Raw genomic sequence first — 288358 nt, forward strand, 5'->3', positions numbered from 1 at the left:
CAATCCCTTCCTGCTGCCCACGCTGGGCTCAGCCCGGGCTCGGGGGGCTCTGGGCTGGGCAGGTCCAGCTCTCACCCCAGCACCCCCAAATCCTCTCCCAGGGCTGCTCCAGCTGCTCATCCCAGCCTGGAGTGACCCCAGGATCCCAACATCCTGCCAGGCTGCTCTTCCCATTCCCTTGGGGATTGTCACTGATGGTCTTTTGCAACTTCCCCTCATTTTCTCAACCCCTTCCAAGGGGTTGATAATGTCCTTTCCAAGGATTAATGATGTCACTTTCTAAGTTTTAAAATGCCCCTTCCATGGGGTCAATAATGTCACCTCCAAGGGTTAATAATGTCCCTTCCAGGGGTAAAAATGTCCCTTCCAAGGGTCAATTGTGCCTCTTCCAAGGGGTTAAAAATGTCCCTTCCAAGGGGGTAAAAATGTCCCTTCCAAGTGGTTGATAACATCCCTTCCAAGGGTTAAAAAGGTCCCTTCCAAGGGTCAATAATGGCCCCTTTGAGGGGGTAAAAAGGTCCCTTCCAGGGGTCAATAATGTCCTTTCCAAGGGGACAATAATGCCCTGAGCCTTCTTTCTCCTCAGAGAAATTGCAGAATGAGACAAACTCAATTTTTTTTTTTTTTTGCTACAATGGAGAAAATATTCCAAAACTTGCTCCTAAATCATCTTCCTTGCTAATGGGTGGTGATTGCAGGCACAGAGAGAGCCCAGCTGGGGCTTAAACAGCCTCTAAAGCTCTTCCTAATTGGAATTATGGGTCCTGCTGCTCACCCAGCACGAGTTTTCTCCCTGCTGATCCCATTCCCTGCTGGCTTGGAACACACAGGAATACTGATATGGGGATTGACCACTCCAGAGATAAGAAAATCTCTGATTTGATTGAAAAAGAAATCAAGAGCCGGCTTTAATTAAAAAGATTTATTTATCAGGACACCTGATGGAAAGAGCAGGCTGGCATTTCCCGTTGGATTCAGTCTGGGAAACATCTGGGACAGCATCGTGTGGGAAACATGGATCCTGGGGAGCTGGCTCAGTGTTGGGAATAATGAGGCTGCCTGAGGGGAGCTCAGGATGCAAATTTGGGAACAACAGTGCTGTGAGAACGATGGCAGAGCTCGGTGGGACACGGGGCTGCCAGCGGGGAGGCAGCAGCTCCCAGCAGGATCTTCCACTCTGGGTGATAAAATCTTCTAGAAAATACCGGGAAATGGGAGGATTCTGGGATTTTTATCTTTCTTGTCCAAAGTGGGGTTGTCTCTGTGGGCTGCAGGACTCCAGGTGTCCCAAAGCCAGGTGGGAAAGCTGCCAGGGACTGCTTGTGGAAGCAGCATTCCCAGCAAAAAGGGCTTAGGATGCTCAAGGAGCTCTTGTTCCTGCAGGTGTTGGCCTTGAAAGGGTTTGAGTGGCGCCATGGCTGCATCCCAGAGCTTAAAATTCCAATTTGGAGCCAATGCAGAGGCACTGGGATGATCTGAGGGATGGAGCAGCTCTGCTGGGAGAGCTGGGAATGTTCAGCCTGGAGAGGAGAAGCTTTGGGGTGACCTCAGTGGGGCCTGGAGGGGCTCCAGGAGAGCTGAAAAGGGATTTGGGACAAGGGATGGAGGGACAGGAGCCAGGGAATGGCTGCCAGTGCCAGAGGGCAGGGATGGGTGGGAGATTGGGAACTGGGAATTCCTGGCTGGGCTGGAATTGCCAGAGCAGTTGTGGCTGCCCCTGGATCCCTGGCAGTGCCCAAGGCCAGGCTGGACACTGGGACACCCTGGGGCAGTGGGAGGTGTCCCTGCCATGGACACTGGGACACCCTGGGACAGTGGGAGGTGTCCCTGCCATGGACACTGGGACACCCTGGGGCAGTGGGAGGTGTCCCTGCCATGGACACTGGGACACCCTGGGACAGTGGGAGGTGTCCCTGCCATGGACACTGGGACACCCTGGGACAGTGTGAGGTGTCCCTGCCGTGGCACTGGATGGGATTCAAGGTCCTTTCAATCCAAACCATTCCATGATTCTATTCCACTCCACTCCTTTCCATATTTTATACAGGAAGGTGTCTGCCTGTGGGATTTTCTAGGACACAGGTCAGGAAAAGCAGCCAGGCACTGCAGAGGGCCGTGGGTTGTGCTGTCCTTTGAGGCAAACTTGGGAACAAAAGTTATTCTATAGCTGAGGGATTCCTTCTGGATGGTGGGAAACATGGACAATCATTCCCACCCCCATTCCAAACCCTCCCAGATTTCCCAGACCCCTCTCAATTCCTCTTCTTCAGCCCTGATTTTGTCCCTCCCTGTGCAAAATTTCTGTGAACCTTTCCCACGTCCCTTCCCCCTCTCCGTGCTGATGCCAAAGGCGGAAAATCTCTGGAGCAGGAGCCCTACCAGGATTCTGGAGCATGGGGTGGTGCTGGAGTCATTAGGGTGCCTGATTAGCACCTCATTAGCAGTGTAATTAGCAGTGCCTGATCCTCAGCTCCTGATGGATGCTGGGCGCTGATTCCAGTAGGCCGGGCAGCAAAAAAAATAAAAGGGGGAAAAAGATAATAAAATTCCAAGGGATTCTCACATTTCCATGGCCACTGTTGCTTAATATCCCTGAATTCAGGTATGGCAGGATTGGAGCTTTTGGCATTTTCAGGGCATTCCATAGAATTCTGGACTGGCTTGGGTTCAAAGGGACCTTAAATCCCATCCCATCCCATCCCATCCCATCCCATCCCATCCCATCCCATCCCATCCCATCCCATCCCATCCCATCCCATCCCATGGATCCCATCCCAATCCCATCCCCATCCCATCCCAATCCCATCCCCATCCCCATCCCCATCCCATCCCATCCCATCCCATCCCATCCCATCCCATCCCATCCCATCCCATCCCATCCCATCTCTCCACTGTCCCAAGCCCTGTCCAGCCTGGCCTGGGACACTTCTGGAGATCCAGGGGCCAATCCTTAACCATGAACCCCTTCTCCAAGCATTTTTCCTGGCTGGATTTTTTGGTGACCACTAAAAATCCTCCTCCCTCAGGAAATATTCCCTACAAACTCACATTCCCTAGGAAGCAGGGGAAAAAAAAATCCCTTATCTATGCCTCATTCCCAAAAAAAAACCACCCCAGCTCCAAATTGTTCTTTTGATGCCAGCTGCCCTTCAAGCCCCTTGGAAATGGGACACACATCCCAAGATTTGTTAAAATGAAAGGCCTGAGATCCTGCAAAAATCAATTCCCAGGAGGTTTTGTAATCCTTGTTCCCCGAGGAATTAGGCTGGAAATGTCAAGGATTACTGAACACAGCAAAAGTACAAATTTTTGCTGCATCCCAAAGAAACTGGGATTTAGATTCCTCCTCAAAATGTCATTTTTCAGCTATTTTTTATTAATTTTCACCGCATAATTAAGCAATGTAAGAGAAGCATTGTGTTGTGGTGGGATTAGAGGGAATAATGGGGATTAGGAAAGGCCTGGAGCCACTCCAGTAATACTTTAATCCTTGCAAATACACCCCTGGCCTCCTGGCAGAAAAAAAAAATTAAAAATTAAGCAATGTGCCAAGAAAACCTCCAACAGGAATAAAAAATATTCCCTAAGGAGACAAATCTGACAGTTCTGGCAGTGCTACATCCAGAGAGCAGGAGTGTTTTAACTCCACAAAAATAACCAATGGATTAGGAGCAGGAATTGATTTATCCAAGCATTTTTCAGGCCAGGCTCAATCCCAGCTCATTTTATCCCAAATTGGTCCTGGTTCTGCGCATAAAGTTTCCAAAAATCTGTTAAAATCTATCCCAAAGACAGATTGGATAATTCTGGTTTGGCTTGGAAATTTTTTAGGAAAGCAAGGCCAAAATCAAACATTTTTGCTGAGATGTTTGTGCGACCCATGTTCCACAAATCTTTATGGAACTGGGTGGGGTGGGAACAGAGAGGTTCAAGTCTTGGGGGGTAAATCCAATTTATTTAACTCCAAGGGACAGAAAAAAAATTTATTTGTTATAATTGGATGGGGCTTGGAGCAACCTGGGAGAGTGGGAGGGGTCCCTGCCCATGGGCAAGCTGAGCTTTAAGGTCTTTTCCCCCCAAAACCCTCAGGGATTCTGTGATTCCAGCAGAAATATGGATAATACAGGCTGTGCTCATATCCATGGGGTGTGCCCTGGGGTCTCTTTCAGGTCCAATGTGGAGTCAAAATCTTATTTCTGTGAGGGAAAGGGGAACAGATCAATGGGATGAAAAAAGTTCTCCACCCCTGAATATCCCAGGGATAATGGGATAATGGCCTGTGGAATGACTTCAGGCTGCGATCCAATGGGATAATGGGATATTTTAGGCTGAAAAATAGGAGATGGGAAAGCTCCTCTTTTTTAAGGTTTAAATTCCAGCGTGTTGCTGTTTGTGACCACCTGTGGAGAGCAAGACTCATCTGGGAACTCTGAGTTTTCCCTCAGGAATCCATTTGGATATGTGGTCACACTGAAAGGTGTTATCCCATGTTTCCTTGTTTCCCGTTTTCCCTGCCCTTTTCCATCACAGAAAAGGCCTCCATGATTTTCCGGAGGATGTCACCAATCCAATCAGCAAAATGATGGAGGCATTCTTCATGGTGGAAAATGATGGAGGCCATTTCCATGGTGGGAAATGATGGAGGCCATTTCCATGGTGGAAAATGATGGAGTCTATTTCCATGGTGGAAAATGGTGGAGACATTTTCCATGGTGGAAAATGATGGAGACATTTTCCATGGTGGGAAATGATGGAGGCATTTTCCATGGTGGGAAATGATGGAGATATTTTCCATGGTAGGAAATCATGGAGGCCATTTCCATGGTGGGAAATCATGGAGACATTTTCCATGGTGGGAAATGATGGAGACATTTTCCATGGTGGGAAATGATGGAGATATTTTCCATGGCGGGAAATGATTGAGGCCATTTCCATGGTGGGAAATCATGGAGGCCATTTCCATGGTGGGAAATCATGGAGATATTTTCCATGGTGGGAAATGATGGAGACATTTTTCATGGTGGGAAATGATGGAGGCATTTTCCATGGTGGGAAATGATGGAGATATTTTCCATGGTGGGAAATGATGGAGGCATTTTCCATGGTGGGAAATCATGGAGGCCATTTCCATGGTGGGAAGTGATGGAGGCCATTTCCATGGTGGGAAATGATGGAGATATTTTCCATGGTGGGAAATCATGGAGGCCATTTCCATGGTGGGAAATCATGGAGGCCATTTCCATACTGGGAAGTGATGGAGGCCATTTCCATGGTGGAAAATGATGGAGGCATTCTTCATGGTGGAAAATGATGGAGGCCACTTCCATGGTGGAAAATGATGGAGGCCATTTCCATGGTGGGAAATGATGGAGGCCATTTCCATGGTGGGAAATGATGGAGGGCATTTCCATGGTGGGAAATGATGGAGACATTTTCCATGGTGGGAAATGATGGAGGCCATTTCCATGGTGGGAAATCATGGAGGCATTTTCCATGGTGGCAAGGGGCAGGGAAAACAGGAAACAAGGAAACGCAGGAAAACAGCACCAGGACCAAAGTGTGTTTTCATTTCCATGGTCTCGTTTCACCCACAGGAAAAGTCCTGAAGGGTTCTGGGTGGTTTTGTCCCTCCACAGACCAACAGGGACAGTGGCACCTGGGCTGTGCCAGTGCTGGGGTGGCAGCAGGGCTGGTGATTGTCCCCTGAGCTGGCACTGCTGGGGCACTTCCAGTGCTGGGGGCAGATTTGGGATGCCCAGGTACAGGACACAGAGGGGCTGGAGCTTGTCCAGGGAGGGGAACAGAGCTGGGAAGGGGCTGGATAGTTCCTGAGGGAGCTGGGCAGGGGCTCAGCCTGGAGCAAAGGAGGCTCAGGGGGGCCTTGTGGCTCTGCACAGCTCCTGGCAGGAGGGGACAGCCGGGGAGTCGGGCTGTGCTCCAGGGAACAGGGACAGGAGCAGAGGGAACGGCCCCAGGCTGGGCCAGGGGAGGTTTCATTTGGCTGTTATGGAAAATTTCTTCATGGAAAGGGTGATAACCCAAGGCAGGGGTGGAGTCCCCATCCCTGCAGGGATTTAAAGCCATGTGGAGGTGGCACTTGGAGACATGGGGCAGGGGTGGCCTTGGCAGTGCTGGGGAAGGGTTGGACTCCATGATCCAGAGGGCTTTTCCAACATAAACGATTCCATGATTCCAAGGTTTAGTCCCAGGAGAAGAGCCGGGCAAGACCAGGAATACCCAGGCCATGCCTGCAGCAGAGAGTGGATGTCAACCCTAAAAGTCCTGATGGGCACCCTCCACCCTGGATGGAGCACATATCCACCAACCAGAAGAAATTTGGGATCACCATGCAGCGATCCATGCTGTGAGAGCTCCGTGTGCCCATCCCTCTACTCCCACATGGCACAGGAGGAGTTCTGGGGATCATCCTGCTCTGGCAGGGCACATACACCTTCATTTTTGGTCACTTCCCAGGGATTAAATGGGAATTATGGAAAGCCAAAGAAAAGGATTTTGACCCTCAACTGCCCATGAAGCTGGAAAAACTCTGTGGGACCAGTCAAGGGAAGGACTGGTCCCAGTAGGGAAGAGGGAGGCCCAGCCTCTTCCTGCTCTAATTAAGACCTTTTCGTACTTAAAAAGAAATGGATAGGGAAAAGGGATAAGGAAACAGATTCCCACATTTTCACACCTCCCAGGAAGGCAGGGACACATGGAATGAGGAATATTCCCCACCAAACCCATCCCTCCCCTTCATCCCTGTGGATCTGGGAGCAGAAAAAACTGGAAAAGACAGAAAATACTGCTGGCAATGGAAAAGGTACCCAAAAATCCAGAGTGGTTTCTTTTTTCTTTATAAAATGTACATAAAGAACATGAAACCCTTGAGGTAAAAGTGAGAGCAGTTTGGAACTCAACCAGATACAGACCCAACAATGACCCAAAACCAATCTACAGTGGGGGTGTAGGAAAATAAGAGAGCAAGTTCGGGTTCTGTACAACAGTGGAGATCGTTAAAATGTCCTCGTTGTCCTATTTACATTAAATACATCCAGTTACAGCTATTTATAGGGTATTTACAGACACAAATACCACGTTTGTCCCCCTTTGCAGTTGGAGTGTGCAGCAGATCTGAGCGTTCCTGAGAAGGTGCTGAGGCTCTTCATCCTTGCTCTCAAGAATTTGTGTTTCTCCAATTCCTTTTGTGGTCGTGTCCATCCAAACATTCCTCAGGCGTGGTTGTTGCACTGATCCTGTTTTCCCTCCCGTCTGTGGAAGGAGAAAGTTGCCTGCTCAAACCCTGGATCCCAAGGGATCGCTAGGAATGTTTCTCCAGTTGTAGCCATGACCTTGGCGATGAGCAAAGCTCGATTCACTTGTCCAAGCACTCAACATTCCAGTCTCCTTCTCAATGGGAAAAAAAAATCGTACAGAGACTGGAAAAGGAAGGAAATCAGTTGTAAATCACCTGTCACAGGTCCCCTAAGGTGACATCCAACCTGAGTGTGTCACAGAGGAACCAGGCAGGAGAGGCACAGATCCATCCCTCCCATCCATCCAGACCCATCTGGAGGGAGCACAAATGCTCCTGTTTAGGTTTCAGTTTCTTATCAGGAATCTGAGATGGATTTTGTCATTGTCAGGTGCTGCTCAGGGCAGCAGGGAATTCCCATTCCTGGAGGGATTTCAGAGCCCTGTGGATGTGGCACTTGGGGACAAGGATGAGTGGTGGCCTTGGCTGTGCTGGGGCATGGTTGGACTCGATGTTCTTGGAGCCAATGCCCAACCTAAATGATTCCATGATTCCATTATGGTGCTCCCAGCGGGAAATGACTGGTGGATCATGGCTGAGCTGGGATGTTTTAGGGAATTTGAGGAGGGGTGCTCAGGGAAGAGGGAATTTCTCCTCACACCTACAGAGTCCATCGAGTTCTCTGGTGCCTCCCTCGGTCTGTTCTCACTTGAGTTTTAATGTCACACAAAATATCCAAGGCCAGGCTGGACGGGCTTGGAGAAACTGGAATAATGGAAAGGTCTCTGCCCATGGAAGGGTGGGACTGGATGGGATTTAAGGTCCCTTCCAACCCAGACCATTCTGGGATTCTGGGATGTGTCGAGTACAAGCTCCCCAGTCTGACAGATCCAAAGGAAAACGAAATAATATTTTAACAGGGAAGAGCAGAATGTACAATCCCAATTTCCCCGTGTTTGGGTTAATGATCACTCCTCTCTTTTATCATACAGAGCACAATTCCCTGCCTACACCAACATTCCCAAGGGATCCGGGGGTGACACAGTCAGGGGTTTAGGGAGACACGACAGAAAACTTCTGCACACTGTAAATCCCAAGAAAGTTGGATTGCAGGAGCTGCAGGTCCCTAAATTCCTTTGGACAAGGGATAATCCAATGGTTTCATTCCTTCTGTGCTGACTGACACTGGAATTGTAATGGAGCACCTAAAAAGGGGAGAAGATTCCTGCAGTGTTGCTTATTTTCCATAAAAACGTAAAAAAGAATATGAAATGTAAAAATAACCTTTTTTATAGCTTTTGATAGTTTTATGGGAAAATCCAAGAATTATTCCAGATGGCTCCCAATCTCTTTATTAGCATGGGAGAGGCAGGGAGTACTTGTAACTCCAAACTGGAGCCTTTTTTTTTAATGGAAATGCTCCAAAGAGCCATTTTCCTGATGGATCACACACTACTGGGGGAGGAAGAGAGTTTCAATTACCCTTCAATAAATGAAAAAAAAACCCATTCCCAGCAGGTAAACTCTCCCAGAATGAAACCAGGAGACCCTCTTCCAAACAGCATGGAAAAAAATCAGATCCTTCTGCCTGAATGGCCCCCTACAAAGGGAATTCACTGCCCTGTCTAGGCAGGAAAAGAGACAATGAACAAGAAACTGAAGATTGATTTTGTTTTAAAGTTTGGGGATTCAAATCACCCCAAAACTGATTATTCCATCTCCATGGTGGATGCAGTAGGAATTTCAGTGCTGGATGTCAAGGAAAGCTCTGGGATCAGTGGAGGTTGGGGCTTGCAGAGGCTGGAAGATGCAGTTCCATCGCTTTAGGAGGAACCAGCAGTTCCTGTCCCAAATTAAAAGGAAATTTCACATTCCCAGGCATTTCTGGCCTTCAAATCCTAATTGTGTATCCATGGTGTCATTGGAATGGGCTTACTCCCTTCTAATCCATGTTTTTATCCCTCCTTGTGTCCCATCCAGGGTCCAGGCCAGGCTGGAGAAGAGGTGGGTTGGTAGCACAGTGAGATCCATGTGTTTCATGATTTCAGGTAGGATTCAGGTTGTCCAGAGAATCTGCCCCTGGATCCCTGGCAGTGCCCAAGGCCAGGTTGGACACTGGGGCTTGGAGCAGCCTGGGACAGTGGGAGGTGTCCCTGCCCATCCAGGGGTGGCTCTGGGTGGGATTTAAGGTCCCTTTCACCCAAACTACTCCATAATTCTACGATTTCATGATTTCACATTTGCTGTGCGTTGTGAAAGAAAAAGTAAAGTTCTCCAGGGCCATCCTTATGCTCCCAGATCAGCCTGAGAAAGAACCGGAAAAAAATGGAAAATTTATCCTGTGCTCCACCCTCCTCTGCTTTGGGAACAGCCAGAAAATTCCTGCAGAGAGCCCATCCAACCCAGACACTTTTCCCAACATCCCAGGACTTCATTGCTGCACAATTCAGCATTTGATGTCCATTTTAAAAATCCATCAAGGACATTTCAAGGTTGGATACCCCAGAACTGAATCAGAGGGGTTTCAAATTCCAGGGAACTGCCAGTTCCAACTGCCTTTGATGGCTGATCCAACATTTTCACATCCATTTTCAGTCCAAAATGTAACATAAAATAAAAACCAAGAGTAGGAAATTCATATCTCAATTTGTTCTTCTCATTCATGGCCTGGAATAAAATCCCATTTCCTTTTCAGTGCTTTTTTTTGGGAATGTAAAAGAAGATAAAACTACTCCTACAATCAACATTTGGTAGAGAAATTCTGCTTTTCTTAGCACCTCCTGCACCTCAGAGTGAAATGGGAACAGGCATGGGAATACATTTCCTTTCCCACAAAAACCTGTGATTTTCAGGACACACAGAATATTCTGCCCTGAAGAAAGACATCTGTGGTCTTTGTCAATCAAAATTCTTTATCAAATATTCCATGGGAGCGAGAGAAAGGAAAATCCAAACGGAAAGAGGAAAGATGGATTTCAGCCTGCAGTTTTAGCTTGGCATCTAAACAATGGAGCAGGATCTCCCGTTCCTTATCACCCAACTCCTTTATCAAAGAGGAATCACAGGGCACTTCTCAAATCCTAACTTCCCACAGAGTTCCCATCACATCACCACCACCAGCCCTGCAGCCAGAGCTCTGCCCGGGAAGTTCATCTCCAATGGGCACCTAAAGTTCAGTTTGGATTTTCGAGGGAAATTCGAGGGAAATTTGAGGGAAAAACAGGGAAGTATTTTAAAGGCAATGAAATGCTTCCTGTTTTCCTTTCCTTCCTGGTCTGCAGAAAGTGTCCCTGCCTGTGGGGTTGGAATAGGATGAGATTTAAGGTCCCTTCCAACCAAACCCTTCTGGGATTCTGTGGAAATGACTGACAGAATGTCACTCTGGCTCCCAGCAGATCCAGGCCTTCCAAAGAGAGTCCTGCCCAAATCACCCATGGAGAAGCCTCTTGGATCACCCCTCATTTCCATGGCTCTCAGGAGACATCCATGGGAAGATGCATGGCAAGGTTTGGATCCTGAGTTCCAAGACACACCAGCCTCCAAAAAAGTCTGCCTCAGGGTCTCACCATGCCTGACCTGCTCCTCCATCCGTCCATCCATCCATCCACAGTTAAAATCCAGAGCTTCCAATGGGAAATTTGGGGATTTGTGTTAAGGGTGTCAAACACCTCAGTCCATCCAGATTCAAGAGTTCCAAATCCCCCAGGCCACCAGACTCAGAATTCCCAAACCCCACAGTCCATCCAGACACAGAGCTCCCACTTTCTTCCAAATCTCATGGTCCATCCAGATTTGGAGCTTCCACTTTCTTCCAAATTCATCCAGACTCTGAGTTCCTGCCACTTTCCAGACCCCACAGTTCATCAGACTCTGCATTCCCATTGTCATCTAAACCCCACAGACCATCCAGACTTGGAGTTCCCACAGTCTTCCAAACACTACAGTCCATCCAGACTCAGAGTTCTCACTTTCTTCCAAATCCCCCAGTCCATCAGACTCAGAATTCCCACTGACCTCCAAGCCACATAGTCCATTCAAATTTGGAGCTTCCACCATCTTCCAAACCCAACAGGCCACCAGACTCAGAGTTCCCACCGTATTCCAAATCCCATGGTCCATCAGACTCAGAGCCACTGTTTTCCAAACCCCATCGTCCATCCGGATTTGGAGCTTCCCACTTTCTTTCAAACCCCGTGGTCCGTCCACACTCAGAATTCCCATTTTTCTCCAAACCCCACGGTCCATCCAGACTTGGAGCTCCCACCGTCTTCCAAACCCCACGGTCCATCCAGACTTGGAACTCCCACCATCTTCCAAACCCCACGGTCCATCCAGGCTTGGCCTTCCCACTTTCTTCCAAACAGAGCAAGGTGCTGATAGCCCCGAGGTTGTGGGTTCGATCCCCACAGGGACCATTCAGTTCAGATTTGGACTCGATGATCCTTGCAGGTCCCTTCCAGCCCAGAATATTCCGTGATTCCAGGGATGAGCTTAAAGGTCCCTTCTGACTTAAACCATCCTGGGATTCTCTGAAAATGTCCTGACTTGGAGCTCCCACGGTTTTCCAAGCACAGGAACTTAAAGACACCGAAAATGCCGAAAAACCAGGGAGCCAAGAGCATCCTGGGAACGCTCCAGCCCCCAGGCACCACCAGTATGGACCAGTACAACTCCAGCTGACACCAGCTGACCAAGGAGAGCCCTGCCAGCATCTCAACAAACACACGCACCACGGGGCTGCCTTACCTGGAAAGAGGCTTTATTGAACAGAGCTGGAAAATTATCTCTTCAGTGGAATTACTGAATTTGCACAAACATTTCTCTACAGAATAAAAAAAATCAAGCCTTGTCATTGTTTTACTGCATCTCGTTGTGCTTTTTATACTCATATTTGCAATTATAATACTCATCTTTTGTTTGTTTTCACATTTGTACTCCAATTATTTGCATATCAGGTTTTGCTTTTAATCCTAGGGTGTCGAGAGAACACAGAATAATAATAATAATTATTATAATTATAATAATAATATTCTTCTTTAGACAAAAGTCTTTTTTTTTTTTTTAATGAAGTTAAAAGCTGAGCTAATTTAAGGAAAAAGGTCTTCAAATTTCATAACCAACTGGAAGGGAACTTTACAATGCAGTGGAAAACCGGCACGTGTTCGGGTAGCTCGAACCCATTTTGTACAGCTTTTATTTTTTTTTTTCCTTGTAAAAGTGGATTATTTTTAATTTTTTTAAACTTTTTTTTTTGTTTGTTTTTTGAATTTCGCTACAATAACAAAATAATCTTTCGCCCTCTGCACCGAGTCTGGCTCCGGGGCAGAGGCAGAGCCCCCTGGGAGCGTCCGGAGCTCCAGATGTCGGGAGCCATCCCAACGGAGGGGGTGAGTAAGAAAATCATCCTGCGTTTCACCACCTTCTGCACCAAGTGTGTGTCTGAACCACCTTTGTTCCTCTGGTTGACCCACTGGAGAACCTGAAACGACGACGACGACGACAACAAGGAGTGCTGCTCCCACGGGCAGCGCCACAGGGAGCTGTTTCGAATGGATAAGAAGCTGAAAGGCCATGGCTGTCTGGAAGGTCACACAGCGCGGATCTCATCCCAAAGGCTTTCCGCAGCAGCTTGGGTCCATCCATCCTTCTCCAGAAGCGGCTCCGTCTCCTTGCCTGCACACCCAGGCTCCAGAGTTTGTTTAGAAAAGGCTTTGCACAGCCCACGTTTTCGGCGGTGCAAAGCTTCCGCGTTGAAATCGTCGTTATTACATTTATTATAATTTTTTTTTTCATTTTTTATATATATATATTTATATATATATATATATATTTATATATTTTGTTCGGTTTTTTTGTTTTTTTGTTTTTTTTGAAATCAGGCTTGTTTCATTGAAGGCACTTGGTTTCCATGGCAATTTATAAAAGACGGTGGTTTGGTTTCTTCACTTCCGTAGAGCTGATGACTCCGGTGGGGAGGGGAGAGGGGTCTTCCAGCGGCCGCGAGCAAACTCCCAGTGAAGCCTGTGACAAATGTAAGCCCAGGTGGCACACCCTGGGTGGGAATGCATGCAAAAGGAGACAGCACACAGTCACCAAGCAGAGCCGTGAGGAATGAAACGGGAATGTCTGCAAAAAGCTCCAATTCCGGGTTATCCTCAGGGGGAGGTGACAGCCGAAGTAGAAAGGGCTGACATTTGTTTAACTCTACGCTAAAAACCTTCGGGAAGGGAAAATGAACGCCAGCTCTTCACGTACCCTGTTTACAGTGAGGTGTTTCTCTCTCTCTCTCTGTGTTTGTATTTCCTCTCTCTCTCTCTCCTTCCTCTTTTTTTTTGGCAGGCCATTCGGTTTCCATGGTAACAAGCAAACGATTCATTTGAAACAAAACCAGCCATGACTTTGTGCTTTGACAAGGGTTTCTAGAGCTCTTTGCCGAGAGTTCAACCAGATGATGCTGAATTCATCAGTGACCACAAAAGCACCTGAAGGTCTCTTCCTTACTTAGGCCAGATTTCGGTCTCAAGCTTGGTTCTTAGTGAGTTCCACTCCCGTGATGCCTTTTCAAGTCCCCAGTGCTTTCTTAATCTGCTTTTTTTTTAAATTTTTAAATTATTTATTTACGTATTTATTTAACTTTCGAGTCAGTCAGTGGAGGAATCTTTGGTAGTTTGTTTGGAAATGTCCATTTTACAAAGACTCTTTCTTCATGCCAGTGCCTGGTGAATCTCTTGTAGCCTTGGCCAGGATAAGGTCACCTCTGATGACTTAAGACAGACATGAGGATGAGGAGTGGGAGAAGTCGTATATGTGCTAATGGCCCAACAGCACCTGATCGTAGATCTACAAAAAGGGGAGAAAAATAGAATTAAAGAGGTGGCCGCACCCCCTCAGCATTGTTACAGCATTCCAAAATCACCTCCCAGCACGAGGGGACAAGGACAACCCTCGCCAATGGGATAGGGCAGGAACTGGGATGAAAATCCACCTGGCTGGGTAGTTACCTCTGTTTTAATGCACACAGAGGGTGGAGGGGTGAGACAGAGCCCTCAGGGAATCACAGCAGTGATGCCCATGGATTTTTGGGTTTTTTGGGTCCCCTGGGCATTGTTTTGATGTTGTTTTATCTGCCTGAGCATCTCAACCCAGCCCAACCTCACCCACCACTCTCACCTCTGCCTCACACCCATCCAGCATCTGAGCAAAGCATTCCCAAGGGCAACACTCCACTTTAAACCTTCCAGCTGAACCAAAGCAGGGATTGTTCTGCTGGAAAGGAATCCATTTGGGAAGTGGAAAGACAGGAAGGAATTGAGGGGAGGAGGCACTTACTGTTGGCCGGTTGGTCTGATTTCATACACTCTCCTTCCACAATGGACACGTCGTCAATAGCAATGTCCCCTTCGATTCCAGGGCCACGGATCCCTTCAAAGATGAGCTGGGAAGAAGAAGACCAGAGGGTGGTAAATTAAAAACATCCAGTGGAGCAGAGGGGGATAAATAAAATATGTCCAGAAAACCAGATTTTAAAATCGAAAGCAGCACAAAAAGAAAGGACTTTTCTTCAAATTAAGACATGCAAGTATCTAATTTCAGATTGTGGAAGTAAATTCCATGCTAGGACCTATTTTTCTCAACTCGTTAGGTTTAGAAACTTTGATTCCATCTAGGAATGTTTTTTCAGAGGAACTGGGATGAGTTTTATCACAGTGAGAGATTTTATTCCAATTTAAGATGAACTTCAACCTCTGCTGAGTGGATGACTGGGATTTTAGAGTCCTGTTGGTACTTTTCTCTCCAATATTCCATGTCTGAAACCAAACTGCTGGAAGAGGAAATCGTGCCTGGATCTCGAGAGGAAAACCTCTCCTCCCCCAAAATCCAGCCCCTGCTCCTTGGCAGCAGCAACAACACCAATCAGTGGAGTTGAAAGTCCAATTTTTCCTGACAATGGAAAACAATTTCCAGCCTAAAGGGCTCTGTCCAAACACAACAGGCAGCATTTAATTAAAAGCTGCATTTGGCAGTGATTTTGGTGGCCCTCAGAGAGGGGTTGCTCCACACTCAGAACAAATCACAGCACAGGAGTTGGCAGGGCACGGAGCAGAACCCAGCCTGCAGCTCCCAGGGATGGGCAGGAGGTGCCAATTGAGCAGAATTCCCTATCAGTGTCCCCAAAAAAAAAAAAAACTTTATGCTTTTGGACAGCTGTTGTTAAAAATACTGCACCAAACTGGAGAAGAGGGGGTTCAGGAAAGGTCACTCTGCTCTTAATGGAATGGAATTATCATCCTAAAAGGCCAATCCTGAGTCTTTTGAGAGGATTCAGCTTCTGCCTCATCCCTGGAAGTGTCCAAGGCCAGGCTGGACAGGGCTGGGATGTGCCTGGGTTATGGAAGGTGTCCGTGCCCATGGCAGGGGTGGAATGAGTTGATTTTTAATCCCTTCCATCCCAAACCAGTCTGGGATTCTCTGAATTTTCCACAGATTTTCAGGCAGGTTTTCACCCTCCCCTGTGTGCCCCCCTCCCCCTGCTCCCTGTCCCTGCCAGGCATTTGGGGTGTCCCAGGACAATCCCACCAGGTGGGTGCTGCAGGGGTCATTAACACCCCCAAAACTGGCGAGCTGAGAGGTTCAGTTTGGTGCACATCGACCTGAAAAAGGGGTCAAAATGCTGCTGAAGACTGGGCAAACTGGGACAAACTGGGACAAACTGGTCTCCAGATATCGCCCCTGTCAGGGACACCTCCAGCCTGAAAATTGGGAATATTCCCTTTTGGATGGGGGAGTGAAAGCATTGAGATCCTTCAAACATGGAGATAAATCCCAAAGTAGCTCCACAAGAGTTTTGTGATTTGGGATTGGGAATCCTGCAGGGCCAAGGGCTGCAGACCTGGCTGTTCCCAGCCCATCCTGCTGATGTTGGAATTCTTTGGACAAAGAGTGACCAAATCTGGGTGGGCTGAGCCTCACAGCGAGGGGGTGGCACTGACCCAAACAGGAAAGAACTTCTGATATCGATCCTTGGTGATAAATCCTGGAATTTTTATTTGGATACTGCAATATTTAGATCCTAAATTAGCAATAAATCCAATCCCAATCATTCATGCCATCACCATGTCCTGCTGCTCAAACCTGAACTAAAATTGACATTTTCTGGATGACAGAACCAATGTGTTCCTCTCTTTTTGGGGTTCTCTATTTTTGGGGTGTTCATTCTTTAAAAATATAGAATATCTGAGCTAGATTTATGCACTTTTGGAGATTTAAAGCACTGCAGTTCTCCCAGATCCTCACAACAAAACCTTTGTTCTATATCACAGGGACTGACAAGGTATAAAATCTTTTACCTCTATAAATTACCCTATAAAAAGTTTTAATTTCCATGTCCTGCAGTGTTTTACTGCAAAGATTCACTTCAATTCCCTCTCCTTAAATTTAACTTGGAGCTTAATATTCCTTCCTACTTACACTCCTAAATGGAAAATAAAATTTGCTGTGATGCAAAAGATGCTAAAAAAAGATAATTTAAGGCTCCAAGAGTTCTGACATTTATTTGTTATATTTGGTCAGAGCTTTACATTTATTTTATGCTGGAAACCTTTAAACATAACAATGTAAAAGGTGAGAGACAAGGAGAGGAGCTTCCCTTTGGAATCTCCCTCCTCCACTCCCCTGGATTGCTGCTGCCAAATCTTTTGTATTTTCCTGCCCAAGGGTTTGATTCTTCACTGATTTTCTAGAGCCTTTCCCAGGTCTCCAAAACCCCCTCAAATCCATCTCTTCCTTCTCTTTCCCAAGACATTTGTTATCCTCAGATATTAAATCACTTCTCTCCTTCACTCTTCAGAATTCTTGCATTTATCCTGACTTCACCAATGAAAAACTCAACCACTCTGAATTTCTGCGCCTGGCCTGGGCTCTGAGTGTTCCTGAGCTCTGCATTTCCTCTTCTCATTCCTGACATCGTGTTCCCATCAAACCTCCCAGACTCCCAACCTGGAGCATCTCCCACTGTCCCAGGGTGTCCCAGTGTCCATGGCAGGGACACCTCCCACTGTCCCAGGGTGTCCCAGTGTCCATGGCAGGGACACCTCCCACTGTCCCAGGGTGCCCCAGTGTCCATGGCAGGGACACCTCCCACTGTCCCAGGGTGTCCCAGTGTCCATGGCAGGGACACCTCCCACTGTCCCAGGGTGTCCCAGTGTCCAGCCTGGCCTTGGGCACTGCCAGGGATCCAGGGGCAGCCACAGCTGCTCTGGCAATCCCAGCCCAGCCAGGAATTCCCAGTTCCCAATCTCCCACCCATCCCTGCCCTCTGGCACTGGCAGCCATTCCCTGGTCCTGTCCCTCTGTCCTTGTCCCCAGTCCCTCTGCAGCTCTCCTGGAGCCCCTCCAGGCCCTGCCAGGGGCTCTGAGCTCTGCCTGGAGCCTTCTCCTCTCCAGGGGAACATTCCCAGCTCTCTCATGTCCCACTGTATTTCACATCTCCCTCTGCCTCAATTTTCCTCTAATTCCCATCCTTGGAATTGCTCTGCAATCCCACAGACCAAACCTTTTCTCTCCTGCTAATGCCTCTCATGCATGGAAATAAACACAAAGGGCCAGGATCAGGAGTTCCCTGAAAATGAAGGAAGTGAAGCCTGATGCAAATTTTTAGGAGAGCAGTTTGGAATTGCACTGAAGGAATCTTCCAAGGCCATGTTGTACACTGGGGCCTGGAGCACCCTGGGATAGTGGGAGGTGTGGAATAGGATAGGGGTGGAATGGGATGGGATTGGATGGGATGGGATTGGATGGGATGGGATGGGATTGGATGGGATGGGATTCGATGGGATGGGATTGGATGGGATGGGATTGAATGGGATGGGATTGAATGGGATGGGATTGAATGAATGAGATTTAATGGGATGGGATTGAATGAGATGGTATTTTATGGGATGGGATTGGATGGGATGGGATTTAATGGGATGGGACTGAATGGGATGGGATTGGATGGGATGGGACTGAATGGGATGGGATTGAATGAGATGGCATTTTATGGGATGGGATTCAAGGTCACTTCAAACCCAAACCAGCTTGTGACTTTTTCCCAAAATTACATTTTCTCCCCTAGGAGAGCTGGAAGTGACAGAGGGCTCAGAGGAGAGCCCTGCACTCAGGGCAGAGCTCGTGACTCCCACATTCCCTGAGGACATTCCCAACCTCACCCACAGCAGGCCCTGCTGGCAGCAGCTGCTTTTTTGGGAGTGTTCCAGTTCCAAACAACTCCCAGTGCGCCTGGGAACTGCCCCTAAAGGTCCATCAGCACCTCCCTGTCAACCCCAGCAGGGAATGTGTGAAAAACCTGTCACAACTCCCTGTGTCTCATGCTCCCAGATCATTCATTTCCCACAGAAAACCCAGGCATTTCCAAAAGCCTCTAACACAGGGGCCCTAAGTAATTTCTCCCAGCCAATAATTTAAATTCCACTAGTTAATCTGAAATCAAAACCTGCTGGAATCACTCCCAGCATCTTTGGGAAGCTGGGAGGTGTTTTGAGTTCAAGCATTATTAAGCTCCGTGGTGCTCAAGGAAAGCAATTATCCGTCCATGAGCAGCCTCCAGAGCTGGGAAATCCCAAAGAAAAGGGTCAATATTCCCAGCCTCCCTCCCAGCCCTGAATTCCCAGTTCCTGGAGGTGCCAGCCTTACCTGGAATGAGGTGGGGGGGTTGATGTTCACCCGGGCTTGGTTCCAGTGCTGTCCCTTATTCCCACTCGAGGACCACAAGGGGTTTTCTATGGCAGTCTGGCCTTTGAGCCTCAGGTAAACATTCAAACTTCCTGGAAAACAGCAGCAGAACTGGAGTTGGGAAGGCTCTGCCTGGATGCTGCAGCACCCTCCTCACCTGCTTTCCATGGATTTGAGGTGTGGAAGTTGCTTGGCATAAATTCAAAACCTTTTAAATTCAGGAAAGCTGGGAAGTGGTGATGGGAGCTCCCAGCAGAGGGGAACTGAGCACCCATCCTGCAGCTCAGGCAAGGCATGAAATTTCCAGGGAAAACAGGCAAGAAGGAATTTTCTGTGGTTTAGAGCAAGAAATTGGCATTAGACCTCCTTATCCAAAATCAGCAATTTGGTTGTTTTGTGCTGAGTTCTTGCTTCTTAAGCCTGCCCAGCTTTCCTCTGCTGGAAACTCCTAGAGTTCTCCAGAACCTGGCAGATCCATCTCAGGGAGAGACCTGATGCCCTTGGGAATATTTCTGGAGAACAACAACATTCTCTGAGCTCAAAAAACCTCAAAAATCCATCCCTGTGCAGGAAAACCCCCCAGAGCTTCACCTTTGCCTACAGACATTTTTGCCACCTTTGTCAGCAGGGACATTTTTGACACCAGGGTCACCTGCAGGCATGAACAGAACCAGAATCTCTTGGTGCACCAAAAAATAAGAAATTTCATTTCTCTGGGTTCATTAATTCACAGGATTTGGGGGTTTTGCTCCTCTTTGCCACCGTGGTTGCCTGCAGGTGCGTGGGGCAGTGAGGTCTCTTTGTGCTCTGTAAATTCAGTGTATTTCTTTTAATCTGAGATTTTTAGACAGCCAAATTCCCACAGGAGCAGTTTTTTGGGATGCCTGGCACAGCAGATCCCAAAAATTCTAAGGAAGGCTCTTGGATCTGCACCTGCTCAGGAACAGTTCTTATTCCCAGCTAAAGCCAAACTTGGAACCTTGGAAAACATCAGACTGGAGATTTAATGGAGGAAATATTCCCCTGATGTCCTTTTCACCAGGGAGAGAAAATGGGAGGGGAATGGGAGTGGAATGGGATTGGAATGGGACTGGAATGGGATTGGAATGGAAGTGGAATGGGATTGGAATGGGACCGGAATGGGATTGGAATGGGATTGGAATGGGACTGGAATGGGATTGGAATGGGACTGGAATGGGAGTGGAATGGGATTGGAATGGGACTGGAATGGGACTGGAATGGGATTGGAATGGGACTGGAATGGGACTGGAAGGGGACTGGAATGGGACTGGAATGGGACTGGAATGGGATTGGAATGGGATTGGAATGGAAGTGGAATGGGATTGGAATGGGACTGGAATGGGACTGGAATGGGACTGGAATGGGATTGGAATGGGACTGGAATGGGACTGGAATGGGATCATCCTTCTCCTCTGAAGGAGCTGGGAAGGGAGAATCAGGAGCAGCTCTGTGATCCCCCCTGGAATGCAGGGAATGGGCACAAAGGAAATGGGATCTGGAGAGGAAAGTCTGGCTCTGCCTCCACACAAAGCAGGGAAAAGCCTAAACCAGAAAGGGATTGCAAAGGGATTCCTTCACCCAGCCCAGGTGTTTGGAGCAGGGCTGGGAATGCTGCTCAGCCTCATCCCTCCTCCAAATATTAATATTTATTTATAATTATAGTTATATTTATTTATATTTTTATATTCATTTCTATATTCATACATGTTGTGGTTTTGGTTTGTTAATTTGAGATTTTTTGGTTAATGTATTAATGAGTGTGGGGGTTTAGTGTTGGTTAATTACTAATTGTTTTACTTTTGCTGTGATGTAGGATTAGGAGAAAGGTAAAGTAGGTTTAAAACTTTAAAAGGGTATAAAGAAAAATTTATTAATAGTAATTAAAAGGAAGAATAATAAGAAGTAGAATAAAACTTCCAGAATACTTTCGAACTTTTAGAATACAGAAACACTCTTTGACCCTTGATGTTTGTAATTTTTTCTTCATAACACACCATAAATAAACGACCACAATATGACCAGATATTGCAATTTCTATATTTTCTCCCAGCATGGGGTGGCTGAATCCCTTCCCTCCAATAAAAAACCCAGCACAGAGCCAGGAGAATTCCAACCTGGAGCTGCACCCACCTTCCTGCAGCACAGAGACAAAAAAAAACCCAACCTGAGTGCTCTTGTCTGCTCTGCTTAAAATCTGAGCTCTGCCTGGGGGCAGGGGGAGCTCGGACAAAGCAAGCACCAGAACTCTCTGGGAGGATGAGTTTGCCCTTGAAATAGAGATAAAAATACATCAAACCAGGTCACTCTGACATTGGAAAAACTCTTGGCACATTGGGAGCACCAAGAAACCCGCAAAGGACTTCCAAAAATTGGATTTTTGTTGTTTGGGCTTTTATATTTTCCCACTTTTTTTTCTTTTTTCTTTTTTTTTTTTTTTTTTTTGGTACTGCAAAAAGAAATTAAATGTGGGTGTTAAAAGAGGGAGGACTAAAAAAAGACTGGCAGGTACCCTTTGAAAATCCAAATTCCTGCAGTGTGTGAGGAAATTTGTCATGACTTTTCCACAGGAAACACATGAGGAATGCAGATGCTCCCTGCCTGATCCCAAATCCATCAGGAATGCTTAAAACACTCACTCCTTGAAAATCCAAATTCCTTTAGGATTTGGCTTTAGAGCAGATTCTCCATGACTTTTCCATGGGAAATACATGAGGAGTGCTGCTTCTCCCTGCCTGATCCCAAATCCATCAGGAATGCTTAAAACACTCACTCCTTGAAAATCCAAATTCCTTTAGGATTTGGCTTTAGAGCAGATTCTCCATGACTTTTCCATGGGAAATACATGAGGAGTGCTGCTTCTCCCTGCCTGATCCTGAATCCAGTCAGAAATGCTGAAAAAACTGAGATACACCTTGAAAATCCAAATACCTGTGGCTTTACAGCAGTTTTTTCATGTCTTTTCCATGGGAAATGCATGAGGAATGAAGCTGCTCCCTGCCTGATCCCAAATCCACCAGGAATGCTTAAAACACTCACAGATACCCCTTGAAAATCCACATTCCTGCAGTTTTGGAGCAAATTTTCCATGACTTTTCCACAGGAAACACCAAAGGGATGCAGATGCTCCCTGCCTGATCCCGAATCCAGTCAGGAATGCCAAAAACACTCAAACTAACTCCTTGAAAATCTGTATTCCTGCAGAATTCTCCATGGCTTTTCCATGGGAAATACGTGAGGAATGCTGCTGCTCCCTGCCTGATACTGAATCCAGTCAGAAATGCTGAAGAAACTCAGAGATACGCCTTGAAAATCAAAATACCTGTGGCTTTACAGCAACTTTTCCGCATCTTTTCCATGGGAAATGCATGAGGAATGAAGCTGCTCCCTGCCTGATCCCAAATCCACCAGGAATGCTTAAAACACTCACAGATACCCCTTGAAAATCCACATTCCTGCAGTTTTGGAGCAAATTCTCCATGACTTTTCCACAGGAAACACCAAAGGGATGCAGATGCTCCCTGCCTGATCCCGAATCCAGTCAGGAATGCCAAAAACACTCAAACTAACTCCTTGAAAATCTGTATTCCTGCAGAATTCTCCATGGCTTTTCCATGGGAAATACGTGAGGAATGCTGCTGCTCCCTGCCTGATACTGAATCCAGTCAGAAATGCTGAAGAAACTCAGAGATACGCCTTGAAAATCAAAATACCTGTGGCTTTACAGCAAATTTTTCCGTAACTTTTCCACAAGAAACACCTGAGGAACACTGCTGCTTCCTGCCTGATCCTGATTCTACCCAGGAATGCCTAAAAAATCCCATTAGAACCAGGACAAATCCTTGTTAAAATCAACTTTTCCCTTGCCAGGCCCTAAAATTCCCATTCAGATCAATGGGATTCCCACGCAATTCCCTGCCCAACACCTCACTGATGCAGGAAACACTTCCCAGCTGCAAGAGGGAACATCCTCCTTCCAACATTAATGGAAAACAGAATGTTGCCACGATCTGGATGCCCTCAAGCACCTCCCTGAGTGATGCCAGGGCTCTCAGAGGATCTGGCACTCTTCCCACGCTTTTTCCTTCAAACAAGAGGAATTTTTCCCAGCTATTTTTCCCAGAGGAATTGGCTTTCTCTCACCTATGTGCTGTCCATACATGTGATAGTAGAAGCTGAAGCAGTAGGCGGTGTTGGTGGCTCCGTAGGGATTTTTGGGAGCGACGCTGAAAACGGGGCTGACGAGTCGAGCCTTCTCCCCCTCCAGCCTGGGCCGGGACGTCTCGATGTACATGTAAAAACCTGGGAAAATCCAAAGGGAAATCAGTGGGATGAGGCCCTCAACATCTCTGTACATGTGAAAAATCCAAAGGGAAATCAGTGGGATGAGGCCCTCATCATCTGTGTACGCGTGAAAAGCTGGAAAAATCCAAAGGGAAATCAGTGGGATGAGGTCCTCAACATCTGTGGACGTGTGAAAACCTGGAAAAATCCAACAGGAAATCCTTAGGATGAGGCCTTCAACACCTGAGATGTCTCGATGTACATGTAAAAACCTGGGAAAATCCAACAGGAAATGAGTGGGATGAGGCCCTCATCATCTGTGTACATGTGAAAAGTTGGGAAAAATCCAAAGGGAAATCAGTGGGATGAGGCCCTCAACATCTGTGGACGTGAAAAATCCAACAGGAAATCAGTGGGATGAGGCCTTCAACACCTGTGTACCTGTGAAAAATGGGAAAAATCCAAAGGGAAATCTTTGGGATGAGGCCCTCAACATCTGTGTACATGTGAAAAATGGGAAAAATCCAACTGGAAGTCTTTGGGATGAGGCTTTCAACACCTGAGATGTCTCGATGTACATGTAAAAACCTGGAAAAATCCAACAGGAAATGAGTGGGATGAGGCCCTCATCATCTGTGTACATGTGAAAAGTTGGGAAAAATCCAAAGGGAAATCAGTGGGATGAGGCCTTCAACATCCGTGTACGTGTGAAAACCTGGAAAAATCCAAAGGGAAATCAGTGGGATGAGGCCTTCAACACCTGAGATGTCTCGATGTACATGTGAAAACCTGGGAAAATCCAACAGGAAATCCTTAGGATGAGGTCTTCAGCACCTGGGACATCTCAACGTACATGTAAAAACCTGGGAAAATCCAAAGGGAAATCAGTGGGATGAGGCCCACAACACCTGTGTACATGTGAAAAACAAGAAAAATCCAAAAGGAAGTCAATGGGATGAGGCCCCCAACACCTGAGATGTCTCGATGTACATGTAAAAACCTGGGAAAATCCAACACGAAACCATTGGGATGAGGCCCTCATCATCTCTGTATGTGTGAAAACCTGGAAAATCCAAAGGGAAATCAGTGGGATGAGGCCTTCAACACCTGTGTACATTTGAAAACCTGGAAAAATCCAAAGGGAAACCATTGGGATGAGGTCCTCAACACACAGGAGTCTTGATGTACATGTAAAAACCTGGAAAATCCAAAGGGAAATCTTTGGGTTGAGGCCCTCAAACCCCAACACAGATAGAAATCCTTAGCATGAGGCCCTCAACAGCCAGGACATCTTGATGTACAGGGAAAACCCTGGAAAAATCCAAAGGGAAGTCCTTTGGATGTGACCTTCAACACCTGGGACATCTCAATGTACATGCAAAAACCTGGAAAAATCCAAAGGGAAATCCTTGGGATGAGACCTTCTACATCCAACACAGATAAATGCAGGAACACCTTGGAATTATCAAGCATCCTGATAAAGTTCTCACTTCCATCTCCCACCATGTCATTTCTGGGACTCATTTTTTTCCTTCATGAAGCACCTGTGTTTCCAAGAGCGGCTCCAAAGCTGTGTTTTCCATGAAAATTAAAATCCAGGAAGCAGACCAGAGCTGGAAAACATCTCCAAACTGATGAATCTTTGCACAAAATCTGAAGGGGTGAAGGGGTTCAGCCTTCAGTCCTGAGAGGGGATTTTTCCCTGGAAACATGACTTGTAAAATAAAGGGAAAATATCATGATGGAAACTTTTCAAGGAATATTTTCAACTTGCCCCGTCAATCCCAGAGAAGACAATATCCATTTATTTCATTGCTGGAAGTGCCAACCAAAGAGATATTATTGAATTAATCCAACCAAATGAATGTGGTGCAGGGTGAATTTTTCCCCTTTGGAAGTGCACACAATAAAATAGCAGGAATTACTGCAGGTCTGGGTAAATTCAGCTCGATGTGTTGGACTTTTCAAATGCAAATCCCCACTGCAGTCAGGAGCACACGTTAACAGGGGCAGCAGATTGAAAACTGCACATTTGAACAGTAGCTAGAGCAAAAATGGGGCAAAAACCACCTCGTTGTGACGGGCTGAGAGAGCCCAAGGGAGAATTCAAATGATGGAAAGCAGGAGAATATTTTAAGATGAACCAGATTGCCCCACTAGAGTTTATTATGAAGGGAATCACTTTGAAAATGGAACAATAAAAATGAGGCAAGGTGGGAATGGCACCATCAGGGGTTGTGCTTTGGGACCTGTCACTCCTCAGCACCGGTAATTCCTTCTGGAAGCCCTTGAAGGATCTTGGTCTGAACTTAGAGAACCTGGCAGGGCCTGAAGGGCTCCAGGAGAGCTGGAGAGGGACTGGGGACAAGGGATGGAGGGACAGGAGCCAGGGAATGGCTCCCAGTGCCAGAGGGCAGGGATGGGTGGGAGATTGGGAACTGGGAATTCCTGGCTGGGCTGGGATTGCCAGAGCAGCTGTGGCTGCCCCTGGATCCCTGGCAGTGCCCAAGGCCAGGCTGGACACTGGGGCTGGAGCAGCCTGGGACAGTGGAAGAAGTTTTTCACTGAAAGAGTGATAAAGTTCTGGAATGTTCTGCCCAGGGAGGTGGTGGAGTCCCCATCCCTGGGTGTGTTTAACAAAGCCTGGATGTGGCACTGGGGGCCAGGGTTGAGTTGGGCTGTTGGGGCTGGGCTGGACTCGATGATCCTGAAGGTCTCTCCCAACCCAGTGATTCTGTGATTCTGTGTCCCTGCCCTGGCAGGGGTGGGACAAAATGAACTTGAATCCTTTCCTATCCCAATCCATCGGGGATTCCATGACCAGGAAGTGGCTGAAGTGCCTGTCCTGGACAGTTCCCTTTTCCCACATTCCCACATTCCCACATACCCTCCTTGGAGCCGGTGCGGTCGGCGTTGGGCCCCGTGTTGGGGGTGTATTTCGTGTCCCTCGTGGCAGTGCTTTGTTTTGTCCAGTCAAAGTTGTCGGTGTCATCTTGAGTGAAAAGGCAAATGTTCCCATCCTCAAAGCCACAGTGGAACTCTCCTGCCAAAACAAATAACAGGAATTCACTGGCCGAGGTTTGCCATCCGATCCTTATTTTTCAAACTCCTTGTCAATTATCCACAGTTTTCTTTAGCAGCAAGCTCAACAAAAAAAAAAAAAAAAAGAAATAAATCAGGGTCATTGATTTGTGCTGGTGAAATTGAAATTATATTTATATCTTTGTGTAGAGCTCCTCCACCTCATATATTCAGATTTATACAGTGGTTTTTAGAGGTGTTGTCTCTTTTTACATTTCTAACAAGCCAGGGAGAACAGCGTCATTCCCATAAGACATTAAATATGGGGGGAAAAAATGTGGGAAGTGGGTTAATGTGGTTTAGGAATTAGAGACAGCAGCTTTTCAAATTGCAAACATTTTCTCCAAGTGGCATCTCCTCAATTATCCTGCATTTCAATAGGGATGGAAAAGGAAGAAGTGGCTAAAATGAGACAAAGGAGCTTTGGGATAGACATGAAGGAAATGTCTAAAAATCAGGACATTGCAGCACATGAAGGGATACCAGGAGAACTGAGTCCCCATCACCAGATTATCATAACAATTTCCTGGGAGGAATATCTGAATCCATATGGGAAGGAGAGGTGAGTGTATCATGTCCTGGACACAGCTCCTGGATTTTCACTGAGATTTCTGTGATGCATTTGAACAAAGTGGTAAATACGTCGGTCTAAAGAATAAAAATTGCCAAGAACCCTGAGGAGGATTCCTGGGATCCTCTCCTGCATGGAATTGTGAGAGCCCAGTGATCCCAGTGATCTGCCCTGCTGGGTGATGACGGGATGAGAAATTCCTCCTGTAATTTAAGATCCAAAACAAAGCCCAGCTTGGAGGTTCAGTTCTCACTCAGAGCATAACAAGGCCCCGTGGAGTAGAACATGCAAAACCTGAATTTCACTGCATGAACAATTCCTGCTGAGTTTACTCTTTCTGCAAAGTCCATTGATTTATCTGAGAAAAGAAGGAAATCTCTCTTCTCCAGGGAGAAGGCAGCTGCCTGCATGGTGTCAGCTTGGAGGGGTGCAATTTATATTCATTGGTAGGAGAAACTCAAACCCCCGGTGTCGGGGGATTGTTCATCCCTGTTAAACTGAGAAGGTGGATAAATGTTTGCAGGTTTGGGCTTTTGGGGAGCTCTAAATCCACTTAAGCCACTGGAGCTTCCCTGTTAATCAGTGAGGAGAGAGGGACCTGCAGCTTAGTGCTGCAACACTCAGGTGATGCTGCAGGCTCAGAAATAAGCTTGGAAATTTCACTTTAAACCACAGGATGCACTCGGAGTGATTTCCAAATATTCCTGGTTCTCCTCCTGCCTTTTCAAAGAACAACATGTGACCAAAGGAGTCCAGGGGGGATCAGGGAGGAGGTCAGGGGGGATCCTGCCCTTCTGCTCAGCCCTGGGCACATCTGGAGTGCTGTGTCCAGCTCTGGGATCAGCAGGACAGGAGGATCTGGAGCTCCTGGCTCTGGTCCAGAGGAGGGATGTGAGGATGAGGAAGGGCTGGAGCATCTCTGTGCCCAGGAAAGGCTGAGGGAGCTGGGGCTGCTGAGCCTGGAGAGGAGCCCCAGCTGAGAGAGACCCTCATCCCTGTGTCTGTCCCTGTCTGTCTGTCCCTGTGTGCAGAGGTCAGAGCAGGCCCAGGCTCTGCTCCAGACCCAGCAATGGCCCCAGAGCCACGGGCAGGGGCTGATCCCAGGAATTCCCTGGCACAGGAGCAGAACTCCTGCCCTGAGCAGAGCCCAGAGAGGGGCTGGAGTCTCCTCCCTGGGATATCCCAGAGCCACAGGGACACAATCCTGTGCCCTGGGCAGGCAGTGGCACCAGTGACCCTCTGTGGCCCCTTCCAGCCTGATCCATCCTGGGATTCTGTGCCCCTCCAGGACCATCAGTATAAAACACAATCCTATAAACCCAGCTCATCACTGGAATGCAGTTCCCAGGAACCTCCTCAGCTCTCAGCACCTCGTGCAGACTGATTTGGCTTCCCAGGAAATCCACCAACATCCCCAGATCCCCAGGAGAATTCATTCCCCAAAGCACAGCTCCTTCCCTGCTGACCTGAGCAGGGTGGGGGATTCTGGTTATCCCTGGAACTCAGCACGGTGGGAGCTGCTCTGGGCAACAGTGAGGGAATTCCTGCCTGGGAGGGGCTGGGATGGAATTCCAGAGCAGCTGGGGCTGCCCCTGGATCCCTGTGAGTGCCCAAGGCCAGGCTGGACCCTGGGGCTGGAGCAGCCTGGGGCAGTGGGAGGTGTGGGAAGGGATGGGATGGGATTCAGGTCCCACCAACCCAAAACAGCCCCTGATCCTTTGATGGTTCCATGATTGTACCCAAATCCTTCAGGAGAGACGTCGACCGATCGACATCTCCTCTTTATCCCAGGAATATCCAAGGGAATTCCAAGACCCCACCAAGGCTCTTGGAATGTTCCAAAACTCAAACAAAGCTCTCTGAACAAAGTGCCAGCTGTGCCTCTCCAGGAATTCTTTTTACACCACCTGAGCTCCAAATTCTCTTGGTTTGCCCAACATTTTGTGGATCTTGCTTCCACCTCCACTTTTGCATCTTCCTGCAACAGAAGATGCTGCTTCTACACAAAGGGATGAAACTAAAAGGCAAAATTTGAGTGGAGGAGAAAAGTTTTGATTCCCAGATCCAGTCCTGGAGCAAAGTGAACAAAAGCAGGAATTTTCAGCCATTCAGCACTTTCTGCACTGCCCCTCCAGTGCCTTAAAAGCTGCATAAATGTCTTCTGCCCTCAGAGCTTCATTAAGAAATTCCACATCAGCAGAACAAACGATTTTTTCCTGAGGTGAAGAAAAAAAATAAAATAAATATTCAGGCCAGATGAGGAAAAAAAAAAAGAGTAAAAGTTTGCCATTTATTTAATAGTCAAACATTGATTTCATGTGGAATACCTTGGAAAAGGTTAGTGCTAAATGTTCTTGGCAATGAACACTCCTTAAAAAGTGACAGAAGAAGAAAAATGGAAAAAAGCTCCTCGGGCTTTGCTTCGTACTTTTGTAGGAGCATTTAAATAGATCTGGGTGGTCTGGAGCTGTTAATTGCTGAGCAGGAGGGCAGGAGGAACAAGCAGCTCTTCCACAGGTGCTCCAGCCATGGCCCTAACGATGCTGCTAATTAACATTAATGAGAGTGGTGGTTTTTGTCAGGGCACATGGCAGCTCTGGAAGTGGATTCAGGTCATTAATAATTTCCTTGCCAATTAGAGCAAAAGCTGAAGCTGTTCTGGAGGTGAAACCCTTCATTGTAGCAGGGATTTGTGTCATCCATTCCCATAAAATCCAAGTTGGATGTGAGTCCCGAACATCTCCTGTCTTCTATTATTCAGGGGTGACCTCTAATTGTGCAAATTGATCTAAAACCCTTCTGGTTTACATTAAATGGTTTCTGTTAGATGGTAAAAAATGAAGTGGAGAAGTGAAGCTCCACCTCAGAGCAGAAGTCTTTTGATGCTTTTTGCTTGGGCATTGCAGAGATTGCATCAAAAGGCAGGATTTAGGGAAAGGGATTATTCCAGAAGTGAAGCAGGAAGAGCACAACTTCAGTTTCCAGTTGGGAATCTCATCCTGGTTGGATACAGCTCTTCCTCTTTGTTCACACAGATAAATAAAACCAGAGATTGGCCCAACAGGTTTAGGAACAACAAAGGAACTGGGGATGGGCTTGGAGACCCAGGAGGGGCTGAGGGAGCTGGGAAGGGGCTGGAGAATCCCTGAGGAGCTGGGAAGGGGCTGGAGAATCCCTGAGGAGCTGGGCAGGGGCTCAGGCTGGAGCAAAGGAGGCTCAGGGGGCCGTTGTGGCTCTGCACAGCTCCTGGCAGGAGGGGACAGCCGGGGGGTCGGGCTGTGCTCCAGGGAACAGGGACAGGAGCAGAGGGAACGGCCCCAGGCTGGGCCAGGGCAGCTCAGGGTGGGCACAGCAGGAATTTCCCCATGGAAAGGGGGCTCAGGCACTGGCACTGCCCAGGGAGGGTTGCAGTGCCCAGCCCTGGGGCATTTCAAGGCAGCACTTGGGGCTGTGGGGCAGTGGTGGCCTTGGGGAATGGAGATGGGATACAGACTGGGATTTCTTGCCTACCAAGGGATTCCACTCAAAAAATCTTCAGGGAAAGCAAGCAAAGCAGAATTCTACCACGGCTTTGGCCACCTGAAAGGAGTGGCCCTGGGGACACTGCAGCTTTGGTGGAAAAACTTTCCCATCCCTCCCTTGAGCTGACACATTCCTTATTCCCATTTGGATGCCACCCACATTCCATCGTGATCCTACAAGACTTTTGGAAAATTAGTTTGAGATCTTAAAATCCTAGAGGAATGTGAAGCACTTGGGATTGTATTTTTTCTTCCCATCAGAGCCTAGATTTAATATATTAATTAGCAAGAGTCTCATTCCCTGCTCCTTAAGACTCCATGGGAGAGGTTCCTGCAGCTCCTGGCAGCTTTGAGCTAAGCCCTGCTTAATTATTAACATGTTGGACAAGATCTTCTGCAAATAAGTTTGAAATTTACCCAGAGGCTTAAAGTTGAGTCTGAGGGATGGAGCAGAGCCTGCTCCTGCCCTGCAGCAGGAAAAATGGGAGACTGGACCTTATTCTTTAGGCGGGAATAATTTCGGGACGGGTTATTAAAAACGAGAATATGGTGTGACAGAAAAAATTGATTTGTTGGTGTTTGGGAGAACTTGATGGAGTAGGGAGATGTGGGACTGTGGGAACAGGGTGGTTTTGCTGGGATGTGCCAGAGCTCCATCCCAGTTTCCTGCCTGGATATTTGCAGGGATTTGGTGCCCATGGAAAAGTACAAGAACAAAGTGTGACTTTGACATTTCCAGCCTGAGACATCCCCGTGCCTGCTCGTGTCAGAGTTTGCATTTCCAGCCATGCCTGAGGAGCTGTGTCCTGAGAATTTGGGGAGCAGCAGGATCCACTTGGGGACTCCCCATTTCTCTGTGCAATGAATCTGTGATTCCTGGGTCTCTGTGGGGAAGAACTTCCTTTTTATTCTTGGCTTCAATCTGCCCTAAAAAGCATGGAAATAACTCAAGAATCACAAGGAAGGCTCTGGGGAGAACTTAGAGAACCTTCCAGAGCCTGAAGGGTCACCAGGAGAGCTGGAGAGGGACTGGAGGTGAGGCATGGGGGGACAGGACACAGGGAATGGTTTGAAGATGAAGGAGGGTGGATTTAGGTGGGAGATTGGGAATTGGGAATTCCTGGCTGGGCTGGGATTGCCAGAGCAGCTGTGGCTGCCCCTGGATCCCTGGCAGTGCCCAAGGCCAGGCTGGACACTGGGACACCCTGGGACAGTGAAAGGTGTCCCTGCCTTTCCATGATTTCCCATGGCATCCCCAGCACCTCCTGAGCTGCTCCACCACAGCTGGATCTGAACTTTAGCCCATGAATATTTTCCTTTGGATGAACTCTCTGGGGCAATGAGAAAGATGAGCTGGAGTGTGATTTTCCTTCCTTTACCCTTGCTGGAAGAAGAGGAATCCCAAATGCCACCTTCAGGTGGTTCCTGCTACCCATGGCCTGCAACTGGAAGTAAAATACTTCAAATTTAATTTTCAAATGGAAGTAAAACACTTCAAATTTACTTTTCAGCTGTGAGGGACAGCCAATGCAAGGACTGTTCTTCGTGGCATGGAAGATAAAATAATAAATAATTTAAATACTTACGGAGATGTGGATTCACCGGAGCTGGAAAACAGAGGGAAAATAAAATTAATGCAAAGAAAAAATTATAATTCATCACTATTCAGATTATCCTAAATTTCCCCTTGCTGAATATTAAAATTCATCTGCTTTGCACCTTAAGAGGCTGGAAGAGAATGAAATCCAAACCTGCACAACGTCCCCAATATCCTAAGCATGGGAATGGCTTCCCAGGTTAGTCCAGGGGGATCTGTGCAATGCTAAAACCCGGGAATGGGATTGAAGGAGGGATTATTCTGTGGCTCTGTTTGCAGAAGGAGAAATCTGAGGATGGCTGATTTAGGAAAAGGCCTCTCTGCCATAGCCCCACACACGTGGGAGGCAGAAGGGGGTTGAGCTCAGGGCTGGAATTGAATTTTATTCAGAGCAAATCCAAAATTAAATTTTATCTCCAATTAATGGGGACGTCTGACAATGTCAGAGCATCACTCCAGGTTTTTTTGCTGCCCTTCCTTGCTTTAATCCCAGCCTAAGATTCAGCAAAATCCTAAATTCAATCTGGAGTTTCCACACCAGCTCTAAATTAGCGCCACTTTACCTGAAACACGAGCAGTGATTTGCTCCAGTGTCATCTCCCCGAGAAACCCAATCTTTACATCTTTTACCTACAAATTGCCTCTGACTCTCCAAAAAACCTCAATTTTACAGGATCCCTGAGTGATTGAACCTGGAATTAGCTGCACTTGCTGGCAGCTGCATTGACTGAGGCCTGATTTGTAACTAAATGCAGGGGTTTGGATGGAAAATCTCATCAGGTGTCACCTCGAGTCACACGGTTTGGATTGTCCCCAGCGGAGCAAAACCAAGGCTCTGTGTCACACCCAGGCACAAAGCAGGCAAGGAAATGAAGGTGGTTAAGCTGAATTTATTCAGCATCATAAACCTGGGGGAAAAAACCCTCCAAAACAACCAGAAAAAAAAACCCACAAAAATCCCACTTTTGGAGCAGCACAGTTGCAGGACAACGCATAAAGGAGGTTGGAGGATCCTGGAGCGGTTTGGGATGGGTTTAGGGGAAGATTTTATCATTTTGGTGGGAATTTCATGTCAGGAAAATGGTGGTAAACAAGGAATTATGGAAGTGTCACATTTAGGGATCCTTCAACCTCTTCTTTAAGGTCCTTCTTGCTCATTCGCTGCAATTTTTACGGCATAAAAACAAACAAACAAAAAGAAATTCAGTTATTTGTGAAATAAACACCCCAAAATAGGTATTTGGATGGATTTAACAGAGGATTGAATTTCTGGGAATATGGGAAACAGGATGTATGGATATTGTGGTTTTCTTTTTAAATGTAAGTGGATTAATCTTTGTCAGAGTGACCTTTTAGAGGGAGATTTATAAAGCCCTTCCATTATTCCTTATATAAATTTATAGATTATATAATCTTGCCAAGGACTACAAACAGTCGCTGTTTTTTTAAAGACAAAAATTCACAATAAAATAAAAACTGCTCATTCTAGGGGAAAAAATCCAACATTGTTTGCAGATTTTTCTTTAAAACTTGTCCTTCAAAACAAGAATCAACTCTAAATATGCTGTTTGATGAAGCTGGCATTCATTTATTCCAATTTTTCCTTATTTTGCTCAAAAAAATTAGATGCAATTTTGGGGTTTGGCTGTCCAGAATTGTTTTGTTTGGGTGATTTTGTTGTTATGAGAGGTGAAGATTTTCTCCTGTCCCCATTTCTCCCCTTCCTTTTGGGATGACCACACATGACGTGGGAAATTTATAAAGCCCTTCCATTATTTCTTGTATAAATGTATAGATTTTATAATCTTGCATAGGAGAGCAAACAGCCACTGTATTTTTTTTAAAGACAATAATTCACATTAAAATAAAAATTGACTCATTCTGGGGAAAAAAAACTTAGTAGATTTTCCTTCTGAACTGATCAAGAATCAACTTGAAATCTCCAATTTTATGAAGGTGGCATTAATTTATTCCAACTTTTCCTCATTTCCCACAAAAAAATTGGATGGGATTTTGGGGTTTGGCTGTTCAGAATTATTTTGGTTGGGCATTTTTGTTGTTATGAATCATCCAAGAGGTGAAGATTTTCCTCTCTCCCCATTTCTCCCCTTCCTTTTGGGATGACGACGCTCATGACGTGGGAAATTTATAAACCCCTTCCATTATTTTTTATATAAATGTACAGATTTTATAATCTTGCAGAGGAGCACAAACAGTCACTGAATTTTTTAAAAGACAATAGTTCACATTAAAATAAAACCTGCTCATCCTGGGGGAACAACAACCTTTGTGGATTTTCATTCAAAACTCATGAAGGAGCAACTTGAAATGTCCAATTTCATGAAGTTGGCATTAAGTTATTCCAACTTTTCCTCGTTTCCTGTTGCCTCGTTCTTCTAAGTTCCTCTAAGCCTCCTGATGTTTACATTCTTGTAAAGAACTTTCTCACGCACTTTTATATAAATAATTATTGGTTTACATTCTTTTCTGGAGGAGGAGAAATTCGAAGGACTGTTGGTTTGTCCAGTGTCATTGGAGAGGTGGCCCTGTCCCCCTCCAATCCACTGTCACTTTTGGAAATCTATAAATGTTGGAGTCAGAAATTAAACTTCCCTTCTTTTTATCTTAGACGTTCCAGTGCGCGTGTCATTTTATTTCACGTCCTGTAGCGACATCTTCCCACAAAAAATTGGATGTGATTTTGGGGTTTGGCAGTTCAGAATTTTATTGGTTGGGCATTTTTGGTGTTATGAGAGGTTATGATTTTCCTCTCTCTCCATTCCTCCCCCTCCTTTTGATGACCCCGCTCACGACCATGCTCACAACATTATCCCAGGAGCTGGAACAGCCACGCCATTCCGGGTGACCCAGACATTCCCAGCCCCCTTTCCCTTGGATTTGGGCTCCTCACCGCTGTATTTGATGACCCGGATGGTGGAGTCCCCCTCCCCGAAGCGGGTGATGGGCGTCAGGCGGACCTCGTAGGCCTCGGGCTTGATGAGCTCCGTCAGGTTGTAGGTGATCAATTCCCCCTTCTGGATGTTCCCGTTCACCGTGATCTCCTGCTCCCACCAGCGCTGCTGGCCGGCCTGCAATCCAAACAAAATCCAAAAGTCAGACGTTTTGGGATGTGGATTCACCTTAGAAAGAAGAGCAGACCTGGGAAACCTTCAAAATTCCAGGAGAATCAATGAGGAATACAACAAGGGATTCAACAAGGGATGAACTTCTTGAACAGTCCCACCATGGAATGTTTCTGTAACAAACCACACCAAAAATTGGGAGCGTTTCTTCCAGAGGCCACTCCGCTCCTTCCCTGCCAGCTGCCCATCCTCACCCCACAGAAATCAAATGGCACTTGGATGGATTTTGGGGCAGGAAAAATGTGTGGGAGCAGACACTGGAAAACCTTCAAAATTCCAGAAGAATTAAAGAATGAAAAAGGAATGAAATTCCTGAGGTATCCCACTGTGGAGAACTTCTGTAACAAACCACACGAAAAGCTGGGAATATTTTTTCCAGAGGTCCGATGGCCCTTGGATTTGTTTGGGGCCAGGAGTCCCCCTAATTCAAAAGGATTTGGGATACTCAGCAGTTAGGGATTACAGCCAAGGAGCAAGGGCCAGGTTGTGGTGACTCACAAACACACAGTGGGTCTGGTAGCACTTTTAAAATTTAAAATCCTCAATTTTTAAAAATAATCTGTGTTTTACAGTTAAAACTAGCTTGTCAAAATACAAAAGATCTTTCCTTTTGAAAGGAAAAACAATTTTTCCTTTCCAAATGGTTGTCCTGCCTGGAATCCAAAGGATTCAAAGGTCAGAGATTTTGGGATTTGTCTTCACCTTAGAAAGCAGAGCTGACCTGGGCAACCTTCAAAATTCCAAAACAATTAGAGAATGAACAAGGAATGAACTTCCTGAGTGATCCCACTGTGGAGAATTTCTGTAACAAACCACACCAAAAATCAAGAATATTTCTTCCAGAGGTCCAATGGCCCTTGGATGTGTTTTGGGACAGGAAAAGTGGGGCATTACCCCAGTTCCTGAGGATTTGGGGTACTCAGCAGGCAGGGATTACAGCCAAGGAGCAAGGGCCAGTTTGTGGTGATGAAGGTTTAAAAATAAATAAATTAAGCTTCTCAAGCCACGTTTTATGTCATTATGTCAATGATATCTGTGAACACTGTAGGACAAAATTTAAAAATATTCCCTATTCCACCTCATCTTTGGATAAGGAACCACAAAAACAGAGATTTCCCAAAGAATTTCAATAATTAACAAGGAAAATTTGCAATTACCCAAACCAGACATGAATTTCTATCAAATTCAATCTCTGCTTTGAATTCTTGCCCTTCTTTCCAGAAGCAATAAAATCTCCATTATTTTTTCATTTTGGAAAAGAAAGCAATTGGATTTTTCCTTTCAGGATTATCCCTCCAAAACCAGGGTTGGATATTGATATTTCTCCATAGGAAACAACAGAGATTTTGACTTTTTTTTTTCCCCTCACAATCAACACCAGCTCTGGTCTAATCCTTATTTTTCACCATGGAAACCAGAGGAAAAAAATCCAAAACAACAGAAAATTGTTGCTGTGTTGGATGGAAAATAACCCTGATTTTCCAACTCTGCTGTTGAATAAATAAATATATAAAATTAAATATATAAAGATATGAATAAATAAATAAATATATAAAGCTACAATTATATAAATAAAGATGCAAATAAAATTATATAAATATACAATAAATGTATCATTATACAAATATTTAAATAGTAAATATATAAATAATAAAGATATAAATATATTGATCTAAAGAAAGAAATTCAGGATCTGCCACACCAGCTTTGGTTTTCCCACTTGGAAAACCAACTCAGCATTGGAAGTAGAGCCATAATCCCAGAAGCTGCTTCCCAAACTCTGGAAACACCAACAACCTGGGCTGAAAAATATGAAAATAATTGAAAATAAATGGAGCCCAGGACACGCTGAAAGTAGGATTTAATTCCTACAACACCTTGGGGTGCTGGAAACTCCCAGCACCGAGCTGGAGATGCTCTGATTCCAAGCTGGAAGCATCCAAGACAGTTTCCTTTGGAGATCTGGGAATCACCTTGGCTCCCCGGGATGGGAAAGAACCAAATCCTCATCACCACTTCCCAAAATTCCCTGTACAGCCCATCCCTAACACTGAGTCTGTGCCTTTTTCCATGAAAAAGCCAAGACTGAGGCTTCCAAGAGAAAATCCACAAGAAACAACCATGGAATACAACCCTGTACCTCAATCCCTGCATCGAGAGCTGGAATAGCCACAAGAACCAGGATTTGGTTGGAAAAGGAATTTTTGAAAGGAATTAAGCTTCCTAATCAAAGCCCTTTTCCTCACAAAGACAAGGATGAAACTCAGGTGGGGAATAACCTTTGGCCCAGCTGGAATTTTGGTTTTCCAGCAGTGAGGAATTGACTTTGGCCAAGCTGGAATAACAATTTTCCAGCGGTTTGGGAATATTTATGTAGCCCTGAGGAAAAATGGGAGCAGTTCCTGGAGCGTGTATTTGCATTGTCCTGTAATTCATTAAGCAGAGAAAATCCCCACTCTGGCAACCTGGAGCACTGAAAGTTTGTCTGGGACAGGACTCATTTTTTCCTTGGAATATTTAGGAATCTTTGTTCCCAAAGGAGACAGAAAAAGGGGGCTGTAAATGGGGCAGATTTTTATTCCAGAAGGTTGGAACCACCCTGGTGCTTTTTATTTTATTTATGTGGTGCTTTTTTATTTTATGGGGTACTTCTTTCTTTTATTTATGCCAATAAAAGGAAGCTTATTCCATGTCTTTTGTTGGAAAACTCTATTTTCTTAAAGCCTTGGAATTCTGGATTTCCTGAGAGTTGATCCTCTGGGGTGATTAAAGATTGATTCCTCGTGTGCTCAGATATGTTCATAAAAAATAAACATCTCCTCACTCTGTTGTTCATGGCCTCTTGATTCCCAGCAGAAATTCCTTCACTGACTCCACTAGCTGGACAAGAATCTCTTTAATTAATCACAACGTTAATTGATGACAAAAAAATTAATAACAAAGTCAATTAATCCAGTGGATACTCCATAAAAAACTGTGGCAGTGTTTAAAGTAATTTCTTTGCCATTTATAACCACACAGATTGATTTTCCTTAAAATATAAAAGATTTCTTTGGAGGTTTAATATCTAAAATTGGGCTGTTCAGTTCATGGACAAATATTCCATTTGTACATCAGAGAGGGAAAATTCCTAGGGAGTGTTTGTGTTATTCCTGCTTTCTGTTCATGATTCTGACTGGAATATGATCAGAGTTACCCAGGTGAGAATATAAAATTGAGGAGTGGCTCCTGTGTCACCTGCATTCCCAAGGATGGATTTGGAATGACTCGGTGACAAATATCTGGGATTCAGGCGAGCTGTAAAGGATGGTCTGTTCTTGATGGCAGAGAATCAGGGAATCATGGAATATCCTGAGTGGGAAGGGATCCCGAGGATCAGCCAGTGCAGCCCCATCCCTGCCCAGACCCCCAGCAATCCCACCCTGGCCATCCCTGAGGGTGTTGTGCTCCCTCCTGGAGCTCTGGCAGCCTCAGGGCCGTGCCCATTCCCTGGGGAGCTGTTCCAGTGCTGATTCCACCCTCTGTGGGAAGAACCTTTCCTGAAATCCACCCTAAACATTCCCTGGCCATTCCCTGGGTCCTGTCCCTGTCCCAGGGAACTGAAATTGGAGCTGCCCTCAGGAGGATGTTAAAGACCACAGTGAGGTCTCCCCTCAGTCTCCTCCTCTCCAGCTGCTTCTCCTCACACAATTCCCCTCATTTTCCCTTATTTCTCTCTTTAATTAATATTCTCACAACCAGCAGAACCCCAAACCCTGATGTGTCTTTCCATGTGGAGCTGGCCCTGCCTCCCTGCTCTCCTGCAGAAGAGGATCCCGGCTCCTGTGGATCCAACTGGGACCAACAGCTCAAACCCAGCCCAGACTGGGCAGGTGAGGCTTGGTTTGAGCCAGGGACAAAGTGATCCCAAAGTGTCCTGAGTGGGAGCTGGCTCTGCTCCCAGGGAGCAGCAGCAGGACAGGAGGAAATTCAGCTGTGCCAAGGGAGGTTTAGAATGGATTCCAGGGAAAGGTTCTTCCCCCAGAGAGGGGAATCAGCACAGGAACAGCTCCCCAGGGAATGGGCACGGCCCAGAGGCTGCCAGAGCTCCAGGAGGGAGCACAACACCCTCAGGGATGGCCAGGGTGGGATTGTTGGGGGTCTGGGCAGGGATGGGATTGGGCTGGATGATCCTTGGGATGCCTCCAGTTCAGGAATTCCATGATGATATTCCAGTTGCAGGATAAACCTCTTTCCCTGCCTTTTGTGCTCTAAAGCCATTCAACTGTGGGCGCAGTCTTTCCCAATTAAACCATTCCTAATCCAGGAGAACAATCCTGGGCATGTAATCGACTTTCTTCTTGCAGGATTATATCAACAATCCTCCTGGACTTGCTCCTCCCATTCATTTTTATTATTTCATTGTTTTATAACATTTATCATGTAGTATATTTGGCTTTGTGTGATACATGCATTTAAAAAAATCTCTTTTCCCCCCTTTTTTAGAAACTAAAATTCCAATGGCTTTAGGAGTAAAGAATGTGGAATCCAAGGATGCAGAATGTTTTAGATGCAGATTTCATGGGCTACAAATTGACAGCTGAGAAATCCAGGTGGCAGAAACAGCTGGTCCTGAGCCAGATTCATTGTCTGAGATCTGAGGATGAAAGGGATGGGAACACTTCAGGGAAAGTTGAAAAGTGGAGGAAGCCACAGAGCCAACAATGAAATCCTCTTGAAATGTGGAAAGCAGCTCTGGGATTGAAGGCAGGGTGGGAAATGGGATCCTTTTATCAGAGTGACATCAAACTCCAGCACCAAGATCTGCTAAAATCTGGAGCATTGGGACAGAAACCACTCTGGCTCCTGGATTTCCATCCCAAGGGATGATAATAAATGACCTTGGAAGTTCTGCATTTGGATATTTCAGTCCATTTGGTGAATAAATGGGAATTTGGGGGATTGCAGAGCTGGGAGGGGGAAGTTGTTTCCTTGGTTTGAACAACTTCAAACCCATGGATAGAGAGGAGGACTCTGGATAAAGGCCTGGAGTGCCAGGACAAGGGGAATGGCTTCAGACTGTGAGAAAGTAGGGATAGATGGGATATTGGGATGGAATTCCTGGTTGAGAGAGTGGAATGGGGTTGGGATGGAATTCCCAGAGAAGTTGTGGCTGCTCCTGGATCCCTGGAAATATCCCAGGCCAGCCTGGACATTGGAGCTTGGAACAGCCTGGGACAGTGGGAGGTGTCCCTGTCATGGCAGGGGTGGCACTGGATGGGATTTGGACTTCCAAGCCACAACATTTTGGGATTCTGGGATTCTTTAATCAGAAAGGCAATAAATGGACCCTCACTCCCTTTATCCATCGCCATTTATCCAGGGCTGTGGGATCTCTGCTGTGGCACTGACAGAAAATTCCTCTCTCCATTTTCAGCCAGTGACTGCTCAGCCTTCCCAGGAACCCTTTCCCAGGATATTTGAATCCACCTGCCCCTGCTCAGCGCTGAGTGACAGCAGAAGTCAAAAATCCACTCGAATCCAAAGAGTGAGCGGGAGGAAGCTCCAGAGCTGTGCCCTGCTCAGGGCTGTTTGAAGAGATCCTCGTTCCCAACCCACAGACACCGCAGGCTCCCGGGGCTGGGAATAAAGGAAAGGTGGGAGCTTGAATCTTTTATGTAACAAGCTGGAACAAGCTGCTCTCTGGTTTACAGGGACCAGCTGAATTTTTATGACTCCTTCACAGCAGAATTGCTCCTTTTCTAGGTCACGGCGGCTGCGGGGACGCGGCTGTCACCCGCTGTCACCTGCTGAGAGCAGCCACCGCGGAGATCAGAGCTGCACACCCTTCCTGGCTGCTCTGGAAAAGTCTCCCTGGTTCCATTTGCTTTCATCCTGCTGACAGGAAATATCAGAGAGCCGGAGGCGCCTGCTCGGATGCTGGGAGTCGCTAAATGTTGGAAGAAATAGGAATGTGGCTTTGGGGACGGGCAAAGCGTGGCAAGGAGACATCTCCGTGTGGTGCCAGGGGGAGCCAGAGGTGGTTGGAGCAGCTGCAGGAGTGGAGCTGCTCCAGGATCTCCAGGTGAAGCTCCTGGAAAAGCACAAGGATATATCTCCCTGGTTCCATTTGGTTTAATGCAGCTGACAGGAAATATCAGAGAGCTGGAGGCGCCCGCCTGGCGCTGCTCGGATGCTGGGAGTCACTAAATGTTGTCATTTATTGGGAAGAAATGGGAATCTGGCTTTGGGGACAGGCAAAACATGGAAAGAAATCATCTCCACGTGGCGCCAGAGGTGGTTGGAACAGCTGCAGGAATGGAGCTGCTCTGGGATCTCCAGGTGAAGCTCCTGGAATAACACAAGGATACTCACATCTGCTCCAAACTGAGCTATGTGAGGCAGGAGCTGGAAGGGGAGATCCAAAAGTGGTTTTGTCTGGGTGGATAAACTTCCAGGTGTAGAAAAACTCTCTGAGGGGAATTTGGGACCTTTTTTTACCAGCTTGGAAAACATCTTCTTGGAACAAGCCTGGCGCTGCTTGGATTCTGGGAGTCGCTAAATGTCCTTTATTGGGGAGAAATGGGAATCTGGCTTTGGGGACAGACAAAACATGGAAAGAAAACATCTCCACATAACACCAGAGGTGGTTGGAACAGCTTCAGGAATGGAGCTGCTCTGGGATCTCCAGGTGAAGCTCCTGGAATAACACAAGGATACTCACATCTGCTCCAAACTGAGCTACGTGATTCAGGAGCTGGAAGGGGAGATCCAAAAGTGGTTTTGTCTGGGTGGATAAACTTCCAGGAGTAGAGAAACCCTCTGAGGGGCATTTAGGACCATTTTTTACAAGCTTGGAAAATATTTTCTTGGAACTTCAACCCAGGGAAGTGCTGGAGTTGCCATCTTGGAAGTGAGGATGTGGCACATGGATTGGATTTGCCCGTCTAAGAGGGTTTTTCCAACCTAAATATTCCATGATTGGAGATTTAATAAAGTCAGCTCCTGGAGTGTTGGTGTCCCCAAAGGGTGGCCAGGGAATACACACAGGGATGCTTGGAAAAGGAAAAAAAACCTGGAAGAATCTGGGTCACTGATTCTGAAGTCATATCAAAAAATGCATCATTGAAATGCAAAAATGCATCCATGAAATGCATTGCTGTTGGAATATTCTTCAGAGGGCTCTTAAGGAGATGGAAAAATGCCCCTTCTGTGCAGGAAAGTCTTGGCAGACCTTGGCACATTCCCAGGGAAGCTGAGAGTGACCCAATCCAGGCAGTTCCCCCGATGGGACACCAGGGTTGTCCCCATCCTTCAGCTCCAGATGAAGGGCTGTGCTCAGCAGTGCCGCGAGGAATGGAAATTCCCTGAGCTCCACACTCCCTTTTCCATTAATGCTCCACTCAGGAGAATTTGGAATCCTGATTCTAGGATCTGGACCAGGTGTCCTGACAGTGCCATATGTCCCAGCTATATTTTTTTTATTCCTTTGGCCACCAAATAAATCCCAAAACAAATTCCAGTGTGCCAGAAGAGGTGAGGTCCCACCAGGAAACTCACGGAGCCCAAAGGCTCTCAAAGTCCAGGACTTGGACTTGATGATCCTGGAGGATCCCTTTCAGCTCCTTTTCCATTATTGTTCCATGCAGGAGGATTTAGAACCTCCTGAGCTGCTCTAGGATCCAGACCTGGGGTTCTGATGATGTCAAATGTGAATTTTAAGGCATATTCCCTATGGATACTTGAGGAGACCTTAAATCCCATCCTGGATGGGCAGGGACACCTCCCACTGTCCCAGGGTGTCCCAGTGTCCATGGCAGGGACACCTCCCACTGTCCCAGGGTGTCCCAGTGTCCAGCCTGGCCTTGGGCACTGCCAGGGATCCAGGGGCAGCCACAGCTGCTCTGGCAATCCCAGCCCAGCCAGGAATTCCCAGTTCCCAATCTCCCACCCATCCCTGCCCTCTGGCACTGGCAGCCATTCCCTGGCTCCTGTCCCTCTGTCCTTGTCCCCAGTCCCTCTCCAGCTCTCCTGGAGCCCCTCCAGGCCCTGCCAGGGGCTCTGAGCTCTGCCTGGAGCCTTCTCCTCTCCAGGGGAACATTCCCAGCTCTCCCAGCCTGGCTCCACAGGAGTTCCAACTCCCAGCTCTGAACTCCTTAAGTCAAAATCAGCAAAAATTTAATTTTCAGCATGATCCATAAATATTTTCCTGATCCATCTGAAACTTAGAACCTGTTTTAAGTTGGCAGGAGCAGACCTGGTCCAAACCTCACCTTGCTGTTTGCAAGTGCAGCCTCAGAGCTGTGAAGAAGCAGCACAGGAGGAATCAGCCCTGAAAAGTGGAAATTGGGAATCACAACCATTCCTGCTCTAATTTAATTTCCCAATGCCAGGAACATCAATGAAAAACGTGTCCCTGCATGTCACAGTCTCTTTGTTTTTTGGCCAAACTTTTCCTCCCTCATTCCACAAAACAAAAAACCAAAAACCCAAAGCCTCTTTAGATTTCCAAAATCAATGCGTGCAGGGAAATCTTTGGGACAGAAAATATTCCCTTGGAGGAGGAAGATTAAAATCCTTTATAGGAACGACAGGAGGAATATTCCAATAAAAATGTGGAGTTCCAACTCTCTCTTTGTTCCCTCAATGAATTATTTGCTACAAATGTAATTTTTGTGACTGGTTCTGAAGAAACCTTTCCATATTTTTCACGTCCCAGAGCAATTCCCATGGATTTTCTGGAAATTCCCAGCTTGCCAACATCTTCTCCTTTGGAGCAGATGTGATCCCCATGATCCTGAGAGAAGGAATCTGCAGAATTCCTGCTCTTCGGGTGTGGTCTGAAATGTGCTCAAATAAATCCATTTCTCTTGGAGGACCTCAGTTCCCATTTTCCTGTCATTCCATTCTCACTCCACAGGTAGAAAAGTGACAATTCCGTATTTTTGTGACTCCTCTTCCCTCTCCTCCTGGCTTCCCTGATTTGTAATTAAGCCAAGCTTAATTATTTTATCAAATAATATTTATAACATTATCTGTGATGGGGTTTTTTTAATTCTTCCTAACCAATGTTTGGAATGCCAGAGGTTTTCCCTGTGTCCTGCTTTCCCAGCACTGAATCCCTCTCGGGGACAGGAATTTCTCTCAATTCCAGTGACAGCAGAGAAGCAGGATGTGACAGGAATGTGTCCCATGGTTCTGTGACTCAGCCAGGCTTCGTGGGATATGGGGGAGGAACTCCTGGCTGGGAGGGTGAGGAGAGGGATAAAATTCCCAAAGAAATGGGGCTTTGGGGAGGAAAAATGGGAATATTTGGCTTAGGCTGACACAGAGTAACTCCGTTAATTACATAAACAGATAATTAAGATGAAATTAAAATTGAATGGGAAAACCAGCTAAAATTCCTAATGCAATTAATTCCATCAGAAATTCCTTTCCTTCAGCAAGCTCCTTCCAGAATTTCCTGATTCCTCCTGCGACCCCCAGAGCCAATTCATGCCCAGCAGTGCCCAGAGTTGCACAAACGGATTAAACATTCCCTGACGAGGTCTCTGGTGTAGCGATGAACCCGAGGTGTCAGAGAGTCTCTTTTTCCCAGCCCCAAGACCGAAGAAGGCAGAATTCCTTGGCTCTTGTTCTCAAGGTTGTTTATTTTTGCTTATCTCTATCATTCTTCCTCTGACCTGCCGAGGTCTGTCCTGCAGGTCAGTGTCCCAGGCTGCCAGGCAGGATGGATTCTATCACCATCTCTGTGGCAGCTGTCTTTTGTCAAGTGGGCAGTTTTCCTTATCTCTCAGGGGACACTGCTGATAAGAGGCCATTGAATGTCCCTGCAGGGCTGATAAGAGCTGCAGCATCCCATGGGAGATGTGAGCCCAGAGGGAGGAGCCAAGCATTCCTGCCTGGATAGAATCTGGAGATTCTGGAACACCAGCACGGCTTCTCCACTGCATTCCCAGAGGAGCAGCAGCTGCCTCTGCCCCTGGATCTCCAGAGGATTCTGCCCCCTTCTCCAGGATCCCTGCTCCAGCAGAACCACCCCTGGCCCTGCAGGAGGGCTGAGCCACAATTCCAATGGCCCTGCTGCAGCACCCTGACCCACAGGGTGTCAGGCTGTGCTCTGGCTCTGGCAGGGTTGGTTTGGTTCCCTGCATTGTTTATTTTATCCTTTTATTTTCTTCCCTAATACAGAACTGTTATTCCTGCTCCCAAAGTTGTTGTTGCCTGAGAGCCCCTTAATTTAAAATTTATAGTAATTGTGGGGGGTGGGGGTTCACATTCTCCATTTCAGGGGAGGCTCCTACCTTCCTTAGCAGACGCCTGGCTTTCCAAACCAAAACAGTCAGGTTGAGGCACACTGATGGCCCTCGGAGCAGTGTTATGATTTTATACTGAGAACTACCTGTACTTTATTTACAATAATTTTCCAATGCCTACCTATGATAGACAGTCTGTCTCTACTCTAAACCAATCCAAAAGTGCCACCATGAGAGCAGAAGATGAAGGCTAAGAAGAAGAAGGACAGGACACGCCCAGATTCCTCCATCTTGCTCTTGAACCCCCGTTCTAAACCCCAAAATTCTACATTCTCACCCTGTGGCAAATTCACTTTCATTCTACTCAAACCCTTGTGGCTTGTAACTCCTCACACAAAGGTGGGAATTGTTTCCATGGGCTAAAATCAAAGGCACAGGTGTCTGTGACTCTGCACCAAGGTCTCTGAGCCCCTGCCAGGGTCTCAAGTCCTGGACAGCCAGAGGAATTTCCTGGGTTCTGACAATCCCCGATTTCATCTCCAGTTCCTTGGATTCAGGAAGATCCCAACTCCAGCCCCAGCAGGCACCAGAGGCCTTCCCTGGGTGTGTCCCAGGAACGCCACAACTTCCAGGAAAGTCACCAAGATCAAATCCCAATAAATAAACCGCTAAAATTGAGGATTTGTTTTCCAAAGCTCATCCCAGTGGGAAATCTGTGTGTTGACAAATTATTTTCTTCCTTATATTTTTCCAAAATATCCCTCTGTAAAATCCATTTGAATCCTTCCACTTGATGTCCCACCCAAATTATTATTCCAGGTGCTGAATATCCAAGGAAAGATTTTTGGGATCAATCTGTTGGGGGATTATTAGAAGGGAAAACTCAATGGGAGGCTGTCAAAATTCCATAAAATTATCAGCTGCATGCTCCCAAGGAAGGAGGCAAATGGAGAAGGATGACTTGGAGGAGGTTTTGGAGGCCAAGGATGACTTGGAGGTGGATGGATTGTGGGAATGGACTGGGAAAATAAATGAAATGAAATGAAATGAAATGAAATGAAATGAAATGAAATGAAATGAAATGAAATGAAATGAAATAAAATAAAACAAAAAATTAAAATAAAATAAGAAATAATGACATAAAATAAAATAAAATAGAATAAAATAAAATATTATAAAATATTATAAAAAATAAAATAAAATAAAATAAAATAAAATAAAATATTAAAATTAAAAATTAAAATTAAAAAAAAAAAAATAAACCAAAACAAAGCAGAGTTCCCTCCCGGCCCTGCAGCTCTCCTGGAGCCCAGGAGCTGCAGAGCAAACCCCCCAGCTCCCAGCTCACCTGGCGGATGCCCAGGCGATAGGCCAGGATCCGATCCACGGCGCTGGGGTTCATCTGCGTCCACTGCAGGCTGTAGGAATAGACCCGCGGCCGGTTCTGCCACAGCGGGTTGTACGTGTCGTAGTAGAACTCCGGGGCGTAGGCTTTTCCTGGGGAAAAGATGGAATTAGGGAAAGCACTGGTGCCTCAGGTTTGGCTTTTCTATTTTTCACATTCTGTGCTGCTTTAGTGTGTGGGTCTGGGTTCATATTATGGGATGGTGAGCTCTGTGCACAGAGCAGGGAGACAAAACAATTCCTGCTCCAGCTGGGCACCAAGGACAAATGAGCCAAATCTCAGGCCAGGAGCACAAACCCCGTGGGCTGGAGAGAGAAAAACAAGCAGGGTGGGACTGCAGGGGCTGAAGCTGGGATGGGACAATGAACTGCAAGGTGCAAATGGAGCAGAGCTGATCCCAGGGAGAGACCCCGTGCCCGGCCGGGCATTTTGGGGCCATTTTGGTTCATCTTGGGTGCAGCCCTGGCTGGGCTCTGGTGCTGCCCAAGGTGGATCCATGGAGGATCCTTTGGATAAATCCCTGCTTTATTCTGGAACTCCATCCAGCTTCTGTTCTAGCTCAGCATCACCGGAAATCATGGAATGGCCAGGCAGCCAGGGAGTAACTCAGCCAGCCAAGAATTCACCCATCCATCAGGCAAAGGAGGGAAAACACACGGAAATCATCAGGAAATAACTTCAGGTGGGCATTCCCAGATCCAAGGGTTCCAGCTGGAGCCACCCCTCATTCCCAGGATCCAAGGGCTGAGATCCAGCTGCAGCCACACCTCATTCCCAAAATCCAGTGGTTGAGTCCAACCCCTCATTCCCAGGATCCAGGGGTTGAGATTCAACTGGATCCAGCCCCTCCTTCCTGGGATCCAAGGGCTGAGATCCAACTGCAGCCAGCCCCTCATTCCCAGGATCCAAGGGTTGAGATCCAGCCCCTCATCCCCAGGATCCAAGGGTTGAGATCCAGCCCCTCATTCCCAGGATCCAAGGCCTTGAGAGCTTTCTACTTCCATCCGTACGTCTGCAGGGATTTGGCAGTGGGAATAATTGGGAAAAGGCTGGAAAAACCTGGGAAAACATGGCCTGCCTGCCTGTCACATGGAATATGGGAAGGTAAGGATTCATGATTCCCTTCCCTTGACTGGGATTTCAGGAGTTTGTGTCAAAACAAACACTGAACTTACGGATTTTCTCCTCAAAACTATCCCTATCCCAGGTGGAAATAGAGAGGGATGAGAGGCATTTCAAATTCCAAATGGGACAATTTCCATCAGCAGAAAAGCCATGAGAAGAGGAGGAAAAAATGCCTTAAAAGCCCCCCAAAGCAAAGGAACAAAGGCAAAATCCTGGGAATAAACAGCAACACGACACCTATTGATCCAGCTTTTCTCTCCAACCATGCTTTTCTTTTCCAAGCATAAAAAGCCCTTTTAGCCAAGATATTTTTCCCAATTGCCCAGGGAAGGAGGACCTTGAATTAGCCCGGAGTGGAGGAGCAAACAACAATATTCCAAGGAGAGGGAGCAAAGCAAAAGCACTGCTGGAAAAAAGGGACTGCAGCGGGAATAAAAAGGGAGCAGCGGTCGAGACGATTTGTTTTCCTTGTTCCTGAGAAGTGGGAATAATGGGAAAAGCTCATGCTGGATGCAAATTATCCTCTTCCCACTCCCACTGCTGTTGGATATAATGGGATCTCTCGGGGGGGACTGAGAGGAGCCATAATGAGCCACTTGTCACAGGAGGGGCACTTGAACAACACCGGCACCTTTGGGGCAATAATGAGGCACCTGAAGAGCTGCATTATCCCAAATCCCTGTGAAAACAACACTGGGAATGGAGAGGCTGGAAATTCAACAGCACAACACTGAGAGCTTCCCTTGTAAACTTTGGGAAGAGAGGATGTGGTTTGGAGTTCAGGGAAAGCAGAGGTGGCTCCTGGAAGTGGGGGAGTTACGGGGAATCTGGAAATGTCCCTTGTCCCCAAATCCCTTGACTCTGGGTCTTGGGAGAGGAGGGACCTGGAGCTCCTGGATGTCATCCAGGGGAGGGATGTGAGGATGTTGGTTTGTTGGTTTTGTCTGAGGTTCCCAGAGCTTTGAATGGGAGCAGGAGTTTGGTTGTGTCACACAGGAAGTTCAGCTCGTGGTCGGGGGTTGGAGGTTGGCAAGATGTGGATTTTGGGGTGGGAAGATCCTTTTTAGCTGGGATGACAGGAATGGGGGAGGTTTCTGGGATGTCAGTTCTCACCACCTCAAAGCCCAGGTGGTCCAGAGTCTGTGGAGTTTCATCCTTGGGGATCCTGTGTCCACATCTGGTATCAGGACAGGAGGGACCTGGAGCTCCTGGCTCTGGTCCAGAGGACGGATGTGAGGATGAGGAAGGGCTGGAGCATCTCTGTGCCCAGGAAAGGCTGAGGGAGCTGGGGCTGCTGAGCCTGGAGAGGAGCCCCAGCTGAGAGGGGCCTCAGCCCCAAGTGTCCCTGGCTGTCCCTGAGTGTCCCTGAGTGTCCCTGGCTGTCCCTGAGTGTCCCTGAGTGTCCCTGGCTGTCCCTGGGTGTCCCTGGGTGTCCCTGGCTGTCCCTGGGTGCAGGGCCTTGGGCACTTTCAGGGATCCAGAGGCAGCCCCAGTTGCTCTGGGAATTCCATCCCAGCCCCTCCCCACCCTCTCAAACAGGAATTCCTTCCCAATATCCCATCTAAATCTCTCCTTTTCCATCCTAAAGCCATTCCCTGGCTCCTGTCCCTCCATCCCTTGTCCCCAGTCCCTCTCCAGCTCTCCTGGAGCCCCTTCAGGCCCTGCCAGGGGCTCTGAGCTCTGCCTGGAGCCATTTCTTCTCCAGCTGAACATTTTCAGTCATGAGCATTTGTTGTGCAGCATTCAATCCCTGCAGGCAGTGCATCCAAACATCCAAACATTTTCCACCAGCCCTGTGCCAGCGTAAGGTCAGAAACGGGATGAAATCTCTGTGGCACTGAATTAGAAAAACCAAGCAAAGGGGAAAAGTCACTTCAGCTGCTCCATCCCAAGCTCCATGGGGATCTAAAAGCTGGAGAATTGTCCTGAACAGAAGTGGACTGAGCCATTCCCCTTGTCCTGGCACTCCAGACCTTTATCCAAAGTCCCCCTCTCTATCCATGGGTTTGAAGTTGTTCAAAGTAAAGAAACAACTTCTCCCTCCCAGCTCTGCAATCCCCCAAATTCCCATTTATTCACCAAATGGACTGAAATATCCAAATGCAGAACTTCCAAGGTCATTTATTATCATCCCTTGGGATGGAAATCCAGGAGCCAGAGTGGTTTCTGTCCCAATGCTCCAGATTTTAGCAGATCTTGGTGCTGGAGTTTGATGTCACTCTGATAAAAGGATCCCATTTCCCACCCTGCCTTCAATCCCAGAGCTGCTTTCCACATTTCAAGAGGATTTCATTGTTGGCTCTGTGGCTTCCTCCACTTTTCAACTTTCCCTGAAGTGTTCCCATCCCTTTCATCCTCAGATCTCAGACAATGAATCTGGCTCAGGACCAGCTGTTTCTGCCACCTGGATTTCTCAGCTGTCAATTTGTAGCCCATGAAATCTGCATCTAAAACATTCTGCATCCTTGGATTCCACATTCCTTTTTTTTTTAAGACTGGGGGATTTTTAGTTTTTAAAATAAAAGGAAGGAGCTTCAGCTGGTTCCTTTTAGAGAAAATGATCAGCCAGGGTTCCTCCTCCTGTGGTCCACTGGGATCACTCTGCCATTTATCCTTGGGGAACAGAATCCCTTAAAGCAATTGTTGCTGGACTGGGCACTGCAAATTCCAGCTGGGATGAGAGCAGAGCAGCACAGGGATCTCAGCAATGCCACGTGTGCCCCAAACCTGTGTCCCTAAATGTCCCAGATCCCAGAGGGTGGGATTGGTGTGGGCTCCCTTTCTGCAGGAATGAACAGTGGGAATTGTGTGGACATGGAGCATTCAAGGAATCATTTCCTTATCTGTTTCCTCCTTATTTTCCCATCCAGTTCTGCCAATTCCTTGGAATTTCCTTGGGAAACTCCCAATTTTCCCATCCAGTTCTGCCAATTCCTGGGAGTTTGGGGAACTGCAGCAGCTCTGTCCCATGTTTGTGACACTGCTGGTGGCAGGAGCTGGCTGTGAGCTCTGAGCAGAGCAGCTCCCACTCTGTCACATTCAGGGAAAGGAAATAAAATCAGAGATTTATAAATGCTTCCCCTTGTGACAACCTCAGCTCCAGCCCTTTCCATCTTTAACATGCTGGGAGAGCATAAATCCTAAATAAACCCCTGCTTTTAACTGTGTGAAATAGTGGGAGACACTGAATTTATGGAAAATGCTGCCCCTTCCTGTGCTCTGCTTTATTCCAGGATGTCTGTTTTATGGAAGGGTTGCAGGAAGAAAGAGAAAATGCTTTGTTCTTTATTTGCATTTGAGAAAGGCAACATCTGTCTCCTCCTGAATCTGCTCTTCATCCCAATCCTGCAGCTGGATCATCCCAGTCACCTCCTGCCTCTCCATAACCATGGAAGCTGAAAATCAGGGAATTCTGTGGCTTGGAAGGGACCTTAAAGATGTTTTTTCATTTGTGGCTTTCCCTTAATTCCTCCAGGAATGGGTTCCAGGGCCTTCCCTGACCTCCAGGAATGAATTCCAGAGCCTTCCCTGTCCTCCAGGAATGGGTTCCAGGGCCTTCCCTGTCCACCAGGAGTGACTGGAAAAATGGGATCAGAGCACAGGGAAATGCAGCCAGGACAGGGGGCAGCTCTGTGGGGTCTTTGGAGCAACACAAGAACAGGAGCAGCCCCTGGATGGACTCCAGCCCTGGCCAGGCTGCTCCCTGTCTGAAAGCAGTAAACTGACTACAATTTAAAGTTTTGTTTCTTTGCATTGTCAATAAGAAAGGAAAAGTTATGGAGAGAAAAGAAATGTTCTAAAAGTTTTGTTCTGATTCTTAGTACTCTTTCTTTTAGTTAATAAATTAATAAATATAATTAAATAATTTAATGAAGAAATAATAATTAACATTTCTTTCATTTCCCAGTTAAATTTAAATTTATTTAATAAATTATTATTAAATAGTTAATTAAAATAATTGAATTAATAACTTTTTCTTTATACTCTTTTTAAGTTTTGAACCTTCCTTACCTTTCTCCTAATCCCACCTCACAGCAAGAAGTGAGTACTTTAGTGATTAGCCAACACTAATCCCACCACACTCATTTGGTACATCAGCCAAAACCCCAAAAAATTAGTGAAATCTCAAATTAACAAACCAGAAGCACTCCACTCCCCCAGCCCATGGGAATCCCAGCATTCCTGAGCATTCCCACAGCTCTGCCTCCACACCTGGAGTGATCCATGCCCACCCAGGCTCCATCCATGGATCCAGCTCCAGCCAGGCCCCCCCAAGGCTTCCCAAATTTCTCAGGGTTTCCTGGGAAGCTGCGGCTCTCCCCTCTTGGCATTCTCCTCCCTATCCCTGTCCCTTCCCAGCTGTGGGATCCCAACTTCCTGAAAAACCCACCAGGCTGCTCAGCCACTCCTGAACCAGCCACAGTTCCCTCACATCCCACAGAGAATCATTTTAGAGCGAGAAACCAAACTGCATTGCAGCCAGGAGCAGACTCAAATGCAGATTTCCAAGGAATGCCCCATCCCTGTGGCCGCCCCTGGATCCCTGGCAGTGTCCAAAGCCAGGCTGGATGGGGCTTGGGGAACCCTGGGACGGTGGGAGGTGTCCCTGCCCATGGAAAGGGCTGGAACAAAATGGGATTTCAGGTCTCTTCCAACCCACACCAGTCTGGCATTCCGGTTCACAGCCAGCAATGACTTTTTGGGGTGAAATCCCTTTATTTTCCTCCCCCCCTGAGGGCAGACTAGCAGGAAGGATTCGTTAATCTGGAGCAGAGGGAGAACCTCAGCCACCCTCTCCCTTCATCCTGGAATTCAATCCTCCAGCCTTGGGATAGAAGGAATTCATTTCCTTTTCTCTCTTCACTGCTGACAGGAAAAGCTGGGTTGAGATCCAGCAATCCCACCTTGTCCCCTTCCCTAAAATTTGGCATTGCCTGCTCCTCTGATGAAGTAAATATCCCAAATTTCCAGACTCTGGAATAACTGCCAAGCAGGGGTTTGCTGGCTCAGGGTCCATTGCCTTTGCTGGGTGTTGGACCAGGGGATCCATGAAAAATTCCCAGTGGGAATTGTTGTTCCCACTTTCCCACCTGTGGATTAAGTTGCCCTGGTCAAGTTTTTAGGGCAGGACAGGATTTGCTGTCCTCATCCCAAAGCTTCTCCTCATCCCAATCCTCCAAAACCAGGTGGGAATCAGCAGGAAACAAAACAACACCCACGCTCTGGGTGCCTTGGAAAGGATCTTTCCTGCTGGACATTTTTAGGAGAGGCTCTGTTGGAATCTCTGAGGTTTTTAATTAAAATGATAAACCCCTTTTCCTGGCAGATGAATGGAAAAGGATTTTTGCTGCTGCTCCAGTTGGAATTTTAAAGTTCACACAAGTGGTAGCCACAGCTTCTCTGGGATTCCTGTTCCAGTGGGAGTTTGGAAATGATTCCAGCTCCATGCTGAGGACCACGGTGCTACCAGGGATGGTGGCAGGGGCACAGAACAAACACTGAGGCAGAAATTCCTGAACTAAGCACCTGGAGAAGTGCCTGATCTTGAAAAGGGAATCTCCCAGGGAATTGGGAAAAATGAGAGGAACACATCCGAGCCTTTATCCTTCATAAATGTGGGAAGAACGAAGGATGGTTTCCCAAAGAGAGGACAAAACATTCCTAAATCCTCTAAATCTGAGTCCATTTTCACTTAAATCCATGGAGAGTGTTTGCCAAGGGATGGGGTGGATGTTCCATCCCTGGAATTGTCCAAGGCCAGCTTGGATGTGGCTTGGAGCAACCAGATTTTGTTCAAAATGTCCCTTCCCGTGGCCTTTTCCAAGCCAAACCGTTCCATAATTCCAAGATCTTTCATGGAACAGGTCCATCCTTGCCCCATCCAGAAGGAAAATGATGGAGTCAAACAAAATCCAGGGATCCAAGGTTTGCTGTGCTCCATTTTGCCACTTAAAATATCCAAAAATCAGGGAAAACCTGGAAAACCAAAATATTTCCATGTGTTCTTCTCTTGGAAAAGTCCAAAAGATGCTTTTCATTAGAGAAAAGACGAGTTTCCAAAGAGTTCTTTCTGGAGGAGGGTTCTGGGATCATCAGAAGGGATGATCCAGTGTCCATCTCCTCAAATCCCAGTTTTCTGGGAGAAGGGAAGGCAGGAGATGTGAGGTACCTGAGTGTCCCATGGATTAGTGGTGGAAGCTTGGGCTGGACCATCTCTGAGGTCTTTTCCAACCTGAGTTATTCCTGGCACCACCAGAATACTGCCCTAGATGGGGATGATCCCTTCTGGAGGCGTTGGCAAGGAAGGAATGTTTGGATTGTCAGGTTTGTCAGCTCTCAATTCAGCAGCACCAGCTCCAAAGAGCTTCCAAGAGCTCCAAGGAAAGGGAAAGCTCTCATCACAAGCTAACAATTAAACCCTCCCCAATTAGCCCTTGATTGGCTTGATGTTGCACTTGGCTGGAAGCGCTGACGGGGTGATGTAAGACAGAGTAAATAATTAAAGATGAGCTCGTTAATTAACGCAATATCCCACGGCAAAAAAATTCCACAGGCCAGAACAACACGGAATAAATATTCCAAACTGTCTTCCCTTGCTGGTGGGATCAGGAGTTGGTTGATAAAAGGAATTAAGTCCATGGAATGACATCAGAGCTTTGTTTAGTCCTACCCAGGGCTGTGATGAATAATTGAAATTTTGAATTTTAATATTAAATCTGCAGCCCTGCCAAGCCAGCTCCATCCACTATGGACAGAGATTCCTGGTAGAAATTCAGGAAGGAATCCCCCACGGATGTGTATCCAGTCCTGATTAAAGAATTTAATGGAGAGGGAAAAAAATATTGTCTAAAAAATCTGAAAATCCCTCTTTGGACACAACTCTGGGGACAAATTCAGCCCCAGCAGAACAAATTTCAGCTCAGGGGGGTGAAACTTCCCAAACTGAGAGAAATTTTAAACCAGGACTTGTCAGGTAAACTCAGTTCTAGGTAATCCTAATCCTAAATGGCTCTTCAAGGGTGCAGAGAATCATGGAATTGTTCAGGTTGGAAAAGACCTTTAGGACCATCAAGTGTGGCTGTCAGTCCTCCCCCCTACAGTCACCACTGTCCCACGGCCTCAAGAGCCACATCCACGGGTTTTGGACAATTCCAGGGATTGTGACTCCACTGCTGCCCCTGGCAGTGTTTGACAGCCCTTTCCAGGAGGAATTTCCCCCTCATAGCCAATTTTAACCTTCCCTGGGGCAGCCTGAGGCCATTCCCTCATTCCCTCTTGTGCTGACACTTGTTAATGATGCAGAAAAATAACAGTGAGGAAGATGAAGAGGAAAGAAAAGAAGGAAGAGGAGGAGGAGAAGCAGGAGGAGGAGGAAGAGGAAAAAGAGGAAGATGGGGAAGAAGATGGAAAAAGGGAGGAGAAGGAGAAGGAGGAGGAGAAAGAGAAGGAGAAGGAGAAGGAGAAGGAGAAGGAGAAGGAGAAGGAGAAGGAGAAGGAGAAGGAGAAGGAGAAGGAGAAGGAGAAGGAGAAGGAGAAGGAGAAGGAGAAGGAGAAGGAGAAAAAGAAGACGAGGAAGGAGAAGGAGAAGAAGAAGGAGAAGAAGAAGAAAAAGAAGAAGAAAAAGAAAAAAGAGAAGAAGAAGAAGAAGAAAGAGAAACAAGCAGAAGAAGCAGAAGAAGAAAAAGAAAGAAAGAAAGAAGAAGAAGAAGAAGAAGAAGAAGAAGAAGAAGAAGAAGAAGAAGAAGAAGAAGAGGAGGAGGAGGAGGAAGAATTCTTCATCCCTCCTTTGCAAACTGGGAGCCTCCAAACACAGAGACCCCCCTGCCTGGAGCAGCCCACACCACAGTGACAAAGCTGCCCCTGGGGTGTCCCCAGCTGGCCAGGACAGGCCAGGCCACGACCCAGCAGGGCTCAGGTGTATCCTGGAGGAACCTCTGGCCCCTCAGCGGCCTCTCCAGAGAGGGAGAAGCTCCCTGTGCTCATCCCCCTCCTTCTCCAGCACCAAACCCTCCCTCAGGGATGCTCCTCAGCCTCTGCCATTCACAGATCTGGTTTGATTGATTTCCTCCCAGCCCTGGCAGGGTTTTCCAAAGCCACAGCCTGGAATGGACTTCTTGTTGCTCTCTGGATATGATCTGGCCCCGAATAAAATCTCGAGGTGGTGAAGCTGTGAGGAGCATGAACTCAGCTCTGCTTCCCCACAAACACAATTTGCCTTGTCACTTCTTATTTATTTTGAAGAGACTGGCAGGTTACATCTGCCTCGTGCTGGCCCAGATGCTATAAATTAACCCCTTTTCCTTGTGTGATTTATTTGGCTTTCATCTCCTCCAATCTGGCTCAAAATATACAGGAAAAAAAGAGAGGAGATTCTGCAGGCTCGGGGGTCAGAATAAATCTTTAAAGCCAGGCTGCATGAAATGCTGTACTGAGAAGATTTCTCTGAGCATACCAATGGTTTTCTACAGCCCCAGTCCAGCACATTGCTATTTTCCTGCATGAAAACCCAGAAATAAACCAGCTAAAAATGGGTTACAACAACCCATTATTCCCCCCAAAACAAAAGCTCCACACAACTGCCACATTCCTGCCTTGCAGTTATTTATTGGGCTTTTTTTTCCAATCATGCCTAAGCAATGCCCAAATTCTTGTCTCTATTCACATTCCCAGCGAAATCCAAGCCTCCTTTTTAACCATTTCATCATTTTTTTCAGTGTTTTCAGTTCCCCAGGGCTTTGACTCCATCTGTGCTGCTGAGATTCGGGAGCACAACAGAGCCACTGCTCTGAGAGCGGTGGAAAAGAATTTATTTGCTAAATAAAGTCAGTTTTAACTTTAAAAGGCTAAGAAAAGTCAAAGTGTTACTTCCAGCATCCTTAATCCACCATAAATTAGCAGGATGGGATGAACCCTAAATGAGCACAGGGAGTGGTGGGAAATGAAAAACATCATCAAATCATTTTAGCACTCATTTTCAGTTTTGTGGTTTGCTAAAACCACTCCAGCTGCCCCAATCCTGGCAAAATAATTGCTTTGGAATAAATTTCCACAGTCTGGGATCCAAATCCTGATGAATAGTTCAAACCAAATTTACTCATTTGAGGCCAAACAATTTTTCTGGTTCCCTTCAGAGCCACCTTTGGGATTAAAATCCCAAAATCTGGAGAAGTTGGTGGCTGTGCAAACCCCTCCAGCAGGCTCTGAATGGTGTCAGCCAAAGTTTGGATCCCATTTGGAAGGAGCAGAAGAATCCAGAACTGTGGGATTTGCTGCGTTCCCACCACATTTGAGCTGTGAGAAGTTCCTGCCAAGGGGATGTCATTCCCATCACGTTCATTTATCTCCTGGCTGCTCCCAACACACACATTCCTGTCGCCCTGATCTTTTAGGATTTTCTAAGCCTGATGTTTACATTCACAGAATCCCAGAATGATGAGGTTGGAAGAGACCTCTGAGATCATCGAGTCCAACCCATGCCCTGACACCTCACCCAGACCATAGCACCCAGTGCCATGGCCAGGCTTTTTTAAACACACCCAGAGATGGTGATTCCACCACCTCCCTGGGAAGAGCATTCCAGTGCTTTATTATTCTTTTGGTGAAAATTTCCTCCTGATATCCAACTGTACCTTCCCTGCTGTAGCTGGAGACTGTGTCCTCATGCCACAAACTTTCTCACACACTTTCTGTAAATAACTGATTGATTTGCATTCTTTATAGAAGAAGAAAAATTTGATGCACTGTTGGTTTGTCCAGTGTCACTAAAGAGGTGGCACTGTCGCCCTCCAATCCACTGTCACTTTTGGAAATCTATAAATGTTGGAGTCAGAAAATAAACTTCCCTTTTTTACCTCAAAAACAGCGGCGTGTGCACGTTGTGTTATCTTGTGTCCTGTAGTAACAGATAGTGACAGATTCCAAACTCAAAATTCCTAGAGTGACAGATTCCAGATTCCTATAGTGACAGATTCCAAACTCAAAATCTCGGAATTTTCCTTTTGTCGCTTGAGCTCTATCAAGCCTCACCCAACAAAACCCAAACACTCCATGAACACACTTTTGAGAAAAACCTTCAGATTCCAAACTCAAAATTCTTATAGTGACAGATTCCAGATTCCTATAGTGACAGATTCCAGACTCAAAATTCCTATAGTGACAGATTCCAGATTCCTATAGGGACAGATTCCAAACTCAAAATTCCTATAAGTGACAGATTCCAGATTCCTATAGTGACAGATTCCAGATTCCTATAGTGACAGATTCCAAACTCAAAATCATGGAATCTCCCTTTTGTTGCTTGAGCTCTACCACGCCTCACCCCACAAAACCCAAACACTCCATGAACACAGTTTTGAGAAAAACCTTCAGATTCCAAACTCAAAATTCCTATAGTGACAGATTCTGAATTTGAAATTCCTACAGTGACAGATCCCAGATTCCTATAGTGACAGATTCCAAACTTAAAATTCCTATAGTGACAGCTTCCAGACTCAAAATTCCTATAAGTGACAGATTCCAAACTCAAAATCTTTTCCTTTTGTCGCTTGAGCCTTACCAAGCCTCGCCCCACAAAACCCAAACACTCCATGAACACAGTTTTGAGAAAAACCTTCAGATTCCAAACTCAAAATTCCTATAGTGACAGATTCCAGATTCCTATAGTGACAGATTCCAGACTCAAAATTCCTACAGTGACAGATCCCAGATTCCTATAGTGACAGATTCCAAACTCAAAATTCCTACAAGTGACAGATTCCAGATTCCTACAGTGACAGATTCCAAACTCAAAATCTCAGAATCTCCCTTTTGTTGCCTGAGGTCTACGAAGCCTCACCCCACAAAACCCAAACACTCCATGAACACACTTTTGAGAAAAACCTTCAGATTCCAAACTCAAAATTCCTATAGTGACAGATTCCAGATTCCTATAGTGACAGATTCCAGACTCAAAATTCCTAGAGTGACAGATTCCAGATTCCTATAGTGACAGATTCCAGACTCAAAATTCCTATAAGTGACAGATTCCAGATTCCTATAGTGACAGATTTCAGATTCCTATAGTGACATTTCAGATTCCTATAGTGACAGATTCCGGACTCAAAATTCCTATAGTGACAGATTCCAGATTCCTATAGGGACAGATTTCAATCTCAAAATTCCTCCAAGTGACAGATTCCAGATTCCTATAGTGACAGATTTCAATCTCAAAATTCCTATAATGACAGATTCCAGATTCCTATAGTGACAGATTCCAAACTCAAAATTCCTAGAGTGACAGATTCCAGATTCCTATAGTGACAGATTCCAAACTCAAAATTCCTGTAGTGACAGATTCCAGATTCCTATAGTGACAGATTCCAGATTCCTATAGTGACAGATTCCAAACTCAAAATTCCTGTAGTGACAGATTCCAGATTCCTATAGTGACAGATTCCAAACTCTAAATCTCGGAACCTCCCTTTTGTTGCTTGAGCCCTACCAAGCCTCACCCAACAAAACCCAAACACTCCACCAACACAATTTTAGAGAAAACCTCCAACCCCCTGGGAAAACCCAACAAACTGCCTAAAACACCTTCAAAAGCCATGAAAAACCCAAGCCATGAAGCAGTTTGATTCCCAGCTCCGCGCCTCCTACCTGTGACGAGGAAGCTGCAGCGGCCGGCGCCCGCCTCGTTGATGATGTTGCAGTTGTAGAGGCCGTAGGAGTCGCGGGAGAGGCTGCTGACGGTGAACTCGGTGGAGTCCTGCAGGTCGAAGTGCCCCGAGCGCAGCAGGCGCCCGCCCAGGCGCCACTCGTAGCTCAGCACCCGCGTGGGGTACGCGCGCAGCACGCGGCAGCTCATGGTGACCGAGCGACCCTGGCCCTGCCGCAGCTCCAGGAACGCCGGCTCCACCGCCGGGGGGTCTGCGGAGACACACACGGGGGTTAGAGGGGAGAGCCAGGCCTGGGGACAGGGTAAAGTGAGGTTTGTGTGTGGGATCTGCCCAAAGACAGGGTTAACTGAGGTTTGTGAGTGGGATCTGCCCAAAGACAGGCTTAACTGAGGTTTGTGTGTGGGATCTGCCCAAAGACAGGCTTAACTGAGGTTTGTGCGTGGGATCTGCCCAAAGACAGGGTCAACTGAGGTTTGTGTGTGGGATCTGCCCAAAGACAGGGTAAACTGAGGTTTGTGTGTGGGATCTGCCCAAAGACAGGGTAAACTGAGGTTTGTGTGTGGGATCTGCCCAAAGACAGGGTCAACTGAGGTTTGTGCATGGGGTCTGCCCAAAGACAGGGTCAACTGAGGTTTGTGCATAGGATCTGCCCAAAGACAGGGTTAACTGAGGTTTGTGCATGGGGTCTGCCCAAAGACAGGGTTAACTGAGGTTTGTGAGTGGGACCTGCCCAAAGACAGGGTTAACTGAGGTTTGTGCGTGGGACCTGCCCTAGAGACAGGGTTAACTGAGGTTTGTGTGTGGGATCTGCCCAAAGACAGGGTCAAGTGAGGTTTGTGCATGGGGTCTGCCCAAAGACAGGGTTAACTGAGGTTTGTGCATGGGATCTGCCCAAAGACAGGCTTAACTGAGGTTTGTGTTTAGGAGTTGTCCTAGAGACAGGATTAGCCAAGGTTCCTATGTGGGACCTGTCCTAGAGACAGGGTTAACCCAGGTTCTTATGTGGGATCTGTCCTAGAGACAGGATTAACTGAGGTTTGTGTTTAGGACTTGTCCTAGAGACAGGATTAACCCAGGTTCCTATGTGGGACCTGTCCTAGAGACAGGGTTAACCCAGGTTCTTATGTGTGACCTGTCCTAGGGACAGGATTAACCCAGGTTCTTGTTTAGGACCTGTCATAGGAGTCAAAACTAACCCAAGTTCTTGTTTGAGACCTGTCCTAGAGAAAGGATTAACTGAGGTTTGTGTTTAGGAGTTGTCCTAGAGACAGGATTAACCAAGGTTCCTATGTGGGACCTGTCCTAGAGACAGGGTTAACCCAGGTTCTTATGTGGGATCTGACCTAGAGACAGGGTTAACTGAGGTTCATGTTTAGGAGCTGTCGTAGAGAGAGGATTGATCCAGGTTCTTGTTTACAACCTCTCCTAGAAACAGGACTAACCCAGGTTAGGATCCATCCTAGGCATATAAACTAAGCCAGGTTCTTGTGTGGGACCTCCCCTAGAGACGGGATTGATCCAGGTTCTTGCTTAGGACCTCTCCTAGAGACAGGATTAACCAAGGCTCTTGTTTAGGAGCTGTCCTAGAGACAGGATTAACCATGGTTCTTGTGTGGGACCTGTCCTAGAGACAGGATTGATCCAGGTTCTTGTTTAGGACCTGTCCTACAGGCAGAATTAACTGAGGTTTGTGTTTAGGACCCGTCATAAGAATCAAGACTAACCCAGGTTCTTGTTTGAAACCTGTCCTAGGAAACAAGACAAACCCAGATACTTGTTTAGGACCCGTCCTAGGAATAAAGAGCAATCCAGGTTCTTGTTTGAGGCCCATCATAGGAGACAGAACTAACACAGGTTCTTCTTTAGGACCAGATTTGTTCTCAGAGGGCTTTTCCAGTCTAAAGCATTCCAAGATTTCACGAACTCTCCATATTTTTATGGATCATGATCATAACAAGGCACCTGCTGCTGTTCCTGGTATGATTTGATCTTTATAACAAAGCCAATTTTATCTGAAATAAATATTTGATTTTTATTTGGAAATTCTGTATTTTTTTTCCCCATTCCAGCCAGGATAATTCCATACCCATCACCTCTCCAGCCCTTCCAGCCACACCAAATTACACCTTAAAATCCTGGGAAAATTCTCCCTAAACTTGGAGCCAGGCACAGAAGAATCTCTAAAATAACAACAAAAAGATGCTCAAGCAGCATCAGCTGAGGACCCTCCTGATCCTAAATCCCTGAGGGAGAGCACAGGAATTTTGGGACAGCAATATCAGGGAAGCTCCGTGTTTGAGGTGTTAAAAATCCTTTAATGGATGATTTTTCTGTCATTTTCTGCCCTTGCTCATAAATCCTTGGAATGTTTGAACATCCAAAACTCATCTCTGGTTTGGAATATTGTTCCTTCCTTTGTTTTCCTTGCTGCTTCCACGGAATGCTCCAGGGAATGATTTCAGGGAATGATTTGGACCCACCTGATCCAACATCCTGATCCTAAATCCCTGCGGATGAGCACAGGAATTTTGGGACAGGAATATCAGGGCAGCTCCGTGTTTGAGGTGCTAAAAAGCCTTTGATGGATCATTTTCCCATCATTTTCTGCCCTCACTCATAAATCCTTGGAATGTTTGAACATCCAAAACTCATCTCTGCTGTGGAATAACGTTCCCTCCTTTGTTTTCCTTGCTGCTTCCACGGAAAGCTCCAAACCCAGGGAATGATTTCCCCTCCCCGTGGCTCCTCAGTTTAATGATTTTAAGGGGAATTTGTATTCAGGCCCTTCTCTCCTCTCCCCCTGCTTTATTTACTTATCAAGCTACTTTAGCCTTATAAACAGCTTTTAAATGAAACTTTCCCCTGCCTTTAAGGTCAAAAAAGTCTTTAAACCCCACAATTCCCATTTATCCAGGGGCTGATGATCCCCAGTGACAGGAAGAGAAAATTAACTCGGGCTGCTCATTCCCCAATCCCACTTTTGCAGGTAATAACTTTAATGGGAAAGGGAAGGGCTGATAAAAGCCCCAGCCAGAGTTAACAGCTCGTTTTCCCATCGTTTTTTTCCATTGTTTTTATAAGATTGTGACTTCCCAGATGCACAGGAGAAAAACTGGAGTTGTTTGTGACTTCTCTGCGTCGAACTCATTTGCATCAGCTCTTCCCCAAGGCTTTGGCAATTTGATTTAATTTACTTTTTCCCTCCTTATTCCTTTCATAATTCCACTATTAGTTTTGGAAAAATCTCCAGCAAAGCTGCCAAGGGAGCACGGTTCATTCTCTTCCACAATTATCTTTGGGAAGCAAGCGGGGCTGGAGTTAAATCGGGCTCTCTATTAATGTTTAATGAAGTTTTTTAGCCTAAGCACATTCATGTTTTAAGGATTAGGAAACAGAAAAAGGAAAGTTCTGGAGCTGTCCTGAGAAATGACTGCGAGGTCCTTTTTTGGATTGAGCCACTCAGCTGCTCCTCACGGTGAGGGTCAAATCCTGGTTTTTATAGTGGGATTTGTTATGGAGAAAATTCCTGGAATTTATTTCCACCCTGATGCCCCGAGCAGAGGCTTCACCCGCTGGTTTGGCCTCTCCAATTTGCATTTTAAGCTAAACAAATAACGAGGTTTTCTCTCCGAGCTCCAGCAAGGGGAATAATAAATAAATAACAATAAAAAGTGGTGCCTCTGCTCGCTTTCCACTGGGTTTGTGGCCACTCTTGGATTCACACCACAGGAATGTTATCCAGCACTTCCAAATCCATCTATTCCAGACTCTCCACTGCAGCCACATTTCCAGGTTTTTTAGCTCCTGAGGTGAGTTTGGAGGTGCCTGAATGGACACATGGAGAAGCCCAGAGAAGATGGGATTTAGGAGCTTTGGGAAGCTCCAGTGCACAGGGATTGTGATCCCTGGGAAATGACAACAACCATTTTCCATCCAAAGCTTGGAACAGGGGTATCACACCTTGGATAATGAATTTATTCCAGTGAAATGAAACCACCATGGCCAGAAATAGAAAAAAGCCATTTGCACATTTAGGAATAAATGAAAGTAAGTGTGCAAATCCATCCTGGAATTGTGCATTCCAAACCCTGCCCTGCACAGATATATCCATGGTAGAGTGAGGAAAATCTCTGTTTCATGGAATCCAGGAATGGTTTGGGTTGGAAAAGACCTTAAACCCCCCAGAGCCACCCCTGCCATGGCAGGGACACCTCCCACTGTCCCAGGGTGTCCCAGTGTCCATGGCAGGGACACCTCCCACTGTCCCAGGGTGTCCCAGTGTCCAGCCTGGCCTTGGGCACTGCCAGGGATCCAGGGGCAGCCACAGCTGCTCTGGCAATCCCAGCCCAGCCAGGAATTCCCAGTTCCCAATCTCCCACCCATCCCCGCCCTCTGGCACTGGGAGCCATTCCCTGGCTCCTGTCCCTCCATCCCTTGTCAGAACTCCAAAAATTCTCATCATGGACTCTTAAGGTTTTAATCTTATATCTGGCAAGGTCCTAATTTTTAGTTAGAGGGATTTTGATGGAAACTTTCAGTGTAAAATTATTATTAATTTGATTTTCTTTTGTGTTCTGTGTCCTTGCCTGCTTTGCAGAAGGATTTACAACGGAAAATCCCAGTCCCCACTCTCAGGAATTTGCTAACTTTCATTTTGTGCTTCAAGTTGTTTCCCCTGTCTGCAGAATTTGCTGGGATTTTCCAGGCTGGTGCCTCTGTCCTGGTTTGGCTCCTTGACAGGGCATTAAATTCTCTGGAAATCCAGATCCAGCCTCACCCAGCAACTCCCAGATTCCTGAGCTTCAACATTTGTGCTGGAGCACATGCAACATTTGCAAGTGATAAATATTCAGACAAGTAAAAACAAACAGACAAATAAAAACTTTGGGGCAAAGCTGCACCATTCATGTCCCTCCATATCTGCAAATCTTGGTTTGCTTGATTTGTCCAGTCAGGGCCAGAAGGGGATGGGTGAATAATGAGGAGCTTCCTTAAAAAAAACATGAAATGGGAATAATGCATGGGTTTTTAAAAGTGTCTGCTCTTCTGAGCGTCCTTTATGGGCTCTGCTGCTGCTGTTCCTTGGATTTTATGGAATTCAAATTGTTCTGGCTAGAATATAAATCAATGAACAGCAGTGAAAAAACATTTTAATCCCACAGAGCTCACGAGGGGAGCCGTGCCTGAGCTCTGGGTTCAGGGTCCTTCTCTATGGACAGGTCCTGGATCCTAAATTTTTCTCTTCCATATCCAGGATTAAGGAATGTCTCTGGAGGAGCAGGGAGCCACTGGTGACCGGGGAATAAAACCCTCTGCACTCATTCTAAAGCATTTTCCAGCTAAAAAATCATGGAGCCAATTTAGGAATGTTGGGGGTGCTCACCTGGAGAAGGGAAGAATCCAGGGAGATCCTCCCAGGGCCTGAAGGGGCTCCAGGAGAGCTGGAGAGGGACTGGGGACAAGGACAGAGGGACAGGAGCCAAGGAATGGCTCCCAGTGCCAGAGGGCAGGGATGGGTGGGAGATTGGGAACTGGGAATTCCTGGCTGGGCTGGGATTGCCAGAGCAGCTGTGGCTGCCCCTGGATCCCTGGCAGTGCCCAAGGCCAGGCTGGACACTGGGACACCCTGGGACAGTGGGAGGTGTCCCTGCCATGGACACTGGGACACCCTGGGGCAGTGGGAGCTGTCCCTGCCATGGCAGGGAGTTGGAATGGGATGAGCTTTAAGGTCCTTTCCAACCCAATCCATTCCTGGATTCCATTTGGGATTTGAACCAACTCTCCTCCCTCAGGGATCCAGCCAGGGGTGCAACATCCTGGCTCATTCCTGGAGCGATTCACACCAAGATTCCTTTGGAATATTTAGCAGGAAAAAAATTTTTTTTACTCATTCCTACAGCAATCATTCCATTATTTGTGGGGCTGAACTTCACTGGACATAAACAGGGCAGGGAAGAGGATGGAGGCTGGGTTGGGAAGGAAGGGATATTAGTGATGATCCCATCCAGCCCTGCCATGGCAGGGACACCTCTCACTGTCACAGGGTGTCCCAGTGTCCATGGCAGGGACACCTCCCACTGTCCCAGGGTGTCCCAGTGTCCATGGCAGGGACACCTCCCACTGTCCCAGGGTGTCCCAGTGTCCATGGCAGGGACACCTCCCACTGTCCCAGGGTGTCCCAGTGTCCAACCTGGCCTTGGGCACTGCCAGGGATCCAGGGACAGCCACAGCTTCTCTGGCAATTCCAGCCCAGTCCCATCCCCACCCTCCCAGGATCCTTCAAGGACACTCAGATACCCAGGAAGAGAGGATGAAACAGGGAAGAAAGGTGAGAAAATCACAGGGGAAATTGGAGGTAAGGCTCCTATCAGCACAGGGGAAGTGCTGGATTCTGTTCCTGCTTCCCCTCAGGCTGTCACTGACAGGTGACACTGAGCCAGGTGGTGACACTGAGCCAGGTGGTGACACTGAGCCAGCTGGTGACACCTGCTCTGATCTGCACACCACGATGATTAATGGAGCATTTGAAACTCTCTGCCCACTCCTGAAACCTCTCCCAGAGCTCCCTGCTCTGAGATTTTGACTTTCCCAGAGTAAAACAAGGGAGCTGCAGCCCCTGGAGCAGCCTCATTATTCCAGAGAGAATCCCAGAGTAGTTTAGAGTGGAAAAAACCCTCAAAGATCATCAAGGCCAACCATCCCCACCACTGCCCCATGTCCCCAGGTGCCACCTCCACACGGATTTCAATCCCTCCAGGGATGGGGATTCCACCACTTCCCAAGGCTGGACAAGCTTTCCATGGAGAAATTCTCCCTAATATCCCACCTGAACTTCTCCTGGTGCAACTTGAGGCTGTTCCCACTCATCCTGTCCCTGGTGTCCTGGGATGGGAGCCTGATCCCACCTGGCTGCACCCTCCTGGAGATGCCACCAGTGCCACCCTCCTCCAGCAGAGCTCAGCCAGCCCAGGTGACCTTCACCCCCAGAGCTGGGGTCACCACATCCCAACCCAAAAAGTGATGGGAAAGGGTGTTCCAGCCTCAAGTGCCAGATAAACCCGGGATAAACACGGGAAAACCAGGCAGGGAGAGGAGCAGAGAAACTGGAAACACCTGGGGGAGATCTCAGCATGATGGCTTGAAATAAAAAGCGTTTTTTACTCAGACAGGGGAGGCAAAGAGATGTTGTGAGGAGAGCAGAAAACACTGAAATGTGCACATAAAACAAATGTATGGACTTCAAACAGCACCAAAATCCCATTTTTACTGCTCTTCTGGACAGTGCTTGCAACAAATTTTATTTACCTTGAAACAGAGATCAGTCCTCACCTCTGTATTTTATTTCTCCTGTGGACAAGGCCACTTTAGACCCAAATGGGGTTTGCTTTTGTTGATCAGAGCAGAGAATTACCAATAAACCCCCCCAAATTTCTTTCTTTCTCTGTCCTTGGGAGATTTGGGGCCTGTTTTATGTGCAAAAGTCGTGGCTTTAGGTTAAATTATGCATTTACCTTTGGGCAGGGTGAGGCTTTCATCTCCTTTAGAACGTGGGGCTTAGAGCGAACCTCAGAAACTGGAATTCATTGAACTGCCCCTATTTTTAAGCAGCCAAGGTCAGGGCTTGAAAATTTGGGGTCAGGGATTGAAACCCTGGGGATGGCTCAGCCTGGAATCCGTGGAAAATGAGAGGGACTCTGCTCAGAGCCAGAGGGCAAACTGTCCTCAGGTTCCAAAATAAAAAAAACTTAGGGAAGGTTTAAAGAAAATAGAAAAAAAAAAAAAATAGGGCCAGAAGAGAACAGCTCAGAGCAGCAGGACAGGGGCAAAAGGGGAATTTAGTGGAGCAAATTCTCAGCCCAAAGTTTCTCCCTGATCATTCCTGGTGTCTCCTGAGAAGGACAAGCAGGACAAGGAGTACCCAGCTGAGGCAGAATGACCAGTTTGGGAATACAAACCCTGCTTCCTCCCCTTCCTCACTGCCAGCATTCAAAAGGGATCAAATTATTTTAAAGGAAAGAACATTGAAACTGAGCATTGGTGGGGGCACCAAATGACACTGAAACAGTGATGGGATAAAACCTTTCCTGTGGAGCCAGGCTGGAGAGCTGGGAATGTTCCCCTGGAGAGGAGAAGGCTCCAGGCAGAGCTCAGAGCCCCTGGCAGGGCCTGAAGGGGCTCCAGGAGAGCTGGAGAGGGACTGGGGACAAGGACAGAGGGACAGGAGCCAGGGAATGGCTCCCAGTGCCAGAGGGCAGGGATGGGTGGGAGATTGGGAACTGGGAATTCCTGGCTGGGCTGGGATTGCCAGAGCAGCTGTGGCTGCCCCTGGATCCCTGGCAGTGCCCAAGGCCAGGCTGGACACTGGGACACCCTGGGACAGTGGGAGGTGTCCCTGCCATGGAGACTGGGACACCCTGGGACAGTGGGAGGTGTCCCTGCCATGGACACTGGGACACCCTGGGACAGTGGGAGGTGTCCCTGCCATGGACACTGGGACACCCTGGGACAGTGGGAGGTGTCCCTGCCATGGACACTGGGACACCCTGGGACAGTGGGAGGTGTCCCTGCCATGGCAGGGGTGGCTCTGGGGGGGATTTAAGGTCCCTCCAACCAACCCCAAATTGCTCCAAAGTTGAGTCCTGTGCGTGGCCACAGGGAAAGAAGGAATTACAACTCCTAAAATAAAACCAGCCCATGATAGTCCCCATTTCAGATGAGTCCTAATGTCCAGCATCAAAGCAGAGCCTTGCTCTGGAATTAAATTGCCCTGAGTAGATCTGATAGTGGAACCCTGGAAAATGTTCAAGATAGAATCTGAAAATGTTAGGCTTTGTGTTTTCCCAGATCAGCTGCACCTGTGTAAGCAGTGTGATAAATGATATAATTGTTAGATGTGATGATTGTTTAGTAATTAAATATAATTATTATATAACCATAAGAAGAATCATGAGAAACTATGCTGGAAATTTAAGGGGGGCTTTGCTTAGCTGAAATCTATGTATACAATAGGACAGTATAAGTTTAATAATTAACATGAAAGTTATATAAGGATAGAATATAAAACACGTTCATCTTGACTGTATGGTTGGAGTCAGATTTGGGTTTGTACCCCTGACACCCAGAGCCCTTCAATAAAAGCACCTGCAAATAATCATTCTGTGATTGTGTGTTCCTAACAGATCTGATGTACAAAACTTCAGAGAAACAGGGTTTGAGTCCATTTGGATTTTCCTGGTCCTGAATGCTGGGAGTAGCTGAACCCCATTTGGAAGATTCCAAGGAATCAGGCCTTGCTCCTCATCTTTGAGCCTGGATTTGCATTTAGGTTCCATTCCAACTAAATAAAAAACCTCACAACTAAACAAATAAAAGCCTAAATAAGGGGTATCACCCCTGTCTGTGGGACTGCTCTCAGGGCAGATGGATTTGTCTTCTGTGTCCAACAATTTCAGGCTGAATGGAATAAATTCCAACATTTCCTTGTTCTCCTCCTCCCACAGGAGTCTCTAAAATTTTGTATTATTGCTTCAAAGTCCTCTTTTCGCCTCGATGTTTCACACAGAATTGCCTTTTTGTTTCCACTAAGTGCAGATATTGCTCCTCTCCTCCTTCCAGCTGCTTCCTCTCGTGTTGGAGTTCATCTTCCCCCTCAACCAATTTTATCAAGCCCTGTTTTATCTCCAAAATTGAATTTCCAAGGTTATTGAAGGAATATCTTTTTCTCTCTTTTCATTTCCTCCCCAAACTCCACCAGGGCTCACCTCGGATATTTTTGGGAGCTCTGCATCGTCAGTGGGGTTGCCATGAAAAACATCCTGGAATACCCTGAGTTCCCTGTTTTCCTTGTTTTCCCACCATTCTCAATCCTCTGGGACACTGGGAGGTGTCCCTGCCCTGACAGGGCTGGAACTGGTTCAAGGTCCCTTCCCACCAAACCATTCTGGGATTCTGGGATTCTGGGGTTCTGGGATTCTGGGATTCTGGGATTCTGGGATTCTGGGATTCTTTTCCACATCAGCCAAAGCCCAAGCCCACGGGACAGAAACTATGATCCATGATTTATTCCTGGAACAGGGATCTGGGTGGCCCAAGCCTCATCCAGCCTGGCCCTGAAGTGGATCCATGAAGTTTGGAGAGCCCTGAAGGTCGACAACAACCGTGCCCACGGGAGGGATGGAACTCGAGGAGCTTTAAGGTCCCTTCTGACCCAAACAATCCTGGGATTTTAGGATTTTCCAATTCCAACAGAGATGTGGAAGCCTTGGCCGTGCTGGATATCCCGCTGGGCTCGATGACCTTTCCAACCTCAGCCATTCCATGGGTTTATTTTTGGTCTTCCAGGTTCCAAGTCAGGGATTTCAGCTTGCAAAGGGCAACAAAACCCAGCAGGAACAGGATCCTCAGGGAATGGGCACATTCCCGAGGCTGCCAGGGCTCCAGGAGCTCTGAGGGACAGGGTGGGATTGTTGGGGTGTCTGGGCAGCACCAGGGGCTGCACTGGAGGATCCCTGGGATCCCTTCCAGCTCAGGACATTCCAAGATTCCAAGATTATTTCAATGGAGGTGATGTAGAGATGTCGCTGCTTCTCCTTCGTGGCTCCCAATGTCCTGAGGGTACCAAACCCAACATCCAATGGATCATTCCAGAAACCACCAGGCTCCATGGAACTTCTTGGAATGATTTTACATTGCCCAGACACATCATAATTATCCTGATGAAACAAATTACAGCACAGTGTGAACCTGCAGCCTCTCCACTGCAAGCCAGGACCTTCCTAAAAAGAAAAATTTTCCTTTGTTGGAAATATCAGTCCCAAGTCTGGGAATAACCAGGAACGGGAATTCCCATCCAGGAACGGGATTTCTTTGTGTCTCTGTCCCTCTCTGTTAGCCAGCCCTGCCACAGATTAGAAAATGAGGATAGGACCAGTCTGTTCCTTGATAGAGAATAAAATGTGCCAATAATCCATCGGAATGATCAAATAAATCCAAATAAACTGCCCCATCTGGAGGGAAACAGTCAATGAGAGCAGGGAGAAAAGTGGCTTTATGATAAAAATATCTATTAATGGGCACTGGAACTGCAATGGAGCCTGGAAAATGAGGGATTTGTATCGGTTGTGAGGGATATGGATCAATTGTGAGGACTGGGGATCAATTGTGAGGGATATGTATCAATTTTAGATGGTTTGAATTTATCATCAAGGCTCAGAACTACCTGGAGATAACAATTCCTCTAAAAAGAATCAGAACGTCCCTGCTTTTGTTTGCCAAACCAATGACAAATGGAAGGTGTGAATCTTCCCTTTATCCTGTGGAGAGCTTCTGAATGCAAGGAAAGTGTGAGAAATCCTGGAACAAGGAATTTCCTACCAGGAATCTCCAGCAGGGATGCTGCTCATGGAGCCACCAGCCCGTGGAGCCCCTCCCTGGGAGATGAGTGTGGTCTCCATGGAGAGGAGTTGTGGTGACACCAGCAACTCCATGGATGATGGATAAGGACTGGAGTGATTCCCAAGGGAATGATGCTCCATGGAAGCTCCTCCAGGCAGGTGGAGGAGCTGGACAACACCCAGGGGGAGATCCATGTGCTACCAAACCAGGGACACGAAATCAGAACCTTCATCTGCTTCATCCCCCTGAGCTGGGGCATCTCCAGTCCTGGGGGGAATTGTGGGAAGACCTGGAGGGGCTGGAGAGTGTCCAGGGAAGGGAATGGAGCTGGGCAGGGGCTGGAGAATCCCTGAGGAGCTGGGAAGGGGCTGGAGAATCCCTGAGGAGCTGGGAAGGGGCTGGAGAATCCCTGAGGAGCTGGGAAAGGGATGGAGAATTCCTGAGGAGCTGGGCAGGGGCTGGAGAATCCCTGAGGAGCTGGGCAGGGGCTCAGGCTGGAGCAGAGGAGGCTCAGGGGGCCCTTGTGGCTCTGCACAGCTCCTGGCAGGAGGGGACAGCCGGGGGGTCGGGCTGTGCTCCAGGGAACAGGGACAGGAGCAGAGGGAACGGCCCCAAGCTGGGCCAGGGCAGCTCAGGGTGGGCACAGCAGGAATTTCCCCATGGAAAGGGGGCTCAGGCACTGGCACTGCCCAGGGAGGTTTGGAGGGATTTCTGAGTCCTGTGGCACTGGGGGACAGAGGTCAGTGGTGGCCTTGGAAGTGCTGGGAGCAGTCGGATTTGATGATCCTAAAGGGATTTTCCAACCTTAAAGATTCCACTCAAGACTCTTCTTGCCCTCAGTGATTCCACTCCTGATGTGGTTCCTCATAGCCTGGTGGAAGCCAAAGTAAATCTCTCCAAAAAATCATCATTCCCACCGACCCTGCCAGCATTCCCTGCATCCAGGACCTCCTGAATACTGAACACTGAATCCAACATCCCCTGGCCCATCTCTGCTGGAAAACCTGATTTTGTGGGGCACAAAGAGCTCTAATTTCATTCCTGCTGGAAGGAATCTTCCTGCTGCTACTGTTCCCAGCTCCACAGGAAAAATGATTTACAAACCTCCCTATTAACAGCTGCAGACAGGCCTGAATAATAACGCTGGAATTGGGAATAAAATCCAAAGGATCTGGGAGGGAGCACGGGGAAAGCAGCAGCTTGCCTTTAAATCCGTGGACTGCCTTCCAAACTCTGTTTTATGAGGCAATTACAGGTACAAAGTTGAATATTGGAAAGTGAGACAGGAGGAGAGGGATTTATGGAGCTAAAAAATCAGCTGGGAGGAATTCCAGCAGCATCCATGGACAGCGTTATTTGTGTCCTGTGTCAATCCAAATAATCTTAATTTTTAATGCTGCACTTTGCAACCAGAGTTCTGTTGAAATCCATATTTTGTGTAATTATGGGAATTAATCTCCTGAGCATTACGGGACAACAAAGGAATGATATTTACTCCGCATCTTCTGCTGTTAAAAATTAACTACATGGACAAGTTAATTATTCCAATTTACCTTTCCCTGGCTGCTGTTGAGCTGTCCTTGGTTTTTGTGACTCCTTTGTATTCCAGCCACAACATTCCCTCTCATCCTGCTGCTCACCTTCTTCCCATGATCACTGTGGGGATGGATATCCCTGAATTCCACAAGGTTTACAGAATAATCTCATGGGTTTTCCTCAGCCCTTTGGGGCTGGAATTCCCATTTTCCCTTCAAATCCAACCTCTTAACCTGTTATTAATTGGGAATAGAAGAAGAAGCTGTGGCTGCTCCATCCCTGGAAGTGTTCAAGGTTGGGTGGGGTTTGGAGCAACCAAAGCTCTGATCCTTCCTGTTTTAAATATGGATATGGAATATTTACATCCCTTCCCACTCGTTTTTTCTTCTTCCAAAACCATTTTTGTTTGGAAGACTCTTTGCTCCTGCCCCCAGACAGTGCAGGATTATCCTCTCCAAGACCAATTCCCAAAAAAAACCCCAATATAAATAATTCCATTGTTCCTCCCTCAATAACATCTCTGTTTATCCAGGTTCTGTAGTGCTCTTTTTTTTTTTCCCTTGGAATTTCTGACAGGAAGGCCTGTCTGTGATAATAATTTTAATTTAAAAAATAGGAAAAAAATTCAAATTATCTGGTTCTCATCTAAATTTTCCATGGCACCAGGGTTTGCATATTCATCACCTCCCTGGGTCACCAAACTCACACTGCCCTTGACCTTGCTAAATGTCAAAAAGCTCCTGGGATTTCTCTGTCCTGCTCAAGCCATCCGTGATTTCCCTGGTTTTTTCCCCGTTTTGCTCCATGTGGATAAATTACACCCAAAGCCATCCTTGCCTCTGGGTTATTTTGAAATCAGCCTCCATCAGAGGAGGATCTTAGAGAATAGATTTTGCTGTTTTACAATTTCCTGGGAAGTTTCTGGACTAGGAATTAAGGAGCAGGGAATGATCCATAGGTCAAAAACCACAACATGGGAATTATCCATCTGGAGTGCCTCAATCTCTCTGTATTTATAAATAAAATAAATGTAGCAATAAATATCTCCACAGGAAGGTCCAAGCTTTAAGCTCAGCTTAGCAGCATCAACCTCTGCCATATCCTGGGAAAATCTTTTTGGTCAGGAATGCGGAATTCCTTGGATACAACCACCAGGGTGGAAAAAAACACTTTGGAAAACAAATCAAAATTATCAAAGCAATGGGAGCACCATTATTTCGATATTTTCAAATTGTTAAGGTCATTCCATCATTGGGAGAGAAGGGGAAAATGGCTCAGAAATAAAAAAATTGATCCTGTTCTAAATTTGTCTTTGGGCTGTCCTTTCTCCCACCACAAACAGCCCAAATTAAACCCAACTTTTATCTCCAGAGAAAGAATTCATTCAGAAAGTGATAAATGCACCAGCCTGGGAATGGATTGGGTTATGTAATATTTGTCCTGAATATTAATCAGCTTTTCCCACTCAAATCTTCAATCAGAAGAGAAAAAAAAAAAAGATGTAAATAATATTAATATTAAATGCAAATTCTGCTTTCCTTCATCATTCCAGCCTGCCTAAGCATAGATTTATAAGAGATCTGTTTAAAAACCCAGATATTTGCCCCACTTGATTTCTCAGATTCCTTGGTTATCCCTTTTTAATGAGTTTTCATAATTAAAATTTTATAATCTAGAAGATTTCACTCTTTGGGAGTTTTACCACACTCCTGATCTGCATTCACAAGACAATTCCGTGAAGCTGGTAAACTCCCACAGGGATTGGCCACCCTACCTGTTCAAACATCTTCTCCTAACGACTTTCCTAAAATTCCAAGAGTTTTTAGCTCATTAATCCCAGTCCCATTTGGGATGGGGAACGCTTCCTTCTCTCACAACAATTTTTATTTCATTATTAATGCAATATTTGCATATAAATATTTCATCAGGCAGATATTTTGAGAGTAGACCCAGCACTTTCCTGCCAAGTTGCCTTTCCAAGGCAGAAAAATTCCTTTCCCATTCCCAGCTGCAAAGAAATCAAAACTCAAGGAAAGAGGATTCAGGGCTGGATTCTCCAGCTGAAAATGGGAAAATGGGAATAAGGCATTTCTGCTGCTCCCCTCAGCACCTGAGATCATCCCTCAGCCTCCTCTTTCTCCTTAATTAGCTCTGTTCCATTCCCAATCTAATCCCTGCAGGATGAGCCCCTTTTCCAGAGTTATTTGGAACTTATTTCCAAGGAAGAACGACACAAATAAAGCTGAGCTTCAACAGAGCAGGAAATTCTGGAGCATCCCAGTGTGGCCACCAAAGCTCTGCCAGACAGGCTTCCATGAAGTATCTTGGATGTTTTAAGAGGCTTTCCAAGGGTTTGGAGAGGGATGAGTTTGGGAAGGGGCTTGTGCTGTAAATAGGATTTTATGGAGAGCAGAAGGAAAAGGGAGCTGGGGAAAATGATCCCGTCCTCACTGCTCCGATCACTTGGGAAGGGACATGATGGAAATGCTGCCTAAGGTGGAACCTGGTGGCATTTTTATGTTCCCACCCTCTCCTGCAGCTGGAAAAGTGGGGCTGGCAAATTGTCCTGGGATTGGGCCCTGTCTGCCACCAGCAGGGCTTGATTTATTCCTCAAAAATTCACTCATCCACAATTGCAGCTGGAAGAGCATTAAATAGAATCCCAGGGTGGTTTGGGCTGGAAGGGACCTTGGAGATCATCCAGAGCCACCCCTGCCATGGCAGGGACACCTCCCACTGTCCCAGGGTGTCCCAGTGTCCATGGCAGGGACACCTCCCACTGTCCCAGGGTGTCCCAGTGTCCATGGCAGGGACACCTCCCACTGTCCCAGGGTGTCCCAGTGTCCAGCCTGGCCTTGGGCACTGCCAGGGATCCAGGGGCAGCCACAGCTGCTCTGGCAATCCCAGCCCAGCCAGGAATTCCCAGTTCCCAATCTCCCACTTAACCCATGATGGGAAATCTCATCTTAGAGAAACCTGGGACGGTGGGAGGTGTCCTGGCCCATGGAGGGGGTTGGAGTGGGATAGGTTTGAAATTCCCTTCCAACCCAAACCATTCTGTGACTCCAGGATTTTTATTTTCCTAGAGAAGTTTTAGGATTTAAGGTAGATACACAGAAAAAAAATCTTAAACCACAGTTCAAGTACAAGCTGTGAGAAGACCAAAAATCCATAATTTTCCTGGAGAACTCCCAGGCTGGGATCCTGACATCACTGAGATGGGATAAAGGGATGGCAGCAGAAAAGAGAGGTGAGGAAAACAAAACACTCATTAGATAAGGGGTCAAATAAAAAAAATCTTTTATATTTGAATTTACTTTTCATTTTTCTTTGGCTTGACCCAACAGATGTGACCTGGAACAGGAATTCCACAGAAGGATTTGTCCTGTGGAACAGATTCCCAGGGAATGAGCACATTCCCAAGGCTGCAGAGGGTGGGATTGTGGGGGTGTCTGTGCAGGGCCAGGGATTGGATTTGTGATCCTTTTGGGTCCCTTCCCACTCAGGATATTCCATAATTCCTTGAAAATAGATGAATTAACTTTAGTGAGAAAAGGTCTTGCTGTCACAAGGAAAATCTTCCCAAGAATGGGAATATTCTCACTCAGCACATCCACAGTGAAATCCACGAGTTATTCTCTAAATAAAAGTGTCCCATTAAAAATCTTTCCCTGTTCATCACTGCTGGAAGCATCTAGGATAAATATTCCCAAATTCTGAAAAGAACCGGTTTTTATGACAATTGGTTAAATGCCACCGTCGGTACAGAAACGCTGCTCAAGTCGCTGGGAACAAAAACTTTCCTCCCACAGGAAAAATAATCAAAGCTTTCCATAATTTTTCTCCATTCATCTCCAATTTGTCACTTGCCAGGATGTGAACAAAGGGAGCAGAATTCTAAACATGGAGAGATGAAAGGAAAAGCGCCTGGAAATACCTGTTGAACTCCTACTTCTTGGAAGCATTTTCAGGTTGTGTCTCTTCTCTCAGAATTAGGAAAATTCTGCATCTCAAGCAGAATAAAAATGCATCAAAAGAGGGGGTTTGGCAGCAGGAAAAGGTGGGAAAATGACAGCGACCCAAGGAGTGCATCCCCAGAATCTGAGGGTCAGCAGAGTCATCCCATGGGATCCACCAGGAACTGCCCCAGCTCCTGAGGAAGTGGGAAGCTGTTGGAATTCCTCAGCCACAAAATATTTTCTACTTTTCACAGCAAATTCATGCCAGAAAAAGGGGAAAGAAGCTACTTCCCCCCTCCTTATTTAGAAGGATCAACATTCCACTGCTTCTGTGGTGGTTCTCATTCCCAGCTTCAGAGAATCCCAGGATCCCTGAGGTTGGAAAAGAGCTCCAAGGTCAGAGTCCCAGCTGTGCCCAGTGCCCACCTTGTCCCCAGCCCAGAGCTCTGGGTGCCACCTCCAGGGGACACCTGCAGGGCTGGGCACTGCAACCCTCCCTGGGCAGTGCCAGTGCCTGAGCCCCCTTTCCATGGGGAAATTCCTGCTGTGCCCACCCTGAGCTCCCCTGGCCCAGCCTGGGGCCGTTCCCTCTGCTCCTGTCCCTGTTCCCTGGAGCACAGCCCGACCCCCCGGCTGTCCCCTCCTGCCAGGAGCTGTGCAGAGCCACAAGGGCCCCCTGAGCCTCCTCTGCTCCAGGAAAAAAGGATTGAGCCAAGGACAGGAGGTACAGAGCCCTCACTCTCAAGGGATGAACCTGCTGACCCCACAATTAAGGGAAACCCACAGGGGAGAGGATTCCATCCTCCCTTCAGCCCCGACTTTGGGATTTGAAGCTGGAGAAGCAGGAAAAAGCTGAGGTGGAATCCTGCAGTTCCCAGCCATGCAATCAATGCATCCATGATCTGTTACAAAGCAGAGCCAGGAAAAACAAATCAGTTCCTTATCAGCACTGAGGACATGTGAGGAGCAGCTCTTCCCTGGAGGCCCCAAAAGAGGTCACTTGTGCTGAGCACAGAGCGCCGCTAAAAAGCCAAGTGACAGAAGATTGGGGCGTCTGAAAGCGGAATAAATGAGGGCTGCACTTCATAAAACACCCAAATTAAGTCCTGACAGAGCAGCAGAGGCAGGGAAGTCACTCAGCCCAAAGAATGGCTCATTATCCCCCCGTTAGTCCCCAGATGCCACCTCAGACCAGGCTTTCCGTGCTCTGACAACAAACGCCGCGCGTTTCCAAAATAAAAAATAACTGATTCCCCCCCTGTTCCCTCCCCATTCCCGAGGCTGGCTGGCAGAGCAGAGCAGGCTGGATCTGGATGCGGATCAGCTCCCAGGGAACAGCTCTTGCCCTCCTTTTTCCCTCCTTGTTTTACACAGCAGCAACAAATGAGCTCAGGATCAGCTCAGCATTTAGAGAAATATGTCCTCCCATCTCATCTGCTTGTTCGTGTGTCAAGGAATTCAAAGCTGTGGGGAAAATAATGATTGCCTCGCACTTGGTTGGGTTTTTTGGGGTTTTTTTTGGTTGTTTTTTTACCAGAAATGAGACTCCTATGTCATTTTTACTTCCCCATTTACATGGAATTCATGGATTCAGGAAACTACAGAGACAAACAACCCCACATCAAATATGTAACAGCCGTAAGACTCTCGCCGCTGTTTGTTTAGGTGAGGAATAAATCAGCTTTTTCTCAGCACAACAAAGAGAAAACCGAGGGGCACCGAGGCTTTACTCACACTGCACGATGAGCTGCACCAAGGCCTCTCTGGGTTTGACGTTGAACCCGTTGTACTGGCTGGTCTGGCACCGGTAGGTCCCGCTCATTTCCCGGGAAACGTTGACGATGCGCAGGATCCCGTCGTAGCTCTCGGTCTGCAGCGCCCCGTCGGGCATGGCCACCTCCTTGTCAGCCCGTGACCACAGGATGATGGGCTTGGGCTTCCCTGTCACCTGGCACTGCAGCTCGATGGTGTCCCCTTCCCGCGTCACCAGCGGGGACTTCTCCTGAGGGACCGTCAGGTTGGGGGGCACTGGGAAGGGGGAGAGGAGAGGGGTCAGCAATCGGGCACCAAGCACGGATTCCCTGCTCAGGATCATCCGTGGGTGCCACCCTGGTTTTTTGAGACTCTCTGAGCCTTCTGATGTTGACATTCTTGTGGGGAACTTTCTCACACACTTTCTGTAAACAACTCATTGTTTTTGCATTCCTCTATGGAGGAGGAGAGAGTTGATGGACTGTTGGTTAAACCAGTGTCAGTGGAGAGGTGGCACTGTCACCCTCCAATCCACTGTCACCTTTGTAAAACTATAAATGTTGGAGTCAGAAAATAAACTGCCTCTTTTCTTCTTCACCCTGAGAGTGCTGTGTGTGTGTTCTTTCGTGTCCTACAGCGACACGTGGGAAGGGGATTCATCCTCAGCAGCACCGGGTTGTGCTCTTTGGAAGCTCCCACATTGATTTCTGGAGAGCCTCAGAGGAGATTTCCCAGCCCTGCTGTGACACTCCCAGTGCTCCCCAGTGCCCTCCCACCATCGCTCACTTCCCCACTGCCAGTTCTGCTTTCCTTTAAAGGATCATTTGGCACTAAATCCCGTTTTTTTAGAACAGCCTGGCTGCTGGTTTTTTATCCAGCCCGGGCATAAATGGCTGTGGATGAGGAAGGATTGTGGCAACTGAGAAATCACCTCAGAATTGGAGGCCTGACCCCAAAATGCAGCTGGGGGCTGTCACGGGGGGTTTATCTGAGTGGTGTTTATTCCATGGGGATTAACAATTCCAAAAGGGACACTGGAATTATTTCCAGCAGGAGTTGGGCAGCCCCATGGGGCAGGAGCAGCTCACAGTGAGCAGGTGATGGCCAAGGACACGGGATAAGGAAGTGGATGTGAGGGAGCAAATCCAGAGGAACCCACAGAGCTGGAGCTGCTCTGGAGCCAGGCTGGAGAGCTGGGAATGTTCCCCTGGAGAGGAAAAGGCTCCAGGGAGAGCTCAGAGCCCCTGGCAGGGCCTGGAGGGGCTCCAGGAGAGCTGGAGAGGGACTGGGGACAAGGACAGAGGGACAGGAGCCAGGGAATGGCTGCCAGTGCCAGAGGGCAGGGATGGGTGGGAGATTGGGAACTGGGAATTCCTGGCTGGGCTGGGATTGCCAGAGCAGCTGTGGCTGCCCCTGGATCCCTGGCAGTGCCCAAGGCCAGGCTGGACACTGGGACACCCTGGGGCAGTGGGAGGTGTCCCTGCCATGGACACTGGGACACCCTGGGACAGTGGGAGGTGTCCCTGCCATGGACACTGGGACACCCTGGGACAGTGGGAGGTGTTCAGCCTTGCTTGGAAAACTCTTGGAATGTTGTGGTGTGGGTGGAGAGATGGAAAATCCTGATTTAAACACTGCCTCCCCTCCTTTTCCTTTGGTGCCTCCTGAAAACTCATCTTTCCTCATGGATCTCCTGTCCTGAAGCAAGGACAGACATTCCCTGTGGGAACAGAGCCCCTCCAGGAGCTTTTCCTCTCCTCCCTGTCCTTCCCTCAGCTCCTTTCCTGGAATGCCAGGGCTGACAAAACCCAGCCTGCACCTCCCTCCTGTCTGCAGGAAAAATATTCCAAAGCAATTTTCAACTCCCAAGGGACAGAAACAACAAACTCGTCCCGGTGAGAAGCAATTCCAGCTTTCCCCTGGGATCCGCTCCCTGTCTCCGGCTGTGACAAGCCTGGTAGGAATCAGAGTTGAAATCTGGGGCTTTCACAGGAACCAAAGTGCTGCTTTCAGCTGTTTTGAAGGCTTTAATAGCTCCTGTCAGGTGGGACAGGCAGACATGGAAAGAGCTTTTTCCATAGGGAAAGGAAGGAAAAATTATTTTATACTTAAAAAAAAAAAATTAAAAACAGGAAAAATTAAAAAGAAATACACAACTGCTTAATAAAACATTCCCAATATGAATAAAATATTATCAATTCTCAGTTATGTGGTTTTGTGCCACAGCAGGTTCTGAGCACAGGAAAATTCCCAGAGGAGCTGGAGCACTGTGAAATCATGGACCAAAGAGGGAGACAGGTGTTGTTCCGAGAAGGAAAATACAGTGTACAGGGAAAGGTGCCTGCCCACAGCCAGGAGCCTCCTCCTGGATTCTCCAGCTCACCTGGCTTGTGGCTTCTCAGCTGAGGGCAAATGTGGCAGAACCCTTTGTGGGTCAGGAAAAATCCTGGATTTGTCCTTTCCCAGCCTGTGCATGGATCTGCTCCTGGCTGGGACTGTTGGGATCCAGGACCTTCCCACCTGGATGGATGCTGCAGGCTCCTCAGCTTCCCTGGGAATCACAGCCTGCTCTGGCTCAGGGATTCACTGCCCTGCAGGGCTGGGGGGTCACTGGGGTGAGATCCCTGATATTCTGAGATCCCAGTGATCCCAGTATCCCGAGGGAAAAGCCCTGTGCCAGCCCAGCCAGCTCTGCTGCAGCCCCAGCTGGGGCCAGGATGGGAATTCTCCCGCTGGGAACTGTCCCTGTGGAGCTGTCCCAGGACAGGTGGGGCTGGCAACCTCTTCCAGATCCCAGCATTGCCAGGCAGTGTGAGAGCAAAGGCTGAGCAAAAAATTATACAATCCCAGCCTGGGAATGCAATCCCAGTCTGAGCTATCCAATCCCAGTCTGAGCTATCCAATCCCAGTTTGGGAATGCAATCCCAGTCTGAACTATCCAATCCCAGTTTGGGAATGCAATCCCAGTCTGCCCTATCCAATCCCAGCCTGGGAATGTCATCCAGTTTGGGTTATCCAATCCCAACCTGGGAATGCAATCCCAGCCTAGGAATGCAATCCTAGTCTGAACTATCCAATCCCAGTCTGAGTTATCCAATCCCAGCCTGGGAATGCAATCCCAGCCTGGGAATGCAATCCCAGTTTGGGCTATCCAATCCCAGTTTGGGAATGCAATCCCAGTCTGAGCTATCCAATCCCAGTCTGAGCTATCAAATCCCAGCCTGGGAATGCAATCCAGTTTGGGCTATCCAATCCCAGTTTGGGAATGCAATCCCAGTCTGACCTATCCAATCCCAGTCTGAGCTCTCCAATCCCAACCTGGGAATCAGCCATTCCAGCTGGGACAAGGCAGGAAACTTGATAAAAAGCAAGAAGCACGTCCATGTTTGGAGGAGGGGAAAAAAGCAGATCCACAACAAAAATCATTCCCCCCCTTTTCCCACCAGTTTTTCCTGGAAAAGCCGAGATAGCAGCACAGCAAAAAGAAAGCTGCACCTTGCTGAGATAAGGAGCACCAGCACGAGGGTGGTGACAGCTGATAAGAAAGGCTCTGTCAGCGTCCCAGATGGAAAGATCCCCTCAAATCCCTGACTCCTCGTCTCCTGGGGCATTTTGCAGTGCCTGTCACTGCGAGGCAGCTGATAGCTCGTTATGGCTCCCAGGATTTATTCCTGCTGTTCCTGGAAGCAGCAGAGGGGACAGGAGAGACAAGGCCATCCATTAAGATGAAGAATTCCAGGGGCAGTGCCATCAATCCAAAGCCTGGCTGCACCTCGGGGTCACTTTTGAGCAACAGTGAGGTCCTACCAAGGATTTCTCCGTCCCCCACCTCATTTATGGCCCCAGATCCCCCAAATCTAGACCCTCTAATTAGGGGGATTCCCCACTCTCTAATTAGGAGGAGAAAAAGCCCCAAATCTTTCCTCAGAGATGAAGAATTCCAGGGGGAATGCCATCAATCCAAAGCCTGGCTGCACCTCTGGGGCACATTTGAGCAACGGTGAGGTCCCACCAAGAATTTCTCTATTCCCACCCCATTTATGGCCCCAGCCCCCCCAGATTTAGACTCTCTAATTTATCTAAATAGGAAGATTCTCCACTCTCTAATTAGGGGGAGAAAAAGCCCCACACCTTTGCACAGGAGGGTTTTTGGCAGGGTTTCCCCTTTCCAGCCCAGCTATTTGTTGTCACAACCTCACAGGTATTTAATTATCTCTGAGCTGTCTGTTCCACTGGCAAATGTAGCTGGAATTAGCAACAGGCTGAAAAAATAAAAGCCTGTTTTTGGGGAAGGGTGACACAGCAGGCACTGGCAGCCTGGGCACGTGGGATTTGTCTCCATGAGCAATCCACCTCAGAAGGACTGAGGAGAAAATAAAAATTGGGTTTTTTTTTTTTCTTTTCCCCAAAGATTTCAGGAGACCAAAGAGCAGGGAATGGTGAGCAAGGTTAGAAACAGGAAATCATGGAATTGTTCAGGTTGGAAAAGCCTCTGAGATCATTGAGTCCAACTGTTCCACAGCCACCTCTGCCCCAATGCCACATCCAGAGGGATCTTAAATCCCTCCAGGGATGGGGACTCCACCCCTGCCTAGAGCTGGAGAACCCTTTCCAGGCAGGAATTCTCCCTGATATCCAACTAAACCCTTTCCAGGAAGGAATTCTCCCTGATATCCAACCAAACCCTTTCCAGGCAGGAATGTTCCCTGATATCCAACTAAACCCTTTCCAGGCAGGAATTCTCCCTGATATCCAACCAAACCCTTTCCAAGCAGGAATTCTCCCTGATATCCAACCAAACCCTTTCCAGGCAGGAATTCTCCCTGATGCCACCTAAACCCTTTCCAGGCAGGAGTTCTCCCTGATATCCAATTAAACCCTTTCCAGGAAGGAATTCTCCCTGATACCACCTAAACCCTTTCCAGGCAGGAATTCTCCCTGATATCCAACTAAACCCTTTCCAGGAAGGAATTCTCCCTGATACCACCTAAACCCTTTCCAGGCAGGAATGCTCCCTGATATCCAACTAAACCCTTTCCAGGCAGGAATTCTCTCCAATATCCAACCAAACCTTTTCCAGGCAGGAATGCTCCCTGATATCCAACTAAACCCTTTCCAGGCAGGAATTCTCTCCAATATCCAACCAAACCTTTTCCAGGCAGGAATGCTCCCTGATATCCAACTAAACCCTTTCCAGGCAGGAATTCTCTCCAATATCCAACCAAACCTTTTCCAGGCAGGAATGCTCCCTGATATCCAACTAAACCCTTTCCAGGCAGGAATTCTCTCCAATATCCAACCAAACCTTTTCCAGGCAGGAATGCTCCCTGATATCCAACCAAACCCTTTCCAGGCAGGAATTCTCCCTAATATCCAACCAAACCCTTTCCAGGCAGGAATGCTCCCTGATATCCAACCAAACCCTTTCCAGGCAGGAATTCTCCCTGATATCCAACCAAACCCTTTCCAGGCAGGAACTCTCCCTGATATCCAGCCAAACCCTTCCAAGCAGGAATTCTCCCTGATATCCAGCTAAGCCCATCCTGGCTCAACTTGAGGCTGTTTCCTCTCTTTCCACCCCTTGTGCAAGGATGAGCAGGCAAAGGTGGCTCCAGGGGCTCAAATCCACGGGGAAAGGAGCAGGGATGAACCAAGGGTGTGCCAGCCAAGGTGCTGCCCGTGGGGTGGGCAGGGAGGGGTGCCAGGCAGGTGTCCCCAGGCAGGTGTCCCCAGGCTGTCACCAGCTGTGCCAGCTGCTGTCTCCCAGCAGGTGCTGCTGTGGCACAAGGAGAGCCCTGGAGGGCTCAGCCTCTTCCTCCTGCAGCTCCAGAGGCCGCTCCGAGGAAAGGGCAGCTCTGCCCCTGCTTTGCAGAATGAAAAGGTGCCCAAATCCTAGATGGAAACAAGAAATGTTCCCTCATTCCTGCAGTCCACTGCCCGGGCTGGAAAAGGACAAATCCATGTTTTTTCCTGATCCTAATTAGAATCAACAAATATTCCTTTATTCCTGCACCAAGGGGCTTTAAAATAAATTCACACTCTCAGCAGTTTCCTGAAGTGGAGGGTGACACTGGGAGAACAAAAAGCTTTGGTGACACCTGGAGAACAAAAGACTTTGGTGACACTCAGAAAAGTGACACCTGGAGAACAAAAAGCTTTGGTGACAGAGGACAAAAAGCTTTGGTGACACCTGGAGAACAAACAGCCTTGGTGACACTCAGAGGAAAAAAAGCTTTGGTGACGCTTGGAGATCAAAACTTGGAGAACAAAAAGCTTTGGTGACGCTCAGAGGACAAAAATCTTTGTTGACACCTGGAGAACAAACAGCCTTGGTGACACCCCAGTAGCACCAATTTAAAGCCACATTGTCACCCTGTGAGTGGGCAGTGGCCCGTGGTGAGCAGGTTCTGCTGGTCTCTGTCCAACCCTGGTTTTAAATAAAATATCTGAGACAACTCAGCCTCCCAGGGCTGCTGATCCAGCACCAGGTGAGGTGGCAGGAGGTCACTGCTGTCCTGTCCTCTGATGCTTTGTGCTGCTCCCTAGACAGACATTCCTGCTGCTGGAGAGAGTAAAACAGGGCAGGAACTCCTCCAGCTGCTCTCCTGTGGCAGTTCCCCTGTAATTCCAGAGGATCCATGATCCAGCACTAGAGGAGAACGGGGACAGGACAAGACAGCCACTTCTGAGGGGAAAAACCCCCAAATTCCTGAGCCTAATATGTTTATTCCTTGTGTATTCTGGGTGCTGTTAGTTCTATTCCAGCTCTCTGAAGTCCTGATGGATCAAATTCCAGCTTAATTAACGGATCAGACAGATTAATTAAATGCCAGAGAGCCGCTGGCAGAGGGAAGAAGCTGCAGACAGAGAAATCCTTCAGAGGCGCTCTGATCCCATTAAAGGCTCCCTGCCCGTGGAGCCTGGACAGGCTCTGACATCCCTTCCCAAAACATTCTGTGATTCCAGGACAATCAGAGGTGGACAAGGAGCTCCTCACAACTGCTGAGCTCTTCCCTGGGGGTTTGGGGGGGCTGCTGTCATTTCTGTGTCCTTGGGAGGCTTCAGGAAAACATTTCCTCGGAGTGATCCCTGTCAGCAAGAGGGAAAAATCCTGGGATAATGTGGCCAGGCTGCTCCACACGGATTCATCCTGATAATGAGGACCAAGCACAGCAAAGGAGTGTTTGAGCAGCACATCATGAGATCATCCAAACTGGAGATCACCCAGAGAGAACCTCCCCAAGGAGCTGTTGGAATTCACATTATCCAAAGATTCCAAACCCAGCCTGGCTCAGGAATATTGAGGAATCCACGCTGTGCCGGCTGGAAGGGAGAACAAACTTATTTGTGTGTCCTACTTGTGCAATATTTATGAATTTGAAGGGCTGAGTGGCCAGGATTAATCATCCTCTGCCTGAGAGCTGCAGTTTGGGCCCAGCTCATGATTCATGCCCTGACGTGATGCTGGAGTTAAGACAGGGCTGAGCCGGGGCACAAAATAGATTTGAGCAAGATCATTCCGCCCAGGAAGGGCAGCAAGGGATAATTATTCCTGAGGGATAATTATGCTGCTTCTGTCTGTAAACAGAGGCTGGAACTGCTCAGCTGCTCTGGTTTTTTTGGGAGAAATGTTGGGGAACACTGAGGAGCTGCTGCTGGAAGGGGCCCAGAGGTGAGAGAAGAGTCCGGGGGGAGATTTGCTGATCCAGGAAAATGATTGGAAAAGCAGCTGAAGCCAAGAAAACTTAGGAGGATTTCTTTTACCCTTTCATCCCCGTGGAAGAGGGTCCATCAAGGCCCTGGTGTGGAAGGGAAATGGAGCAGCCTGTCAGGAATTCCTGGCTGGATTTCACAGGTGTTTTCCCATCATTCCGGTACCTGTGTCCCCCCAGGCAAGGTCCCAATTCCAAAGGGGAAATTCCATGTTTTCTGGGACACAAACCACTCCTAGCTGCACATGAGGACACAATATCCACCGTGGATTTTGTGGAATCAAAGAATCCTTTAAATTGGAAAAGCCCTCCAAGATCACCAAGTCCAACCATCAGCCAGCACCATGGTCGCCACCAATCCCAAGTGCCACATCCACGCAGGTTTTTTAACATTTCCAGGGAAGGGAACTTCCCTGGACAGCCTTTTCCATTCTTTCTGAGAGGGAATTTTCCCTAAGATCCAATTCAATCCACCCCTGAGGCTGTTTCCTCTCACCCTGTAGCCATGGTGAGGCCTTGGACAAAGGGTCCAGTCTGGAGGGTTGGGATGATCCTGATTTTTGGACAAAAATTCTGCTCAGGCAGGGAAATAATTCCAAGATCAGTGCTGGGAACGCAGCACTAAAGCCCTAAACCCCCACCTTGCTCTGCAGCCGGAGGAAAGAGGAACATTTAAAACCCAGAACATGCAGAGCCAGCAGGAAATTAGGGAAATTAATTCCAGTGCTTTTGCAGGAGCCGTGCTGAGGAGCATCCACGGATGAGGAGAACCACAGGATGAGGAATCCATCCACAGCCCTCTGGAGAAGAACAAAGAGACTCTGCCACACAGGGGGCATCAGCTCCCAGAAATCCTGCTGGAACCAATCCATGGAGGGTGGATTTATCCCAGAGAAATCAGATTCCCCAAGGGACTGTGCTGTGGAGCAGGATGGGAAGGGGCTCCCAAAGATGGAATCAACAAGAAAAGCTCTGCACATTAAGCACAAAACCAGAACTATAAAAGACAGAGATTTGTAAAAAAATACAGCATTTTTCTGTCCCTTCTGCTCCCTGCTCCTTCCCAAGATAAATTCCAAGGATAACAGCTCACCAAACCCATCCATTTGCTGCAATAACCAAAGGCCACTGACATCAACCACCGCTCTGGACGGTGCTTAAGGTTTACAAATATCTTAATTAGCCACTAATTACCTCCCAAACCCCACATCCTCGTTATGCAACGCCTGTGATTCCAATAAACATTTGGAGCTGGAATCAAGGTCTCTTTTATGTCTCATCAAAGCAGGAGCAGGATGACCAGAGGACTCCTGTGGCACCACCAGATCAAGGCTGCAGGTCCTGGAACGGCAGCCTGGAGCCTTAATTAACTCATTATTTAATGGAGAGCTGATTAGCTTGACAGGGAAGCCCTTTTCACATTGCAGAGCCTCACAGGGAGCAGTTCTCCAGGAATTTCCTCTGCCTGGATGCAGCAGAACTTCTGGAAAGCCATATTTATCCCTGAAAGACCTGGGATAGTGGAAGGTGGCCCTTTCCAACCCAAAGATCCCTTCTAGCCCTAACAGCTCCGTGATTCCATAACTCCATGATTCCATGACTCCATGATTCCATAATTCCATGATTCCATGATTCCATGACTCCATGATTCCATAATTCCATGATTCCATGACTCCATGATTCCATAATTCCATGATTCCATGATTCCATGATTCCATGATTCCATAATTCCATGATTCCATGATTCCATGATTCCATAATTCCTTGATTCCATAATTCCATGGTTCCATGATTCCATGATTCCACGATTCCGTGATTCCATAATTCCATAATTCCGTGATTCCATGAGATCTGGAGGCCTCCAGACCACCCTGTGCTCATCCAAAATCTGTGTCCTGCTCCGGGATGTCCCCATCCTGAGGTGGCACAAGCTCAGCACATCCTCAGGCTCATCCCAAGGGTAGGAATTTGCCTGATGTTTTTTCCATGTGGGACATCTGGCTGTGCCCACAGGGGGTGGGAATGAGCCACAGGAAGGACTGCTGTAGGAAAAGAGGGATCAGCACTTCCTTCGGATCTTTCCGTGGCAATTCAGACCAGCAAAACCAGAAAACAAAGGGAAATACCCCAAAATAACAAATCTCTTCCCTGCTCAATGATGTCTCCAGGGAAAAGGTGAAAAGGGAATGAGCCAGAAGGGATAAATGCTGATTCTTGGGAATAAAAACAATGTCCTGAATAGAGCAAGCCATCCCAATCCCAAAGCTGATTCTTCCTGCTTAAATCCAATATTTAAGGCAGAGGAAAAAATCCCTTGCACAGGCAGACACCCTCCAATCCACGTCTTTTTATTTCTCTTACCACAAACCCACTTTATTGAGGTTTTCATTGCTTTTTTAACATCTTGTTGCTTTTCTAGCATCTTCTGCCTCCAGGTTTCCATGGCATGATCCCACATATCCCGAAGAGCCCAGGCTGGCTCTCAGTAACATTTGCCCAGGGTGGGTTTTATGGATGACAGGGCTTTTCTAGGGCAGATATTCCACGTTTGAGTCTCGATTCCCACTCTTTGCTGACCTATTTTATTGAGATATGGGGGGAGCAGCGAGGGGATTACTTCAGGTCCATTTATGTAAGATACTCAGGACATAAATCCGTGTTTTTCCTGCTGAAAATGTCAAGGGAAAAAAAAATATTCCTGCTAAACAAGGGCAATTCCAGAGCCACACGTCCCTTCCCAGCCTCCTGGAGAATTCATGGATTTCCTCCTTCCTTAGGATTTGATCCTGCCCCACTCCAGGAGGAGCTGCACACACATCAGGAAGATGAAACTCCAGACATCCAGAGGGATGTTAATAAAGCCCTGCAAGTCGTGGCATTTGGGAAATGTGTTTGTGCCTGGGCCGTCTGTTCCTAATTAGCAGAGCAGTAATGAATCTTGATGAATCAGTAATGACCTTCAAAGCACTGCAACTATTTCAGCTTCCACTTGGCTGGGTAATGAAGTCATTCCAAGAGCAGAATTCCTTTTAGGATGCTGCAAAAGGCTGAGCCCAAATTCCACATTATTTTCTTCTTCCCCCTTTCCTGATTTTCTGGAGTGTTCCAGGACAGGAAGCTTAAGGGATGACAGAATTCATCATTTCCTGCAGGGATTGTGAGGAGCTGATAGGAATGGCCAACTAATGGATGTGTCCAGGAAACCCCATCAGGTTTCCCAAGGATTCCCAAGGAGGGCAGGGAATTCAGTAGTCACTGGATGCATGACACAGCACTGTTTGCCCCACCTGGGCAGGCAGGTGACAAAGTCTGCATGGAATTCCCATCCATCATTCCAAAGTTGGCTCTTCTCCTCTAAGAAGCCTCTCAGTTGTTCTCCTGATATCAAGTCATGGGATCATGGAATGGTTCGGGATGTAAGAAACCTTAAATCCCACCCAGTGCCAGCCCTGCCAGGGCAGGGACACCTCCCACTGTCCCAGGGTGTCCCAGTGTCCAGCCTGGCCTTGGGCACTGCCAGGGATTCCCACTCAGCCAGGAATTCCCAGTTCCCAATCTCCCACCCATCCCTGCCCTCTGGCACTGGCAGCCATTCCCTGGTTCCTGTCCCTCTGTCCTTGTCCCCAGTCCCTCTCCAGCTCTCCTGGAGCCCCTTCAGGCCCTGCCAGGGGCTCTGAGCTCTGCCTGGATCCTTCTCCTCTCCAGGGGAACATTCCCAGCTCTCCCAGCCTGGCTCCAGAGGGGCTCCAGCCCTGCAGCAGCTCCATGGCCAAAAATGATCCAACAGGGAACTTCCTCAGGTTTCTGTTGTTTGACCAAAACAACTCAGCCCCTGATCACATTTGAGGAAGAGTGACCAAAGCAATGAGGTCCCACCAAGAATTTCTCTCTCCCCACCCCATTTATGGCTCCAGCCCCCCCAAATTTAGACTCTCTCATTTATCTAAATAGGAAGATTCTCCACTCTCTAATTAGGGGGAGAAAAAGCCCCACACCTTTGCACAGGAGGGTTTTCTGGCAGGGTTTCCCCTTTCCAGCCCAGCTATTTGTTGTCACAACCTCACAGGTATTTAATTATCTCTGAGCTGTCTGTTCCACTGGCAAATGTAGCTGGAATTAGCAACAGGCTGAAAAAATAAAAGCCTGTTTTTGGGGAAGGGTGACACAGCAGGCACTGGCAGCCTGGGCACGTGGGATTTGTCTCCATGAGCAATCCACCTCAGAAGGACTGAGGAGAAAATAAAAACTGGATGAAAATAAAACCAAGAATTTCTCTGATTCCCTGATCAAGGGTCAGGGAATCCCAGAGTGGTTTGGGATTAGCACTGATCTCAATTCAACCCCTGCCATGGCAGAAACACCTCCCACTGTCCCAGGCTGCTCCAAACCCCAGTGTCCAGCCTGGCCTTGGGCACTTCCAGGGATCCAGGGGCAGCCACAGCTGCTCTGGCAATTCCTTCCCAGGACCTGCCCACCCTCCCAGCCAGGAATTCCCAATTCCCAACACCCCACCCAAATTTCCCCTCTTTCCGTTTGAACCCATTCCCCATTTCCTCCCACACGTTCAGCTCCTGATGAACATTCCCTCTCCAGTTCCCTGCATCCCCTGGAATGTGCAGGGATCCCTCCCCACCCTGGGGTGCCTTCACCCCCCGGGAGCTCCCCTCACCCGTGCTGCTGGAGATGTTGACGTCGATGCTGATGTCCGAGATGCCGCCTCCCTTGAGGGACGCCACGCAGGTGTAGGTCCCAAAATCCGTGAACTTGAGGTCGATGATGTCCAGGTTGGTGGTGCCTGGGGACACGTCGGGGTCGGTCTGGGTGATCACCATCCTCTCCGAGCTGCGCAGGGGCCGCCCGTTCTTGAACCAGCTGAAGGTGAGCTCCTCCGAGGGGATGGCTTCCACCTGGCACGAGATCTTCACCTCCCGCCCGATCTGGATGTTGTCGTCCTTGTGGTACGGGTCGGGGGTGATCCAAAAGCGTCCCTTTTTTAAGGCTGGAGCACAGAAAAAAAGAGAAATTTTATGTAAAAGAGTGGAAATTTGGCTTCACTGGTGTTGTTGTAGGACACGAAATAAAGTGACGCGGACACGCAGCTCTCCAAGGTAAAAAAGAGGGCAAGTTTAATTCTGACTCCAACATTTATAGATTTCCAAAAGTGGCAGTGGATTGGGAGGGTGACAGTGCCACCTCTCCAATGACACTGGACAATCCAACAGCCCATCAGATTTCTCCTCCTCCATAAAAGAATGCAAAACAATGAGTTATTTACAGAAAGTGCGTGAAAAAGTTCATTACAAGAATGTAAATATCAGAAGGTTTGGAAAAACTTAAAAAATCAGGGACACACACACTGGAGGCCTACATATCATTTTTAAAGGGGCAGCAGCCACAGGATTTGATTTTACTCCCAGGAATCTGCACAGCACCAACTTGGAATCACGAGGATGAACCAGCTGGAAACAGGCATGGAATTAAGGGGTTTTTTATGTGGAAATAAAGGAGATATCAGGCAGAAATTTATTATATGATTTTTATATATGAAATATATCTTTCATACACTATTTTTTATGTATGAAATAGGATTTTATGATTTTTAGGATGAAACGCTGGCACAGGTCCCCTAGAGAGCCAATGGATGCTCCAATCCTGGAAAAACTCAAGGCCAGGTTTGTGTTTTTTTGAGCAGCCTGGGATAGTGGGAGTTGTCCTTGCTCGTGGGATGGAATAAGATGAACTTGAGGGTTTCTTCCCACCCCAATAATTCTGGGATTTTTTGGTGGAACTCCTAACCCTTGGACCTTCCAAAGCACATGTTAAACACATGGATAGTTTTCCTAGGATCCAAAATCCTGATTAAATTCCATCATGGATAAGGCAGCTATGAGGTGCTGTCACCTCCACAATGAAAAAGAGGAAGTCCCAGCACATAAATCAGGGTGAGCTGCTGCCAACCAAAATAATTCCTGAGATTTCAGGGGTTGTTTTCCACCTCTGGAGAGATTTCCAAGCTTTTCCTCATCCCTGTCCTGTCAGAGCACCAGAAAAGGGGGAATATAATCCTAAAATCAGTGATACAACCAGTGGGGTCACCTCCAATCCATGTGGAATCTCTCCTGCATCCAAGACTATCCAAGCCCCCAGTACAAATCCAATTAATTCTCCACCTCCCATCAGAGATAAGGAAATCGCAGGAAATTTTTGAGGGATAACCTCCAGAGCAGGGACACAGCAGCTCTGGAAAATCTCATTTCCCACCATCTTCCTCATAAAGGAGCCTTTTATCCTGGCATTCCATCCTCAATCTCCAGGAGTGAAATATTCCTGCATCTCACTCATCTCAATTTTCTGTAAATGAACCTAAAACTCTCCAAAACTCCAGCCCCATTGACATCAACTGAGGGTCGGGATGATCTTGATTTTTTGGGAGGGAAAATGCTTCAGGATCAGGAATTTAACCTTTCAAGGACAGAGATTTTTTGATGAACTGAATATAAAATGCTCCTGACACAATCCCAAAATCCATTTTTTTTCCCTATGGAGATGTGCCAAAGGAAGTTTGTGGGTTTCTCCAAGTGTTTTTTCCATCTGGATGGACCCAAACCAAAAATATTGGTTAGAAATCGTAAAAATCCCCAGGCTGGGTAGAAGTACTAAAGATAAATATTGATATCCACCATTTATGAGATTTCTACTGAGAGGTTTCACAATTCTCTGTGTTCCTCTCCCCATTCCCTCTATCCTGGATCCATTTCAGAGTCCCAAAATGGTTTGGGTTGGGAGAGACCTTAAATCTCATCTCATCTCATCCCACCCCTGCCATGGCAGGGACACCTCCCACTGCCCCAGGGTGTCCCAGTGTCCATGGCAGGGACACCTCCCACTGTCCCAGGGTGTCCCAGTGTCCAGCCTGGCCTTGGGCACTGCCAGGGATCCAGGGGCAGCCACAGCTGCTCTGGCAATCCCAGCCCAGCCAGGAATTCCCAGTTCCCAATCTCCCACCCATCCCTGCCCTCTGGCACTGGGAGCCATTCCCTGGCTCCTGTCCCTCCATCCCTTGTCCCCAGTCCCTCTCCAGCTCTCTTGGAGCCCCTTCAGGCCCTGGAAGGTTCTAGAGATTTGGACATACTAAAAACTTTGGACACACTAAAAAAATCTATCTGTTCCATCCACGAGTGGTGAAAATGTGAGTTCAGACCCAATTTTGCTAATTCCAGCACAGTTTTGCTAATTCTGGCTCAATTTTGTTAATTCTGACCCAATTTTGTAGATTCCAACTCAGTTTTTCCTAATTCCAACTCAATTTTGTTAATTCCAACTCAATTTTGGTAATTCAGAAGCTCCTTAAACAAGGACTTGCCAATTCCATGCTGAACGAGCATTCCCGCAACCTGGAAAAGAATGAACGCTTCCAGAGCTCAGAAAAGAATCCACATTTATTTATTTGTTTATTTATTTATTTATTTGTCTGTCTTTTCAAACTTGGGAGAAAAAGCCTAAATTGGAGCTATTTACCCTCAGTCCCACAGGGTAGGAGAGGATTTTTCCATTGAGGAAGGCAACATTTTTAAGGAGAGAATGGAAAATTTAGGATTTTTCTAGGAAAAGCGTCATTTTGGATGCTGCTCCTCAGTTCCAACCACATCTTAAAAGCATCCAACTGGTTGATTTTATTTATTCATTAATTATTTAATTTATTTACATTATTCATTTACTTTTATTTATTTAAGGGAGTCCCGTGGCTTTAATCAAGAATGGAATTTTTTTGCACTTCTCCTTGCCGAGCAGCTCTCCTTCCCTTGGGAAATTCTCAGCCAATTCCCAGGAATCAGCACTACCAGGCTGGAATCACGAGGATGAACCAGTTGGAAACTGCCACAGAATTCAACTCTGAGGCACGAGCTGAGCTTTTTTGTGTGTGTGGAAATAACGGCACAAACAATGCTTACACGCACAAAAACCCCTCGATATTTTATGCAGATCCTTTTCAGGCAGGGGGAAAACCAAAAAAGAACTCGATGGGCACGACCAGCGCGACGTTTCAGCCCAAATTAGTTGCTCATAACCTCAATAAACTATTTTTATTTCTGAATTTTCAGCAGTTTCTCCCGCCTAGTACTGAACAAAGTCTAGCAGGGGAGTCAGGGTAACTTTCCTTTGTGGAAAAGCACAAATTCCAAGGTAAAAAAAGCAGGCAAAACCTCAAAGTTTGGGTCAAAGCTGTTTCTTGCAAGCAGAAGGGGCTTGGAAGTGGATGGTCCTCAAAGTTCTTCCAACCCAAACCATTCCACCACTCTGGATGAGGTCTCCAAAATCCATTCAGACCTTCCTGATTTCCACCACGTTGGGAACACCTGAGCTCAGCTTGATACAAACCCACCAGGTAAAGGAAAAAGGGGGTTTTGTATCATTTTGTATCATTTCCTCCCTCCAGCAACCCCATAAAACACTGGTGGCTTGGGTTTTCCTCAGCTGTAGATTCCTGGACCTCTGTTTCCAGGAGGAAATTTCCAGGAGGGCATTCCAAAATGCCAAGAAAATTGAGCCAGGCCATGGATTTTGTCCCTGTGGTATCAGGGATGTGCTGAGAAGTTTTCGTGGGGTGCGACACAGAAATAAAAGAGAAATTAAAGGTTATGGGATTTTTACACAGGCAGAGACAAGGGGGAATGGTTACAACTCAAAGAGATTTAATGGGATAATGGGAAGGAATTCCTGGCTGGGAGGTTGGGATGGGGCTGAGATGGAATTCCCAAAGCAGCTGGGGCTGCCCTGGATCCCTGGCAGTGCCCAAGGCCAGGCTGGACACTTGGAGCAGCCTGGGACAGTGGGAGGTGTCCCTGCCATGGCAGGGGTGGATGGAATCATCTCTAAAGTCACTCTCCACCCAAACCATTCCAGGATTCTCTGATTAACCAGCAAAATATGGGAGATGCTGCTGCAGACCCCTCCCAGCGGATTTTTGGGAATGTCACCAGCCCACAGAGCTGCAAAGGAGCAGCAAACGTGCAAATAAATCTGAAACTGTTCTTTGAGACTCAGCAAAGTGCCAGCCTCGCTCCAAAGAGGCCCCAAAGAACGAGGATGTGATCAAACAACCCGAGATGAAACAACTTTTGTCCTCAAACTCCTCACAAACAGTCCCTGCCCTCCCTCATTAATTATATTTTCAAAGTAATAAAATGCAGTTCAGGATCTCAAGCAAGGCCTATTTGCATTCATCAGGTTCAGCTGGTTTTTTCCCACCCCCTCCCTGATCAACCCCAAATTTTCCTTTAATGCCTCAGAATGTTCCTGCCTCACCAATTTCCAATGGCTCAAAGAGCACCACTAAATGCATCAAGTTCTGCACCATTTTCTGCACAAATTTTAGGCTTTGGAATGAGAATTACGGACCCCTGGCTGCTTCCCAAGTGGATGCAGGACTTGGGGAATGCTCAGATTTGTGATTGCTATTGGTTCTATCCGTGTTTAATGTGTGGCAACAGGGCCATGGAGCAGCAAAACTCCAAATTTCTGGCTTTAACCATCTTGGAGCAGCCAGAGGCCCCTTGAGGCACCTTCTGTGCCCTCCCCAGAGGAGGTTTGGAGTCATTTTGGTTGTTTGCCTTCACTTTTTGTCACACAGTGAACAGGAGGAGAATTTCACCCAAGCAGATGTGGAGCCCTGCATGGTCTTGGAGCAGATGTGGGAGGTTTGGAGAGATCAGAATCCAGCCTGGCTCTTTTCCTGAGCACCCAGACTGGGAAATTTCCCGTATTCCAATAATTTCATGCCCAGCCACACCTCACTTCCAGGATCCTCCAAAATCACTAGGAATTCTGTGGTCTCCTGGATCTCACTGTGGGCTGAGTCAGAGAAGCCAGGAAACCTTTCCAGGTGCTCCTGATCTCTTCCTGTTTCCTTCTCACATGTGGGAAAAAGAGTTTGTGATCCTGGGAAAGATTCCTCACTTATTTTTAAAGGACAACGGACTACAGAGACACAGCAGGGAAATGGCCAAAGATCCCAGAATTCCAGGATGGATTGGGTTGGAAATGAATTTAGGGATTGTCCAGTCCCAACCCCATGAACAGGGACATCTTCCACTATCCCAGGTTGCTCCAAGCACCCCATCCAGCCTGGCCAAACCATCCTGGAATGATGTGATAATGGATGGAAGAACAAAATCTCCTCCAGTACCCCACATGGGAAGAGCTCTGAAGTCCATATTTATTTTTATGTGGAATTCCAGCCTAAATGGATCCATTTGCTGCCCAAAACCCTCATTGCCACTGAATAAAAACCCACAGAAATCCTTCCCTGCTGTCTTGGCAGTAATTTGTCCACTGCTATCAAATCAAGAGAAGGAAAATCCAAGTTTTTATCCCAAGCTCTGAAGAGACACCAAATTTTTGTTTATTTTGGCTGTGGGCAATAAAGTTGGGTCTGTCTTTAACATTCTCCAGGATTCCCTTAAATTCCCTTATCCAAACACTTTAACAACTGTCCAAAAGATGTTTTTCGCTGGTGATTATCCCAGTGCGGTCATTAAACTTCATTCTTTACATGAAAATACATTTTGGCATTGTTCTCTGGATAAAAAATGGGAAAAACTCAGATTTGTGGTTGCCAAAAATTCACATTTGCTGTCATGGACCAGGAAAATATTGGAGAGGAAAATAATGGAGAGGAAATGACAGATTTCTGGTTTAATTGTAAAACTTAATTATGACTAGAAGAGCAAATCCACACCCCAAATAATGGAGTTTGTGGGTATCAGCTCAGCATAATCAAACTGTGGCACAGAATTCCAGAATGATTTGGGTTGGAAGTGTCCATAAATCCCATCCAATCCCATCTCTGCCATGGCAGGGACACCTCCCACTGCCCCAGGGTGTCCCAGTGTCCATGGCAGGGACACCTCCCACTGTCCCAGGGTGCCCCAGTGTCCATGGCAGGGACACCTCCCACTGCCCCAGGGTGTCCCAGTGTCCATGGCAGGGACACCTCCCACTGTCCCAGGGTGTCCCAGTGTCCAGCCTGGCCTTGGGCACTGCCAGGGATCCAGGGGCAGCCACAGCTGCTCTGGCAATCCCAGCCCAGCCAGGAATTCCCAGTTCCCAATCTCCCACCCATCCCTGCCCTCTGGCACTGGGAGCCATTCCCTGGCTCCTGTCCCTCCATCCCTTGTCCCCAGTCCCTCTCCAGCTCTCCTGGAGCCCCTCCAGGCCCTGCCAGGGGCTCTGAGCTCTGCCTGGAGCCTTCTCCTCTCCAGGGGAACATTCCCAGCCTGTGGAGCAGCTCTGTGGCCTCCTCCAACACATCCACACCTTCCTTGTCCTGAGAAGCCCAGACCTGGATGGAATTCTGGTCATAAGGACCAGTCTGGGTTGGAAGGAAATAAAAAATTAAAAAAATATTTAAAGAAAAAAGAGTAATGAAATAGACAGTCTGAATTCTTAGGGACGACACTCCAAGTTGGACCACTGACAAAATTCAAATTCCTTAAATTGGGCGTTTAGAATCATGGAGTTGGTCAGGCTGGAGAAGTCCTCTGAGATCACTGAGCCCAACAACCAACCAGCACCACCCCTGTGGTCACCACTAACGCTTGTCCTCATCCACACATTCTGGGCACAATTCCAGGGATTGTGACCCCATCCCACCCCGGGCAGCCTCTTCCAACACTTCCCAGTCCATGAGGAAAAGACTCTGAGATAACTGAGAAAATGCTGCTTCCCCAGTGTTCCCTTTGCATCCCAAGACAGCCTTGAAGCAAATTCCTGCTAAAAAAAGCTCCACATTCCCAACATTTCAGCACCAGCTCGTTCTGCTCCTGTCAACACGGTTTGAGCTGGAAGATTTTAAAAATCCTGAACTTCCAGCAGCTCACCGAACAATTAAGATGTCAAATGTCTTCTCCTAAAGCATCTCCAAACTTTTTAATATCAAGTAATTATTTGGCACTTCCAAGGCCAGATGCATTCCCACTTCCAATTTAAATGCAAATCCCACAGAGAGACTTCAGGTTTTGTCTCTGCTTTTAGAAACTGCTGCTAATTTTGCAAAGAAAAGGGGTTTTTATTCCTGTTTTTCCGTGTGCTCGGCTTAATTAGCTGCCGGCTCCTTCGGAGCCTCTCTTTTGAAGGAGGGGGAGGTTTGGATTCCTTTGAATGATGAAAATTTCAGTTTACAACTTGCTCCAAATCTGATCCGTTAAAGAGATGAAGGAGAGATCAAAGGGGGAGAAACTCAGCGTGGTTCCTCTTTTAACGGCATTTAGAAGGAAAGATTCTACGGAAATCGGCGGCACCGGGAGGAAAGACGTTGGGGGCTGGGAATAGATGATCTCTAAGATCTCTTCCAGCCCAAACCACTCCGTAATTCCAAGAAATATCCAGGTGGGATTGAGCTCAGGAGGCTCCTTCTCCGATCTCCAGCTCACACCGGGTTTTCCAAGGAGTGAAGACATCCAGGAATGGAAATTTCACAAACTCCCACCCTCAGCTCACAGGAAAAGCCAGGAGCTGTGCCAGTGGTGTCACTGGGTTTGGAGGCAGAAATCGCTTCCATTTTTCCTGATGGAAAGATATTTCCTCCCTGATTTAAAGTGGATATAGATGATGGATCATGGATGAGATCCCAACACATTCAAGTGAGGGTGAAATTCCAAAAAACTGCAGGAATTTGACCAAGAATAAACAGGGACAACTTAGCAGCTGGAATTTTGTCACTTGTAAAAACCCAAGCAAAAGAAAAAGGGGAAAAAAGCCAAAATATTTCCTAAGCTCCAAAATCCCAGCTTGCCAAGGCACGGCTGCATGGCTGGAGCAGTGGATTGGGGCTGCCCCATTTCACAAAAAAAAGGGAATTCAGGAGTCTAGTCACAATCCAGACAAGGACTGGGAAATAAATGAAACCCTTCAGAGAAGGTGCCACAACACCCAGTGGGCTCTGCACTTGCCAAACAAATTTTAAATCCTTGGAATGTTGCAGCTGGGTGTTTTCCAGGGTCTTTAAAGAGTTTAATTCCTGTGCCAGAGCTCTCCTCAAAAACAAACAAAAAAAAAGCCTTGCCCAGTTTTCCTGCCCCAAAGTGTTCCATTGGAAATTTTCCCTCTTTGTACATGAAACTCAGCCCTTCTCCCAGTCCCAGACAAACTCCCCATTCCCAAGGTTTCCATGCTGGACCATCCCTGTTCCTGCTTTTGGGGTGGCTCAGAAGCTTTGTTGGAGCTCAGGATTTCCCTAGAGCCTGGATTTCTTCCAATATGGGATGCATTTCCTTCCAACACTTTTCCTCCCACTCTTAAATACCTCAAAACTACATCAGGATCCTATAAAAATTCCCAAAATTATTTATCAGACTGGGCAAAGATCTAAAAATCCCCATCCCTGTTGCTTGATGCAGCAGGAAAAGTGTCTTAAACCACATTTCAAGGGCAGCAAGCACCTTGGGAACATCAGAAGAAACCACTGTGAGCTCATCCTTCTCCTCCTGGTTTCCTCCCCTGCCAAGGGCAGAAAAAAATTGGAAAAATTCAACTTTTCCTCTGCCAAAAAGAAAATGTTAGTGAAAGTCCCCTGATCTTGTCATGTGTTGTCAGCCAGGATCTAAAACAATATTTAAAGTACAGCACAAACTCTGCCAAAACAATTATCAGCTTTAGTAATTGATAACTTCTGCCAATCAAGAATAAGAATAACCTTTATCCTTGTCTCCAGTGGAATCCCAGGATCATCGAGGATGGAAAAGAGGTCCAAGATCAGAGTCCCAGCTGTGCCCCATGCCCACCTTGTCCCCAGCCCAGAGCCCTGAGTGCCACCTCCAGGAATTCCTTGGACACATCCAGGGATGGGGATTCCAGAGGACAGATATTCATGGAATCATGGAACCATGAAGGTTGGAAAACACCTCAAGGTTCATCCAGCCATTCCCCAGCCCTGCCAAGGCCACCACTGCCCCATGTCCCCAGGTGCCACATCCACAGGGATTTCAATCCCTCCAGGCATGGGGACTCCACCCTGTACCTGTGCCAGGGCTGGGGAACCCTTTCAGGGAAGAAATGTTCCCAAATATCCAATCTAAACCTCACAGAATCCCTGAGGCTGGAAAAGAGCTCCAAGGTCAGAGTCCCAGCTGTGCCCCGTGCCCACCTTGTCCCCAGCCCAGAGCTCTGAGTGCCACCTCCAGGGGACACCTGCAGGGCTGGGCACTGCAACCCTCCCTGGGCAGTGCCAGTGCCTGAGCCCCCTTTCCATGGGGAAATTCCTGCTGTGCCCACCCTGAGCTGCCCTGGCCCAGCCTGGGGCCGTTCCCTCTGCTCCTGTCCCTGTTCCCTGGAGCACAGCCCGACCCCCCGGCTGTCCCCTCCTGCCAGGAGCTGTGCAGAGCCACAAGGGCCCCCTGAGCCTCCTTTGCTCCAGCCTGAGCCCCTGCCCAGCTCCTCAGGAATTCTCCAGCCCCTTCCCATCTCCTCAGGAATTCTCCAGCCCCTTCCCAGCTCTGTTCCCTGCTCTGGACACTCTCCAGCCCCTCCAGGTCCTTCCAGAGCAGAGGGGTCCAGAACTGGACCCAGCCCTTGAGGTGCCCCAGCAGTTCCAGCACAGGGGACAATCAGGACATTCCTTCTCTGCTCCTGCTCCCATACAATTCCTGATCCAATTCAGGTGCCTTTGGCCTCTTTCCCACCTGGCCACACCTGGGCTCATGTCCAGCCACTGTCCCCAGCACCCCCAGGACAAAATGGGGAAAAATGTGTCCACCCAAACACAAGGAGAGGGATGAGATGAATCCCATCTCCTGAAATCCCTTCTGATAAATCCTTCCAGACACGAGGTGCCCAACAGGCTCCTCATGATGTGCTCCAGAGCAGCAAACTCCCTTCAAAATCAAATTCCTGCTCACAAAAATTCCAGGAAGTCCGAATGAAAGGGCAGAAGAATCAATAAACCATCTCTGTTTTTATTGGAGAGCTTTTTATGAACTCATCCACGACCCTCCAGCCTGGGAAGAGCTCACAGGCCTGAGCCTGTGGCAGATAATAAAAATAAATGGATTTATTCCACTCCAAAGCTCCACTTTTTCCCATATTCATTCCCAGAGCTGTAAACTTTTAAGGAGCACACTGGGAATTTATGGCTGTAGGAAGACCCTGGATGAGGAGATCAGGTTTGCTTGGTTCAAACCTTTTGAAATCCCATCCCAGAGGGCATCTCTCCATGGAGGAGATGCCTGAGGATATTCTCCAAGGCCTTCAGAATTCTCCAGCCAGGAAAAAAGATGGAAAATCAGAATTATTGCGGCTGGAAAAGCCCTTGGAGACCATCGAGCCAAGGTGTTATCCCAGCACTGCCAAGGCCACCATGGACCCACATCCCAAAATTTATTCCATTCTCCCATATGCTGGGAGCTTTTCCCAGGATACAGAAAGGAAAAAAAAGACAGGAAAAAAAACCCTTCTTCTCCAATATAGTGGAAGACCCAACATTTTAGGATTTTAGCATTCCTAACCAGCCCCAGATGATTCCAGGCAGTGACCACATGTGCCAGACCCACATCCCAAAATTTATTCCATTCTGCTTCCTGGGAGCTTTTCCCAGGATACAGAGAGGGAAAAAAAAGGATGTGAAAAAGCTCCTTGTGCCAGTTTCATGGAAAATCCAACATTTTAGGATTTTAGCATTCCCAACCAGCCCTAGATGATTCCATGCAATGACCACATGTGTCAGACCCCCATCCCTAAATTTATTCCATTCTCCCACTTGCTGGGAGCTTTTCCCAGAATACAAAGTAAAAAAAAAAAAGGGATGGGGAAAAAAAAGCCCCTTCTGCCAATTCCATGGAAAAAAGGAACATTTTAGGATTTTAGCATTCCCAACCAGCCCCAGATGATTCCAGGCAGTGACCATATGTACCAGACCCACATTCCAAAATTTATTCAATTCTGTTTCTTGGGAGCCCTTCCCAGGATAGAGAGGAAGGAAAGAATGAAAAAAGCTCCTTGTGCCAGTTTCATGGAAAATCCAACATTTTAGGATATCAGAATTCCCAACGAATTCCAGAAGATTCCAGGCAGTGACCACCAGTCCAGGTGTGCCATGGCTCACCCTCCTGCCAGGAGCGACCTGCTGGGTGACCAAACCCCAATTCCACCTCTGGGATCAAATTCCAGAGCCTCTCCCAGGCTCTGGTGCCCAGCAGCTCATGGGGGCCCTGCTGACATTTCAGTTGATGCAATCTGGGGACATTCCAGAGGTGCTGATGTCCAACCAGCCTTAATTTTATCCTTTACTCCTCTAAACCCCAAGGGAAATTCCTAAAAAGAGCTTTGGGATAAAGAACAGGAAAGCAGAAGGAAGGCAGGTGTAGAGAACAAAATCCCAGGATTTTTATTTAATTAATAAAGCAACAAAAGTTCATTAATTTCCCAATCTGAGCTTCCTCCTTCTTTTATTCCTTAATTTTTTTTTTTTTAGCAGTCACGCCTACAGTTCACACACAGTTTTTAAAGGGATAATCCAGAGGTACTTCCAGCAATCCTGGCCTTAAAAAGAGATTTCCCTGGAGTGCTTTTTGTCCAGAAAGAGCTTTTGTGCTGCTGTTGAGCACAGTCATTATTTTCTATTTCAACTGACAGGGAATCCCACCCCTCGGAAAAATTAACTCCAAGAATGAGGTTTCCTCTTCCCAGAAGGTGAAAGTCACCCAGGCAGAGACAAATGGAATTAAAAACGTGCTGCTGTTACAATGGCAGAGAAGGAAGGATCTGATCAAAATGGGAATGGGATTCCCTCAGGAGGGAATCAGTGGAACAGGATGTCCAGGAACGGGATGGAGTCCCCACTCCTGCAGGGATTTAAAGACCAGTGGATGTGGCACTTGGGGACGTGGTGGCCTTGGCAGTGCTGGGGGAGGGTTGGACTCGATGGTTTTGGAGGATTTTTCCAACCTCAGCAGTTCTGTGGTTCCATGATTTTCACACATCCTGCCACCCTTCCCAGCCCTGCCAGTCCTCTGGACTTTAAGGGCTGGAAAACATTTCTGTGGCTCTCCCTGTGTCCCAGACTGATGTGCAGGTGTCCTTCAAGGATGTTGTCCAGAATTTTCCTCCTTTACTGGACGGAGGAGCCACCTTGGAATCAGAGAATTCTGGAATGGTTGGAGTGGAAGGGACTTTAAATCCCATCCTATTTCCATCCTTACTATGGCCAGGGACACCTCCCACTATCCCAGGCTGCTCCAAGCCCCAGTGTCCAACCTGTCTGTTGGACACTTGCAGGGCTCCAGGGGTAGCTGGATCCCAGGTTCTCTGGGAATTCCATCCCAGCCCCTCCCCACCTTCCCAGCCAGGAGTTCCTTCCCAATATCCCATTCCATCTACCTCCTTACAGTTTAAAGCCATTCCCTCTTGTCCTGTTCACTCCAGCCAGGAATTCCCAGTTCCCAATCTCCCACCCATCCCTGCCCTCTGGCACTGGGAGCCATTCCCTGGCTCCTGTCCCTCTGTCCTTGTCCCCAGTCCCTCTCCAGCTCTCCTGGAGCCCCTCCAGGCCCTGCCAGGGGCTCTGAGCTCTGCCTGGAGCCTTCTCCTCTCCAGGTGAACATTCCCAGCTCTCCCAGCCTGGCTGCAGAGGAACTCCAACCCTGGGAGCAGCTCTGTGGTCTCCTCCAACACATCCACACCTTCTTTGTCCCAAGTCCCTCTCCACCTTTGAAGTCAGGTGTGGGTGGCCAGCAGCCACAAAAATAGGAAAACATCCAGAAAAAAATCATGGAGATGCTTCATTCATGGAATGAAGCACAGACAACAAATGCACACTCAGGTAAAGACACTGAAATTTAGAGAGATTTCAAGGGAAAAAATTTCCTTGGAGCCCTGCTGGTGCTTTGAGGGAAGATTTATTTCTGGGTCAGACTGGGGGATTATTGTTGAATCCTGGGATTCGGGGTGCACCTGGCACAAGATGGGAACTCCATTTACCAAATGCTTCTCCTGCCTGGCATGGAAGTTTCTATTTCCAGCAAATTCTCTTCTCTCCTCAGCTGCTGTGTGAAAATCCTGACCCACAACAGCAAAATGAGCTGAAGTGAGAGAGAAATGAGGCAAAATGCTGAGAAATAAACACACAAAGTCAACCCAAACTCTGCCTTTCTCTCATATTTCACTCCTCAACTCAGCATCACTTGCAACAAAGATAAACCCAAGGCTGGAACTGAGATTTTTTTCCTTCTAAAGGAGTTTTTCCCATTTAACAGGAATAATAAGGGGAGAAATATTAAAACAGGGGCTGGGAAGGAGCTGAGCTTCATTTATTTAATGTGTTCTTCTCATTGTGGTCCCTTCTCAGCATTAACAGGGCCACAGAAAAGAGAGGAAAAAGAAAAAAAAAAACACCTGGCGTGTTTTAATGAGACTTTATTCAATATCTAGCAGCTCCCAGGCATCATCTTCTATAAATAAAAATGGGAGGAAATATTATTATTATTTTTATTATGATGCCATGACTCATGGAATTTGTGTCTACAGGGATTTAGGGATATGGCTTTTCCTCAGAGCTGGCTGGTGCTGTCTGCTGGGTCAATTAAAACATTGAGGTTTCTTTTCACACCAAGGTCTTCCTCTCCTTTTCCTTATTCTGAGCTGTCTTCCACTCTCAATTCCCCTTCCTCACCTCCTCCCTATGTAAATCCCAGCAAATTAATATTCCTGAGCTGAGGAATGACAACAAAACCTCAGAGCCAAATGTCAGAAACTCATATTCAAAAAGAACATTCCAAATAAATCCACGCCCATCTCCTGATCGAATCCAGGCTGATCCAATGCTCCCTCCCTGACCCCCAGGACAGAAATAGCTCCTAATTCCTCATTCCACTGGAGACCAGGAGATGTTGGGCAGTAAGAAGTGAGCAGGGGTTGTGGCTCCCATGAAATATTCCCACATTGGCTCTTTATCCATCAGTTCTTCCTGAGTCTGATTAATCCCAGGTTACTCTTTCAAGTTCCTATAGCTTGGAGTTTATGTTTCACTGCCATTCCCAGATTAAATAGTGGAAAATGAGGTTCAGATGTAATGTTTGGTTCAGGGAGGTGAATCCTCTCTGATGATGCCAATCCAGCTCTGTATCCAAACCAACTCTCTGCATCCCAGGGGTTTTCCAGAGGGAATAAATGAGCAGGGAAAGATTCCCTCCAGCTGTTGTGCATGCCCCCCTCTTTCATTTTCACCTCAGACACTTTTCCTGATATTTCCTGGAATGAAAGCACAGGGATCAATCTAAAGCTCCCCACCAGGGAGGACATTCCCAGCCTTAATTTCAGGAACAGTTTCAGATAAGGAGGAAGGAAGAGATGAAGGAGGCAATGAGAACTCCAGGAGCTTGGGATGCATCCAAGGCCTTTGGTGATCATTTCATGGAACCATGGAATTGGAAGGATCCCACAAAGATCATGGAGCCCAAATCCTTCCCTGCACAGACCCCCCCAGCAATCCCACCCTGTCCATCCCTGGCAGCGCTGCCCAAACCCCCCTGGAGCTCTGGCAGCCTCGGGGCCGTGCCCATTCCCTGGGCAGCCTGGGCAGTGCCAGCACCCTCTGGGGGAAGAGCCTTTCCCTGAGCTCCAGCCTGAGCTGCCCTGGCCCAGCTCCAGCTGTGCCCTGGCTCGTGTCCCTGTCACAGGGACGAGCTGCTCCTCAGGAGGATGTTGAAGACCACATTAAAGTCTCCTCTCAGTCCCCTCCAAGCTGAACAAACCAATTTCTCTCCACTTTGCATGGAAAAGCTGCTGCATCACCCAAACACAAAAAGGCACCAAACCACCTCAGGGCTTTGATCCCAGCACAAGAACTCTGGAAGTCTTGGAAACCAACACTAATTCATCCCATAACTGATTAGAAATGATCAGAAATCCCGGAATGAGAGAATCATCAAGGTTGAAAGAGACCTTCAAGGTTTAGTTCAACCAGGACCATTTGGAAACAGAGGAAACCGCCACTGTTGAACATTGAATGTTGAATGTTGAACACTGAATTTTGAATATTGAACATTGAACATTAGATATTTAATGTTGAGCATTGAATGTTGAACATTAAACCTTGAATGTTGAACATTGAATGTTGAACGTTAAACTTTGAATGTTGAACAATGAACATTGGAATTTTGAATGTTGAACATTGAATGTTGAATGTTGAACATTGAACATTAGATATTTAATGTTGAGCATTGAATGTTGAATGTTAAACCTTGAATGTTGAACATTGAATGTTGAACGTTAAACTTTGAATGTTGAACATTGATTGTTGAACATTGAACATTAGATACTTAATGTTGAGAATTGAATGTCGAATGTTGAATGTGAAACCTTGAATGTTGAACAATGAACTTTGGAATTTTGAATGTTGAACATTGAATGTTGAACGTTAAACTCCGAATGTTGAACATTGAACATTAGATATTTAATGTTGGGCATTGAGTGTTGAATGTTAAACGTTAAACCTTGAATGTTTAACAATGGACATTGGAATTTTGAATGTTGAACATGGAACATTAGATATTTAATATTGAGCATTGAGTGTTGAATGTTGAACGTTAAGCCTTGAATGTTGAACAAAGAAAATTGGAATTTTGAATGTTGAACATTGAACGTTAAACTTTGAATGTTGAACATTGAACATTAGATATTTAATATTGAGCATTGAATGTCGAATGTTAAACCTTGAATGTTGAATAATGAACACGGAATTTTGAATGTTGAACGTTAAACCTTGAATGTTGAACAATGAACATGGAATTTTGAATGTTGAACACTGAACGTTGAACGCTGAACATTGAATGTTAGATATTTAATGCTGAGCATTGAACATCGAATGTTGAACAATGAATGTTGAATGTTGAATAGTGAATATTGAACACTGAATCTTGAACAACAAATGTTGAATGTTAAATAGTGAACATTGAACATTGAGTGTTGAACACTGAACATTGACTGTTGAACATTGAACATTGAATTTTGAATGTTGAACGTTGAATGTTGAATGGTGAACAATGAACATTGAATATTGAATAGTGAATATTGAATGTTGAACATTAAATGCTGGACATTGAACATTGAACATAGAACACCAAACATTGAACCTTGAATGTTGCTGTCCCACTGGACTGGAATAATCTTCCAGGAGAAAAGTCCATGGTTTTCCAACTGAACTCACCTCTCACGATGATGTTGGTGGACTTCTTTGCGGGATTGCCGACATTGTTGTTGGCGATGCAGCTGTAGGTGCCGGAATCCTCGGAGGTGATGGCAGGAATGGTCAGGGTGCCCCCATTCAGGACAGTCTTATTGGGCAGGACCCCCACAGACCTCACCCAGGTCAGGCTGGGCGCCGGCTCCCCCCCGGTGGTCACACACACCAAGGTGATGGCTTCTCCAGGGTTCACCACGATGGGGTCGTCCACGAGGAGCTTGATGGAAGGGGATGCTGCAGAACAACAGGGATCACAGAATCAGGGAGTGGTTGGGATGGAAGGGATCTTAAAGATCATCCCATTCCACCTCCTGCCATGGCAGGGACACCTCCCACTGTCCCAGGCTGCTACAAGCCCTGTCCAGCCTGGCCTTGGACACTGCCAGGGATCCAGGGGCAGCCTGTGCCAGGGCCTGCCCACCCTCCCAGCCAGGAATGCCCAATATCCCGTCTATCAGTGCCCTCTGGCAGCAGGAAGCCATTCCCTGTGTCCTGGCACTCACTGGTTTCTTGTTCCAGCTCTGACTGGTTGTTCCAGTAAGGAAAGGAGGAGATACAGAAAAGCAGGGAGAGTTAAAGCCATGGAATCACAAAATCATGGAATGGTTTGGGTGGATAGGGACATTAAATCCCATCCCACCCCTGCCATGGCAGGGACACCTCCCACTGTCCCAGGCTGCTCCAAGCCCCAGTGTCCAACCTGACCTTGGCACTGCCAGGGATCCAGGGGCAGCCACATTCCCTGGGCATGCAGAGGCAGGTAGGGATGGATGGATGGATGGATGGATGGATGGATGGATGGATGGATGGATGGATGGATGGATGGATGGACGAACAGCCCTGCAGCCACATTTGGGATGGAACATGCCTGTGTGTGGGACAGGTGCCAGCACACTGGTTTGGAAACCTTGGAAAGAGGAATTAGTCAAGAACATGTTTGGCATGGGAAGCCTGTTCTCCTCAAGTCAGATCCTGCCACTCATCCATCCCTCCTCATCTACCTTCTCCACAGTGAACTCCTGGGAACTTGGCTGCCAAGTGGGACAAATCCCTGGAGTTGGAATGCAGAGAGGTATCTCCCTTGGGACATCATCTCTTTGTACATGGAGAGACTGAACTGTTCCAGACAGAGGCGGTTTTCCCTTTTTGGGATGTACAGCCTTCAGCTCACACCTAATTCCCATAATTCCCATAAAATTCCCATAAACGCTGCACCTGTGACCAGGTGTAGTGGGAGCAGTCAGCACAGGTTGATGGGGAGATGCTGCTGACCTCAGAGAGAAGTGACTAAATTTAATTCTCTTTTCTTGTCTCTCCTTTTCCATGAAATATTTCCATGTGATAGAAGAGGAGAAAATGTTATAAGGGACAATATATGCAAATAATGCATATGCAATATAATAATGCAATAATGCAATATAAGCAAATGCTATAAGGGGCAATAAAAAGGGACAGGGCAGCAATTAATTGGAGAATATAGATTAAAATAAAATATGAAGAATATATAAATATAAATATAAATATAAATATGAATAATACAAAATCACACTCTGAGCTATGACATCCTATGTCCCCTGTGGAGAGGGATCCACCCTTGCTGGATCCAGGCTTTGCTCCAAGGCATCCTTTAAGCTGCATAAACGATGAACCAATGTATAAATATCCATTGCTAGGCCAGGAAAAGCAGCAATTCCAAAAAAAACCCCAGGAACGAAGGTGAAGGATTGACAATCTGGGCCAAGAATGCCAGCAAATGTGGTAATAAAAAGGGAAAGGCAATAAAAATGTTACATTCCAAAATCACATCCCCATCCTTGTTATTACAGGGAGATATTCCCGGGTGTTCTGCCTTAGATGGGAATCTTATTTCAATATTAAAGGAATACAAACCAAGCACTAGAGGCAAATACAAGAATCAGCCATAAAATCAGAGTTTGCTTCATTTGGGCTTCACCCAGGAGGAATTTGCTTTGTCTGCATTTGGAAATGGGAACACAAAAAAAAATGAGGAGAGCTTCCTTTGTATCTGTCCCGGCACTGGGAGAAGAGGGAATAGGATATTCATGGAATATCCTGAGTGGGGGAGGACCCACAAGGATTATGGATCCAGCTCCTGGCCCTGCCCAGACCCCCCCAGCAATGCCACCCTGTCCATCCCTGGCAGTGCTGTCCAAAGGCTCCTGGAGCTCTGGCAGCCTCGGGGCCGTGCCCATTCCCTGGGGAGCCTGGGCAGTGCCAGAACCTTCTGGAATAGTGGAACCTTTCCCTGCTGTCCATCCTATCCCTCCTGGACACAGCTCCAGCCACTCTCTCAGCCCAGTCCTTGGTCACCAGAAAGAATCTCCTTAGGAGAACAGAGATTCACAATCCAAGCCCTCTCTTCCAGTTCCTCCCATCTTTGGACTCCTCAAATCCTTCCCAGCATGAATCCCTGGTTCAGGTAATTTAAAACCAAAGGAATTGGGCTCATGGCTAAAAATCCAGACCCCAAACCAGTCAGCTCTGCCATCTGTGCCAGGGTCTCTTTGCTCACAACCTCTGAGCTCTTCTTCCATCAGCTGATGCCTCCAGCAGATGATGGATCCCTGGTTTGGAATTCCAGCTGGGAAACTGGGAATTATGCCATGTTTTCTGCATAAGGAGGTTTATTTTTGGAAGAAGGTGTCAAAAACAGGGATCTAGGTACAACCAGAACCTGTGGGGTCATCACCAACACCCAGCTGTCGTCTATTTCCCTCTCCCTTCCTCCCTCCTGGGTTTCATCATTTCTCTAAACAATTCCAGCAAGGAGCTGCTCTTTGCTCCCACTTCCCATCAAATCTCGAGACAGGGAACAAGGGAACCACGGATAATCCTTCACAACTTGAAGCAAAAGATAAAAGCACCAACGTCAACCCAAGCTGGTGGGGCCATTTCCATAATCCTGCAGATGAAAGGGAGCCCTTTGCCATCCTTCAGGAACAAAGTGGGATGGGATAAAAAAAGCTGGGACACATCCCTTTCATCCCAGCACTCCAGACAGAAAGTACATGGAAATGAGGGTTGGATACGGCAGTTTCCCTTTATTTACACCACCAGTTTCACTTTCAGCTCCAATCCCAAAAAAGCAAACAGAAATCCCTGGATTTCTGCAGCCACAGACACGGCAAGCTGGATTTAATCTGAATAATATTAAGAAATTTAGGAAGGTTGTTGAGGTTTTCAGCCAATAGGACTCAGTGGAGGAGATAAAGGGTCAAACTCCTCTTATGAAGGGAATATTCCCAATATTCCAAATATTCACGAATGAGCCTTAAAATTGATATTTCTCTGCTTAAGGAGAAAAGAATAAGGAGTTGCAGTCAGGGAATCATAGAATCCTGGAATGGTTTGGATTGGAAGGACCTTAAATCCCGCCCAGTGCTACCCCTGCCATGGCCAGGGACACCTCCCACTGTCCCAGGGTGCCCCAATGTCCAACTTGGCCTTGGGCACTGCCAGGGATCCAGGGGCGGCCATGGGAACATGGGAGAGGTTCATGCATGAAAGCCCATAAATTCCAAGAATTCCAAATGCAACAAAACCATCCCTGCCAGAAGGAGTCAGGACTAAATGGGGTCTGTTATCACTCTCAAAGCCTCTTCCCAAGCTGAGGTCTGTCCTAAGTGACTTCCAGGATTGAGGAGGGGAACACTGGGCCATGGAGCATTGGCCAGCAAAGCTTCTCCCAGCCACAACCTCCAACCCAGCAGAGCCTCAGTCAGTCAACATTCCCAGTCAAAACCTCCCTTGGACTCCGTTAGAAATAATAAAAATCATCATCAAACAATAGCAAGCTCTGGGAAACACTCCCAAAACTTTCTGAAGCACAGTTTCCAAACATCCCATTTGCACACCACAGGGATGCCTCCCTGTCCTGAGGGCTCTGCCTCACCCCTGCCCTTTGGAAGTCGGGGTTTACCAGCGCCAATCCCACATTTTGGAGTCAGGCTTGGCTTGGCAGGGGACTGTCAGAACCCAGGAAATTTCTCTGGCTGCCCTGGAGGACTTGAGACCCTGACAGGGGGCTTGGAGACCTTGGCATGACGTCAAAAACACCTGTGCCTTGGATTTGAGCCCTTGGAAACAATTCCCAATTCTATATGAAGAATTACAAGTCAAGACAGTTTAAGTAGAATAATAACTAGTTTGTCACAGGGTGAAAATGTAAAATTTTGGGGTTTTTAGAATGGGTGTTCAGGAGGCAAGATGGAGGAATCTGGGCATGTCCTGTCCTTCTCCTTCTTCTTCTTGCCTTCCATCTTCTTCTGTGATGGTGGCACTTCTGGATTGGTTTAAGGTAGAAGCTCACTGTCTGACACAGGTGATGGGTATTGGGAAGTTACGGTAAATAATGTACACGTAGTTTTTAGTATAAAAAGCTATCACCACCCCAAAGTGGTCAGCGTGCCTCAAGTCGACCTGCCAGACAGACCTGTGGTGGGTCAGAGAAGGAATGCCAGAGAAAAGAAACAATAAACAACCTTGAGAACGAGAACTAAAGAATCCTGACTCCTCCTTCGACAGCCCGGCTGGGAAGAGAGGCTCGTACTCATCTCAGAGCCACTGTGAGCAGCAGAGATCCCGAGAGGGGACAAAGAGAGCGGCAGAGCCCCTGGGAGCTCCTCCCCTGGCAGAACAAGGCCCTACTGATGCGAGGGAATCCACCCCGCTCCCATTCACGCCGCAGCTGCAGCCTTGGGAAAGGGGCTCCCATTCAGAGCTTCCGTGCGGGAGCGACGGACGGCGGGTAGGACGGTCGGGACGGATGGACACCAGAGATCTCGGAAGCCGGGTCTTGGAAGTTGTAGTTTATCGCACAGGGCCTGGGTGGTTTATTGCAAAGAGCTGCCAGCCACAGCTCAGAGCAGGCCCGAGAGAGGGAGGGAGAGGTAAAGAGAGAGAAGGCAAGAGCGTGTGTCCAACCCAGGAAATTCCTCTGGCTGCCCTGGAGGATTCGAGACCCTGCCCAGGAGGCTCAGAGACCTTGGCACAGAGCCCAAGACCCCTGTGCCTTTGATTTAGCCCTTGGAAAAAATTACCAACCTTTATATGAAGAATTACAAGTCAAGAGAGTCTAAGTAGAATAATGGTTAGTTGTTCACGGGGTGAAAAATAGATTTTTGGGGATTTTTAGAATTGGGATTCAGGAGGCAAGATGGAGGAAACTGTGTGTGTCCTGTCCTTCTTCTGCTTCCTCTTCTTCTTGGCCTCCATCTTCTGGGTGATGCTAGCATTTTTGGATTGGTTTAGAGTAGAAGCTCACACAGGTGTCTAACATAGGTGATAAGTACTGGGAAGTTATTGTAAATGATGTACACGTAGTTTTTAGTATAAAAATACAGCACCGCCTCTGAGGCGGCCAGAATGGCTCAACCCAATCTGCTGGACAGATCTACAGCAGGTCAGAGAAAGAATGATAGAGATAAGAAATAATAAACAACCTTGAGAACTAAAGGATCCTGACTCCTTCTTTGATGGCCAGGCTGCAAAAGAGACTTGTACCCATCTCAGAGTCACTGTGACCAGCAGAGATTCTGAGAAGCGTGGTAAAGAGGATGAGAGAATAAGGAAGAGTAAAAAGAGACTGAAGTTCCTGTTACAATACCATGAATCATCTTCTGTGCTGAGTATTCTGATTCTCACTAACCAATCTGGTACAATACACAAATCCTACAGCATTTACACACAGCCTATAGGAATCATTACATTCCCATGCTGTGTTCCATTTTAAACCCTAAAAACTCCTCTGTGGGCCCCTTCTGCCAAGCTGGCAGGGTCTGCTCTGCCCCTTGGAGCTGTCTGCAAGCAGAGGGTGTTGTTCCATCCAAAGGGGATCACCTTCAGCTGGCCACACCATTTTTTTCCAGCTGTTCAGTAACTGAGGTATCTCAAAGCTGCTTTCATTTCAATCTCACTTAGAGTTTCCATATCCTCAAAATCTTTTGCCAGGCAATCATATTTATAAGGCTTTCCTGTTTTATCTTCCCCAGCATCACATCCCGGGATTTCAGAGCTGCCTGGGGAGCCAACGGCACCGGTGACAAAGTGCTCTTGGAATTATGGTGGGTCACAAGGCCCAGCCCTGCTGCTCCAGGCACTACCAGGAGTTTAAATGGGAATTACATCCATTTTTGTGGCCTCGTGTTAAAGGCAAGCCAAGCACCGGTGGCAGATGGATGGAGATTGATTAGGAAATTAATAATTAATGGCTCCAACATAGCCCAGTCCTCACAAGGTGCTAAACCAGCAGGAAACACCCTGGGCTTGATAAATGACTGGGGCAAGGCTTTCTCAGACTGAGCACAAACCAAGCACTCCTCAAGTCATCGTTAACACGCTTAATTAGAACAGCCTGCCAAGCACTTGGACCAGAGAAGCTGTGGCTGCTCCATCCTCGGAATGTTCCAGGCTGGATGGGGTTTGGAGCAGCCTGATCCAGTTAGCAAGGTGTCCCTGCCCTGACAGGAGTGTAATGGGATGATCCCAAACCAGCAGGAAACACACCCTGGGCTTGATAAATGACTGGGGCAAGACTTTCTCAGACAGAGCACAAACCAAGCTCTCATTTAGTCATTGTTAACACTCTTAATTAACCAGACTAATTAAGGCCAAGCACTTTGGACCAGAGAAGATGTGGTTGCTCCATCCTTGGAATGTTCCAGGTTGGATGAGCAACCTGGGAGAGTGGAAGGTTTCCCTGCCCTGCAGGAATGGAATGGGATAATCCTGAAGGTCCCAATCAACCCAAACCATTTTGGGATTTATTCAAGGATCAGATGAAGATGTTGAGGGAATTTGAAGGGGTGGAGTCTCTGCTGCTGCCTGGGATGAGGGGGAGGAAAATCCATCTGTCATTCTCGGAGCAGCCTGAAAAAATCCACTGCCAACGTGTCATAATTACAGTGAGACAAATAGAGGTATTTAGGCTGGATGTATGGAATTGAGGAAATGTCACAATTGGCTTTAGGGATTACTGGAAATGCAGAAGAAACCCAATAATTTAATAGCAATATCAAAGTACAGGCAGCAAGTCATGTCCTTGACAAGGCTCTCAGCTGTGATGAATGGAAATGAAAGGACATTATTTCCTCCAGTTTGGGGCATTATTTGAAAGGCAGAACCGAAGTAATAGAACATAATTGAATTATATTTTTATATCCATTGCTGTGTGTGCATCCATTTCATTTACAGCCAGCATTTCTTGCAGGAACACAAAGCCAATATTCCTAACAAGACACGCAGGGCTCAGAGAGGAAGGGTTTGAGCTCCCTGCCAGGCTGGAAGCAGCATTCCTGTAACTATTTACTCCAGAAAGTTCAAACAAGAGTGGGGTGGAATGCCCAGATTTTGAGTTAGCATCAGAAAAACACAGAATTGGGATTGGGAGGGAGCTTAAAACTCATCTGGTTCCACCCTATGGCAGGGACACCTCCCACTGTCCCAGGGTGTCCCAGTGTCCAGCCTGGCCTTGGGCACTGCCAGGGATCCAGGGGCAGCCACAGCTGCTCTGGGAATTCCATCCCAGCCCCTCCTCACCCTCCCAGCCAGGAATTCCTTCCATGAATCCAACTTAAATCTCCCCTTCTTCAGTTTTTCACTGTTATTTTACAGGGCAAAAATAAACTATTTGTTGCCCACCCTGCAATAGGGCAGGTGCTTACTTTTCATCATCAGGCTTTCAAAAAACTCAAATTACCCCCCAAAAAATATAAACCCGGGGGAAATAAAAGAAAAAAATCCTAAAACTGAACAAGTGATGAAAACCTTTTTTACATTTTTTCTGTGTTTATTCCTCTGCTGCTACAGAGATCCCAGTGGAAGTTGCACACCACGTGAAGAGAGGAGAAAATTCTTCAGCTAAACAGTTCTGAAGTTCTAGAACAGTTCTAGTTCTAAAAATCTGTGTTTAGGCAAATAAAACATATTTATCTTACATCTCATAATTTTTTTTTTTTTTTACTTTCTCTTTTTTCCTATTTCCTTTTCACTGCCTTTAAATTTCCAGCACTTCCAGGTCAAGAAGAAATAAAGAGAAGCCTCTCAAATTCCAGATCTTTCAGATTTGTGTCCTTTTTTTGACTTGATACATGGAATAACTGAGGTAAAATATTCCCAAAGCAGCTTTAAGCATTGCAAGTGCTTTAGGATCATCATGGAATGGTTCCTCATGGAATGGTTTGGGTCGGAAGAGACCTCAGAGATGATCTAATCCCAACCCCTCATGTCATGGCAGGATTTAGGGTTTTCCCTGGCACACAGGAGAGATTTCCAGCTGGTAAAATACCTGGATCTGTTCTGGGGAAAAGGGGTGGCTCCCCCCACCCAGGGCAGGTGTCCCTTGATGGCCAGAGCCACCCTTGTCTGTGTCCCTGAACCTCCCTCTGGGGTCCCTGAGCAGTCACTGCTCCTGTCAGGGATTAAAAAGGAAAAAAAAAAAAAAATCCTATTTTTCAGTCTGCCCTGAGCCTGTCCCTGAAATAAAGAGGCTTAAAGTTGAGGCAAGAGCAAGATCGTTTTGTCCGGGCACCCTGTCAAAAATGGAAAATTCTGAGGTTCAGGGAGCAGAGAGGGGACTTACAGGATAGAAATAAAGAATGGAATGATCAGAGAATTGTAAATTGGAATATCCTGAGTGGGAAAGATCCACAAGGATGACAGAGCCCTGTCCCTGCCCAGACCCCCCAGCAATCCCACCCTGGGCATCCCTGGCAGCTCCTGGAGCTCTGGCAGCCTCGGGGCTGTGCCCATTCCCTGGGGAGCCTGGGCAGTGCCAGCACCCTCTGGGGGAAGAGCCTTCCCTTAAAATCAAAAACTGCAAACAAATACAACTACAAATCACATTTATGAAGGTTTTTCAGCTGAGCTCAGTGTTTATATGTTGCCATACATCCACACATGTCAATCCAGGTATCCCTATCCCATTCCTCACTGGAATTTCCCTTTTCCCCCTTCCTCTAACTTTTCCAGAATCCCTCTGCTTTTCCAGCCGGGGGGCTGCAGCTCTGCTGACTCACATCTTTGTGCTCCTTTTTCTCAGGATTTCAGCTGCTCAGAGTGACCCCAGATGTGTGCAGGTCTCTTTTCCCAGCCCTGCTGTCAAAGAGGGAGTCAGGATTCTTCTGTTCTTATTCTCAAGGTTGTTTATTGCTTCTTATTTGTAAAATTCTTTCCCTGGCCTGCTGGGGTCTGTCCAGCAGGTCAGACAGGGGCACACTGGTGTAATCCTTTTATACTAAAACTACATGTACAATATTTACCAAAACTTCCCAATGCCCATCACCTGTGTCAGACAGTGAGCTTCTACCTTAAACCAATCCAGAAGTGCCACCATCACAGCAGAGGATGGAGGCCAGGAAGAAGAAGGAAGAAGGACAGGACATGCCCAAATTCCTCCATCTTTCCTCCTGAACCCCCATTCTAAAACCCCAAAATTCTACATTCTCACCCTGTGACAAACTCACTGTCATTCTACTCAAACTTTCATGCCTTGCAGATCCTCATATAAGGTTGGTGATTTTTCCCATGGGTCAAGATCAAAGGCACAGGGGTCCTGGGCTCTGTGCCAGGGTCTCTGAGCCCCTTGCAGGGACTCAAGTCCGAGGAATCTCCTGGGTTCTGACACCTTTTCTCCTGGGTGCTCTTCCTCTCCCTTTCCCAGCCCTTTGCTGCCTCGTGGGTGGGCTGGTGCTGCCCCTCAGACCCAGCAGTGGCGTTGAGGATTCCAGCAGGAGGAAGGGAGGAGGATCTCAGCTTCCCAAGTGCTTCCTTGCTGCTTCCACTTGGGACAGGCTGCAAAATCTCCCAGCTCTCACCCTGGAGGGATTCATTCCGTGGGGTGTAAGAGCCTGAATGAGGGATGTGGGGCTCCAGGGGCTCTTCCCAATGCAGTTTATTCCATCCAAGGTGTCCCAGCAGCCCAGGGCCGTGGGTGACAGAGCTGTGCCCACAGCTGTCAGCTCCAGCTGCAGGCAGCCCTGCAGACCCTTAGTTTAGGTTCCAGTGCATGATTGACTTTTCTTTGCTGAGCACCTTCCCACAGCAGAGCCAATCCATCCCTTCACTGTTACCTCCAGCCCATCCCAGCTCCTGTCAGTGCCACATTCATGGGGCTGCTCTCCAGTCACTCACAGTCAGCACATTGCAGCTTCAGCCACAAGTTGTTTTTCAGTTTTCTTGCACTGGGAAATTCTGAGACCTTTTTTCTGCTTGCCACATTTGCTGCCTTGTTTGCCTGTGCTCTCTTCCTGCTTGGTAAAAACATCTTCTTGTTTGGGCTGGGTTTATCCTTTGCTCTGAGCCATAAAACCCCTTCTAACTCACACAGCCTTTGCCTCCTTGGTTAGCCAGCAAGGCTGGCTCAGCAATTCTTTTCTTCTGTACCAAAACTTGCTTCCATCTCTATTCCTTCTTCAGACTCCACATTCAAAAATCTTTCTGCCAGGCACACACATCTGTGAGACTTTCTTGTCAAACTTTCATCCTTCCCAACAGTGGGGATTTGATCCAAAGGTGCTGAGGGAAGTGGGCTCCTCCCTTTGGCAGCTTAAACCCATCGTGGCATTGCCCCTTCCCTGCTGAATTCCCTGCTGAATTTAAATCCACGCAGGATTAAATCCATGCAGGATTAAATCCATCCCAGCCACACCAAAGTCAGGCCTGCAAGCTGAGGTCGTGGATCTAAGAGCCCCTAGAGCACAATTCCTGCTTTCCAAAAATAGAAGGGATGAGTTGTTCCTCAATTCCCCGAGTTCAGCTCTGCCTGAACAGCTCCAGACACCTCAGCCCAGCCCTGCTGCAACAGCAACGTCCTAATTAGTGGATTAGGGATGGCTGGCTAATGAGGAGCTGCCAAGGAGGCACCCTCAGGCTTCTGGAGGACACAGGAACAAACATCAGCAAGGGAACTGGGGTCCAGGGATGTAGGAAAAGGGAATTTGTTGGGAATGCAGGGAAGCAGCTCTGGTGGGACCTGCTGTTTGTGGGGCTGGGAATGTGGAGAGCTCTGCATTCCCACAGGGCTCAGCTTCTCCAAGGAGATCAGCAGGACCTGGGGACACTGGCATGGTGTGACCCCCAGGGAATAAAGGAAATGTTCTTTCTACCGCCATGGAATTGTTAGGGTTGGAAAACGCCTCTAAGACATCAAACCAGCCTGGGCAAGGCCACCACTGACCCTGTCTCCAAGTGCCACATCCACAGGGATTTAAATCCCTCCAGGGATGGGCACTCCAAACCTCCCTGGGCAGCTGTGCCAGGGCCAGGGAACCTTTCCCATGAAGGAATTTTCCCAATATCCAACCTGAGCCTCTCTGGGTGACACTTGAGGTCATTTCCTCTGATCCTGGAGCTTTTTACAGGGAAAATGGGAGCCCGACCCCCCGGCTGTCCCCTCCTGCCAGGAGCTGTGCAGAGCCACAAGGGCCCCCTGAGCCTCCTTTGCTCCAGCCTGAGCCCCTGCCCAGCTCCTCAGGGATTCTCCAGCCCCTTCCCAGCTCCTCAGGGATTCTCCAGCCCCTTCCCAGCTCCTCAGGGATTCTCCAGCCCCTTCCCAGCTCCTCAGGGATTCTCCAGCCCCTTCCCAGCTCCTCAGGAATTCTCCAGCCCCTTCCCAGCTCCTCAGGGATTCTCCAGCCCCTTCCCAGCTCCCTCAACCCTTCCTGAGACAAGACACCCACATTCCAACTGCCAAGGGAAAAAGGACAATTCCTCATTCCATGCCAGGACCAGATTCCCTGTCAGCCCTGCAGGGAGCCAAAACCAGCCAGGATAATGGGGTTGGTGGGGCCAGGTTTAGACCTGATAAAAAACAGGACTGGGGGAATCCCTTGGGATCCTTTCCAGCTTTATTTCCTACTATTCCTTTTTGCTAAGGAATTGTCCTGGAAAAGCTGTGGCTGCCCCTGGGTCCCTGGCAGTGCCCAAGGCCAGGTTGGATGGGGTTTGGAGCAGCCTGGGACAGTGGAAGATGTCCCTGCCCATAGAGGGGTGGCACTGGGTGGGATTTAATCTCCTTCCACCCCCAACCATTCCAGGACTCCATAAAATCATCCACCTGCAGTGCTCAGCTTGGAGCACCCTCAGGATTTCCAGCCCCTTTCATGCAGATCCCACTCACCTCCCCCCAACAATGCCAGGAAATGTGAAGAGAAATATTTTTTCCACCTTCCATAATTCCCTTTGCGCTGCATTGTCTGACTGACGGGAAACAAAGCGAGTTTATCGTGACAGGCTTCAGCCTAATCGAGGGATTAAAAGTGAATTAAGCCCTTTTTAATTTGTCTCCCACCACATGCCCCAGACAGAGCAGCAGCTTCAGCTGTGATTTCAATGAGCTGTGGCAGGCAGCTGAAAAATCACGGATTGAAAGACTCATCTTGCTCGGGAAAAGTTCCTGGGCTGGTTTATTTTCTCCTGGAAGCTGCCAAAACTCAGCCTTAATTTATGGATTAATGATCACCTGCATGAAGCTGGCTGCTAATAGACAAAGTAATATCATTTCCAAATGAATCAGTGCCACCCAAGCTGCTTTGTGGAGCGAGATAAAAGCCTGATTTGCTTTTCCTCAATCATATTACAGGAGCTATTCTGAGGAGCCCAGAATTCCCGTGGTTTTCTGGGTAAATATCCTGCTTTTTCTCTGGCATTTTGAAACAATGAACGCTCTTGAAAAGCTCCATTCAGGTTATTCTTAGCTCGGAGCGCTCCACGTGCCATTCAGCAGGAGCTGGGGCTAAAATTCCCTTTTTTTAGTGCCTCCCATGAAAACTGGTGACACCATCAGCTGTCAGTAATCCCTCTTTGACACTCAGCTGAGCTGGGCTTGGAGCAGCAGATGCAGGGAATTCTGCACCAGGAGGAATTTGCTGCTGCTCACAGAAACCTGAGCAAAGCATGGTCCAGGTGAAGGCAGAGAGAATCCCAAACTCATGGAATAGTTTGGGATGGATGGGCCTTAAACCCCATCCCACCCCTGCCATGGGAGTGCTTCCCTTCAAATTTCTAATCTACTGAGAAAAGAAATTTGCAGATTAATTGCTGCCTTTAGACACAAAATCAGTCTCAACAAGCCCCTCTACCTTCTGCTTCCATTTGTTGTTTTAAATTGTCACCTTGGGCTTTGGCCTGTGCACGGTGACACCGCTGGGGTGGCCTCAGCTGCTCCACTCCCAGCAGCCACTTTTGGTTTTGGGGTTGGTTTTGTGTTTTAAACTGGTCTGTGCTGGAAAAAAGAAATATTTTTGCCTGCAAAGTGAGGTCACAGCATCGGAGGAGGGGGCTGAGGATCCAGGGTCTCGTGGAACAGCTGGAGGGAGGGGATTGTCCCCCTGTCCTGTCCTTGGACTCCACCTGGGAAATTCCAGCTCTGGAATTCCCAGCACAAGAAAGCTGGGGATTTCCTGGAGTGATCCAGAGGAGGCAACAGAGCTGCTCCAAGGGCTGGAGCCCCTCTGGAGCCAGGCTGGGAGAGCTGGGAATGTTCCCCTGGAGAGGAGAAGGTTCCAGGCAGAGCTCAGAGCCCCTGGCAGGGCCTGGAGGGGCTCCAGGAGAGCTGGAGAGGGACTGGGGACAAGGACAGAGGGACAGGAGCCAGGGAATGGCTGCCAGTGCCAGAGGGAGGGATGGGTGGGAGATTGGGAACTGGGAATTCCTGGCTGGGCTGGGATTGCCAGAGCAGCTGTGGCTGCCCCTGGATCCCTGGCAGTGCCCAAGGCCAGGCTGGACACTGGGACACCCTGGGGCAGTGGGAGGTGTCCCTGCCATGGACACTGGGACACCCTGGGACAGTGGGAGGTGTCCCTGCCATGGACACTGGGACACCCTGGGACAGTGGGAGGTGTCCCTGCCATGGACACTGGGACACCCTGGGACAGTGGGAGGTGTCCCTGCCCATGGAAAAGGGCTGGAACTTGATGGGATTTAAGATCCAATTCAAACCATTCCATGATTCCATCAAATGCAGAACAGCCAAATCCCCCCATTCTGACCCCACCAAGTGCAGCTGAATTAAAGACACTCAGAGCCACAGCAGTGGCAACTGGGACATCTTTGCACCTCTCAGGTGTTCCTGGCTCTCCATCCCATCCCTCCAGCTTCCAATTAAAGCCTATGGACAGGACAGGACTGAAACAGCTTCAGCTTCTCTGATTTTCATTACTTTGGATTTATCCTGGATTCCTCCGGATTTACAATTTCTCTAATTTCTCCCGAGTTACACCAGGTGAAGTTCAACTGAAGAACTTCTGTGAGGTGAAGTTTTATTAAATAAGCAAAGTTTTGGTTTCGAGTCACCCCCACCTCAGGCCCTGTCCTTAACGAGCTCCTGCATTCATCACTTTTCACATCTAATCCTGCCCTTGGTGATTGTGACCAAATTCCTCATGGAAAAGAGGGAATCCTTGTTATTTTCCAGGCTGCTATATTTGGGAAATTACTCCAAAAAAGATAATTTTCTCCCCAGATAACCATGGCATGTGTAAGATGGCAATAATTCCTTCTTCTGGCAAAATTGCCCCAGGATCACCCATCCTGGGCTCAGGCAATGAGAGTTTGATGTTCCCCAAGTGCAGGAACAGAAATTTTTTTGAAGATGAGGCTCAACACAAACTGAGATGTCTTGGCTCCAACAGCAAAGTTGTTCCAAGGAAAAATGGGAGCAGGATCCATTCCCACACACTCTCGTCATGGATGAAGGTGGATGAGGGTCAGGGGCTGCTCCCAGCTCCCAACCCCACCTCCCATGGAAAGGCTTCTCCTGCCAGGAAACCAGAGCTGCTCATGAGGGACAAACCTCACTTCAGGAGGTTTGTTTTTTTCCCCTGGAAAAATTTATGGGAGTGTAAATTAAAGCCTTCCAACTCATTTTCTTGGATGTCTTCTGAGCAGACCATAATTCCTGGTGGAGCTGCTCTCAAGGGTTGTGGACAGCAGTGGGAAACCACAGGTCTGCTGTCCAATCAGCAGCTCCAAAAAAGCTGGAGGCAACTCCTTGGAATAAAACCCTGAGGAGGAGAATGATGGGAAATATGGAAGAGCAAATAAAATTCCTTGTTGTTCCCAGCCACACTCAGCATTTTAATTTTGTGTTTATTTTCTCCCTGATTCCAGGGCCTCAAACACAAATTATTAAGGCTAATCCCTAATCTAACCTGAAGTCTCCAAATGTTCCAACACTTGCTGTGGAATTGCAGATTCCCCTCAAATTCCTGATCGGTCAGAGAGCCAAGCTCAGTTTGGCTCTTTGGTGGGAGGTTCAGAAACCATTTCAGACACATCCTATGCTTATCCTGGACACAGAGCCTTTAGGAGAGGTAAAATCTGGGATTTCCATCCTTCCCCAGCATTCCCGAGTGCATTTCTTGGGATTGACCCCGGAGTTACAGCCACAATGAGAGAGAGAGACACAACTGATGGATCCATGAGGGATGAGCCCAAAAACCAGAATAAATTCACGACAAATTCCACAAAATAGAAACAATTTTTCCATGGATTCTACTTAAAGGCTTAGAGACCTTCCCACAAAAGGATTTCAACACAACCCCTTGGATATTTCCACTCGGAACAATTAAATCCGAAAGGAAACATTTTGGTTGGAATCAATGAAGGAATTGATGTTTAGGTCGATGCAGGAAAAGGTCAAATCAATCCCTGAAATCAATGCCAGAGCAGAGAAAGGTTGGGGTTTTCCCATGAAATATTTTGTGGAATAAAAATTCTAAAGTTGCAAGAGCACAGGGAAGACAAGGAACGATTGGAGGGATTCCAGAGGTGATGGAGCTGCTCCATGGAGCCCCTCTGCTCTGGAGCCAGGCTGGGAGAGCTGGGAATGTTCCTCTGGAGAAGGGAAGGCTCCAGGCAGAGCTCAGAACCCCTGACAGGGCCTGGAGGGGACAGAAGAAGTTGCTGTTGTTGCCATCCAGGTTCAGGAATTGATCAAATCCTCGCATTTTAGGGGGAAAAAAGGGCTGGGGTTTAACTAAACCCACAGGAAAGAGCTGAAAACCAGGAAGGATGGGAACTGGGAGAGCTGGAAAGAAGGGAATTGGATCCAAGGATGAGGCAATTCCAGGAATTCTGTGCAGGAGTCACCTCCCAGGAGCCAGAATTGTTCAAAAATGCACCTCTGCAGTGGAAACAGGATAATTGGGAATGTTCCCCTGGAGAGGAGAAGGCTCCAGGAAGAGCTCAGAGCCTCTTCCAGGGCCTGAAGGGGCTCCAGGAGAGCTGGAGAGGGAGTGGGGACAAGGACAGAGGGACAGGAGCCAGGGAATGCTTTTAGGTAGAAAAGGGGAGATTTGGGTGGGATATTGGGAAGGAAATCCTGGCTGGAATGACCAGGACAAGGGAGAATGGCTTTAGCTGGAAGAGGGAAGATTTAGATGGGATATCAGGAAGGAATTCATGGCTGGGAGAGGCTGGACTGGAATTGCCAGAACAGCTGTGGCTGCCCCTGGATCCCTGGCAGTGCCCAAGGCCAGGCTGGACACTGGGGCTTGGATCACCCTGGGATAATGGAGGCTGTCCCTGCTCATGGCAGGGGCGGGAATACGATGGACTTCAAGGTTCTTCCCACCCAAACCATTCCAGGATTCCCTGAAAGAGCCCCAGATTCTGGAGCTGAGTGCAGCCAGGCCAGGAGGTGCTGCTGGGGCTCACCAGTTTTGTTGGAGAGGCGGAAGGACACCATTTTATCCGGGATGCTGCAGACATTCCGCACCGAGGCGATGCAGCTGTAGTTGGCGTAGTCCTGAGGTCGCAGATTCTTCAGCTTCAGGATCTTGGTTTCTCCCTGGAAAAGGAGGAGAGAGCTTTAGGAAGGGGCAGAGGCAGAGAAAAAATGGATATGGATCTGGGATTTCCATCCTCCTCCAGCATTCCCAAGTGCGTTTCTTGGGATTGACCCTGATGTTACACCCACAAGCGTCGCTGTCGTATTTTCTGAAAAATCCCTTCACCAGGATTTCTTCTCCTGGGAAGCTGAGAGCCTCAGAGAAAAAGGAAAACAATATTATCCCATTTACTTCTCCCTGTTTTGCTGCTTTGGAATGTGGTTTAGAGATTGTTTATCCAACATGTGAATTGTTTTGGCTTAATGAACAATCCCAGTCAGGCTGTGTCAGGACTCTGGAGAGTCAGGAGTTTTTCTTTAGTACCTTGTCAAACCTTCTGTCTGTATCCTTTCTCTATTCTTTAGCACAGTTTTACTATAGCATTCTTTAATACAATATAATACCATAAAATAATAAATTAACCTGCTAAGAACATGGAGTCAGATTCACCATTTCCTTCCTGCCATGGAAGACCCTGAAAAAACCCCACACAAGACACAACCCGACTGATCCAGAAGGGATGACCCTAAAAAAAGGAGTAAATTCCCAAGAGATTCCACAAAATGGAAACAGCTTTTCCAGGGATTCTGCCTAAAGGCTTCGAGATCCTCCCCCAGAGGATTTCCAAAGGATACAGGGAATATCAGCACTGGAAAGTCAGAGGGAAATTGGTTTGATCGATTTGAATCTCAAGTCGCAAATTTTTCAGGATTTATTATAAGGTACAATTCCCATGAAGAAAAAATCCCAAGGTACAAAATTCCTCCTGTTTTCCTTTAAAAATGAGGAGTTGATGGATTCTCTTTTTAGCCAGGGAGCAGGGATGGAGCAGGGAGCTGAAAGGGATACGGAATGTCAAATTCTTTCAAAAATGGAAAGCAGAAAATAGGGAAATGGGAAATGTGAGATTCTCTCTGCAAAGTTCCAAAAGAAAAATGTGGGAAAATTTCATTTTCTGGTGTCCAGATACACCCAACAATTCTAATGCTGGCACAGCCTTAGGAACACATGGAATTATTTTTAACAATATCAGTGGATTAACTTCCCAGGAATGTCTAGGAAAAATATGGAAGTTTGAGAAAATGAATGTACAAAACTGGCAAAAAAAAAAAAAATCCATATAAAAAATACAGGTGAGCAGGAAGAAAAGAAACTGTCCTTGAAGTCTTGGAGAGACTTTGGGAATATTGGGATTTAAGTGGTTTCTATGGACAACCAATCCCATGGAAATGATGGAATTAAAATGAAGCCCATTGCAAGGCCAAGCCTTGGAAAAGCCGCTCCTAAGGATCAAATTCCTGCTTTAGGAGGTTTTTCTGGAATTGGGAAGGGCCTGGGAAGGCACATCCTTAGGAAGACATGGTCATGGATAAACTGCCCAGGAATGTCTAGGAAAAATAAGGAAATTTGAGAAAATGAATGTACAAAGCTGGGAAGAAAATAAATCCATCCAAAAAAATACAGCTGAGCAGGAAAGAAAAGAAACAGTCCTTGAAATTGTGGAGAGATTTTGGGAATATTAGGATTTAAATGGCTTCTGTGGACAAGCAAGCCCATGGAAATGATGGGATTAAAAACAAGCCTTGGAAAGGCTGCTCCTAAGGATCAAAGTCCTGCTTTAGGAGGTTTTTCTGGAATAGGGAAGGGCCTGATCCAGGCTGCCAAAGGCACTGAGTTCTGGAAGCTCAGGGCAGCTTCATCCCAGCATTCCCTCCTTAGCTCCAGGTTGAACTTGGGCTGAACTCCCAATGGAATTCTGGATCCTGTCCCGAGCTCGCAGAGATTTATAAAAAATTTATATATTTTCCTCATTGGTTGGGATAATTAGTCTAATTATGTCTAATTGCATAATTATCATAAATACAGCAAATTTAATCTCGTGCTCAGGCTGAGCAATTCTAATGAGCGACGAGGAGGATGAGAACTCTCAGGGAGAAAAATCTCCATCGAGATTTGGGGTTTGGGAAGTTCATTTTCCCGACATTTCTGTGGATGAGGATGGGCAGGTTTGCTCTGTTTCTGTCCCCACGGGTGCTGGAACAAGTGGCTGATGTTCCCTGATTGAATGGAAAAATCTGATCATATTTAAGGAATTCCTTTGGATTGGCCCAGTTTTCCAAGTGTCTCCTCTCACTGACTGGATTCTGGGATTGTTGTGGTGTTGTGAGGTGAGAGATGAGAATCTGACTCCAAGTTCTCAGAAGGCTGATTCATTACTTTATGATACTATATTATATTAAAAGAAATTATATAGAAAAACTATACTAAAGAAAGAGCAAGGAGGCATCAGAAGGCTGGAAAGGAATGATAATAAAAACCCATGAAGAGACTCAGAAAATCTGACACAGCTGGCTGTGATTGGCCATCAATTAAAAACAATTAGCATGCTGGGTAAACAATCCTTCAAATCACATTCCACAAGAGCAAAACATGGAGAAGCTGAAGCTTCCCAGCTTCCCAGGAGAAGAAATCCCAACAAAGGGATTTTTCATAAAATATCACAGTGATGTGGAATCGTCCCAGAGTACAGGCAAAAAGGGAAAGGGGGGGGAAATCTGCCCCTCTGCCCTGCTCAGGTGAGACCTCACCTGCAGAGCTGGCCCAGCTCTGGGGACAGAACAGGACGTGGAGCTGCTGGAGTGATCCAGAGGAATCCAAGGAGATGCTCCCAGGGCTGGAGCTGCTCTGGAGACAGGCTTGGAATGTTCTCCTGGAGAGGAGAAGGCTCCAGGCAGAGCCCAGAGCCCCTGGCAGGACCTGGAGGGGCTCCAGGAGAGCTGGAGAGGGACTGGGGACAAGGGATGGAGGGACAGGAGCCAGGGAATGGCTGCCAGTGCCAGAGGGCAGGGATGGGTGGGAGATTGGGAACTGGGAATTCCTGGCTGGGCTGGAATTGCCAGAGCAGCTGTGGCTGCCCCTGGATCCCTGGCAGTGCCCAAGGCCAGGCTGGACCCTGGGACACTCTGGGACAGTGGGAGGCGTCCCTAGGTTGGAATGGGATGAGCCTTATGGTCCCCTCCCACACTAGGCAATCCAGGATTTTGTAATTATCAAAATAATAAAACCATCGTAATCAACTCTCAGCCTCTCTTTTGGGTGAAAAACCCAAGAAATTTTGTTTCCCTTTCCATTCCATTTCACTTCCAGATTCAAATCCACCCTCAGAGCCCTCAAGAAAAAAATTCCCTCTCAAAATTCCCAGGCCTTCATCCTCTGAAGCCAAATCCCCTCTGTCCCTCTTCCCATCAGCTCTCCCTATGTGCATCCCTACCATGAAATGAACTAATTAAGCAGAAGATGTTGATGACCCTTGAACCTTTAATTACATCTTTTCCTCTCATAAACACAGAGCAGATCTTGCCTGCACGGATCCAGGCCACGCTAATTCCAGCTGCCCTCCAATAAGTGGGGAAAGGTTATGGATAAGATTGGAATATCACCAGGACAATCTGATTTATTCATTAATTAAACCCACACCGAGATTTAGGGAAGGGTGATCTTAATAACCTAAAAAAAAGAATCTAATTTCATGTGACACATTTTAGTAGATGAATCCTTAGATTTTAGGGAAGGCAATCCTCAGCATTTCCAATATGAAATATAAAATTTAAAAATCCACTTTCCCCTTTTAATTAAAACATTTCAAAACTCCAGTTTACACTCGAGTCCAAGCAAAGCCCCAGATTTGTGAAACCGGGTCCGTTCATGTTAAATTAAAAATAATCTCATTACATTTGGGACACCAATAACTTGGCTCTGTGATTTAATTCCCATCTCTGCAAGGTTCCGGGCTCCACATTTCTCCGGAAAACACGGAGCTGTTGGAGCAATATAAAGCTGTCAAGTACAATAAAAAGCCACAAATGAAGGTGCTCTCAAATCATTAACTGAAAATTATTTATGAAAGTCGCAGTTGCTTTCTGCTCTGAACACCAAATTACCAGGCAGTTTTCACCTCTGTCTTTCCTTGTTATTCCTTGAGATTTTCCAAACCAATTTTCCCCTTTTTTTTTCCCCTTTCTTTTTTTTTTTTTTTTCTTCAAACACCATCCCACACTTTTGGCCACAGACAATGGGATTTGCCACCTTTTTTCATCCTGCCTTGGTGCAAATGTGTGCATGATAAATTAATCTCAGTTTATCCGACAGAGCCGGGATTCCTTCAGGGCTGGGAATGGGAGCCGGAACACTTTGGAAAAGGTTTTATTTCCTTTTTTGACACCTTATCTTTAAGTGGGGGAATTGTGAAATGAAGCCTTATATTTAAAGATAAAAGAGGCAGAAAAAAAAGGAGTATAAAAACCAGCATGGGGATCTCCCATAGAGTCGGGAATCATGGAATTTTTAAGGTTGGAAAAGCCCTCCAAGATCATTAATTTCAACCATTAACCCCCACCATGTTCTCCACGAATCCACGTCCTCAAGGGCCACATCCACACTTGGTTTTTAACCATTTCCAGGGAGGAAGACTCCATCCCTCTTCTGGGCAGCCTGTACCTCTTCCATAAATAAATTTTTCCTAAAATTTAATCTACATGAAGAGATCTTAAGGCTGTAATTTAGGCTGAGCATGGAATCACTGAGATGGATTGGGAAGGATTAGGAAACAGGAATCAAATCAGAAGTTTAGGCTTGCAGGATCCAATAAAAATCACTTTTAAAGGCCTCCTGTAGATATCACTCCCACATCATTTATTAATGAATATTTTTACAAAAATCTCCATCTTCCAGATATGGAGACTCCACCCCTCTTCTGGGCAGCCTGTACCTCTTCCATAAATAATTTTTTCGTAAAATTTAATCTACAAGGAGAAATTTTTAAGGCTGTAATTTAGGCTGAGCGTGGAATCACTGAGTTGGATTGGGAAGGATGAGGAAATAGGAATCAAATCAGAAGTTTAGGCTTGCAGGATCCAATAAAAATCACTTTCAAAGGCCTCCTGTAGATATCACTCCCACATCATTTATTAATGAATATTTTTACAAAAATCTCCATCTTCCAGATATGGAGACTCCACCCCTCTTCTGGGCAGCCTGTACCTCTTCCATAAATAAATTGTTCCTCAAATTTAATCCACATGAAGAAATTTTTAAGGCTGTAATTTAGGCTGAGTGGGGAATCGCTGAGTTGGATAAGGAAGGATGAGGAAATGGGAATCAGAAGTTTGGGCTTGCAGGATCCAATAAAAATCACTTTAACAGGCCTCCTGTAGATATCACTCCCACATCATTCAATAATTCATATTTTTGCAAAAACTAAATCAATTTTATACCAACAAATCTATTAACGGCACCCAGGAGCCTTTGGGTGGGGCACCATCATCTGGAGGCCATCCCCAATATCCACCCCACAAACCCAGCTGGCAGGTCCCATTACGAAGCCTCAAGAAGGAAAAAAAAAAAAAAAAAACCCAACATTTTTTAGGCCTACCTGGGTAAAGAAGGGCTCGTAGATCTCCACTCCCTTGTCGGAGCCCTGCAGCAGCACCTCCTGGCCGCGGCGCCAGCTGTAGCGCACGGGCGGGTTGGAGTTGGCCACGCACCTGAGGAACACGGTCTTCTCATAATAAAACTGCTCCTTGGCTTCCCCGATGCTCTGGTGGACCGTCACTATGGGATCATCCAAATCTGGGCGAAAAAACAGGCGGGGAAAACCAAGTTTAAGCCAGGCTTTAGGCGACTCAACGACGGGAATTTCCCGCAACGCCTCGTAGCTAGTCAAGGGTAAAACAGAGACAAAACAGCTTGAAGAGCCCCAGATTTTAGGAATTTTGCAGCAAAAGTCAGGTTTAGGATTTATTTCTTTCTCCCCAACTGGATCTCCTTCAAAACTCACATTTTTAGGCAGAACAACGCAGCCAATCTCATGCAAATGTCAATCATATTTCTATTATAGTGCGATGATTACCGCGGTTTCGTCTGGTTCGCAGCTTTACTCCTTGTTTCTTCTAACTCTTTTCCACAAAATTATAAAGCTTTGGCAATAAATAGACAGCCTGATTTGCATCCAAATGGCAGGATCCAGGAGTCCATGGATCATGTGCACGCAGCTGTTTGCTTTTAAAGCTGCAATTTAAGGCAGCAATTTAATGCAGATTCCCTGCTTTTAGTTACAGGCATTTAACTTCCAGCAGGTAAATTCATCCCGGGCTTTGGAACACATTTCTCTTGATTAAAATACAGATATCGGATAATTACTCCCACTGCAGCAGCTCCAAGAAAATGAGATGCCCACAACGAGGAACTGGCTTCCACAAGGAATAAAAAACACAATAGCCCTTGGAATATGAGGATACCAAAGTAATTAATTTGGGCTTTACCCCACCAGGAAAAAAAAAAATTCCTGGTCTGTGGGTTTTTCTGAGCTTTGTCTGGAGGAGCAATTCTATTCACGAAGGAAAGAAATGGAACAAGGAAAAAATAAGGAAAGCAAGGAATGTTTTTCCTAAGTACTGGTTAAGAACACACAATTTCCAAATGACCACTCTGACAGCCAGGAATTCCTTCCCAATATCCCATCAATCCTGGCTCCCTGCAGGTGGGAAGTTACTCCCCCTCCCCCTGTCCTTCTAACCCTGGAAACCAACAGCTTCAGTGGGAGGAACCTTGAACTCCATCCCAGCCCTGCCATGGCAGGGACACCTCCCACTGTCCCAGGGTGTCCCAGTGTCCATGGCAGGGACACCTCCCACTGCCCCAGGGTGTCCCAGTGTCCAGCCTGGCCTTGGGCACTGCCAGGGATCCAGGGGCAGCCACAGCTGCTCTGGCAATTCCAGCCCAGCCAGGAATTTCCAGTTCCCAATCTTCACCCATCCCTGCCCTCTGGCACTGGGAGCCATTCCCTGGCTCCTGTCCCTCCATCCCTTGTCCCCAGTCCCTCTCCAGCTCTCCTGGAGCCCCTTCAGGTACCCTCAGCTTTCCCTGGATTCTTCTCTTCTCCAGATGAACATTCCCAGCTCTCCCAGCCTGGCTCCAGAGGGGCTCCAGCACTCAGAGCATCTCTGTGATCTCCTCTCCAACAACTCCATGTTTTTCTTGTGCTGGAATCCTGGACTCAGCATTCCAGCTGCACCCTCCAAGCACACAGGAACACAACATTCCATGCACAACTCAGCATTGGCTGCAACCATTCCAGGACCTTCTCAGCACTGCTTGTTCCTTAAAATTCCTTAAAACCCTTTAGACAGCAGTTAATTATTCCTTTATCCACCAAATTTAACCCTATTTTTGCAAAGTCTGGTGTGACTAATTATCAAAATGTTGGTTCATCAGGTTTGTCTGAGGTCAAATTTTAGTGAAATGGAGAACGAGCTTCTCAAATCTTCACGTGACCTGTCAAAGGCACCCTCAAATCCCTCTGCAAAGGTAGAGAATCCTGGAATTGCTGAGGTTGGAAAAGCCCCCTGAGATCACCAAATCCAACCATCAACCACCACCACATTCACCACTAAACCACGGCCTCATGAGCCACATCCACAACTGGTTGAACTTTTCCAGTGGTGTTGACTCCACCCCTTCCCTGAACAGCCTTTTCCAAAGCTTGACAATCCATGGAATTCTTAAGGAAGAACTTTGTTAATAAAATAGATTAGAAAACACAAAAATTCAATTTTGAAAACCATTTTCCAGAAAAAAAGGCCAAGCCTAAAGATTAAAAATTCATCTGAAGACTAAGAATTCATCTTGAGCGGTTCCATTTCTATTTGCATAAGAAGACTGAAGCTGGAGAGTCTCATGATTAATTGGAAATAAAAACTCTTCCAAGATTCCCAACAATTCCAGCAATAATACCTCATAATGGGGCACGGGTTTTAAATAACTGTTACCTTCGTCCCCCCTTCCAAAACATTTGATTTAAGATGACAGAAGAAAATTATGGATCTGCTGCTCCAAATTAGGATGGCATTTCCTAATGAGATTTCAGTTTTGTTCAAAAGGTTATTTGAAATCACGGCGGCGCTTGAAAAGGGTTGAGAGTGCTCAGAAATTCTGGTTTCTCCTCATGAGGTTGAAAGTAAAAAGGAGAAAATTAACTTGCTGCAATTTTTAGGGTCAAACTCCTGAGTTGTGATGGAGAACAGAACTTTTCCCACACCGATTCCCAGGTTATCCCTGTTAAAGCACATCCCTGGATGGCAAACAAGGAGCCATGAGCTCCGTCACCGAGTCCAGGGATGCTCTTCCAATCTCTGACCCTCAGATGAAGGTGAATCCTTGGATAAAAGACCTGAGAGGTCCAAATCTGGGCTCAGCTTCATCTTCATGGAGTTACTTGCCTCAAGACAAGGCAGAGGAAATCCCTCAAAACCTGGAACCAGGACTGAAACCAGGACTAAAACCATGTCCATCCCTGGTTGCAAGAGAGCTGCTTCCAGGGAAAAATTCCTTCTCGTCCCATCCATCCCTGTGAGACAACTTCCTGAGTGCCCTGTCCAGCTCCAGACATGGATACACTGGAACAATGCAGGGAAGGCCACCAAGGCGACTGGAGGCCATCCAGATCCAGAGGGAGCTGGGTTGGGCCAACCTGGAGATGGTTGGATGAAGGGAAAATCCAATTTCTGTCTTCAAATTCCAACCAGGGACTCCTGGAGAAGACGAAGACAAAGGAGAAGCCGGGATGAAGAGCAGATGGAATTTCTGTCTTCAACTTGCTACCAGAAAGTTCTAGAGAAAGTGAAAAGCTCTTCTTGGAGGTGCAGAGGAAAGGACCATGAGGTCTAGGCTGCACCAAGAGAAATTTCTCCTGGATATAAGGAAAACAAATTCCCTGTGCAATTGGCCAAGTGTCTGGAGGGACCGTGGGATACTTGGAGACATCCAAAGCTTGGCTGGACAGAGTCCTGAGGAATCTGACCTTGAAGGTGGCGCTGGTTTGAGCTGGGGCTTGGACAAGAGATCATTTTAGATAAAGGATTCCAAATCACTCCGTGATTCCAGGAGCTGTGATGTCATCACCTGCTTGTCCAATCTGCTCTCTTGGAACAGGATCCATGCTGGATCATGGAAACAGGGAATGGTTTGGGATGGAAAGGATGTTAAATCCCATCCCATTCCAGACCCTTCCATGGGCAGGGACATCTCCCACTGTCCCAGGCTGCTCCAACCCCATCCAACCTGCCCTTAGACACCTCCAGGGGTCCAGGGGCAGCCACAGCTGCTCTGGCAATTCCAGCCCAGCCAGGAATCCCCAGTTCCCAATCTCCCACCCATCCCTGCCCTCTGGCACTGGCAGCCATTCCCTGGCTCCTGTCCCTCCATCCTTGTCCCCAGTCCCTCTCCAGCTAATCCCTTCCGAGCAAGCACTGAACTATGGCGAGGGATGGATTTTGATAGGAATATCGGGAAAGCTCCAAGAAATCCAAGTTGGGAATGGGACTGCAGCAAAGCCTCTGCCAAAGCATTTCATAATGGTCAATTAATGGAAAATTCCCACTGCAGAACCTGATGGATTTTTTTTTCCAACGGCAGTGCTGGAAAGATCCCGACAGCTGCAGCAAAGCCAAAGCAGAAGCATTACCAGGAGAGTGAAGAATGCTTTCAATTTTTGGGAGATTTCCCTGAACATTCCCAGTGTTGGGAATGTGTGACTGGGTGATTACATAAAGCTGGGATTTGCTCAGGCCATGTGAGGGTTAGAAAAGAGAAAAAGGAGGAAAAATATGGTGTTGGGACAAAGGATTCTGCAGGGATATTGCAGGGAAACTCCAAAATTCCCTCCCTTTAGCCAGGTAGGTTAAAGCCACCCGACCCTGATGCTCATGGAAGTTCTCCAGAATTCTGGCTTCAATTCTGATTGAATTGGGACTAATTGATATTCAATTTTCTGAACAGATTTTAAAACCCCTCTTTTTAAAGCTGGGGGTGGCTGGGGGTGGTGGTTCTTTCCCAACAGCATGTGAATATCCAGGGGCTTGGAAGGCTGGGAGGGAAAGGCTTGGAATGGTCACCCAGAGAAGCCCCTGGATCCCTGGCAGTACCCAAGGCCAGGTTGGACATTGGGACTTGGAGCAGCCTGGGACAGTGGGAGATGTCCCTGGCATGGCAGGGGTGGAATGGGATGGGATTTAAAGTCCCTTCCATCCCAAACCATTCCAGACACAGTAATTGCAAATGCCACACAAACACAAACCTATAAAGATTTAACATTGGGAAGCTCAACAAGATGAATCTCTTCACTGTTTTACGAGAAAAGGAAAAAATATCCCAAAATTTTCAATTTGGGTTGATGAAATTATGAGGAGTCACCAGATTAATCAATCTTTAAATCAAGCTGAAGTCATGGGCGCTACTATGCAGTTAAAGTCTCTTAATCAACCTGAAAATAATTAGGGAAAGATGTTTCCCACAGAGGTTTGTGCCACCATCAGGTTCAATTTCTCAGTCTCTAAACTCTGAATTGAACCAAGCACTCCCCAAAAGCCAGGCATGGTAAACACTGGATTGGAAGAATTCCCCTCACACATCCCTGAGGTCTTGAACAAATGGAAAACTCAACCTAAGCTGATCAAAACGGGTCTAATCCAAATTCCCTGGGAATTGCATCGTCATGGTGGAGTGGAGGTGCACAGAAGTGTGGCAGACGCTGCTCAAATCCTCCTTGTGCAGAATTCCAAAGGCATGGATCTGTCTGGGAGAGGGAAACGGGGATCACGATCCCCACAGCCCTGACCTGAGCTCCGGGAGAGTCACAGAGAGGAACAGCTTGGCAGGATCCAGGCTGGATTTGCTGGATCATCTCCTCCCAGCTGCTGGGCCTGCAGTTTGCTGATTTCATTTGTTAATTAGCTGCCTTTGTCTTCAGATGTTCGGAGCAGGCGGGATAAGAATAAAACACATCTGGGAAAGGGATGGGAACGGCTTCATCCCGGCGGGCAGAGCGGAGACAGCGGTGACGCATCGCTGAGCTGCAGTCATTCAGCCCCTGAGTTATCCCTCAATGTGAAAGTCCTGCTTTTTCCATGTTATTTTTCCTTTGGGAGTTATTCAGCTCCTAAACTATCCCTAAACGTGGAAGTCCCCTGTTTTCCAAGCTATTTTGCCTCCGTGACCCAGCACAAGCTTTCAGCCACGGAATCATTGAGGTTGGAAAGGAATTTAGGATCATCGAGTCCAAGCTGTGCCCGATGCCCATCTTGTTCCCAGCCCAGAGCTCTGAGTGCCAGGGCCACCACTGCCCCATGTCCCCAGGTGCCACATCCACAGGGATTGAAATCCCTCCAGGCATGGGGACTCCACCCTCTACCTGTGCCAGGGCTGGGGAACCCTTTCAGGGAAGAAATGTTCCCAAAGATCCAATCTAAACCTCACAGAATCCCTGAGGCTGGAAAAGAGCTCCAAGGTCAGAGTCCCAGCTGTGCCCCGTGCCCACCTTGTCCCCAGCCCAGAGCTCTGAGTGCCACGTCCAGGGGACACCTGCAGGGCTGGGCACTGCAACCCTCCCTGGACAGTGCCAGTGCCTGAGCCCCCTTTCCATGGGGAAATTCCTGCTGTGCCCACCCTGAGCTGCCCTGGCCCAGCCTGGGGCCGTTCCCTCTGCTCCTGTCCCTGTTCCCTGGAGCACAGCCCGACCCCCCGGCTGTCCCCTCCTGCCAGGAGCTGTGCAGAGCCACAAGGGCCCCCTGAGCCTCCTTTGCTCCAGCCTGAGCCCCTGCCCAGCTCCTCAGGGATTCTCCAGCCCCTGCCCAGCTCCTCAGGGATTCTCCAGCCCCTGCCCAGCTCCTCAGGGATTCTCCAGCCCCTGCCCAGCTCCTCAGGGATTCTCCAGCCCCTGCCCAGCTCCTCAGGGATTCTCCAGACCCTTCCCAGCTCTTCAGCTGCTCCTCATCAGATTTATTCTCAATAATTCACAGAATTCCAGAAGGGTTTGGGTCAGAAGGAAGGAACTTAAAGCCCATCCAGTGCCACCCCTGCCATGGGCAGGGACACCTTCCACTATGCCAGGGTGTTCAAACTCCCTCCAACCTGGCCTGGAACACTTCCAGGGATGAAGCAGTCACAGCTTCTCCATCAAGGTAGCATTGAAATGCTTTGGGTGGGATATAAATCTCAAAAATCCAATTAATCTCTCCATTTCTTGCATCCTACAGAAAGGAAAACGAGCTCTCCCGCTCTCCACCCCTTCACGTGTCCAGTGTGGACACACAACAGCTCTAACCAAGCTGGAAGGACGGGAATCAAGTTATTCCCAGCTCCATGGGAGCTATTTTCCCCTTTCAAAGAGATTTATTCTGCATCTGCAGTGCTGCATGTGCAGAACAGCCCCGGCACTGAGAACAAGCAGCATTTCCAGCTGCTGGAAGGAAGCAAACGTTCCCTCCTTGTTCCCACGATGGAGAGCGTGACCCTGGGAGCCCCCTGAGGAGCTGCCATCGATTTCCAATGGAATTTCGGGAGGATCAGAGCCCTGCCAGCAGGCTGTTAACACACTCCAACACAAAAGGACAAAGCAAATGACTTCAGGATCAACAATCCCCACGCAGCTCCGGCCTGTGATGCTTTCCCGAGGGTTCAGGCTGCAGCAGAATTCCAAAAGAAAATAATGAGCTCTAAGGGATGGGATTTTATGGAGAAAATGTTTTCTCCCCTCTTTTAATGAGGTTATAAATACACCTGGCTAGGAAATATGAGCATGTCTGGGTGACACCAGGGGGTGCAGAGCTCCAGGAGGGTTTTCCTGCTCCAAGGGCACCAAACAGAGCCAATTCCATCGGTTCTGAGGCTGGATTAGCGCTGGAATTCCCAGGGAGCAGGCAGGGGTTTAGCACCAACAGAACAAACAACAACACCCCATGCTCAACTTCCACAGGGATGGGAGGAGCCCTGAGGAGAAGGATTAGGGGTGTTGGGGGATCAGAGGCTGGACAGTGCCTCTGGATTTTGCCCTGGGAAATTGTGCCCTGGGCTGATCCCTCAGCGTGGGATTCTGCCCCTCTGCCCTGCTCAGGTGAGACCTCACCTGCAGGGCTGCCCCAGCCCTGGATCCAACAGCAGCAGGATGTGGAGCTGCTGGAGTGATCCAGAGGAATCCATGGAGATGCTCCAAGGGCTGGAGCCAGGCTGGGAGAGCTGGGAATGTTCCCCTGAAGAGGAGAAGGCTCCAGGCAGAGCTCAGAGCCCCTGGCAGGGCCTGAAGGGGCTCCAGGAGAGCTGGAGAGGGACTGGGGACAAGGACAGAGGGACAGGAGCCAGGGAATGGCTCCCAGTGCCAGAGGGCAGGGATGGGTGGGAGATTGGGAACTGGGAATTCCTGGCTGGGCTGGGATTGCCAGAGCAGCTGTGGCTGCCCCTGGATCCCTGGCAGTGCCCAAGGCCAGGCTGGACACTGGGACACCCTGGGACAGTGGGAGGTGTCCCTGCCATGGACACTGGGACACCCTGGGACAGTGGGAGGTGTCCCTGCCATGGACACTGGGACACCCTGGGGCAGTGGGAGGTGTCCCTGCCATGGACACTGGGACACCCTGGGACAGTGGGAGGTGTCCCTGCCATGGCAGGGGTGGGAATTGATGGGATTTATCCTCATTCCAACCCAAACCATCCCATGATTCTTTGGGCACAATCCCAGATGGAAAAGGATCAGTGGATTTTCCCAATCAATGGATTTTCCCAATCATCAGGAGTCAGAAACTCCCACAGAACGAGGCACCCCCAGGAATTCCCAGCAGAGCCCCAGGCATGGCCTGAAACCCTGGGAAAGTCCTGGAATAATGAGAGCTTCTGGGGTCACTGGGCAGGAAGGATTTCATTTACTCCCATACCCAGAATCAGTGACTGGAGTGCAGGATCACAACCTGATCTTGTGTTTTTAAGCAACATTAAATAATTAAAAGGCAACAAAAATGAATTAATTAAAGGAAAAAGAATTAATTAAAGGGCAAAGAAAAATCCAACAGGAAACTCCTCCCCCCTAGATAAAACTCAGGATCTGAGTTTGCTGGAAAAGATGTAACAAGCACAAAACACAAAAATTCCTCCAAAGAGAATATTTAATAATTATAATTTCGAATAAAATTTTAAAATAAAAAATACATTTGAAACAAAATTTAAAAAACTAAAAATAAGTTTAAATTTCTTTCTATCAAATAAATCTATTTAAATGTAAATTTAAAATAAAAATAATAAATAATTTAAATTTTATTTATAGTATATAGATTATTATTGGCTTCAAGAACCTCATGAGGGAAATCAGTACAGAAGAGCTCTTTTGGCTCCAGGGAATATAAATATAAGGAATAAAAATAGCTGGAAATGGAAGGAAACCCAATTCAGTTTGGGGAAGAACCAGACTGATCTTTTTTTTTTTTTTTAGAAAATGAAGCAGCTGAACAGAAAAACTTGGGCAGAGAGAGGATTCCTCAAAGCTCCATGATCAGATGGTTTTTAGGGTAAAAAATAAAAGTTATTAAATTGATTTTTGATAGAGCAGCGAAGGAAAAACTCAACCCTAAAAAGCAGACAGAGGTGTGAGATGAAAGAGGTCAAACTAAACCTGTGGTGTGGCCAATTCCAAGATGAAATTCCGTGGGAAATGCAATCAGAATTGACTAAAAATTTCCAGATGATTATCATTAAATCAAGCACACTCGAATCAAGACGTGGAATCATTGAAAGCATTTTTAATCCCACTTCCAGCAGGCTGTTCCAGAGCTCACTTTGGATCCCCACCGTGCCGGAAAATCCAGATGGACCAGGAGCACCCACCAAAAAAACGTGGAATAAACAGGATTTAATCCCACTCTGACACTGCAGGAACTGAGGTCTTTTAACAGCAATTTTGGGTTATTAATTCCCTCTGTACCTGCATCATTCTTCCATAAACAAAGCAGGAAAAATGGATTTCCCAAGCCAGGAAAAGCAGGCGTTGATGGCAAAGGCCACCTGACGTGCTCGACGTGGAATAATTGTTACAAATTGGGAGTATTAGCATCTTAAGTCAGTAATTATTGGTTTCATAATCCCAAACCTAATTAATGCTCGTTCCTCCACTTCTTAAATGACAGAAACTTAATTTTGTGGAATTAATGAACAACAAACTGGGTTAGGAAAGTCTGGTTTTAGAGCACATCCATCTCTACTTAGAGAAATTTTTCCAGAGGCTCCTTAAAAGGTTTAAATAAATCCCTGTTAAAAGGGAAATTTGGAATTAATTGGGTATAAATAATGAGGAGGGGCTCCTGGAGAGACCCCGCTGCTCTCTCCCTGCCTTATTCCGGATTTTAAATGGTCTAAAAGGAGAATAAAAATAATTGAATAGAGAAAAAAAGAAATAGTTGATTATTTCTTCATTTATAATAAACAAGGGAGTGCAGAGCGGGTGGTGGAGATGATCCAAGGCTTCGAGCATTTATCCTGTGAGGAAAGCTTGGGAGAATTGGGATTATTTCCATGGAAAAGGCTCCAGGGAGAGCTCAGAGTTCCTGGCAGGGCCTGAAGGGGCTCCAGGAGAGCTGGAGAGGGACTGGGGACAAGGACAGAGGGACAGGAGCCAGGGAATGGCTTTTAGTTGAAAAAGGAGAGATTTGGGAATTGGGAATTGGGAATTCCTGGTTGGGCTGGAATTGCCAGAGCAGCTGTGGCTGCCCCTGGATCCCTGGCAGTGCCCAAGGCCAGGCTGGACACTGGGACACCCTGGGACAGTGGGAGGTGTCCCTGCCATGGACACTGGGACACCCTGGGACAGTGGGAGGTGTCCCTGCCATGGCAGGGTCTGGAATGGGATGGGATTTAAGGTTTGTTCCAACCCAAACCCTTCTGGAATTCTGGGAGTGAACCCAAAGCAAATTTCACAGTCTGGAGTCCGGAGGAGGCTCCAGGATGATCCAAGGGCTGGAGCAGCTCTGGTGGGAGAGCTGGGAATGTTCACCTGGAGAAGAGAAGGCTCCAGGGAGACCCCAGAGCCCCTTCCAGGGCTAAAGCAATCCCAAACCTTTGCATTTCTCACTGCAATCCCAAAACTTTGTATTCCTCACCATAATCCAAATCTTTTCTATTTTTTCCTGCAATCCCAACCCCTCACATTTTCACTGACATTCAAATATTTCTTATTTTTCACCACAATCCCAACCCTTCACATTTTTCCCTGCAATCCAAACCCTTCACACTTTTCCCTGCATTCCAAATCCTTCACATTTTTTCCCTGCAATCCACACCCTTCAGACTTTTCACTGCAATTCACATCCTTCTGACTTTTCAATTCACATCCTTCTGACTTTTCACTGCAATTCACATCCTTTACACTTTCAGTCCAACCCCAGCCCTTCACATTTTTCACCACAATCCAAATCTTTCACATTTTCCCTATAATCTCAATCCTTTACATTCTTCACCACAATCCAAATCCTTCACATTTTTTCCCTGCTATCCAAATCCTTTGTGTTTCTCATGGCAATCCCAATCTTTCCTATTTTTCACCACAATCCCGATCCTTCACGTTTTTCACTGAAATAAAAATATCTCTTATTTTTCACCACAATCCACATCCATCACATTTTCCCTTCATTCCCAATCCTTCAGTTTCTTCCTTGTCATCTACATCCTTCAGATTTTTCACTGCAATCCAGATCCTTCATATTTTGTACCACAGTCCCAATCCTTCACATCCTTCACCATAATCCTAATCCTTCATATTTTTGCCATAATCCCAACCCTTCACATTTTTCACTACAATCCCAATCCTTCACTTTTTTCACTACAATTCAAATCCATCACATTTTTCCCCACAATCCCAATCCTTCACATCCTTCACCACAATCCCAACCCTTCACTTTTTTCACTACAATCCAAATCCATCACATTTTTCACCACCATCCCAGTCCTTCACATTTTTCACTGCGATCCCAACCTTCATATTTTTGCTCAAATCCAAATCCTTCACATTTTTTTCCTACCACCTCAATCCTTCACACTTTTCCCTGCGATTCCAGTCCTTCCCATCCCTCACCACAATCCCAATCATCCACGTTTTTCCCTGCAATCACAACCCTTCACATTTTTAACTACAATCCCAATGCTTCACTTTTTTGACTCCAGTTCCAATCCTTCCCTTTTCCCCCCACAATCCCAATCTTTCACATCCTTCACCACAATCCCAATCCTTCTCTTTTTTCACCACAATCCCAATCCTTCACTTTTCTCAGTACAATCCCAATCCTTCACATTTTCTTTGCAATCCAAATCCATCCCATTTTCCACCACAATCCCAGTCCTTCACATTTTTAACTACAATCCCAATCCTTCACATTTTTCTTGCAATCCAATTCCATTCCATTTTTCACCGCTATCCTAACCTTCATATTTTCACTCCAATCCAAATCCTTCGCATTTTTTTCCTGCCATCCCAATCCTTCACACTTTTCCCTGCAATCCCAGTCCTTCCCATCCCTCACCACAATCCCAATCATCCACGTTTTTCCCTGCAATCCCAACCCTTCCCATTTTTAACTACAATCCCACTGCTTCACTTTTTTCACTCCAATTCCAATCCTTCCCTTTTTCCCCCACAATCCAAATCCTTCACATCCTGCAAGACAATCCCAATCCTTCTCTTTTTTCACTCCAATCCCAATCCTTCACATTTTCCTTGCAATCCAAATCCATCACATTTTCCACCACAATCCCAGTCCTTCACATTTTTAACTACAATCCAAATCCTTCACTTTTTTCACTCTAGTCCCAATCCTTCACATTTTTCACCACAATCCCAATCCTTCACATTTTTCACCACAATCCAAATCCTTCACATTATTCACTACAATCCCAATCCTTCACATTTTCCTTGCAATTCAAATCCATCACATTTTTCACCGCTATCCCAACCTTCATATTTTCACTCCAATCCAAATCCTTCGCATTTTTTTCCTGCAATCCCAACTCTTCACATTTTTAACTACAATCCCAATGCTTCACTTTTTTCACTCCAATTCCAATCCTTCCCTTTTCCCCCCACAATCCAAATCCTTCACATCCTTCAAGACAATCCCAATCCTTCTCTTTTTTCACTACAATCCCAATCCCAATCCTTCACATTTTCCTTGCAATCCAAATCCATCACATTTTCCACCACAATCCCAATCGTTCACATTTTTCACTACAATCCAAATCCTTCACATTTTTTTCCTGCAATCCCAACCTTCACATTTTTAACTACAATCCAAATCCTTCACTTTTTTCACTCTAGTCCCAATCCTTCACTTTTTCACTCCAATCCCAATCCTTCACATTTTCCTTGCAGTCCAAATCCATCCCATTTTTCACCGCGATCCCAACCTTCATATTTTCACTCCAATCCAAATCCTTCACATTCTTATCCTGCCACCTCAATCCTTCACACTTTTCCCTGCAATTCCAGTCCTTCCCATCCCTCACCACAATCCCAATCATCCACGTTTTTCCCTGCAATCCCAACCCTTCACATTCCGTTAAAACTCCGCAAACCCGCGGCATCCGCCATTAAAATTGGGATTCCCGAGGAGCCGAACATTTCTTGGGAACAACAGATGTTTTAAGGCATTCCTAAAGGACCAAAGGCAGAATTCCAAGGATTTACTCACAGTACACGTCCACTCGGATGGATTTGATGGCCGGGGAGCCCAGGCCGTTCTCAGCCTTGCAGTAGTAGCGGCCTCCCTGGTGTCTCTGGATGTTGGAAATCCTCAGGGTTTCGTTGAAGACACTGGAATCTTGGAATCTGTCAGAGGCACTTCCTGCTGTTTTGGTCCACCTGATCTGAGCAAGCACCAAAAACCAGGATTACCTTTAGGTCTGGAAAATGGGCAGAGTCTAAACCTCAGCACTGAAATCCAGGATAACTTTAGGTCTGGAAAATGGGCAGAGTCTAAACCTCAGCACTGAAATCCAGGATAGCTTTAGGTCTGGAAAATGGGCAGAGTCTAAACCTCAGCACTGAAATCCAGGCTAACTTTAGGTCTGGAAAATGGGCAGAGTCTGAATAATGGGCAGATTCTGAAACTCAACACCAATATCCAGGATTACCTTTAGGTCTGGAAAATGGGCAGGGTCTGGAAAATGGGTAGATTCTGAAACTCAACACCAATATCCAGGATTACCTTTAGGTCTGGAAAATGGGCAGAGTCTAAACCTTGGCACCAAAAACCAGGATAGCTTTAGGTGTGGAAATGGGTAGAGTCTAAAGCTCAGCACAAAAATCCAAGATTACTTTTGGTCTGGAAAATGGGCAGAGTCTGAAACTTGGCACCAAAAACCAGGATTACCTTTAGGTCTGGAAAATGGGCAGGGTCTGGAAAATGGGCAGATTCTGAAACTCAACACCAATATCCAGGATTACCTTTAGGTCTGGAAAATGGGCAGAGTCTAAATCTCGGCACTGAAATCCAGGATAACTTTAGGTGTGGAAATGGGTAGAGTCTAAAGCTCAGCACAAAAATCCAAGATTACTTTTGGTCTGGAAAATGGGCAGATTCTGAAACTTGGCACTAAAAACCAGGATAACTAAGTCTGGAAAACAGGCACAGTCTAAAATTCGTCTCCAAAACCCAGGATTACCTTTAGGTCTGGAAAATGTGCACAGTCTAAAACTCAGCACCAAACCACAGGATTTGTGTGAGTGGCACCAGGATTTCCCCTTGGATGACTCAGGGAAATTCCCAAGAAACCCAACAGCTCATGGGAACAAACACTTCATCCAGGAGTCCCTGAGGAGCAGCATCTCGTGGGACCATGGAATGGTTTGGGTTGGAGGAGTTGAAGGATCCTGCTCCAGGCCCTGCCATGGCAGGGACATCTCCCACTATCCCAGGTTGCTCCAAGCCTTGAACATTCCCAGGGATTTCTGATCTGTGGGATTTGAGGCTGCCTGTGCTGGGTCTGGGAGGAGAAATGAATTCAAATTTCCTTTTTTTTTTTTTTTCCTGATGGTTTTCTTATTTTTGTAATCACAGAATCATGGGAGAGTTTGGATGGGAAAGGACCTTAAATCCCATCCAATTCCAATGCAGGGACACTTTCCACCATGTCAGGGTGCTCCAAGCCCCAGTTCTCCAGGAAAGCTGGAGAGGGACATGGGATGGAAGGACAAGAGGCAGGGAGTGGCTTTGAGTTGGAAAAGGGGAGATTTAGGTTGGATATTGGGAAGGAATTCCTGGCTGGGAGGGTGGGGAGGGGCTGGGATGGAATTCCCAGAGCAGCTGTGGCTGCCCCTGGATCCCTGGCAGTGCCCAAGGCCAGGTTGGACACTGGGGTTGGAGCAGCCTGGGACAGTGGGAGGTGGAATGGGAAAGGGGCTGCAAAGGGATGGGATTTAAGGTCCCTTCCTATCCAAACCATTCCTGGATTCTGTGATTCCATGAACACAGGGAATGGCCTCCCACCTCCAAAGCATAAATTGCCTTTATGGGCCAACTCGTGCCCTTGGATTGCACATCTCAGCATTTCCTTTTTTCCAGGGAAACTTTTTCCTGATCAGGAAATTTTTTCCTGATCCAAGGAAAAGCCAGCAGTGACAGGAGCTGTGAACAGGCAGGACATGAGCATCTGGATTCTGTGCCAAGGATCCCAAGGAAATTGCTCTTTTCCAGCTCGGTTGTTGTAACACATTGGGAAAAGATTTCCTTTTATTTTCCAGCAGAGGAAAACTGTGGAAAATTATGGAAAAAATCAGCAACAAACCCACAAAGCTACAACTCCTATGGAAAAGTGTCAGTGTTTTCTTTCACTTTATTCCAGAGTAATCCTGAAACTGGAATCTGAGGATGTCTCCAAAAACAATAAAATCAATTAAATAAAATCAGTTTTTAAAATCCATTCCTTCACATTGGAATTCAGATTTTACACATTGGCATCCAAACTCTGGAAAATCAGGCAGATATCCAAGGGGTCTGAATCCCAAAAATTTGGGATTTGGCTTTGGAATTGCAGAGGAAACTTTCCTTACACTTCAAGGCTGAAAGTCCAAATATTACTGGAAAAATAAAAGGATTTTAAGGAATTGCTGAATAATTTAAAAGGGTTTTAATGAGTTGATCCTGAGAAAAAAACAGTTCATTCTTATGTAAATCAGTAAAACTTCAGGTAAAAAATGGTTAAAAATAATAAATTGATAAAATTCCTTTATCCTGCTCATTTGAATCAATCTTTTTTTTATGGAAAAGTAGGATTTAGGGAAGTACCCACAAATTCTTTCCCAAAAATCTTGGAATAACCTGGCCAATGATTAATTGAAACAATTAATCTTTGATTACTTTGGATTACTTTGATTCCAGTGTTGTTCCTTTGGACTTGCAGACGTTTTCCTGCTTCCAAAAATCTAATACTTTAATCCTGAATAATCCATAAACACTTTTTCTATCAATACCCCACTGAAGAATGATGGATTTTCCATCCTGCATGGCTGGAAAATGCCTTTTTCAGCATTAACTGGGAGCTGAGGTCAGAAATTTCTCTGAGTTTTTTACAGGATTATTTGAACCTTCCTGGTGGGAAACCAGGAAGGTGCCTGGACTGGCACTGACCTAAATTATCCCAGGAATTTGAGGAAATTATCTGAACAGCTCCAAATTTTGGGTATTTTTTTAATTCTCCCTGCTTTTTTATTCAGCAACTTTAATTAAAGTTTAAAAAATTCACCTTCATAATAAAGATTAATAAAAAACAAATTATTTAAGGGCAGAAAGAAGCAGACAAAACTCCATTGGAATTCCTAATAATTTCTTTTTATGGAGGCTTTCCAATAATAGAATTCCATGTCAAACCTCTGAAATCACAAACACATCCTCATAACTTCAGTGCCTGGGAATTCCCTGGAACTCTTTAAGGGCAAATAAATACAACACATTTTGTCATTTTGAGATTCTAAATGAGCACAAAATCAAGCCCGGGGATGAGAACCCCATAAAATCCAAATTCAGACTCTCTTTTCCCTTGTGGCCCTGTCTAAGTCCTATTTTTTTTTTCTTTTTCCCAGGGACAGAAGAAGTTGCTGTTGTTGCCATCCAGGTTCAGGAATTGATCAAATCCTCGCATTTTAGGGGAAAAAAGGGCTGGGGTTTAATTAAACCCACAGGAAAGAGCTGAAAACCAGGAAGGAGGGGAACTGGGAGAGCTGGAAAGAAGGGAATTGGATCCAAGGATGAGGCAATTCCAGGAATTCTGTGCAGGAGTCACCTCCCAGGAGCCAGAATTGTTCAAAAATGAACCTCTGCTAGGGAATCAGGATAATTGGGAATGTTCCCTGGAGAGGAGAAGGCTCCAGGCAGAGCTCAGAGCCCCTGGCAGGGCCTGGAGGGGCTCCAGGAGAGCTGGAGAGGGACTGGGGACAAGGACAGAGGGACAGGAGCCAGGGAATGGTTGCCAGTGCCAGAGGGCAGGGATGGGTGGGAGATTGGGAACTGGGAATTCCTGGCTGGGCTGGGATTGCCAGAGCAGCTGTGGCTGCCCCTGGATCCCTGGCAGTGCCCAAGGCCAGGCTGGACACTGGGACACCCTGGGACAGTGGGAGGTGTCCCTGCCATGGCAGGGCTGGGTTTGGAATAAAATGGTTTTTAACGTCCCTTCGAACCCATTCCAGGATTCCATGGAAAGAACTGGGAATGGGGAGATGATCCCAGTGCTCACCAGTGCTCCACAGTGAGCACTGCTCAGAATCCCCAGTCAGCTAAAAAATACAGTTTTGTTCCATAAACCAGAAAATAATTAGAGCAGGAATTTCCCATTCCCTCCATCCAAAGCTTCTACAATTCCCTTGGATTAAAATCCAAGGAAAGGGCCCTCTCTGAGGGGTGAAACCTTGGGAAGATGGGGAGTGTCAAGCAAAGGTCTGGGAAAAAAACCACGGAACTCATTAAAATAATAAAAATTTCCTCAGGAAAGCAAGGGATAAACTCAGCAATGGTGCAATATCCCAGGAAAAATCAGGGAATAACCATTATCAGATTTAAAACACCCGGGGGGAGCAGAAATCGATCGTGGATTAATTCCCAATGTAAAAGGCAAAGTTAAGGAAGTAACAAAATGGAATCATTTTCTGTGTGCTCAGCCCCAAATGTTCATGCAAAACTTCTTCCACCCATGATGTTCTATTAAATCAGAGTCACCACTTCCTGAGAACTTTTCTGGGAATGCTGGAAGTTTCAGGGTGGACCCAGGGACTGGAAATCTCCTCCTCACCACCAGGATCAGCTCCATTAAACCATTCCCAGGTTCAGGATTTCCACCACCCAACTGCCACCAATGCACCACCCTCAGTGTCCAAAGGGGCAAATCCCATTTTTTCCCTAAAAATCATTGAGCATTCCAAGTTTTCCCAGGAATTTGCCTCTCTGGACAACCTCTGAGGTCCCAGTTTATGCCAAGCTGTTACCCCAACCCAGAGGCTGTGCCCTCACCCACTTTGGGAATGGGATCTTTGGAGGGTGGAGATCTTTGGAGCTGCTCCCTCCCACCCCAAACAGGACAGGGAGCCAGCAGCTCCCTGTTCCCACAGGGATTTGTTTCCCTCAAGAGTAAAAAGGCATCAAAATGTGTTTGTGTCATTAAATTCAAACGCTGCAGTCTAAACAGAGAGGGGAAAATGCCGAAAATGGATTTTTTTCCACTTCAACTTCAATCCTCAGAGCTGAATCATGGTTCAAAGTGACAAAGCCATCGTGAAACCCAGGCAGTTCAAACTGAGACTTTTTTCCCCACTTAAAACAACAATTTCAGGTGTTGTTTCTGCTTTTCCTTCTCTCCATCTCCACTCATTTTACTCCCCTTGAAGGAGTAAAAAACAGGGAAGCAGCTTCACAGAGTGTTCCCAAAATGCTGTCAGGGATGACAACGACTCAGCTGAGCTCCACACCAGGAAATGTTTCTTCTCTAATCTTTCAGCAATAAAAATCTTGACTCCATTACCTGTCACAGTCATTAGGGGAGGGATTTTGTGGCTGACACGAAGATTTGGGGCTGGGAAGTGTCATAAATAAAGGAACCCAAATAAAAACCCCAAACAAACAAAAAGACAAAACAAAACCAACCAAGCTCTCCTTCAAAAACCCCAAACTGGTTTTCAGGAGATTCCTGTCCCTCAAAATTTCATAGAATTGTGAAGGTTGGAAAAGCCCTCCAAGATCATGAGGTCCAACATGGCACTGCCAAGGCCACCACTGCCCCATGTCCCCAGGTGCCACATCCACAGGGATTTCAATCCCTCCAGGCATGGGGACTCCACCCTGTACCTGTGCCAGGCCTGGGGAACCCTTTCAGGGAAGAAATGTTCCCAAATATCCAATCTAAACCTCACAGAATCCCTGAGGCTGGAAAAGAGCTCCAAGGTCAGAGTCCCAGCTGTGCCCCGTGCCCACCTTGTCCCCAGCCCAGAGCTCTGAGTGCCACCTCCAGGGGACACCTGCAGGGCTGGGCACTGCAACCCTCCCTGGGCAGTGCCAGTGCCTGAGCCCCCTTTCCATGGGGAAATTCCTGCTGTGCCCACCCTGAGCTGCCCTGGCCCAGCCTGGGGCCGTTCCCTCTGCTCCTGTCCCTGTTCCCTGGAGCACAGCCCGACCCCCCGGCTGTCCCCTCCTGCCAGGAGCTGTGCAGAGCCACAAGGGCCCCCTGAGCCTCCTTTGCTCCAGCCTGAGCCCCTGCCCAGCTCCTCAGGAATTCTCCAGCCCCTTCCCAGCTCCTCAGGGATTCTCCAGCCCCTTCCCAGCTCTGTTCCCTTCCCTGGACACAATCTCCAGCCCCTCCAGTCCTTCCTGTCATGAATGATCCCAGCTGACCCCAGGATCTGAGGTGGGGCCTCACCAGTGTCCAGCTCAGTATCCAAAGTTTCACCCATCCCAAATTTTTTTCTCCATCAGGCCCACACAACATTTCCTCCCTCCTCCAAGGCAGATTCCACAGGAAGCCAGGCTGGTTTTTGGGAAGCCTACTCTAGACCAGACTAAATCCAGCTCAGTGGAGCTCCCCCAAGGCCAGGTTTAAGGGGCTCTGTTCCCTCCACCTCATGCTCTGGAACATCACTGATGTTATTGATTCCCTTCAGATCAAAATCAGCCTGTTTGATTAAAGCTGTTCCCATTTTTAAAACTCCATTAGAAATAATACAGAAAAATCATGCTGTCCTTCAGACAGTGCCAACAGCACAGGAAGAAACTCCAGGAAAATCCCTAAATATTGGGAGTTGATGCATCCCAGGTTATGTTCACACCAGAGCTTGTTGGTATTTCCAGAATATTCTGGCAAGACTGAAAATGAACTCCAACCTCATTTCCAGGAAATTTTCTGAATTAAATCCCAAGTCCCAATGATACAAACCCTAAATTTGTCAGTAATCCAAACCCTAAATATCAATGATCCAAACCCTAAGTTTCCCAGTGATCCTAACACTAAATCTAAATGATCCAAACCCTAAATCTCCCAGTGATCCAAACCTTAAATCTCCCAGAGATCCAAACCCTAAATCTCAATGATCCAAACCCTAAATTTTCCAGAGATCCAAACCTTAAATCTCCCTGTGATCCAAACTCTAAATCTCAATGATCCAAACCCTAAATTTTCCAGAGATCCAAACCCTAAATCTCCCAATGATGTAACCATAAATCTCCCAGAGATCCAAACCTTAAATATCCCAGTGATCCAAACCCTAAATCTCCCAGTGATCCAAACCTTAAATATCCCAGTGATCCAAACCCTAAATCTCCCAGTGATCCAAACCTTAAATCTCCCAGCGATCCAAACCCTAAATCTCCTAGTGATGCAAACCCTAAACCTCAAAGATCCAAACCTTAAATCTCCCAGTGATCTAAACCCTAAATCTTAAAGATCCAAACATTCAATCTCCCAGTGATCCAAACCTTAATTGCCCCAGTGATCCAAACCTTAATTGCCCCAGTGATACAAACCCTAAGTTTCCCAGTGATCCCAATCAGCTGTGCCATATTTTCCTCTCACGGGATCCCAATTCCTCCCGATGCTCTCGCTGATCCCAAAATGGGAGTGAGAGTCTGAACTGCCACTGAGTTCAGCTGTGGTGACAAAGAAAGGGGCTGACATTTGATTTTGCTGGAAAAGTGAAAGAACTGGGGAGGAGGAGCAGAGAAAATGGGAAAAGGGTGGGAATCTCGATAAGAGGGATTTGGCAGCCCAGCTTGGCCAGGCAGGAGCAGCAGCTGCTGAGAACGAGTCACAGATCCTGCAAAAACTCCCTGATTCCTTAAAAAAATAGATATTCCATATAAAATATTCCTTGGAAAACCAGGAATCAGAGTAACTGGCTGAACAAGGGTTATTTGTTTGGGATTTTTCCTAAAAAAAAAATCACTTTTTCCTTTGAAATGACAAGGTCCTGATGGTCACAAAGTACTAAAAAATGTGATGACACAAAATTCTGGGACCTAAACACGTTCCAAAAAGGAGATTATTCCTTGGTGGGAATTTATTCCATCAATACCTTCTTCTCCCAGTCATTGGATGCAACTTTTCCATCAGGCAATTCCAAAATATCAGCCTGAGCACATCCTGCCTGCGCACTCCAGGTGCTGGAGACAGGACAAGGAATATGTGGAATAAGTCAGGATGGAAATTCCAAAGGTTTTGACTCAATGTTTCCATGTTTTTTGCTCTGTGAACACTGATTTTCCCTTTTTTTCCAGAGGATAAACTGGCAAAGTCTCCTCCAGACAGGAAAACACCTCAAACAATGTTAAAAAAACACTGGAAAAGGATCAAATCTCTCCTTCCCCAAACCTGGCACGGCTTAAAAAGATCCCAGCGATTCCTTTGTTCTGGGAAAAGGAATTGGAAAGGTGTTGGCATCCCACTGGCTGAGATTCCAGCTCATTTCCAATTCCAGGAGAAGAAAAACTCGGCAAACTCCAGTAATCCCAAACAGCATCATTCATGTCTTGTGGAGCACTCCTGGCACACCTTCCAACAACTCCCACCAGTGCCAAGGAACGGAATCTGGGAACGCTTCCCACATTTCAGGAGAATTGCAAGGGGATGCAAAGAAAAAAAGAAATTAAAAAAAAAAGGCCTGGATCAGTTTGCAGCTAGGAATAAAACCAGGACTAAGGGCTTGGGATTAAGGGTTTGGAAAGGCAGGGTTAAGGGAATCAGCACAATGGGAAGCAACGATGGGAATTTCCAAAGAGAAGGGAAGAGAGCTAAAAACCAGGGAATGTTTGAAACTGGACAAAACAGCACTGGGAAAAGGGGACAGCTCTAACCCACAGCTACCTGAGGGACTAGGGACAGGAGCCAGGGAATGGCTGCCAGTGCCAGAGGGCAGGGATGGGTGGGAGATTGGGAACTGGGAATTCCTGGCTGGGCTGGAATTGCCAGAGCAGCTGTGGCTGCTCCTGGATCCCTGGCAGTGCCCAAGGCCAGGCTGGACACTGGGACACCCTGGGACAGTGGGAGGTGTCCCTGCCATGGACACTGGGACACCCTGGGGCAGTGGGAGGTGTCCCTGCCATGGACACTGGGACACCCTGGGACAGTGGGAGGTGTCCCTGCCATGGCAGGGGTGGCACTGGTGGAATTTTAGGCTCTCCCAACTCAAATCATTCCAACAGCTGATGGCTCTTCCCAACAACACCATTTCAACCTAAATCATCCCAAGATTCTGTAGCACTTAAGGGCTTTTCCCAGTTTCACCATTCCAGCCCATCCATTCATGGAATGGTGGTGTTGGAAACCCAACCCATCCATTCCATGATTCCACTGCACCCAGAGGCTCTTCCCAGCTACACCATTCCAACCCAAACCACTCCATGATCCTGTAGCAGTGGAAGGCTCGTCCCAACATCATTCCAACCCAAACCATTCCAAGATTCCACTACCTCTAAGGCTCTTCCCAACTACACCATTCCAATCCAAACCATTTCAATTTCCTACATCAATTCCAATCCAGCCATCCTGGATTTTCCAGACTTGAAGGATTTTTTCCTCTCTTTTATTTAATTCATCTTTCTTTGGCTCTGGTGCAAATTCCCTGGATTTCTTTCCCACAGCACTGTAAGGCTCTTCCCAACAACACCATTCCAACCCAAACCATTCATGGAATGGTGTTGTTGGGAACCAAACCCATCCATTCCATGATTCTACGGCACTTGAAGGCTCTTCCCAGCTACGCCATTCCAACCCAAAACATTCCAACATTCCACAGAACTCAAAGGCTCTTCCCAGATACACCATTCCAACCCAAACCATTCCAATATTCCACAGCACTCAAAGGCTCTTCCCAGATACACCATTCCAACCCAAATCATTCCATGATCCCACAGCCTTTGAAGGCTCTTCCCAGCCACACCATTCCAAGATTCCACAGCACTCAAAGTCTCTTCCCAACCACACCATTCCATGATTCCACAACAGCTGAAGGCTTTTCCCATCATTCCAACCCAAACCATTCCATGATCCCACAGCACTTGAAGGCTCTTCCCAGCTACCCCATTCCAACCCAAACTATTCCAGCATTCCACAGAACTCAAAGGCTCTTCCCAACTAACCATTCCAACCCAAAACATTCCAACATTCCACAGCACTCAAAGACTCTTCCCAGCTACCCCATTCCAACCCAAACCATTCCATGATCCCACAGCACTTGAAGGCTCTTCCCAGCTACCCCATTCCAACCCAAACTATTCCAGCATTCCACAGAACTCAAAGGCTCTTCCCAACTAACCATTCCAACCCAAAACATTCCAACATTCCACAGACTCAAAGACTCTTCCCAGCTACCCCATTCTAACCCAAACCATTCCAGCATTCCACAGCACTCAAAGGCTCTTCCCAACAACCCCATTCCAACCCAAATCATTCCATGATCCCACAGCATTTGAAGGCTCTTCCCAGCCACACCATTCCAGGATTCCGTAGCACTCAAAGTCTCTTCCCAACTACACCATTCCATGATTCCACAACAGCTGAAGGCTTTTCCCATCATTCCAACCCAAACCATTCCATGATCCCACAGCACTTGAAGGCTCCTCCCAGCTACCCCATTCCAACCCAAACCATTCCAGCATTCCACAGCACTCAAAGGCTCTTCCCAACTACACCATTCCAACCCAAACCATTCATGGAATGGTGTTGTTGGGAACCCAACCCATCCATTCCAACATTCCACAGCACTCAAAGGCTCTTCCCAACAACACCATTCCAACCCAAACCATTCCAACATTCCACAGCACTCAAAGGCTCTTCCCAGCTACCCCATTCCAACCCAAACCATCCCATGATTCTGTTGAAGTTGAAGGCTCCTCCCACTGCACCATTCCACCATTCCACAATGGTTGAAGGCTCTTCCCAGCCCCACCATTCCAACCCAAACCATTCCAACATTCCACAGCACTCAAAGGCTCTTCCCAGCTACCCCATTCCAACCCAAACCATTCCATGATCCCACAGCCTTTGAAGGCTCTTCCCAGCCACACCATTCCAAGATTCCACAGCACTCAAAGTCTCTTCCCAACCACACCATTCCATGATTCTACAACAGCTGAAGGCTTTTCCCAACACCATCATTCCAACCCAAACCATCCCATGACTCTGTAGAAGTTGAAGGCTCCTCCCACTGCACCATTCCACCATTCCACAATGGTTGAAGGCTTTTCCCAGCGCCACCATTCCAACCCAAACCACTCCAGTTCCACACATGGGAAGGTCTCCTGGATTTCCCAAACTTGCAGGATTATTTCTCTTTTGTTGTAATTCCACTTTCTTCGGCCGTGGTGCAAATCCCCTGGATTTTGCCGGCGCTTTCTCCTTAACGATGTATTTACCTAATTAGCATAATTGTCAGCAATTATGTAATTAGCGTTCATATGTGTAATCATTGGAACATGTAATTAGCCCTAATTACACCATTAAAGCCTGCGAGTCAGAAATATCTTTATCATTTTGATTGACAGGCATATGGGAAGGGGGGGAAGGAAAAAATCCCACTCGTTATTTTTATCCCCTTGAATCACGAAATCTGCAGGAGGATCCAGGATTCAGCCCAGAATGGAGTTGGAATTATTTAAAAATCTGATATTATTGATCCAAATGATAACGAGGTTATTCCGTTGGAAGAGGAGGAGAAAAAACTTCTCAGAAATCAGGAGAATTCAGGAAAGTGCAGCAAAATTTTTATGGAAAAAAAATTTGTCATTGTTTTGAAACATTTAATTTTTCATGTCTAATATTCTAATATGAAAATTAAGGAAAGAGTCCCCAAATGTAGCAAGATTTTTCTGGAAAAAGAAATTAAGAATTATCAAAGATAAAGAAGAAAATTCAGGAAAGAGGCACCAAGAGCAGCAAGATTTCCCTGTAAAAAGAAATTAAGAATTATCTGGAAATATTTAATTTTTAATTCTACTATTGACTGGATTTGAGGAAGATAAATAATACAGGAAAAGAGAAAACAGAGAACAGCAGTGAGGTTTTTCTGTAAAGAAATCAGGAATTATCTGGAAATATTTTAATTCTAATATCACTGGATTTTAGGAAGAAAAATAATGCAGAAAAAGAGAAAAACCCTACAGAAATTGTTCTATGGAGATGCTGTTGCATCCTAGAAAAGGACTTTTAAACTCCTTGGATTTTTAGCCCCTCTGAGAAAACCAGATTTATTTGAAAACTCAATATTTAGGTTCAGTTTGTTTTATTTTAACATCTGTGCTGAGGGCCTGTAGGACAGCACTAGAACAAACATCTGGCATGGAATAATTTAATTGGGACAGCAAAAATAGGGATTTCAATTATTTTTAAATAGTATCACTTTACTTTTAAATATTACTTTTAAATATTGACCCCAATTAAATATTTGAATTTATTTCAACTTCTGCTCTTCTAGTTCAGGGTTCTTGGGTTTTTTAGAAGTTTATTTTAAAAAGACAAAAAAAAAATTGAAAATCAAGTGGCTGAGCTACCCAAAAACTTGGGAGGAGTAGAGGGGAAGCCTTAAAAAGCGATATTTGGGAATAAATCTTAGTTGGAAATATTAATATTCCTGGATAAAGATTTTCCAGCCTGATAAACTCCACTGCAGCATCCAAGTGTTCAGGTGGAAGACAGCAAAATCCACCTGGAGCTTCCCAAATCATTCCCAGCTGCCAGAGGAGGGAGGAGAGCTCAATCCAGGAGAAAATGTTATCCATGGAAATGTCAGCATGGAGATGAAAACATCCAGAAGGATCCTGAGAGGTTGTTCCCCCATCCCAGCAGGAAAATCCCAATTTGTTCCATTTCTCCCCACCAGACACCCCAGCTGGGCGAGGTTTTGGGAGCAGAATTTTTTCCCTTTAAATATAAAAGCAACGAACTCCAGAGCTTTAGGAATTCATGGAATCGTGGAATCATGGAATGGTTTGGGTTGGGAGGGATTTTAAGGCTGATCCCATCCCAGCCCTGCCATGGCAGGGACACCTCCCACTGTCCCAGGGTGTCCCAGTGTCCATGGCAGGGACACCTCCCACTGTCCCAGGGTGTCCCAGTGTCCATGGCAGGGACACCTCCCACTGCCCCAGGGTGTCCCAGTGTCCATGGCAGGGACACCTCCCACTGTCCCAGGGTGTCCCAGTGTCCAGCCTGGCCTTGGGCACTGCCAGGGATCCAGGGGCAGCCACAGCTGCTCTGGCAATCCCAGCCCAGCCAGGAATTCCCAGTTCCCAATCTCCCACCCATCCCTGCCCTCTGGCACTGGGAGCCATTCCCTGGCTCCTGTCCCTCTGTCCTTGTCCCCAGTCCCTCTCCAGCTCTCCTGGAGCCCCTTCAGGCCCTGCCAGGGGCTCTGAGCTTTGCCTGGAGCCTTCTCCTCTCCAGGGGAACATTCCCAATTATCCTGTTTCCCTAGCAGAGGTGCATTTTTGAACAATTCTGGCTCCTGGGAGGTGACTCCTGCACAGAATTCCTGGAATTGCCTCATCCTTGGATCCAATTCCCTTCTTTCCAGCTCTCCCAGTTCCCATCCTTCCTGGTTTTCAGCTCTTTCCTGTGGGTTTAATTAAACCCCAGCCCTTTTTTCCCCCTCAAATGCGAGGATTCGATCAATTCCTGAACCTGGATGGCAACAACAGCAACTTCTCCTGTCCCCTTAGGCCCTGCCAGGGGCTCTGAGCTCTGCCTGGAGCCTTCTCCTCTCCAGGGGAACATTCCCAGCTCTCCCAGCCTGGCTCCAGAGGGGCTCCAGTGCTTGGAGCAGCTCCATGGATTCCTCTGGATCACTCCACATCCTCCTGCTGTTGGACCCAGAGCTGGAGGCAGCTCTGCAGGTGGGATTTCATGGACACCATTCCTTGCACAGCAATGGGAACGATTCCTGACAATCCTCCAGAAAAAGCCTCCGGAGCGTTTCCTTGGGAGATCTCCCTCCAAAGGCACCAGCACCGCCTGATCTGCATCAGCTGCTGGTTTCCCTGGTTACACAATTATCCCTGCACTCATCAAACCCATTCCTTTCCAGGCAGCCTTTATTCCAGAGCCCATCCCTGTACCAGGAGCCTGGAATGGTTTTCCTTGTGCCCATGGAAAAACAGCTCCCGCTGCTTTATCCCAGAACTGCTGCTCCAGCCTTTCCTGAGCCCGTCAGAAACAGGGAAATACAAGCTGACAGCACAAAGGGAAAACAAAACACTGCAGAGCTTGGGGAGGGGAGAAAACAGATGGAAAAGATTCAGAGGACAAGTGTCCATATTTCAGGAAAATGGGAATTTTTTCTTCTTTTCCTTAAAGTAATAGGAGAATCCTGCTCTGTGGGCACTGGGAGTTTTCCAGATGGGATTTCCTGCACATTTAAGCTGCCCAAAGGTCGAAATGAAACTGCTCTGGTGGCACTCCCCAACCCTGATGTCATTCCCAGCTCCATGAGATTCCCTCCAGGCTCATCCCAATGATTGCTGAGGCTGTAACCAGTCTGGGCTCGATATTCCCAACAGAGGGAATGGGATTGAAACCCAAACTTCCCTTCCCTGCTGCTGCTTTTTTTCTGGATTTAACCTCTTTGGATTGAACCTCTTTTTATCTGGATTTGACCTCTTTCCCTCAGCACTTCCAAGCCCTTTTTAGGAACCTGCAAACACATTCCCTGTGGAGAGACAACAGCCACCTGGAAACAGGAAAAGTGGCAGGGACTGCTCAAATTATTCAGGATAAAACAAGGGAGGGGTTAATTCCTTTTATCAGCTTGCACACCATTGGAATCATGGAATGGTTTAGGATGGAAGGGACATTAAAGATGAGCTCAGAGGCACCAGTGGCTCATCCCCAAAGATCCTGGTGCAGCTCCAGGAGCCCTTTACTCTGTGCTGTGGATGCTGTGATTCCTGCCCTGGATTTTTGGCACAACTCCTCCTCCTCCTCCCTCCTGGCAGACAGAGCAGGGCAGGCTCGGAGCCCTGCAGAGCTCTGCAGAGGTGTGAATTCAGGTGCTGTGCTCGGGGGAGAAAACATCAAATAAACTCCTTTGAGCAGCACAAACGTCATGTGAAGCCTCAGCACAGATTGCTTTTCATGCCAGAGCAGGATGGAAACATTTTTCCTCGCTAAACGGGAGCTTCATCGAGTCAAACACTCAGGAAAGGGTTTTCTCCAGCATAAAATCCAGGCTAATTTAGTCATGAGTCAGGCTGGGTTTTGTCAGGTGCTCAGTGAACATTTGTAAAGTCTTCCCGTGAACTGAGGAGTGTCAGATGGAATCAGCATCAATTTTCCTAACAAGGCTCCAATTACTGCTCCAAGGAGCTGCGGAGTGGGGTGGGAAAACAGCTGCTCCCGTGTGAGGGACCCCTGCCCCCCTCCCTCGGCTGCATCAGCACTTGATAAGAATTCTTATCAATTAAAACCAAAAACGTGGCACCCACTCTGCCTCAAAGGAGCCTTTTATGTCTCACCCGCAGCTGATCAAAGGGAACGGGATGTGGGGTTTTTGTTGGGGTTTTTTTGGGAATGCTGCTCTTTCTGGTCTAATGGATGGAGTGCCAGGGAATGGGAATTTTTCCTGTCCAGGCATTAATAAGGAGAAGGCAGGATCCTGTTCTGCAGTGTTGGAGGAGGCTCCACTAATCACAGGGAGTAATTAGAGGGATGCATTTGAAATAATTAAGGGGTTTTTATCACGTGCCACAGTTACCTGGGTCTGTTCATGGGGACAGCTCAGTGCTTTCCAAGGAGTGACAGGATAGTGGGGAATGGCTTTAAACTGACAGGGAATATTGGGAAGGAATTCCTGGCTGGGAGGGAGGTGAGGTGCTGGGATGGAACTCCCAGAGAAGCTGTGGCTGCTCCTGGATCCCTGGAAATGTCCAAGGCCAGGTTGGAGCAGCCTGGGATAGTGGGAGGTGTCCCTGTCCATGGCAGGGGGTAGCACTGGATGGGCTTTAAGTTCTTTCCCATCCAAACCATTCCATGATTCCATGAATTCCATATGTGTGTGTGTGTGTGTGTGTGTGTGTGTGAATATTTATTTATATATTTACATATTTTAATTTATATTTAAATATAATATAAATATGAGCTTCAAGGCCCAACCATTCATTCCAATCCAACCATTCCCTGCTCTGTGTCACTTGGGTCCCCCCCTTTGGCCACCCCAATTCCCAGCAGGCAGGATGTGTTTTTCCAGGCCCACACCCCCCTGGAGCAGCATTTCCCTGCCTCTGCTCCGGGCTCACAATCCTGGGAAGCCTCTGGGATCCCCTGGCAGCTCCAAGGGGAGCAGCTCCTGCTGCCTCAGTGGCATCAGCACAGCACCCAACTCCTACAAGCGGGAAGAAAACACAACCAAACAGAGGCAGGGAGAAATTCCAGGGCTCCTAAAAGCAGATCCTCCCCTGCTTTGCTTCCCGGGAAAGCCACGGATCCATCACGTTCTTCACACCCCAGCAGCACCGTGAGCACTCCTGGATTTCTCCGGGAGAAAGGGATGTGCTCTGATGGCCCTGCCTGGAAGAAGGGTGGCAGGAGGATGTGAGGAGGAGGTGGGATCTCGTTAAGATGTGTTGCAACCTCCAAACAGGAAAAAAACTCCCGGAGTGTGCAGCTTCCAGATGGTTGGAATGACGTGTGGCACTGGCAGCTGCTCCTTCCCGAGCCTCGGGAATGACGGGGACAAGAGTGGGGAGGCAGCACCTGGGAGAGGGGGGGGGACATGGTGGGAGGGCCAGAGGTCACCCTGCAGCACTGGGAGGGACTGGGAAAGGACTTGGACGCTGTCCCCTGTCAGGTCTGCACATTTTGCTGCTTGGAATGAGCCATTCCCACCAGGATAACGTCACCCGAGGTGGGACAGCCCTTGGAGGTGAACCACTGGAAAAATCACAGCCAGGGGAAAGCAAACCCCAAGGAGGGAGAGGTTGGGTTGACAAACAAGGCATTTATAAACCCCTGGAATCACTGAGATTGGAAAAGCCACCCAAGACTGAACCCCAGCACTCCCAAGGCCACCACTGATCTGTGTCCCCAAGTGCCACATCCACAGGGATTTTAAATCCCTTCAGGGATGGCGACTCCACCACTGCCCAGGGCAACTTTTTCCATTAAATTTTTCATTGTCTCCAATGTGAAACCTCCCCTGGCACAACTCGAGGCCGTTTCCCATTGTTACCTGGGGAAAAAAGCCTGGACACCCCCTCCTGTCAGGGATTTCCCATTCATCCTTCAGTGGAAAACCAGGAATTCCAAATCCCAGCCTATCCCCGCTCATCAGAGGCTTCTTCCTCTCCAAATGTCACTCCTCACTTTGGAAAGTCTCAGGTTTTGTTTCCAGTGACTGGACCTGACAGCACAGGTGAGAATTCCCAAGGAAAACCAGGAAAAAGCACATTCCTCGAGGCTGGGCAGGAGATTGTAACCAGAGGGGATAAAATGTCATCTCTTAGCTGCTCAGTCCAGGAAATCCCACATTTGTGTCCAGGGATCAGTGGCCTTTGGATATCCTGGCACATCCCTTTGGAGCTGGAGAGCAGGGACAGCCCAGCCCTTGGATCCTGGATAAAATCTGGGAAAAGGACAGATCCTGCTCCAAACTTTGCAGGATTTTATCCAAAAATCAAACCAGTCTCTGCTGACAGCTGTAATTTATGGAAAAAGGGGCCACGTTCACCTCACCTGAGTGTGGATAAAATGTTTAAAAAATTCCAGCCAGGAAAATTATTTCTATGGCAACTAATGGTGCATTCCAAAGCATGTGAGAAGGTGGGAAATCAGGAATAACAAATATTAATCACATGGAACATCTCAAAATCACTCCATGGATAACAAGCAGACATTCAAGGATGGGATGCTTAGAGCCTTGTATTTAATTAGGAGTGAGGTGAATTTTTGGGGTTAACAGAGCAACTATTTTTAATTCTCTTTCTTTCTGATAATTCCCATATCCTTATATTATTCCTCCCAAAAACCTCATTGATGCTGAGAAGATTCCATGAAAATTTAGAGGAGAAATTCCGGAAAATTTCCAGCAATTGAAAAGTGCAACCACCACTCTGAACACTGGAATTTCCCTGCCTGGAAATATCCCCAGGGAAAAAATTTGGGGCAGGTGGTGGGAAAGGCAGCAAAGAGAACTGAAAAACTTGGAAGATTTGATAAATGTGAAGATGTGTGTTCAAAGGGAGGCCCCCCCCAGAATGGAATCACTGCAAGGATGAGTTGGAGCAGATCAGAGACATCCCTGAGTCATCAGATCCCAAAGAACAACATCTATTGATTCCAAAGTTAAAAGAACAAATGTTGGAAACACAAAAAAGGCATAAATGTGTGCTTTGGTAAAGCAGGAAGGAGGAGTGAAAAGGAAAAAAAAAAAAGAATTTTTTCTCATTAATTCATTTCTCCACCCAGTCCCATCACGGGCAGCCTCAAATCCTACAGATTAGGAATCCCTAGGAATGTTGAAGGCTTGGAGAGGAAATTACTCCTGCCCATGGGAGGAGTTGGCACTGGTTCATTTTTAAACTCCTTTCCAACCCAAACCACTCCACAATTCTGTAATTTTACAAATTCCCAATCCAGGGTTGTTTAATTTTTCCAGTGTTTAAACTAAAAGGAGTTTCCATGCCAAGAACAATTGGAAAATTTGAGAAATACGGAAGTGTGAAAGCATTCTTGGAATGCACAATTCCATATTTTATCACCCCATTCCCCAGCATCTGATCCAACAGCAACTGGAAAACAATTTCCATGCTATTTGCAACCCAAAATCTGATTTTTCCTGTGGAAAAATCAGGGAAAAAATTGGAATACTGGAAACACTGTCCCTAAACCATCACAGAACAAACTTCCCCTGCTTTAGCTTTAAATCTTCCCCTTAAATTGGGAACAATCATGGAATGAACAGCAGAGAAACAGCAAACCCCTCCCTCCTGGAGGAGCTCACACTGAAGGTCTCCAGGAGAATTCCCTGCTCCCAGTTCCTGCCTGTCCCTTGCAACTCCAAGAACAAAGGGTTTAATTCATCACCTTGGAAAGAAAATCCCTGGTAATTATCCTAATTAAAAATACCCAATTAACAGGCAATTAACAGGGTGTCCCGGCCCAAGGGGGTCACACCAGGGAGGTGCAGCAGGAGTTGCCAACAATCTTGAGCTTGATAAAATAAGGTTAGGTCTGGAAAAAGCTGATTTATTCACAGGTAAGTCTGGTTTATCCAGCTGCAGCGCTGGGGGTTCCATGACATCGCTGATCCAGGCGAACAGGGAGACTTTCCCAAGCTCTTGGGTTCCCTGCTCCAGCTGTTCCCTCTTCCAGAGTTCCAGCTGCATTTCTGAGGACTGGAGTGTGAAAATCCCAGACAACAGGGCAACTTTAGGGATTTTCATCCAACAATTGTCATCCTTATAATTGTTTTCCCTCTCTTTTACCAACCTCCATGGAAATCAAATACACCAGGAATTTAAAGCACGATATTGCTGATTTTGACACCAGATTTTCCAAAAAAACTCTCCAACATTCCCGCTGTTGATGTTCCTCTGGAACATCCAACAGCCGGGATGGATCCCCCACCTTGATCCCGTTGGATCTTGCCCACCATGAAGACTCTGAAGGTGAACCCAGCTCGTTGAGGGTCTGAGGGTGTGGAGGGGACAGGTGTGGCGGGCAGGGACTCACCTGTGGCCGGGGGTGGCCGGTGACCAGGCAGGTGAGCTCCAGGGTCTCTCCCTCGCGGATGGTGTAGACGCGCTCCGAGTAGCGCTCCTCCTCGATGTTGCAGGCCAGGCCCGAGTGCACGATCCGCACCGTGGGGGGGGCTGCAAGGCCAGCAGAGAAACGGGATCAGAACCACAGGGATCACCAAATTACGGGATGCTCCAAGTTGGAAGAATGCCACAGAGATCAAGTCCAGCTCTTAAGAGAATCAGACACGACCTTGGCATTCTCAGCTCCAAGATGCAACAAACTGAGCCCACCACAAACAACCCCAAAGGGGCTGGCCCTGAGCTGGGAGGGCTGCAAGGCCAGCAGAGAAACGGGATCAGAATAACGTAAATCATGGGATTATCGGACATTCTGGGTTGGAAAAAATTCACGAGGATCAAGTCCAGCTCTTAAGGGAATCGAACGCGACCTTGGCATTCTCAGCTCCAAGATGCAACAAACCGAGCCCACCCCAAACAACTCCACTCCTGGGGCTGGCCCTGAGCTGGGAGGGCTGCAAGGCCAGCAGAGATATGGGATCAGAACCACAGGGATCACCAAATTACGGGATTTTCCAAGTTGGAAGAATCCCACAAGGATCAAGTTCAGGTCTTAAGGGAATTAAACACAACCTTGGTATTCTCAGGTCCATGATCCAATCAACTGATCCCACCCCAAACCACTCCACTCCTGGGGCTGGCCCTGAGCTGGGGGGCTGCAAGGCCAGCAGAGAAACGGGATCAGAAAAACATAAATCATGAGATTATCGGACATTCTGGGTTGGAAAAAATCCACGAGGATCAAGTCCAGCTCTTAAGGAAATCCAACATGACCTTGGCATTCTCAGCTCTGTGATCCAACTAACGAAGCCCATCCCAGACCACTCCACCCCTGGGGCTGGCCTTGAGCTGGGGGGGCTGTAAAGCCAGCAGAGATCTGGGATGAGAACCAGATGGATCACAAAATTACGGGATGCTCCAAGTTGGAAGAATCCCACAAAAATCAAGTCAATTCTTAAGGGAATCAAATGCGACCTTGGCATTCTCAGCTCCAAGATCCAACCAACCAAGCCCACCCCAAACAAACCCACTCCTGGGGCTGGCCCTGAGCTGGGGGGGCTGAAGGCCAGCAGAGAAATGGGAGGAGAATTGCATGGATCATGGGATTATTGGATGTTTTGGGTTGGAAAAAATCCACAAGGATCAAGTCCAGCTCTTAAAGGAATCAAACATGACCTTGGCATTCTCAGCTCCATGATCCAACTAACCAAGCCCATCCCAGACCACTCCACCCCTGGATGTGGCCATGAGCTGGGGGGGCTGCAAAGCCAGCAGAGAAATGGGATGAGAATCACCTGGATCACCAAATTACAGCATGTTCCAAAGTGGAAGAATCCCACAAAAATCAAGTCCAATTCTCAAGGAAATCAAACATGACCTTGGCATTCTCAGCTCCATGATCCAACTAACCAAGCCCATCCCAAACAACTCCACTCCTGGGGCTGGCCCTGAGCTGGGGGGGCTGAAGGCCAGCAGAGAAATGGGAGGAGAATTACATGGATCATGGGATTATTGGATGTTTTGGGTTGGAAAAAATCCACAAGGATCAAGTCCAGCTCTTAAAGGAATCAAACATGACCTTGGCATTCTCAGCTCCATGATCCAACCAAGCAAGCCCATCCAGGGCCACCCCAGCCCTGGAACCAGCACTGAGCATCTCCCCCACACAGTTACTCCTTGTTTACTCAGCACATACTCATCACCACAAGAGATTTCCATGGTTTTTATTAATCCCTGGCAATCCCCTGGATGAAACCTTCAGCACCCCCCGCTTGCGTTCCAGTTTTTTTGTTTCCATTTCCAAAATGAACTTGGCATTATTGTTTTTATTCTATATCTTCCTAAATGCATTATCACACTCGTTATGCAAATGAAAAGACTTAATTAAAGCAGGAAAATTAAGCAGGGGAAACAGTGGCACTGATGCTGCTGCTTCCTCTCCAAATCCTGCCAGCGGGATCAGGATTTGGAGCAGGAGTTAAGTTCAGGCAGAACCTTGCTTTAATTTCCTTGTTGGTACAACCTGTAGTACAGGAATTACTCAGATTTACACGTCGTAAGTGTAAGGAAACCACGACATTCCTGTTATTACACCTGCATAAATCCCAGCTCCATTTCCGTGAGTCTCCTAAACACATTCCTGGCTCCACGATTTTTCTTCTGAACCATGAAATTCACAGCTATGACAATTTCCAGGGGGTGGATCAATAGGAGAAGGAAACTGATTTACAGACCCAAATAAAAGTGCAGAACTAAAGGGCACGAAGGATAAAATGGAATTCTGTAGGGTTTAAACACCTGTAATTCCATCCTTTCTGTTCATCCATGTGATGCCACTGAGGTCCCAGCCCCAGTCCCCATGGAAGAGCCTCAAAACTTCTCCCTTTGCACCAACTGGATCCCCTTTCCAAGGCTGCTTTGCCAAAGTGCTGCTGTGCTGCACATCACACCAACCCTGCTTCTGTGACCATTCTGCAATTCCTCTCCTAGCATCCATATGGAATTCTCGGGATGCAGGGCTCTGGCATCCCTTCAGACCCCCCCTCACCATGGCATTCCGGTCCAGCCCACACACAGCTCTCCCTGTGGACACAGCCCATCGTGGGAGCCTGATCTGAAGGGCTGGGATTGATCCAAACCTGCCAAGAATTCCAGTTTCTGAGCCTGGCTCTCCACAGCCTGAAGAAAACGAAGCTCGAGCCAATGAGGCAGAAGAGGCAGAGGAGGAGCAGGGAATGGATGCTTCCTCCATAGAAACATGGAATGGTTTGGGTTGGAAGGACCTTAAATCCCATCTCGTTCCAACCCAGCACATTCCACCATCCCAGGCTGCTCCAAACCCGTCGAAAACTGGCCTTGGACACTTCCAGGGATCCAGAGACAGCCACAGCTTCTCTGGGAATTCTATTCCAGAGTCTCCCCACCCTCCCAGGCAGGAATTCCTTCCCAATATCCCATCCAGCCCCACACTCAGTTTGAAGCCATCATTCCAGCAAAGCCTCCAGCAAGCTCTGCTCTTCCAGCCACCACGTCCTGAGTTCCAAAGCCCCAGGAACTTTCCCTCCTCACTCTGCCAGAAGGTTTAACAAAGACCAACACACCCCTGCTCCAGCCAAAAGTGCTCCCAATTACTCCAAGTCCAGCACAATTATGGAATAAAGGCGCTTGGAACAACCTGGGATAATGGAAGTTGTCCTAGCCCATGGCAGGGGTGGAACTGGGTTTAAGATCCATTCCAATCCGAGCCCTTCTGGGATTCCATGATTCCCTTAGATACAGCTGGATCTTCCCATGAAGCTCCTGGAAGGACAGGGATGTCCTTGGTTAGGAACCAGGGCCATGTGTCACACTCTAACCCAGAACAAATCCATTAATTCCTGACCAAGTAGAAAAGCAGCCCCAACACTTGGTGTGCTGATTTTCCCCTGGAATTCCTAGGAATGCTGATCCCCCTCCACACTCCTCAGGAGTTCAACATCCCAAGGACATGGAATGTGCTCTTTGTTCTGCCCATTTCCAGGGCTCTGAGTCACCACTGGGACTTCCATCATCTCCCACACCACAGATTCCCAAACACAGGAACGCTGAAGCAGAGCCACGGAGCAGAAAGGTAAGCGAGGGTTCAGCACGGCTCATCAAACTTGGGATCAAATTAGAGCAGTCAGCAACATTATTCCAACATCCTTTTAAATCCATATCCCATTAATATTCCATTTTTATTCATGTTATATTCATCTAACTCCAAATCACAGCTGAAGTGTCCTTCATTTTAGTGGCTGTGCCACTCTCCTGAATCCATTAAATTCGGGAAGGAGCAGGAAAGGAAAAACGCCCCCCTGGGTGTTGTTATCACCAAGGAAAACACTGCTTTGAGAGGAGATCAAACCAATCAAGGGAAATAACAAATATTCTTCTTCCAGTAAGTGAAAAATCTTATGGTTCAGGAGACATCCCATAATTATGAAATGTCACCTCCCTCCTTCCTGCAGGAATATTCATCCCAGCTCCTTCTGAAAGCTGCCTCCAGGGATTTCATCCATTAAAATAATATCAACTTAGCATTGATTTTGTTTGTGACATTTGAGGAGAATTTGGCTGGTGATTGCACGTGGGAAACGCTGCGTGGATCCTGCCCTGTGCCATTCCTGGCAAGGCACAACCTGGAGCAAGGAAAGTTCTCCAAGGAAAAGGTAGAACAACAAATCTGAGCCCAACCCCCTCGTTCTGCTGGAGGAGTTGTGTGATCCCACAAGATTCCCTCTTTCCATGAAAAATGGAAAGGTTCTGCTGCTCTTTTCTACCAATTCCAAGTTTAGGCGGGATACTGGGAAGGAACTCCTGGCTGGGAGGGTGAGGAGACCCTGGAATGGGTTTCCCAGAGAAGCTGTGATCCAAAGTCCTGATCCAAAGGAATTCCAATGGAATTTGGATCTTTTCTCAGCCTGGAAAGTTCTCACTGGACTCACACAGGGAAAATATTGGAGGTTTGAGGGTGAATTGGTGATCCCTGAGCTGTGCTGGTGGATTTGGAATGGTTGGGAATTTCCTCTGCTCCAGGTCCTCCCGTTGATCTTTTATTTTATGGAAAATGTTACCAGGATCCTTTGAGAAAAGTGGGAGTGAGGAGGTGGTTTGGATTGGCAAAATGGGGGAAAGTTTGAGAGGACTTTGGGATTTATTTCAGCTGGAATGGGAAGAGGAGTTGGGAGATGGAGATTTGTGCAGCTGGGAAGGGGAATGATTCCATGGAGAGGGACTTGGGACAAGGGATGGAGGGACAGGAGCCAGGGAATGGCTCCCAGTGCCAGAGGGCAGGGATGGCTGGGAGATTGGGAATTGGGAATTCCTGGCTGGGAGGAGCTGGAATAGATTTCCCAAAGAAGCTGTGGCTGCTCCTGGACCTTTGGAAGTGCCCAAGGCCAGGATGGAACACCCTGGGATAGGGAGGGTGTGGATTCCAGGGGTGGAACTGGATGGGCTTTAAGGTACCTTCCATCCCAAAACATTCCAGGATTCCATTCCAGGATCCCTTGGCACAGCTCCTTCCTGGTTCAAAGTCTCCCACACACAGAGATTTGGCCAGGTCCTTGTTGGGAAACAGGGATTAAACTCTGACCGACATCAGAACTTGGATCCTGGAATGGGTTCCCTTAATCTGAGCAGTACCAAGATCTTCCTGATTCATGGAATGCATAGGATTCCTTAAAACTGAATTAAAATGAGACTTTTTTTCAGAAATAGGAGATCCATGATGGACTTGCTAGAAAATGCAGGATGGATTTGCCACGAATCAAATCCCTCTCCCCTCCTGCAGCCAAGAGCCTTCCCCCTGAAAATTAATTAGCAGGAGTGAAGCCCCCGTGAATTTAGTGCAGTTCTGCAGCAGAACAAGGAGGAAATAATGGGATTTTCTGAAGAAAGAGGAGATTTAAAGTAATTGCAGGCACTTGCTACTCTCAGAATTCACTTTTCCCATATTATCCCAGCTCTTAATTCTCCTAAACTGCAAATGGAATGACCAGGAATCTCTGAGGTATTGCCATGGGAATGCACTGCCCTCATCAAGGCAGAATTTGGAGCATTTTACTGCAGCTAATTTGGGATTTGGGGCTATTTTTCCAGCTGGAGGTGAGGCCCAGTGCACAAATAAATGGATTATTGAAACAGGTCTTTTTTATTTCTTCTCTAAGTGAGTTTTTCTTTGGGGAAATTCAAATGCTACACAAGTAGCTTCAATTAAACAAATATTCCATTTATGGATAAATCTTTCATTTTGTCTCCAAGCTGAGCCCAATTCCAGGTGCCTAAGAGAGGAAACTTTCAGGTGTGATGCTGACCGGATTTCAAACCAGTTGTTCCATTCCTGGATCACTCCACATCACTCCTAAATATTTCCCACTTGCTCCCACCTGATGCCCATAGGAATATTTATTGGGCACCTTCCTCTGAGCTGATCCTGAGCTGAACTTTCCCATCAAACAGGACAAAGTCACCTTTTATCCCCTCAGAGCTGATTTTTCCATGTTGCTCAATATTCCTGACTCTCCCAGTGTTCGTGGAGCTCAGGAAGGCTCCGTGATTGATGGCACTGCCACCCCAAGGCTCCCAGATAATCAAATCCCACTGCTGCTTCCCAACACTGCTGCCACAAAATTAGGCCTGACCTAATTTTGACACTACAAAGCGTAGCAGTGCTGGGTATATTGAGTTTGGGCTGTCCTAATGCTGTTTTTCCAGGAACAGACGGATTTATGGCTTTTTTCCCACCCTTTACAACTCCTCTCACTGCTGGTTATTGTTCCTGCTGCTGGGCAGGTGTTAAAACCTGCTGGAGTTCAGAGAGGGATCAGGAAAAGGCCAGGAGAGCTCCTCAGACATGGATTTGGGCTGAGAACATAAAATCATGGAATGGTTCTGGAGGGAAACCTGAAGATTATCCCATCCCACCCCTGCACTCCAGCCACTGATTCTGAGTGTGGGAGTAAATGAAATCCTTCCTGCACGGTGATCTGAGAAATTCCCATTATTCCAGGACTTTTCCAGGGTTTCACACCACACCTGGGGCAATTTCTGGCATTTCCTGGTGCTGGGAATTTTCATGGGTGTGCCCTGTTCTGTGTGAGTTTCTGCCTCCTGGTGATTGGGAGAATCCATTGACTGGGAAAATCCACTGATCCTTTTCCATCTGGGATTATGCCCAAAAAATCATGGAATGGTTTGGGTTGGAATGAGGATAAATCCCATCCATTCCCAGCCCTTTTCCATGGCAGGGACACCTCCCACTGTCCCAGGGTGTCCCAGTGTCCATGGCAGGGACACCTCCCACTGTCCCAGGGTGTCCCAGTGTCCATGGCAGGGACACCTCCCACTGTCCCAGGGTGTCCCAGTGTCCAGCCTGGCCTTGGGCACTGCCAGGGATCCAGGGGCAGCCACAGCTGCTCTGGCAATTCCAGCCCAGCCAGGAATTCCCAAAATCCCAATCTCCCACCCAAATCTTCTCTTTTCCAATTTGAAGCCATTCCCTGGCTCCTGTCCCTCTGTCCTTGTCCCCAGTCCCTCTCCAGCTCGTTTCCTTTGGAAGCACTGGGATACTGAACTTCTCCATGCCTGGGAAATCCCGAGTCTCCCACTCAAACTGGGGCTGCCTCGCCCTCAGTTCACTGCAGGAGCACAAATACACAACATCCTCTGCAGAAACAATTTTTTAGGGAAGTCAGAGAAGGAAATACTTCCTAAAACCACAGGAATTTGGTTTCTAGCTTGCTGTAATGATTCAGCACCTCCCCACTCACTTTTCACCAGCTTTAATTTGCCCTTAATAATTTATCCTGCAGCCCAAAGCAACCCTGCTGACATTCCAGTCCCTTCGTGTCCCAGAATTGTCCAGGTTGGAAAAACCCTCTGAGGACATCCAACCCAACCCTTCCCAGCACTGCCAAGGCCACCACTGCCCTGTGTCCCCAAGTGCCACATCCACGGGGATTTTAAATCCCTCCAGGAATGGGGACTCCACCCCTGCCCTGGGCTGGACAACCCTTTCCATGAAAAAATTCCTACAGATATCCAAATTAAACCTCCCCTGGAGCAGCTTGGGATCGTTTCCTCTTGTCTTGCACTTGTTCCTTGGAAGAAGCCACCAATCCCTACTGGAGTCAAATCCCATTTTAGGAAGTTGTGGGAGTAAATAAAACATCAGGAAGCCCTTTTCCTGCTCCACACTCATTCTCTGTGGGAATGCTGCCTCTTTTTCCTGCAGCTGAGCCCCAGACACGTCCCTGCCAGGCCAGTTCCTGCCATTTCCACAGGAGCAAAGGTCTCCAAAGATCCGTGTGTCCCTGCCCAGGCAGACAATTAGGGATAATTCCCTCTCTGCTCCTGCAGGGATTTATTTCCTGATTTAACTCCTGCTCTTTCTTTCTCTCATCCAGAGTTCAGCTACTTCAGCTCCGAGAGAGGAGCTGCTCTTCTCCATGCCTGGTGCTGTGAGTGGATTTATGGATTTTGGGTGTCACAGTTTTCTCCCAAAAGAAATCCAGGGATGACGTGGGTACCCTCACTTCCACCAGCACCTTGTGTGGAACACTCTTGGCCAATAACCTTGGAATTAAAAACTGAATTCCCTGGAGCATCAGCACTGAGAAAATATCCCTCTGCTCTGGGAATTCCAGGCAGGGTTTCAGAAGAATTTTAGGATTTTTGTGCTGGTTTTAAGCTGCCTTTAGGTTTTAAGTGAGAATAAAGTCACTGAGAGACGCTGCCTTGCAATTCTTATTTCTGCTTGAAAGCCTGAAACTGTGATTTCTTTCAGCTTTTTGTGCTTAAATAACAACCTGGGAAATTGGTGCTTTTGAATCTCCCAGCCCCTTATTCCAGCATTTCCAGAGAATGACACTTGGTTAACTCACAACGTTCCAGGTTGGTCTGTCCCTTACACCCAACAAAAAAGGGCATTTCCCATTGATTCCCCACTGATTAAGAGGGAATTACAGAGATGAGCACAGAGGGAACCCTTCCCACACTGCACTCCCTCCCTGAAGCGCTCCTGGAGCCGTTTGCATCCCACAGATTGCCGGCAGTGGGATCAAGGAAGCTGCTAAAATAAGGAATTGTCAACAAGGGAGGCCTTAATGGAAGCAACACTTTGTTGTTCCTGGCATCACAAAACTGACAGCGCTGCCAGACCCTCTTCAGCACCATCACAGGCTGGCAGCAAACACATCTCACTTATTTGGGAGCACACAAAAAATGTGGAATTTCCCCCCACTGGAAAAGACTGAGAGGGGTGAAAATCAAGCGCGTTAAAAATCACCTTGTCAAAACAACTCCTGAATTCTAAATGATTTACACATGGTAAAATTCCTTTTAGAAGTGCATTTTTAACTCATTTATTTTTTAAATTTTAATTTAATTTTAAACTAATTTTTTTTCCTTTTTAGGAAGTGCTGGTACAGTAGTTCCTGACAGGCAGCAGCGGGGACATGGCACGGACATAAAATAAGGATGAGAGGAAACGCTCTCAAGATGTGCCACAACAGATTTAGATGGGATATTGGGATGGAATTCCTGGCTGGGAGGGTGGGGAGGGGCTGGGCTGGAATTGCCAGAGCAGCTGTAGCTGCCCCTGGATCCCTGGCAGTGCCCAAGGCCAGGCTGGACACTGGGGCTGGAGCAGCCTGGGATGGTGGAAACTTGGAAAGTTCTCTGGGATTGTTCTCTAAATCCAACTCAGGGATTCTCCAGCCCCTGTCCAGCTCCTCAGGGATTCTCCTCCCATGTTTCTCTCTCAGCAGCCCAGGAAAAGCCCTAAAAATCCAATTTCTGAGGGTGTCCCAAAGCAGGAGGAAGTGCTGCAGGTGCTACAAAGCCCCCCATGCAAATTCCAGCGATCACCCTGAGAAAAACCTGTCCTGGTTCAGCTCTGGAACAAAAATTCCACCAGTTCTGGAATGTATCTCAGTTTAGTCTGCTGCCTGAAAAAAAAAGCACAGTTTAATATTAAAGAGGAAATTTAAAATACTGAACGCTCCACGAATGCAAATCAAGAAGGAAATGCCGCTTTGGAATGTTAAGCCAAAATAAACAGCTTTTTAAACAACAATTTGCAGTTCTTGGGAGCCAGCACGGATCTGTCTGGAGAAAAACAAGGAAAACAAATCTCTTTTCAGGGAATAAAATGATTTCTTGAATTAAAGCCGTGTTTCCTGTACTTCAATGTCTCACACCTCGTTCTCACATCTTTGTTGTCAAACACCGGGTGGAGCAGGAGCAGCTGAACGACTGGAATGCGTTCCCCTTCTAAAGCTGGGAATTTATTACATGGATTTTGTGTTTTCCAGGCTCCATCAAAATTTATTTATGGGAATGGATCTTAATGCTCATCCCACCTCCCACTGTCCCAGGCTGCTCCAAGCCCTCTCCAGCCTGGCCTTGGACACTGCTGGGGATCCTGGGGCAGACACAGCTGCTCTGGGAATTCCACCCCAGGGTTTTACCAACCTTCCAGCCAGGAATTCCTTCCCAAAATCCCATCTAATCCTTCCTTCCACCTCTCCAACCACTTTGGCTCCAGATGTGCTTCATCAGGGCAACCACAAAGTGCTCAAAGTGCCACATCTGGCGCTTAAAATGTCATCCCAAGATATTCCAACCACTGGAAAATCTGATTTGCCTTAAAAACTCCCATTTTCTTCCGGCCCTGGCACTGGGGGCTCTGTCAGCCCTGAATCTTTTCCTCCTGTGGAAAAGTTCTGGAGCACCAAGCTTGGAATGCTTGAGAGCTTTTTCAGGGAAATTCCACATTTTCATAGCATAAATCATCCCATTCCTAAATTGTGGCAAACTCTGGGGAGATAACCAGAGGTTTTCCTTTATTTTAGTAAATCCCAGGCTGTGCTGGGCCAGGAAAGAGCAGCAGAGGAGCTGAGGGGACAGAAATCCTGAGGGATCCTTGCTGTTTCCATGATTTCTGTGCCAACTCCCCGCACAACCAAGAGCAGATCGTTGGAGCAACCCCCCCAGGCTGCTTGGAAGAATTTCAGCAGGAATTTTGGAGAGGTTTAGCCCAGTTTCCAGGGAGCTGCTACAGATGATCCAAGCTCTTCCTGGCACTGGCAATTCGTGACATCCCTCAGTCAATCCCTGCCCTCTCCCTCTCCCAGTTCCTTGATGGACACCAGCCCCCATGGCAATATTTCTCCTGGATCACTATTAGGACACTCCTTTGTGTCCAGTCACTGGAAATGGAAACAATTCCATGAGATTTGTGGGGCTGAGCAATCATTGAGGCTCCTCCATCACTGAGGAATATCGATGTTAATTAGGAATTGGATTGACACGGGGTCCAGCAGATGCAGAAATCACCTCCCCATGGATCTGATTCCATGGGAATCCAAACTAACAGCTCGGTATTGATGTGAACAACGCCGGAGCAGAGTCACCCCTCAGCATTCCATGATTTATTTGGACAGGCGTCAATGAGCGATCAACAAATCAATAAAAATTAATGAGGAGAATTAATAAACTCCCACCTGGGTACTCAGACACTGCCAGGTCAGGTGTTATTGTTTATATGATTTTTCCAGCCCTTTTCCAAAGGCTAAGGAAAGCTCCAATCCTATTAACAGAGGGCAATTAGTCATTAACTTCCATTAGGGAGTAATTTTGCTCCTCCCATGCAAAATTTGTGGGAGTGGGAAAAGGATCTCGCATTTACCAGCCAAAATTCATCACCCAGCTCTGCCCAGCAGCAGCAATCCCACACCTGATCCCTGTCCACCAGCAGGGCCTTCCCAGGGGCTGGGAATGGTGGGGAGGAGCTGCCAGCTCCTCATGTCTGGTGTTTGCTGGGTCCCCAGGATGGAGGAGGAATTGAGAATTTGACTCCATGTTCTTAGAAGGTTATATTATATTATATTATATTATATTATATTATATTATATTATATTATATTATATTATATTATATTATATTATATTATATTATATTATATTATATTATATTATATTATATTATATTATATTATATTATATTATATTATATTATATTACATCATATCATAGTTATGCTAAAACTATACTTAAGAATAGAGTGAGGAGATTTACAGAAGGCTTAACAAGATATTAATTAAAACCTTGTGCCTGACACAGCCTGACCATGACTGGTGATTAAATTAAAGCAATTCACATGTTGGATAAACAATCTCCAGACCACATTCCAAAGCAGCAGAACACAGGAGAAGCAAAGGAGATAATTATTGTTTTCCTTTTTCTCTGAGGCTTCTCAGCTTCCCAGGTGAAGAATCCTGGGCAAAGGGATTTTTCGGAAAATGTGACAGTGACACTCATGGATGCAAGAGAAATGTTATCCACAATATCTCAGCTTTTCCAGAAAAAAATCTCTGCTCTGCTGGAATCACCAGCTCAGCACGTTCATAAAACATCAGGACCAAGATTTGGGACAACAAAGAGGGAGATAAGGGGAGAAAAAGAGTGTATTCCTTCCATCTTTCCCTATTATCATCAAAACCCTCTGGCATGGAGAATACATGGATGTGCTGGATGGGATTTTCTAATCCTCCCTTTCCAACAAGGAACTCCTCAGTTTCCATTAAGGAATTCCTCAACTTCCAACAAGGAGCCGAGGCAGTGGATGAAGGCACAAAGGGGGATTCTCCTTCATGTCTGGCTGCCTTTGGACCTCCCAGCAGCTCTGCTCTTCTCCAGAGCTTCTGTCATTTGGCCATTTCAGACCCCAAACTTCCCTTCTCCATCCATGTGGGAGCAAATCCATTCAAAAACAGCAGGGGAAAAGAGATGGCAGAAAAAAGAAAAAAACCCAAAAAAGCAGTGTTCCAAAATCTTCTTTTTCATCATAAAATCCCAGAATCATTAAAGCAGGAAAAGACCAGAAGAGTCCAGCCCTGCCACTGTGGTGACCACTCATCCGTGTTCTCAGCAGCCACATCCATGGGTTTTCCTTGAGCACCTCCAGGGATGGGCACCCCAAAACTCCCTGGGCAGTGCCAGTGCCTGAGCCCCCTTTCCATGGGGAAATTCCTGCTGTGCCCACCCTGAGCTCCCCTGGCCCAGCCTGGGGCCGTTCCCTCTGCTCCTGTCCCTGTTCCCTGGAGCACAGCCCGACCCCCCGGCTGTCCCCTCCTGCCAGGAGCTGTGCAGAGCCACAAGGGCCCCCTGAGCCTCCTCTGCTCCAGCCTGAGCCCCTGCCCAGCTCCTCAGGGATTCTCCAGCCCCTTCCCAGCTCCCTCAGCCTTTCCTGGTGTTCCAGCCCCTTCCCACCTCCGTTCTCTTCTAAAAACCACAAGTTCTGAACTTAATCTTAAATCTCAAACGTGGTGATTAACCTTCGGATTTGTCAGATTGCTGATTTGTTTTAAATCAGCTTTGGGAACGATCTCAAAATGTTTTTCATTTTTTAATTGGAATTGAAAACACTTCCAGCAGATGAGTAATGAGGAAGTGGCATCTGCCTGCCTGGAATTTTCACTGAGGAACAGGGATACAGCAAGTCCCCCTCAGAGGTCACCAGAATTAGATTCCAGCCTTTTCCAGACCTCCATCCTGAATTAGATTCCAGCCTTTTCCAGATCTCCATCCTGAATTAGATCCCAGCCTTTTCCAGACCTCCATCCTGAATGAGATTCCAGCCTTTTCCAGACCTCCATCCTGAATGAGATTCCAGCCTTTTCCAGATCTCCATCCTGAATGAGATTCCAGCCTTTTCCAGATCTCCATCCTGAATTAGATCCCAGCCTTTTCCAGACCTCCATCCTGAATGAGATTCCAGCCTTTTCCAGACCTCCATCCTGAATGAGATTCCAGCCTTTTCCAGATCTCCATCCTGAATGAGATTCCAGCCTTTTCCAGATCTCCATCCTGAATGAGATTCCAGCCTTTTCCAGATCTCCATCCTGAATGAGATTCCAGCCTTTTCCAGATCTCCATCCTGAATTTGATCCCAGCCTTTTCCAGACCTCCAGCCTGAATTAGATCCCAGCCTTTTCCAGATCTCCAGCCTGAATTAGATTCCAGCTTTTTCCAGATCTCCATCCTGAATTAGATTCCAGCCTTTTCCAGATCTCCCTCCTGATCACTGATTTTCCCACCAAAATAAAAAAGAATTCCCTTTGTATTTTCCTATCAATACAGGTATCACCACCAGAAAATAATTTGCGGACTCATTTCCATGTAGAGCAGATTCTGGGGGCACTCAGGGTATTCCCAATCCCACTTCCCTCTTTAAATCCATCCTGAAATGCTTTTCCATGTGCACAAGGCCTTGACTTGGTGAGTTGAATGGGATTTTATTTTTTTTTTCATTTTTCCCGATACAATGTGGGTTTTTTTCCCAGGTAAAGCAACAAATTCCTGGTATGGATCTGACTTCAAGGCCCAGGCAAGGGAAGAACCTCACACAAGGAAGATGAAGATACAGAGGATTAAGTGTTTAAGGCTGAATTTTGGGAAGGATCCTCCTCTGGAGGAATCCAGAAGCATCCAAGAACTTTCATTACTAGGAGCTGTTAATCCTTCTACTGATCTCAGCAAAGAAAATACTTGAGGAAAACCAGATAAAAATAGGAAGGGTGGAAAGAAGATGCCTTCAAAATGTAGAGATTATGGCTTTAAACACATTCCTAATTAATGGATCATAAGCTGTCCTTAACACATCCCTCAGCACAGCAAACTCTGTCAGATTCCATGGACTCCTGGAATTGGAAATTAATTGGAAGGGCTAAAGATAGCAATGAAGAATGAAAAATACTCACAGATGCTTTCAAACGTCCTTAATCAAAATAATGATTGCATAAATCCTTCGTGCAAGCTCAGAAAAAATAAAATATTGCTACCTAATATCCTCCTCATTATCTGGGCCCCAAAGTGTTTGATAGTTTTAAATTAGAGCCGATTTCAGAAGTGTCTGTTAAATATTAAAAGCAAGATCCAAAAGGTTTAACATCTCTCCACACATCCATGGGAGAATCCATCCACTCCGAGCGGGATGTGGGCGAAAAATCAAGGTTTAAGCTCTTGCTCAAAGCTTTGATCAAGCCATATTAAACTGCAGGCAAAGAATCAGACATCAAAGGCAGCTTTAATTCCCCTCTGTGCGAGTGGTGGCACTTGGGGACATCCCAGGACCCCCCAGCTCCAGCTGCACCCCCAGGCTGGGCCAAGGTTGGGCACTGGGGCTTGGAGCGATGTGGGATAGTGGAAGTGTCCCTGCCCATGGAAGGGAGTGGCACTGGGTGGGATTTAAGGTCCCCTCCCATCCAAACCAAACTCTGGGATTCCCCAAAGGTTGGAACCAGTCCAGGGACCCCACGCTTGCAGCATCCATGGGCTGGGTTGTTCCCTGTGTGGGAGAAGTCACCCAGAGGAGAAACAGCACCATGGCAGGGTTTATTCCAGGTTTATTCCAGGTTTATCCCAGGTTTTGTTCCCTCTGCAGGAATTTCTCTGAGGACGAATGGGCTGGGATGGGTTCTGGATGCAAAATATGGGAAAGGGATGTATTGAAAACAGAATCATGGAATGGTTTGGGTTGGAAGGGAATTTAAATCCAGTGCCAGCCCTGCCATGGCAGGGACACCTCCCACTGTCCCAGGGTGCCCCAGTGTCCAGCCTGGCCTTGGGCACTGCCAGGGATCCAGGGGCAGCCACAGCTGCTCTGGGCACCTGTGCCAGGGCCTCACACCCTCTCAGAAATTCCTGGGAAGCTCAGAGGGTGAAACCACCCCCACCCAAGGGACGGTTGGAGTTGGCTCTGGAGCTTCACAGGGTCCATGAGTCCAACCTGGGCCAGTCCAACTCCCCTCTGTGCTGGCCAGGAGAATGGACACTACTGAGTGCCACCTCCAGGAATTCCTTGGACACCTGCAGGGATGGGGACTCCAGACTTCCCTGGGCAGGCCCTGCCAAGCCCTGAGCCCCCTTTCCATGGGGAAATTCCTGCTGTGCCCACCCTGAGCTCCCCTGGCCCAGCCTGGGGCCGTTCCCTCTGCTCCTGTCCCTGTTCCCTGGAGCACAGCCCGACCCCCCGGCTGTCCCCTCCTGCCAGGAGCTGTGCAGAGCCACAAGGGCCCCTGAGCCTCCTCTGCTCCTGTCACATCTGACAGCAGCTCCTGCAGAGAGCCAGGGTTTGTTCCACTCCACATCCATCCCTCCAAAGGAATTCTCTTTCCATGGACTTTCACCTGAGGCATTGTGTCCCGGGTTTTGGGTGTTTGCAGACACCATTGATTTTCCAGACAAGGCTGAACAAGTTTGGATGATGAAGAAATGTGATCCCAACATATGTCTGCCTGGGCTCCTTCCCAGAAGGAAAAGCTGCCTGACATTTACAATAGAGATGCTGATCGGAAAGGTCTCCAAAAAGAGATCCACGAAGGACAAAACTGAGGCAGGGAGGATTAGGTTGGATATCAGGGAAAGGTTCCACTATTCCAGAGGGTGCCGGCATTGCCCAGGCTCCCAGGGAATGGGCACAACCCCTGAGGCTGCCAGAGCTCCAGGGGGGTTTGGGCAGCGCTGCCAGGGATGGACAGGGTGGGATTGCTGGGGGGGTCTGGGCAGGGATGATCCCTGTGGGCCCCTTCCCACTCAGGACATTCTGGATTCCATGACTGTATTCTTGAACAGATGAGGGGATGCAGGGATGACATCCCAGGACTGGAGATTTACCCATCCCATGGGCATCCATCCACACGTCCAGGACAGGATCTTCCCAAAGGATGCTCCACCCTCTGCTCACCCACAAACCTCCCCATGCCCCCTGAGAGGGAGAAGGATTTGGGACAACACTCAGCAGAGAGGCAAAAGATTTGAAAGCATCTCCCAGTGGGATCAAAGCTTTTCAGAAGTATCCAGATCTCTGTGGGTTTCCTGGGAGGCTGAGGGTTATTTTCCACCACCACAGCATGTTCAGGGCTGGATCTTGCTTTTTTGGGAATATGCCTCATGCTTTCAGCCAGAGCCAGACCCAGATTTCTATGGCACAGTTTAGTTCCCATGGAATGTGCAAACCTGATGTCAACCTCCAGCCTGGGATGTTCTCCCACTCCTGCTTTTCCTGTCTCTGGATGTATTGAGGCCAAAGAATCATGGAATCATTAAAGCTGGAAAACCCTCTGAAATCATCAAGTCCAACCACCCCCCAGCCCTGCCGAGGCCACCGCTGCCCCATGTCCCCAAGTGCCACATCCAGGGATTTCAAACCTCTCCAGGAAGAGGAAATCCAATGGAAACCCAATGGAAACCAAATTCCATGTACAATACATTAGACCCAGGCCTAGAACCCTGCAGGATTAGAAACACAAATAGCCCTTCTAATAAGAAATTAGAAATCACAAATATCAGGGGTTAGCAGAGGAAATCCTTGGAATGCTGAAATCCAGTGTGCCCGTGCCTATCACTGCCAGCAGAAATCCAGACCCTCTCTTTCCTTCCCAATAACCAACCCAGGGATGTTTTCCATCCTCCCATCCCTCACCCTGCCCTGCTGCTTGGGGAGCCTGCACTTCCCCTGACCCTGCTTTCCAACAATTCCATTCCACATCCACCAGGCTCAAACCTTCCTGCTTCCCAGGAGCATTTCAGTCACTGGAATGTTGGACATTGGAAGTTTCTCTTCCACCTAAACAAGGGAGGAGCTATTCTTGATCCAATTGTTCTGGAACCTTCTTCTGCCCCGTTTTTCTCCTGTCCACAGAATCTGTGGCTGCCCTTGGTTCCCTGAAAGTGTCCAAGGCCAGGTTGGATTGGATTTGGAGCTACCTGGGATAGTGGGAGGTGTCCCTGCCATGGCAGGGGTAGAACTGGATGGGATTTAAGGTCCCTTCCAACCCAAACCATTCTGGAATTCTCTTCCAGCTCAGACACCTGAATGTTCACCCTCACACTGAAATCTACTCAACTTATCCCCCTTGCAAACAGAGATCCAAAAATCTGAATGCTCACAGTGCCAGCAAATCCGTGTTTTTCCCGAGGATGCATTAGGATACTCATCATTATGGGTGTAGGATCACTCCAGAAGGATTTCTGCCCAGATCCTTTGGTGTGGGCTGGAGCCAAATGGCACAAAACCCTTTTGGAGCTGCACAACATCAGCCTGTTAATGTTTTTGAGAATGACTTCAGCAAATTTTTCAAGGGAACAATTTTCTGTGTCTGCCAAGTGATTGTTACCTGCACCAGCTGGGCCTACACTCAGTGGCAGAACTTCCCTTAAAAACCACCAATCCATCCCAGAACGGTTTGGCCTGAAAGGGCTTTGAGGATCATCTTATTCCAACAAATCCATGGGCAGGGAGGCTTTGAACTAGAGCAGATGGATGTCAAAATAATAAAAGAATAAATAATGCAAGGTTGCAGATCAATAAATATTTAAATATTATTTAGACAGGGAAAAGGGAAGCCTTGAACTTGAGTGCTGCTCCAAACTCACATTCCAGAGCCTGGGAGCTTCCCCCTCTGCTGCTCTGCTCATGGAGCCAGGTTTTGAGGAAGGTAATTATGAGTCAATAATAATATCACACAGTTCATTAGGGATACAAACCCTAATGAGTGCTAATTAACGAAGCAGCCATAACACAACAATTACTGACACACAGGGCATGGCTGAGCACTGCCCACACTCAGCACAGCAGGGCACACATTCCTGGGAACGTGTCCATGAACCCATGGAAAAGCAGCTCTTGGATAAGTGAATGAGAGAGCTCCCAGCTCCATTCTGGCAGGATCCAGGAGCACAAATGGGAGTGGCTGAAATCATCTCCTCCAAATGCTCAAGGAGAAATGAATCACCAAAATGAATCTTTAAATAAATCCCAATAAACAAACTTGTGCTGACCCCAAGCTGTTTACACACAATTAATGAGCAATCAGGGAAAAAAGAAAAATAAAAGCAAGCAGAACATCTCTCGTGAACTTCAACAGGCTCTAGATGGGAGAATGAGTTGTGTATTCCAAAGTTAACTGAATCCCAGAATCCCAGGAACGTTTAGGTGGGAAAAGAGCTCCAGGGCCAATCTGTGCAGAGCCACAAGGGCCCCCTGAGCCTCCTGTGCTCCAGGATGAGCCCCTGCCCAGCTCCTCAGGGATTCTCCAGCCCCTTCCCAGCTCCTCAGGGATTCTCCAGCCCCTTCCCAGCTCTTCAGGAATTCTCCAGCCCCTTCCCAGCTCCCTTCCTTTCCCTGGACATGCTCCAGCCCCTCCCTGTCAGGAGGACCCAGAACTGGACACAGCCCTCGAGGTGTGACCTCACCAGGACAAAAGTGAATTCCCCACCCAACTGCATCCATGCTCTTAGACAATGCCTGATAATCCTCTATCATAAACCCACGACCAAAAATCTTGGAAAATTGATTACTTTCAGACAAATGCATCACTCCCAACATGAAGATAAATACTGGGATGATTCCAGAAAAGAATAGTGACATAACAAATTATACAAATTATCATGTTTCTTAAAATTAGGAAAATTTAATCAAATAGAGACATCAATACTCAAAATATTTTTTTTCCCAAAATTAGGAACTTTTTTCCCACACATTTGCATGGGGCAGAAACTCTTCCCAACAAAATTTAAAAGTTAGATAATATTATTAATAATTCCCCAAAATGCTCCATGCTGGTAGAGCTCCCAAAGCAAAAGTAAAACAGGAGTAAGATTTTAGCCTCCAATCCATGCAGGAGATGTATCCCAAAAGGAATTCCCTGTGCTTTATCCCAGCTATAACCAACAGGTTGGACACAGGGAATGGCTCCCAGTGCCAGAGGGCAGGGATGGGTGGGAGATTGGGAACTGGGAATTCCTGGCTGGGCTGGAATTGCCAGAGCAGCTGTGGCTGCCCCTGGATCCCTGGCAGTGCCCAAGGCCAGGCTGGACACTGGGACACCCTGGGACAGTGGGAAGTGTCCCTGTCATGGACACTGGGACACCCTGGGACAGTGGGAGGTGTCCCTGCCATGGACACTGGGACACCCTGGGACAGTGGGAGGTGTCCCTGCCATGGACACTGGGACACCCTGGGACAGTGGGAGGTGTCCCTGCCATGGACACTGGGACACCCTGGGACAGTGGGAGGTGTCCCTGCCCATGGAAAAGAGCTGGAATAGGATGGGATTTAAGGCCCCTCCCAACCCAAACCATTCCAGGATTTCATAAAATTACCTCAGGATAAAAGTAGAAATGTTTCCACTCATCATCCAGGCTCCTAAAATATCATGGCAATAACAGGAACGGGCACGAGAGAGAAGGATAACAACCTCCAGCTTGGAATTTAATCAATTAATAAAATTAATTACCCAAGACAGCTGCCTGCAATAAAAACCATGGGAATCCATAACCACCAGCCTGGCTCCATCTCTCCCCAAATTCTCCATCACTGAAGTCCTGCAAGGAGCCTCCCAGACGCTGAAGCTGCCAGGACCTGCCAGTTTTCCTGAAGGATTCATCTCCGACCTGGCAGCGGCGCTTGGCTCGGCTCCTTGGAGCCTCTCCCACTGTGCCTCCAGGTGACCCTAAATCACCTCTCCTCTTGTTGCTCCAGTGCTCCCATTATCCATCACGGCAATGGCCAGGGATTTTGTCACCTTTCCAAAGGTAATTGTTATTCCACAGGAAAATTTACATCCCTTTAAAGGCAGGGGATAATGGAAAACACCTCTGATCACGCTCGGTTGGCAGGGGAGAGGGAAAGCATCTCCTGACTTTTATAAACTGCCATTCCTGATTTTTTTCCCCCTCACATACATATCAAACTCCCATTTTCATTTCCACCCCAATCCCAAATCCCAAGCCTGCCGTGCCAGAGTTTAATCCTGATTCCCCACAATCCACACAAAACACATCCCAAAACCCTGGAGGTGATTTATTCCGGTGCTGCAAAGACAGCAGGACCTTCCCATTGTTTTACCGACGCATAAATCCCAATTAATCACCAAGATGTTTGTTTGGATGCTTGGGAATATCACACACAATTAATTTATCTGTAGGAATTACTGAGCAGGGCGCTGCTGGCATAAATCAGGAATCATTCCAGTGGTGTGACAAACGATCTCCCTTTCACCACACAGGGACAAGATAAAGACTTAACCTCTTGATTTTTCATGAATTATTTACTCTTCCCAGGGCAACAAGGTGTGCACCTGGAATTGGATTTGGTTGGAGCATCTGGAGGATGGATTTGGAAGCAACAATAATTATTTATAATGGATAAAAATATCAATAAATACAACAACACAATTCCCAAGATTCAGACAAGCTGAGAAAGGGCTCAGCACCAGCAAGGGAGACTCTGGTGTGACAACTTCCACCCAGTGGCACAGGATCATGGAATTCTGGGATGCTTTGGGTTGGAAGGGGCTTTAGGGATCATCCCATCCCAGCCATGGACAAGGACAACTTCCAATATCCCAGGGTGCTCCAGCCCCAGTGTCCAGCCTGGCCTTGGGATCCAGGGGCAGCCACAGCTGCTCTGGCAATCCCAGCCCAGCCAGGAATTCCCAGTTCCCAATCTCCCACCCATCCCTGCCCTCTGGCACTGGGAGCCATTCCCTGGCTCCTGTCCCTCTGTCCTTGTCCCCAGTCCCTCTCCAGCTCTCCTGGAGCCCCTCCAGGTCCTGCCAGGGGCTCTGAGCTCTGCCTGGATCCTCCCCTTCTCCAGGTGAGCATTCCCAGCTCTCCCAGCCTGGCTCCAGAGCAGCTCTGTGGATTCCTCTGGATCACTCCAGCAGCTCCAGATGCTCCTGGATGTTGGATCCAGAGCTGGAGGCTGCTCTGCAGGAGGGGTCACTTCCCTTGCAGGCAGAAAAGCCAGGAGAGCAGATCCCTCTCTGAGGAGTAACAGCTGATCCCCATTTTCCACCAGCACTTGGAGCAGTAGGTCTGACCTTGGATAGCTTGGAAGCAACGTCATTCCCACTGAAAAACTCTTCCAAACCTTCTCCACCCTCTTTGGAGACTGGAAAAAAACCTCAGTGGTTCAAACCCAGAAATATTTGTGCACAGATCTGAGCTCAGGCTTTTTTATGGATAAATAATCCCTGGGTATTTATAGAATCCCTCACAGCCCAGAAATTCAGGAATTTGAATGGTTCTGCACCATCAGAAAATGGGATTTTAAAGCCACCCCCCTTCCAACTGAACACTCTGAGCCAGTTTAGCCTAAAAAATCTAAATATTGACCCCTTTTAGTTGCTCCAGAGAGAATGACTTGGATTGATACCTTAAATTTCATATCCCTATTTTCTGAAATTCCTCATTTCCTTAAAAAAATAAAATAATTATTGCAACCATTTATCCCTAGGGGAAAAAACACCCTGTGGGCACCTTCCTGTTATCATTTAAATTACTAATATCAAATATCTTTTTAATATTCCTGAGGTTGAACTCTCCAGAGAAAAACACCCTGGAGTTTCCAGGGAAAAAACAGCTTTATCAGGATTTATAAGATTATCACTTGTCTGTTGTTCCTACCAGCTCTGTTCCATGTTATTCCTGATTTTCCCTCGAGGGCTGATGACATTCTGTTGTGGCTCCAAGGTGCTTGAACAGATAACACAGGAACAGAACATTTGGGCTCTAAAACTTGTCATTCTCCAGGGAGAAAAGTTCCATTCAGTTCATATAAATGGAGTTTTTTTGGCTTTTTTTCCCCTCCCCTTATTTTTAATAAATCTCAGAAATCTCCAGCAAAAATAACACAGCAGGAAAATCCAGCAGGTTTTGTCATTCCTGCCGCTCCTTTGAGGAGTTTTCTCCTTAAAAGCCAAGTCAGGCTCTGCTTTAATTCTTCCATGAGATCCACGATCCATTTTGGAATGGGAAGGGGTGGAATCCCCCATCCCTGGAGGGATTTAAATCCATGTGGAGGTGGCACCTGGGGACACGGGGCAGGGCTGGCCTTGGCACTGCTGGGAATGGTTGAACTTGATGATCTCAGGGGGGTTTTCCAACCTCAACAATTCCATGATTCCCTTGGCATTTCCCATAATCCCCAGGCTGTACAAACCCTGTGAAGTCCAGGTTGCCCATTCCTGAAAATTCCATGGTCCTGGAGCCAGACCAAGGAACCTCCTCGTGCCCTTTAAGGAGAGAATTCCAGGATCACTGAGGTTGGAAAAGCTCTCCACCACCACCAAGTCCAAGCTGTGCTCAATTCCCCCCTTTTGCCCAGCCACATCCAATCATTCCTTGGACACCAAGAAGGATGGGGATCCTCCCTTTCCAATCCCTGACAAATCCATTAAAAAGTTCCTCCTGAGAAGAACAAACTCCTCAGCATCTCCCAAAAAGAACTGTGTTCCCATCCCTACATTTTTCCCATAATTACACAAAATCCTCCCAGGATTTGGAGTCCAGGACAATGGAGGGAGGACTTTGGGTTTGGAATACCTGAGGTGAAATAATGACCCTGCCAGAACTGGAGAAAATTTAAGCTCTGGATGAAATGATCAGCACCAGAAAAGGAATTTTCTCCAATAAACCCAAAAAATCCATCTTTCCCAATCAGAAATTGTGAGGGAGTCAGTGGGGAACAAAACATTGGGAGATTTGAGCTCCTTTTCCAGGAGCTTTGGAATCATGGAAAATTAGCAGCTGGTATTTGGGATGATCCCAATGACTTGGAGAGGGAAAAGAGGTTTTTTTTTCACAGCTTGGTAAATATTGAGGTTCAGATTCCTGCACAGGAGAGGGAAAAACCCCTAAATTCTGCTGGAATTCATCACCTTTTCCAATCAAATCTGGGATATCTCTATTCCCTAAATCCTCTGAGCCCACCAGAGCCACTGGACCAACAGGACGTGCACGATTAAGTACACACTGAAATCATAAATTATGTAATTCCCTGCTAATTAAACCTTCCACATCCCTCAACAATTAATTGCCAGGGGTTTCTCCTCATCCATCAGCACTCCAATGGAGTGAGACATCCCTAGAGCATCCCTCACCTGGCATTATCCAGAATTCTAGAGATTTTCCTGATAAATAGGAGATTATGAACACCCTGAGCAAATTCCCAGGTTTTTTGTGGTGCTCCTTATCCAGCCTTGGCAGCCACCACATTCCAAGGTTTCCCTGCCCCTTGCTGTTAATTAGGTACTTAATTAGGATTTATCTTAATCTACATATTATCTTAATGTATTTCATATTTCTCTTCTCTTGGACAGCATCAAGAAAGGCTCTTGGAAAATTCCCTGGCTTAAAAGAAAGAATGAAGGAATCTTCCCTCACTCTAAATCTCACAAAATAATCCCCAGAGCAACATTCCCATCCATGGCAACTCCATAAATCCACTCCCAACGAGAGGAAAACCCAGGAAACGAGGCCAGGGGTCACTGGGAATTGGGTTACCTGGGAATTCAGCAAGTGGAAAAGAGCATGGAAGGACAGAGACCGAATACATTCATGAAAAATTTATGTAAATATGGATAAAAGCGGCTGCCCCATCCCTGGAAGTGTCCATGGACAGGGCTTGGAGCAGCCTGGGATAATTAAAGGTTTTCCAGGTGGAATGAGATGGGATTTAAGGTCCCTTCCAGCCCAACCCATTCCATGATCACCCCCCATTTATTCCTACAGCTCCTCATGGATAACACCCCAAGGCTTCTTTCCTTACTCCCTCCCCAACATTCCTGAATTTCTCTCCATTCCCCTCCCTCTCCTTTACCCCATATTTCTCCAAACATAAAAACTTCCACATCCATGATTTTCCTTTCCAGCTTTCCCTAAACACAAGCAGAGCTGCTCAGCCCTGGATTAAAAAAAAAAAAAAACAAAAACAACACAACAACAACTAAACCAGGAGGTTTTTTCCACCAAGGAGGAAAATTCCCAGCCTGTTTTCCAGGCTGGTCTCCGAACCCAAGAGGCAGCACAGGACATTCCCTATTTTTAGCTCAGCTCCGCAGGTACGGATCCAGGGACACTTATGAACCCTGACATCCCAAAGGGGCTGCAGGGCACTGAGCTCAGAAGTTGTTATTTCCCTCTGGATGAGGAGAATTCCAGAGGAAAACAGGTCTTGTCCTGACTCTGAGAATTCCAGAGGAAAACAGGTCCTTCCCTGGCTCTGGACTGAGCAGAATTCCAGAGGAAAACAGATCCTTTCCTTTCCTGGCTTTAATAGGAGAAGAATTCCAGAGGAAAACAGGTCCTTCCCTGGCTCTGAACTGAGCAGAATTCCAGAGGAAAACAGGTCCTTTCCTGCCTTTTCTCTAGGAATTCTATTCCAGGGTCTCCCCACCCTCCCAGCCAGGAATTCCTTCCCAAAATCCCACCCAACCCCACCCTCTGGCAGTGGGAATCCTTTTCCTATCACTCCGTATCCCTGGAAAAAGCCAATCTCATTTTTTAAAGCCTCTTCAAATACTGAAACCCACATAAATATTCAGGGATTATAAGATTATTTCCTCACTTCTCCCAAGAGGATTCCAAAGGGTCACAAAAACCCCCCAAAAAATGGGAAAAGATTTCATAGGAATGGAATTCCTCATGATCCTGAGAAGAACCACTCAGGAAGATGGAAAATGGATTGGGAGGGGCCATCAAAGCTGAACTGGATCTCCAAAGGCTTTTCCAGCTTTCTCCCAATCCCAGGCTGCAATATTCCCTCTGGAGAGCTCCAGAGCTGGATATTTATCCATCACATCCACATCTTTAGGTCATAAATCCATGGAATATCTGGAGCTGGAAGGGATTCATTAGGGTGGCTCATTAGCAGCCTGATTTCAGGCAGTCCTGACCACAAAGGCTCCTTAAAACCAAAATAAATCCAGATTTGCCTATTAAAACAGGATTTTTTCAGGGATAAGAAGGAAAGAAGTGAGCAAATAATTAAGGAATAAAATAGAGATTTGCTGACAGCTGCCAAGAACCACCAGATCCCATGGAGCTCTCCCACATTTCAGGAATTATTTTGGATTACTTAAACCAGAATAAATTTTTTCCCCGCATTCCTTCCACTGTTTGGCCATTAGGAATTTTTTTAGGAGGTTTAGGCCTGACTTAAATTCCCAGGGACGTCTCCAAAGCCCAGCAGCACCACAGATGCACCAGAGCAGCTGCTGTGCAAAGCCAAAAGGTGAATGGAGATGGGAACGTCATCCTGACCTTACATAACATCTATTTATAGCCCAAATTCCCAAAATATTCCTGATTTTCCTACTTAGAAAGGGATAGAATTGCTGGGGTGCAGGGCTGCCTGCTCTGATGTAGCTTTCACACAATTCCCACAGGGAAGTTTTCCATGTGGATTTGGCTGGAAGTTGATTTGCATTGGGGATATTTGGTGATCTAATAAAAGATTTAATGATATTTATTTAAAATATAAATAAATATATATTCGTGCTTATAAATATAAATAATCTGGCTTTGGACAGAAGGGATGGCTCAAACTGTTCCTGGCTGGTGATCCCAAAATCTGCCCCTTCTCCTGCTTGGGGGTGACCACAGGTGACCCAGGGATCCATTGTGGATCTCCCTAGAAAATATCCCGGGATAAAGCCATTCCCAGATTTCCTTCAAAACTAAGGTGGGAGTTGACAACTCCCAAGTTTTTAGGGACAACCAAGTGGCCCACAATGACAAGGGAGGTGAGGTGCTCACAGGATGTGCAGAGGGGATGCTCTGGGACACCTCCCACTGTCCCAGGCTGCTCCAAGCCCCAGCGTCCAACCTGGCCTTGGACACGGCCAGGGGCAGCCACAGCTGCTCTGGGAATTCTGTTCCAGTCCCTCCCCACCCTCCCAGCCAGGAATTCCTCCCCAATATCCCATCGAAGCCTCCTTTCTGCAAGTTCGGAGCCACTCCCTGTGCTCTTGGTTTATAAAAATTATGGATATTGATCTAGTACTGATATCCACCTGTGAGGGACAAAAACTCTCTAACAGTTTAGAGTTAGAAAGTGTGTGTTTGTTGTGGGATAGCTCCCAAATGCACACCCCAGTTACAGGTGATCACAGAGTCCTTTTATCTGTACAGGTATTGAGTACCCAAATACAAATCCATGTTCATAACTTGGGTACGTCCCATTCCCAACGTGGACATTGATCTGGTACCAATATCCAAAGACTCTCTGACAGTTCAGAGTTAGAAAGTGTGTGTTTGTTGTGGGATACTCCCAAACACACACCCCAGTTACAGGTGATCACAGAGTCCTTTTATCTCTAAGTATATCAGAGTATATCAGAGTATCTATCAGTATATCAGAGTATCTATCAGTATATCAGAGTATCCATCAGTATATCAGAGTATATCAGAGTATCTATCAGTATATCAGAGTATCTATCAGTATATCAGAGTATATCAGAGTATCTATCAGTATATCAGAGTATCTATCAGTATATCAGAGTATCCATCAGTATATCAGAGTATATCAGAGTATCTATCAGTATATCAGAGTATTGCATACCCAAAATACAAACCCACGCTCACACCTTTGGTACATCCCATTCCAATGGGAATCAGTTCCAAAGCTTTAAGCAGGGGCAGTTTGTCCCTTGGGATGGGTCCGTGGTCCCTTTCATGGGGAGGGGTCCCAAAATGAGGAAGTCAATGAATCTTCCTCCTTCTGCCCTTTCTGCCTTTGCAATGCAAATGTGACAAATGAACCCTTGGTGGGACTCCCCTTCCCTGGCTTCAGTTGGTGTCAGGGCAGAGGAGGCCACAATTGTCTGATGTTCCCAAAGCCATTGATCAGTTTCCATATTCTTCATTACAAACCCAGCTCACCAAACATTGTGTTGACAATCAATCAATTATTAGTTAACTACTAACTCTAAACTTCATCAAGGCCACCCATTTATTTTAATTAACTCCAATAAAGTTATCTCTAATTAAAACCTCAGCTCCTCTAAAATCTCTAAATTCCTTAAAGTTTATGTCTCACTCTGTCCCTCCATCCCTTGTCCAAAGTTTTTCTCCACCTTCCCTGCAGCTCCTTGAGGTCCTGGAAGGCCACAACGAGGTCACCTCAAAACTTCTCCAGGCTGAACATTCCCAAATAATTTCACATGCACTGAGACAACTCTGAGCATCACTTCCAATCTTCCATATCTCCAAAGGAGAGACAGCTTTGCCAAAAAGGAAAATTCCAAGCTCACAACTGACCTCAAAGCAGAAACTACCACAGAGAAAAATTCCCTGCAACCTAAAATCTGTTTGGGCTGTTTTGCTGAGGAAAGGAGAGGGAAAGGAGCACCAAAAAAGATGAAAATTAAGGACAATGTTCTCCATTTCTTCTCCCACATCCAAGACTGTTCCATCCAGCTGCCTTTAACTGGTTAATCCTATACAAAATCATGGAATGGTTTGGGTTGGAAGGGACCTTAAATCCCATCCCCTTCCACCCCTGCCATGGGCAGGGACACCTCCCACTGTCCCAGGCTGCTCCAAGCCTCATCCAGCCTGGCCTTGCACACTTCCAGGGACATCCATAACTTTTCCTTGTAACCCCTTCCAAGCACTTTCAGTGTCTTTAAAATGGTGATAAATATGAATGCTGCAGCTTTAATTCTGCTTTTCACACAGCAAATCAAACGATCAGTTGCCCAAAACCCAAGAGCTTCGTACTTTCCAAGGGGCTGGAATTCACACAACAGCTTTTAAAAAATATTTTGTTACTTTCTGGCACGCAAAATCCATGTTTTCATCCCCTATTAATTGATTATTTCCGCCTCCTAATTTAATTTTGCACCGCTATCCAAGATTTTGATTTTTCCCTTTTTTTTCCACCGCTCATGTTTTGTGTTCCTGCAGCTCTGGCACCACCTTTGGCACAGCTTTGGGCTTTGTTTCTTTCTCATGAGATCTTTGTGGCCAACAGACCCCCTCCCTGGGACACATTCCAAAATCTCATCCAAGTGCTTCCCAGTTTGGGAGGCAGGAGGGGGACTAGGGGGGATGAAGGCCAAGAAGGTGGATGGAAAAATAGGGGATTTTGCTCTCAAGTGTGGATTCATCCCTTGATCCAGAGAATGGTCGAGGCTGGAGGCAGCTCTGGAGCTCACCTGGACCAAGGTCCTGCTCCAAGCAGAGTCAGATTTTGAACAAAAGGAATTCTTGGAGAGGAGAGGCACAGCTGGCACTGGGTACAGGCAGCTTTGTTTGAGTCCTGGAACATTCACAGAATCCCAGAACGATGAGGTTGGAAGAGACCTCTGAGATCATCGAGTCCAACCCATGCCCTGACACCTCACCCAGACCATAGCACCCAGTGCCATGGCCAGGCTTTTTTAAACACACCCAGAGATGGTGATTCCACCACCTCCCTGGGAAGAGCATTCCAGTGCTTTATTATTCTTTTGGTGAAAATTTCCTCCTCATATCCAACCTGTCCCTTCCCTGCCCTGGCTGGAGGCTGTGTCCTCTGGTTCTGTCAGTGCTGCCCGGTGGGAGAGACCGAGCCCAGCTGTCTGCAGCCTCCCTTCAGGAAGGTGTGGAGAGCAGTAAGGGCACCTCTGAGCCTCCTATTCTGCAGGCTGAACAGCCCCAGCTCCTCCAAACATTCCTCAAGAGCCTTGGAGGGGTCTTGGAATTCCCTTCCCCATTCCTGTCATCCCAGCTAAAAAGGATCTTCCCACCCCAAAATCCACATCTTGCCAACCTCCAAGCCACCGACCACGAACTGAACTTCCTGTGTGACACAACCAAACTCCTGCTCCCATTCAAAGCTCTGGGAAACCTCAGACAAAACCAACAAACCAACATTTCCAGCTGATATTTTCCTTGACTTTCTCAGGAATTACTTCCCCCCCCCCCCCCACAGCAGCAGAACAGCACAATCATCTCTATTTTTATGGCGACCTTTTCTTGTCTGTCACCCAAACAGCTCTCACTGAGGTCACTTTTGTCACACAAGTGGCTCCTGCAGCTGAGTTCAGACTCAATTTTCACTTCTGCTGAACACCTGCTACGTGTGGCTGAGGGGTTTTGGCTGTTCTTTATTCTCTTCCCACCTTAAAGCCCTCTCAGGACCAGCAAAGCAGCCTCAAAGCCAGAAAATGACAACTTGAGCTCATTTGGAACTTTTTGATGCCCTCAAAGATAAATCAGCTCTAAAAAGGAGGCAAGGAGTGGCTCTCGGTCTAAGAAGTTCTGGAATGGGGAGAATTCATCACTGGGATCATCCCCCCGAGGTTCCTGAGCAGTTGGGGGTTTTCAGGCAGGTTAAAAATGAAAATTCACGGTTCTTGTTCAGCATTCCCAGCTCAGGTCTGGAATTTTGGATGGTGGTGACATTCCACAGAACCTGCACTGGGAATAAAGCCCAGCCCCCAGGGTGCTGGAATTCTGTGTTTTCCAGGGAATGGTTCACATCTGTGGTACTTGCTGGGTCCCAAGGATGAAGGAGGAATTGATGAATCTGACTCCATTATATTATATTTATATTATATTTATATTATATTTATATTATATTTATATTATATTTATATTATATTTATATTATATTTATATTATATTTATATTATATTTATATTATATTTATATTATGCTATACTAAAACTGTACTAAAGAATAGAGAAAAGATACAGACAGAAGTTTACAAAGAATGATAATAAAAACTCTTGACTGCTTTCCCAACACAGCTGGACAGTGATTGGTCATTAAGTTAATACAATTTACATGAAACCAATCAAACAATCACCTGATGGTAAATAAGCTCCAACCACATTCCAAAGCAGCAAAACACAGGAGAAGCAGTCAGACAATTATTGTTTTCCTTTTTCTCTGAGGCTTCTCAGCTTCCCAGGAGAAGAAATCCTGGCAAAGGGATTTTTCCAGAAAATGTGGACAGTGACACAAATCAGCACGGAAACAAACTGGGAAAAGAGCACAGAGCTTGGCTGAGGTGGAGAAAGGTTCCTGCTCTGCCATGAGCCTTTCACAGGACCAGCTGATGGCTCCAGGACTAAACCCACCCAGGAATCTCCAGAGGAAATGGGAATGCTCATTCCAGGCATTTCCTGCAATCCTACCAGCACATCCGAGCTCACCCCAGAATGTTCAAACCTTATTTAAAATTTCAATAAGGGAGAAGGAGGAGCAGAGGATTGGAGGCACAGGATCCATGGAAGTTGCTCCCACTGCCTCCCATCAGGGCTTCTCTGGGAGCCAATTCCCTCATTTTCACCCTCCTCAGGAGAGCAAGCCAAGCACAGCGGGGGAGGAGGGAGGGTTGCACGTGTTCTGTGCATGAGACAAAGTCAAACTGGGCAAAAAATTTCTGTTTTCAGCTTTTACGGTGACCTCGGGGCCTCCAGAGACATCCCAGGAGCTGCAAACAGCATTCCACACTCCCTCATCCCTGCCCAGCTCCTCCAAAATCCTCTGGGAAAGGAGACACACAAGACCTATGAGCCCAGGTGGCCAAGAAGGCCAAAGGTAACTGGGATGGACCAGGAATTGTGTGGGAGCAGAGTTGGGATTGTCCTGACTGTCCCCTGAGCTGGGACTGGTGAAGGACATCGAGGGCTGGGACCAGTTGTGGACACCTCGTGAGAAAAAGGACCTGGAGGGACTGGAGCATGTCCAGGGATGGGAATGGAGCTGGGAAGGGGCTGGAGAATCCCTGAGGAGCTGGGAAGGGGCTGGAGAATCCCTGAGGAGCTGGGCAGGGGCTGGAGAATCCCTGAGGAGCTGGGCAGGGGCTGGAGAATCCCTGAGGAGCTAGGAAGGGGCTGGAGAATCCCTGAGGGAGCTGGGCAGGGGCTGGAGAATCCCTGAGGAGCTGGGCAGGGGCTCAGGCTGGAGCAGAGGAGGCTCAGGGGGCCCTTGTGGCTCTGCACAGCTCCTGGCAGGAGGGGACAGCCGGGGGGTCGGGCTGTGCTCCAGGGAACAGGGACAGGAGCAGAGGGAACGGCCCCAGGCTGGGCCAGGGCAGCTCAGGGTGGGCACAGCAGGAATTTCCCCATGGAAAGGGGGCTCAGGCACTGGCACTGCCCAGGGAGGGTTGGAATCCCCAGCCCTGGAGGTGGCACCCAGAGCTCTGGGCTGGGGACAAGGTGAACACAGCTGGTGACCTTGGAGCTTTTCCAACCTCAACAATTCCATACAAACCTCTCCAATATCCACAAAACCTTTGGCCCTTCTCAGTGTCATTCCCAGCCAGCCAAGCCCTTCCACAGTGAAATTCCTTCTCTCCCCCCTTTCCTAAGTTCCAAAATCACATTTTCCCTTTTCTTTTCCTAACAAGCCTCCCAGCATTTTCCCAAAGCAACAAATTAGTGCCCACAGCCTTTCCCATGGGACACAGCTCTCTCCAGGCAGGAGGGGGAATGAGAAAGTTGGTGTTGACCTTTCCACTCATTTTCATCTCTGCAGGCACCGCAGAGATCCCAAAATTCCCTTCAACGCCGCTCCAAGAAGGAAAACAAGATGCAAAAATGAGACCACCACCCTGGAGGCTTTATTAGAGCTCCTCCAAAAGCTCCAGGAGACTGAGGCTGGAATGACCCCTCCTGCAAATAAAGCAGGAGCCCTGGGAGAGCTTGGAATGGTGTCTGAGAGAAGCAGCAGCCTGGAAAGTGCTGGAAGTACAGGAAAGGCGTGGCAGGAAGCAATGGGAGAAATTATTTTAGGGGAAATATCCCACAGGGAACAGGGGTCCTTGCCCATGGCATGGTGCTTGGAATGAGATGATTTTAAGGTTCTTCCCAATCCAAGTAATTCTGGATTCTGTGGGTTAAACTCATCCCACCTGCTCCTGACTTTAATATCTGATTTTCAGGGGAACAAGACTAATTTAGGGAGTAATTCCAGGCAGGGATGGAGGAGGTGGTGGAATAGCTACGAAGAGGAGGAAATCCACCCTACAGCAGAAATTCAAGCTCATTGCAGAAGATGGATTCTGAACCTCATGGATTTGGAGCTCCAGGCAACTGGGAAGCACGGCTGGATCTCTGGGAGGTCAGGATTCCATGAGCTGTGCATGGGAGACTCCAAAAATTCAGCCTTGTTTTCCTAGGGAATTGTTTCCTTCCAGGAATAAGCCAGTTCCCATTAAAAAACAAACAAACAAAAAACAAACAAACAAACAAAAACCCCATCCACAGCCTTTTTCCCCTGTTCTATTCCCTTCATTCCAGCAGAACATGAGAGTATTCCAGAGAAAGTCTGGAATATCAAAACCTGGTCACACACTGATAAATACTGTGAGTGCACATAAAACCCAAACTGAGGGAACGTGACACAGACAGGATTATTATTTACATCCAAATATCCAAATAACACCACAGCAGCTCTTTCCTGGAAAAACAAATCCTGACCAATAACTTGGATTTAAAATACCTCACATGGAGGATGCCCCTGGAAGTATCCAAGGCCAGGCTGGATGGGGCTCAGAGCACCCTGGGATAGTGGGAGGTGTTGGGTTGGAATGGGATGGGCTTTAAGGCCCCTTCCAACCCAAACCATTCCATGATTCTGTGATTAATCCTAGATTTTTTTTCCCCCCACAACCAACTTAGAAAGGAAGAATTCCAACAAAACCCTCGGGGAGAAAAAAAGGGAAGATTGGAATGACTTTTCCACCAGTCTGCAATAATCATGGAACATTGGGAAGCCGTGGGACTCCTGATGGACCAGGGTGCCTGGATTTGGGATCCAGCTTGGGATCCACCACAGGATCCACCACATCAGGAGCTGCCACTTCACCTTGACCCCCATCTCCATTTCTCAATCCCAACAAACAGCTCCAATCCCAATTTCCCAGTGGGAATCCTGCCAGCAGATCTGTGATAAAAGGAACCTGGGCTGATCCCAAACTTTGATAACGATAAATAAACATTTCCTGGAGTGGGACCTTTTCCTAACCCCTGGGAGCACCAGCAAATTCCAACACTGTATCTCTGCACAGCAAGACAATCCCCAAAATCCCCAATTTTTCCATGAAAAACAAACACAGATGCTTTTCCTTCTCCCTCCAGTCTGTTTGCAATGTAAGGCTCCACCTTTGTCACTTCTCCAGGGACAAGAAAGTGACGGTGTCACCTCCAATCCCAACCTGGAATGCCAGATCTTCCCTCAGATTTCACTCCCCACGTGTCCAACAGCCACATCCAGGTAGAATTCCTTCATTTTCATATTAAACAGGAAGATAAAAGCACATTTTTTGGAAAAACAATGCTCTCAGATGGCAGTTTCTGTCTCAGAAAATTCAGAAAATTCCAGCATGGAAAGGGATTCACACGGAACACCAACATTTTCCATCACTCCCTAGTTTTTCCCAGAGCTGGATGTAATTTAAAGGGGGACAAAGTAAAGGCAGAAATGTTTTCCCAGAGGAAACCCCAAATCCCAGGATTTTGCAGGTGTCTGGGCTGCTGAGCAAGGACTGTCCCTACATAAACCCAGAGCTTCCCAACCCCAACTCGAGGACGGGAAATCCACCAGGATGGATTCCCACCACCTCACAGGATCGCAGAACCATGGTGGCTGCTCCCCTCACCCCTAACTGGAGTTACTGGGCAGCTCTGGGAGCCCTCCCTGCCACCCCCCTGTAGAGCTGCATTTTTGGGAATCCATTGGATTCCATGATCCTTGTGGGCCCCTTCCAGCTCGGGCTATTCTGGGATTCTCCAGACAAACACAGAACCTTCCACCACTCCCCTCAGCCACCCCCAAGTCCTTCCCTGGTGGGTGTCCTGTCTGCCTCTCCTGATTTAAATAGAACCTGGAACGTGGAGATTCCCAATTTTAGCTGCTCTGTAAATCCCTGGAGCCTCTGCAAACTCGGCCTAATTTAGGCCAAGCTTTAATTGTCTCTTTTATGGATAACGGTGACGGCATTTTAGGGACGGCAGATGCACAAACCATCCCACAGAAATGCTGGAAAACCTCAGCCACCCCTTGGGTTTTGGGATGGAATTCCCACTCAGCTGCCTTGGAATCCCTGGATATCTGGCTTGGAATGGACATTCAGAGCCCACCTTGTCTAAGCCCTGCCGAGGGCAGGGACAGCTCCACAGGACCAGGTTGGTCTTGATGTTGTTCCTAAAAAATCCAGCGTGTCCTCACTTTAAGAATTCCCTCCACCATGTTTTTCCTTATTTTGGGATAATTCTTCACCCAAACTTCCCTTCACCTCCTCTGCTTCCTCTCCAGAGCTGCATCCACCCCTTCCATGAGATGAGGCTGCCCAGAAATCCCAAATTTGGACACCCTGGCATGAGCACGTCCCACCAATCCCTTCCTTTCCCATCCTCTGGAATGACTTTGGAAGCAACAACACAGCTCCTAAAAAAACCACAGGTGCAGGTTTCTGACCTGAGCCAGAGTCTGGATCTCTGGGAAGTCCTGCTGGATTTGGAAACGCTCAGAACTGCTCAGCAAATTTGGATCTGGATGCTGCACACAGGGGCTGAGGTGAAGGACGTGAGCATCCCGAGGTCAATCCAGGAATGGGAATTTCTGTCTTGGGTTCAGCAGAGCCAGACAGAAATCCTGCAGGCAGACAGAGGACCTGGACATCTGACAGCTCCTGTTTTCCAGAGGCTCAGACAAATTGCTGGATTTAAAACCTGACCTACTTCAGTGGCTGCTTCATATTGGATTTTTTTTTCCCCCTTCAGGATTCCAGCTTTTCTTCTGGGATTTTTTTTCCCACCCTCAGAAAAGCGCCTTTTATACCTTAAAATAAATGTGAAAACAAGAAACCAGGCATGCCAATCTAATTAGGGAGTTTTCCAGGTTAAATTTAAGTTATCAATTTTTTTTTTCCCATGAAAAACAAAGAAGAAAAATTCCAGAAAAAAATACACAAATTGTTTCCGTGATCAAGTTGTTTCACACATGAAAATGAATAATTTAAATAAGGACAAACCTTGAAAAACAAAATATTCCTGAGTATTTACAGCAACCTGGCAATCACAGGCTACTTAAATGTGGGAATAACAGTGGAAATAAATTTTGCTTAATCAGAGCACCAGGAAACCCAAGGACACAAGGCTGGGACTATTTCCTCAAGGATCATCCCATTATCCAGAGTGGGATGGGAAGGACTTTATCCCTCTCTATTAACACCACTAGATAAGGAAAAACCAAGCCATTGACAGCAGTGATTTTCTCCATAGGAATTCCAGTACAACAGGAATTATCCACATTTTTCTTATTGGAAATAAATAAACATAATGATCTTTAATTAAAACCTAACGTTGTTAAAACTCCCTCCACATGTTTTACAAAAAAAAACCCAGGAAAATTTAAAAACTCCTGCAAGTATCTCTCCCTTTCTGTGCTGAAGACAAAAGATCCCAGCAGATTCCCACAAAGACGACTCCATGTGCCCTGGGAATTACCAGAGTTCTGCTCAGTTTTCCAGCTTTGGCCCAAAGACCAATCCTAGAATTCCAGAATGGTTTGGGTGGGAAGGGACCTTAAATCCCCTCCCATCCCAGCCCTTTTCCATGGGCAGGGACACCTCCCACTGTCCCAGGGTGTCCCAGTGTCCATGGCAGGGACACCTCCCACTGTCCCAGGGTGTCCCAGTGTCCAGCCTGGCCTTGGGCACTGCCAGGGATCCAGGGGCAGCCACAGCTGCTCTGGCAATCCCAGCCCAGCCAGGAATTTCTCCCACATATCCAAATTAAACCGAATTTTGGTCAGTTTGAAGCCATTTCCCCTCCTCCTATCAATCCATGCCCTTCCCAGAAATGCTTCCAAGAGTGTCAGGGTGTTGCTTCCATAGATTTTCCAGCAGGGGAAGGATTTGGGCTGAATCCTTGTCTGCAACAAACAGGAAAACCCTTCCATGTGCTCTCCTGGAGGAAAATGTGGATAATTAAAGCTGAAAGGAGATCAATGGCATTGATATTTTGGGAAGTGGTTCCTGGAGAGAGACGATTGCACCTTTCCATGAACAGAGCTCATCCAAGGACTCGGACACCTTCCTCCAAACCAACCCAACCCCTGCTGCAATCTGCACACTGAACAGTTTTCCTAAAAATGCACCAGCCAGGCTGGAAAAAGTGACCCAGGGAATGCAGGGGAAGGAATCTGTGAAATCCTGGGAGAGGAAAATCTCCTTGCCAGACCAGGGATGGGCACCATTGTAAATAAGGAAATCCAGGGAAAGCACCAAACCCTGCAGGAATAGAGGAAGGCATGAAACCAGCAGGGCTTGGCAGGATTTATTTTTGATTTTCTCCTTCTCATCAACTGAGGGTGGAGGAGCCCCCTTGGTGCCTGGCTGGCTCCACACTCCCAATCCTGCTTTTCCAGCTTCTCCAAACACCCCTCAGCTCATCACTGACGGCCGAGGAAAAACCCCGCGAACGAAAAACGAGTGACGGGGAGAGGGGGAGAGGAGGAGCAAATGGATCTGGAATGGTCTTCCCGAGCTGCTAATTAAAGGCTGGATGCTCCTGCAGGTGGGAGAGGATTGATTGCAGCTTTCAGAGGTTTCAGAGCAGGGGGGTTCGTTAGGGAGCGCTCGGTAATTATTCTTTAGGTCCGGGCGCTTGAAGCCTTGCTGGAAACAGTAATTAAAGGTAAAGGAGAAAAGGAGCTGGAATGAGTAATTAGGGACACGTGGGATGGGCACGGAGCAGGGACTGGAGAAACTCGGGATGGAGGAAGGATCCTTGTCCAGGGCAGGGGGTGGGATGGGATTTAAGGTTCCTCCAAGCCAAATCATTCCATGGTTCTGGGGACTGGAGGGAGTAAATTCCACAAGGAGCCGCTGGGTGTCCCTGGTACAGGAAGGATGGGGAGAGGTTGGAGCAAGGATGTGGAGATGCTCCAAGGGCCAGAGCCAGGCTGGGAGAGGAGAAGGCTCCAGGCAGAGCTCAGAGCCCCTGGCAGGGCCTGAAGGGGCTCCAGGAGAGCTGGAGAGGGACTGGGGACAAGGACAGAGGGACAGGAGCCAGGGAATGGCTCCCAGTGCCAGAGAGCAGGGATGGGTGGGAGATTGGGAACTGGGAATTCCTGGCTGGGCTGGGATTGCCAGAGCAGCTGTGGCTGCCCCTGGATCCCTGGCAGTGCCCAAGGCCAGGCTGGATGGGGCTTGGAGTGACCTGGAATTCTGCTGATTTTCCTGGAAAGGGGAATTTCACTGCTCATCATTCAGTGCAAAAGGGATGCAACAAGAAGGAGCAGAGAGAAAAGAAGGCACAGCTCAGGCCTGGAATTGATGAAGAGGGAATAAAGCTGGGAGCTTGGGGAGCTGACAGAATTCCATGTGCCTTTCCCCCTGTGTCACCTGGTTTTCCCCCTGTGTTCCAGGAAATTCTTGATCCGAGCTGACAGGAATAAATTACGGTGAGATTTTGTGAGGTTTCTTCAGGAGAAGATTTCCAAAACCCTCCCAGCTCTGATCCCACAGCCTGGGCCAGGATTCACCCAATCCCAAATGAATCAATAATCGATAAATTCATTAAAAATGCAGCCTCACAGCCTTAGTGATGAATCCCTGAAGGATTTGGGATGGAAGGCATCTTAAATCCCACCCCATTCCACACACTTCCCACTATCCCAGGATGCTCCAACCCCCATCCAGCCCAGCCTTGGACATTCCTGGGGTGGAGCAGCCACAGCTTCTCAGAATCTGGGCCAGACTCTCACTCAAAATTACAGAAAATTCCATTTATTAAGTAAATTTAAGACATTTAAGCCCATTTCTGTCCCATCCTCCAGCACCATGGCTCTGATTCCTAAAACAATTTCCAGGAAACTCCTTTTTTCCCACCTCAACCTGGTCCAAGAGGATAAATCCAGAGGTTTTAAGATAATTATTCCAGGAGAAAAAAAACAGTTTCCAGTGGAGACACAACATTGCAGGCTTTCCATCAAATTCCTGCTCATCTCCCCCAGTGCTTTTCCAATCAATCCCATTTTTTGGAGGGGATTGGGGAGGTCAGGAAGCTCTGCCTCAGTGTTTAATTAATATTTGTTTGGTTAAAGCCAGCCCTGAGTTCATATTAATTAATTTAATAAGCATCACTTTAATATTTATAATTAAATCTAATTTCAGTTTTATAGAACCTATAAATTATGTTGCTGTTATACTGATTAAATATTACTTTATTATTTGTTATTTATTAAATTAATCTTAATTTAATATTATTATTATAATTATTACATATAATATCAATTATCTAGAAATTATAAAATATATTAATGATTTGCCATTAATTATTACTTTCATATTTAATAGTAAAGATACCAATTCTACAGAACCTATAAACGATATATAGTTTATTGATTAAGTTAGTATTATTTTAATATTTATAATTAAATGTTATATAGAATTCAGAAATTTAATAATTTTATAGTGATTAAATCAATATTGATTTTGCTATTAAATATAATATAAATTCTATTAAACCTATACATTCTAGTAATAATTTGATATTGATTATAGCATTACTTTAATATTAATAAATATAATATTAATTATATAGTACATGCAAACGATATTATTAGTTTCATATTGATTAAATAATATATCAGTTCTATAGAACCTATAGATCATATTATTAGTTCAATATCAATTAAGTTAATATCGCTTTATTACTAAATATAACATGAATCCTATAGAACCTATAAATGCTAATAATAATTTGATAATAATTAATTAAAATAAGCACTTTTGTGTTATTAGAGGTCATGATTAACTCCCGACCTTGGCAGCTCCTGGAGCGCATCACTGCCGGCGCCTTCGGATCAGGATTGTGTGAAAATAGAAACTGTGTCAGCCCCAGATTAACTTGAAAAGCTCCACGGGCTAAAAATAATGAACTCATCTCCATTTTCCCAAGGCAGAAATCCGGGATGGTTTTTAATCCCTTGGCCGGATGGGGAGGAGGAAGTTGGAGCCTCAGTTTTGGATTGGGTTTGAGCCTTAGTTCAAATTCCAAATTTTTTTTCCTTTTCTTTTTTAGGAATAGACCGCAGATTTCTCTCCTGCTTATAAATTCCAGAGATGGGAGGGGAAAACGGGAGGGGGAAAACGGGAGGGGGAAAACGGGAGGGGGAAAACGGGAGGGGGAAAACGGGAGGGGGAAAACGGGAGGGGGAAAACGGGAGGGGGAAAACGGGAGGGGGAAAACGGGAGGGGGAAAACGGGAGGGGGAAAACGGGAGGGGGAAAACGGGAGGGGGAAAACGGGAGGGGAAAAACGGGAGGGATCCAGCCTAACAAGTCTGCGCTTAAGCCCAGGTCTAAGATCCAATAATCCAAGCTCAACAAGGCGGAGCTGGGCTGAAGATGGTGCCAGGTGCTGAGGGGAGGGGACAGGAGGTGAGGGATGAGCCTGGGGGTCACCCAGACAGTGCTGACTGTGAAAAGCTGGAGCTCCAAGTGAGGCATTCCCAAGGGAATTGTTCCAGAAGCATCCTGGGATTTATGGCCTGGGGTAATCCCAGTTCTCCTGGAGCGAGTTCTGCCCCAAACTCCCAAGGGACAGAGCAGGGGACGCACGTGGGGACCTCAGAGCTTCAGCAGCCCCTTGGGTGGAGCAGTTCTGACAAACATCTGCTTTTCCTGAGGAATTCCCTGCATTTCCAGAGGCCCCAGGCTCAGAGGGATGAGCTGAGGAACATCAGGAGAACTTCCCAGCAATCCAAAGCGTGGGGATGTTTCCATGGAATGCAGTGGGAGGCCAACCTTCAGGCTGGCAGCACAGAAAACCTCCCTGGAAGAACATTCCAGACAATCCTCTCAGCCCCAGCCTGGAACAGGGACGGGAAAAATGAGTTATTGATGAATTGGGCCGGTTTAACCCCAAATCCATGCCTCCCAAACATCCAGGCTAAGAAAGAGAGGGATCAAAATTCCCCAATTGCAGCAATTCCCTCATCCAGAGCTGCTCTTCACCCTCACACCTTCCCCAGCTCCGAGGTGCAAATTTCTAACCCCTGATTTGGGCTGAGCTTAATTAAACACATTAGCAGCTCCCTAAATGAGAAATATTCCTGATGTTGGAACTTGATTCCAGAGTTGTAGCAGGACTGATAAGGAATGGGGATGGTGAGATTGGATTATTCCTTCTGGGAATGGCTCTGGTGCTTCATTTTCCAGCCCTGCCCCAAAATGGGAGGGATTTCTCCATGGAGAGGGTGGAGTCCCCATCCCTGGAATGTCCAAGGTCAGGTTGGACAGGGCTTGGAGCACCCTGGGATAATGGGAAGTGTCCCAGCCAGGGCAGAGGAATGGAATGAGATGATCCTCAAGGTTCCTTCCAACCAACCCAACTCATTCTGGAGTTCTGTGACCAATCCTGACATGGATTCCACAATTCCTTGTGTTTCTTTCCAGCCCTCCAGGAGGAAAAAAAAAAAAAAGGAGGAGCCAGCCCTATCAAAAAAACAAAAACAGGATACAAGTCTCCAAAAAAACCAAAAGGATCCAGGCCAAAAAAAAAAAAAAAAATGGATCCAACCCTCCAAAAAAGAAGGATGTTTCTTTTCCTGCTTTTTCCTTCAAAATCTACCCCAGTGACACTGTCCCAGCTCCAGTGTTCATCCAGGAGAGCTGGAGCTCCTTGCTCCACTTGAAGGAAGGAAAGGCTTCCCAAGCTTCATCCCAAACATTCCAAATTCCCTATTTTTCCCTAATATTTCAGCCCCATTATCCATAGCTGTTAATTCCACTGCCACCAGCTCCCTCAGCAGAGATTTTCCAACCCTTTCCCACGTGGATCCACCTCAATCCATGACTTAGCCTCACCTTCCTCCCACCCTTGGGGATCCACATCCATGAAACTGATTTTCCTTCATTCCATGAGAAAATAAAAGGCCAAAAGAGGGGGGAAATTCCAGATTTTTCTCTGTTGGAAAAGCTGAGAGGGAAGAAAAAAAAGCACAGGGAGCATTTTCTCCTCTCTCCAGCCTTCAGGAGAATTTTCCATCACTAAAATAATCCCGACCCCAATTGCAGCTGGCAGTGCTCTGGCTCCAAACTGGGAATTGGGAGGAGCCTTTCCATTCTCGTGGATAACAAATCTGGAAACCACAGGAATTCCTACAGACTCAAAATTCAATGGATTACCCCCAAAATCCTGACAGGATTCCCACCAGGAAGGAGGAGCAGGGATCAGCTGGAATACAGGTCCTCAGGCAGAAAATAATTTTTCCAGAGGGGGCAGAAGAAAAATAAATTGGATAAAATGAGGTGTTGGTTGCAAATTTCTGGGATTTTCTTTTGGATTTTTAGATTCTAAACAGGAAGTTCTGAAGGAAAACTTCAAGTCCGAGGGGCAAAGTCAAAATGTTCCCATTAGGAAATGGGAGAGTGGAAAAATCCATCAAAAAGGTTTCCTGTTTCAGAGTGGTTTTATTTTTTAAAGCAGCTCAGGATTTCAGGGAGGAATTCAATCAGTTCAAAGGAATTGATTGGAATGTTCCACCTCCCCCTCTGGATGGGCTTGAAGATCCACAGGGAGCCCCAGCCCAGCTCGGATCCCATTCCCTGAAATCTCAGCCCAAAGGGGAAGGAGGACGTGGTGTCCCTGCTGGAGAAGGGCAGGGACAAGGCCAGGAGAGCATCCCAAAATAGCAACAAAACAGGGAAAATCTGGGAATGAGGAGAAGCAGAGCCTGGAATTCCTGGTGTGGGAAATAAGGGGTTGAAGCAAGGAGTGTCCATGAAAAAAAAAAATGAAATAAATCTTCTTAGTTAAAGTTTTTAGGAAAATGGGATCACTGATTATTCCAGGGATGGAGCCAGGCTGGGAGAGCTGGGAATGTTCCCCTGGAGAAGAGGAGAATCCAGGGAGAGCTCAGAGCCCCTGGCAGGGCCTGAAGGGGCTCCAGGAGAGCTGGAGAGGGACTGGGGACAAGGACAGAGGGACAGGAGCCAGGGAATGGCTCCCAGTGCCAGAGAGCAGGGCTGGATGAGATAGAATTCCCAAGGATCAGTCCAAGGTGGAAATGAAAATGTCACACCAGCTCAGGGAAAAGCTGCAGTTAGAGGATACTGATTTTTTTAATGGAATTTTTTTTCCAGCAATCCCACAAAAATCCCAGCAATTAAACCACTTCACTGCATTTTATCCAAGCCATTTTTTTCCCCCAAATCATGACTTCCAGAATGCCTGAAAGATCCAGGGAATTAAATATTATTAAAATAATCCAAATAATCACCATCAGCACTAGCTGGGAATTCCCCTTCTTCCAAACCCCAGTGCCAATGACAATTCCAAGACTAAAAATTTGGGAGCAGAGGGGTATAAAAATCCCATTCCATGGATTTTATGGGGTTTTGGGGCCATTTGGCAGTGCTCAATAGGTCTGAATTCCCAGGAATATCAACAGTGGTCAAGTTTCTATAGGAATCCTAAAATTAGTGAAGCTGGGAAAAACCTTCAGGATCAGAGTCCAACCATGTCCTTATGTGCCATATCCACATTTTTTGGGGAATATTTCCATGGATAACAACTCCCCTACTGCCAGGGCAGCCCATTCCAAGCTTTTCCAAGCCTTCCTGGGAAAAACCAGTCCCAGATCTCCAGGCTGAGCCTCTCCCAGCGTCCCTCGAGGCCGATTCCTGGCGGAGCCTCTCTCCCGCTTTCCAGAGTTTCTTGGAAAATTTTCCTCCTTTCCTTTGATCAACTGGATCCAAAATAAAACCTTTTCCCCTAAAAATAGCTGGGACTGGAATACTCAGCTGGTTTTTGGAGGGAGCATTTGTGGAGCTGGAATAAAAAGACCCAGCAGCACAAATCCCCGATTCCAGCATCACGCACAGGGACAACTTCCCCATTTTTCCTTCCTCAATCCCAGGTTTTGTTTTTGTTTTTTTTTTTTTTTTGTGGGAATCTCTCCCTTTGTTGTACAGCTGGAGAAGGTGCTGAAATAACTCCTGCCATTCCCATTTTCTGCATAAAGGATGGTTTTCCCACCTTCTGCAGCCATTCCCAGCTTTCTCATATCCCTGCTGCTGATTTGGGCAAAATTCCAGAGGCAAAATTCATCCCAGGGGATCCTTCCATGAGGTTTTGTTGTTGGAATCAGCTGGAAATGGATCCCCAAGGACTGGACAGACGCTGGTTGTGTTTTGGGACCTTCCCCAAGTGCTTAATCCTTAATTAAAAGCAACAGGAAAGAGAATTCCAGGAAATCCCAAATTCCTCCACCAAGAGGTGACCTCCACACCCCACCCTAGGATCGCTCCCTATTCCTGCTCTCCCCATCATCCCCAGCCCAAGGCTCAAATCCTGGGGAAGCACAAATCCCACAGGAGCCACTTGCAGTGGCTTTAACTCCACCCAGAGACTCCTGTGGGAATTTCATTCCCATGACCCTACAGCCTTAGGGAAGAAAGGGGCAAAAATTGGGAAAAAAGAAAATAATCCCAAGCATGGAATGGAAGGGATTTTAAAGTTCATCCCATTCCAGCCCTTTTCCATGGCAGGGACACCTCCTACTGTCCCAGGGTGTCCCAGTGTCCATGGCAGGGACACCTCCCACTGCCCCAGGGTGTCCCAGTGTCCAGCCTGGCCTTGGGCACTGCCAGGGATCCAGGGGCAGCCACAGCTGCTCTGGCAATCCCAGCCCAGCCAGGAATTCCCAGTTCCCAATATCCCACCCATCCCTGCCCTCTGGCACTGGCAGCCATTCCCTGGCTCCTGTCCCTCTGTCCTTGTCCCCAGACCCTCTCCAGCTCTCCTGGAGCCCCTCCAGGCCCTGCCAGGGGCTCTGAGCTCTGCCTGGAGCCTTCTCCTCTCCAGGGAACATTCCCAGCTCTCCCAGCTTGCCTCCATGTGAGAAACCTCTTCAAATCCTGAAGTTTATTCCATTTTTCCATGATATCCAGGTGTTAGGGAACACTGCACCAACTCAGGATCAAAGCTGACTTCATTGACATTGCCAGGATTATTTGCTCACTCACACCAGGTCACCTCCAAGGGCACAAATCCTTGGAATCAGGATTGATTATCACTCCACCAAATTAAATCCACAACAAAAATAAAAACCTGGATCATGAACTCCAATTGCTGCTGGAATAAATCAATCTGGGCTCCATTCCCAGCTGCTTTAGCCAAGAAAAATTGGGATTTCAGATGGAACAGCCCCACACACTCTGAGCACACCCTCATCCCACCAGCACCCAGAGCTAAAAACTCCAATCCCAGTTTGAATTCCCAAAATTCCTTCACCATCTCCCCATGACTTGGTTGCCTGGAACATTCCAACAATCCAAATTTACACATTTAAAACTCCCAGGTCTCTCATCCCTCTGCCAAGGAGAAGCAATTTGGCTGCTAGGGAACTCGGAGCTCCAGCAAAATTTTGGGAATTCAGCACCAAATGGGCCACTCTGGAATTTGGGCATGGGAACTCAGAGCTGCAGCAAAGAAATTTGGCAATTCAGCACCGAATGGGCCAGTCTGGAATTTGGGCCAAATGACTCCAAGTGGCCCCAGTGCATTTTGGTGGGAACAGCTCATGGATCATCCGGGCTGCAGGGAAATCCGGGAATGCAGCCGGCACTTAAGGAGCAATTAAATTTTCAGCGGTTAATGAAGCATTTCTGCAGCATCAGCACCCCTGGCCCTGCTGGTGGCAATCAGGAGAGGGAAAAGTGGCTCTGAGTGGGGTCTCCAGGGGAAAATTCCATTAAAACTGTGGATCAGAGCCATTCCACCCTGGATTTGGAGGGATGAGAAGAGGTTGGGCGCTCGCTTGGGGTCAAATCTCATTTTCTCAGCTCTCTCTCCTGGAGCATCTCAGGGCTTGGATTGGATTTTGTGTTTGGAAATGAACAACATGGGGAATTTGTGGGGGGAGGTTCTGTTGGCACCTCCTGGTTTTCCTGCTTGGATGCTCCAGAAAAAAGGTTGGATGGACAAACCCAGGCAAAACAGCTCCTAAGAAAGTTCTTGGGAGAAAGCGTGGCTGGGGCTGAGGGAGAAATCCCAAATTTGATGGGAAAAGTGAAATTAAATGTTCATGTGAACAGAAATCCTGGAGAATTCATGGATTTAGGGTAATTGGATATTTACAGGAGACATTCCCTGCACCCCTCCCTGGGCAGTTCCCACCTTTCCAGGAAAAAGTTTCTCTGTAAATTCCTACAAATCTCCCCTTCCTCTCCCACACCCCCAATCCCAGATCCACATAAAAGGAATTAAACAATTGCAGTTCTGCAGGAAGAGGACTTCCAGCTCTTCCTGCTGCCACTGGATGGCCCAGAAATAATTTCATTTAATCTCTTTTTGACCCAGTTCTGGGCAAACACTGATTTATTTTTTTATTGTTGTTCACTCGCCAAAATGAGAGGGGGAAAAAAATGATTGAAGCCAAGATGAAGCAAAGTGATTTTGTTTTCACTGCTGGGTTTCAGATTTTGTTGAAATATCAACATTTGGGGGGTTTCTATTCAACCCAAAATATTTATCTTGTTCTTTGCTTTGATCACTTCATTAAATGTGCAAAGCCCCAAATGAAAATATCAAAATGACAACAATATTTTAATAGGGGAAACCTCACAGCTCTCCAAGCATTTCCCCCTTAACTCACATGTGGTTTTAGCCAAGAGCACTTTCCACAGGAATGAATTATTCAGGATAAATTAAATAAAACAAAACAAAACCAGAGCTGAACTCAGCCCTCATGGCCAGATCCAAAGGAGGGGGAAAAAAGTTGGATAGATTGGATAGACCTCCTCCAGTTTATTTTGGTCTGACACGCCTGGATATGGGAATGATGTATTTTTGAAGGATAAACTCTATTACATATATATTTTTTACTATTTATAAAAAATAAATAAGGATTTTTGGTGGATATAAAGGATTTTTTTAAGCTGCTGGAATGACTCCAGAGCTGCTCCAAGAAGTGGGAATGTTCACCTGGAGAAGAGGAAAATCCAGAGGAAAACGCAGGCAGAGCTCAGAGCCCCTGGCAGGGCCTGGAGGGGCTCCAGGAGAGCTGGAGAGGGACTGGGGACAAGGACAGAGGGACAGGAGCCAGGGAATGGCTCCCAGTGCCAGAGGGCAGGGATGGGTGGGAGATTGGGAACTGGGAATTCCTGGCTGGGCTGGGATTGCCAGAGCAGCTGTGGCTGCCCCTGGATCCCTGGCAGTGCCCAAGGCCAGGCTGGACACTGGGACACCCTGGGACAGTGGGAGGTGTCCCTGCCATGGACACTGGGACACCCTGGGACAGTGGGAGGTGTCCCTGCCATGGACACTGGGACACCCTGGGACAGTGGGAGGTGTCCCTGCCATGGACACTGGCACACCCTGGGACAGTGGGAGGTGTCCCTGCCATGGACACTGGGACACCCTGGGACAGTGGGAGGTGTCCCTGCCCATCCAGGATGGGATTTAAGGTCCCTTCCATCTCCTAAAGAGAATCATCCCCCCCTCAGGATTATCCAAATATCTCTGGTTATTCCATGTGCTGGGAGAGAAGGAACTGCCCCACTCGAATTTGTGGGAATGAGTGGAAACCAGGGAAGGCAGGATGCTGGAAAATGGCATCAGAGCTCCTGCTGGGCTGGGATTTTTGGGAGAGGAGCTTTGGAAGAGGTGCTGGGTGGGAAAGAACTTCTGGCAGTGGTTGCTTAATGTCTGTTGGGAAGGATGAAAGTTTGACAAGAAAGTCTCACAGATGTGTGTGCCTGGCAGAAAGATTTTTGAATGTGGAGTCTGAAAGAAGGAATAGAGATGGAAGCAAGTTTTGATAGAGAAAACCCCAAAAAAAAAAAAACCCAAAGGGAATTATTTCCTGACATGTCCCAGACCTATTTCATTTTTCAGGGATCAGGGAAGAGATCCCAAGAAATCCACAGGCCCACAGCCCTAGCAGCTTTTGTTTAAGATTGATTTTTTTTTTTTTTTTTTTTTTTTTTTTTTTTTTGTCTTTTATCCTTTTAGAGTCCCTGGAATTCCTCCAGGATTAAATGTGAATGCCCCTGGGATATTTTCCTTATCCCTGCCCCGTTTTTGGACACTTGTTCATTTTCTAAAGCCCCAAACTCTTCCAGTCACACCCAAAACCCCACAGAGGTGCCCAGAGGAGAGAAAACTCAGGAAGGTTTTTCCACAGAAGGCAAAAGATTCTGTCAAATTCCAACATCATGGAAAAAAAACAGGTTTTTCCCTGGAAAAGAAATGTTGGAAGTGTTGGAACAACCTGGGATGTGGAAGGGTCACTGGGCAGAGCAGGGATGAGCCTCGAGCTCCCCCTCCAATCCAAACCACTCCAGAACTCTGGGATTCTAAAAAAATTCCATTTTTCCATAAGAGAAATAGGGAATATCCTCAGCACCAACCACCCAGACTGTCCCAAATTCCCACCTCTCCCTCTGCTCAAGTTTGGGAGGATTTATTTGGATTTCTTGGATGCACTGAGGACAACCCCAAGGAAAATTTAGGCAACACCATACTTTGATTCCCACTTTATTTCTCCATAATCCTCATTTTCCCCTCCCCATTTAAAAAGGCACCAAGCAGACAAACCTTGCCATGTTTTCTTTAAATTCCAAATTTCTCTGCATTTTTCCTTGAAATCAAAGTGGGAATTTTTTCCCAGCATCTCCTGGAAACACCCCTGGAGTTGGGCAGCTCAGAGCTGATGAAATTCCCACTCAAAAAGAGCTCCTGGGGTCAGATCCCCTGAATTTCCCATGAAATCCAAATCATCCTTTAATGCTTCTTACAGTAATTAATAATCTCTTACAGTAATTAATAATCTCACTCCTTTTGTTGGGATTTTTTTTCCCACCCTTAAACTCAATCCAAGCATGGCAGCTTCCTCAGGACATGCTAATTATGGTGATGATTATTATTTCCATGGCCAGAAATCCTTGGAATCTGTGCCAGGAGCTGAGATCCCACTGGGCCAGGTGATGCACAAACCCACCCTAAAGGCTTTGGAGGCCAAGGAAATCCAGATCCAAGGGGGGAAAAAAAGGAAAACAGCTTTAATTTTCACTCCCTGCCAAAGGTGTTTATTCCTTGGAATTCTTCATTTCTCCCATTCCCTTCCCAAGAGAAATATTCCCAGAAATATTCCCATCACATCCTCCTGGTAAATTCAGGAATCATCTTTCTCTTCCCACAATTTGAGGGGTTTAATGTTCCAGGAATCCTGAGTTTCCCTGGCTGTGAACACCCAAGATCAGGCACCTCTGGAGCATCCAGAAAATCCAGGTCCATGTATAAAAATCCTTGATTGCAGCTGATCTATGGAAACCCCAGGGCTGTGCAGTTTGTCAGGGATTTTAGGAACATTTGGATGTGGAATGACCTCACAACAAGGAGTTAATGAAAGAAGGAATTTTCTGAAGAGGGAAAATGCAATTCCCACTCTCAGGGAAGGGCTGGAAACTCCAAATCTTCCTGGAGAGAAATCCCTGAAGGGATTGTGATCCCACCCAGGATTTTGCTCCCACTTGGAATCATTGAGGTGGGAAAAGCCCTCCATGACCAAGTCCAACCATTCCCAGCACTGCCAATGCCACATCCACATGGATTTTAAAAAATCCCTCCTGGAATGGGGATTCCAACCCTCCCTGGGCAGTTCCAGTGCCTGAGCCCCCTTTCCATGGGGAAATTCCTGCTGTGCCCACCCTGAGGCTGTTCCCTCTGCTCCTGTCCCTGTTCCCTGGGATCAGAGCCCAAATCCCAGCTGGATACAAACTTCCAGAGCCTGATCCCAAATGAACTCCAAATGGAAACTTTTTAACACCAGAATCTGATTGGGATTGGATCCTTTGGGAACATTGGAGGTGTTTTACAAAGCTTGGGAGCAGCAACCAAACTTCCTGCAGGAAAATCCACAAGATCCCATTCCAGCCCCAGCATCCCCACTGTCCCAGGGTGTCCCAGTGTCCATGGCAGGGACACCTCCCACTGTCCCAGGGTGTCCCAGTGTCCATGGCAGGGACACCTCCCACTGTCCCAGGGTGTCCCAGTGTCCATGGCAGGGACACCTCCCACTGTCCCAGGGTGTCCCAGTGTCCAGCCTGGCCTTGGGCACTGCCAGGGATCCAGGGGCAGCCACAGCTGCTCTGGCAATTCCAGCCCAGCCAGGAATTCCCAGTTCCCACTCTCCCATCCATCCCTGCCCTCTGGCACTGGGAGCCATTCCCTGGCTCCTGTCCCTCCATCCCTTGTCCCCAGTCCCTCTCTGCAGAATCATTCCCATTCCCAGCTGCACAAATCTCCATCTCCCAGCTCCTCTTCCCACTCCAGCTGAAATGAATCCCAAAGTCCTCTCAAACTTTCCCCCATTTTGCCAATCCAAACCACCTCCTCACTCCCACTTTCCTCAAAGGATCCTGGTAACATTTCCCAAAATAATAAAAGATCAACACCAGGACCTGGAGCAGAGGAAATTCCCAACCATTCCCAATCCATCAGCACAGCTCAGGGATCCCCAAATCACCCTCAAGCCTCCCAATGTGAGTCCAGTGAGGACTTTCCAGGCTGAGAAAAGATCCAAATTCCATTGGAATTCCTTTGGATCAGCACTTTGAGGACATCCAATAAGCCCAGAAAGGCTCAGCCCATTCCAACCCAGAGCACCTCCCACTGTCCCAGCTCCAATCCCATCCAGCCTGGCCTTGGGCACTGCCAGGGATCCAGGGGCACCCACAGCTGCTCTGGCAATTCCAGGAATTCCTTCCCAATCTCCCATCCAGGGAAAACATTCCCAGTGTCCTGGCCTGCTCCAGACCTGGATTCTCCCACATCCCTGATTTTTCCTGACCAAATCTCCAACTGCAGAGTCTGGACAAGGAAAAGGTCACTGGTTATCCAAGGTTCACCGGTTTATCCCATCCTGTCCCAGTTGTCCCATCCACAAATCCCCAAACAGCTCAGGCAGAGCACATGGAACCTCCATTTCTCCCAAAATTCATCTGGAAAATCCCAGCCAGCAGTGCAGAATCCCACAGCTTTCCCAGCAAACACAAAAAAAAGGAAGGATCCCATTCATCCCTTAAACAGCCTCATTTAAGGCTGGCCTTCATTCCTACAATTTTGGGATTGCCAGGAGTCGGATTTGATCCCTGTGGGCTCTTTACACCTTGGGATATTCCGTGAATGGTTTGTGCCAGAAGAAAATGGGAGTGAAATGAGGAAAATGAGGAATTAAGAAGTTTTTTTCCAGATTTATGGGGTGGGATTCACCCTGGGTTGGTATCACATAATTCCTACAATTTCCCACAAACCCTAAAAAACATTCAGGAGCTGCCTTCCCTCAGCACATCTAGGAAAGAACTCCTGGGGGAGTTGGGAAAACCCAGAGGAGAAATCCCATTGGATTTCCCCAGGTGGGAGTTTGGTTCCAGGGTATTGACACTGCACTTCTAAAAAAAAACCAGAATTTTGAGGGACTTTTTTTTTGGTTTTTTTTGGAGCACAGAGTAGCTGTGGGCAAAAAATGTTCTTTTTCTTGGGATTGGGATCCCAGCAGGAAAATTCCGGGGGTTTTGGTGCCTGAGGTAAAGCTAAGCTTTGCTATGAGGCAAAAAGAGTTTAATTAAACTAACGAGATCCAATTAGTGCTCGTGGAGCTTGGAGCAAGCTGGGACAGGGAGAAGCTTCCCTGGTTGTGGGAATGGGATGGGAATTAAGGTCCTTGCCAGCCCAAACCCTTCCAGGGGGGATTTTCCCCTCATATTTTATTTTTTAAAGGCTTTGCTGAGCAGGGATTGCTGGGATCTGCTGGTGTGGGGAATTCTGCCCTTGGAAAAGAGCTGGCACTGCCTGGATGTTCCCAGGAATCCACAGATACCAACCCAGGGCCAATCCCACCCCTTAAATCTGGGAAAAAACTTCTTAATTCATCATTTCAGTCCCATTTCCTGCTGGCACAAACCATTCATGGAATATCCCAGGGTGCAAAGAACCCACAAGGATCAAATCTGACTCCTGGCAATCCCAAAAATTCCAGCTCCATCAGCACCCACAGCCAGGTGCAACTAATTAACTAATGATCAATTAATTCATGTCCCAATACAACAAGTTTATTTGTAATAAAGCCCAGCTGGGAGCAGGAACCTCAGGTCAAAAATCCCACAAGGATCAAATCCAACTCCTGGCCCTGCACAGGAAAATCCCAACAAATCCAGTTCCATCAGGCAGGTGGCATTAATTAGCTGATAATTAATTAATTGCTGTCCCAGTACAAGGGCTGATGAAGCCCAGGAATTTGGTAAAAAAAATCCCACAAGGATTCAATCCAACCCTTAGCTCTCTTCAGGAGAATTCCAAAAATTCCAGCTCCATCAGCACCCACAGCCCCATGACATTAATTAACTGATAATCAATTAATTGGTGTCCCAAACCAACAAATTTAGGTTTGACAGAGCCCAGCTGGGATCAGGAACAGATCCCACAAAAACCAAATCCAGCACCTGGCTTAGCTCAGGAAAATCCCAGGAATTCCATCTCCATCAGCACCCACAGCCAGGTGCAACTAATTAACTAATGATCAATTAATTGGCATCCTAATACAACACATTTAGGTTTGATAGAGCCCAGCTGGGATCAGGAACCTCTGGTCAAAAATCCCACAAGGATCAAATCCAGCTCCTGGCCCTGTTCAGGAAAATCCCAAATTTTCCAACTCCATCAGCACCCACAGCCAGGTGCAACTAATTAACTAATGATCAATTAATTAGTGTCCAAATAAAACAAGTTTATTTGTAATAGAGCCCAGCTGGAATCAGGAACCTCAGGTCAAAAATCCCACAAGGATCAAATCCAACTCCTGGCCCTGCACAGGAAAATCCCAATAAATCCAGCTCCATCAGCCAGGTGGCATTAATTAGCTAATAATTAATTAATTGCTGTCCCAGTACAAGGGCTGATGGAGCCCAGGAATTAGGTAAAAAAAAAAAATCCCACAAGGATTCAATCCAACCCTTAGCTCTGCTCAGGAGAATTCCAAAAATTCCAGCTCCATCAGCACCCACAGCACCGTGACATTAATTAACTGATAATCAATTAATTGGTGTCCCAAACCAACAAATTTAGGTTTGACAGAGCCCAGCTGGGATCAGGAACAGATCCCACAGAAACCAAATCCAGCACCTGGCTTAGCTCAGGAAAATCCCAGGAATTCCATCTCCATCAGCACCCACAGCCAGGTGCAACTAATTAACTAATGATCAATTAATTGGCATCCTAATAACACATTTAGGTTTGATAGAGCCCAGCTGGGATCAGGAACCTCTGGTCAAAGATCCCACAAGGATCAAATCCAGCCTCTGGCCCAGCTCAGAAAAATCCCAAATTTTCCAACTCCATCAGCACCCACAGCCACATGCAATTAATTAACTAATGATCAATTAATTGGTGCCCCAATACAAGGGCTGATAGAGCCCAGCTGGGATCAGGAACCTCTGGTCAAAAATCCCACAAGGATCAAATCCAGCTCCTGGCCCTGCTCAGCAAAATCCTGACTCCCAATTCCAGCTCCATCAGCCAGGTGACATTAATTAGCTGATAATCAATTAATAGGTGTCCAAAATACAGCAAATTCAATTTTAATAGAGCCCAGCTGAGATCAGGAACAAGGCCAAGGAGCAAACCCAGCCTTGCTCATCCCCAATAAATCATTCCAAAGACCTCCAGCTCCCTTCCTGCCCATGGCACACCCACAGCCTGGTTTAAAAAAAAAGCAGGAATTCCTGGAAAAGCCAGGATTTCTCCATTGGATTGGGGAGCAGCTCCTTCCTCACCCACCCAAGACGTGGCTCCATCCTTCCCTCTCCTCCCACCCAACTTTTGTTCCAGCAAGAAAAGGGATGGATTCCAAAGGCTGACGGATTCCATGAATTCCTGATTTTGGAATAACTGGAAAACACCTCAGTGTTGTGACAGTTTTGAAAGTTCTCTTCTGTTTTATAACACAGAACTCGTGCAGCAAAATAAAAACACCAAATTCCCAAAGCAGAAGAATTCCCAGCACGTTCCCATTTTTCCAGGTGATTTTTTGGGATAACTCTTGGAAATCACAATTGATCCCAAATTCCACAGTTGTGCCCATTAGGTTCAACATCAGAAATCCTAAATCAGCCTCATCCCAGAGATGCCAAATTCCTTCAAACTTCCTTTTTCTCCCTGGAATTCCATCAATCCATGTGGGATAACCCAGAGGCAGCCCTGGGAGCAGAACCCCACTCCAGCCCCACAAAAGCTGCTCCAAGACCTTTATCCCAAAAAAAAACCCAAAATTTGAGCACAACAAGGAAATCCCCTCCCTATCCCTCTTTTCATTTACTTGGAATTGCATTTATTTTTCCAGGAAAACAGATTTTTCCAAAGCTCTCCAACCACCTGTGATAACTCTTAGAAATCACAATTCACCCCAAACCCCACAGTTTGGCCCATTAGGTTCAACCTCATCCCAGAGACCCAAATTCCTTAAAACCTCTTTTTTCCTCCCACATTCCCTGGAATTCACTTGATCCACACAGGATACCCTGGAAAAGCAGCTCCAGAGGCAGCCCTGGGAGCAGAACCCCCCTCCAGCCCCACAAAAGATGCTCCAGGACTTTTACCCCCAAAAAACCCAAAAAAAAGGAGCACAATGAGGAAATCCCCTCCCTATCCCTGTTTTAATTCACCTGGAACTCAGTTTCTCTTTCTAGGGCAACACTGGATTTTCCAAAACTCTCTGACCATCCCTGGGATAACTCTTGGAAATCACAATTCACCCCAAACCCTTCAGCTCTCCCCTTAAATTCAACCTCAGAAATCCTGAATCAGCCTCATCCCAGAGACTCCAAATTCCTTCAAATTTCCTTTTTCTGCCTGGAATTCCATCAATCCACGTGGGATAACCCAGAGGCAGCCCTGGGAGCAAAACCCTCCTCCAGGACCTTCACTCAAATCCCACAGAAAAACCCTGGAGCACCACAAAGAAATTCCCTCCCTAATTTATGTGGGATTTCACATCCAGGAAAATCCTGGATTTCCCACCCACCTTTCCCTCCCCTCTCAGGCAAATAAAGGATTTTAATAAAATCAAATAATAAAAATCAAACTTACATTGGGAAGGGACAGGATAACAGGAGCAGCCAGTTCATTCCTGGGTGGTTTTTGGGAATTAAACCAGTTTTAAATAATGGTCAGGATTAGCTCCAGGTGGGAGGAGTTTGAAAAGAAAAAATGGAATGGGAGCAGCTCTGGTTGGTTAATGAGGGGCTCCAGCTGCACCAAATTGGGATAATTCCCATTTTTCTGCACCTCATCCTACAGCAGGGACAGCTCAGAAAAAAAGGGAATTCCATTGAGCCTGAGGAGAAGAAATTCCAGCTTAAAACCTCTCCCAAAACTCCTGTGGCAGCATTCCTGTGTGGATTTGAGCCTTGCAGAGTAACACTTCCCTCATCTCTGCTAAAAATCAGGGAAATGGGAAGGGGATCCAAGATCCAGGGAGCAGAGTTTCCATTTCTAGGGAAAACAGCCTCCAATCCCAGGGTGATCCCAATTCCTGAAGCTCCCTTTAATTCCCAGCTCATATTCCAGAGGTGCCAACTCTCCCAGATCTCAGCTCAGGGGGGAGCTGGGAGCTGCTGATGGAATATCTGGGATGGGATCCAGACAAGTGGATGGGATGCAGTGGGAATATGGGAAGGAACAACCCCCACCTCATCCTTTTTCCCCCTGCTCCTCACTCCCATTTTCCCTTTCCCAGCACAAAAATCTAAGGATGGCACAGCTGGGATGCCAAAATCCCTTTTTTTTTTTGTTGGTTTTTTTTTAATCCTAGGGAAATCCAGGAATTTTTCATGTATTTACCTCCATTTTTATCAAGGATTGTCATCAAGAGTGCAAATAATTTTCTTGGAAAAGGGGTGATATTTATGGGATAAAGGGCTGGAAAGGCAGGAGAGGCTGGATAAAAAGGTGTTGTTAAACATTCCATGATTTGGGAATTTCATCCATTCCTCAGATTGGGTCATCCTTCCCAAAAGGCTGGGTTGGAATACAAACCATCCCAACTCCCTGCAAGCACATTCCAGCTCCCATCACTCCCCAGCTGAAAATCCTTGGGAAAATCCTTCACAAGGATCTTCCTGATGCCAGAAATTCCAAAAAAAAAAAACCCACACGCTCCCAGGAGGGGGAGATCCCTCTGGAAGCACCTGATTATCCCAGGATCATCCAGAGCCACCCCAACAATCCCACCCTGCCCCTCCCTGGGAATATTTTCCAAAGATTTTCCAAATATTTTCCAAATATTCCTGGAATTCTGTGAGCCTCTGGAATGTGGCATTCCCTTTATTCAGAGCCCAGCACCCTCTGGGGGAAGAACCTTTCCCTGAGACCCTACAAAAAATTCCTGTGAGGAATTTTCAAGTGGTCCTTCAATATTCCATGGAAGGAGGAATCTCATGGACAACCTGATCCAACAGCTTGGGAAAAATTCCTCATCCCAGAAGAGCCCAGAAATTCAAAATCTGTCTGGGAAGAGCCAAGTGAGTGCCCTCCATTCCCAGCTATTTTGGGAGAGGAGGTTATTTCTGGAAAAGGCAGGAAATAATTCCTCTGGATCCAGACAGGGCTCAGAACTGGGCAGAGGGGCTATAAAAAGATCCAGGAGCTGATGGGGTGGGATTTGTCAGGAATTGAGGGAAGGGTGATGGAGCAGCAGCATCCCAAATATCCAGTGTGTGATGGATCCCAAAATCTCCTTTCTCAAAAAAAAAAAAAAAAAAAAAAATTCCTTCCCAGCTATAAAAAATAGGGGAAATAAACACTTTTGTCCCTGAGCCCATCCAGGTTAGGGAGAGTGGGATTATCCCATCCCAAAGGGATTTTCCCACAGGAAAAAAGGGATTTAATGCAGGAGACCCCATTCCCTACAAGAATACTCCTGGATATAACCCATATATGGACTCCATAATCCTACATAATCCTATATAATCCATACTATATAATCCATATATGGACTGACAGGGATCAGTCAGCCCTTCACTGGTGGGAATCCCAAATAATTTTGAGGAATGTGGAAGGCAGAACTGAACTTTAATTCTTTCTGTTTCATCCCAAATATCCAGTATGAGGCTGGGCTCCTAAAATACCTTTCCTTAAAAAAAAAAAAAAAATTCCTTCTCAGCTATAAAAAAATATGGGAAATAAACAATTTTCTCCCTGAGCCCATCCAGGTTAGGGAGAGTGCTTCCCAAATCCCAAAGGGATTTTCCCACTGGAAGAAGGGGATTTAATGTGGGAGAACCCATTCCCTGCAGGAATACTCATGGATATAATCCAGACATGGGCAATATAACCCTATATAATCCATATATGGACACTATAACCCTATATAATACAGATAGGGACAATATAACCCTATATAATCCAGATATGGACAATATAACCCTATATCATCCATATATGGACAATATAACCCTATATAATCCAGATATGGACAATATAATCCTATATAACCCATATATGGACAATATAACCCTATATAATCCAGATATGGACAATGTAACCCTATATAATCCAGATATGGACAATATAACCCTATATCATCCATATATGGACAATATAACCCTATATCATCCAGATATGGACAATATAACCCTATATCATCCATATATGACAATATAACCCTATATAATCCAGATATGGACAATGTAACCCTATATAATCCAGATATGGACAATGTAATCCTATATAATCCAGATATGGACAATATAACCCTATATAATCTATATATGGACAATATAACCCTATTTAACCCATATATGGACAATATAACCCTATATAATCCAGATATGGACAATATAACCCTATAAACTCCAGATATGGACAATATAACCCTATATAATCCATATATGGACAATATAACCCTATATAATCCATATATGGACTGACAGGGATCAATCCGCCCTTCACAGCCAAAATCCCAAATAATTCTGAGCAATGTGGAAGGCAGAACTGAACTTTAATCGTTTCCATTTCCTTCAAATTCCTCACACAGCTCAGAATTTACCTGGGTGTTGCTCTTCTGAGCCCCAGGGATTTTCACTTTCGGGGGTTTAAGAGTTTTCCGTGCCAGATTCCCTCCAAATTCCCCTCCCGTGGAATCAAAGGCAACGTTTTGACCCCGCAGCTCGTGGGAGGCAGAGCTGGGATGCAGCTCCCGGCATTCCAGGGGGATCCTTGGAGCTCTCCACACATCCCAGGATCACCAAACCTCAGGGAAGTTTAGGCTCAGCTCAAATCCCACCAAACTCGAAACCTCAACATTTGCACCCTGAACCCCAAATCACCACCTGGGCCACAACCAACACCTGAACCCACAGAACTCCCCCTCCAGGAATTCCAGAATTCCCAGTTCCTTACCCTGACCACAACCCCATCCATGGGAACAGATCCCAATCCCTTGGCTATCCATGGATTCTTCCCCTCTTCGGGAGCTGAAGCTCATCCCAGAAATTCCGAGGAGGAGAAGGAGAAGGAGAAGAGGAGGAAGGAGAAGGAGAAGGAGAAGGAGAAGGAGAAGGAGAAGGAGAAGGAGAAGGAGAAGGAGAAGGAGAAGGAGAAGGAGAAGGAGAAGGAGAAGGAGAAGGAGAAGGAGAAGGAGAAGGAGAAGGAGAAGGAGAAGGAGAAGGAGAAGGAGAAGAGGAGGGAGGAGAAGAAGGAGAAGAAGGAGAAGGAGAAGAGGAGAAGGAGAAGAGGAGGAAGGAGAAGAGGAGAAGGAGAAGAGGAGGAAGGAGAAGAGGAGGAAGGAGAAGAGGAGGAAGGAGAAGAGGAGGAAGGAGAAGGAGGAGAAGGAGAAGAGGAGAAGGAGAAGAAGGAGAAGGAGAAGAGGAGGAAAGAGAAGAGGAGGAAGGAGAAGAGGAGAAGGAGAAGAGGAGGAAGGAGAAGAGGAGGAAGGAGAAGGAGGAGAAGGAGAAGAGGAGGAAGGAGAAGAGGAGGAGAAGAGGAGGAAGGAGAAGAAGGAGAAGGAGAAGAGGAGAAGGAGAAGAAGGAGAGGAGAAGGAGAAGAAGGAGAGGAGGAAGGAGAAGGAGAAGAGGAGGAAGGAGGAGAAAAAGAAGAGGAGAAGGAGAAGAAGAGGAAGGAGAAGGAGAAGAGGAGGAAGGAGAAGAGGAGAAGGAGAAGAGGAGGAAGGAGAAGGAGAAGGATCCTAGTCCAGGGCTCAGGGAAGAGTTAAACTTCCCAAGGATCCGCAGGGATGCCGGAGCAGGCGCGGGAGGAGCGCAGCTGCCCCTGCGGCAGCGCATAATCCCTGCCCTGTTCCCAGGAACGCTTCCCTGGCACAAAGTCGGGAATTGTGCGGGGTTAAAGCACCCCGGACAAGGCCGGCATTCACCCAGCGAGGCCGGCAGCACCATGGAAATATCCCCCGTGGAAATATCCCCCCTGGAAGTAAAATCCATGGAAATATCCTCCAGCTGGGACCGCTGATCCAGAGGTTTCCCTCCCCTCTGATCCAGAGGTTTCCCAACAAGGAGCCGGCACTTCTAATGAGCCAAACGCTCTCCCCTCCCAGTGATTTTGTTTTCCCATCCCTCCCCTCATCCTTCCAATCCACTCGCTGGATCCGTAAAAATGTTGGGAAAGGCCGGGTCAGAGGCCACTCCCAGCTCCAAAGGCAGCGCTCCTTAATCCCTCCGGGATCGGAGCGCCGGGAATTATCCCGGTGCCACAGAGAGGCGGCCACAGGGGTGGGAGATCTTTCCCTGATCTTTCCCAGATTTTTTCCCAAATTTTTCTCAGATTTTTCCCAGATCTTTCCTGACATTTTCTGCCCCTGCTCCAACCTCCCCCGGGCTCCAATCAGTTCCAGCAGCCCCCAGTCCAGCTGGATCCCGGGAAAAAGGAGCAGATCCCAGCTTTGGGATGCCCAATTCCAATTTTCTTTGGAAAACCTGCAGCTGCAATGAGGGCTGAGGCCGTTGGGTGACATTTGGTGCTTGGATCAACCAGGACAATTTCCCTGGAATTTAACACCTTAAATGCCTTCAATTCCAGGCATTTTGAACCTCGTTGTTCCCATGCTTCTCCCAAAATTTTGCACGCCCAGATTTGGTGCAGAGCCTCGGGGAGGCTCTGGTATTCCTGAGAATGGCCAACACTCATTCCATGAGTGATTCCAGGAGGAATTCCGAGCCATCTTGAGGTTTTCCAGGGCTGCAGGTGGGATGCTGAGCCCTGTTCCCTGCAGGAGCTGGGTTCAAGCAGAGCAGGGGTGCCACAGAGGGGTCCCCGTCCCCCTCACACCCTTCCTGTGTCACACCTGCTGTTCCCAGGCACAGAAAACATCCTGGGGGGCTGCCAAGCTTAATTCCAGCTGAAATCATGGGAAAATTCCTAAAATCTGGGCGAGGAGTGGATAAACCCCAGCCCAGTGAGCCAGGATCTCAGAGGGGGCTGCACCCCCGAGTGACCCCCATGGGATCAGCAGGATCCCACCCAGGGGACCCCACAGCTGCTCCCAGATTCCTGTCACCTCTTGGAATCAACTTCCCTGCTCAGGAAGTGTTGGCTTTGCCCCTGGAGCCAGCACTGCCAGGATTGTCCCCCCAGCAGAGCCTCACTCCAGCCAGGTCCCTCCCATTCCCAGGATTTTTCCAGCCCCCACCCCAGAGATGTTGGAAGAGCTCAGGCTCCCCAGGCTCCTATCCAGGAATTCTCTGGGCTCTCCCTCACTCCACAGGGCACAAAATGGGACCCCAAGTCCCTGGTGAGCCCCCCAGCCAAGGCAGCTTGGGAGCAAACCCAAAAATCCCTTCTCCAGTCTCCCAAAATTCCCATTTTTTGCTGAGCAGCCTCTGAGCTGTTAAAACTCTCCATGCCCACCTCTTCCCTGAGCCGTTTTTTCCCTCTGGAAATTGGAAGTTGGGTGAAAGGAGAACCACCATGTCCTGAATCCCTACATTTTCTGCTTTATTAACAGTGCAAGTCATGCATCACTGAGAGGGGAGGAAACGTGCACAGATCTTGAGTTGTTCTCGATCTTTAGCCAGGAAATCAGGGAGAGCTGAGGAATTGCACGAATTCCCGAGGATTTCAGCAGCTCTGCTCTCCCCCCATCCCCTGAGGATGCAGAACGTGGGTTGGGCCTGCCCTGCTCCCAGTTCTCCCAGTTCTCCCAGTTCAGTGCTGGTTTCCCTTTAGGATCCCAGTTTTCCATCCCAGCTGTAGCATTCCACCAGAGCAGAGGGAAGCTGCGGAGGTGCTGCCCAGCCAGCCAGCACGGCTCGTTAATCTGGAGTTTCAACGAACTCACAATCCACAAACTGAGGATTTATTTTGCATTTCAAGGCGGCGGAGCTGCTCTCCGGGTGGGCACGGGCGGTGCCGTGCCAGGCTCTGTGCCAGCACCTTCCCGCACCTCCGGAGCCACGGGAGCATCCAGGGCTGGAAAAGAGCCTGGGAGAGCCGTGCCAAGGACAGGTGGGATGAGCCAGGGAGGAGCTGGGAGCAGCAGCCGGAGCCTGAGGGATGGGTCTGAGCCACCTGCAGGGCTGGGAATATCAACAGGGAGCAGGGATGGATTCCAGGCTGCTCCTTCCCCTCGCCACCTTCCTCACGGAGAGGCTCTGGAGCTGTGCCCGCTCCCAGAGGAGCACAGAAACCAGGAACAAGTGTTAAACATGGCAAGACACCTCCCCGGCAGCACCACGCTCGCAAGCAGAGCTGCCAGGCTCTGGAAATCTTCAAAAAAAAGGCCAAAAAACTTGTTAAAATCCCACAAAGCGATTTTCCCAAAGCAGCGAGATCCAAGCAGGTTCCCTCTCGCAGGCTGGGGCTCACTTTGGATAACCTGCAGGTTCCAGCCTTCCCATTCTCCTTTCCCAAAATGGCCCTGCTGCTGCACCGGGGGCTGCAGGCACACCCCGGGCTTGGAATTTCTTTTTATTTTTGTCCACATTCTCCAGCCGACCTTCAGCAGTCGATGAAGGCACCCAAAATTCCCGGGGCACCGCTCTCGAGCACAAAGCACGGCTGAGCTCACAGCGCTCAGAGCCCCGCTCTCAGCTCTCAGCCTAAATCAGGAGGAGAAAGCAGCAGCACCAAACTCTTAGTCCAAACCCCCGAGCCCGGAGCTGAGTCTGCATCTCCTCCCTCCAGCCCCCACCTCGCTCTTCCTGAACAAGCCCTCTCCTATTCACGGCAGCGCTGCTCTTCCCGAGCATCCAACAATATGTGCCTGTGTGCCGGGGGAGGCAGGGAGCCGCTGCCGGTGCCAGCCCCGCACCAGCCGTGCCTCCTCCGCCAGCCCAGCCCCTCTGACATCCGCGGTCACGTCCAAATTTTGCAAAATTAAGGCAGGAAAAAAAAAAAAAAGGCGGGGGGGGGGGGGTGAGTCTCTAAGTGAGGCTCGCTTGGCGGTGGGAAGCGAATATGGAAGTGTGGGAGCGGACGGGCTCGGAGGAGGCAATGTCACACCAAGCATTTACTGGGAGATTCATGAATCTCCTTCCTCAGCCCCGGGTACCGGAGCTGCCGGCGGCACCGCACCGCCGCCGAACCCCGCCGCGCCGCTTACATAACCCCCCGCCCGGCCGGGCAGCACCGGGAACGGGGCAGCACCGGGAACGGGGCAGCACCGGGAGTGGGGTAGCACCGGGAATGGGGCAGCACCGGGAACGGGGCAGCACCGGGAACGGGGCATCACCACAACCGGGGCATCGCCACAACCGGGGCATCGCCGGGAACGGGGCATCGCTACAGCCGGGGCATCACCGGGGATGGGGCATCACCACAGCCGGGCTATCGCCAAAACCGGGGCATCACCGGGGATGGGGCACTGCCACAACGGGGACATCTCCAGAACCGGGGCATCATTAGGGCTGAGACATCACCGGAACCGGGGCATCGCTGGCACCGGAGCATTGCCACGGCCCGGACATCACCGGGACCCGCCACACCGCGGCCAGGGCATCGACAGAACGGGAGCATCACCGGCACCAAGGCAGCACCGCGGCCGAGGCAGCGCCGGCACCGGGGCACGGGGCAGCATCCCGGCCGCGCAGCCCCGCGCTCCGGCGGAGCGTCCGGTTCTCCCCGCCGCTCGGCTCCGGGCAGCGCCGAACCGGGGCCGCCTCGAGGGCGCGGGGGCGAGGGGGAAGCAACAAGAGCGCGGCCCCAGCGCGGAGGGGGAGCGGAGCGGGCGATGCCGCCGGTGATGTGCAAGTCACGGGCGGGGGGCAGCGGGGCCGGGGGAGCGGAGCCGCCCGTCCGCGGGGTCCGCGCGCCCCCGGCGGAGCCCCGGGAAGTTTGCGGCGCCTTCGCCCCCGCCCCTGGCTCCGCGGCCGCGGGCGGCAGCGCCGCCGGTAACAAGTGCGGCGGCCGCGGGCGCTCCGCGGGCGCGGAGGAGCCCCGCGGAGGCGGCGCCCAGCGGCGGCCAGCGCGGCCCGGGACCGGCTGCGGGCTCCCCCGCGCCCCCTAATCGCCCCGCCGCCCCCCGGCCCGGTTTTCGCCGCGAAATGTCAGCGTCTCATGGCAACGGCGCTGCCTCCGCTCTGCCTCCGCCGGCTCCCGCGGCGCGCAGCGGGGCCACGCCGCTCGCCCCCACCCCCCATCCCCCCCCCCCCCCGCCCTTCCGCCCCGGCGACAGTCGCGACAAGGTCACGCGGCGCCCCGGACTCACCGTACACCCCTTGGCCGGAGCTGCCCTCCAGCAGAACCGTCAGCAGCCCCAGCAGCCCGATCGCTACATCCATCTTCACGTGAGCATCCACATATCCAGCCCGGCGGGGCGGGGGGGGGCAGCGCAGCGCCCGCCGGAGCCCCGCGCTCCGCTGCGGCCGAGCCGCGCACGCCCGCGCAGGCAGGGCGGCGGGGGCAGGCGGCGGGCACCGCGCCGGTCCTCCTCCTCCTCCTCCTTCCTCCTCCGCCTCCGCCTCCTCCTCCTCCCGCTGCGCAGCGGGCGGCGCGGGGCGAGCCCCGCTCAGAGCGAGCCCCCGGCAGCGGCAGCCCCCGCACCCCCTCCGGGCCGCGGCGCCCTCAGAGCTCCGGCCGCCGCCGCCGCCGCCTCCCGGGGCCGCCGAGCGCCGCGCGGGGCCGCCGCAGCCGCCTGCGCCCCGCGGCCATCAGAGGCCACCGCGGCGCCGCGGCCCCCGCATGGTGCGCGGGGCTCCCCGCGGAGGGAGCGGAGCGGAGCGGAGCGCGGGGGGCGGCGGGGGCGGCGCGGGCGGGGGCGGGCGCGGGGCCGCGGGGAGGCTCCGGCTCCGGCTGCGGCGCTCCGGGAGCGGCCCCCTCCTCTCAGCGCGGCTGCGGGGCGGCGGCCGGGCCCATGGCGGGGGCGGCGCGGGGCTCCCGCGGCCGCGCTGCGTGCGGGTGCGCTGCCGTGCGAGCGCGGGGGAGCGGGCGCGAGTGGCGGCGGCGGGGCCGTCACGTTGTGCTATACGTGCGGGGCCGGCAGCCGCAGCCCGGCGACGTCAAAGCTGCGTGGCTGCTGCCGCTGCTGCTGCTGAGCGCCTTCCTCCGCCTCCTCCTCCTCCTCCTCCGCCGCCGCCGCCGCCCCCCGTGGCCCCGCGGCTTCGCCGCCGCCGCCGGGCGCGCACGGCCGCGGGCGCTGCCCAGGCTGGATGCGCGGTGTGACCGCGCCGCTCCGGGATGCGCGGAGCGCTGGGACCCGCATGGAGCCGGTGCGTGGGGTCTGGCCGGCTCTCCGCCGGGGTGCGCGGAGCGCTGTGAGCCGGGATGCGCGGCGCGGCTCTCACGGAGCAGGGATGCGCGGTGCGGTCCCGCTGTCTCCCGGGATGCGCGGGCCGATCCCGCTCTGTCCCGTGTCCCGCTCTCTCCCGGGATGCCCAGGCCGGTCCCGCTCTGTCCAGGGTCCTGCTCTCTCCCGGGTCCCGCTCTGTTCCGGGATGCGCGGGCCGATCCCGCTCTGTGCCGGTCCCGCTCTGTCCCGGTCTCGCTCTGGGCCGGTCCCGCTCTGTCCAGGGTCCTGCTCTCTCCTGCGTCCCGCTCTGTCCCGGGATGCCCATGCCGGTCCCGCTCTGTGCCGGTCCCGCTCTGTCCCGGGATGCCCAGGCCGATCCCGCTCTGTCCCGGGATGCTCAGCCCGATTCCGTCCTGTGCCGGTCCCGCTCTGTCCCGGGATGCCCAGGCCGGTCCCGCTCTGTGCCGGTCCCGCTCTGTCCCGGGATGCCCAGGCCGGTCCCGCTCTGTGCCGGTCCCGCTCTGTCCCGGGATGCCCAGGCTGGTCCCGCTCTGTGCCGGTCCCGCTCTGTGCCGGTCCCGCTCTGTCCCGGGATGCCCAGGCCGGTCCCGCTCTGTGCCGGTCCCGCTCTGTGCCGGTCCCGCTCTGTGCCGGGATGCCCAGGCCGGTCCCGCTCTGTGCCGGTCCCGCTCTGTCCCGGGATGCGCGGTGCCACGCGGTGCGGTGCGGACGGTGAGGGGCGCCCCGAGCCCGCGCTGCGCTCCCGGCCCGAAGGGTCCGTCCCGGGCTGCGCTTCCCGGCTCTGAGCCCGCTGTCCCCCGGTGTCCCCCCGTGCCGCCCCGCTCCCTCTCTGCCCGGCTCTGGGGCACCCCCGGGCTCAGACCCCGCTGCTTCCCCAGCCCCCGTGAGTAAAACCCCTGTGCGTGCTCCAGGTTGTGTCCCAGGGCACGGGGCTGAGGCCTGTCACCACCCTGGAGTGACGGAGGGGACAGGGAGGTGACAAACCAGCTGCTCTCTGTGTCTGATCCAGCCAAGGCACCTCGGCCGCGGGGTTTTTATCGGTTATTCCTCCTTTAGGAATCTCAAATACTTGAGACCCCCGAGTGGCTCCCAGCCCCTTCCCAGCCTCCCTGATGTCCCCACGTTTTGGGATCCCTTGGGATTTGTGCTGGTCAAAGTCCTCTTCTCTCCAATTCCTCAGCACAAACCAAGGGTTTTTGTGGAAAAGGCTGCCCCTGTCTTCCCTTTTTCCTTGATTTCTCCAAGGATTGTCCCAAACCCGTGGGCACCTTGGGCACTGATGCAGCTCCCTCTGCCCGCACCAATAAGGATTCGTGCTCCAGGCCAGGACAGTGACAGCGCTCTGGAAGGGACAATTGCACTGTCAGGGGTTTTGTGACCCCACAGGACACTGCTAACAAGGCTGGGACTCTTCCAGAGCTCTCCTGACAGGGGCTGACCCTTTCCATCACTTCCATGAGATGATCCAGCACGTTGCTCTGCTGTGCTTCCACCCCCAAAGGGCTCAGGGCATCCAATCCACCACTGGCATTCCAGAGGGAGCTGAATTCCCTCCCAGCTGCAGCTATTCCCTATTCCCAGCCCGGTGAGGACATGGGAAGTGGGAGAAGGGATGGGTGCAGCCCTTCTCTGTGCCTTTCCCATGGTCCCAGAGCTCAGGCTGGCACCCAGCAGTGGCCAGAGCCTGTCCCCAGCCCGCTGAGGGGGACACTGAGGTGTTTGTGTTCAAATCCCATGTCCCCCTCGAGGGACACTCCTGTGCCATCCCACTCTCCCTGCCTCTGGCTGCATCCCACCCCCCTCACTGCTTGGTCTCCTGTCTGAAGGGACTCTCAGGTGCCTCTCTGAGTCCTCCTGATGCTCCTTTTTCTCTGCTTTTCAATTCCACGGAGAATTTGGGGACATCTCCAGAGGCTGCACTGCCAGCGTGACCCTCAGCTCATCACCTTCAACCTCCAGCTGCCTTTTGGCTTTTTTCTCCCTTCATCCCCTCCTTTTTCCCCTCTTTCTCTGTGCCCTCTGAGCAACATCTGGGCCACATCTGGGCTGTGCCCATCCCAACCCAGAGCTCTGCTCCCTTCCCAGGGATTTTCCCTCCATTTTCCTTTCTTACTCCTCCACCCAACCACCCAGCAGCACAAATGTGGCCACACTCCAAAACTTTTTTTTGACCTCTGTGAGTGTTTTCCTCACCTGTAAAGCCCCATCCAGGGCAGCTTTGGGAAGAAAAGCTGGAATTCCTCACCTGGAAATGGTGGGAAAAGTGCCACTTTCCCTTTTGGCTGCTCTGAATGTTGAACATCAAGAACAAGTTCAGGGGCTGGGCCTTGCTCTCCCTGTTTCCCAGGGTTAATTCCAAGATCCTTCCAGCACAGCCAGATGTTCTTTGATCCTGAAGGCTGGAATCATTGCCTGGCTGGAACAGCCCCGAGGAGGGATGCTGTTAGCAGGTGGTTAGCACACCCCTGACAGCATTCCTTGGAAGTTCAGCCTTTGGCACTGCAGAGGAGGAAACCTCACCAAAAAAAACCACTTGGAGTGGGGAAAATAATTCCCAGTTTGAATTTAAGCAGGTGCACAAATCTCTGTGGGGTAAGAGCCCAAATTATTTCCATCTGAGGTGGTTTTTTTAAAGTATTTGTTTTTAAAAGTTTAAATAGTGCAGCTACTGCTGAGATTTGCTCAAGGATGTTCAGCTGTGATCCCAAATCCAGGAATCTCCCTGGACAGGGAGAAGAAAGGAGGAATTAAAAGAATTCACTGAGTCAGAGCTGATTTTCCTGTGTGTCCCAAATCACTTTCTGCAATGTTAAATATGGAGTTGCTCCCTGCTGGAATCATTTATCTGGGAACTGTGAAATTCAGCTGGTCCCAGGAGAAGGACTGGGGTTTGTGGTCAGGCCCCAGCACCTCCAGAACTTGTGGGAAAACATTTCCCAAAGAATGGGAAATTCAGAGCCTGCCAACCTCCCTGGCTGCACTTCACTGGGAAGGCTCACGAGGTTCATCCAGCGCTTTTAACCCCAAAACAAATCCCTGGATTTGTCCCAGCTCCCAAACCTGTGAGACTTCTCCTCTTACTCAGCCAGGGCTGGCAAAGTGTGCCCAGAGGGCCACCACACCTGGGATGGGATCCATGGGGAAAAAGCTGGGAGAGCAGCAGGTGAGGATTCCCAGATTCTGGATCTGGGTTGGGAATCCCTTGGAGGGAATCAGGAGATTTGGGATCCATCCTAATCCCTTGGAGGGAATCAGGAGATTTGAGATCCATCCTAATCCCTTAGAGGGAATCAGGAGATTTGGGATCCATCCTAATCCTTTGGAGGGAATCAGGAGATTTGGGATCCATCCTAATCCCTTGGAGGGAATCAGGAGATTTGGGATCCATCCTAATCCCTTGGAGGGAATCAGAAGATTTGGGATCCATCCTTGCCTTGCAGAGATGCAGCCAGGGGCTCCTTGGGCGTCTTGGTCACAGGCAGAACTCTCCAAACTCACAATAAAAGTCGATTTTCACAAAATACTGGAATTTTCTGCCATCCTCCATGCACGAGGAAGAATGGAGAGGCTCCAGTGGGATTTCCTTTTATTCAGGGAAATAAACTCCCTTTGATTGCCTTATTCCAAACAATTCCCAAGCTTCATTTCCATATTGCAACAGGGGCAGCTTCAGCAGCACCAGTGATGTGGATTGATAATCTCATTTACCTTCACCAAAATTCCCTTTTTTCCTGATTTTCCTGCTGATTATGCACAACACACTCGTCATTTATGGAATGTCAGCCATCCTGGAGTTATCCTTGTTCACTCTTTGTTTGTCCAACAGTGAATCACATTTTCCATGTGATTTCTTGATGATTTCCAGGATGGGAATATCAAATTTTGTTGTCATTGTTGTGGCCACCCAATGGATTGAGCAGCCTTGTTTGTCACTGGGTAATTAAATGGGACCCCTTTCTGCAAGCACCAGGTTGTTCTTAATTTATAAAAGGGAAAAATGAAAATATTTATTGCAGGCACTGGGATTTGCTTTTAAGTGCTTTGTTTTTGGTACCACTCACATTCCAAGGATTGTCCAGTGGGTGACCACAGCTGGAATGGTTTGGTCCATCAGAGCATCAGGGTTGGCTGTTGTCTTGGTTTGAACAGCCAGGTGTCTGCTAAGGAAGGCAGGAGCCTCCCCTGAAGTGGAAAATATAAACCCCCTCCCTCTGAATTATTGTAATTTTGAAATTAAGGGGCTCGCAGATAAAGATATGGGAATAGGAATAACAGCTCTTTATTGGGGTAAAAAAAAATAAAAGAACACATACAAATAAAAATGCAGTAATACAAAACCCCACTGCCAGAGTCAGAGCATGCGCTGGTCCCCTGTGTGTCAGGGTGGTGGCACAGTCCCATCCCAGGGGGTGGCACAGTCCCATCCCAGGGTGGTGGCACAGTCCCATCCCAGGGGTGGCACAGTCCCATCCCAGGGTGGTGGCACAGTCCCATCCCATGGTGGTGGCACAGTCCCATCCCATGGTGGCACAGTCCCATCCCATGGGGTGGCACAGTCCCATCCCAGGGGTGGCACAGTCCCATCCCATGGTGGTGGCACAGTCCCATCCCAGGGTGGTGGCACAGTCCCATCCCAGGGTGGTGGCACAGTCCCATCCCATGGTGGTGGCACAGTCCCATCCCAGGGTGGTGGCACAGTCCCATCCCATGGTGGCACAGTCCCATCCCAGGGGTGGCACAGTCCCATCCCATGGTGGTGGCACAGTCCCATCCCAGGGTGGCACAGTCCCATCCCAGGGTGGCACAGTCCCATCCCAGGGTGGTGGCACAGTCCCATCCCATGGTGGCACAGTCCCAGGGGTGGCACAGTCCCATCCCAGGGTGGCACAGTCCCATCCCAGGGTGGCACAGTCCCATCCCATGGGGGCTCAGCCCTCCTGCAGTGCCAGCTGTGGCTCTGCTGCAGCAGGATCCTGCACAAGGGGGGAGTTTTCCTCTGCAGCTGCAGGGCTGCTGGAGATGGGCCTGCTCTCCCTCTGGGAATGCAGGGCAGGAGAAAGCTGCTCCTCTGGGAATGCAGGGGGCAGAGGCTGCTGTGCTGTTCCAGGGCAGATTGGATCCAGGTAGGAATGCTTGGCTCCTGCCCTGGGCGCAGCATCTCCCCATGGGATGGTGGAATTGGATCAGCCCTGCAGGGACACTCAGTGGCCATGGACAGCAGAGATCTGCTGCAGGGAGGATGGGCTGTGGGAGAGATAAAGGAAACTGTCCCATGAACAGAGAGAACTGCCCCAGCTCTGACAGGGGGACGTGGAACACACACACCCCCAGGCACATTTTGCATTTCCAACCTAAGACAGGAATAAAAACCCCCTTGGATCCCAAGGATTTCACCCTCAGCCCTTTCCTTTGGGATGCAGGGGCAGCCTGACCCCTGACTGTGCTTTCCTCCCCTCAGCAATGAGGAGCCACTGGAACTCTCCAGATCCAGAGGATTGTGCAGAGGTGTGGAGAGACATCACCTCCACAAATTGCTACAGGAGGGAACAATTTGCAGGTAGATAAAACCAACTTTAAACTGAATGGCAGATAAATCAAATCAATCTGAATTAGTCTTACTCAAATAACAAAAAAAATTCTGAGGTTTTCATGCTTCCCACATTCTGAGCAGCCATTTCTTCCAGGAGCTCTTGGACAGCTTTTCCATTTTACCCAGCACCAATCAGAAGGAAATTATTTTCTCTCTCCCTGTTGGGAGCAAGTCCACAAATAATTGAGATTTGACTGAAGGAGACCATTAAGCACCATTAAAATCCTGAGTAATTCCGTGGTGTGGGTGAGTTCTGTGGTGCTGTGTCCCCTCCTTTTCCCAACTTCCAATAAAAATGAAGGGAAAACTCAATAATTTCACTTGGTCTCGTCATTCTGATGGATTTGGCGTGTGTTTGGAGTGGGAACAGATTATAGATAATTAACAAATCATCCCAGAATGAGGTGGGGAAGCACTGGAAGAGGGAAATTGTGAATTCCCCATTCCTGGAGGTGTCCTGGAAGGGCTTGGAACAGCCTGGGATAGTGGGAGGTGTCCCAGAGGGTGAATAAGACAAGTTTTAAGATCATTCCCACCCCAAACCATTCCAAAAATTCCATGATCTGAAATATTTTATGGACATTTTCCTTTTCTCACAGATCCTTCCCCTTCAAACCAGTGGAGGAACAAATCAGGAGCCCAAACACTAAATCCTCTCCTTTAGGCCAGCGTGGGCTCTTCCCAACTTTATTCCCAGCCCTTGGATTTCAGCTTTTCCCTTTTTGGGGGCAGATGCTGGGATTTCAAACCACCACCAAATGCCCATTTTAAGTAGCCCCAGCTCCTCCAGAGGTTCCAGCACCACCTGCCTTGTGCTTTTCCCACTCTCCTGATGAGTTTGTCCTGGAAATTGGAACCATTTTTAGGGCCAAGCCTCAGAGGGATGGAGTTTTGGGATAAATAACAGAGTGGGACAGACCTGTTAGCCCCACCTGTTTTCTTAAATGGTGCAGTTCAAATCTCAGAATGATCATAAATGACATCAAACCTCCTTTCAGCCCAGCTCTGCTCCCCAGGATTGCTTGGAATTAAGAGGAATCCTCCTGATGTCCAAATATTTATATGGATGAAACAATTTGTGCTGCTGGTGGGATACACACAGCTCTAAGGCCAAGCTTAATGTTAGGCTGTGCCTTAGGCTGGCTCTGCCTGTGGGGTTTCCCTTTTTTCCCAATCAAAACATCCCAGGATAATGTCAGGGATGTCAATGATGTCAAGGTCTGGGGGATGTTCACTGGCTGAATTTGTTGTTGGGGTTATTGCTCTGGAATTCAGGATTCAGGTTTTTCAGGAATGGCTGAGAAAGGGAACTCCGAACCCAACCTCTGGGAGTGCCCAGGAAAATCATGGAATAGCTGGGGTTGGAAGGGGCCTGGAATTCCATCCAGTGAGATCCACATGAGAGGGGCGGAGGGGACCTTCTGGGACCTTCTGGCTCTGACACCTCCCTTGTCCTGGTGCTGCCTGTCCATATAAAAATTCCCACTTCCTCCTTTTGGGAACTGGGGTCGGGCTGTGCTCCAGGGAACAGGGACAGGAGCAGAGGGAACGGCCCCAGGGCAGCTCAGGGTGGGCACAGCAGGAATTTCCCCATGGAAATGTGGTTCTTGCTGATTCCAGAGCTGCAAACCAGCAGCAGATCCAAGATGTGTGTGTGGGGCTGGGGTGACCACAAGGGACACTCATGTTCCATGGAATCATGGAATGGTTTGGGATGGAAGGGAGCTTGAAAATCATTTAACCAAGCCCCTGCCATGGGACACCTCCCACTGTCCCAGGCTGCTCCCAGCTCCAGTGTCCAACCTGGCCTTGGGATCTCACAGGGATCCAGAGGCAGCCACAGCTGCTCTGGCAATTCCAGCCCAGCCAGGAACTCCCAATTCCCAATATCCCATCTAACCCACTCTTAGTTTAACCCATTCCCCCTTTTCCTATCACTCCATGCCCATGGAAAATTCCCTCTCCATCATTTTCAGAACTCCTGGAAGGCCTCGATGTCCTCAGAGTCCCTTTCACCCCCCAACACCTCCAGCCTGGAGCTGGGTTATGGAACCACAGCATCCCAGTTTGGCTTGGGTGGGCCCTTGGAGCCCACCTCATTCCAAACCCTGCCACAGAAGGATGGAATTGTTCAGGATCTGGCTCCTGGCCACGGTGCTGCTGTTCCTCAGCAGGGTGTAGATGTTCCTGTTGCTGGTTTTGTGTGTTCTCCCCCAGCCCTGGCAGCAAAACTCAGCCCTGTGGTGTCAAATAATCAAAATAATCTCGTGCCCTGCTGTGCCAACACTCCCTGGCATGGGAACAGTGAATCCCTGGGGAGAATGGGAAAGAAATGGGTCACATTTAATTACCCAGTGACAAACAAGGCTGCTCAATCCATTGGGTGGCCACAACGATGGCAACGAAATTTGAATTTTCCATCCTGGAAATCATCAGGAAATCACATGGAAAATGTGTTCCTTCCCAGGGATTCGCTGTTGGACAAACAAGGAGTGAACAAGGATAACTCCAGGATGGCTGACATTCCAAAAATGACGAGTGTCTTGTGCATAATCAGCAGGAAAATCAGGAAAAAAGGGAATTTTGGTGAAGGTAAATGAGATTATCAATCCACATCACTGGTGCTGCTGAAGCTGCCCCTGTTGCAATATGGAAATGAAGCTTGGGAATTGTTTGGAATGAGGCAATCAAAGGGAGTTTATTTCCCTGAATAAAAGGAAATCCCACTGTAGCCTCTTCATTCTCTGTCGCTCAGGGGGAAACAATTAAATTGTTCCAGGAGCTCCTCACTGCAGCCACTCCACACTTGGATTTTATCAGCAGGAGATGTTTCCACTGGCATGGAATTTCTCTGGAGTGGTCATGGGCCAGAGGACCCAGCACCACCCAATCCTACTTTGCTTCTCAACCCCAAATCCATGCAGGAACCAGTTCCCCTTCCAGGAGAACCCACAGTGATTAAGGATGAAAAGGAATATCTTTATTTTAATCCAGTTTTGAGCAGAGCTGATGGGATGCTGGGAGTTTCCTCCTGGATTTTGTGGGATGGAACCTCTTGGGAAGGCTCTAAGGGATCACTCTCACACTTCCCAGGAAGCTGGAGAGGAACAAATTAAATTTTCCCTGGGCTATTGCGCTGTGAGTGTCACTGAGGAGCGCTGGCCGTGGACAGGGAGCTTAGAGGTGTCTGGAGAAAGTGTTATTGAAATTCCAGCAGGGTGGACTCTGCTGAGCTGGATTAGGGTTTGGAACATTCCCAGCTGAGGTGGTGTAAGATGTGAGGGCGGTGAGGCCCTGGAATTGGTTCCCCAAGAATTATGGAATCATTGAGGTTGGAAAAGTCCTCCCAGCATTACGGTTGGAAAAGTTCATCCAGCCTTGTCCCCAGTCCTGCCAGGGCCACTACTGCCCCATGTCCCCAGGTGCCACATCCACAGGGATTGAAATCCCTCCAGGCATGGGGACTCCACCCTGTAGCTGTGCCAGGGCTGGGGAACCCTTTCAGGGAAGAAATGTTCCCAAATATCCAATCTAAACCTCACAGAATCCCTGAGGTTGGAAAAGAGCTCCAAGGTCAGAGTCCCAGCTGTGCCCCGTGCCCACCTTGTCCCCAGCCCAGAGCTCTGAGTGCCACCTCCAGGGGACACCTGCAGGGCTGGGCACTGCAACCCTCCCTGGGCAGTGCCAGTGCCTGAGCCCCCTTTCCATGGGGAAATTCCTGCTGTGCCCACCCTGAGCTCCCCTGGCCCAGCCTGGGGCCGTTCCCTCTGCTCCTGTCCCTGTTCCCTGGAGCACAGCCCGACCCCCCGGCTGTCCCCTCCTGCCAGGAGCTGTGCAGAGCCACAAGGGCCCCCTGAGCCTCCTTTGCTCCAGGCTCAGCCCCTTCCCACCTCCCTCAGGAATTTTCCAGCCCTTTTCCAGCTCCCTCAGCCTCTCCAGGAGTTCCATGGTGGCTTCACTGCCTGTGACCTTCTGCTCACCCCTTGTTTGTCCCACAGCAAAGGGACAAACACCCAGCACAGCCCTCACCCTGACAAGCAAGGACAGTGACCCTCCCTGCACTCTGAATCCAATCATTTTTCCTGATCCTGACCTAAAATGGAATGGAATAGAGACCTGAAATGGTCTGAAATGGAGAGGAATTTGGGATCAGGTGCATTTCCTGGCGTTGTGGGGGTGAAACCAAGGGGAACATCCCCTGGCTCTTGCACGGGGTTGTAATTGTGTAATAAGCACCGAGTTTGCTGCAAAATCTGCCTTTTAATTCCCCTCCAGTTTATGAGGCACTTCACACACCTGCCTAATAATTTGAACAATAATAGCTCGCGGCGCCGAGATTTGCAGGTGAATTCCAGACATTAATTGCTCCTTTTTCATCTCTTTTCAGCCAAGATGTTTTTCTATTCCTGTTCCAGATGACTCAGGTTTTTCCTTCTCTTTTTTAGTGCCTCTTTTTCATCTGTGCAAGCTGGGCTCCAAAGGGAAACCTGTTTCAGTTCAGCTTGGGTGAAAATGAGTTCCATTTGGAGCATCCTTTGCTTCATTTTCCCATTTTTCCAATGGGATGAGCAGGGAGGAGCAGCCCATGATGGACATTCTCAGGGTCAGCATGAGGGGAATTTTGGATTTTTGCAATCACCAGTTTTCCTGGAGAAACTGGGGAAGGAATTGGTGGTGGGTGTGATGGAGTGTGAAGGGAATTTTGGATTTTTGCAACCACCAATTTTCCTGGAGAAATTGGAAAAGGAATTGGTGGTGGATGTGATGGAGTGTGAAGGGAATTTTGGATCTTTGCAACCACCATCTTTCCTGGAGAAAAACCACCAATTTTTGATTTTTTGCAACCACCAGTCATCCTGGTGGTGGGTGTGATGGAGAGCCAGGGATATGGAATCTCATGGAGCTGCTTCTGCAAGGAAATAACCAATAAATTAAAATATCAAATATCCTAGCAATCCTTTTGACATTCCATCCAAATTCCTGCATTTTGAGGGCAATGCAGATTTGGCCACTTCATTAAGAGCCTATCAATTATTTATATATCTAATTCCTGTATTATTCATAAAGCAGAAAAATAAAGAGGATTTCCCTCCTGAAATGCTCAAGTGGGAGTAGAAAGAAGGAAACAATCCTCTCCCATACAATAATAATTTGAGGATAATGAAGGAATTTTAAAGATCACATTTCACATGGGTCAACTCTTCATTCCACGAGAGTTGGTTTGGATTATTTTCACTCAGAACTGGGAATTCCCACCCAGTTGCTGGGATGAGAGGGTTAAATTTAGGATTTGAGCCAGACTTCAGAGGTGAAGGGCTGGGAATTCGCTGTCCTGATTTAATTATTCAGCTTTGCTCTTGTTTCAGAAATGTTGGATTCTTGTCAGATTTTACAGCCATCAGTCAGGTCAAGGAGGCACCACTTGGAGGTGGTTTGTGGGGCAGAGGTGCTCCTTGTCCAAAGGGGCAGGAATCTGGGATAGAATCCAAGGAAAGGAAAGTCTGGAGCCACAGCTGGGCCAAGAATTCCTGCAGGAAACCCACAAAGGGCTGAGCATCCCAGAGATCATCGATGCCCAAGAGCTTGGAACGTCACCTGGGGTGGTTCCTTTGTCAAGGCACAAAGAAATTTGTGGTGATGAGGAGTTCAACCCATCCCATTCCCATCATGTGGGATTTACCCTAAACTCTATCCCAGGGTGCTCCAAACCCCGTCCAACCTGGTCTTGGACACTTCCAGGGATCAGCCACAGTTTCTCTGGGAAACCTGAGGCCTCCCCATCTTCCCAGCCAAGAATTCCTTCCTAAAATATTCCCACCAGGAGATGAAGCACCCCACAGGTAGCTGGGGATGAGCAGAGAATTCCCAGCAGGGAATGTCTGGAAAGTCCAATTTTTACACTCAGAAAGGACAAAAGGAAAACAAGAGTGGCCAGCAGGTGATGTGGGTGTGCACACAAAAAGGGTTAAATAGGAGGAAAATTAGAGATAATTGAGAAAACCCAAACGTTGGAGGGATTTCCCTTTGTTTTCCAGAAGGAATCCAGGAGTGGAACCCTTCTGGAATGAAAGGGATGCAGCCAAAAGTGCACGACAGGAGAAGCAAGAAAATTTCCAATGCTGCATGAGGAGAAGCTGCATTTTTAATTTTTGCTGCATTTTTCACTCCTTTGGTACTGGAAAAACTCCAGGAGAAAAAAAAAACATCACTCTCAATATCTTGGTAGGTTTGAAATATCCAAAAAAAACCAAACGCTGGGAAGGGCCTGGGAAGCTCCAAAATTGATTGGATAACTCAATATTCTGCTCAGCCTCCAAATTCTTTCCTAAGGAAAGAGTAATTAAGGCTGTGGAAGCAAAGGATCATTTCCATCCTGGTTTTATCTCGGATAAATTACAACACCTTTTTATCTTTCAGATAAGAGAACAGGTTCTTAGATAAGGGAAATGGAGCAGATCCAAGTTATCTCATTTAAGGAGAACATTAGAGTTTGTTCCCCACAGGGAATTGCTCCTAAAGGTGGAGATGCTGGGATTGATCCCTGATTTTCAGCTGCTCTGGAATGTTCTGTGTGCTGAGCAGGAATTTCCTGGGATGTAGAGAGGGAATGCTCTGCCTTGGAATGCTCCATTTTATTTTGGGAATTCATCAGAGAAAGAACTCCAGAGCAGAAATTTGGGATATAACAGGTGCTTGTCCCAAGGAGTTGGGCTCCAGAGAATCCCAAATGTGTTTGGGTTGGAAGGGACTTTAAATCCCAAGGGCAGGGACACCTTCCACTGTCTCCCAGCTTGCTCCAAACTTCATCCAACCTTGGACTTTTCCATCTGCCCTGGAACATGGGAAAGATGAACAAATCCTTGATGGATTTATTTAATATTCCCCAAACCCCACGTGATCAGGATTTTGCCATCCCAGGTTTTTGAACAGATTTCAAATTCGTGGAATCAGAGCCTAATTTCTGTTGGAAGGGATTTATGGAATTCCTTGGACCCAAGCTCCCTCTCAAAGCAGTGCAAAGTGAAATGAGGCAACCCAGAGTTCAGGCCAGTTTATTTCTGGATATCTCCAAGGATAAAGATCCCTTCTTACAGTCAGGATAAATTCACACATTTCTCCTTCTAGGAACTTTTCCCACTTCATCTCTTTGCACAATTTTCCCAAGGAGCCAGGACTTTATTCACACACTCTAAACCATTTTAATCTTAAATAAAAACCCCAGAACGACTGGGAATGAGAGATCAGAGCTGGCTCCAGCAGGGTGAGGCTTGGGAGATAAAAAGGCCCCAAAAAATTATAATTGTTCAGCCCTGATAAATATTTCCTTTGGTAAGAGTCAGAACTCCTTGTCTTGGGAATTTCTGGAGGAAGTGGAAGTTTCACACCTGGAAAATGACTAAAACCTCCCACCCCCACAGGTGAGGGTGGTGTGAAATCCTGTAAAATCCTGAGTTTCCTTCAGGAACGGGCTGCTCCAGCCTGCATCTCCTGGAGGGTCACAAATCCTCCAGCAAACCTGGGCTCCGCTGTCCATGGTCCTGCAAGGACCCGGCTCCAGGCTGGGCTCCTCTCTCCATGGTCCTGCCAGGACCCTGCTTCTCTCTGCATAAATCCTGCTCCAGGGTGGGCTCCTCTGTCCATGGTCCAGCCAGGACCCGGCTCCAGGCTGGGCTCCTCTCTGCATGAATCCTGACAGGACCCTGCTCCTCTCTCCATAAATCCTGCCAGGACCCTGCTTCAGGCTGGGCTCCTCTTTCCATGGTCCTGCCAGGACCCTTCTCCAGGCTGGCTCCTTTCTCCATTAATCCTGCCAGGACCCTGCTCCTCTCTGCATGAATCTTGCCAGGACCCTGCTTCAGGCTGAGCTCCTCTCTCCATGGTCCTGACAGGACCCTGCTCCTCTGTCCATGAATCCTGCCAGGACCCTGCTCCTTTCTCCATGAATCCTGCCAGGACCCTGCTTCAGGCTGGGCTCCTCTGTCCATGGTCCTGCCAGGACCCTGCTCCAGGGTGAGCTCCTCTCTCCATGGTCCTGACAGGACCCTGCTCCCAGCCGGGCTCCTCTCTCCATGAATCCTGACAGGACCATGCTCCTCTCTCCATAAATCCTGCCAGGATCCTGCTTCAGGCTGGGCTCCTCTGTCCATGATTCCTGCCAGGACCCTGCTTCAGGGTGGGCTCCTTTCCATGGTCCTGCCAGGACCCTGCTCCTCTCTCCATGGTCCTGCCAGGACCCTGCTCCAGGCTGGGATTCTCCATGGGATTCTCCCCCTTTTCCATCCTTTCATTCCCAAACCCTGCTGGTGTCGCTGCTGGGCTCAGCCTGGACCTGGAGCTGCCGGGATTGGCTCCATCAGGAATGGGAGAAGCTTTTGTCACTTCCCACAGATCTCTGCAGCCCCACTGCCACCAGAAACCCAAAACACAGGAAAATAAAACATTTTTGTGCCTTGGTTCCTGAGAGCTGCGCTGCTCATGGAGGTTCTTGGTGCATTCCTCACCCTGGGGCAGAGAATCCTAATTAATGATGGTTAATTATGTTGCTCGTCAATCCTCAGAGATGAAAACAAACAAATTTGTGCAGTTGTGGCCCTGAACCTGCTTCGTTTCTGGCTCACTCTTGGTTTGACACCAAACCTGTCTCTCAGCCAAAATCACACAAAGCTCATCAACCTTAACGAACTCATTAACAACAGCACTCAGGTGATGGTGGTGATGAAGGCCATGGAAAGTCCTAAATTAATTAGGAGGGCTGATTTAGGAGCTTGGTTGAAATGTGGCTCCCATTTGTTCCCCATGTGCCTGGAATTCTCTCAGGGAGCTGTTCCTCAGTGAATCCTGGCAGAGCCACCTCCTTCCCTGGATCCTTAGTGAATCCTGGCAGAACCACATCCTTCCCTGGATCCTCAGTGAATACTGGCAGAGCCACCTCCTTCCCTGGATCCTCAGTGAATCCTGCCAGAACCACATCCTTCCCTGGATCCTCAGTGAATCCTGGCAGAACCACCTTTCCCTGGATCCTCAGTGAATCCTGGCAGAACCACCTCCTTCCCTGGATCCTCAGTGAATCCTGGCAGAACCACATCCTTCCCTGGATCCTCAGTGAATCCTGGCAGAATCGCCTTTCCCTGGATCCTCAGTGAATCCTGGCAGAACCACATCCTTCCCTGGATCCTCAGTGAATCCTGCCAGAACCACATCCTCCCCTGGATCCTCAGTGAATCCTGGCAGAACCACGTCCTTCCCTGGATCCTCAGTGAATCCTGGCAGAACCACCTCCTTCCCTGGATCCTCAGTGGATCCTGTCAGAACCACCTCCTTCCCTGGATCCTCAGTGAATCCTGGCAGAACCACATCCTCCCCTGGATCCTCAGTGAATCCTGTCAGAACCACGTCCTTCCCTGGATCCTCAGTGAATCCTGGCAGAACCACATCCTCCCCTGGATCCTCAGTGAATCCTGTCAGAACCACATCCTCCCCTGGATCCTCAGTGAATCCTGTCAGAACCACATCCTTCCCTGGATCCTCAGTGAATCCTGGCAGAACCACCTTTCCCTGGATTATGAACACAGATCAGTGTTGCCACTCCAAAACCTTTTCTCTGCATGGCAATGGATGAGGGAACTCAGAGGAACCTTCCAGAAATGAAGGTCCTGTGAAATCCTAAATGATTTTCTGCTCTGCTGCTACCCTTTGGAATAAAGATGGAGTGGAGTGGGAATGGGGCTGTGTCAAACAATTCCTGAAGGGGAAAGGCAACGGAGTTTTCATACTCATCACCCCAGAGCTGGGGTATTTTCTGAGTCCCCCATTGTTGGGAGGAATAAATATGGCTCCATGTTCTTAGAAGGTTAATATTTATATTACATTATATTATATTATATTATATTATATTATATTATATTATATTATATTATATTATATTATATTATATTATATTATATTATATTATATTATATTATATTATATTATATTATATTATATTATATTATATTATATCATATCATATCATATCATATCATATCATATCATATCATATCATATCGGATACAGACAGAAGGCTAAAAGATATTCATTAAAAACTCGTGGCTCCTTCCAGAGCCCTGACACAACCCGACCATGATTGGTCATTAAGTTAAAACAATTCACCTGTTGGATAAACAATGTCCACATTCCAAAGCAGCAAAACACAGGAGAAGCAATCAGACAATTATTGTTTTCATTTTTCTCTGAGGCTTCTCAGCTGCCCAGGAGCGAAGTGCTGGGCAAAGGGATTTTCAGGAAATGTGGCAGTGACTCAGACCTGCTTTATAAAGTTAATATTTTGTGGCTCTAAATCTCACAGCAGCACAAACCAACAGCCATGGGTCAGTCAGGTGGAGAAGTCGCTCAAAATGAATCCACCTGGGACAGCACAGGGGAATTCCTGTTATTTGTGGGATCAGCACAGGCGTGGGGCCAGCTCTGGGCTCTGCCCCATGGGCAGGGATATCCATGAGCAGTTAATCCAGCTTGGGCTCAGCTTCCGGGCTCCCATAAAATCCAGGGGGAGTTTCAGCTGCTGGGATGGGGATGGACTGCATGGAAGTGTCTCCAGACTGTCTCAGTGTCACTGCAGCCCATGGAATGATGGAGTCATGGAATGGTTTGGGCTGGAAGGGACCTTTAATCCCCTCCAGTGCCAGCCCTGCCATGGCAGGGACACCTCCCACTGTCCCAGGGTGTCCCAGTGTCCATGGCAGGGACACCTCCCACTGTCCCAGGGTGTCCCAGTGTCCATGGCAGGGACACCTCCCACTGTCCCAGGGTGTCCCAGTGTCCATGGCAGGGACACCTCCCACTGTCCCAGGGTGTCCCAGTGTCCAACCTGGCCTTGGGCACTGCCAGGGATCCAGGGGCAGCCACAGCTGCTCTGGCAATCCCAGCCCAGCCAGGAATTCCCAGTTCCCAATCTCCCATCTCTGCCCTGCCAGGGATCCAGGGGCAGCCACAGCTGCTCTGGCAATCCCAGCCCAGCCAGGAATTCCCAGTTCCCAATCTCCCATCCATCCCTGCCCTCTGGCAGTTTAAAACATTCCCCCTTTTCCTGGTGCTGGCTGTCCATATAAAAATTCTCTCGTCCTCCTTTTTAGAACTGGGGTCGGGCTGTGCTCCAGGGAACAGGGACAGGAGCAGAGGGAACGGCCCCAGGCTGGGCCAGGGGAGCTCAGGGCGGGCACAGCAGGAATTTCCCCATGGAAAGGGGGCTCAGGCACTGGAACTGCCCAGGGAGGTTTGGAGCCCCCATCCCACCCAAGTTGGTGACAGAAGATCCCAAGGAATCCTTCCCTGTGCACTCAGGGATAACAACGGCACCTTGATTTTTAAACATCACTTCCATCAGCACTTGGAATGACCATTGGGCACAACTCTTCTGCAACTTCCCACCAAATTTAATTCTTCTTTCATCCCCCTGCTTCTTCATTTTTCCCCATTTTTCCCACACTTCCTGCTTATTAATGATCAGAGGAATGATTTTATTTGCTTGTGACTCCAGAAATTTTCAATTATCCGGCACGACTGGCTGCACGTGGAGAATAATGTAACATATGCTAAGTGTATGCATGACCTATTTAAAGGCATGGATAATTTTCCTGGTAAAACTCTTTTAATGGGACATGGCTGCCACACTTCAGTGAGTGGAAAATTGGGATTTTAAGGAATGTTACAGTTGGTGCAGGGAGAGGAGCGAGGATAAAAACAGGAGCCAGGTGTTTATCTAATAATAAAGTTCATTATTTGGAACCCAGGGATTGTGGAAATTACCTGGAATGTTGGAGGTTAAAGGATCAGAAACCTGGCCAAGACCTTTAGGAATTTTGCCAATATTGAGGCATTCAACTAGGAGCTGAAATATTCAGTAAAATCGTTGTTCTGATCTTGGGTGATGCTGAAATCCAAGGAAAATCCTCGGGAGCTGAAATATTCAGGAAAATTGTTGCTCTGACTTTTTGTCCACTGCTGAAATCCAAGAAAATTCCTCAAGTTTTGCTTCCTTCAAAGCTCAGACTCCTTAAATGCATCACAGGTCTTTATTTTAACATATTTGTTGTAGTATTTAAAGTTCCCCTGATTTAAAGCTGTTAAAAATGGGCCAAGTGGGGGGTCAGAGGTCACAAATTAAAAACCATCACATGAGCTCAGCTGGTCCATGGGATGGATTCTCCCCTTCCCCTCTCAGAGCCTCTTCCCAAAAATTCCCACCAGAAGTTCCTGTTAAATCCAGAGCTCCCACCAGCAGATCCAAACTGGATTTCAGGCCTTCAAGTGGCATCAAAACCATGGAAAATCCGAGGAGAGCATTCCACCTCTGGTTAAAAAAATCCACCTGAGTTTTTCCAGGTCTGGGTGCTAAATACTATCCTGAATTATTCCTGGAGGGAAGAGGCCTCTCCTTGGGAATGGTGTCACGTGGAAATTCTTGGAAACCGTGAGCAGGACACACTCACACCTTCTCCAGACTGACTCATCCAGCCTCACCACCAGCAGTTTTCCAGTTTTGTGCTCCTGGCGTCACTGTAGACACCAAAATTGGGTTGGATCAATGGCAATGAAGTCATTAACACAGAATCCCAGAATTTCTGAGGTTGGAAAATGCTCCAGGATCAGAGTCCCAGCTGTGCCCAATGCCCACCTTGTCCCCAGCCCAGAGCTCTCAGTGCCACCTCCAGGAATTCCTGGGACACCTGCAGGGATGGGCACTCCAGAGGACAGATATTCATGGAACCATGAAGGTTGGAAAAGACCTCAGAGTTCATCCAGCCATTCCCCAGCCCTGCCAAGGCCACCACTGCCCCATGTCCCCAGGTGCCACATCCACAGGGATTGAAATCCCTCCAGGCATGGGGGCTCCACCCTGTACCTGTGCCAGGGCTGGGGAACCCTTTCAGGGAAGAAATGTTCCCAAAGATCCAATCTAAACCTCACAGAATCCCTGAGGCTGGAAAAGAGCTCCAAGGTCAGAGTCCCAGCTGTGCCCCGTGCCCACCTTGTCCCCAGCCCAGAGCTCTGAGTGCCACCTCCAGGGGACACCTGCAGGGCTGGGCACTGCAACCCTCCCTGGGCAGTGCCAGTGCCTGAGCCCCCTTTCCATGGGGAAATTCTCCCTGATTAATTTTAATTAATTAATTAATGGCATTAATGCTGGCTGTGAGTGTGACACTGCGTCCCTGATCTCCTGTCCCCTCCTCTCCAGGTCACCTGGAGGGTGCTCAGTGGCACTTTTTGGGATACTGCTTTGCAGGACTTGGTCTGTCCTGCCTGCAGAAGGGTTAAAATGATGCTGGAGACTGGGACAAACTGGGATAAACTGGTACTCCATGTTTCCCCTGTCAGGGACACCTCCAGCCTGAAAATTGGGAATATTCCCTTTTGGATGGGGGAGTGAAAGCACTGAGATCATTCAAACACGGAGATAAATGCCAAAGTAGCTCCACAAGAGTTTTTGATTTGGGATTGGGAATCCTGCAGGGCCAAGGGCTTGCTTACCTGGCTGTTCCCAGCCCATCCTGCTGATGTTGGAATTCTTTGGACACAGAGTGACCAAATCTGGGTGGGCTGAGCCTCACAGCGAGGGGCTGGCACTGACCCAAACAGGAAGGAGCTTCTGATATCAATCCTTGGTGATAAATCCTGGAATTTTTATTTGGATACCAATTCCCTGCTGTGGCATTTCACTTCCGAGGTACACAAGGACAAGGAAAAGGCACAAACTGAAGGAATTTCACCTCCAGCACAGGCAGAGTCCAAGTTTCTCCCAATTCTTTCCCATCCAACCTCTCCAGACCTTTATCTTCCTGATAAGGCAGCAGCTGCAACTTGTTCAGGCACCACTTAATGCAGTCCCAAAGGGCAGGAGGAATTTTTTGTAGGGATCACTACTCCCAGCTCCTGGAAACATAAAGGGCACCTGAGGATGAGGTTCAGGCAGGCTGGATATTTTTTTCCATAATGCTGATTTTCTTCATAAAATAAAATTGACATTATTTTTTTCCCCCTGCCTGGTGCACTGACCAACTTCCTCTGGCTCAGCTGGAAGCTAACAAAGGAGAGAGGGATTTTGTGGAAAAGCCAACTGGGAAAGGGATTTTTTTTTTTCCAGGGTTTACAACTCCAGAAGGAGAGTGCAAAGCTCTGGGGGGAGGCTGGAATAATTAATGGAGCAGAAATTCATCAGGAGTCCCTGGCTACACAGACATCTCTTGTTCTGCCAATCCTGGAGGATGGGAAACCCAAGAGTCACCGAAACTGTGGGAAAAATGAAAATTCTCCAACATTTTTAGGATTAGAGAATCAAGGCATTACTTTATTCTGGGCAGGATGTGCAACAGAAATAATTTCATCCACACACTGCCTGGGTTGTGCAGAGAAAATCATCCCATCACACATTCATTTTACTCGATTTTTCATGTCTTTTATACACTCAAAACCCAGAGAAATTAATTTTTTCGGTGTTCACTGGTCCCAAGTTGTGTAGTTCTTGGTATTTGGTTTGCTATTGGTTATTGATCCCTCTGCCTGTGATGTTAATCAGGTTCTCATTCTTATCAATCTTTTCTGGCCCAGGTGTCTCTGGCCATGTCAGGGGTGGTGTTGATGGTCATCATCTTCTCGAGATCTTCTGTGCTGCTCCCACTCTGCTGAGATGTTCAGCTCACCACTCCTTGAGGGATGGAACAGTCCTTGGAAAAGAAACTTCAAATTCCTTTTCCTCTGGGGCAAAGGCAAACAAGACTGACTAAAGTTACCAAAAAAAATTAAATTTTGTATGGTTTTCCAACAGCAGGGTGGTCAGAGGTGCTCCTGATCACGTCAGCAATTAGTGCATCATTAATAAATCATTTCTGAATAGTGGATTGCACTGGCCATGGACTCACACAGGGGAGCTCATTTTACCAGGGGGTCCTTCAGGGGACTGTGGCTGCTCTGAGAATTCAGTGGGACTCCCACAGTCCATGAATTCCCACCCTCAGAATTCAAGTGGAGAAGCAAAGAAACACCTCCTGAAGGTGGTGACAGAAACTGAGATGCTGTGGGAAGTTTTGCTGTTGGCTTTGGCACGAGTGACAGCCAAACCCCGAGGGGAGGCTCCATCATCCCCCTTTGAGTTAAAGTCTGGGATCCTCACCCCATTAACTCTCAGCCCAGAGGGGTGGAGATCAGTGTCACTGTCACATTTTCTGGAAAATCCCTTCACCCAGGATTTTTCTCCTGGGAAGCTGAGAGGCCTCAGAGAAAAAGGAAAACAATTCTTATCTCATTTGCTCCTCCTGTGTTGTGCTCATGTGGAATGTGTTTGGAGATTGTTCACCCACAGGTGATTGTTCCATTGGTTTCATGTGAATTGTTTTGACTCTTTGACCAATCAGGGCCAAGCTGTGTCAGGGCTCTGGAGAGAGTCAGGAGTTTTCATTATTATCTTTGTAGCCTCCTGTAAGTGTCCTTTCTGTATTCTTTAGTATAGTTTAGTACAGCATTGTTTTATATAATAGAGTATCATAAAATAATAAATTGGCCTTCTAGGAACATGGAGTCAGACTCATAATTCCTTCCTGCCATGGGGCACCCCACAAATCCCATAGGGATCCATAGGGAAGATGGGTGCTGGTGTCTTCACAAACAATTCCTGGGGGAGGGGATGGGTGGGAACAGCTTTGAGACGGGGCTTGATGTTTGTCCCCACTTCCATCCATGGGTTTGTCCCAGAGCCCAGACAGTTCAGCTCCTGACACAGCCAAATTGGAGTTTCTGAGCTTTGGGATTCACTTCCAGCCCAGGTTTGTCCCAGCATCTCCTGAAACTGCCAAATGGGAATTTCTGAACTTTGGGATGAACTTCCAGCCAGGTTTGTCCCAGAGCCTGGACAGGTCAGCTCCTGACACAGCCATATGGGAGTTTCTGACCTTTGGGATGAGCTTCCAGCCAGATTTGTCACAGAACCTGGACAGGTCAGCTCCTGAAACAGCCAAATGGGAGTTTCTGAGCTTTGGGATGAGCTTCCATCCATCCATGGGTGTGTCCCAGAGCTGGGACAGTTTGGCCAAATGGCACGAGCCTGAACTTCTGCACCCTGGGGAATTGCCAGGTTCAAGGGGGGATGTGGGGCAGGGGGTTGGGGAAGGCTGCACCTTCCTGGTACCTCAGCAATGGGAAGGAAGAGGGAACATGCTGGAGTTTGGGATAAAATGAGTCTGCACCTCTGAAACTTGGAGAGGGAAAATCCCAGGGGACTCTCTCCTTTATTGGAATGAAGTTCCAGGTCTCCTCTGTCTCCTTGATGGACACTGGTTTTTCCCAGCAGGATTTTCCATACACTGGGATACTGGAAGGTTTTCCATGTTAGGGCATGAGATGGGATTTAAAGTCTGTTCCAATCCAAATCACTCCAGGAGTGTCTGTGTGTCCTTCTTGCCAACAGGTCCATGGGATACCTGAGTGCTCCACCACATCTCAGGGCTCCTCATCCTTCAAGCATCCCAAAACCTGGTTCTTCCTGGCTGGACAGTTTTCCCATGGAAGGAACAGTTTGGGTTTGATTTAATTAAGTCCAATTTGTGAGTGATAACCTCCAGGACACTTTCCAGGCTGGCTGCAGAAAAAGCAGCAAATGCTCACTCTGCTTAAGTAGGGAAGATTTATATTTCTCTGACATTGGATAAATCTGCTCAATTTATTCCCAATTCCTTCCCTAAAGGACCAAGTTATCCTTAAAACAAACAACAGAATAGCTGGAGTGGGATATTTCATTCCTGCCAATAAAACAACTGTAACCGTAGCAATTTCTCTGTGTGGGGTTTTCTCTCCCTTTACTGGGTTAAGGTTTGTACTCTGGGAACAGATTGCTCCAATTTCCCTCTCCATGTGGGAAGCACCACTCCACAGGCAGAGCATGAAGGACTTGGCTTTGCTATGGATGTGCTCCAGTTCAAACTCCAACGAGGACGAGGGAATTTTCACCTTCTGAGCCTCTTCCCAGAGGGGCTTTCACAGAGCCCTAAAGAGAAGCCTTTGCTGGCAGGCACTGAGGAGAATTCCATGGAATCTCACAATGGTTTGGGATGGAAAAGCTCACCCCATTCCACCCCTTTTCCATGGGCAGGGACACCTCCCACTGTCCCAGGGTGTCCCAGTGTCCAGCCTGGCCTTGGGCACTGCCAGGGATCCAGGGGCAGCCACAGCTGCTCTGGCAATCCCAGCCCAGCCAGGAATTCCCAGTTCCCAATCTCCCACCCATCCCTGCCCTCTGGCACTGGCAGCCATTCCCTGGCTCCTGTCCCTCCATCCTTGTCCCCAGTCCCTCTCCAGCTCTCCTGGAGCCCCTCCATGCCCTGCCAGGGGCTCTGAGCCCTCCTATGATCCTTCTCCTCTCCAGGGGAACATTCCCAGTTCTTCCAGCCTGGCTCCAGAGCAAAGTGGCTCCAACCATGGCTTTCCTCATCATTTGGGAGACACCTGGAAAAAATCATGGAATAAAACTAAAGCTCTGCCTGTCTTCCCTGAACTTTTACCTTTTTCCATCCCATCTGTCCCAGATCTCCATTCCTTGGCACGGACTGATAACACGACATCAGTTAAAATTCCTGGATCTGCTACTTTCGAAGTCTCAACACCAATTTTTTGGTGATAAGGGCTCCAACTGATTTTTTAAAATCTTTTTAAATTTAAAAAAAAATTTAAATAAAAAGAGATTTATTTTAAATCTCTTTTTTTTACTTTCCAGGAGACCTGGAAAGGATCTGGAGCCCCACACTAAAGGATACAAGAGTGCTGACAATGCCAACTTCGATGCCTTTTCCAGGCGAAATGTTTTGGAATGCAATCTGTTTAATTATCTGGGACCTTTGGGACACAACACCACGGTAGCTGAGCAACTCTTCATCTGGAAATCAGCTGAAATAGACTTTTTTCCCCAACATTTTGTGTTTCTCTTCTGTGAGAATCAGTTTAATCAGGGAAAACAAGAATTAAAAAGGGTTTTCAGGCTGTTCTGTCGACAGTGAGTCCCTTCCAGAGCCAAGCAGTGCCTGGAATTAGTGATGTGTCCTAGGAAATCACCCTCTCCCCAATGGAATATCCTGAGTTGGAAGGGATTCTCAAGGATCATCGAGTCCAACTCCTGGCTCTGCACAGGACAACTGCAAGAACCCCAAAATGAGGTTTTTCCTCCTTTTTTTCTCTTTCCTCTGTCCTGCTGCTAAGGGCAGTGATAGAGTGGCTTCATCAACCCAACCTCACTCCATCCTAATTCCCAGGATTGTGCTGGTTTCCCACAACCGCGTCTGCACATGGAAGTGAGGCTGGAATCATGGAATCTTAGGATCATCAAGGTTGGATAAGACCTGGGAACATCCAAGGCCAGGTTGGACAGGACTTGGAGCAACCTGGGACAGTGGGAGGTGTCCCTGCCCATGGCAGGGGTGGCACTGGGTGAGTTTTGAGGTCCCTTCCAACCCAAATGGTTCTGTGATTCTCCTTCAGCTGGTGAGGAGGACGTGGGGGTCTGTTCCCCAATTTTAGGAGGGCCCATCCTTTTATTTTGATCCCTGCTGATCATGATCCCATGGAAATAAGTTGGCTACGAACCAGAATTTTGGCCAGAGGAGGGAAAAACTCTCTAGAGAGGTGGGAACAATGGGATTTTTGAGTTTTGAGGTGCTGGCCAAGAACAGTCAAGGGTGGAAAGCTGAGCTTGCTGCTCCTGGATAAGTCAGAGATGTAGGGAAAAAATTGTGGAGAGGAACCAGATCATGGGCAACAAAACCATGGGAAATAATTGTAGACCTGAGCCAAGTTATGGACACCAAAGCCACAGGTGGGGCAGTAAACTCTGCAGGTGCTGTGAGGAAGATATTTGGGGATGTGTGAGAAAAAATCGGGGACCTCTGGATAAGGAGATGGTGGAATTTGAAGTGGGAAGATGAATTTTATTGTGGTCACAGTGTTCTGTGAGCAGCAAGATCCAGATCAGAGCTTTGGGACACTGAGGATCTTTCTTGGGATTGTGACCAGAGCCAGGAGCAGACAAAGAGGAACAACACTGGAAGTTTTGGCTCAACTGGAAATTCAACCCAATTATCCTGACTGACAGATATTTTCCTTCTGTGTCTTTGCTCTCTTTTTATTGTTATGTGGGATGTTTGTGAAGAAAGTTTCTTAATGTTGTATGGACTGCTTTTGACATTGGACAGGATGGTGGGCTAAATTTTGTCTTCACAAATGGAAACGATTCTTTGTGGTAATTGCAATGGAACTTGGTTGGATGGTGTGAAACTGTACTAAGATGTTGCATTTCTATGTATAATGTGATTTGGTGTGACATCTGTTATTTTATTGTGTTTTGACTTAGGAAGACTAAATACTATATAAAATTCCATTTTTACTGAGCTAAGAATTTCCAATTCCTGAGGTTCAGAAGGAGCCTTAGGAAGAAATTTGGTCTAAACACTCTAACCATCTCCTGGGTTCCAAATGAATCGGGGCAGTTTTGAAGGGATATTTTCTGGAATTGGCCATTTGTCTTCTGGTAAACTGAGTAAAGATGTTGAGAATGGCTTTGAGTGAGTTGAGGAAATGATGTTTTGACTTGATGTATTGGTCAGAGTTTCTTAGACCTTTTCTTTTGGTTGACTCACAGGCAAGGGAATTATTTTCCTTGGGAAGCTCATGAAGTCCAAGCACCCAATTAGCAGCAGCTCTGCAGCAAGGGCTGATGAGCTTTCAATAAATGAGTGATCCTTGCAGAGCACGGAGCCAAAGCCAAACCACTTCACTCCCCAGCCAAGGCAGGAATTCCCAAGTTTTGCATTAATTGGATTTTTAACGGGTTTCAAAACCAACTGGAAGTGTGAAGTGCTCAGTAATTACAGCAGATTAGGGGGACACTTTGAAAAATGGATGGGACGAGAACATGAATGAAGCAAATCTTGCTCCAGCCTAATTACAGATAAACAATGGATAATGTGGATTTGATAATCCTCTGCAATAAATAAACAGCAGGATCAGGCTCCACAGATCATTTTTCATGCTGGTAAATCACCTTTAAAACAACAGCAGCAACCAGAGATTGCCCAGCACTGCCCACAGCTGGAGGAGCAAATTGACCAAAATTCACATTTACCACATCATTTCCAGGAAATCCAGAATGATTTGCCTTCCTTCCATGGGTTTTGTGCAGGGAAAATGCAGCATTTCAGTTCCTTGGGAAGGAAAAAAATAAAAATAAAAATAAAAATAAAAATAAAAATAAAAATAAAAATAAAAATAAAAATAAAAATAAAATAAACAAAAGGACAAATATAAATAAAATATAGTGTAAATATAAATATATAAATATATAAATTATATAAGTATAAAGTCAGTAGGGCCATGCAGGACACCACGGACTCTTATGACGGTAAAATGAGTAAATCCTGTGAAAACTGTGGAAAATATTTACACAAATTCCAGGTTTAAATGTGGATGTGCTCTGATTATATCCCCACACACCCTAATTGCTCTTTATGCATGCAATTGCATGATTTTAATGTGCTCTCATCATAATTACAGCAGTAAACTAAGGGACATAATTGCCCATGCAAATGTGCCATGCCTGGCTTTTTATCCCTTTTCTTCTCCAAGATTTTTGGAGCACCAGAAAATAACAGAAGGTCACAGAACCCTGGAATTCCGGGATGGTTTGGGCTGGAAGGGATCAGCTCATTCCATGCCATGGGTTCTGCCATCCCAGGTTGCTCCAAAAGGATAAAGGGAATGATTTCTTACCTGTTTTTAGCAAAATTTCAAATATCAATAAGGAACTCTGAAATATTGGGAGAAGTGGCTCCAGCTCTTTCTTGGAGGTGCCCAAGGAACGCCTGGAGGTGGCACTCGGTGCTCTGGGCTGGTGGCAAAGTGGAGACTGGTCACAGCTGGGATCTTGGAAAGCTTTTGGACTGAAATAATTCCATAATTCTGTCTGGGCTCTCTGAAGGTGGTGCAAATTCCTCTGCTGAGGACAATTTTCCCAAAACCCACTTTTTTTCCTGCACCTGCTTTCCTGTTTTTATTTCTTTTTAATAACCTTTCCTTCTGCTCCGTTCTACCTCTGCTCAGAATTGCTCCTCTCCGCCCTCCTGGCAGCTGGACCCCAATCCCCATCCTGACCTTTCCAAGTCCTCTTCTCTAAAGGTTCCCTTAATTCTGTGGCACATCCCAGAATAGCAATTTTCTGGATTAATCCTGGGTTACTGGGTGAGTCATTTTGTTTATTTGTATGAAACGCCTTCGCTTCATTCCGCCCTCCCAAATCCTGAGATGAAAAGGGAGGATGAGCAGATTATAATGCTGGATATTTTTATTCCTAGAAGGAGATTACAATGCACATTTCCTGGGGCTGAGGGAGATTGGGATGCTGGAAAAGCTGCCATGGGAAGCAGTGGCAAGCTCTGCATCCATGGAATTGATTCCAGTGGGGTTTTGGGGTTTTTTTTCCCTGGATGCTGTGACAGAACCTCTCCCTCTCTTCCCATTGCATGAGGAGCTTCTTCCCAGCTCCAGGAATTTGGGAGTGCCTATTGGAATGTTCTGTGGATTTGTTCAGTTTTGGGAGATGGAATCATAATAATAAATAAAATTTTAGGGGGAAAAAACCCCAAGGAAATGCAAAAGCAGGAATGGTGACTCCCTCATTTCGAGCTCACTGGGTCAAACACAGGGAACATCCATGATCCCTACTGGAAAAGCTCAGTTAAATTGTTATTCTGGGAAAAGGGAGGAAAAAAGGGCAACAAAATCATCCCATTTTTCTCAGCTTGCAGGGATTTGTGGGACAAGTCAAACACAAGGAATATCCATAATTCAAACACAGGGAACATCCATAATCCCTCCTGGAAAAGCTCAGTTTAATTGTTTTCTTGGGAATAGGAGGGAAAAAAGGGCAACAAAATTGCCCCATTTTTTTCAGTTTGGAGAGATTTGTGGGATAACTCAAACACAGGAAACCCCCATAATCCCTACTGGAAAACTCAGTTAAATTGTTGTCCTGGGAAAAGTGGGGGAAAAAGGGCAACAAAATCATCCCATTTTTCTCAGCTTGCAGGGATTTGTGGGACAAGTTAAACACAAGGAATATCCATAATTCAAACACAGGGAACATCCATGATCCCTACTGGAAAAGCTCAGTTAAATTGTTGTTCCGGGAAAAGTGGGGGAAAAAGGGCAACAAAACCATCCCATTTTTCTCAGCTTGCAGGGATTTGTGGGTCAAGTCAAACACAAGGAATATCCATTATCCCTCCTGGAAAAGCTCAGTTAAATTATTATCCTGAGAAAAGGAGGGAGGAAAGAGCAACCAAAGCTTCCCGGTTTTCTCAGTTTGGAGGGATTTGTGGGACACATCTCCCATGCTCCTCCACCCCTTCCAGCCAGGGCAGCCTGGAACTTGGCTTTTCCAAACAAAAATGACAGAAGTGACTTCCTGCATCCTGAAGGCTCCTGGTGCACTAAAATAAACATAAAAGATAAAAAGATAAAATCCCTAAGGAAAGGAAAAAAATGCATTCCATAAACCCCAGCATGACCCTGTTGCTTTTCCTTATTCCAGCTGCTGTGGGAGCAATGGCACATCCAGAATTCCATGTTTGAAGCCTCTCTGTGCTTTGGGAATCTGTTGCCAGCCAGGGATTTTGCAGCCAAGTGGCCAAAAATAAAGGGAATATTTGATCCAACTTCTGCAGCCCTGGTTCCACCTTGGGAGCAGCCAAGAATGTTGTGGCCCTTCAGAAAGGACAAAGGTTTAAATTTCCAGCTTCCCCTGCACTTCTCCCTCACTTCTCACATCCCCCCAGCTCTGGATGTCCGGGAGTTTGGGAAGTGCATATTGGAATCTCAGTTTATGGATTTGTTCAGGTTTGGGAGATGGGACAACAATAATATTGCCTTCAACCCTTTCCATGACAAAATTTTCCCAAATATCCAAACTAAATCCCCCCTGGCCCAGCCTGGGGCTGTTCCCTCTCCTCCTGTGTCTGTTCCCTGGGAGCAGAGCCTGACCCCCCCATCTGCCCCCTCCTATGAGGGAATTCTGGAAATTTTCCATCATTTCCACCTGGTTGAACATTTTATTCCTCAGCAGGGTAGCAGGGAATTGTCCAAGCTGCTGGCATTCCCTATCCACAAAATTAAAACCCCTTAAAAAGTTTTTGGTGACCTTCGTGGGGAAATGTTGGTGGAGAGGTGATTACAGCTGGTTTTACCTGGATAATGGAATTCCCACTGGACAGGAATGAGGATGAGCTGGTGAGTCATGGAAAGGTCTGGGCTCAAGGGATGTTGAATCCCATCCAGTCCCACCCCTTTCCATGGACAGGGACACCTTCTACTATCCCAGGTTTTTCCAGGAGCCATCCAACCTGGCCTTGGACACTTACAGGGAATTCCACTTGAAATCCTGGCTGGAGCAGAGTTTATTTCAAAGCAGCTGGATAAAAAAACTGGAAATTCCAGAGCCTGACCCCCTTCTGGGACAGGAGGATTTCTTGGGACAAGGCTGCCTGTCAGATTCCTTAAAAATCTATTGGATTTATCAGCCCATTTCCCTGTGGATCTCATCCCATTTCCCTGGCTGGTTGCACAGAGCCTCAGCCCCAATCCTGTGCTGGATTTCTAGCCTCAGGAGCAGCAGAATTTTCCCATCCACAGCTGGAAACATCCCAGACTATTTGATGATAGGGTTTGGAAAGGGCTGAGCCGTATTTTCTTGCCAATTCCTGGCAGGAAAAATCAACTCCACCTGTCCAGCAGGTTCAAATAAAGGAGTAAAAAAGCTGCATCATGGATATATTACACAGAATTCTTATTTAAATCAATTTATTCACTACATTGGGAACCTTCTTTAAATCTGTTTATTCACTACATTTAAATAAAAGTCAGAGAAAAGAAAATAAAAAGAAAAAAAATTGGCATCACAAATATTGTGGTTTTGTCATGTTTTCTGTACATCAAATATTTGTTTTACAGCAGAACTTCCTGGGAATCTTGCTGAGAGCTGCCAGGGAATTGCCAGCAATTATTTCCTTGGTATTTGCTTAAATAACCCTGAGGTTTAATATTCTGAAATATCCTGGGAAGGCAGAACTCCGAGCTCTGCTGCTGCTCAGAGATGAATTTTTATTCCAGAAAATTGGGAAGTAATTCCACATCCCTCCCTCCTGCCAGAGTGCAGGAACAGGAGACATTTTCCAGCAGCCTCGTTGTCCATGAGAGGGAAAATTTTTAGATGGGAAAGGCATGAAGAGACCTGGAAAAAAGCAAAAACATATGGAAAAATTCCATCGTTCCACCTGTGGAATGCTCAGTTCATCAATATCCTACAAGAGGTTCCTTCCCTTCTCCCTTCCTTTCCTTTCTTCCTTCCTCTTTTCCTTGTTGGTCCTTCTGCCCCATGGGTCCAATAAATCCACGTCCACATCTCCCTGTGGGGAGATCTGACCTTGCCTTGGGACCTCTGGAATTTTTCCTGTGCTGTTTGCAGATCCTGGGGAATGTCACTGCCTGCAGGGACACCCAGACACACCCAAAAAAAATTGGATTTGGGGAATTTCTCAGTTTGGGGATTTCTCAGGGGTGGGATGGGATGGGATGGATGGGATGGGGTGGGATGGGGTGGGATGGGATGGGATGGGATGGGATGGGATGGGATGGGATGGGATGGGATGGGAGAGAATGCAATGGATTGGGATTCAAGGTCCTCCCAGCCCAGCTCCTTCCAGAATTCTGTGACATTGTCCTCTCCCTTTTTCCATACTTGCATGGGAGAAGGGAGAGGACAATGTCACAGAATTTTAGTGGGAATAAAAGCATCCTTAGTGTGAATAAATTTTAGTAAGAATAAAAGCATTTAGTATGAACAAAAGCATTTAGTATGAATAAAAGCATTACCCCTTCCATAATACTTCTTATTACTTTAAATAGATATAAAAATCTAATTTTAGATTTTTATTTTGATCTGCTTTTTTCAACTCAGACTTTGGGTATTTATACAGGTTTTTCATTCCATGGTGTCAATGCACCCACTTGAGTAGCCTGAACACACTTCACTGGACTACTAATTACATTTAAATAATAATAATTTAATTGCATTATGTTGTACATATTTAAACATGCCATTGAACAGAAGGAATTTCTGCCCCCACAACCACAGCCTGCCCATATTAATAATTTGGAGGATTAACATTAAAAAAAAAAACAAAAAAACCCACACAAATCCAGCTTTGTTTGCTGACCTGAGGTTTCCACTTCCTGCAATAAATTTGGGCCAATCCAGACTGCAAATATTTATTGCTGTCCTCAGAGCCATTAACAGAGCTTCAGTCAATAAGGGATGAAAACTCTGAGGCCAAGAAGTGGTTTAAGATCCTAAAAAATAATTTATGGTATGAGGAAAGCAAAAAGCAACGTCTGGGAGGGCGAAATTCCATGAGATGCTGTCACAGAGGGCGGTTCCACCTGGAATAACGCCTGTCCTGGGAGATGGAGCCTTTGGAATTCCAAACAGACCGTTGGCATTTGGTGCCATGGACCTCACCCCCAAGGAATGGGCTCTGAACGTCAGTTCTGTTCAACACATTCCCAAAAAGCAGAACCACAAGGGATTGGTGCTGCTCACATGAGGTTGAGTGGGAAACACGAGGCCCACAAGGCAAAATCTGTGTCCACTTCCAACATTTCCAAGGATTTCATTTGGGTGGAATCAAATCTCCATCTCCTGCTGGTGTTGCTGTCACAGCGCCCAGGTCAGATTTGTTCCCACAGGCTCAGGAGGGCAGGTGGCAAATCCATGGTCTCTGTCCCTTGGAAATGTCCTGGAATTTCATTTTCCTGCTTCGGCTGCTGCTGCTTTATAAATATCTAAATATCTAAATAACTAAATAGCTAGAAACTAAAGAAAATAAGTAACATAAATAAATAAATATAAAAATAAATATAGATTTATAATATTACTTATATAAATAAATAATAGCTAATAACTAAATAACCCAAACCGAATCAGTGGGGTTGGAACCTTGAAACCCAGAATGGTTTGGGTTGGAGGGACCTTAAATGCCATCCCATTCCAGGGGCAGGGACACCTCCCACTGTCCCAGGGTGTCCCAGTGTCCATGGCAGGGACACCTCCCACTGTCCCAGGGTGCCCCAGTGTCCAGCCTGGCCTTGGGCACTGCCAGGGATCCAGGGGCAGCCACAGCTGCTCTGGCAATCCCAGCCCAGCCAGGAATTCCCAGTTCCCAATCTCCCACCCATCCCTGCCCTCTGGCACTGGGAGCCATTCCCTGGCTCCTGTCCCTCTGTCCTTGTCCCCAGTCCCTCTCCAGCTCTCCTGGAGCCCCTCCAGGCCCTGCCAGGGGCTCTGAGCTCTGCCTGGAGCCTTCTCCTCTCCAGGTGAGCATTCCAAACTCTCTCAGTTTTTCCTCACAGCAGAGTTTATATTTTCTGTTCTCTTTAAAGGAAAAATTATTCAGAAAAAGAAGTAAAAAAAACCCAACCACTGTGAAAGGCTTTAAAAGTCCTATTTCTCTTTTCCTCCCTCGAAAATGAAGTTTTTATTGCTTTTTCTGGTCAAGCCTAAGGCAGGATTTGCTATTTGAAAAACAAACTGCCAGCAGCCTCCAGCAAAGACAAGCTGCAGCCTCTGCTTTTTTCCCTCTGCCTGTGATTTCCTTGCCTTTGTAAATATTTCTTCCAAGCGAGAAATCCAGCAGGATTTATTTGATCAACCACACGTTTCTGCACAATCCATTGGGGAACATCAGGTAGGATTTGTAAGCAGATCCAGATGGAAGTGGTGCTCAGGGAGGAGTGAGGTTGGAGTTTATCCCATCTAACCTTGGGATGTTCCTTCTTAAATCCTTAAGGCAGTGAAGCTCCTGGACTTTGGGAATATAAAGGACATTTCCTATTTGTCAGGAGGCAGCTCTGTGCCTTTCCCAAAAGGCAGGAAGTGAGGTTTGGCTCCAGAGTCCATGGAAATGTTCTCCAGGTCCCAGAGCTGAGGAGCAGAGTCAGGAAAATCTCTTGGAGAGCATCAAGTGCCAGCCAGGGTCCAGTGGAGGATGCAGGAAGGAGGTGGGGAAAGGATGGGACTTTAAATGTGGGTTCTTAAATCCATCCCAGAGCTCAGAGGAGGAACAGGGGGGGATTTTGGGGTGTCCCATGCAGGGTCAGGATTTGGACTGATGGTCTCTGTAAATCCAGCTGTCTTGGTTTGGAAGGACAGGAGTCTGCTAAGGAAGGCAGGAGCCTCCCCTGAAATGGAGAAGGTGAACCCACCCCCGCCCCCAGTTGTTAGAAATTTTAAATTAATCGGCTCTCAGGCAACAACAATTATGGGAGCAGGAATAACAGTTCTGTATTAGGGAAGAAAATAAGAGGATAAAATAAACAATGCAGCAAACCAAACCAACAGTGCCAGAGCCAGAGCACAGCCTGACACCCTGTGGGTCAGGGTGCTGCAGCAGGGCCATTGGAATTGTGGCTCAGCCCTCCTGCAGGGCCAGGGGTGGTTCTGCTGGAGCAGGGATCCTGGAGAAGGGGGCAGAATCCTCTGAAGATCCAGGGGCAGAGGCAGCTGCTGCTCCTCTGGGAATGCAGTGGAGAAGCCGTGCTGGTGTTCCAGAATCTCCAGATTCTATCCGGGTAGGAATGCTTGGCTCCTCCCTCTGGGCTCACATCTCCCAGTGGGATGCTGTAGCTCTTATCAGCCCTGCAGGGACATTCAATCCCTGTTATCAGCAGGTGTCCCCCCATTTGTGGAAGAGATAAGGAAAACTGCCCACTGAACAGAAGACAACTGCCCTACAGATGGCAAATAGAATACAATTCCCTTGGCAATCTAGGACACCAGCTCAGGTTATTCCATGATTCCATCACTCAGTGGAGAGTCAGTTTATGCACAAAAAAAAAGAGCTTTCCCTCCCGTCCTTTGCAAATCCCTAAGAATCTCTGCTCAGAACAGCAGGTCCCATGAAAAGCCAGGGAAGTGGGGGCAGCTGCAGGCACAGTCCTGCCAGGAATGCCGGTGATCCCAGCTCCACCTGGGACTGATGGCTCACCCGGGTTCACTTCCACCCTCTGTGCCTCATTTCCCAGCTTTGTCCATCCCCCTGGGGCTGTGAGGGAGCTGGAGGGAGCTCCCCTCTCCCCCTGCAGCCCTGGGCCAAAATATCTTTTCCTTAGCGCACAGATCCGACACTGGACCGTGGATCTGCATCTAGGAGCAGCTGTGGATGGAGGCAAAGGGCACAGCCCACTTCCCAAAAGTCTGGGAAAGGTTTGGAAATCGGTTAAAAAGGAGCAAATATAAACCATGGATGAACTTCTGCCTTTTATCTTCCTTTCCCTAATTCCTAGGAGTCTGTGGAAGGCTAAAGGGATCCAAACCAGTGGGGACTCAGGGCTGGAAGTGTGGATGGTTCCAGACATTTGAAATTCAGGGTTTGCTAATCCCAGAATCCCAGGATGGATCAGGCTGGAAGGGACCACAGAGGGTCACTGGTGCCACTCCCTGCCCAGGGCACAGGATTGTGTCCATGTGGCTCTGGGATATCCCAGGGAGGAGATTGCAGCCCCTCTCTGGGCTCTGCTCAGGGCTGAGCACTGCCCAGGGCAGGAGTTCTGCTCCTGTGCCCAGGAATTCCTGGGATCAGCCCCTGCTCATTTCTCTTGTCCCACTTCTGGGCACCACCAAGAAAATCCTGGTTCAGTTCATGGCAATTTATTTCCCATTTGGGAAAAAGACCAATGCCCCAAATTCTGCACTGAAGCAGACCTGGATCAACAGTCATGCCCAGCTGTTTAAAACCAGAATTAAACCTTTCCTCCAGAAGGGAGGTTCTATGTAAATCCTCAAAAAATTGCTTTTTAAAATACCTCCAGACTCTTTGGGAAACCAAACCAAAGCCGGAACTTTTGAGCAGCAGGGATGTGCAGTGTGAGCTCTAAATCACCCAGATTGCTGCAGGTTTGCTCTTCTGCTCAGCAGCCCAGCTCTGCTCCCTCCCCAAAATGTGCCAAGTGCTGCTCCTGCAGCAGCTGAGCCAGCAGAATCCTCCTGATGGCCCCTCTGCCCCCCTTCATTCTGCTACAGCTGCTCCCACAGCTTCATTTCTTCCACCGCTTGCTCCATTAAGGATTTTATCCCAATTATTGAGGCTCTCCATCCCACTGGCCACAGAATCTCAAAGATTTCCCCTCTCATGGGGAGTTGGGGTGGATCTGCCTCAGCCTGGGAGAGCTCAGAGCCTGAAGGGGCTCCAGGAGAGCTGGAGAGGGACTGGGGACAAGGACAGAGGGACAGGAGCCAGGGAATGGCTCCCAGTGCCAGAGGAGGGCAGGGATGGATGGCAGATTGGGAACTGGGAATTCCTGGCTGGGCTGGGATTGCCAGAGCAGCTGTGGCTGCCCCTGGATCCCTGGCAGTGCCCAAGGCCAGGCTGGACACTGGGACACCCTGGGACAGTGGGAGGGGTCCCTGCCATGGACACTGGGACACCCTGGGACAGTGGGAGGTGTCCCTGCCATGGACACTGGGACACCCTGGCACAGTGGGAGGTGTCCCTGCCATGGACACTGGGACACCCTGGGACAGTGGGAGGTGTCCCTGCCATGGCAGGGGCAGCACTGGAGGGGATTGAAGGTCCCTTGCAATCCAAACCTTCCCAGAATTCCAAGATTCTCCAAAACCTGGGGTCTGTGGCCCTGCACAGCAAAGGGAGAGCAGGGAACTGCAGAGCTCATTTCACTCCCTAAATCAAAACCTAATCAGAACCTAATGAAAATGGACAAATCCCTAATTGCGTTTCACACTGGTTTTCTTTCACGGCCAGAGTCAATATTCCAACAATAAAGCTGATCCCAGAATAAACCTGGATTATCAAACCCGTTTGGTTTGTTGGATAAATGAATCATCAAGCCCTTAATAATCCCAGCAGCTCACACAGATTTGTGCAGCACTGCAAACAAAAGGGGAAATTCCATCTTTGTTTGACTAATAAACGCTCGTTAATTTTTCCGTACTTTCCTCTTCCTCCCAAGACTTCTCCAATCCCTCATGGAAAATCAAATCCTTCTCCTCTCCTGAGCCAAACATTTCCTCACTCAGAACAGCCCAGGATTTGATGCAATTCCATGTTTGGCTTTGGAAAACTCAGGGAAGGTCAATGTTTAGGGAGAGATGAGGGATCACATCTGGCAGAGCTGAAAGAGGGGGTGCAATAATGGATAAATCCCAGCAAGGAGAGCTCCTGGCGGTCCTCACAAACTTCCCAAAAGTTTGGGCACAAAAAAGCTCACAACATCTGAACATTTATAAAAATCTGGAGGAAAAAAAGAAGGTAAAAACACAATGGACAAATCCCCAGCAACTTTATAATCCCATTTTTGGGGATCTGTGGAACAACCTGCTTCTGACATGCGCCATAACCCCATCCCCACCAACTTCAGAGCTGTTGAAGGGCTTTAATATTCAGATATTTAACGAGGTGCCCAATTAAGCTGAAGCACAGCCATTTGTGCTGCCATTCCTCACAGAAACCTCTGGGATTTGAGTCTCTGACTCATTAGGACTTGGACGTGTAAAGCCTTTGTGGGGCTGGAAAATAAAAAGAGAGAAAAAAATAAATTACTTTGCGTTGTTCTGATGGAAAAGAGGGGATGAGGAAAGGTAGGATGGGAAGGTTGGGTAGAAAATTCTTTGGGGATCAAAGGAGGTGAGTCAGGGATGGTTCCACAGGTGAGGACACGGAAGAACTGGGAAAATCTTGGCTTGTGTAATTTGCATCTCCCTGGATGGAGCCAGATCCATTTCAAGTTTCAAAGGAAAGTTGTTCACCTGGAGAAGAGAAGGATCCAGGGAAATCCCAGAGCCCCTTGCAGGGCCTGAAGGGGCTCCAGAGGAGCTGGAGAGGGACTGGGGACAAGGGAAGGACAGGACACAGGGAATTGTAGCCATGGCATTTTTTGAAAAATCCTTTCCTTGGGATTTTTTCTCTTGAAAAGCTGAGAGCCCTCAGGAACAAAATGTAAACAAAGATTGTTTGTTGCTGTGCGATGCAACAGGTGGAGTTGGGATTGGCCTCATCTGGTTGTTTCTAATTAATGGCCAATCACAGTCCAGCTCTCTGAACTGTCTTGGTCAGAGACAAACCTTTGTTATTCATTCTTTTTCTATTCTTAGCTAGCTTTTGGATGAAATATTTTTTCTATTCTTTTCGTATAGTTTTAATATAATATATATCATAAAATAATTAATCAGGCCTTCTGAAACATGGAGTCAACATTCTCCTCTCTTCCCTCATCCTGCGAACACAGTCACAGGGAATGGCTTCAAATTAACAGAAAGAAGGTTTAAATTGGATACTGGGAATTGGGAATTCCTGGCTGGGAGGGTGGGGAGACCCTGGAATAGAATTCCCAGAGCAGCTCTGGCTGCCCCTGGCAGTGCCCAAGGCCAGGTTGAACACTGGGGCTTGGAGCAGCCTGGGACAGTGGGAGAGTGGCACTGGATGGGATTTAAGGTCCCTTTCAAGCCAAACCATTCCATGACTCTTTAATTCCATGAGAATCCTGGAAATTATTGACCAATCCCTATAAATTACTCATCCGCTTAAAAAACAAAACAAAAAAAGAATCTGTAAATTTGAATTCACCACTTGTCTGTGTCTTTTCCTATTTCAAAGGAAGGAAAAAGCCAGAGATTCTTTTTCTGGAAAAAACTCTTGGTCGTGGAATTATCCCCCCAGACAGTACCAGGAACGTGGGGAGGGAAATCTCAGGAGCAACATTTGGGAAGGAAATACAAACATTTCTCCCTTGTTACACCTGAATTAATGTCTGTGGTGCCCCATTCCCATTATCCCACCACCAGGGGTGGGAAAAATAGTAAAAGTAAGAAGATTTTTTGAAAGTTGTGAAACTAGGTCTCAAAAAGGTCAGAGAATTTAGAGTTAGTTGAAAAGTTTGAAAGTAGAAAAGTTGTAATAGTATAGTAAGGATATGAAATAATATTTTGAGTGATAGGTTTGGTTAAGATAGACTTTAAGACCTTAAAAAAATATGTTTAGTAAGATAGTAGAAAGTTTCAAGTTCAATAATGGAGTATTGTGTATTGTTCATAGTATATAAGTAAGTATTGTTTGGAGTAGGTGCGTGTGTGTTTGTAGTGATTGGTTAAAATAACTATTTGTACATTTTAGCAATATGTTCTTAGTTAGAAAGTTTTTAAAATGTTTTGTAACAAAGAAGCCTTTGGTTGTGGTTGGTAAGATGTGAGTTGTTGTTATTTTTTAATTATCTTAATTATGTAATGAGACTGATGTTGCAATAGAGTTTAAGGAAATTATTTTAGTAGTCTCTTTTGCTTGTGTAAACTTTTAACATGTAAAGCTTTGCTCAACTTCATCTAAAAAAGTCTTAAAAAGATCAGAGAATTTAAAGTTAGTTGTAAAGTTTGAAAGTAGAAAAGTTATAATAGTATAGTAAGGATATGAAATAATATTTTGAGTGATAGGTTTGGTTAAGATAGACTCTAAGACTGTAAAAAATATGTTTAGTAAGATAGTAGAAAGTTTAAAGTTTAATAATGGGGTCTTGTGTATTGTTAATAGTATATAAGTAAGTGTTGTTTGGAGTAGGTGCATGTGTGTTTGTAGTGATTGGTTAAAATAACTATTTGTACGTTTTAGCAATATGTTCTTAGAAAGTTTTTTAAATGTTTTGTAACAAAGAAGCCTTTGGTTGTGGTTGGTAAAATGTGAGTTGTAGTTATTTTTTAATTATCTTAATTATGTAATGAGACTGATGTTGCAATAGAGTTTAAGGAAAGTATTTTAGTAGTCTCATTTTGTTTGTGTAAACTTTTAACATGTAAAGCTTTGCTCAACTTCATCTTAAAAAGTCTTAAAAAGGTCAGAGAATTTAGAGTTAGTTGAAAAGTTTGAAAGTAGAAAAGTTATAATAGCATAGTAAGGATATGAAATAATATTTTGAGTTATAGGGCATGTTTGTAGTGATTGGTTAAAATAACTATTTGTGCGTTTTAGCAATATGTTCTTAGTTAGAAAGTTTTTTAAATGTTTTGTAACAAAGAAGTCTTTGGTTGTGGTTGATAAGATGTGAGTTGTTATTTTTTAATTATCTTAATTATGTAATGAGACTGATGTTGCAATAGAGTTTAAGGAAAGTATTTTAGTAGTTTCATTTTGTTTGTGTAAACTTTTAACGTGTAAAGCTTTGCTCAACTTCATCTTAAAAAGTCTTAAAAAGATCAGAGAATTTAGAGTCAGTTGTAAAGTTTGAAAGTAGAAAAGTTAAGGATATGAAATAATATTTTGAGTTATAGGTTTGGTTAAGATAGACTTTAAGACCTTAAAAAAATATGTTTAGTAAGATAGTAGAAAGTTTAAAGTTTAATAATGGGGTCTTGCATATTGTTAATAGTATATAAGTAAGTGTTGTTTGGAGTAGGTGCATGTGTGTTTGTAGTGATTGGTTAAAATAACTATTTGTACATTTTAGCAATATGTTCTTAGTTAGGAAGGTTTTTAAATGTTTTGTAACAAAGTCTTTGGTTGTGGTTGGTAAGATGTGAGTTGTAGTTATTTTTTAATTGTCTTAATGATGTAATAAGATTGATGTTACAATAAAGTTTAAGGAAAGTATTTTAGTAGTTTCATTTTGTTTGTGTAAACTTTTAACATGTAAAGCTTTGCTCAACCTCCTCTGTGGCATCACCTCTACTCCCCCCTTCTGCTGACCCCTCCAGGACTTTTTGGAGCTGGTGACCAAAAGTCACCCAAGGAGAGGAGTCCATCCAAGGTGTGGGCAGGACGCTGAGCTGTAAATTAAAAATCACTCTGAGATGTCTTTCTGACTCATCTTGTTTTGAAATGAAAAAAACCCCGAAGTTTTCTGAAGGTTTTGGAAAATCAGCTGTGTTGGGGGAAGGTGGAATTCCCTCTGGAGGTGACATTTCAGGGCTTAGGAAGAGCAAAAGCTCAGACTAAACTGAATTTACCTCAGGCTGGGCTTGTGCCCACCTAGAGGCTGGCATGGGGTACTCTGGCTGCTCCCAAAATGCCTCAGATCTGCTGGAAAATGGCAAAAAAAAAGGTGAGTGTGAGCTGGGGTTGCTGTGATGGGGTTGTGTCACCAGGAAAACACAGAAAAATGTTGTAAAAAATAACTTTCCATCTTTAACTCTTTTTCTTTTGTTATCAATTAAAATCTGGGATTTTTCTGTGAATAATGAAGTCTGGTGGGTGACCAGGGAATGAATAGAAGAGTAAAAATGAAAGGGAATTTGATTTCTGTCTTCATTCCTCGGGAGTACAAAGATATTGAGGCGTTGGAGCTTATCCAGGGAAGGGAATGGAGCTGGGAAGGGGCTGGAGAATTCCTGAGGAGCTGGGAAGGGGCTGGAGAATTCCTGAGGAGCTGGGAAGGGGCTGGAGAATTCCTGAGGAGCTGGGAAGGGGCTGGAGAATCCCTGAGGAGCTGGGAATGTTCAAAAAACACCTGGATGTGCACTGGAGGACACGGTTTATGTTGACGTTGCTGGTTGATGTTGAGTTGGTCTCAGACAACTTTTCCAACCTTAAAACTCCATGATTCCATGATCCATTTTGGAAATGGGCCCATCCAACCTTCTGCAGGACCTGCCTGCACTGGGACATCCCTAAGGACCCACCATTCCCGTTTCCATGGTTTGGCACACATGAAATATTCAGAGCTTTCCAAGCAAGTCAGCAAAAGGCTCTGAGGGAAGTTTCAGGTCTGAGGCCACGCTCGAATGGCTCATTCCCAGCCCTCTGGGATTGTTTTCCTTCCACTCTAAGTAAGGATGGAATAATCAATTTATGATGAAGTTTGTGCTGTCCAATACTCCCAGTAATTCAATTTGCCAGGTGGAAGCATCCGAGTCATTAATCACCTGTTCTGTGCTTGATACTCTTTTAATATTTAACACCAGGAGAAGGCATTTGTTTGTTTAGCAATGTCAGGGACAAACCAGCTGTGATTTCAATTCAGCCCAGACAAGAGAGATGAAAACATCTTTTAGAAACTGCTTTAAAAGGGAGTCGCTTTGTCTAAAGGAAGAGCCACGATGTAGAGGAAATAAATCAAGTCAGGCTGAAGCTTCAGAAATGAGAAGAGCAAAAAAGGAGAGCCCTTCTTCCATTGCTGGTGCCCAGGACAGATTTTTTCCTAAGCTGTGTTGCTTTAAAACTGGAGTTAGATGTTTATTCTGAGCAGAGAAAGGGCAAAATTTTATCTTATTTTGGCCCCCACGAATCAAGATGGACATGGAGGGGTTGGAGCTCATCCAGGGAAGGGACGAGAGCTGGGAAGGGGCTGGAGAATCCCTGAGGGAGCTGGAAAGGGGATGGAGAATTCCTGAGGAGCTGGAAAGGGGCTCAGCCTGGAGCAAAGGAGGCTCAGGGGAGACCTCGTGGCTCTGCACAACTCCCTAGGAAACCTCTACAAAGGAGATTTTCTTGTCCTGGGAGAAGGGGAAAAGCTGTAATAAAACTCATGGAATATCATTAACAGGATAGGTTGAACCACAGGGAGCACGTCCAGAAAACAAAGGAACAGACAACCCCTGGTAGAGTTAAATGAGGCAAGAAACAGGGGCACTAAATGTTCTCCACTTCCAATTAAAATCCCCAGGAAGAACCACGAGAATTCCTTAATTCATCGTTAAACCTTCCTAAATACTCCCACTCCTTCTGTTTTGTTCTTTATCTGGCAGATTCCTTGTCGTATCAGCAGCCGTATGAATTATTATGTGTTATTTGGAAACCTTGATTTAACAATTTAGCTGTAATTAGTCCTGAAAATGTGGGGATTTGATCATTGTTTATAATGGATTAAATGACTGGTCTTGGATCTTTCTGGAAAAATATTCCCTGGAGATGTTTCCCTCAAAAATCCGGAGCTGCAGCTGTCCAAAGGTGATAAAAGACAGGAGGAGCAGGGAAAAAATTTCAAACAAAAGTATTTCAAGGTAAAACTCACTTTGAGAGGGTTCCCAGAGGGTTTCCTTCAATTTGGGTCTTTTGGATTGATTAAGACACAGATAAATGAATTGGAATTGTCAAGCTCCTGTGTAAATCTCCCAGATTTATGTAAAAAAAAGAGATTTTCCCATTTTTCCTATTAGGGAAAATGCTTCTCTTAATGAAATAGCCCACCTGCTCCTCCAGGGTAATCCTCTCTGTGGATTTGGACCTGTAAATAGGGAGAAATCCCATCAAAACCTGCTGTGGAAAATGGTCTTTGTGCCTTTCCCTGCTCCTGCTTCCTTTGCCTGGGAATGATGAAGTTGTGGAGGAAACAAACCTGAGGGAAAAACTCTTTCAATCCTATCAAAATAAAAGTTGAGATTCCTGATGTCCCCACTCCCAGGCAGTGGGAGCAGAGGGGGAGGATCCTGGAATCATGGAATATCGTGAATGGGAAGGGAGCCTCAAGGATCAGCCAGTGCAATTCTGCCCCTGCACAGACACCTCAACAATCCCACCCTGGGCATCCCTGGGAGCATTGTCCAAATGCTCCTCACTTCTCTTCTTTCTCCTCAAGCAAAAGAGACACAGAGGAGCAAAGAACTCTGAATTCCAAATCCGTCAGAAGAGCAAAGAATCATCCAAACTCCAGTGGTTTATTTTTGGTTTTGGGTTCTTTTTAAATTGACTTGAAATGCAACCCACAAAGGGTCACAAAACTCAAGGAAATCCCATCTTGATGGTTGTGGAAAGAATTCCCTTGCCATCCTTGCGAGCAGCACCTTCCTCTGTACAGATTTCCAGGATTTTCAGCATTGTGGGGGATGCTCAGCAGCTTCACAAGGCCGGGGGGGCTTCAAGGGGGTGGGAAAGGAATGGTGCCAGATGACAGCGATGCCTTTTCATTATCCTAAAAGCTTAGGAAACGAATTCCAAACCCAAAGAGGGTAAAACGGGATTAGAGGCATCCTCCTCTCCGGGATGCAGTGAGGAATAATCAAATTGTTATTCACAAAAGGGAGTGGGTGGTGTTTAATTTATCAAACATGGGGCTTGCCCTCCTCATGCCTCTCGGGTTTGCTGCCACTTCTGTAGGAGAGTGTCCAGGTGGGATTTGGGAGATCTCAGTCCTGGAGGAAGGGATGGCAAAGCTGGAGGGGCAAAAGGGAAGGAATCTGTGACTCCAGAGTGATTGGAGCAGGAGTAAATTTGCTCCAGTGTGCAAAAAATTAGGATATTCTGTGTGTTCTTGATGTCTGGAGTTTAAGGAGTTTTTTGCATCTCAGTCCCATCTGCCCGTCCCACTTTGGGGAGGATTCAAGGAGAGGGAATAACCAATCCCAGCCTTCCCTCCCTTTCCCAATCAGCTCCCAAATCAGCCAAAAACCAAGTGACAAATCCAATCCTCATCTGCCAAGCTCAGGATGTCTCATCCCCTGGTTTTACTCATATTTTTGGAAAATACAATAAAATATGGAAGGCAGGTGCCTTTGTGTTACATCAGGGCTTCACAGGAACTAGAAAAAATTTCATCTGCACCACAAATTTATGGTTTTTCCTCTTTTTCCTGTCTGTGTTTTATACTACAGGACTCCTGCTGTGGCCTGAAACATAACAAGGTGTTTGGATAAATAAATGTCAGAGAACAGGTTGCAAGGTGCAGATTTTCATGGAAAAAACAAGTAGAAGGTCCTTGATGACATTTTTGTACTCTTTTTTTTCTATATTGGGGTGAATTTCACCTGTTTTGGACTCTTTCCTATGGAAGCACAATGTCCTGTCACTGGAGAAATCAATAATCACAGAAAACTTTGGAATTCTGGATGTTTTTCCTTGATAAATTCCTTATATCACTCCATAAAGCTGAGCTCTGCAGGGCATTGTTTTGGGGCAAAAACAGAATCAACACAACCATGGGATACCAGGCAGATCCTGACTGGGAATGTCTGGTTAATTTGAAGTCGCTGGGAAAAAATCCAAGAAAAATTCTTGGCATTTGAGATATAAAAACATAAATGATGATTCTTGTTAAGAAATTTATGGTCAAAAAATTATTGGCTTTGAGTTTTGTTATTCACAGTTGGAGCCTCAGAGTTCTGAAGGCTGAAACCCTTCAGCAGAGTCAGCTCCTCACTCTTAACATCAATTTACTGGTGAAATAATGAGCTCAGATGAAAATATTCCAAACCAAAGCATATGTGGAGTTATCCTCTCCCTTTTCCAGCTCCACCATGCTCATCCTGCTCTCCAAATGATCATTTGGGGGAGATGAGGGCAATTTTGATCCCATATTTTGCTGCTGGAATTCCTCAGCCAAGGCAGGGTCTTGGCTCTGGGTCTTCTCAGGTCCTGCAGGTTGGGTTTCCAAAACTGACAGGTTCTCCTGGCACAATTCCCATCTCCTGGAGTGCTGGGAACCAACTGACTCTGCAGCAGCCTTTTGGCACATCCTGTTGCTTTTTGTGGAAAACAGGAGGTGAGGAGACAGATTTTAATCACTGGAAAAGCACTAATTGACATCGGTTGTGTCCTAATTGGGAGAAGGGAAGGATCTGGTTATGAAGATTCCAGGAAGAAAAAGCCTGGATTTTTCCACCCTTTTATCAATGATAAAGATCCTTTTCCTCTTTAAACCCGACAAAAATGGAACTGGAGGAGAAGAACTTTGTGAGACGTCAAACGATGACGGCTCGAAATGCTCACCTTGGAATTCCTTGGAATCCCTGCATTATCCATGCAGCCCAAAGAGCAGGTTTGGGATATAAATAGGGCTCAGTGGGAGCTTTCAAAAGCAGCTTGTTCAGTGTAGAGGAGCTGCCAAAACCAGAGCCTTTTCCAGGGATATGTGGGGTTTGACAAGTTCCAGGTGGGATGTAAGGACAGGAGGTCACCCAGCAGCTGACAGAGACACCAGAAAATGAGGAATTTGTTTCCAAGTGGCTGCTTGACCTAATTCCCACTGAAAACATGGATTTGACTGGTTCTTGCCACAGGAAAGCCAAGCTGCTCCTGCTCTGGTGAGTTCTGCACACTTGAGAAGGTTTAACAAGGAATCATGGAATGGTTTGGGGTGGAAGGACCTTAAATCCCATCCAGTTCCCTCTGCCATGGCAGGGACCCCTCCCACTGTCCCAGGGTGTCCCAGTGTCCATGGCAGGGACACCTCCCACTGCCCCAGGGTGTCCCAGTGTCCATGGCAGGGACACCTCCCACTGTCCCAGGGTGTCCCAATGTCCATGGCAGGGACACCTCCCACTGTCCCAGGGTGTCCCAATGTCCATGGCAGGGACACCTACCACTGCCCCAGGGTGTCCCAGTGTCCAGCCTGGCCTTGGGCACTGCCAGGGATCCAGGGGCAGCCACAGCTGCTCTGGCAATTCCAGCCCAGCCAGGAATTCCCAGTTCCCAATCTCCCACCCATCCCTGCCCTCTGGCACTGGCAGCCATTCCCTGGCTCCTGTCCCTCCATCCCTTGTCCCCAGTCCCTCTCCATATTTTGCTGTCTAATAATAAAAATGGCTTAAAAAATATTTGCTTTTCCCCCGAAGGACATGGCATTGTCACTGGGATAATCTCCCTTGCGAGATTCCCATTTTCCTGCTGAATGTGAAATCTCAGATTAGAGGGAAGCATTTAAGAGATTTTGTCATCCTTGTCAGGAGTAGAGGGTTCAGCTCCAGGCTCTCAGAGCTCCAGGGGTGTGAAATAAAAGGAAATGACCTCAAGCTGTGCCAGGGGAGGGTCAGGTTGGACATCAGCAGGAATTTCTGCACAGAAAGGGTGGTCAGGATTTGGAACTGCCCAGGGAGGTTGGGAGTGCCCATCTCTGGAGGTGCCCAAGGAATTCCTGGAGGTGGCACTGAGAGCTCTGGGCTGGGGACAAGGTGGGGATGGGGCACAGCTTGGGCTCAGTCTGGGAGTTCTTTCCCAACCCCAGAGATCCTGGGAATCAGTGAAATGTGCACTTCCTTTTCTTCCCCGAGTCTTTCAATATTCAAAACGAGGTTTGACAAAAACGTGCCAAGAAATATTCCGTGGTGATGCTTTCAAGGGGATAAAAATCCACATTGCAAAAGAACTGGTTGCAGAATATAAAATACAGGATCATTAAAGGAAGAGCATACGGATCTCTCCTGTTTTCTTTGAGGTCCCAATCCATCAAGCAATTCCTCTGGAGGGAAGCACATTCCAAACTTTCTGCATCTGCCTGAATACAGATGGACTTCTCCACGTGCTTGGTTGCTTTGCTCAGCAGGTTTCTTAATTAGAGAAATTGTTTAAAAAAAGGTCCTGTGGTGATTGATTTTCCATCCTTTCTTTTGGAACCAGTGGATTTCAAACTGGTGAGAGGCAACGGCAGCTCAGCAGGTTGCAAAATATTAATTAAAGTCACACTCGTGCAAAGAGTCCCCTGAAGGGAAAGAAATCCAGGCAGGAGGAGCCACTTGTTGGTCTGAGGACAAATTCTTGTGTAAAACATCTAAAAACCACTGGGGTGATCAGGAAATGAATTCCACGAAAAATGAATCCTGGATACATATGTATTTTTTTAATTATCTATTGGCTTTTTCTTATGAAAAAAAGCTAAAAAGCTTTTTTTTATGGAAAGCTTTTCCTTAAGCTTTTTTTCTTATGGAAGAAGTTAATGTTATCAGTGGAAGTTCCTAAAATGTGCCTGGATTTCCTACCTGGAACCAGCAGGGAATAAATGCTGGAAGTCCCTAATTTCCCACTATGATGGAATCTCACCCTGCATCCATGGCGGCTCAGTCAGGAACTCATGGAATTGTGGAGTCCTGGGATCATGGAATGGATTGGGTTGGAAGTGACCTTGAAACCCACCTGATTCCTCCCCTGCCATGGGCAGGGAACCTTCCAGCAGATGATGGCCACGAGGGCCATGGACACTCCCCACCAACCAGGGCTGGGTTGTGGTGGAAAATCTCCCCTGGCAACGCCAAAACTCCTTCCCACCCCCAGCCATTTGCATATTCCCTATTTTCTATTGGACAACCCAATTTCCATAAGCTTGAATCATTATTTTGCTTTTGAGAAATTAAACCATCGCCTTCCCAATTTTCATTCCTGTAATTTATTTTTATGAGACGACGCTGGAAAGGGCAAAAATAATGAATATTTTGAAATATGTGGAAGGCAGAGCTGTGTGTTCCTGGAGAGCTGTGCAGGAGAGGCAGGAATAATCCTTTTTTTTTTCTGGGGAAAGAAATATGAACATTCAAATTTGTTTTTAGTAGCACCACAATGAAAACTGCCAGGAGAGGTTTGGGTTGGATATCAGGGAAAGGTTTTTCCCCCAGAGGGTGCTGGGCACTGGAACAACTTCCCAGGGACAGGCTCCAGGAATGTTTGGACAATGCTCCCAGAGATGCCAGGGTGGGATTGTTGGGGTGTCTGAGCTGGGCTGGATGACCCCTGTGTGCCTTTACTACTCAGGATATTCCATGACTCCATAATCCTATGCCCATATTCCACCATTAAATCTTGGAATGTGATTTTTTTAATGCCTTTATTTTTTCTCTTCTTCTCCAACATCAGACAGATTTAAGATAGAATTTATTTTGCAGTGAGGGTGGGGAGGGGCTGGAATTGCCAGAGCAGCTGTGGCCCTGTGATCCCTGGCAGTGCCCAAGGCCAGGTTGGACACTGGGGCTGGAGCAGCCTGGGACAGTGGGAGGTGTCCCTGCCATGGCAGGGGTGGCACTGGCTGATCCTTAAAACCCCTTCCAACCCAAACCATTCCATGATTCTATTTTAAGATTAAAGCTCATAGATTGTGGTTTTTCCCCTTCCTGTTGGGAAGATCTCGTTGCATAAAGGAAAGCATCCCATTTTTGGGAACTATACAAGACAGTGAGAAGAGCCCACTAAAAGGAAGGGATCTGGATTCCCTGGAAAAGCTGTCCCTTAATTAACAACATTTTAAAACAGTGAAATGCAAAGACCAGGAAGGTAAAAGGGACATTTTTAACTGGAAGTGATATTTTCCTCTATTTTCCTTCAGTGACCATAAGAAACCAAATAATGCTGTGCAAGGAGGGGAGGAAGAAGAGGGGCACAACATGGAGCTCGTGGGGGAACGGGAATGCAGGGAACAATATTCCCTCTGTCTGGAGCATCACTGTGAGAGCGGGTCCAGTTTTGGCATCTGCGCCCTGACAGGAGGTGGATAAATGGAAATGTCTGCACGGAGCTGCTGTCAGGGGCTTTTCACAGACACTAAACGCATTCAGGGCCTGAAAAAAAAGCAAATTCCTCATTAGCTTGGGCACAATGTCCAAAGGATCCAGGAAAGGGCAAAACCATTCCTCTTCCTGAGCTGCTCTTTCATTCAGGAATCTGATGGCTATAAATAAACACCAGCAGAGCTGCACTGGGAGAAAAAAAGGAATGTTATTCTTTTTATTTGGGTCTTTTTTTATTATTATTCTTTTTTTTTCTTTTTTTAAAGAGGATTTTTGGAATAGCTCACGAAGGGATGTAACCAAAACCATCCCAGCACTCAAACCTACCCCAGGCTTCTCTGCAGAGATGTTTGGCTTTGGATGCAGAACAGAACAGTTCATAACAGCCAGTGAAGAAATTTCTCCCCTGGGGTGCTGATCAGAGCCATCAGCCCAAAAAATTTCTTAATGGGAAAGGTTGTCCAGCATTGGAAGTGATGTCCAGGGATCCCAGGGGGATTCCCCATCCCTGGAAATGCCCAAAACCATTTGGATGTGGTAGCTGAGGAAGTGGTTCAGTGGTGAACCTCATGGTGGTGGTGGTTGATGGCTGGACTTGCTCTTGGAGCTGTTTCCCAACCTCAACAATTCCATGACTGCGTCAGTCTGATCCTGGGGGTTCTTCCCAGATCCAGCCCAGGAATCCCCTGGCACTGCTGGGTTGGGATGTGAAGCCACCAACTGATTTTGTGATGATGTGAGCTGATTTTCTGGCTCTTTGTTTGTTCTAGGAAGATTTTACAGAGGAACATTTTGGTTGGGGTACAGGAGGTGGAGCTTCATTCCCAACAAATCTCCCTGGACATACAGAGCAATTCCAGAGCCTCAACCCCAACCACAAAGCAAAGATCCTTTCCCAGTCACCAGGTTGGAGACTCTCCACCTCCCCCATGCTGTCCCCTGCAGAGGCACCTCCCAGCAGTGCCATCCTCCCAGGATCATCCTAATGGAGACTGAGGGATTGCTTTTGTCCCCAGAAGTGGCAGCTGTGACCTGCAGGGAGCAGTGACATGATTAGCAGGTGATTTCCCAAAGACCTTTGCTCTCCAATAATTCCTCTGTCCAGCCATGCTATTGGATTGAGGAGCTAAAAGCAGTTCCCAAAGGCTCTTAATTTTATTTAATGAAGAAAAGAGCTGATTTCATAGTGAATGAGGTTTTTCATAGTGATCAGATTAAAATAAAAGTTAATAGGATTTCGAGAAGCTTTCACTTCCATTTCCACCAGCATTTCCCAGCAGGAGCTTTGCTTTTCCTGCTCATTCATGGAGATTATAAATAAAAACTGAGGAACTGTCAGGAAAGACAATGGGAGTTTGCCACAACAGAGAATTTTGGGCTCATCTTGCATCACATTAGTGGCTCACAAATTAATTTGATTTGATTCTTGATAAAATTCCAGGAGCTGCCAGGGCTCCAGAGTATCCCATAAAAGCAAAGCCTCCTGCCCTGGAATAATGCACCTGTATCCCAGCTGGAACAAAAATCCTCCCAGGTGAGTCCTGAGGATCCAAGCTAAAAAGACATTCCAATTTTTTATCATGGCAGGAATTAGATTAAAAAATCTGTTAATTCCTGATTTTCTATCCAGGATTTTATTAGATCCTGGTTTTATTCCATCCCATTGGGGTGAGAAGCTGTGGCTGCCTCATCCCTGGAATTGTCCAAGGTCAGGTTGGACAGGGTTTGGAGAAACCTGGTGGGATGAGATGGGCTTTAAAGTCCTTCCATCCCAAACCATTCCATGATTCTATAATTCCATATTCCAGGATATTAATTTAGCCCAGACCCTCATGGATGTTTATTCTATACTGTCCAGGGATTTTTCCCAAGGGAAGGAATGTGGGTGCAGTTTTGCTTTTTCCACAGCAGGGCACATTTCAGCTGGGCAGGACCTCTGGAGATCCCTGGGGTGGTGTCACAGCCCCACAGGGTGAAAAATCCTTGGAAAAAGAAACCCCCCAGCATGTTCTGAAGGCTCAGCTTTTGTAAAACCCATTTGAGCCCAACTTAGACATGGGACTAAAATTAAGCTTTTCCCTGGGGATTGAATAGTTAAAATGCTGCCAAGTCCATTTCTCATTTTCCTGCATTTAAATTAAATTCCTGTTAAATTTTAAATTTAACAGGAAGTTAAATTTTAAAATTCCTGAAGTTCTCATTCCATTTTCTTAATCTGATCCTGGGCACCTTTGGAGCAACATGGGAGTGTTTGGACTGCAGCAGCAATTTCCCATTTATATATATCCATCCATCATCCATCCATCCATCCATCCATCCATCCATCCATCCATCCATCCATCCATCCATCCATCTTTCCATTTCCCCACACTCCACGTGTTTGTTTTTTTCCTGAGAGATTGATCCATGCAATAGCTCAGGAGACACAGAAGGGCAGATTCCTTCATAAATAGCCACAAATGATGAGTAAGTCCTTCAGGAAAATTAATTAGGATGACATGAAAGAGAAATAATTTATCTTAATTAATTTAAGGGGAAAAAAAACCCAGCAGGTTTAATTTTGGGATGGCATAAATAGTTACAAGCATCTTTGTGTAAAGTGTTACACCAGGACAGAATTTTCCAAAATAGGGAATTTTATGGAGATGGGCACAGATTTGGTGTTCCATTGTTCCCAGTTTGATATCCTTTGGATCTTTCCCTGGAAATGGCTCAGGAAAGAACTTCAGGCCTTTTCCCCACAAAGAATTCCCAGCACAGCCCTGCTCTGCAGCATGAAGATATTCAAGGACCAATGAGACACAAAAAAAACCCCTGAAACCAAAAACCAGCTTTAAAAAAATTATGAACTCCTAAAATGAGTCCATCTGCCGGCTCCTAAAAGGAAATTTATATCCTTAGGAAAAGCCACTCAGGTTTCAAAGGACATGAAGATCATTTATTACTCCTTGCCTTTGAGTAAAAAGTGGTTTATGGTGTCTTCCTCTTCCCACCTTCAGCTCCTTGTGGGAACGGGGCGACAGCTGATATTTACAGGCATTAACGGGATCGGGAAAGGAATTGTTCTTGATCCCTCCCTTGGAAATTTGATGGGATTCACAGTAACTTAATTGGAAAAAAGAGAAATCAGATCAGAAGAGGCAGTTGACCTCTAAAACCATGGTGATAAAAGAAGCTCTTTTATCAGATGTCATAAAAGAGGTGTTCTGAGAAGGAACAATGCTGAGGTTTAGGGGGTGTTTTATGTTCCTGGCTCTGCCAGAGCTCCCGGGGACCGGGGTCAAGACATAAAGTTTGTGTTGCTCGGGTGATGATCCCCTCACTCCTCCTCAATTCCCTCCTTTCTCACTCCTCAGGAGTCACTCAGCTCCCTCAGGGAGTTCAGGATGTCCCTGACATCAGGTGTTTTCCACCAGCCTCATTTTATGGAGTTAATATCCAGGGGATTTGGGGAGCTGAAGGATGAGGAGCAGGAAAAGGGGGTGTGCGGGGTCCTGGGCATCTCCTGGGATTTGGGGCAGGTTTTTAGGGGTGAGTTTCCCACCCTGGAGAGTTTCTCCCTTTCTATGGGAATCAGTTCTCTGCACAGTCTGTTCTTCCAGGCCTTCCTGGGGATGGGTTGGAGATTCCAGGGGTCTGGGGTGGTCTCCATCCCCCTCCAGTCCGTGGGCATTTCCCAGCCTCATTCCTGCCCCGTGCTGGCTGTGCTGGTCTCCCGGAGCCAGACCAGGGATGGCATTCCCAGAGAATTCCCAGTTCCACATGGCCCCTCCTCCAGCCCCATCCTGTTTTTCCCACTGAGTAATCCCAACAATCCTTGGATGGTTCCATCCAGCTGGGGCTGTTTGGCCTACTGCAAATGCACCTCATCCTCTGATTTGTGAGAGGGAAAGTGTCTTATCCCCTCCCCTTGGAGCAGAGATTTGCATGGGATACTCAGAATAATACAGGGAATAGTAGGACACCACTGGGAGAAGTCCTACAAAAGCATCAAAGAGAAATCTGGCAAGTTGAACACGTTTGGGAAGCAGGCCAGATGCAGCATTCACATTCTCTGAAAAAATCCCTTCACCCAGGATTTTTCTCCTGGGAAGCTGAGAAGCCTCAGAGAAAAGGAAAACAATTCTGATCTCATTTGCTTCTCCTGTGTTGTGCTGCTTTGGAATGTGTTTGGAGATTGTTCACCCACAGGTGATTGCTCCATTGCATTCTGCTGGGAGTTGTTTTCACTCTTTGGTCAATCAGTGCCAAGCTGTGTCAGGGCTCTGGAGAGAGTCAGGAGTTTTCATTATTATCTTTTCAGCCTTCTGTAAGTGTCCTTTCTGTAATTTTAGTATAGTTTAGTATAGTATTCTTTAATATTACATAGTATTATAAAGTAATAAATGAGCCTTCTGAGAGCATGGAGTCAGATCCATCATTTCTGCCTTCGCCGGGACATTTCCCAACAAATACAATAGCCAGAGACATCTCAAGGTGCACTGTGGCAACTCCAGGACATGGAATCATGGAATTACACAATCCTGGGTCTTGGAAAAACCTCTAAGACCATCAAGCCCAACCTTCAACCCAGCACTGCCAAGGCCACCACTTCCCCATGTCCCCAAGGGCCACATCTAAAGCAGCACTGAATGCTGAGTGGGACCAGAGCCAAAACTGCCGGGAACAACGGAAGGGATGGATCTGGAATGTTCTTCCACCTTAATGATGACATTTCCTGACATTTGCTGGGCAGGATTCCAGGGTTTGCTTGGGGATTTCTTTCTGTGCCAGTGGAGCTGTGCTGAGTCAGCTCCCACCCCTGGGAGAGGACCCACACTCACTCCATTCCCAAGCACATCCCATTAATCAGCTGCCATTTAATTAATCAAAAAACAGTCCCAGGGATTAAATTCCCATTAGGGCCTTGTTGGAAGCAGTGACATTTCCAGCACTGCTGGACAATCTTGCTGCCTTCACAGATGGCAGCACTGCAAAATTGGCCAAATATTTTGCCCACGACTGGTTGGACAAACCAAAATCCATCCATTCTAATGAGCTGAGGTACAGCAGGAATGAAATTGCTGCCGGAACAGATTGTTCCTCACTGCAACATATGCTGACTCTCCAACTTATTCCCTCTTTTTGTGCACAAACATGGAAATACAGCTGAATTCAGTTCTTTGATCTGGGCCATGAATCCACAGGTTCCCAAAGAAATCCACCGGTTATTATGTTATTCAAAGAAGTGGAATTTATTTTTTTCTATTTCTGGATTTTTTTTATTAAAACACCTTTTCAGGGGGAGAGCCTTCTTGAGTCATTCATCAATAAGAACACAGTAACCAACTAAATAGATAAATAAAATAAAAACCACCCTGGGCACTCCAGCACACAGAAACTCCTTGCAGTGACAAAGCTGGAGTGCAATTTCTTCTCCACGTGCAGGGATGACTTTATTATGGGAATCTGCACTCATCTGACTTGGAAATGACAAATTTCAGGGTGCTTTACTAGGATGTGACTGCTCAGTGACTGATGTGACAGGGACACACGGAGCAATCCCAACCTTCCAATGCAGCTACACTTTGTGATCTCCCAAATGGAGCTGCATCCACTGATTCCAGGAATCTAAAGGGATTTCAGGGTGTTGTGGTGGTTATAAAATTCCTAAAAGCTTGGGTGTTGATGTTCATAGTGTTGCCATGGGCCTTTATAATATAATTAATTAGAAATATTAATGGGATATGACCCCATAACAGCAGTAGATTTTCCTAGTGGTGGCTAAACACAGGGAAAAGCCATTTACTTTTGGAATGAGCCAGAAGCAGAGCTGAAGGAAGGATGGTGTTACGTGGTCTGGAGGCCTCAGAAGTCCTGGGATGTCCCAGTTCTTCTCTCCAAATTCTCTGTGTACTGAAGGAATATCATAAAACTGGAGGAAAGCCCAGCAATGGGGTGGGAGCAGTGACAATGCCAGTGTCCATCCCTTGGGATGGCTCCCAGCTGTCACTGCCTTGTTCCTCTTGTTCCCCTCGCTCCCAACATCCCCACATCAGATAATGGCCCCAAGTTGCAGCAGTAAAGGTCTGGACCTGATTTTAGGGAAAATTTCTTCATGGAAAAGGGTGTTGAGCCCTGGCACAGGCTGCCAGGGCAGTGGTGGACTCACCATCCCTGGAAGTGTTCCCAAACTGTGTGGATGCGGCATCTGGGGACCTTCAGGTTTAGTGGTGACCATGGGGGGGCTGATGATCTACGGCTGGACTTGGTGACCTTAAAAGTCTTTTCCAACCTTAACAATTCTATGATTCTGTGATTCAATTCAAAGGTGAATTTTGCTGGAATTGCCCTTTGGATATCACTGGGTGGTGGCTTCAGTGGTGGAGCTCCCTGGGAAGAAGGAATTCTGGGCCCCACCCTGGCCTGTGCCTGTTCCTTTCCCTGGCGATGGGGGAGAAGGAAGAATTAGGACAGCACACAGGTGAAGAGATTTTGGTTAAACTGCCAGGAAATCAGATTTCCCAGAGAATTTGTGGACTCTCCACCCCTGGAAGTGTCCAAGACCAGGCTGGATGGGACTTGGAGCACCCTGGGATAGTGGAAGGTGTCCCTGCCATGGCAGGGGGTGGAACAGGATGGGTTTTAAAATCCCTTCCCGCATGAACCATTCCATGATTCCCCATTTCTGTTTCTTTCTGCCGCCCCATACGGAGCAGGACATCCACCAGAACAGCCCCCAGGGGTTTGCAATTAAAGCAGAACAAAGATTCTGCACGGAGCAGACACAAACCCTTTTATTATCCCAACTCAGCTCCAGGGAAATTCATCCCTTACTCAATTGAAATTTCCATTTCAGCTCCACCTGTAAAAGAGCGTTGGAATCCTCATTATTCAATTAGGCAGAGACAGCAGCAATAAAATATTCCTTTTTTTGCAGCAGAAGCTGAATGATATTTCCTTGAATACCTGCAGCCATATTCCCTAATTGCTGCCTCATATATCCTAACTGTATTATTCCTGATTTCCAAGTGTAAATAAATGTACTGCTTGGGATGATCATATTTCACACCAATTTATTTGAATGACATTAATGAGTTCTTTCCACCACTGAGACCTTGCTTGGAGAGCTGGGCTCTGTTTTCCTGCCCATAATTTAATATAAAAAGGGTTCCCACCATCATGAATTAAATTTAAATAAATAAATAAGCAGCAGCTCTGGGGATGCCTGAAAGGATTTAATTTTTAGTTATTTGCATTCCTGTTAGGAACCTGCAAAAACATTTTAAAAAATAACAATTTTATTTTAAAATAGAGACTTGGACGTGATCTTGAAAAATCTGAAGTTTAAAAGACCCACTTTGCTGAGTCTCGTTAATAAAAACTTTGCTGTTGGAATTATCCAATTCAATGTTGTAATCCTGGAAGGCACAAAAGGAGCATTGGAATGGTTTGAAAAAGGACATAACATCAAAGGAGGAAGAGATGGGTGCATGTTCTACCCAATATTTCTAAATATAAATGATATTTCATTTACGGAATGATAAAATGTCTTGACATTTCTAAAATATGGCACAAATGGGACCTGAATTCCAAAGTCACATTCACCAGATTCTGTGGACAGAAATACCCCTTCCATTCACCTCCCAGTTTACCCCATTCCCTTGGAATTCCCTTGGAATTGAGTCCCCCTCCACCATTCCCCATTCCATGAAAAAAAAATCTCCAGGGCTACATAAGCCAACAGCTCTTTGTCATCTTCTGCCGAAGTTTTGGTGTCACCTCGATGGTGCCCAAGGTCATGATGCCAAAAAAACCAAAGTCTGGGCAAATGACAGCACCAAATTTAGGAGCTGTGCAGAAACTGAGTTAGGAAAGGGTTTCTCTGGATTTAGGAAAGGGTTTCTCTGGATTTAGGAAAGGGTTTCTCTGGGTTTAGGAAAGGGTCTCTCCAGGTTTAGGAAGAGATTTCTCTGGATTTAGGAAGGGGTTTATCTGGATTTAGGAAGGGGTTTATCTGGATTTAGGAAGGAGTTTCTCTGTGATCATTCCAGACATGATCCAGGAGCTTGTTGGGACTTGAATGGGAGATGCAGGGTTTGAGGTTCAATTCTTGTGCCAATTTTAATGGAGCTTTGTGCCTTTGTCTCAGTCATTTTTAGGGTCATCAATGGGTTCTTCAGTGCAAAAATATGGGGGGTTTAGGTGTATAGATGGGTTTTAGGTACATAAAATAGACATCCTTGAGGGCCAGGGCCTTGAAGACCTCTGTGGGAGGGGGTTTGGGACAGGAAGGATGAATTTCCCTCTAAAAGGACCTTTTCCTGCACTTTATCCATGGTTGGTCCTTAGCCTAAACCCCTGGTTGCCAAATTCCTGGATGCTGAGGTGATTCAGAATCACTCCCTTTTTCCCTGTCTCCGAGGGATGTGATGATAAGTAATTAAGTTGGAAATAATGAAATAGTTAAATTGGAAAGTATCCATATTTTACAGTAATCAGTGCCCGTAATTAACACTGAGAGGCAGATTGTCACACCTGAGGGGTGACATTTCAAATCCAGCAGTTTTCCTCATTCACATTCCCTCTGGAAAACCCTCTGTGGGAATGCTGCTCCTTTGGGAAGCATCCTTGTGACCATGAGCTGGTGGCACCAATGGCTCGGTGACCTTCCCCCTGTGCTCTGCTCCACCCAACCTGCTTGGACACTTCCAGGGATGAGGCAGCCACACTTTCTCTGGGAATTCCATCCCAGCCCCTCACCACCCTCAGAGGGAAGAATTCCTTCCCAATATCCAATTTAAATCTTCCCTCCTTCAGCTTAATCCATTCCCCCTTTTCCTAGCAAACGTTTGCACCCAAACTCGACAGATCCTGCCTGGATGTCGTGCCCAGCCTCTGGATAGCCACCAAAATTCATCAGAATAAATAAAAAAGCATCTCCCCAGACCAGTGCTTCCTTTATGGAATTAAGATTCTTCATGGAATTGGGATCCCACATGGAATTAGGATCCTCCATGGAATTAAGATCCTTCATGCATCCGCAGGGCTGCTCCTCTGCCATCATTTCTCCCAACATCTCCGCACGACGTCCCCATCAACATTCCAGTGCCACCACCTGCCCACTGAAGCAGACTTTATTCTCCACTTGATATTCCAGGAGTGCTTCTCCTTCCTTTGAGTGGCACAGTGCCTCCCATCCATTCCGGAGCGAGCAGAACTCCGAGGAGTCGCCGCAGCCAGCCGCCCGTTCCGCGCACGCCGGGGTCCCCGGCTGTCATCTCCCACATTGTTCTGGTTCCATAAACCACCCTGACACCCTCATTATGCTCCCAAATTCCACCCCGCTCCGCTGCTCTCTGGAGATGGATGCTTGTCCTGGTTAAGGGCAAATTTTGTAGAAAACCTCCCAAGGGGCCCCTCCAGAAAGCAAACCCACACAGTCCCTCGCCCCAGCCGGTTCGGGAGGGATTCCTGGGAGAGAAGTGGACAGAACCTGTTTATTGAACAGGCACAGCACCCCCAGCACACAAAATGAACAATACCAGGTGCACTCTGTCACTGCTCTGGAAACGATGACAAATCCAGAAAGTCTCTCTGGGGTGGTCGCTCTGGTATCAGTCCCTCAGTGCTGGGGCAGCTGCTGCAGCCACAGGGTGCAAACTCTGGGTGTGCCCAGGGCTCAGTCCGGAGCAGGCTCGAGTGGGTCCAAAAAAGGGGAAGAAAAACAGTCCAGGGAAATTTGGACTGCTTAGTGAAACTGACTAATGAGCAGGAGCAAAAAACCAAGAGCAAAGCAAGAGCAAAGCAAAAAGCAGCAGCAGCACCATGTACTGCCCCATCTGTGTCCTGCCACCCGTGGGGGAACAGGCTGATAACAAAACCAAAACTGATAACAAAACAAAACAAAACTTTCACTCTTCAGAGCCAGTCTTGAAGGCACAGAACATAAAATCCAGCATAAACAGAACAGACAAATGGGGATACAAGCATCCTAAGGTCACCCTCAGACAATGATTCCAGAGTTTGTTGCAGGAGCAAGGAGAAGTTTGTGGCAGGGGGTTGGGAATGGCTGGGATGTGACACAAGCTGGAAAACGTCAGGACAATTGATTCATTGCTGGAGACAGTAACGGAAAAGGTGCTGCTGATTCACAGGTGAGGGGATCCATAAAGCTCTAAATCCAGATTTATTGCAGGAGGTGGATTTATTTTCCTCGGGAACTGGAGGTGCAGCTCTCCTCCCTCTCTTTATGAGGCATTTAATTAATCAGCCACGATGAACACGTTCAGAACTCACATTAAGGTCTGCATTAGTCTTGGTGCTTGCTCCGTTATGGATGTTTGGGAAAGCACACAGGCTCGTTCCAGGGATGAGGCCTCTCCAGCAGAGCCAGGAGAATTTGGGAAAAGGGAAAAAATCCCAAGGGGATTATCCTTAGCATAAAGGGAAATGCTCTGCTCACTTTTGTGGTGGAAAGGGAGAGCTCTGGATGTGGATTTCTGGGATGGAGGCAAAGGGAGAGGTGAGACCAACAACAGCACAGGGTGGGGTTGCTTTTCCTTAAAATAGAATAATGGAATGGTTTGGGATGGAAGGGACCTTAAAACTCATCCAGAATGGCAGAGGGCAGGGTTGAATGGGATATTGGGAAGGAACTCTTGGCTGGGAGGGTGGGGAGGTCTTGGGATGGAATTCCCAGAGCAGCTGTGGCTGCCCCTGGATCCCTGGCAGTGCCCAAGGCCGGGCTGGACACTGGGGCTTGGAAGCCACCTGGGACAGTGGGAGGTGTCCCTGCCCTTGGCAGGGGTGGCACTGGGTGGGATTTAAGTTCCCTCCCAGCCCAAACCATTCCATGATTCCATGGAGGGAGGTGCAGCCAAGGGAGAGTTCACGAACCCTGCAAGCCAGTCCTACTAAATTCCACATTTACTACTGAATTCCATAATCCCTACATTGCTGCTCCCAATGTGGATTGGTGATCTGCAAACCAAATCATGGAAACCCTCAGGGGGGACGTGGCTGCTTGTCCATAAACCAAAAAATATTATCAGAAAATAACATGTGAGGGCAAATTCTCCTTTTGCTTCCCAGACTCTTTCCCATCCCAGATTTTCTTCCCCATTTCCCAGGTGCTGCTGTGTCCCTGTGAAAGGAAAAGGTGTTAAATGCAACCTGCCAGCCCGGTCTGACACCATTCCTGCCACGGAGCTCTGCCTGCTCTCATCCTCGGGGATGAAAGGCAGGGAAGGATGTGGAAAATCAGCCCTGGATGAGGAGGGAGGAGCTGCTCCCTGGAGCAGCTTTAGAAGATTCCAGAGCCACTTCCATGGCTGGGCGAATCCTGCCACTCCTGGAGCTCTCGGGGCTGGAATTGCTGCTGTCATTTCAGGCTCAGCAAACCACGTTTAATCCTCCCTCCAGCTCTGGGAGGGTTTAGGGCTCCCTGGGCAGGGAAAGGACATCCAAGGTAAGAGCAGGATGAATTTTAAAGGAATGTTCCCAGGTTTCAGGGGTAGGGAAAGAATCCTTGGTTGGTGCTGTCGGACAGGGCATTTTCGAGTGGAAAACTTGAGCTGCCAGGTAGAAAATACCAAAATTTGCATTGAATTAGTGGGATAAATCTTAATTTCAGTCAATCAGGAATATGATTTAAAGGTTTTGCATAGCAATATGAGTCCTGATTGATCCCAATCGATCAAACACAGGATTTAAAGGTTTTCCCTTAACCTGCAGGCCATGCACAACACAAAGAATAACAAATCAAACACAACCATGTTACATTCAGCTACCTGATCCCTAAATTATCTGAAAAAAAAACCCCAGAATATTCCAGTGTATCCATGTGTTTATTCCTATTCAAGCAATTTAAGGAAGGAAATTTAATGAAGGTAAAAATTCCATGTCTTGGCACTCCTTTAAATGGCAGCACACCTTGACAAATAAGCTCATGCTGGGATTTAGCAGCTTTTTAAGTGACAGGATCCAACCAGGTGCAAATGGATAAAGCTTCCCTGAAGTCTGAGACATTCCTGAGTTCATTCCAGAGCAGGACTTGGGATATAATTTATCAAAAACTGGGAATACTCAATAATTTTCACTGTGCTTGAAATTCCACTCCATATTAAAACCAAAAACCTCCTGTTTTCAAAAATTAAAGGCTCACAAAGTCTTGGATCAGAATAAGGTCAGACAAGTCCATCTGGATGGGAAATTTTCCTTTTGGTTTTCCAGAGGTGGAGAAGAGGCTCAGCTGCCTCTGCCCTGCCAGTTCCATGGAAAAACAGGAGGGAATCTCCTCTTTCATTCCCTGCATCCTGCAAAGTATCCCAGTCCTTCGAGAAGCAGGAAGGAAGGGTAAAAATTAAAAATAAATTTTTAAAAAGCACCCAGAACTCCATAGGGTTTTTCTTTGCCAGGAATACAAGGAATAAAGGATAAAGGGAAAGGCAGGATCTAAAACCCCATTGCGACTGGGAAGAAGCAAAGGAGATTATCCAAGTGTTTGGGTTTGCTTAAACTTCCAGGAAGGAAAATAATTGGAAACCTGGATAATAATTGGACCATATTCCTGGAAGGATAATAATTAGGCATCTTTGGGGCTGGGACTAAAGGAACTCTGCTGGGGACAGGAAGGAATTGGGAAATATCTCAGGGATTTAAGGGAAGGGATATTTCCCAGTGCCACAAGGTTACGTGGAAATCCAACAGAACTGTGTGTAAAACACACCAGTGACCAAGCTGAAATAATTCCAGCAGCTGGGAAAGCTCCATTCCCTCTTCCCACATCACTGGCACAGAATTCCAGGCTTTTTACACTCTGAATTCCCAGGGTTCCAGCAGCCTCTTGAATTCTTCACATGACTTCAACAAAATTACTCTAAATCTGACACTGGCCATTCTTATTTCTGATTATTCTTCCTTGGAAAGATTAGGAAGACCGTGGCTTTATCCTGGTGCCATGAAAAAGCTCCAATCCCATCTTGTCCAATAATTGCTGGATATCATTTCCTGCCAGTTACCCTCCTTGCTTTTGATCCCTTTGTCTGCTCATTTTCTCTCTCAGGAACAGAAATGTCCAGTTTAATTTCATTTCTATGCAGCTGATACCTGATTTGATTTCTTATCCCTTAAAATTCCGCCCTTCTGAGCTCTCCATGAACTTCCATGACCTTCTCCCATTAGGAAGAGAATACATCTAAATTTTGAAAAATTCTCCTTTTTGTGCTGTTTGCCCTCACTTTGCACTCCTGATTTGCACTTGTTCAGAACAAGCAGCTTTGTTTCTGGCAGCAAAAGCCGCCTAAATTCCATCGGGGATGTTTAATCCTTGGGGAGAAAGATTTGTCAGGGCAGCTGCTGTGGCCTTGGCAAGATTGCTCTGGGTAGAAACTGCCTGAGGTGATTTCCCAGGAAGTTTTCACAGAATTCTGGGATGGTTTGGGTGGAAGGGACCTTAAATCCCATCTCATCCCACCCTGCCATGGCAGGGACACCTCCCACTGTCCCAGGGTGTGCCAGTGTCCATGGCAGGGACACCTCCCACTGTCCCAGGGTGTCCCAGTGTCCATGGCAGGGACACCTCCCACTGTCCCAGGGTGTCCCAGTGTCCATGGCAGGGACACCTCCCACTGTCCCAGGGTGTCCCAGTGTCCATGGCAGGGACACCTCCCACTGTCCCAGGGTGTCCCAGTGTCCATGACAGGGACACCTCCCACTGTCCCAGGGTGTCCCAGTGTCCAGCCTGGCCTTGGGCACTGCCACGGATCCAGGGGCAGCCACAGCTGCTCTGGCAATCCCAGCCCAGCCAGGAATTCCCAGTTCCCAATCTCCCACCCATCCCTGCCCTCTGGCACTGGCAGCCATTCCCTGGTTCCTGTCCCTCCATCCCTTGTCCCCAGTCCCTCTCCAGCTCTCCTGGAGCCCCTCCAGGCTCTGCCAGGGGCTCTGAGCTCTGCCTGGAGCTTTCTCCTCTCCAGGGGAACATTCCCAGCTCTCCCAGCCTGGCTCCAGAGCAGCTCCAGCCCTTGGAGGAGCTCCATGGATTCCTCTGATCCTCCATTCCACCAGATCCACATCCTTCTGATCTTCTTAATGTAATTCCACTGAGTTTATTTGGCAGCTGAGGTTGTCCAGACACCTGCTCATCCCAGGTATTGGGTCATGGGGATTTGTTGGCTTGGATGATTGGTAAACTCGAGCAGGATCACAGAAAAAGCAACATTTCATCCTTGAGGAAAAACATGGGAA

General features: G+C 47.4%; 1 protein-coding gene across 2 annotated transcripts; it reads right to left on the reverse strand.

Moving 5' to 3' along the window:
* Positions 1 to 14003: 14003 nt before the first annotated feature.
* MDGA2 (MAM domain containing glycosylphosphatidylinositol anchor 2) lies at positions 14004 to 225294 on the reverse strand (the record flags this gene model as incomplete). 2 transcript variants are annotated; one of them, XM_084207384.1, is made up of 17 exons in its annotated part: positions 14004 to 14092; positions 14582 to 14687; positions 18944 to 19074; positions 23144 to 23302; positions 26172 to 26327; positions 32044 to 32064; positions 34966 to 35143; positions 46781 to 46929; positions 59600 to 59869; positions 78243 to 78536; positions 90642 to 90971; positions 107169 to 107438; positions 123879 to 124011; positions 129483 to 129679; positions 142603 to 142777; positions 162101 to 162240; positions 225222 to 225294. In XM_084207384.1, the coding sequence occupies 17 exons, from the start codon at positions 225292 to 225294 to the stop codon at positions 14004 to 14006; spliced, it is 2871 nt and encodes a 956-aa protein (XP_084063510.1). The 2 variants fall into 2 exon arrangements, with proteins under 2 accessions (XP_084063510.1, XP_084063509.1); XM_084207383.1 differs by having other exon boundaries at positions 129471 to 129679.
* Between the last annotated feature and the right edge of the window lie 63064 nt (positions 225295 to 288358).

The sequence above is a fragment of the Fringilla coelebs genome (genome assembly GCF_963513975.1).
Source record: "Fringilla coelebs genome assembly, chromosome: 6".
NCBI lineage: Eukaryota > Metazoa > Chordata > Aves > Passeriformes > Fringillidae > Fringilla > Fringilla coelebs.